This window comes from Mus musculus, chromosome 4 (genome assembly GCF_000001635.26).
Source record: "Mus musculus strain C57BL/6J chromosome 4, GRCm38.p6 C57BL/6J".
Classification (NCBI taxonomy): domain Eukaryota; kingdom Metazoa; phylum Chordata; class Mammalia; order Rodentia; family Muridae; genus Mus; species Mus musculus.
This window is the reverse complement of record NC_000070.6, coordinates 139,167,692-139,451,438: the sequence shown is the minus strand read 5'-3', so window position 1 is coordinate 139,451,438 and position 283,747 is coordinate 139,167,692. Positions and strand designations below refer to the sequence as shown.

Here is a 283,747-nt window from a genome sequence, read left to right as displayed (position 1 = left end):
GTGAAGTTCTGGCTTGTGTTCTGTTAGCAACTGTATCTCCAGTGCCCAGTTCACAGCTTAATGCAGACAGCTCTCCACAGACGTCACAGTGGCAACCCAGGGAGGACCGCTTACAGTCATCTTTGATGCAGAACTTCTGCCAGTTGATGGTTCGCTGGGCGGCAATCTCTGCACAGGCCTTCAGATGCTCCATCTGAAACAGGAGCCAATCACAGGTGAGCGATATGGAGAAACAGTATAGGCTGCTGTGTGTCAGGCCTGGCTTGAGACCACAAACTAACCCTGGACCCTGTGAGGCAGGTGTCCCCGAGTTGGCTGATGGACCTGGGAACGGGACCCACACTCACCTGCAGCTTAAACACAATGGCCCTGTCTGCTCCCACCCCACTACCCCTGCCCTCCCTGCCCCCAACATCCTGCCTTCAGTTTTCTGGAAGGCTGCAGGCTACTTTCTAAGGCAAGGGAAGGCCATGCACCCAGAAGCTACAACCTACTTCTCTTTCGTCACTATAAGAACAAGGACACTAAATGAGCAAGCTAGGATGAGATGAGACCAAAGATGAGACACCTAACTGTGAAACACTCCATTTACTCTCAATGTAGGCAGCAGAACATGCTTATACTCAGCTTTAGTACTTAAGGACAAAATCCAAAGTGTACCAATCTCAGGTGGATCCTATGTGTAACAAATGAACCCTGGGAAGATGTTCAACTGGCCCACTTCACAGGTAAGGAGCCCTAAATTCAACTCCTCAGAGCCAGCGATTTACCTGGTGCTTGACCCCCAGACACAGCACTCTGAAACATTTACAAACCCTGCTCTGCCCGTGCTAGTACCTCCTTGGCCGAGCCCTATCACATGCCTGCCCCTGGCCCAATCATCGCAACCCTCGTACCAGGCTGATGAGCGTGTCATACTGCAAAGCGGAGCCGGAACTGGCTGTGACCACACTGGCCCGGAGGAAGATGCCCTGCTCCTCCAGCAGCTTCTTGATCCCACGCACATGGGAGTCCAGGGTGTGCAGGTCTCGGAGCTGTCGGTATTTCTCCTTTGATCCACAGATGAAGAGCAGAAGTTTTCGAACTTGTCGGCGGACAAAAGGGGTCTGCTGGATCATTAGGTACTGGAGGGATTAAACAACACAGTTAATATTATTCAGGGATTGTAACTACCACCCGCAGCTACAGCACCCTGGTTGGTTTGGGGCTTTTGTCTGTTTGTATTTAACAACTGTTACTAAAAACTTTCAGAGAGTGTAAGTCACATTGGTCCCCAGGGAACTGGTGGATTCCAGAGGCTTCAGATGCTGCTCCCTATGTAAGAGGGCGCTGTATTTGTCGATACCCTGCACACCCTTCGAGCATTAAATCATCTCTAGATCTTCCCCAGCACAGGCTATGGTGTAATCGCTTTGTAAGTGACTTATTGTGCTGTGCAGGAACACCGGGAGAAACACCTAGACATTCAGCACGGGGGTCGTTTTTGCTGCTGTTGTATGTGTTTAATCAGTTGGTTAGATCTGTGGGTGCGGCACACATGGATACCAACAGCCAAATGGGTCAACTCCCGGCCATACTGGCCTCTGAGGAACTTGAAAATTCCTTAAAGGGACCAGGAGGGAGGAACACAGAAAGAAAATAATGGAACTAGGGGACAATCAAATATTCATGTTCCTCTTTTCAAGCAGTTAGGAATCTACAAGGAGGCTGCTGGTCTTCACCTCAGCCCAGGGTGAAACATCCATCTAACTCTACTCAAGGAGCTAGGAACAGGCACTCAGCCTTCCTTCCCAGAGCTGATATTGAGTTACTGTGCTGGTTAAACTATTGTCTTCACTCCAAACCATTCACTATCCTCTCCTGTGAGGCTTGGCTAGAACTGGGCAACCTCTACTGCCTCTTGGTGCTGGCACCTTTCTTCTTACTGTCTGCTACATGCCCTCGAGGGAAGCTGAAGGCAGGAGGCATGGGCTGGCTCAGGCCCTCACAATGCCCAAGACCCAGCAATAGCCATTCAAAGAGCTAGAGAGGGCTCTCCTTAGCAGCTTCCCTTCACACCCATGTCTACAATGTGTCTCCTGAGAGCTCCAAGGCACCAGGCATAGTACTTCAGAGAGCTGTGACCACGATGCTAGGCCCCTTGTCCTGCTAGGCTGCTGGTGGATGTCTCTGTGTGGACACCGTGCTCCCTTCTTATCTGCTTGTTTCTCAGGGAGCTATCAGTCACCAGTCTTCTCACTGACCAGCGTGGGAAGCGAAGCAGTGTTCTATCTTCCTGACTGAACTGAAAGACTAAATGGCTGCCAACCCTATAGGGACATTACATAGGCACAGAAACAAGAGCCAACAGCTGCTCTGATACACAAACCCCAGTGTCACTCCACAATACACTCCAAAGGGACACGAGCAGGACCTGAGGGCATGCGGAGCTCTGTGATGACACTGAGTAGGACAGAGCCTCGATTACCTCAGAGAGGAAGTAGAACCAGGAGTGATCAAAGACAGGAGGAGGAATCCGAGAGCTGGTGTCTGCGATCTTCTTGATTTGGTAGGGAAGCCTCAGTACCATCTCTGTGAGCAGCTGGGTATAGGCTTCAAAGACATCAGCGGCATGGCCCTGAGGAAGAACATCTTCATAAGGACCCGGGCTCACCAGTCTGCCCTGACCACAACCAGGAAACAAACTAGTCAATTACTAAGCCTTATGAGTCCTTTCAAAGCTGGAGCCAAAACTCACTCATAGAAGAGCCTAGGTTTCTTGGGACACGCAAGAGTAACAGGAGATGGAGCATATGGCCCTTAAAAGAGTTGGGCAACAAGACGGCTCAACAGATACACTCAGCTTCATGGCCTGAGTTTGATCCCTGGGATCAACACGGTGGAAGGAAAACTGACTTTCAAAAGGAGTCCTCTGAACTCCCTACCCCCACACACAAGGAGAGAGAGGGGGAGAAAGAGAAAGACAGAGAGAGAATGCAGGGGTGTACATGTGCACACCCATATAAACATTTTTTTCAATAATAATATAATTTTTTGTTTTTAGTTTTATTTTACCCTATTGCATGAATGTCTTGTGTACATGCATGCATATATGTGCACAATCTATATGCCTGTGAGTCCCCTGGAATGGGGTTGCAGATGGGTGTGAGCCATCATATGTGTGCTGGGAACTGAACACAGGTCACCTCCAAGAGTAACAAGTGTTTTTAGCTACTAAGTCATCTCTGCAGTTCCCAATTAAAATTTTTTTTCTTAAAAAACTGTGTGTCTGTGTAAATGTCATATGTATTTGGGTGCCTATGGAGGCCAGAAGAGGGTTCTGGCTCCCTGTAAGCTGGGGGTACTGGTGACTGTAAGCAGCCTGACAGGGTGCTGAGAATGGGAACAGACTAAGAACCAGTGTTCTTAACTGCTGAGCCATCTCCTCAATGACTAGAACACCGGCTGCTCTTCCAGAGGGTCTATGCTCAATTCCCATCACCTACATGGCAGCTTACAACCATCGGTAACTCCACAGTCCCAACAGATCTAACACCCTCTTCTGGCCTCCATGGGAACCAGATGTACAGACATGCAATCAATCAATCAATCAGTCAACCATGACATGTTATACCGCTGCCCATTCAGAGTAAGTAGCTGGTCTACCCTCCTGGCTCCACTAACTCAATTAAGAGTAAAGGGGGGGGGATTAATTAATTAATTAATTAATTGATGGGTGGTGGTGGCGCATGCCTTTATTTCCAGCACTTGGGAGGCAGAGGCAAAAGCAGATGGATTTCCGAGTTCGAGGCCAGCCTGGTCTACAAAGTGAGTTCCAGGACAGCCAGAGCTATACAGAGAAACCCTGTCTCAAAAAAAAAAAAAAAAAAAAAAAAAAAAAGAGTAAAGGGTACCAACCAGCACCACCACTGATGACATACTGGTGTATGCCAGGCCCTGTGCCAATACCGTTATAAATCTTAAGCTGGCAGTGCTCATGACCCTGTGGAGCAGCTAAGATTTCACACTAATTCCCTGGGTACAGTAGCTGAGGCCTACTGAGACTGCTTAGGATCTTGCCCTGTGCCCTGACTAGTAGGTTAGATTGCAGGAGATCTTCTTTTCCCTGGGCTCATCTACCCAGCATGCTCACAAGCTTCTGAAGATGTTTGGAGGACAAGTGACTACTGCTGCTGTCACCTTGTCTCATGTACACTCTCAGTTTCCCAAGAAGTTTCATGTGGGAGGAGTGGCCATCTATTAGGCCACAATAAGATTAGAACCCATTCCTGTGTGGCTCCTAACGCTAGTCTTCCTAGCTTTACTTATCAAAAGCAGAGCACACAGCTCTGAGGAGAGCCAAGAGCTGTCTCCGACCAGAGAGGCCTCACCTTCACATACTGGCGGAGAAAGAATGGGCTCATATCTGGCGGAGATGAAGTCGTGTGTGGTTTCAGCAGTTGGCTGGCAGCCACAGGCTCCTCATCACTCTGCTGGCTCTTCCAGTATTCCAGCAGAGACTTGAGCACATGGAGGCAATAGTCCACAGCCCCTGAGCTAAGCAGGGCTGCTGCCGTGGCACTGGAGATGAGGGAAGAGGACTGAGGGAGAAAACACACAGAGCAGGCAAGGCCGAGTTGTAAACACTGGACTGAGTCAAACCGGCAACACACCACACTGCTGTCTTAGGCACAGCCCTGACAGACATGGGAGTTTCTCAGCTGGCTAGGTCACTCTCCCCAGCTCTTTGCAACAACTGTATCTAAGAGAAAATAAATACTAGTTCTTAAGCTGACCCTCCTACACCTCTGTGCCAGGGAGGCAAAGCTTTCTCCTTCCCCTGAAGCAAAGCAAAGCGAACAGAACTTCATTTGAAAGAGAGACAAAAAGTTCCACTATAGGTCCTTCTTGACAACCTCACCCTCCCAGTAGGGGCTCTTCCAGAAAACTAGTCTCCAAGGGAGCCAACGGTGGGTGACTGCATGCATAAGAAGCAGGAAGGAGCAAAGCTACTGTACATAAGACCATTAGGAGAGCCTTGGAAATCCCAGCAAACCCCACAGCTCATAAGCTCATTAAGATTGGATGCAGTTCAACCCTGATTTCCACCGTCTCTGCTTTGTGCTAATCTCATTTCCCCCCACACACTGGCTTTCTCTCTACTCTATTACCATACCTTATAGCAACAGACACTGGAGATCCTCTTAGCTACTCTGTGCTTTGCAGTACAGGCCCTTGCTTTTCAACAGTGGAACCTCCAAGCCCCTTCTTTAACCCTTCCATTGGAGGGTTTGTTGGTAAGGACCTGGGCTTGGCAGGGATTCCAAAAAATTGAGAAGTTCGCACCTCAAGACAGACAAATTGGTACTTCCGTAGTTTGCAATGGTCTTATTCTAACAGGACTATTACCACTGTCCTCAACCTTGTGCTAACCACTCCACTATCTTACTTTGCCTCAAACCCATAAGCTCAAAGCACAAATACCTCACAGATGGAAGATTTGGATCCAGACTTGGTACGAGACATGAAGACACTCAGGAGTCTCATCACGACCAAATGGACTTCATTCAGAGCACTGCGCTCGTTCTTCTTGGAGACATCCTGCAGGCAGAAGCCCAGACACCTATGCTTCCTCTAAGCTCCAACAAGACCAACCCCGCCTCCAGTAGGGCTGTGGGTTATAGCTGGTGCAAGGGACGCCTCTGCAGTCAGAGGCCATGGAATATATGACAATGGCACAGACTTTATCCTACTTGTCATTTGTACTCCATAAATGTCAACCTGACATAACCTGAGTCACCTGAGAAGAGCCTCAGGGAGTGACTTGACTGCTTTAATGGATGTAGGGAGACCTAGGCTGAAGTGGGATCTGTGCTCAGGACTGTGTGAACAGAGAGCTGCATCCATCCCTGTTTTTCTGCAGTGATGGGGCTATAACCTCAGCTACAAGACCGATAAACCCCTTCCCCTTGGTGCTACTTGTGTCCCAGGACCAGGGATAAAACTAGAACCCAGAGGAAGCTCCTGTAAGGAGGAGAACCTGAGCCCTGCCACCCCACCTTTCCCGGCTGAGCCCTGCTCTCCGAGCAGCATGCCTCTCCACCTTACCTTTTTGTCCATGCCCAACTCGGCGATGAGCTGTGCAAGCAGGTTGTCCAGGGCTCCCTTGTCTTTCTCATCTTCTCCATCGAGATCTGTAGTGAGCATGAGAATGACCTAGAAGGCAGAGTGAACAGAAAGCCGACTTCTGAAGGCAGGGCAGAGCATGTGTGTTGGGAAGCGATCCTGACCTCTGACTCTCTGCCCTCGCCTGCGATGCAGGAGGGCATTCCAGACTCCAGGACTGTCCTAGCTTAAGTGCCCAGGGTTGTAAAACTCACCTGAGCCATTTGGGACACCACTAAAAGGCTTTACAAAAACTTTATAAAAACAAGTGAGTAATGAGCCAATTCCAGTGGTGTGAGAGAAGACACTGTGCTGATCTAAGGATTAAAGAGCACAGCGTGTGCTCCACCCAGGGTGGAAAAAGAAGGCTGACTGAGTGGGTGACAGGACCCTTTTGAAGCCTCCAAGTTCTGTCAATTACCTAGCTGGATGACCATGACATCCTTTAACCACAGCTATAACCTGAAGGGTTGCAACTTGCAGCTCACGCTGCATGCCACACTTTTGTGACCTTAACACCAGTCCCCTGAGGTCCCTGAAAAGGAAGTGCATTGCCAAGGGTAGTCCGACGGTAACGCAGTGGATCAAGAGAACGGAAGATACCTGCATGTATGGGATGGCCCGGACACCTCCGACATTCCGTAACTGGGGCAGTGTCTGCAGCAATCTTTCCAACAGCATCAGACGAACCATGTGTAGCCTGCAAGGCCCAGGAATGGACAGGAGACATGGAGTGGCACAGAGACAAGACCCAGCGGGGTACGCGCCTGCCTCCTGCCTCCTGCCTGCCACGGAGGCTAAGGAGGAGCCAGCTATTTAGGAATAAGCCTACCATGTTAACCAAATAAGGGTTGGCACATTGTTACATCCCTACAATCCATCCCAGCATCCAGGAGGCTGAGGCAAGGGAATCTGAGATCAAGACCAGCCTGGGCTCTGAGTGAGTTTCCGATCAGCTAGCTGTGGGTACTTAGTGAGACCCTCTCTTATAAGTGCAAACTAATAACTATTATTATTTTAAAAAGTATTATGAACAACTTTATGCCCCAAACTGAAAGCTTAAACATAACAAACACATTCTATATAAACACAAAATGCCAAAACTGATTTATAAATTAACTGAGATAATTTTCTATCACACAAAAAATGATTCTGTATTTTTAAAAAATCTTCCCTTAACAAAAATCCAAATGCAAATCCACCTGTATCAGTGAGCTTCCCTAAGAACCTACGGGAGACATAGATCTTACACAGACTCTTCAGGGGCGGGGAGAGGGGGATGAAGCATGTCAGACTTATTTTATGAGGCCAAAATAGCACCCTAACCAAGCCCAAATACATGAAGGGTTAACTTGTGATCAGCTGGCACCACCATACAGTAAGACAAACTAATAGAACTCCTATCCTTAAACAGCTGTGTGAGTTGTGTCTTATACTGAAAAAGAATATTTAAATATTAAATCAAAAGGACACAGCCAGCTGGGTGCCCTCTACCAGCGGGAGGCCCATCAGTCCTCTAGCTAGACATTAGGCAAAGCAGCACACTCCTACTCCCAAAGCATTGTGGGAGTCACAACACCTTGATGTCAGTAGTGCCTGGGGAGAAATGGGCAGCTTTCGTTTGCCCTGACACTGGGGAACACACGCTTAGCACGCAGCACTCCATCTCCCACTTCCCAAACACTCGATCAAGCAGGTGATAGTGACAGGCTGGTCCTGACCTGTTGCTAGTGTGCACATCTCCTTCAGCTTCCCCTTCTCCTTCTCCCTCAGAGCCGTCTCCCTCCTGGTGCCCAGTGGCGGTGCTGATGGCGCCTGTGCTAGAGCTGACGCTCCCTGGTCCAGCCGGGTGCCCCTCAGCTGTGGCGTCACCATATGCACTGCTCCGGCCAGACACTGGAGGGAAATGATTTAAGAAGTACACATCAATTCCCAACATTGGCCTTGATGGAAGAAAATGTTAGGTATCAACTGGTTTTGGCTTGTATGGTCTTGGGCCCATAGAGCTCTTCCAGTTTTCACTTATGCAACCTACAAAACTGTCCAAGTCTCAGCTAAGAGACTGCTAGTGTATGCAAACCTCACAGTAGCTGCACTGGGGAAATGGCTTGCTTAAGGAGTTCATTCCCTCGGGAGGCAGGTAGTAAAAACCATAGGAATATGGGTTTCAAGGTCATACCACAATTATTTTTAATCACCATCTAGGGCTATAAATAATACCATTGTTCTTTTTGAACTTGTCTTTTTGAAGACAACTGAAAGACACCATGCAGTTTTTCCAGATTAGTCACTGGATTTAAACTCAGTCACAGAACACTTGGCACTCCATGGTAGAGTTCAAATGAACTCTACCAGACTACAGAGAGTCCTCACAACTGCTCTCTGCAGAAACCAATCCCAAGACCAGGCAGGGATTTCTACCTTGTCCATCACCCTGAGCCCAAAGAGATGAAGACACCCAGGGACATTACCACTGTGCTCGCCAGCCACCGAGTCCACTGCACTTCCCCCGCTCTCTGAGCCCACACTACCGCCATGGTCAGCTGGCGAGGTCCGCAGGGTGGAGCCGTCAGTTGCTGCAGTGCTGCCCTCGTCATCTGAGGCTGGAGCTGAGAGAGTAACAGAGCTGTTACAGGCACAGACCCCTCCCTCATGGGGACGGAAAGCATCACAGCACACTGCAGAGGACACAAGGCAGTCTGAGTGTCCTGAGGGCAGAGAAAGAAGGCAAGATCTGCTTTGCCGATTAATCAGCAAAGGGGACAGACACTCTCCACGGCGCACTGCCAACAGCACTCAGACCCAAGTGAAAGCCCAGAGCACTGGGCATTTCCTTCGCTGTTACAGCGTGTGCAGATTCAGTAAGATTCTGTGACATGGACAATGAGTCTTCACACTAAATGCTCCCCGGTCGCCATTGTCTAGGTGTTCCTGCCACCGACTGAGACCCGCACCAGCCATTGCCATTCGGAGCACAGAGCTCACTGAGGGTTGCCCAACAACCCATCTGCAGTTAGGAAATCACTGAGCATGAGCTCTTGAGTCAACTTTGATTTTTGTCATTTTGGTTTTGCTTTCAATTTTTTAAAATCATATGGCCCAGAGGAGAGCTCATTAGAAAATTTCACACCTCTTCATCATCCTCATTAGATGCTAATAATGAAGCAAGGAAATTCCCCAGAGACAGCCACAGCATCCAGGATCAGGGCTGAGCTGAGACAGGAGGAAAATACTGGCTGAGATCCACAGGGGAGGAGGACAGCCAGGACAGCCAGCAAGCATGACAGACGTGACCAGCACAGCACGACCACAACCACAACATGAACTCGAACACTGAAGTGACAGCAACTGAAGAAACCTCAAAGAAGCAAGAAGCCATGGCAGCAGGCGGGGCAGGCAGTCTGGCCTTTTCTTATCTAGGCAGGCTAACCCTCTCAAAAGAAAATAAGCTAGGGTAGGGGATGCAGCAGTCTAGCAAGGCTCTGCCTCTTCTCGGCTGGGTGTTTCAAGGACACCCCCCCTTACCCCCGTGTGCACAGCTTGGTCCAACTCTCTACCTGGAATTTGATCAGACTAGGAAAGAGACTTAAAACAAAGACAACATAAGTGAAGGTTTCCTATAGCCTGAATTGGCCACTGGATGCTTGCAGCTTCAACTGATTTGCAAATGGAGGCTAAGAGCTAAAGGTTTAGCTTTATGTCCTGTCTCTTTCCATACTGTCTAACATGTTAGAACTCTAGCAGAATGCTGTAAGCTCGTCTATGGGCCATCAGCCAATAGGATGGATGCTCCCTGCACCTCTCCTTGGGTATCAGCCAAAGCCAGGCAGCATGCAAAGTGTGAGGAAGCGGAGCCACAAGCGCTGATGGCAAGCTGCAGCACAAGCAGGAAGTCCAGGATGGCCTGTCAGAGCAGCTGCCCGTCACACTCTCACAGCACTGAACAGGGCTGCAGGGTCACAGGACCCTGAGCCAAGCTCCTTGCTGTGGACAGTTACCTGATGCTGTGGTGTCAGAGAGGGTTCCTGCGTCCAGAGAGGAAGAGCTGGGTGCCTGGCCGGAGAGTCCCAGGCTCTGCAGGCCCAGGGCACTGCTGCTGCTGCCTGGGAAACAAGTGGAGAGTGAACACAGGGTCCCCTCTGCCCCGTCCATAGTATTGCTTTGGCCATCTGCTGTCATTAAGAGTCTAAACACCAGCACGTGACCCCTCCAGTCACTGCTGTCCACCCACCAAGTTCAATATAGATTCAAGAGGCACCCATTCAAAAAACCAAACCAGCAGTAACTATGAGACTGGCTTTTGGCCTCAGAAGCGTCAGAGTCATTCCTCACTCTCCACCTGTACCTCTGAGCAGCTTTCACCCAGATCAACCTCTCCCCCAACTGGGGACAAGCTAAGTCAGTGGGGTATCAGCAACTGTCACGCCCTATCTCCTGTGCAAGTTTGCTGTGTTCCTGACATTGCCTTCTACCTTGCTGGTCCTGCTGCAGGCTCAGGGCAATGGCTAGTTCAACCATGGTCTCGTCGTCTGCATCAGGTGGGATGTCCAGCATGGGAGGAAAGCCTTCAGCACCTGCCAGCAGGGCCTCCAGGGGAGAGGGGTTGCCATTGTTGACATTTTCAGCTGTTTCCAGGACCATCGACTCAGACTGCAGAGAGAAAGCCCCATCAGTGTCCTACAGCAAACAGTCCGGCTGCTGAGTCTAGAGGGGCGATGGAGGCTCTTCCTTCCTTTCAGGCTGCCAGACTCACCACCATCTCAAAATCTCCATGGTCCACCTCACTCTGTTCCTGGCTTTCCTGGCGGATGTGACCACCATCGGGGATGCCCGATGACTGCATTTTCTCATCTGCGTCATCGTCATCATCGTCGTCCTTGTCTCCTGAGACAAAGAGACCCCAGTAACCTAAAGGTATTATTTTTACTCCTTGGCATGTGACTGTCACACAGCAAGAGTCTAAAGACAGGCCCCACTTGCAAGGACAAATTTGTAGGTGCTAGGCTGGCAGCCTACTTCTCTCGTTTTCTACAACCAGCAGGGTCTGGGGAGATGGCAGTCAGCAGCAACAGCTTCCCCTCAACAGGAAGAGACTTCCAGTCCAGAAAGGATGAAAACCTTACATTTCAACAAGACAAAGAAATGGAATACTACAGACCCTGTGAGCTCCATTCTCAGAAGACCTTTGCCAGAACAGGAGAAGAACTCACGAGTATCTGTCAATGGTGTCCACGTTACTGTAGCCTAGACTTCATTTCTCCAAACAGCTACGTCTGTAAGATTTTTCAACTATACAATCACTATGAGAAAAACCAAAACCAGAACCAGGATTGAAATCTGAGGCCATCGACTAAAACCTGAGGCCGGCCACTGTGACACATCTCACTGGATTCCTTGTCTGTGGGAAGGCTGTGGAAAGCCCAGGTAAGATCCCCAACTGTTAGAAAAGGATGGAGACTGCCTTCTACTTTCTGTGTTGCTAAAGCAAGTCCTCTCTTAGAAAGAATAACTCTCCATACTGTAGGAGGTGTGTGTGTGTGTGAGAGAGAGAGAGAGAGACAGACAGACAGACAGACAGACAGACAGACAGACGTATGCACGCACGCATATATGTGGAGGTGAGGTAGACATCGATCGTCTTCCTCTGTCACTCACTGAACCCAGCACTCAGCGATTCAGGTTGACTGATGGCCAGTCAGCCTAGCATCTGCATATCTCCTCTTTCCCAATGCTGGTAATCTGAGCTCAGATCCTCACACTTAGACAGCAAACACTTTGGCAAGGGAGCTACCTTCTAGCTTCCCATATAATAATGTTATTCTAGGAAAATGTCTGGAAGTTACAAAGTCATATACATTACTCAAGACATGCACCATGGCTGGAATACAGCTCAGTGGTAGAGCACCTGTCTGACATGCATGAGGCCCAAGTTCAATTTCCAGCACTGGAAAAGAAGACATGATTGTTCCATAATCTGTACCAGCTACAAGAATCCACTGAGCACCTGAGATCTAGCTAGTGTAAATGGAGACAAGCTGCCAGGGGGAGCCATACACTGGATTTCAAGGATGGCACCACAAAATGCAAAGCATCCCCATAAGTTTTTATACGGGCTCAGTGTTAAAACAGCAATATATTACATTATCTCTAAACTTGTAACTTACTTCTCTTTATTCTTCACAAGCGTGGCAAGTGCCCAAGCAAGTACCTCATGAGGAAAGTTGGGAATTTGCTACCTAATCTATTATGGGGAAGTCCATCAGAACTCTACTCATAAGCAACAAATTGGACCCTTAATGATGAGGCTGTGCTAGGAAAAGCAGGTTTGTTCTAAATTAAAAAAAAAAAATTGTTTAGCCATTGTTTCTACTTTTTCACATTTACTATTCATTTTGTGGGGGACACAGCACATATGTGGAGGTCAGAGAACTCCTAACATGACCCTCCTGCCACATGGGTCTCACAGATCAGTTCAAATTCAAGCTGTCAGGCTTGGTGGCGAGGGTCTTAACTTACTGAACCTTCTTACTCTCACTGTAAGTCTTTTAGGTGGACAAGACCCCAGTCGATAGGGTAGGCTGGCTTTGAACACCTGACTCTCTCACTTTATTATCTTCCTGAGTACCAAGAACATAGGCACTCCACCATGCCCAACAGCCATGTATTTTTCACAATTTAATTATTAACAATTACCTCCAAGACCTTGGCTTTTTATTTTGGAGACAGGGTCTTGCCACATAACCCAGGCTAGTCTCAAATTCAGTGTCCATTCCATCCCATCATGGGCCACCCCCACCCCACCCCGTCCTCAACCTTGAATTTTCCGTTATCTTTCCATGTTTTTCCTATGGCTTTTAGAATGTTTCAGCCAAATATCCCATCTTCACATAACCATGTAGAAGCTGGTATACAAATGCTTTGCTGTATCCTGGACATTTTCCACAGCACCTTTCAGTTTCCATGATTTTGACTTTATTCTACTTGTATGCATCTTATGTACTACCCTTCTGTCTAGGATATTAAAAGAAGAGAAAACTGGAAAGACTCTGGTCAATACCAGCAGCACATCACAGAGCAGCAGCTCACTTATGGGCCACTGACCCACCCAGATAAAACCTAAAGCCAAATTTTACCCATTGGAGTGTTGCTTCGAGGGGAGGAGGGCAACGTCACGTGTCTCCGCTTGTTCCTGGGCCTTAGGACTCGAATCAGAGCTTGTTTACAGGAGAAGCTCACAGCAGGGTCCTAGGTTTGAAAGGAAGGTGTCAAGCTTAGGCATTCCACTGTCAGACAGGACTCCATCTTCAGAGTTCTCTCGCCAACGCCTGACACAAGGGAGAAGCCTGTCTACTTTCACCTGTGTCCTGAAAATGCAGCAGGATGGAGCAGACCAGCCTCTCCAGACCTGGCACAGTTAGACCTTCACCAGCTGCCTGTCTTTTACCTGTTGGGGTCAGTCTGCAAGGCCACTGGACCCTGAAGCCACTTTGGCTCTCTCCAAATGAGCTCTACCTTATCATCACACAAGCAAGCTCTCTCGCCTTCCTCTCTGCTCCACACTATAAGCAGCCTTGTAACACTCATCTTCTAGAACAGGCACACTACACAGCCTTCGCACAGTCATGGAACTGAGACTTACTCAACATTCTCTCTACAGCAGGTTCCAGACTACAAATGGGAAGAAATCACTGAACAGGGAGCAAGTCCTCCCTTCCCAGACTTCGTCTCTACAGCGTTGATGTATTTGCGATTGCTGATTCCCATCACATTTTTAAAAGATTTACTTTATGTGCGTGAGTGTTTTGTTTGCATGGTAGGTCTGTGCACCACCCCATACAGGGCCCAAGCAGGCAAGAACAGAGTGTCAGAAACCCTGGAACTGGAGTTTCAGCAGTTGTTACTTCCTATGTGCTTGCTAGGAATGGAACCCAAGTCTTCTGGAAGAGCAACCAGTGCTGTTAACCACTGAACCACCTCTTCAGCCCAGCCCCTCAGACTTTAAGTCTACTTTCTTTCATTCTTTCAGGTCAGTGCTCATTAGGCCATTTTCCACACACTCCCAGGCTGACCAGAGGCATCTGGGGCTGTGTTGATACGTACAGGACACAGCAGCATCTGCATGTAGATCTTGGATGCTGTGTTGATACAGTCCAGCTCGCAGGTACAATAACCGTGGATAATGTCTACCAACGCATTAACCGTAGCTTCAATATGAGTAAGGCCTAAATGGGAGAAAAGATCACCTGAAAATATGTTGACAAAAAACAACTCTAGACCCTTGAGAGCCTGAGACGGAAGCACAGATCTCAGCACCACCTAGAGGGTGTCGAGACAACAATAGGCAAACACACAGCAAAGCAAACCCACGACACTGTAGTGCAGCCTATCAGCTGTAGCTGGAGTGTTTTCATTAAGTCTTTCAATTCGCTAAGTGTCCTTAGAAGCCCTTGCAGAACCTGAACCAGAGAAGCAGGAATCACTGTGGACAGCCATGGACAAGGCGGGGAAACTTGAGGTGGGCAGATAATACCACCTCCCCTGTATTCCCCAAACCTGTTGACAAAGCTGGTCTCTTGACAGGCCAATTGGCATCTACTCTCCTCTCTGGCTGAGGGGTCGTCAGGAGTGTGACCCATGAGAGGACTAAGGCAACAGCAGCCTGGAAATGAGTGAAAACACTTTCCTGGCTGGTTCCACACTACTTCTAAACTGACTCTCAACCAAGTCTTTCAGATACATTGTTTTAAAATATCAACTACATAGCCATCGTCGTCGTTGTTGTCATTGTCATAGTCACCCCACCCCACCCCCAAGGCCCCATGTGAACTAGACAATCCCACATGAAGGAAGCATTTTCACTTACACACACACACACACACACACCATACCACACTGCACTGCTAGTTCCCAAGGGCAGCAATACACTGAGCTCACAGACATGTCTCTGTGCTTATATGGAGGAAAAGGTCACTGTGCTGAAGAGCTTATACCTACTTCACTGTATCAAGATCCAAATACCCCTGCTAACGTGATACCTGGCAGGCAGGCAGGTGCCAGGAAGGCATTCTTGGGCTTAGATGCATGGAGTTTCCAGAAGTGGTTTACAAGCTGAGTGATGAAACTACAGCCGTCTCCTTCCTGCTTCTGCGGCTCTTTCCCCTCATCTGCTCCTTCTATGCAGGAAAAAGGAAATTGTTAACGATGGTAAATCTAAGACAGAATTCAATTTGTTTTAAGGTTAACTCAGGTCAAGGAAGCTTGCCTGCGGAGGGAGTTTCAAGTGGGGCCCCAATCAATATGCCAACTATCCCTAGATTCCAGCAGGCACATCTGGGAGAAAAACAGTCTGGGAAAGGAACATCACAGAAAACATTGTGTGTTAGAGTTAGGTAGAGAGGGGAGCATTCAGGATCTTTACAGCAGAGTCAAAGATGCCTGTTCCAACTGCTAGACTAAACCTAGGGGAACATCTGAGATTCCTCTAGAATGATTCTAGGATTGCACTGTTAGGAGAACAAACAGGAAGGCAATGGCATAAAGGCACACGCAGGTGATGGGGACTGCAGACGCAGCAACAAGCTCTTTTTAGTAATGGCAAATCAGGCTTGGCACCAAGCCCCAGGCAGCCGATGTGAGGAGACGATGGCAGAAGCCGAGAGGGAAGGCCCTGAACACACTGAGCGTGCTCTGCTCTGCGGCCAGAGCCATGCAGCAGCATGCAGCACCCGGCCTGCAGGTACCAAGGAAAGCCAAGCTTGGCTTCACCCAAGGGCCTGACCTTCACCTTCTGCATCCCTCCACAAAGTGAGTTAACACAAGAAACTCCCAGTCCCTGCCACTGTCTGGTGTGGCACCAGGCTGGAACTATGCTTAGCTTCGCCCATCACAACCTCACAACAGACCAGCTGAGGTTCCCAACACTAACTAAATTCAACAAGGGTCAATTTAGTTAAAATGACAAAGTTTAAACAAAACAAACAAATAAGCAAACAAACAAGCAAAGGGGGAACAACGTTGTCAGAGACACCAAGAATAGGAAGAGCATGACAGAGAAGCAAAGAGGTTCAATGAGCGGGTGTCAGGACCACGGCCACGAAAGGCCAAGTTCACCTGTTTCCATCTGGGGCAGCTTTGACTCGGTGAAGTGCACAAGGTTGTTAGGGCGTGTGACGGCAATGGAGCGAGCTGTGATCACCAGGCGCTGGAACACCTCGGGGTCCAAGTCCTTGCCTTCTTTGCTGGATGTGTTGAGACACTGCACAGCTTTGCTCAACAAGGCCTGGTCCTGTAAAACAGTCAGGTCGCAGAAAGTCAAGCATAGGCAAAGGCAGGGCATTAAAGCACATACAGGCTGCTTACTGCTCTCAAGAACTGCCAAACAGCTATCAAAACCAATCTGCAGGCTTCCCAGCGCTCAACTGTCTTAACTGATACAAAATGGTCTTTTAAGTCACCAGCCACTAACAGTCTCACAGTCTAACAGAAAGCTAGCACCCACTCAGTCAACAGAACTACAGCAGCCAACCGCTTCCTTTGACACTCATCCACCCTTCAGTAGGTCCTTTACCCAAGGATAATGCTTTCCTTAGCAAGCTGAACTCATTCCTTGCTATTAAGAGACAGATAGGCCTGACAGTGCCCCCAGCACCTTTCTTCCTATTAGTCTGAACCATCATGTTTCTCATGATGCCACGTGGCCCAGCTTACCTCCTCTTGCAGATACTGGCTTTTGCAGGAGAACCTCTGGGCCCAACAATAACCCCCCACTCAACAACCACCTGCCACACATGTAGGCCTGCCACCCCAGGCCACAGCTGAGGGCTTGGAACACCAGCACATCAGCCACACCTATGGCACAGTCCTGACCCTCACTATCTCTCACAAGAATTAGCTGCCCTCGCTCACTCTCTTTTTCAAGACTTGCTGATCCTGCTAAGAGGGACAGAAAGCTAAAGCAACATCCAGTGGCCCACTAGATGGCTTTCTCAGTCTAGGGTAGCATCCATACATCTCAGAAGAACCCTGGGAGTCTAATCTCAGTGTGAGCTTTCCGCCTGCCTACTCCATTAGGCCCTTACTTTATAGACGGAGAGTCAACTTATTCAATATCCGTCATTCAGGACAGTGTCCCTTTCTACATAAGTCTCCCAGGAAGGGAGCGGTTACCTTATGGCTGTGGTAGGCCGAGCGGCTGCTGTGCAGACTGGCCAGGAGGCTCTTTGATTGCTGCTGGACACTGGCAGGCGCTGGCAGGGAGAGCAACAAAGTGGCTAGCTCCTGAGCGGCATGCTTGTTTCTCTCCTGACAGAAAGGACAGCAGGGTTATCACTCGGCATCTCAAGGCACCACAGAATGCTCTCTATCTGCCCTTCCCTCCTGCCTTCCAGGCCAGCAGAGCTAGGTTACCCACCACTGACTACAAAGAGCAGAAAAAGAGTGAGTATTTCTAAACTTCAACCCTCCTACGGCACAGGTGCAGCAGCTCAGGGATGCTTCGCACATCAAGACTGTGCCATCAGGATTCTTCAGCTCCAAGGCAGCAGGCCGCAGTCAACAACCCTACTTCCTGTCGCTTCAGAAAGCTCCCGTGCGCTTTGAAGAAATAACTTGCCTTCTCAATGATTGGGCCAACAGCAAAGCAGCTTTCCAGGGCTTCCAAAGAACTCACAACCAGCCTGGGGAGACAGAAAGCCTGGCTTGAGTACAAGCACTGTTCTCTCTGCCTCGTGTCAGCCCGGCAAGCTGTAGTTGTGAGGACCTTGGGGACAGCTACCGAATGCCAAATATAAAAATCAAAGCACAATAAGACCTGCCACAGGCGCCGTGCATATCGCTGCCTGTGTCACAGGCCAGAAGAAACCTGGCTCCTGCTCGGAGATCAACCTGGGGCCATGTTCATAATCCACCACTCAAAGACGGCGGGGCTTTTCTTCCTCAAAGAGGATAAATGTGCTTCCTTCTGCTGCCTGTGGCAGGGATCCTGAGGTGGGCTTAAGTCTCGATGCAGCAGTGCCCAAAGCTCAGGTGCTCAGAGATCAGTGGGCAAAGGGAGGCACAAGGGAGATGTTAAAGCCATCTGTTTACACTGGCAATGTTAAGGTCTGCTTACACAGCCAGGAAAATGCACACAGGCACTCCCTACGGGCTCTCAGTACAGGAGCAAACAAACTATTTTTAGATGCATGCCACTGGAACATTCAAAGGATAGAACAAAGCATATTTAGAACATGGAACTTCTCCATTAGGGAAGAAGCAGGAAGTCTAGCCATTAACCAGTATCTATCAGATAACATGCTCTGGGCTTAATGCTGTGAATTTAAGTGGCATAGTAAATGACCAACATCCTGACAGCTGGGATCTAAACAGGAAAGGAAAGCACTGAGAAAATAGCCAGAGTGAAAAGGGGGCAGGGGAAAGGGGGGCACCAAGGGAAGACAGAGGAGGCGTAGGACAAAGGGAAGTGGAACAGGCGCCGGGGCTTATGAACCGGCAGGGGCATTTTACCCCTCTACCCCATCCTTTCACATCCGTGTACAAAATGTGCAGCAAGGATGGATTCAGGAGGACAGAGCCAAGAGGTTGATGTGGCCAACACCAAGGGTGCGCTCACGGTCCAGGGTAGCCTCTGGTTTACACATGGAGAGCTCTGCAGCCATGCAATGACCAGAACAGAAAGTAGCAGGACTCGGAACAAAAGCAAATCAGCGCAAAGCCACAATGCGGACGCTGCTCTCTGACACACACGCACTCGTGCAGAGAAAAGAAACAGGGCATACTAACCGATCCAGCTTGGTTAGGGACTCAGTTTCAGAACTTGGGGGAGAAGCAAAGGGAAAAAAAAGGAAAAAAATGTGAAGCTCAGAGAAACCTAGAAACACATCCTAAGCAAACGATATATGAATGGGGGCAGGGAGAAAGGCAGAAGTCGGGAGGCTGCTGGTGGGGTGCAGTGACTCCAAGCACGGCTATCTCAGGGCTTACAATGTAAGAAGCTCACTCTTACATCAGGACCTGCTTCATCTACCATGGCAAACCAGCAGCCAGCTAGCACAAAGAAGCCAAGCAAGTGCTTCCGAATGCCACCGTAGGGAGGTCTAAGGGCACTGCACTTTCCTGTAAGACGCTGCCGCAGCCTCTCTTGCTGGCACTGTTACTACCACAGAGTAGCAACTTCCACAGAGAAAGACGAGAAGACGATACAATTGGCATAGATGGAGGATGCTTGCTATTGTTTCAGTCTGGATCCTTATCTAGATAGAGCATGGCTGTAGGCACTTTCTAGACCGCAGCCTGTGGCTATTCCTATCGCTTAAGGAACATTACGTAAATGACCAAGCTTCTGCCTGGACAGAGATCCACCATCAGACACCTCTGAGTCCATTTCCTAGGCTCTGTGTGCACATTAGGGAGAAACTGAATGTTCCAGGGACTGAGAATTTGACAATCACAGAGTAGCTTGGGAGACTCCAGACACAGAGGAGACTCTGCAGACAGTGCAAATGATGAAGAACCAAACCCTGCCAACACGGGTACCTCTCCAGGACAGTGCCACTGGTTGTGGCAGGGGCGGCTGAGTCACTCTCTCCAGTGCCATTGCTCTGGTTCAGGTTAGGAGGGCAGATGTTGCTGACTGAGGCAGAAGGGAAGTCTTCTGGGGGCTCATCAGGCCAGCCAAACTGCTCTTTAGTCTTGCCATAAATTTTTACAGCATCTATCATGGTGACACCAGCTGGATCCACGGAGGCACCGACTGCAATAATCAAGAGAAGCCTTTCTTTAGGAAGCATATTTTCTAAGAGCTCACAGAACCCTTCCGAGGCAAGGCACAGAGCAGTCAGGTACAGGTGCAAATCACATCTGCCTCAGAGACTCTGAGAGCCATGTCTGCTGAGACCCTTGTGGTAGAGCCACTGCTGAATACACAGGATGGTTGGGTGGAACATAGTTTGATGTCTATGGGAGAGACCCTAGCCATCACTGTAAGGATCCTCTGGTGCCCACTTGTATTCTATCTCCCAGCTCCTATTCCCAACGACCGCTAGGCACTTTCCTTGTTTGGAGTACAGGTCATCCCCATCCACATAAACAGAAACTGTATCTCGGAGAAAGGACTTCAGCTAAGTGGCCAGTATTGACAAAGAACACACAGGCTCAGTAACGTGAAGAAAGCCTGGAGCCAGCAATTTAGCTCACTTAGCAGACTGCTGGCTGGGTTCCAACCTTAACATCACATAAACTGGCATTGTGACACATGCCTCTAATTCTAGAACTCAGGAGGCAGAGGGAGAAAGATCAGAAGTTCAAGGTCAGCCTCAGCTATACAATGAGTTCAAGAACAGCTTAAGATATATAAGACCCTGTCTATGAATGAATGAATGAATGAATGAATGAATGAATGAATGAATGAAAGAAATGCAAACGGCTTTGAGCCAGGGATACAGCTCATGATAGGGCACATCCTCCTGATTTCATCCATCAGCCTTGCCTCCTCTGACATGGAAGACTCCATTGATGAAGCTAAGGCAGCACCAGGAGAACAGCTAGCTGTGCCTGCCTCTCTCTACAACATACCTATTCTTTTTAACAGGCCTAATGGCACTGACCTGTAACCCAGAGACTCGGAAAGCTAAGGTAGGAGGAACCCCAAGTTTAACGCCTGTTTGGCTTATACAATGGGAAACGGTTTCAAAACTTAAAAAAAAAAAAAAAAGATAGCTGGTGATATAGCTCAGTGGTGAGAGCATTTGCCTAACATGCAAAAGTCCTGGGTTCAATTCCCAGTACCATAGAAAGGAAACAAAGCTGTCTCCTTTCCCGGCAGCCTGCCTCTTACACCTCTAATGAGGGAGACTAGGTCCATCAGGGAATCCCTGCCTAGCAGTAGAGGGCCACCTGGTGGTCATCTGTTGTAGCCCCATGAGACGGCTCCAGTCTGGCCGTGCTGGCTGACTCACTGAAGAGGCTCAGCTTCCGGTCGGCCTGCAGGGCCTCCTCTCTGGTGAAGGGGAAGTCAAACCAGCGGGAGCGGCTCAGGTTCAGCTGCATGGTCCTGCCGAAGATCTCGATGTAGGACGGGGCCCGCTCGATGGCCTGCGTCCCAATCTGGATCCGCATGCCCGTCATCACCATGGTGCTGCTGTTGTTACTGATCTCGATGGTGAAGCCGCCAGGCTGCGGGGAAAGAGCACACAGTCAGAGAATCTCCAGGGTCCTTCCTCCCACATCCCCTCAATGGCTGCCTGGGTAAGACCTAACTTCTTTGAACTCCATCCTAATCGTGTCATAGATATGAGAGGGAGAATGCTAGGCTCCTCCCCGGAGCTCAAACTATCAAATGGTGCCCTGTACTCAATAACCCTTCTAACAGCCTGGGGGACTCAAGACCTTCAGCATATGAAAGAAGGTTGATTTATTCAAGGATCATTTGACCAGAAGTGAGCAATTTCAAATACATATTCTATGTCTGATTCTAAAGGAAGCTGTGAAGCCAGCCCGACCCCTCAATGATGGGAGTCCTTGCCTTGCATGTGCAAGGCTCTGGATTCAAGCCTCATACTGAGGAGATGGGCACAACTTGTTCAACAACGCTGCTCACAAGAGTGCCACCCACAAAGTGAGCCAGCCCCGTGTGCTGCTCACCTTGGTGTTAGCCACGTACATGCCAGTGGAGTTCAGCCTGTGCTTTATCTGCTGTGCATTGTAGACTTGCAAGAGGTCATTACCGCCAAACTCCACATCTGTTAGCTGCTGGTTGTGTTCAAAAAAGTCAATGGGGAAGGTGACCTGGCTGGATGTGCGGGCTGCTGTGGGAACAGTACCAGATTGCCACAGAGCATTAATGTGTAGTCTCAGCACTTCTGATCCCACTCCGAGGCTCAAGACTAAGCCCCTGCTGACACACTACCCTAATCAAACGGGACTCCATCACTGCCCATCACAATGATTACTCAAGGTCAACTCTCCAGCATACCATCCCTAACCATATATACATACAAACACACACACACACATATATACATACATATATATACACACACACACACACATACATAGATATAGATATATAACCTGCTATCTGTATGGACTGTACAGCTTATAACAACAGTATCTATTTCTTTACAGTACAATAAGCTACATCCTCATCTCAAAACACAGAAGCTCTAGAACAAATTTAAGGAAATGTGATGAGGCCTGCACTATATTGCACTTAGCCAGGACCATCCCTAAAAAGTGTGCTTCCTATTCTTCAGAGTCCTTTCCTAGCCAGCAGCAGAACCTTTGATGTCCACACTACTCTGCTGGAAACTGCTCAGCTGAAGGGATCTACCCTCAGCTAGATCAAATGCATGGGGAACCCACCTCCCCTAACCCCAAAGAAAAGCTAAAGCTGAAGATAACATTCTTTATGGGATACCAAGAACTGCTGCCTCAAAGTGCGCAGTGGTTGCCACATGGGCCTATTTAAGAAAATTGGTTAGGACTGACGTCTGACCTCATCAAGTACAAAGGCAGGAAAGCCAGCTGTAACCAGCACAGGGCCTACTCTGTCACTGTCTAGGAGACTGCTGAGCCCATGCCCATGGGGTTCTGGTGGGGGCCTTACTGATGGTAGCTGTTTTGCGCTTCCGCACAGGTTTCATGATGCTGATGACACTGCTGGGCTGCAGAGACGGCTGGAGCCAGTAAGAGGTGTTCTCTACATTGGCCATGTAAATCCGCAGGCTGCCGTCCTCGCACAGCAGGATCATGGTTGTACGTTGCTGCTCATTGCAGGCAGTGTGCCTAATGGCAACCATGTCTTGGATCTAGGAGGAGAGGACAAGGGGGAGGGAGGAAATTAGTTCTCACACACGTGGCTCAGGAGCCACAGAGAAAGGTGGTAAAACCTCAGGCTCCACAGAGGGCCCACATACAAAAGGCAGCAAAGGCAGCAGCTTTCGCCTGTTTCTTGAGATGGGGGCTCTACATGGAGCTTAGGCTGGCCTCCAAACTCAAGCCTCCTGCTTCAGCCTAGAATTATGGACTTGTGCCACCATACAGAGATGGCAGAGATCCTTAGGTGAGGAACCCTGGGAAGAGGGCGCTGACCTTTGCTTTGGCGGGAAGAGTCTTAATCTCCTGGATGAGGAAAGTGCCTGGCTTCACCATGACCACCAGAGGCACGCCAGTAGTCTGCTGAACACAACACACCAAGCCAGGGTGGTTCATCACCTCGGACCACTGGCAAAGGGCAGGAGAAGTCTTACTGCCACCATTGGAGCTGCAGACACCAAAAGTGGATACAGTGTCACTCCCCATTGTCTGGTTCTTTCTTTAAAAGACTGTCCTAGCACAGCAGAGCCAGCCCCAAGGGCACGAGCGAGGGGTACATGCCCCCCTCCCCAGCCCACCCCCAGCCCCCACCCCTGGCTTCCTCCTCACTGCCTGTCACCTGGGCAGCACAGTAGAGCTAGAACCATCCCAGCATGAGAGAGCAGGAAAGCTGGCTCTGTCTCTTGCAGGCTACAGCATTGGTGAGCTAGCCTGGGGCATTGCTAGTGAACTTGCCCCTTGTGGTGTGGGTGTAGCTGAACTGGCATTCTGACCAACCCAGCTACTACCCAGGCCCAGATGCAGGGCTTTGAGTTGGCCCACCCCAACATTTCCCCCACCTATGAACTACTAGAGTGTGTGAAGGGGCTGCCCCTGAGATCCAAAGCTGCAGGACTTCTGAGACATAGCACAGGGTAACAACAGGCGATCCGAGAGGAGCGCCTGTGAGAGGAGTGCAGCACTCATGGTGGAGCCAGAGGTCTCAGGAGGCAGAGCAATGACTCATTGCAATGACCATTTGCAAGTAAAGATGTGTGGACAAAAGAGTGACTATGCGACACTGAGTTGTTGATTTTGTTACTGTTGTTTTGTTTTCTTTTAGCGGGGCAGGTTGCAAGGGCAAAGGGCAGATCCAAAGGGGCAGGGAGATGAGTGGGATTGGAGTGTAGGATGTGAAACTTACAAAGAATCAATATAAAGTTAAAAAAACAAAAAATGGAAAACTGTCCTATGTGACTTAAAACAAGCCCTGACTAAGAGTGCAGATATGCCATGGGTTAGTTTACTAAGAGTCAGGTGCATGCTACCATCATTGCAATGTGTGCCTCACTGAAACTTTGCTGCTCAGAACAGGTGACCTTGCAAGTCTATCTACACAAGGCCGTAGAGCTGCATAAGGTGGACGGTAGGTACCCTATGGAAGCTGGCATGTACACGCAGTGTGAGAAGCAGTAGTGGAGAGGAGAGGGGTGAGGATTAGAAGGGAGGGCAGAGAGCTCACTGAGAGAGGGTGTCTGGGAGGCCAGGGAGTGATCGGTCACTCTCACCTTTTGATGTTGATGGGGAAGAGCTGCAACACCTCCAGGGTGCTCCTGCTGACAGTGGCTGCAAAGGACCTGCCCTGACTGTAGCTGAAGAAAAGCATCTGCAACACGTGTGAGTAGTACACAGACACGCCACCGCCTGCCACCTGGCTGTTACTGTCCTGTAGGAGCAAAGACAAGCATGTGCAGGGCTTCACTTACTGGATGGAACCCAGCTCCTGGGGCAGAACTTTAACCCATCGCCAGGCATGAGACCCCTATGAGTGGGCCGCATAATGACGAGCGAGCGTGATACACAGACGTTATAGAAGACTGACCAATAAACGTGCTCACAAAATTCTATGCTATGACAAGTTAAATTTTAGCTAATGGAGTATGGCTTTGACAGGCAGCTTAGAGAAGATAACCCTGACTAAAGTTGCTAATGAAGACATATGCCTCTCCCAGGAAGAACACAACTCTGCCAGGTAGGCAGGATGACCCTGGTGAACAGCCAGCCACCTGGGAAAAGCAGCCCTGACCTGTCTCAGGATAACTGACAATATCCTATACTGTAACTCTCTCCATTTTTCCAAACAAGTAAGCCTTGGGATTTATGTCTCTGTAAAACATGTTTAATTGTTCAATGTGTAACTTGGGGGTATGAAACTATAAGCTAATGGGGACTTCTGTTCAGGCAGGCTATTAGTTTTTTAAGCTAGAGTGACAGCTCAGGACCTGGGTTCAAGTCCCAGAACCACATGGTGCCTCCAGTGCTGGATGCATGTGCACAGACATACATGCAAGCAAACACCCCTACACATAAAATAAAACTGAGAGACACATTTACTCTGTTAACAGATGTGGAGAAGCAAGGACTTTACAGTCCAATTGCCTTAGTGATTTAGTTTTCACTAAGAAGTTAAAAGAAGCAAAGAGCACATCGTGCACATATAAAATAAAAAAGGGTAAGGAAACCAAACGGGACAATAGAAGAGTTTCTCATCATGGAACAGATGGAAGTGACTCTAACCTTCAGGTCCTCGTGATTTATTTCCAGCACATTAGTGACATAGAAGGGGCCCTGCTGGGCACTGCTGGCCTCCTCCATGAGTTGTGTGTACATGTACCCAGCAGAGGACATGATGACAATGATGTTCTTGCCTTCCTCGTTGAAAAGGAAGGTAACGTCTCTTATCTTTGAGCTCGGCAGGAGGAAGTAGAAGGTTGGACTCAAGGCATCAATAGACAGGTCGTAAATCTGCAGGTGACAGGAGGGGAAAGAAGAGTAATCTTTCAGTCCCACCCCCAACACATGCCAGGGAATTCTAATAGCTACAACTTCAGGCTGATGGCCACTCACCCTCCAGTCAACAAGCCCCACTAGTAAGGCCTTAAACATTACAGTGCACATAAAAATAACTCGTTTTCCAAATTCTTCAAGGAGTGAGCAGGAAAAGATACGCAAATTTATAACAAGTAGTCACAAGTGTGTACAGACATAATTCCTACAGGTACATGGTTGCCGACCTACCTGGCAACATAACAGATACTGGTTTTTAACTCAAGTATTCAAGAAAGAACGAAAGCAAACCTTGACGAAGTCTGCGGTGACGATGGCTAGCTCAGTCTGTGAACCAGGGAGCCACACAGCTTTGATGATGAAGTTCCCTGTGGCCAACTGGGGATGTAACACTAAGTGATCGGAGACAGAGCCTGAGCTGCTGAAGGTGAGCACGTGGCAGTCCTGGACATGAGTTCAAGAACAGAGCAATTGGACAGGGCCTGGGACAGTCAGCTAGTTCTCCCTGAGCTCCCATGAGTCCCTTTTCCTACCATCCCGGCCTGCAGCTCCCAATTCAGACTGCCTAGACACTCAGGTTTCCAAAACACACAAAGATCAGAGCAATCAGAAGGCACTGAGTGAGCTCAGAGAAAGACATTTACATTCCAGCAGCTCTCATGCCTTCAGCTATCTATCAGTGAGGAGACTTGGCCAGAGCTCCCAGCTCCAGGAGTCAGTCCTGCACTGGGTCCTTACCTTCAGCCCACACACTGCCAGGTAGTCCTCCTTGCAGGGGTTTCCAGTAAGACTCAGCACTGTGAAGGGAACTGGGGCAGAAGCCAAGCGGGTTAGCGTCAGCTTCCTCTTACTGGAATCTGCTTGCTTCAGGAGCGCTGAGAGCTGCAGCACTGTGATCTGCAAAGGGAGTGCAAGCTGCAGAGGCCCAGGCGCTGGCCAGCCAGGGCCCCCCAGGCCCTCGTGGAGTCTAAGGTAGGCAGTTAAGGAGGCTCCCTGGGGAGAAGGGTAAGTCACTGCCTGGCTTTGCGGATTTAGTCTCTTAGAAAACCTGTAGATCAAGTTCAGCCTCTACTTCTCCCCAAAAGACAGACATGGAAGGTCATGCTCCCCTTCTCCCAGTGAGGACAAGAATGGCAAGTAATGAACCCGACTGTTCTGTGCAGAATCTCCTCCTAACATATCCAATCCCTAGGCACCACCGCCTCAAGCGCCCCATTAAGCTCCTTCTGGACCATCTGCTTTAAGGACTGTCCACACTGTCAGTTAAGGTAAGACAGCCTCCCTGATGAGAGGCAAAAACAGCAAAGAGATGCCTAGCATTCCCCAACGGAGTGTCTGCATCCCTGGAGCAGGAATTATTAAACAAGGAACACTGGCTTCTTAAGAAGACTTCTGCCTCTCTGCTTGTACCTTTCCACGTCCAAAAATGGGCGGGGATGGGAACTAAGTTGTCCTGAACACCAGCCAATCACTTGCCAGAGCCTTTCCCAAGTCACCTCAGTTCTAGTGATAACCAATACTCAGGTCCAAGCCAAAAGGGTTAATGAGATCAGTCTCGTCCTCAGAAACAAAGTGTGGGTGTTTCCCCTCAGAGGGTCAATTTGAACACCGATCCTAAAACGAATGGGAAGGAATCATGGGACCTACCTTGCCCTTCTCATGGCTAACAGCCAAATGCTGGCGGCGCCCATGGGGGGAAGAAAGCACACACATAGCCACCCGTCTCAGCACGTGGGCACTGATCAGCTGCCGTATAGTCTGGCCCTGGTCTCCGCTGTAATTCATCCGAACATTCTCAAAGGCACCTTCCTGTGAGCCTAAGGTGGGAACCTGGCAGAAGGGAGAAGCAGAGAAAGTATTGGAGAAAGCAAGTAAGACTAGGTGGGTTCATCCACTGTCACCTGGGGGGCAGTGCAACCCTTAGTCATTCAGCAGTATTCAATCTGGGAGGCAGGGCTTTGTGAATCTGACCAAAATCAATTATATGCATTCACATAATTCTCAAATAATAAAATTACTAACAACAAAGGAAAAGTAGAAGGGCATGGTGGCAAAAGCCTATTATACTCCCAGCACTTGGGAGGCAGAGGCAGGTTGAAGTCCGAGTACCAGGCTAGCCTGGTCTATATAATGAGTTCAGGCCAGCCAGAGCTCAAAACAAGTAAGTGACTTTAGCCTGCAGTCCACTATCCTCCACTGATTAAAGTCTACTGCTTCAGTCTGGTTCCAAGAGCAGGGTCAAAGTCTCATGAAAGTAAATGAAGTGCTGCTGTTCTCCAACGTTAAAATGCATTTTCACTTAAAGTGATGGTAATGATACAGAGTATTTTCCCTTCATGCATCACACCTGGCAAAAGTGAACTTGGCAACTTAGTGGGTCACCAACTTCCACCCTTAATTTTGATGTCAGTATTTAAAATCTTCAATGCCCTTCTCTGGGTGTCTGTCCACACATATACTGGCCAGAGCTCCCAGCTCCGGGAGTCAGTCCTGCACTGGCTGGACCTGCTGCCCACACACTGCCAAGTGGTCCTCCCTGCAGGGGTTCCCAGTAAGACTCAGCACTGTGAGCACAACTCCCAGGCAGAAACGCTCTCCTAGGCCCCTTCTAAATTCACACGCGCACACTCCTGTTCTTCTTACTTATCCCTACGGCTCACATGACTGACAGGCTGCAAGAGTAACTGAAGGAAAGCTGTCTTCAACTCAGGCTGGAAGTCAGCAAAGGACGAAGCTATTCTGCAAGCTACTAAGCCTTAAGAGAGAGGACACAAGCAAGAGGCTTTCGATTTTATACAAGGAAATTTCAGTTATAGTGCCCACAAAATGGAGTTCCTCACATCTTAGGAGTTCATACACATACATGCTTTAGTAAAAAGAGGACTTGCTTGCTAAATACCAGGACTCTAGTCAGACACACCTCATCTGTGGGTTACTAACTGCTCAGTAGAGCTGAGGAAAGCTGTGACCACAGATTCTAGGTTCTGCATGCTTATGACTCACTGCTAAGTCTCTTCCTCAGTTGCTGTGGCCACTATCAGACACCATGACACACAGGTTGTACAGTCAGCAAACCTCAAGACCCTGACATACCATCAGCTGGTCTGTCATCTCCACACCCTTGTCCACTGTGTGCAGTTCACTGAGGGCCTGCTGGGCCCTGCTGCTGCTCCCCACGGCTGAAGCCTGCTGAAAGTTGGTCTGAATGGCATCCATGAGGAAACTGAGCATGTCTAACACGAGAGGAGCGAAGGAGAAATTGGCCTGAGAGAAATGGAAACACACACGTGAAAAAGTAAAAATCAATAAAAATCACGAGTCGCACACGACAATCCTGACAGTCACTGTCTGGAGCTGAGCTCGTCCCCTCTCCAGAACCCTAGCTCTGTAGACAGTGAGAGGACGATCTAAGCCGAGGTCCCACAGGCACCCTAAGTCACTCAAGGCACCTAGCATGTTTAACTACGCCTCCTATGCATACAGAATGGACAAACGGGAAACACAATCACTCAATGGCTTCTGCATTCTGGGCCCAGATGAGAACTCCTAGCCAAGAAAGTAGGTTCCAGAATATCACTCCCGCTAGCTGTAAGCCCTTCCCCAAAGATGGGCTACTTGCACGCACACTACATAACTATGAAAGAAAACACTGGGCTAGCAGGGGAGGCTCAGACCACTGATGAGGCCTGCTGGACTCTGTCCTGTGCACCAGTGCCCACCAGGAAGCCCCACCTGATTCTGCAGCTCCTCACGACACCCCTCAACTGTACGGCACAGGCTGCTCTTCTTGGGCTTCTCTTCATCTGTAACCTTCCCATCACTGATGGTGACCTTGGCCTTGTCAGCAGGAGAGGTGCTGGCATGGCGCACCAGACTTTCGGAAACCCTAGGTTCGCTCTGAAATGCTGACTCCTTCATGGTAGAGCTCATGCCACTGCTAGGAGTTCGCTTCACCAGGGCCTGGAAACAGAACTCATCAGTGTCCCTATGTCCCTGCCACAGTCAGGTCAGACAGCGCTGAGCCACTGGAAGGCAGATCACGGGGCTCACTCGACCATCTTCATGCCCCTCAGAGCATTAGGCCTGACTATGTGACAAGGATGCTGCTTTTAATGCTCTCAGTGAAGTGTTGGGGCCACAAAGGGATTCATCACTAATACTACAATGACAACAAATGCTTGGCCACACAGAGCTGAGGTGGGAATTTTCTGGTCTGCTTTAGATATTCCTGTATTACTAACAAGTTGCCCATGTGACTGTGAAGGTCCCATCACTCACCAAGCAGCTGCCATCTTCCTTGGCTCCACAGTCACAGAAAAAGGAACCATACTTGGCGTAGGAAATCTCATGGTCCTTATGGCATACCTTTGCACACACTGTGCACACACCCACCCCATCCACCATCTTACAGGTATGACAGTGGTACCTACAGGGAACAAAAGTCAGCACTAAGTCCCACGCAACAACACTGGAGGCCCAGCCTCCCTCACTTTAAAGGAACTCACCAATGCTGGTTCATAAACTCCTTCTGTGTGATGGTGAAGGTACACAGCTTATTGCAAAGAGAATCTTCATCCTTCAAAGATTAATGGATCTTTTTAATCATAAATGTCCCTCTCCATACAAGGTCCCATAGGAATACCCCTGCCCCAACACTCCATGGAGAGACACCCGTGTCTAATGGGAGCCTGCCCTGATCTGAAGTAGCCATCTATCTGAAAGCTTCCCACAATTACAAGTGCCCTCTTTTGGTTTTGTCGACAAGAAAGGGAACGGGGGAGACAGACAACAAAAACCTTCAATACTTTCAAGAGCCCACCATCCCTCCCCAAACTTGTATGGGATGAAGCAGAACAAGTAACTCCGGAGAGAAGAAAGACATGTACTTATTGAAAAGTTGCTTCAGCAGGAGACTGGCTCCGCGCCTGCTCTGCAGGGCTAGAGAAGCACAGCCGCAGACTCTTGCATTAGCCTTGTGAGCAGGAAGAAGGCAGCAGGACTCAACGTCCTCAAGCCCACCGAGGAGGCAGAGTACCAGAGCACACTGGACAGGCTGAAGAGCCATTCCCTTCCCTAGAGCACTTACAGAGTCCTCAGCCTGGGAGTCTTCCTCCTCCACCGCTAACTCTTCCACCCAGTCTGAATCCACCTCAATGGCACGCTCTTCCCCATCCACTGACAGATGGCTTGGGCCTTGACCATTACTCTGGCTCAGGGCATTTGTGACATCGGCCAGGTAAGACATAATATGACATGTGCACTCCAAGACCATCACATGCTGCAAGAGAGACAAGGAAGCGTTAGTTTTCGTGTCAAGCACTTTCTAACAGGACTGGAGACCAGAGGTCAGTATCAAGGCAGAGAGGGAAGACTACATCATACAGCCCCACAGCTCCTCCATGGCCTGCACACAGCGGCTCAGAGAGATACAAACAACTCCTGTGGCCTTGCTCACTCTTCTGCGTTAAGTCTGAGTGAATTTGAAGAATGGATTACAGATGGAAACTGAGGCCCCTCAAGACAAGAGTGGCTTGAAAGGGTTTCCCAGCATTCACCCTGCCAGAGACCTGCAAACCAGAGCAGCCGGTTCTGTATGTCTCTTCAAAGCCCAGTGGACAGAGGCTGGAGAGACACTCAGTACTCAGAGCACATGGTGCTTACAGAGGACCCAGGTTCAGTGGCCAGCGTCCATACCAGGCGGCCCTGAGCTGCCTGTAACTCCAGCTCCAGGGGTCTAGCCTGAGCTGAAGCACGTGCTCACACACACACTACACACACACACTACACACACACACACACACACACACACACACACACACACACACACGCTTCACAAATAAAAAGCAAGACATGGTGGCACATGCCCTCAATCCTAGCACTCAGGAGGCAGAGGCGGGTGGATCTCTGAGTTCAAGGCCAGCCTGAAAGAAGTTTAAAAATGAAATAAAATAAATTTTAAATGGTTGCATTAAAATACCAGCAACCACTGATAGTCAAATATCAGGTTCAGATTTCTAAAGTCCCAGGAGCCCCTTCACTCTGACAAATGGACAATAATTAGTAGGAAAGAGGGGGGGAGAGAGGAGTCATCAGTACGTCCTGGGGTTCTGAGACCAGAGCCTGCCCTCAGTCTAACCACCCTGCTGCTAGGTTTGGGAGTGCGGAGTCAAGGAAAGAGCCTGACCTAAAACTTGTGTCACCCTCGAGCCCCTCTGCACAGAGCAGAGCTCTACAAGAACGGTGGGGCTGAGGATGCCACCTGGGACCCCCAGAACACCGTCCCAAGGCAGCAACAGGTAAGTCCCTGTGCTTAGGAAGGGCTCTGCGGAGCAAGTGTGGCACTGAGGGGCTGCAGCCTGTCTTCTGTAGGCCAGAGACACAGAGACTCCCTCTCCCCGGCCTGCCTTCAGCTGCCCCCGCCTTACCTTTCCATGCATTACATTGGCATTCAGCTTCTCAACCACGTTCTTCTGTGACAGGTATTTCTTGCTGCCCCAAAGGAAAAAGAAAGTCACAATCACTGAGGCTCCAAAGGAAGGCCACACCTTCACAGGCCTCCGATCAACTTGTGAGACTGTGAAGGGAGCCAGTTTGTTTAAGCCGCATGGAGTTGACATGGCTTGGATTGGTCTGGTCTTAGGACCAACAGTAGCATTAATAGGAAACTTCACTAAAAATAATAGACACCTAGACATGTACACATGCCTTTAATCCTGGCCCTGGCGAAGCTGAGATAAGGATTTTGGGTTTAAGACTTCGTGAGACTCAGTCTCAAAGGAATGTGCACCTATGTGCATGCCGAGCGAGCGAGCGAGCGTGCGTGCGTGCGTGCGTGTGTGTGTGTGTGTGTGTGTGTGTGTGTGTGCATGCGTGCATGTGTGTGTGTCAGTAGATAGGCAGGATGAAATAAATTAGGTTTACTTTATACTAACTCTGACTTATGAAGGAAGTAAGCTACACGACCTTCCCTCCGTCCCTCCCTCCCTCCCTCCCTCCCTCCCTCCCTCCCTCCGTCCCTCCCTTCCTCTTAAGTACAGAACACCAGTACAGGTAAAGTCCCTCTTACCATCTGCCCAGCCAGTCCACTGCAGCATTGTGAAGCTGAAGGTGGCCAGCTCCTTGCCCGGCACTGGCTAGAGTGGCCATCACAACCATGAGCTCAGGGAAGCCGGTCCCATCACCGTTCGCCAGCATATCTGTTGCCATGGGGGTCAGGGTGCCCAGAAGCACAGCACACACACCTTCTCCAACTTGGCTAATTAAAAAAAAGGTATTCTAAGTATAGTCTTTCATTTTTAAGAGTGCTCAAGACACCAGGCTACAAACGGTCAGCTCAAAACTCATGGTCACACAGAGGGCCGTGGTTAATTTGAATATGGGGAAGGAACTTGTGTGTGGCAGGGGTAGGGGTAGGAGGAGGGAGAAAAGAGACTCTGTGGGAATGTTGGACAAATGGCTCAGCAGTTAGAGCACCCAATACTATCCCAGAAAGCCTGGGTTTGAGTCCCAGCACCACATGGCAACTCACAACCACCTGTCACTCTTGTCCCACAGACCCCAGCGCCCTCTTCTGGCTCCCACAGGCAACAGCACACAAGTGGTGCACAGACATCAGGCAAACAAGCATTCCCACTCCCACAATAAAATGAAATATAAACAAAATGTCTTTAAGAGCCCTGTGAATTCAAGGCCAACCTTTTCTACAGAGTGAGTTTTAGGACACCCAGGGCTATATACACAGAGACCTTGTCTATAGATAGATAAATAAAAAATTTTAAAAGCATGTGAGGGAGAATAATCAGAATGTATTAAAAACATGCATGAAACTGGCAGTGTACAAATTTAATTAATTAGAACTAGTGTTATAAATTAAGCATTAAACATATAAACACAGCAATTTCAGAACTGGACTTGAACCACTACAGCACAAGACATCTAGTAAGGTAGCAAGTGACAGGCCGAGTCAGCTCCGAAGTTTCTCCAGGGTAAATCTCAAGAAGCCACGCTACAGTGCTAGAATGGGGCGGTGTGCAATGCCCAAAGGGAAGGCTACAGTGCTAGAATGGGGCGGTGTGCAATGCCCAAAGGGAAGGCTACAGTGCTAGAATGGGGCGGTGTGCAATGCCCAAAGGGCAGGCTACAGTGCTAGAATGAGGCGGTGTGCAATGCCCAAAGGGAACGCTACAGTGCTAGAATGGGGCGGTGTGCAATGCCCAAAGGGAAGGCAGCCACAGCTGTCCTGCGGACAACACACACAGGCTCCCTACCTGTTCTCCCGAACGATGTACGTGGTCAGTAACTGCAGCAGCTGCCGGTTCTCCTGAATGACCTCCAGCTGGTCAGAATCCTTCGGGGGCGATGTTGTCATGCGGGTGAGCCAGGCCTGCAGGCGTACCGGCTCCACACACGCAAGCTGGGCGAGAGAGCCACAGAGGTGAAGGAGGCTCGGGTTAGGGCTCTTCTCAGCTAGAACAAGACAAAAGTCTTCTGTCAGTGAGGAAGGCACAGACCTCCTAGGAAGGGGCAAACACCAGAAGAGAAAAGGCCTCAGGAGTTGCAGCATCTTTCCCAACTTTCTCTGAAGGATTCTCTACACTTGTTAGGACTGTCATGCTTCGGGTAAATTCAGGCAGAAGCTAGGCACAGTATTAGCCGGACATCAAAGTTCCCATAAGAAGATTACCAAAAGCTGTCACTCACTCAGCTGGAAGAGTTTGGTGAAGAATTTCAAGACTCGGTTACAGAATTTAGCAGAGAGGTCCTCATTGGCTGTGGCCATCATGATCTGCACCAGCTCCCCACTGCAAGGTGAGGGGGAAACAAGAAACCCACATCAACCCTCACTTAGGAAGTCCTGCTTGTGCTTCAGTCTCACCCTGGGGAAAATGGTCCCTTGTGGGTCCCACACAAGCTATGGCTCCCCAGGAGACACACACTCAAGCAGGCCTCCTTGGTCGCGAGGCAGCTGAACTGGCACATCCAGCCCCACTTTTAGTGCTCACCCATCAGAGAAGAACTCCTCCATGGCCTTCCGGGCCTGGCTGCTCTCCAGCTGCTTCTCCAGATACTGTAAACACTCCTCCAGGATGGACTCATCCAGCCCACTGAGGACCAAGACCACAGTTCAGTGAATGGACTCATCCAGCCCACTGAGGACCAAGACCACAGTTCAGAGCCCTCCCGACTGCCTCTGAAGAACATGTTGATGACTAGACTTGAGATAAACACCTCAAGTTTTGTTTTGTCTTCATTTAACATAAACACTGACATATAGTTCAAGTTCAATAAATGTTTAACCCAAGAAGAGCAAGACCTCAATTTTGTTTTACTACCTTATTTCCTGGGAAAAATAAAGAAGAACAGTAAGGCAGGTGTGAGCTCCCACACCTACAATCCCAGCACATGGGAGGCAGAATTGGAGCATCACAGGTTCCAGGCCAGCCCGGAACTCTGTGACAGACCTAATCTCAAAATGGAAAGTAGAAATAAAAATGAATAAAGAGAGGAAAGGCATCTGAAGCTGGGCGAAAGCTGTGGTTGGCATCGGACTGTTTTCAGAAGAGAGAGTCTGGGAGACTCACTCCTGCAGAGAGAAGTCACCTAAGTGCCTACGTTTGAAAAGCGAAGAAGGGGCTTGGGAAATGCTCAATGTGTCAACTATTTGCCACACAAGAGTGACGACCACAGTTCAGACTCCCAATATCCACACAGATGCTGGTGGGTGTTGCAGCCCAGGATGCTGGAGACAAGGCTGGACATAGGAGCAGCCTGGCTGACTGCCCAAGTGAAAGCCTGAGCCCAGCTCACCTGACAGGCCCTGGCTCACTGGCTAGGGGCACACGGTGGAGAATGAACAGTAAGACTCCCAGTGTTGGCCTCGGGCCCCACAGGACACCAGTGCACACCCATGCAAAAGTGTTTGTTGTTTAAAGGAATGGTGACACACAATCTGGTAGCGCAGAGGCTAAGGCAAGAAGAAACCAAGTTCAAAGCAGCCTGGCCACAGAGCAGGACAGGGCAAATGAGGAAAGAAAAAGGCAGGCAGACAGGCAGGCAAGTCATCAACAGTGAGGAGATAGAAAGCACCAGTTCCTAGAAGGGTCCTGTGCATCCCCACAGCGTAGCCCAATGAGGCAAATCAAAGGCCTCCTTTCCCCCGACCACCCATCTCAACAGTCACAAGACATGTGCATGAGTGTCACTCCTGCCCTTGTGCCCCAACCCCAGCAAACCTTTCTCACTTCGTTTATCTAACATTCCCAATACGACATTTAACATTCCACTCTCTCAACAGTTGTTCCTAAGAATCAGTCATTGCAGCAGATCCCAGGACCTCTTCCCACACTTCCACATGAGCACAGGATGCCCAGAAGCCCAGTACCAAGGAGCTGTCATCACCAACATGGTGGCAGGAGTAACAGCTACAACAGCTCTTTCACCTGCTCACCTGTTGGGATCTGCATGGTTGGCCAGAATGTTGTAACATCCCGTGATCAGCTTCTCATACACACGAGCCAGGAACTCATCAGACTCCGCAGGTCCCAAGATGCGCTCCAGAGAGTTACTGCTGATCTCAGCAGCGCTCTCTGTGCTTGACTCCAAGAGAAGCGGTAACAGAGTCCGGATCACCTGTGCTGGGTTCATCTCATCTGACCACCTGAGTCCAGGGGATGGAGAAAATGAAGGGACTTGTCTTGAAATGCTACAAGGCCAGGGCTGGCCAACCGTGGAGAGCTTCTAGTTTAGTCTTTTTCCCTCTTTGACAGCTATTTCTTATGTGCATATACCCATACCATTTCATATTCCCCCTCACTGTCAGAAGCAAAAATCATTTCCATATAACAATTCACTTAGAAAGTAAGATACATATGCATAATAAGAATAAAAGAAACTAAAACCAGAGAAAGCAATCCATCCTTGGAAATTCTAGAACAGTCAGGAATCTGGACCACTTGGAAGGCAATGCAACATGATTCCCCTGCGACCCGAGTACAGGAAGACAAACTCTACGTCTGGTGGCCGGCCCTACTCCTTGATTCTAGCAAACACTTGGGAGTAAAATTACTATCACCTCCACTATACTCTGCTCCTCCAGCCACAAGACAGCACACCCACCATGGACACAGGGGCCTGGGCTCCAGGCCCTGAGTACTCACACAATCAGATCCCCAGTCAACCTGACCAGGGAGAGGAGGGTATGTTTCAGGGAAGCCGCCAGGGGCAGACTCTGGCCACACAGAGTCCCCAGGTGAGCAGCCTGCACGGCACTGATGTAACTCTCGGACGGGATGGTGTCGTTGGCAAATGCATTGCGCTGAAAGGAAAAGAATCCGGTGTAATGGACAAAATCCAACGACACAAATTAGAAAAAAATCTACCATACGCTAGGGCCTCACTAAGGTTTGCAAACAGCCGCCTCCACTCCACTGTCCACAGGCTCCTGAGGGCACTGAGCTGAGGGGAGGAGTCAGCCTAATTTCATTAGAACAGGTTAACAGATAAATACAACGAACACTTGATAATCCCTTCAATTGATCTGAGCGTGTAACAGTAAAACTGCTCGTCTATAATCGTTAGGAAGGATCTGGACTTTGCAATGCATTTGGCCCTCACTACTCGGACATTAATTGTCCTTAGGAACATTGCTAGGTGCTATCCATAGGTCACAGTTGTGAAGCCAAGAGAAGAGAGATCACACCTCGCTTCTCTAAAGAACTTTAAGGAAAGAATAATCTGTCTGCAGAGGCCGTGTGAGTGGGACAGACACAAGCACCCCACAGCACCGATGGCTCAGAAAGCCGAAGGTCTGCTGCGCTCTGCTGCACAAACTCATAGCAGAGAGTTTATGACACACTAACATACGTGTAGCCTAACCCGTAACTTCACATCACACGGAACCAGAGTTTCACGGGTGACATAGGCAAGGCTCAGAGAAATACAGCAGTCTGTGCTCTGGTACATGGACTGCAAAGCAAAGGGCGCCTGAGAACACTTGGGGAATCAAACACACTGACTACTGACTCAGCTGTAGCCAGAATGGTAACAAGAGATCATCTACAAGGAGCCAGCTCAAGCCTAAAGAGGAAGAGTAGAACATGTAGAGTGGTTTAGCACTCAGTAGTAGCCCTGGATCCCAAAGGGACTCACCCAGGATCCAATGTTGGGAAACTCATTGGTATTGATGTTATTCCAGGACTCACAGACAGACTGCACTGATGACGGTAAATTCTGCACTAGAGTTGGTCCTGCAGGCGACAGTAAATATGAGCAATCATCGCAAGAAGAAGGAATGCTAGAGTGCTTAAAGCAGCCCCATATGTCAGAACCATTACTAAGGCAGCTGAGATGGCTATTCCAGCAGCCGAATGATGTCTAAGACGCAGCTAATTACCCAGCAGCTAACCAATCACAGCAGTGGGGCTCTCATTCCCACCAGTCACGGTCTAATCTCACAAGTAAGGATGACAACCGAAAACAAAGGAGGGAAGCATCTTAGCACGCCAGGTCCAGTCGCCATCAGCCCTGCTGCCTCCACCCCAGTCTCAGAAGAAGTAGTGCTTTGAACCCCTTCCCAAACCCCACAAGTCAAATCCCGAGGGCAGGGATCATGAATCCCCATGCACTGCATTCAGGGAAGCAGTTGTGAGACTCCAAAAGTGAAGAACTAGCTGCTTGCGCTTGCTTTCGATTTCAGCTTCACTGACTGCACAGGAGTAATGAACTTGTCCTATACCTCCGTCTCTCTGTAAGTAAACTGGAGAAACTACTCAAGAGTTACTGCAAGAGCCAAGCAGATACACCCACAGAAATGCCCGGCAGTCAAGGTGGCTCCAGGAAGGCGAGTAGGCAGGGAGTGAAGAACTACTACTGTCACCGCCCAGAAGCACTGTGGTCACTGTGGTCACTTACCCAGTGTGTTTGCCTTGCACCTACTGGAGCCGATAGCCAAGACAGCTGCAAAGCCATGCAGCTTCTCCTGGGAGGGCTTCTCAGTGGACCCCTCTTCATTAAGGTTCTGCAGCAGATAGGCTCTGAAGGGAAAGGAGGAAGGAAAAGCTATAGGAATAAGGGCCCACAATGCTCAGAAGAAACTAACCCTAGAGAAGCCGAAGACCCTGCATCTGTTTCCAATCTGTTTAAGGACAAGACACAGTGCCAGCTCCTTCTTGAGCAACTATTTCCCAAACAGCCCACCCTTAGAAAGGCTCCCAAAACATGACTCCATGACCAACAAATCTATAGGATCCTGAATATGCCTCTCCTCTTTCCCCTTCTTGGAAGGTCAGCAACAGACACACACACACACACACACACTGTATTTTAAAAAGTAAGCCAGATAATGGTGGCACACACCTCTGATCCCAGCACTCAGGAGACAGATAGGGAGATCTCTGAGTTTAAGGCCAGCCTGGTCTACAGAGTGAGTTCTAAGGCGGCCAGGGCTACACAGAGAAACTATTTCTTGAAAAAAAAAACAGATGGATGGACGGATGGGCAGACAGACAGATTGATAGATAGATAGATAGATAGATAGATAGATAGATAGATAGATAGATAGATAGATAGATAGATAGATAGATGTAGAAATAAACAACAGAAAACAAAGCCTATTCAGCATTAATCTATAAAGCATTTCCCAACTTATTAGGCACAGAAAACCCAGCAGCGGTTCAGTTTGGGGAAGCACTGGCCCAGGGGGCAGACAGAAGCCCAGGTTCTACAGAGGGCAGGCCCATGCTTAGTCACGACTGCGACAGCACACCAACATCCAGAACGATGCCTGGCACACAGTAGGGCATTTCGTATCTAGTTATGCCTCATGTTTGTTCAATATAGTTGCCTCCAGCAACGGCCCTTAATATACAAGGCATTAGACACTAAGAGATGGGATTTCTTAAGTTACAATAATCCAGGTCCCTATCAGTGAATAATCACCATAGAACAGGAATTGAACAATGAGATGCCAGGGACCAGATGGTCAGTGAGATGGCCAGACAGGACCTGCTACAAGGACAAGCTGCTCCCTGCCCACCAGACTGGCTGTGCTGAGGCCAGCGTTGCCAGCCTACTCACACTTGCTCACAGGCACTTCTGGGGACAGAGAGCAGAAAGTCAAGGTCGCATGCAGCTGAGTCAACTGCCAGGCCTCTTGTTGCTGAGATTGCCAGTGCTAAGACTGGCAGTGCAGGCCACCAGGCCTCAATGCTCCTGCCTTTCTTTCCAAGTACTGAAGACAGAGTCTCCCAGTTCCAATTTAGGGAAAACCGAGAATCTCAATTTGTTGGTAATCTCCAATTTGTATGTACTGAAAATTAACTTTAAATTTTTAATTATCAGCTGCTGAGCAAGAGTTATAGAATGTACAAATTGCAATGTTTGCTGAAGAAAGAGAACAGCTTGAAATCGCCTCTAACCCACTAAGGAATATTTGTCTCTGCAAGCCCACATCTGGGCGGCTAAGACCACAGGACTGCCACAAGCTCCAGAGGAAACCACAGAGTAAGACTGTTTCACACAGAATCAACAACTGGTCCTAGGTCTGGGTCCATGAAATCAAGGCCTGCAAGGGCTTCATTCCCACAGAGAACAGATGCTCAGAAAAACCTAGCCTCTCTGCAGCCCAGAGCTGGACTTGCACAGGACTTGGTAAAATTATAAAAATGAGACATCCTGGGACTCATGAGCTGACTGAAACTTCTCTGGCGCCCTTTCACATCCTGCACCAAAGGGAAAACACAAAGTTCACACACAAGAAAAGGATACACACAGACACAGGGATCTTTCAGAGAGTGCGGGTCTCCACACCTGGTGAACGAGGCATAGGTGTCAATGAGCTGCAGCGTAGCTGGAAGGAGGTTCTTGGTGATCTCAGATGACTTATGGGGGTCGGTCTCTGCGGCCATCTTAGAGAAGTGCTCATCCAGAGAGACCTGGACCTTCGAGACAGCGGCATCCAGGGTGTAGATGGACTGCAGACTGGGGATCTCATGCAGCTGGAGGACGGCAGTGCAGTCAATGGAGCAGAAGGACGAGATCTTTAAGAACAGCCAGGATGTTAATTAGTTAACTGTGCCGAAAGGCTCTGGCAGAGCCCAGTCCTGTCGCTGCCAGCAGAATAACAGCATACCTGTCGGGCAAAGTACTCCTCTACAATCTCAACATCGTACTTCACTGAACTACACTTGCTGGCAGCCAGTTCTATGAGAGAGCCCGCATGCTCGGGCTTCATGCCTTGTTTGATAAGGTGATCCTATGGATAGCAAGAGAGTGAGTTAGGAAAAACAACCTGGAAAGTGCAAAGCTTTCATTAACTTTAGAAGCCCCCAGAGGACAAAGCACATGGCCTGTGAAGCTCCCCCACAGCAGGCTGAGCTCCCCTTTGGCACCTTTATCCAGCTGACATAGGAACTGATCCGGAGGCGAGACGACCATCGCAGAGTGTGTAAGATGTCACATTCACTCATCTCAGGTGAATTCATGGCCAGCTGGTTCATGTAAGTCTTTGAAGGTGGCAAAATTCCTAAGATCCTCCAGAGAATCAAGAAGTAATACTGCAGGGCGCAGGCCTCCTGAGGAGGTGAACAGAGCAGTGGAAGCATGTGACACGCTCAGATCTCCCTAAGGTAACAAGTGTTCCAAAGGCAGACTTCCAGGCAGAACCTGTGTCTACTGTGAACTGAGAGGCCTGCTAGAGCCTCTCTCAATGTCAACCATGAGAACTACATAGAATGCTATAGAACCAGTTGCTTTTGCAAACTAACACTAAATACATAGCTCAGGCCCAGAGGAAACTTCAATAGAATGAGTGATCACCACACATCCACACCCAGCCCCGCCCAGTGTCCACCATCTTACCAGGGCTGTCACGTTCTTCTTTTCCTTCCTCCTGGTTGTATCCAGCTGAGATCCAGCCGCGAGCAGGGTAGTCAGTGAGGAATAAAGTTCATCGTACTTGACAGGCTTGGAGAAAAGAACTTCACATGCCTAATAGCAACAAAGGCCAAAAGCAATCCATGTGTGCTGATACACACCTCTGATCCCAGTACTCAGGCAGAGGCAGGGGGATCTCTTTGAGTTCTAGGCCAGTGGACTGCACAATGACCCTGTCTCAGAAAATTTTTTTAAAAAAATGACAATTCTTTTCTTCATATTGAAACATTTACTCCTCCTGGCCCTACATGAAAACTTAGCCTCCTAACTATAAAAACATCCCATCTCATCCTTAACTGGTCCCTTCTTGCAGCAGACTGGCAGTTGTGGGCTCCCTTCTCACTTAAGCCTACGTATTAATACACGCATACAGTGGCAGGCTTTAGAATGACAGAGGACAGCAACCATTTTTACTAATTGATTTAAGTTTCTGATATTTTCCTTTTAGACACTCAAAGGCTAACACAGGCCAAATTTCCTCGTAACAGAAAGATGTTACCTATCCCTAACTTAGCATCTGTGGGGTGGCTGTCCCACATGTGCAGAGAGGAGAGTGCCTGCCCCACATGTGGAGAATGGAGGGCATCTGACCCACATGTAAAAATGGCTTCCAAATCTTGAGCAGGGCAGGGCATGGCAAACCTTATAACCCCATTGCTCAGGAAGCTGAGGCAGGATGACTGTGTGGCCTACCTCAGGCATTTGCAGCTACCTTAATAGCATACAGAAGGATTCTAACTCTTAGAGGGGAAAAGGGAAGAGGAGAAGAAGAAAGAAAAAAAGACAGAAAAAACAAAATTCCCAGTACCTCAGAATCCAGCCGGTTCAAATCCTCCTCAGAGGCCTCTGTGGACAGGACGCAGTAGAACCTGGGTTGTGGGGCCGCATCTGGAAAAGGATGACCTTATTAAACAAGCATGAGGCACATGGAAGTCAATGTCTAAAACTTTCTAAACCACCCATGGGGCCAAAGTGCCTGCTAGAGTCACCAAGCCTCCACCAACAAAGACCAGTACATCATCACCCTCTTGCTGACAATCTTCCTTCTGACCTGATGAAAAATGTTTGGACCAATTTTCTTCTACTTCCTTGAAGCCATGATACAGAGGAGTGTTGGCTCGGCGGCTGCTGCTGTCTTGGGATCCACTTGCCCACCCAAAAGGGGGACTTAGCAGATTGTGCTGCACCTTTGAAACACAGACATTTGAGGTAAGGATATACAGTCACCAATATTCACACCAGGGATAATAACATATCTAGCAATATCAAAACTTACAGCATCAAATGAGCATGAAAATTTGAAGATTTTTCTGTAATTTCCTTTGGGAAGCACTTTTTATAGTGCATCGGGGGGATGATGCTCCATGAACTAGTTTAAAACCTGCTGAGCACAGCACCTCTTAACCACCCTCCTGTGTGTATTCACAGAAGACTGTAACGAAGGCATTCACTGCGGAACCCTGCCTCAGACACTAATAATGAGGCAGAGGCAAGGCTGAGGACACTATTGCTACTGGAAATGCAGGGCAGATGAGAAAAAAACACGAACATAGCCATCATCCAGCCGTCACTGAGTAGACCCTGGTTACCACTCCAAACCAAACAGAAAGGCCAATTCCAAAGGCTTGGGTAGCTCTACCCATAAAGCCTTCACAACCACAGATAAAACTTTATTGCCTGCAAAGAATGGAGCTCTTGGCAGGAGAACAAGGAGAGAGTGTGGGTCTTCACCTGCTCAAACAGATACACGGGGGCTTTGGAGTACTGATGAAGTAGGTAGTCAAAGATCAAGAGGAGGCGGGCCAGGATCAGCGGTGCAGTGCGCATCTGCACCTCCATGTTAACACTCAGCTCCTGGATGCTCTGCACAAGCATGGTCAAGATGGCTCTGCGGCCCTTCTCAGAGAAGCTGTGGAAGATGAGCAGCAGCAGCTGCAGGTGCTCAACGTTCAGGTCTTCTGTCTCACTGGGCACCACCCCCTGCAGTGCATTCTGCTTCATGGTAGTTAAAAACCTAGAGCAGAGAAAGGGGAACATATCTGGTGGAGAGACCCCAGAAAAGCCCCAAGACCGCAACTCCTAATGCTGCGAGGAGAACAAGTTAAAGAACAAAACTGGTGCAGAGAAGCCAAAAGTCAGATGTGTGCCAGGAGGATGGCTCAGTGGGGGTAAGACTCGCGCCACCAAGCCTGCCACCCCTTGTCCCAACCCCGGGTCTCACATCACAAGAACGAACCAACTGACCTCTACAACAATGATGTGACACAAGTGATCAACAACACACACACACACACACACACACGCATGGGCGCAGAGTTCTAAGCCAGTGGGACCCAGGAGGAAAGGGAGAGGGAAAGGAGATGCTACAATATTCAAGAACTTGTCAGGGAGCTTTATACAAAAAGGAGTGAGCACAGCCAACTGTCTGCATGTCCTTTGGCTTTTAGGAAAGAGATTTGTGCTTCATAAGGAGCCCTTCCTCCATCCCTAGCTCTCAGAGCCTTCTTGAACGACTGTGCCATGAAAAACAGTGGCCCTCTGGCATTCAAAGAGGGCTATGATCTCGAAAATCCAACATTACAGCCATTTGATCCTGGGCTGAGGGATAGAAGAGCAAAGCCTTTTAGGAAAACAAACTGCTTTGAAGCCTAACTATGTAACCAAAACAGCCAAAAAAAAAAAAGTCCATCTAAGGGGGATTTAGGTGATTAAGCTTAGCTTCCCCCAAGGAAACAAGTTCTTTAAAATTTATCCAAAAATGGCAGCAAGCCGCTCCATGTAGGCTCCTGGAGGAAACACACCAAGGGCAGCTCAGCCTTTCTCTTTCAGGAAACTGGTCATCTTTGGAATCTGGGCTCTGAATGACAATGACCACTACATCTCCCTACAGATCACTAAATCTGGCTACAGAAGGCATCTCTTCCCAGACCAGGCTGCTTAACACTTAACGGCACATCTACCAAACTCCCCCATCACCTCTCCATCCCCCCCACCCCCCAAACACACAAAGCAGATTCTCACAGCCAACCAACCTGAAAACGGTGCTCAGTCACCACAGACCTCGTGTTGGGGCCTTACCTGTCCCACACTTTCAGGCATTCAGGGACATCAGGGTCACCTTGGGCTCCAGCTTTATGCTGCCAGATAAGCAGGAGGCGAGAAAGCACAGAGAGGCCTTGGGGGTGAATGTACAGGGGCCAAGGGCCTTCGGAGAAAGGAGCAACTCCCAGCTGCTGGAGCAGTGTATTCTGAAACAAAGGACAGAGCAGACTATGAGAAAAGAGACACAGAACAAGTAAGTCAAAGGGTTGTATGTACATCACCTACGCTGCTTTTTGGATGATGAATAAAGAACTTGGCAGTGTGTGTCTAGAAGAGATCTGGAGAAAAATCCTGTTGTTCAACAAATTAGAAAAATCAGATGAACCCTAATCACCCCTGCAGTTGAATCAGAGCCTACACTAGGCACTGGAAACAGACAAGCGCTTGGAGACAGTGGGGTCAGATAACTTTCCAAAAGGAAAGCTGTAAAGTGAACAACAGCTACCTCCAGAAGGAAATTCAACAATGTCACAGCAGCGAGAGGACTGGGTGTTTTTGTTTTGTTTTGACAGCTCTGGACTCAAAAGGATTAAAGGCATGTGCCAGCACACCTGGCTGTGGCTTCATTCACAGCACACCTGGCTGTGGCTTTATTCACAGCTAGTGACAGCCAGGTACCATCCTCAGTGAGGGGGTTACTGATGGGCAGTAAAGCAAGGATATGGCCTGTGAGAGCCAGCATGTCTTTATAAGCAGGGCTGTCCTTGCTCCCAGCTGAGTATCCCTCCTGGCCAACTAAGTGCAAACACACAGTGAGCGGGTGTCATTAAACACCACACAAGTGTATGGCCATACCACTCCAAATGTGCCTGATCTTGTACCAACACCACACAAATGCCTGAGTTCCCATATGGCTTTGAAAGAAACAAATCATGCTAGAAGAAATTTCTACTAGTCCGCCATCATTAGGAAGAGTGGCCCCTTGGTCTTGCAAATTTTATATGCCCTAGTACAGGGGAACACCAGGGCCAAGAAGTGGGAGTGGGTGGGTAGGGGAGCAGGGTAGGGGGAGGGTATAGGGAGCTTTCAGAATAGCATTTGAAATGTAAATAAAGAAAATATCTAATAAAAAAATTGGAAAAAAAGAAGAAGAAATTTCTAAGTCTGACAAACTAAATGCAACTCCTTGGAATTCAGCATCCATCATCCCACCTACACGGTTCTTTTTTTGGGGGGTGGGAGGGTGGTGTCAAGACAAGGTTTCTCTGTGTAGCCCTGGCTGTCCTGGAACTCACTTTGTAGACCAGGCTGGCCTCAAACTCAGAAATCGGCCTGCCTCTGCCTCCCGAGTGCTGGGATTAAAGGCGTGCACCACCACCCCCAGCTACCTACACGGATCTTTAAGCAGCAAGCAGTTACCCCAGAACAAGCACGGCATCCAGAGCCATGCATGTACTCTCCCAGTGAGCACGCCAGGCAGTCAAAGGTGAATGCTCCATGTTCCATGTCACTAATGAAGACCATATGCAGGATGGAATCGGGAAGGCAGGTTTATTCCAACAGCATAGATTGCAAAGGGGCAATTGTGAAGGGAACGCTGCCTGGACGACCTTGCCTGATCCACACACTGGGAAAGCAGCAGAGGGGCTGCACCAAGTGCAGCTTTTCCACAACCCTCCAGTGGAAAAGCCCACGTGCTAAGGTAACAAAAAGTCACCAGGAAGGCTTTCATTTATTCCCTAAGTAACAATAGGTTATGGGTCTCATTAAGAACACAAGTCCTTCGACATCCTGACAGCTGAAGAGCAAGTTCAAGACACAGCTTTGGCACCTAGACAAAAATGCTTCATATTTTACCCCCAAAAAGCAAAACAAAGACCATGTAGAGGGATTCGGTGGCAGACAGGTAAGGCCATGCACCCTTCACTTCCTACAGTCACAGCAGAGGCGTTTACAGAACTTACAGTCCCAAACAGAGGGAATGACAAGAGGCCTAGGGATTCCGTTTGCCCTGTGGTCAGCAGTGAGCAAGAGCTGCAGTCCCCTCAACTGCTGAGGGCAGCATCGCTACCAGAGGGCTAGGGACTCCAGCTCGCCAGAGAACTGCATTTCACCTCTATTCTCTGGACAAGACAGTGTGAACTCAGAAGCTTCCCTCCATAAACTGCAATCTGAGGAAGGGGCTGAGCACTGGAAGGAGCAACTTCAGATGGTCTGGGGGGCCTCTGCAGGCCACACTCTAAACAGTGCTCCCATTGCTCACTGAAACTTCCTTCCAGCCAAAACAAAATGTCTCACGTAACAGTAGGCAAGTATTAATAAACTTCACAGCTATCTTTTTAAACAAGAAAAAAACTTTCCCTTTTGGACAAACTGACAAGCTCCTAAAATATAGTGCATCTGTAATCTGCAGAAATAATTGTTTTATTTGGATTGTTGAAATTAAGAGCCTCACAATGTTGCCAAGGATAGCTTTGAATATGCAACCCTCCTGCTCAGCCTTCTAAGTATGAGGCGCTGAAATAATTAACAGTTAACAGATGAACTTTCAAGATAGTCTCAGGTCAAACTACTGGAGACCCGCCTGATGCAATGGCACCAGAAGGAGGATCCAGAGAAAATCATCCTTTAGTCTGTGGTGCTGGGTCAGGACCAGGGCTGTACGATTAGGCGGACGCTATGCCACTGAGCTGCCCTCTATCCCTGATTATGAATTTTTAACATCTCCTCAGGAATCTTTGTGTACACTAAATAAAGATTAGGAAAGACTAACTTTGCTCATTACAAAAAGTTAGCAGTTGGGTGCAATGACACGTGCCTGTAATCCTAGGCTACTGCAGGAGGATTGCCCAGAGTCTGAGACCAGACTAGGCTGTATCATGTCCCAAGTCAACCATAACTACAGAGAAGTCTAGTCTTACTAAAAGCAAGCCAAGTTATCAAAACATGAATGCTACCAAATATGAGAAAAGGATGTGAGTCCCCACGACCTGACACCTTGCTGGTTAGAGTGAAAACAGCAGTGTAGTCTGATGGGCTGCACTCGCCCCGTAAGACCTGGCAATTTTACTCCAAGTGACAGCCCCAGGAGAAGCAGTCTCCGTCACACAGAACAGCTAACACGAATTAAAACGACCACAGCAATATCCGGAATGCAATGAGCCTGGCCACAACTCAAATGTACCTCAGTGGAACAGAGATGAATCAAGCGGTATAGTGCGAGCACAGGGGGTGTCAGAGAGCAGCTAAGTGAAGGTTCCAGAAACGCCCACTACAGACCGAGCCAGGCACTGCATGATTGGCACTCAATCAAAGTCAAGCACACGAGCACAGAACGCCACTCACTGCACGCTAAAGCTGTGCTTAATGTGGAGATTATAGACACATGAAACTAAACAAATGAGGCCTTAGGATTGAGACGCCACCTTCTTTGGTGGGGAGAACCGTGCAGTTGCGTGCTCACATTCAAGGTCCTGGACTCAGTTTTGATGGTAGTTTGTAAAGGAGAACATGTCTCTTGTGATCGAATTGCTCCTTGAAATCCTTTTACTCTGTATTTCCCCAAAGACGGGTGAACATTTATCAACCATATGTTGTAAATAAATAGCTTTTGGTGAGTACCACCTACTGGTCTACTATGAGAAGCACTGGGAGTTTTTCTGTTTTCTTCCTTTAATCTTCATGACTTGGGGAAAGAACATCTTTTTCTTCCATCGATCCTAACCTCTACACAGGGCAACACAGACCACCCAGGCACAGAGTCAGGACAAAGCATCCTTCAATGATGAGAACCACCACGTTCCAGGGAAAGCATGAAGTGCTCCCTCCTGGGCAGCAACAGTGCACACCCACCTGCAGGTTTGGGGACTGTAGGTCAGAAGTCACCAGCGAGTGGTTGAAGTGATAGAGAGCAGCAGCAAAGTCCTCATCTGATGACCCTTTGGACAGAGGGAGACAGTTACTCAGGAACTTGGAACCCTAAGTGCCCTGCAGCAGCACCCAGCCTTTCCACTGACCCTTGAGTCCATCTTTGTCCACCTCCTTAATGATGCTGGCCAGAGTGGCCATGTGGTGCTCTGAGAGAGAGGCGCTCAGATAGCTCCGGATGAAACTGTTTCGAGAGTTCAGCATGGAAGTCGTGATGAAGTTCAGGATGTTGGAAGCCAGGCCTGAGAACTAAAGGAACAGAAACAACTCAGAGCAGTGGCGTGGCGTCAGGGATAAAGCTTCTGCCAACCCTGAATTCAACCAGAATTATACAAGCCAAAAGTGAAGGCTCTCACTAAGTCTCCTAGTGGGAATGTCCGTGATGAAACTAGCTGCACAGAAGGCCAGACCCACTCCATGCAGCCAACCTCAGAAAACACTGTGTAAGGAGGACCTCTGAGCTGATCCAGTCCCTGACCCTCAAGACGGTACCAGTAACATACTGAAGACTGACCCTACATCAATGATTACTACACATATTCTCACTTTTCTCTCTATTATTAAATTAGTTTATCATTATTGTAAAAACTAATTATTGAATGATGATATAAGGGCTAGAGAGTTGGCTCAGTGGTTAAGAGCACTGGCTGCTCTTCCAGAGCTCCTAAGTTCAATTCCCAGCAAGCACATGATGGCTCACAACCATGTGTAGTGGGATCTGATGCCCTCTTGTGCTGTGTCTGAAAAGAGCTACCATGTACTCATATACATAAATATTAAAAAAATACATATAAATGTTTTATGCCCATAACCTTGACATGAAGCTATATAAGGCTACATTAGAGAATTGTACTTGACTCATTACTCTGATAAACTATCAGAATAGGGGCTGAAATACAGAAGAAAATCAATAAATATTGGTTGAATCAATAAGTAAGTATTTATGATGCGCCGAACCTATTCTAGAGGCTTTGAAAACACTCTTTCACAATGCCTTCAGGGCAAGTACAGTCACTCCCCAACAAGGACACATTCAGACTCTGGCCCAGGACCAGTAAGGTTCAAATCAACTTCTACTTACTTATTCCTAGAGACTGTGCTAGTAACTGTCAGCACTGGAAGCGTGCTATTTAATGACATGATCACTACTTGAAGTCCTGCAGAGACAGAGCTAAGGACTGCGGTATCCAACTTATAAATGCTTTAGCTCCGACGCCATATGCTTCACAGATCAACCACTCACTGTACTCAAGCAGTCTCTCCCACAGAACCTCAGAAACCAGTCTTACCAACTCAGGGTCTTTGCGGCTGGCCAAGATGTTGCCCTTCTCACCAGATGCCTGCTTATTGGGGCTTTTAACCCGAGGAGAGCTCTCCAGGGGAGGGGGTGGTGGAGGAGGTGGAGGCGCAGCTTTTTCTTTACTGGGAGAGATGGTCTCCTCAAACCACTGCCCCAAAATAGGCTCACTGTCATCATCTGAAGAGAAAGAGCATATCACGAAAACGCAATTTTTATGTATGTGAACCTGTTTTTCTATAGCTGCTGGGGTCAAAGATCACAGGACATCCTGATGCTGAGGACAGGAACTGACCCTGTCAATCTGTCAAGATCTAAATGGATAAACAAGTGCTTCTACCTTATTATACATGGGTTACAGTAAAACTGATTTCTTATGAGGTCCAACAACAGAAGAGAACCCATGTCCTCTTATCTCCCTGCCTGGAAAGGGGTCAAACATTTATAAGAGCAAACAAGTTTCATCACCCAAGATGGTAAAAATCGTGCCCCTTGGGGTTTCACATTGTTTCACACACTTGAGCATGGAAAAAAAGTCAAACAAACAAAAACCAGAGACCACCCCTCTACACATCTTCAGCTCCTCTCTATGTGCTCCTCAGCTACAAGCCCATGGTTAAACCCAATCCCTGCCACGTGACCTTTTGACCTGTGCAGGAAGGACAGAGGTCCCAGCATAGGGAACAAAGGAGCAAACATGAACATTTTGGTTTTGGCAGAGAGAAAGCAGTCATTAGCATTTCACCTTTGACACTCCACTTACTGCCTAGCCCAGGCCGGCCTCCGACTCAGTAAAGCCCATTAGTACTGACCGTGGGCGTCTGCTCTTCCTGCCTCACAGTGCTGGGACTACAGGAGTGTGAGAGCACCTGGATTATGGCTGGAGGGGATCTAGCCCAGGCTTCATGCACTCTAGGCAAGCACTTTCCCACCACTCTCTGACCCTCAAGCTGCTCTTAAACAGCACACCACTTTGAGAATACATAAAAGTGAGGGCAGAGGGGCTATCTCTAGCTACCTTGGCTGCTGTCCTCCTCTGTGCTACTGAAGTCATCCTCATAGTACGTGTTGGAGTCGGTGGAGGCGCTGGCATCACTGCTCATGGAGCCCTTCCTCTGCCGCTGCAGGACACACGCCTAGGGAAACACAAGCGTGAGGAACACATGAGCCAGAGACAGAGCCAGGAGCTTGAGTGTCCACCATGCTTCTGCTTCAAATGTGTCACGATGGACCACCAGGGTCAGCAGACAGCTAAAACTGGCAATCAATAACCACTTCCAAAGCACCACAAACTACTCTGTCAAGATCAGTACAGTGACATCATGTGCCTATAATCCGAAGAGGCTAACGCAGGAGGACCAACTGCATGCAGGAATGCTAGCCCAGATTAGGAAGGGAGACAGAAAGAGAAGAGGAGTAGTCTAGGGAGGATTCCATTCTAAAACCACCACCACAGTCTGCATTCTTAAACATCATGGTCTCTGTCCACTTTACTCCAATTCATGAATGGCTTGACTCCCACCCACCTTTCTGTATGAAGTTGAAAGTAAAGTCAAGAGCAGGTTTGTCAGTGGGACAGAGTCAATCAGCCGTTGAATCCTTTGTGTGGAGGTGCTCTGGGCCATAATACTCAGGACTGCAGGGGGGCCATCTGTCTCCCAGCCCTGATGATAACAAAAATCAAAGCATATTAGTCGTATTACTCTGGGCAAAAAAAAAAAAAAAAAACCTTACTGATGCTCTAGTTAGCATCCCAAGTCGCCCCAGCAACCAACCCGAGGACTCCAGAGCCTCCGCACCTTGTGGAGTGCCTCCACCTGCAAGTCTTGAAAGAGAGACGCCAGCAGCTTGATGGCATGGTTTGCCAGTATCACCGAGAGTACCCCAAATCCCTGATGCCTATACAAATAACAGAAGCTCAGACTTAAAAACCATTAGCAATGAATCACAACCTCAGAAATGGCCATTATCCTGCCAAACTGGCATCCCAGATCCCTTTACAGATCTACAAACTTCCCTCTGAGGATAGACTACTCTACACACACACACACACACACACACACACACACACACACACACACGCGTGCGAGCGCACACACACTCACGCACGCACTCACGGACATCACCCTAGCACTACAGCTTACTAACCCCAAAGCCCATGTACAAACTTTCACAGGATCGACAGGCTTCATAGCAAGAACTTCTTCCAAATGAAACTATTTCATACTATTTCACATCACTTCAAAGCTGTTGATCAAAAAATGATTAAACTTTAAAGAAGTAATTTTTTTGAGGGTTGGCAAGATGGCTTTAGAATGTAAAGGTGCTTGCTGCCAAGCCTAGTAATAATCTTGAGTTCTATCCCCAGGAACCACATAATGAAAGGGAGAGAATCAACTCCTCCAAGCTGTATTCTGACCTCCACGATGTACCACTCACTGCACATGCACACACCACTCCTAAACACACACACTCACAACGGGAAATAAGCATAAGGGTAAAAGGTCCCTGGATGTTGTTCCTCAGAGGCGAGTTTCTACCTCTCCAGTGCTAGATTTACACTCGCACATGGGTTCTCAAAACTGGGCGTAGGTCCATCCACGTGAGTGCAAACACACCTGGCTGAGCTAGTTCTCTGGCTCCCCATGGAACAGGTCTGATGGCAGAGTCCCGCTGATGCTAAATATTTCTACTTCCACCTCAGCCTGAACTATCTATTCCTATCCAAACACAACACGGCTCCTAGCAGCCTCTTGCTCTGGCTTCTTTTTTTCACAATAATTGTGACAACTCATAATAGACTTGCTGGCTGCTTTTTCCCTTAGTAAATAAAAGCCAAAATGGGAGTGGTAGCAGATTCCTGGAAAATCTGGTACTTGGGAGGGTAGGCAGAAGGACCAGGAGCTGTAGGCCATCAGCTACATAGCAAATGTGAGACCAGCTAGGCTGTTAGAAACCATATCTCAAAACAAATCAAGGAGAGGAAAAGGGACAGAACTGAGAGGTGGCTCTAAGATCCAGGGAATCTGAAGCCCTTTTCTGGTCTCCAGGAATGCCTATGGCATACATACATACATACATACATACATACATATATGCATACACACACACACACACAAAACACCCAGATAAATAAAGAGAGCTGGCTCAGCAGTTAAGAACAGTAGTTGCTTTTGCAGAAGATCGAGCTTTGGTCCCCAGCACCCACACAGGGAGTTGCAACCATGCATAAGTCCCATTCCAGGGGATCTGATGCACTCTTCTGACTTCCGTGGTAAGTAGGCATGTGCGTGGTACAATTCTATGTATGCAGGCAAAACACACGTAAGATAAATCTTTTTTGTTTTGCTTTGTTTTGTTTCAAAACAGGGTTTCTCTGTGTAGCCCTGGCTGGCCTTGAGCTCAGAAATCCGCCTGCCTCTGCCTTCAGGTGCTGAGACTAAACCAGCTGATAAGTCTTAAAATAATTAAAACTAAGCAAATAAAATACAGCCAAGTATATAAAATAATTTAAAATAATAAACACAGCTCTAGCGATGCCTTGATTAAAGAAATGCTTGAGCAGCACATTCCATTCGCCGGTGCGCACTTCCTAGCAAGCACACCTCAGCTTTTGATCTGAACTTGCTGCAGACTCTAAATATACGTCAGACTTCTTTCTCCTTGTCACAGATGAGGAAATGGGATTAAAACCAACCATGACCTATCCAGATGCTGGGGCAAGAAAATGGAGCGAGGAAAGCATCTTCTATTACTATTTTTGCTATTAAATTCACACAGCTGGAAGAGGAGTCCTCTGACACAGAGAAGCCAGCTGGCTTTAATGCTCGAGGCAGTGTGCTCAGTATGCATAGGCCCCTCAACAACCTACAGCAGGCAGTAACCAAGCGCTGATGTGGGGCGAGCAGCTCATCACCCTGGGAAACAGGGAACACAGCACAGCATTCAGAAATGGAGCTTGCAGGCAGACACACACCCTTTGCCAGGCCCCAGTTTGGGAGAGCCCACTCCCTCCTTTGTACGAGAAAGGATGTCTCTGACGCGAAGGGCAGCCAATGGGTCCTTCTCTTTCCCCTTGTCAGCCAGGGCTGTGGGGCTGAGGTTCAGTATGAGGAAGAGGCTATTAAGCAGGCACCAGGCGCCCAACAGCTGGAAGTTCTGGAAGTGCTGTTGAGAAAGGACAACACAAGACATCAGCAGGGAAACCCACCCCAGACAGAAGGTACCTGTGCCTCAGATGCCTCTTACCTCACCACCTGCGCGGCGGGAGCTGCTGATGGCCTGTCCAATCATGTCGTAGATCTCAAGCTGCCCAAGGAACAAACAGACATACAGTCTGAGCAGATCAGGTCTTCATCACAAACCTAAACCCTACCTGAGCCGGCTCTATTGGAAGAAGTGTAACTGTCTGCAGGTCACTTGGCGATCTATTGCCACCAGTCTCTGACCTCATGAGGCATTGCCTGTATCTCCCTCAGCACAAGACACCTTCTTAAGAGTTCTCATACACCCAGCCCTGCATCAACCAGCTTTCCATGACAACTAATTCTTTCTATGTACTTACAGCAAACTGTTATTTGCTACATCCTGCCTGAGAGTACACCAGCATTCGATAAGCCCTCAATGGTTTACAGAGTAAATGTCAATCCTCCATGGCTTACGGCTGCCACACAGGAAGGGGGAGCATGTATGGAAGCAAGTATGCCAAACACCTTGGCCGAATCCCTCTCAGAAGCACTGTCCAGGGAAGGGGTGTAGAGACTGCGACACTTGACTTACACATTTCTGAACAATCGTGGCTGCATCACTTTCGTAGTCATCTTCTTTGGAGCTTGTGGACCCTGTCCGCACTTGCTGGGCACTACCCACATGAAGGATGGCCATACACGTGGCTACACTCACACCTGGAAAAGAGCAGGCAGAGGCCAATCTTGAGAATGCCTCAAACCCAAAACGGAAAGATGGGAACACCTAAGCCACAAACAATTTTGTAATTTGATTCCTCCAAGACCTCCAAAGGGCACGTGTGAACACAGTGCTACCATATAATCCAGCAGCTACACTCCAGCTACTCCCCCAAAGGAGCAGCAGACCCACAGCATATAGGAAACTAACTGCGCATGATCATTTGATGAAGTAGTTATAACTGCCAACAAACGGAAACAAGCAAGCTATCCTTCAGGATGACAGACAAAGCCAGGCACGGCACATTTACATCCACAATATTCAGGAGTCTGAGACAGGAGTCTCACAAGCTCGAGTCATGCCTGGCCAGCATGGGCAACTGGACTACCACTTCTCTAAATAAAAAATCGAAAGGCTGCATACACAAACACTGGAGTATAGCACACAGGCCTGGCGTAAGTGAGGTCATCCCCAGCATCACTCTCACACACACACACACACACACACACACACACACACACACACACACACACACACACACTCACACACACACACACACACACACACTCACACACACACACACTCACACACACACACACTCACACACACACACACACTCACACACACTCACACACACACACACACACACTCACACACACACACACACTCACACACACACACTCACACACACACACACCCTTGAATGAGACACAAAGACAGAGAAGCCACAGAGGAACCTTAAATGAACATTGCTAGTAGAAGCCAGTGTGAAAAGGCTATATCCAACATGCGGAGGACAGAATACCCTTGGCAGTAAGTGTGGAGGTTGTAAAGTGTAGGGGGAAATGAGATAAAAGCAGCAGCAGAGGGGAGCTAGGGCAGCGACTGTTCTGTTTGCTATGGTAACAGTAAACACATGACATCATACAGCTGTGAAAACCCAGAGCCACACCATACACAGGAGGAGCCCTATGGAGAGTGGGTAGAGTCTCTGTGCAAGCCTGAGGACCTGAATAAAGATTCCCCAACACCCATGGAAAGCCTGGCACACAGACAGGTCTACCAGCCCAGAGCAGGGGAAGAGAGGGTCAGGCAGGACCTGGGAGCTCAAAACAAGGAGCAGTGACTTCACTGGGAGAGCCTGTCTCAAAAATAAGCAAGAAGATAGAGGAAGGCACACTTGATTATAACCTCAAGCCTCTATACATGTAATCTCAGGAGTACATCCATGTGCACACACAGGGACACACCCAAACACACACACACCCCTACAGACTAGTTCATATATATATAGTCCAATAGTGGTAAGGAATGGATCAATTATCAGTAGGGAATCAAACAGAAGATGGCACACATGGAAGCCATGTGGTACCCACTCATTTCAAACTCATTTAAAAGAACTTCTAAGGCCAGTGTGGAAATGCACACCATTGTCTTTAACACTTGGGAGAAATATATACAAATGCACACTAAATAAAGAAATCTAATTTTAAAAAAAGGTGGGGTGCTAGAGAAATAGCTCAGTGGTTAAGCACATCAGATGCTCCTACAGAAGACCCAGGTTCAATTCCCAGCACCCACATGTCACTCATAATTGCACTGACTCCAGTACCAGGAGATACATGGCACCAGGCATGCACATGATGCATATGTATACACATCTATAATATATATACATGCCAGGTGGTGGTGGTGCATGCCTTTAATCCCAGCACTTGGGAGGCAGAGGCAGGTGGATTTCTGAGTTCGAGGCCAGCCTGGTCTACAGAGTAAGTTCCAGGACAGCCAGGGCTACACATAGAAACCCTGTCTCGAAAACCAAAAAACAAAACATACATACATACATACATACATATACATATATATATATATATGTATATATATATATACACACACACATATACATAAAATACATATACACATATATTATAGATACATGTATGTATGTATATACACACATATAAGCAGGCAAAATAATCATATGTATAAAATATACAAACCTATTTTTAGAAAGGTAGCTAGCGATAAAGGAAAATACCTAACACTGATTGGCTTCTACAATGCTCATAAAGGCAAATACACATGCACGTGCAGACATACACACATGCACACATGCACACACACACACACACACACACACACACACACACACACACACACACACTCTCACACATCAGCTGTCAGACCCCACTGCCATCACAACCTGATTAACAGCAGGAAAGGGACTTTACAGAACCGTGAATAACACACTCCTCATGACTCTTGCAACACCACCTGCCCATGAAGCTATCATCAAATCTAATCTCACAGCAAGACTCGACCTCTCCTTGATCTGCACCCAAAACAGTCTCGGCATCTTCAGTGCCCCTCTTGCACTGTCTTATCTTATTCTACTTGGCTCTCTATCCTCCATAGCTCCTACTGGGCAGGGACGACATGCAAACATTGCTCATCTCCACATATGAACAGCTGTGGGTTTTCATATAGTATACAATAAATTCAAACACTATGAAATCAAACAAGCACACAGGACAAGTTTTGGCAGGCAGAGACAGCTGTCAGTAAAGTGCTTGCGGTGTAAAAATGAGGCCCTGAGTTCCAGCTCTAGAACCCATTTTAGAAAGTCAGGCATCAGTGGGGCGTGTGTGTAACCTCAGAACTGAGAAGGCGACGCGTGGAGGGTCCCTGGGGCTTGCTGGCCAACCTATGTGGTGAGCTTCTGGACAGTCAGAGAATGTCTCAACAGAAAAAAGAAACGCAGACAGCTCCTGAGGAACACACCCAAAGTTGACCTCTGGTCTCCACATGCACCCACACATATGTGCACAGATACACAACTGTACATACACATGCATCCATGCAAGCCCATGTACACATGTGCAAACCTGTATACAAATGTTCATGCACGCACACACACACACACACACACACACACACACACGAGCAAGGTCAGTAGTTAAACGGTAGATCATTTAGATCCTGTAACGACTTTCCTTGGCCCGCGTGTGATATTAGATGGTCTCTGAAGTAAGAGAGCCAAGGAAGGAGAACAGAGTTCTCAGGAGTCTCACAGCTTCCTCGAATCAAATCCATGTCGGCCTGAAAAAGCAGTAAAACAGGCATGCTAACTTCTCACCTGCATACAGACAGCTGAGGCTGAGCACTGTCACATCTTGCAGACGAGAAGGATTGAGGGGTTCCAGCACAGGCAGGGAAAGGGTATCCAAGGCCATGGTTACATCAATCACCAGTGAGTGAAAACTGGAACACAACAGAGGACATCAGTGAGGGCCCCTAGAAACACTCCCTTCTGAGGCCTCATAAGAAAACCAGCATGGGAAGACTGGCCAGTTCCCTTCTGATCAGAATGTAAGTATGAGGTCAAAGAGCACCTTACCCATTTCGAACAGCGGTGGCATCAGCTACTGTTGCTGGCATGATGAAGAAGGAATTGGCCACCACAGCATCCTGAAACCGATTGATGTAGCGCAGGAAATAGGGCAGGTTCAGGCATACTCGGAGTAGCTTCTCGGAACCCCCTGGATTAACAAAGAGGCACACTCTCTAACAGGGCACATCAGAAGCCTGGTACTCCTCCACACAGAGAAGCATAGGCAAGACACTTTCCAAGAAGGCAGACAAGCTCTCTAACAGCAGCCAGGCTCTTACCAAGCTCTTGAAGGCTAGCCACATTCTGAGCTATGAACACACTCTTGGTCTTGGCAGCAGAGACCTGATCTGGAGATGACTGCTCATCATTTTCTCCTTCCACCTGAAGAGGAACACAGGCACGATCATGACCACTTGCTGCTGAGCACCTGCTAGGTACCAGAAGGCAGCTCCTTGGATATGCGCAGACATTCAGCTACACACAGAAACTCTCTACTGATCCAGACAAAATGACAAGAAAAGTAGAGCAAGACATGGCACAGAAACTGTCTATTTCCCATCAAACACAGAGCGGTGCCTCGTGGAGAGCAGCACACCACACGCTCCAGTGTACCTGCCCTGACAAAGCACGAAAAAACGACCAGCACGCCACAGTGCCAACCATGCAAAGGAAGATGGGTACACATCTGCTTCACTTTGTATGATTTGTTTTCCATGATTTTTTCCACTGAAGCCATGCACAGAAATGTCATTTAACTGGGAATATATTCTAAGAAATGCCTCATTGAATGAATCTGTCATTGTATAAGTACCTGAGTAACTCACGAAAACCAAGATGTTCACAGGTCACTAGAAAATAACGTTTTATAGGTCCACCATCATATATATGGTCTGCCCCTGACCAAAATGGTATGATGTATCTTTTAAATAAAACATAAAACACAATTTTTTCCGGTTCTATCACTTTAACACATGAAGATAAGGATATTTGGGCAAAAGAACTCACCAGAGCCTGTGGACTGATGGGAGGAGATGGTACAGTTCTAGGGTTAAAAACTGAGGTCAGCTGGTTCAAAAAGTTCATCTGTACCTCCTTCTGCCTGAGCTCGGGGCTTACTGGGGAGGCCAGCTCTTTCTGATCTTCCACTATAAAATTCAGAAACAGAAAAAGGGGGGAGGATGAGGAGAGTACCCCAGAAGGCAGCAGTGGACACAGAGGTGGTCATGGAACCAGGTGTGCAGGGCGCTCACCGTCTGAAAGCGTCTTCACTGTCTGTGGAAGCTTGGCGGACTTCATCATTGCTGTAAAGGTGATAATCTCTGTTCTGTCTAGTCGGCTACAGCCAGTGCACAGGCCTTTTATCAGCAGAATCAAGTGTTTCTGAAAATAAAACAGAGTCACATATGTCTTTTAGAAAATTCTATACTTTGGGGATTCTAACTAGTAATGGGGTCAGACTTGGGTTCCTACAAGTAACTACCATGTAAAAGGCTGGGTGGGAGTGTGGGACAGGGCGGGAGCAACTGGCTAGCATACACCTGGCCCAGGGTTCAATCCCTGGGGCTCCAGAAGGGAGGGTGGAGGTCAGGAGAATAAAGCTTCAGTGAGAAGCACCAAAGCAAAGATCCCAACCTGACGCTCACCGAGACCTGACCGGCTGCTGTCAGTCTTATTCTCAGAGTGGACCACTTTCTTTCTGTTTTCAACTTGAGGCTGTGGTTAACTTTTATAAAAGCACAAAGCCTTAAAACAAATGGATACCTCACGAGTCTCAATAATACACAACACAGTAACTTGACACCTCCATTTCTGCATGGTAACAACCAGCCATAGGCAGAGAATGATAAAACCGGGTCTCTTTTCCTTCAAGCCTGCTACCCTGTCAATCACACATCCTTCTCTCTGCTTCCTGCTTACACATATGGTAACTCTCAATTCTTGGGAAAGACTCTAGCCTGTCTACGGCTGGCAAACTATACCCAATGCTGGTTCATGTGAATGAAGCTTAATAGTATGCACTCACTCACTTCCCCACTGCTTCTCCCAAGCCCCAGGTTTGCAATATAAAGAAGCCCTTTGCTGGCAAGCTGCAACAGAGGTGGTATGGCCCACAGATAATTACTATCTGGCAGCCTCAGAAAAGGTTTATTCACTTCTCCATCCATCCCATACTTCCAACTGTTTCTAAAATAAGGGCCAGAAACAGAGACTCTGCTCTCACCTGGGATACAGCACATGCCTCGTCAGGGTTCTCCAGACGCAGGAGGGAAAACTCAATGAGAACTTTACAGGCAGCTGCCACCGACTGAAGCTGGTTCCGGGGAACTGGGAAGTAAGAACAGCCACTTAAGGCCATCAGTTCAGCCTCACACTCAACAAGATAACAGAGCAAGCACTTAGCACAGCGGGTTCAGCATTGTCAGCAGCTATCACCCACTGCATGACAAGGGCCAAATGCTCATATATCCACTGATCTAGTGTTTACTAGAAATTAACATAACTTTAACAGGAAACACACTACACTTCCTGAACTTCAAATACATCAGCTCATCTAATCCTTAGGCTACCTCTATAAGAGAGATTACCATTCTCTGCCACCGTATTTTAGGTTATTTATTTTGTGTTTCCAAGTGTTTTGCCTGTATATACATACATACATGTATATGCATATACACACACACACACACACACAGAGTACCATGTAAATGCCTAGTGCCAGAGGTCAGAAGAAGGTACCAAATCCCCTAGAACTGAAGTCAGGCATGGTTGTGAGACAACAAATGGATGCTGGAAAACAAACCCGGGTCCTCTGAGAGCAGCAAGTGTTCCTAGGCACCTCGCCCTCTCTAGCCCTTCACCTTTTGTTTTTGAAACAGTCCTTCAGGCTGGCTGATCCACCCCCTCCCGTTCCCCAGTGGTGGAACTGCAGACACACCCACCACGACACCCTTCCTCACTTTCATTTTTGTGCCAGAAGAGCAAAACTGAAGACACACAAGCTAAACTACCTGGAGTTAAACAATGACAGTAAAGTCAGGGGGTTTGCCTCAGAAGTCCATGCTGTTGGCCACTAGAGAATGACCTCTCCTTGTCACAGGCGCTTAGTGACGGTATGCAAGACCTGCAATTGCTTCCAGAAGCTGGTCCAAGCTCATAACAACCCTAGGCTGGAAAGTTATTCAGAAGCAACTTCACAGACTGTTTCCAGTTTCCTGCTTATTAAGTGGGCAATTAGAGCTCATCAGAACTGAGAAACGCGAAGATTCTGAAATAATGTAAAATAGGATTTGGTCACTTTAAGGGTGGAAAAATTCAGCAAATGGGGAGCAAAGGTCAAAATCTCTTTATTCCAAAGAAAACAAGAGAGTCATATGCACGCCAAATCCAATGAGGAGCCGAAACCTCTTTAGTGGGTGCCAGCCCATGTCACTACCTCCAGCATCACCCTCAATGAGTCAATCTGCCACAGGTACAAATGCTTAGACACCAGGAAAGTTCCAGGCAGCTTGGACTACTTAGTGAGCTCAAACCAGCCTGGACCAAAAGTTTCAGTCAGTGAATGAATGAATGAATGAATGAATGCAGGCATGCAGGCATGTAGGGTTCATAAAGCCTCAATCAGAGCTCGAAAATTACTAACTTATAGGTGGTGAGGGAGGGTCATTTTCCTTTGGTGTGATCTCTGGCAGGCTGCCCGTGCCCCAGTGAAGGACGCACCCCTGTCTGCATCCAGGCAGCACTGACTGACTTGGTGAGCATCAAACTGAAACAGAACACTACGTCGGGAGACATGTGTTGAGGGGATGCAGAGGCAATGGGCTGAAGTGTGTGTGTGTGTGTGTGTGTGTGTGTGTGTCTGTGTGTGTATACACTCTCTAAATAAATGTGTGAGATTTTCAAAGAATAAAAAATATTATATATGAAAAGAGGCTGGAGAGATGGCTTAGCAGTAGCAGTGTGCACTGCTCTTGCAGAGAACCCAACTTGTTGATTCCCAGCAGTCACAAGAGGCAGCTCACAAGCCCTTGTAACTCTAGCTTCAGGGGATCCAATACTCTCTTCTGACCTTCAAGAACAACTGCACTCATGTGCACAGACTGACTGACACACACACACACACACACACACACACACACAAACTAAAAATGAAAATCAATTTCTAAAAAAACAAAAAGGGCAAGCAAGCATAGAATCATATAAATTAAATTAGAAATGGCAAGAAAATATTTTTAAAAAAAAGTTCTTTGGGTTAATAGAAAAATAACACCACAGCTATGAGGCAGGTGACAACGCCAACAGCTTTTCAAGTCCCCGTGGCTGGCCCAGGTGAGGAGGGCTCTACACGAGTTCCTAGGGCAAGAAAAGATGGGGACAGACGCACAGACACCCAACACACACACACACACACATTGACACACACAGACACACACACACAGACACACACACACACACAGACACACATACACCCCCCCAAACACACACAGACACACACATGCACACACACACATACACACACACACGCGCACACACAGACACACATACACCCCCCAAACACACACAGACACACACACACACACACACACACACACCACCGACCTGGGAGTTGCTGAAACAAAATTTCCAGAACAAATTGTTCAAGGAGAGATCCCCAGCCCCAGCCTACCCATTCCCGGCCTAGGGTACCAGAGCGGGTACTCACTGAGGCTGCAGACCGTGGTGATGTAGTGCGTGGACAGTGCGACAAAGGAGGAGTAGAACGGCTCGTACTGCTTCTCGTGGTGCAGGATTTCTGACTCACTGTAGAGAAGACAACATCCCCACAGTCAGTGCCCACCGTGCCCACCATGCTTCGTCCATGTTGCCTTACTCCACCCTCCAGCATCCGACTTGGTAGGAAGTAAAGTAAGCGGCTATTCATCTCTATATTCAACATGGGGGCTGGGATGGCATGGGGACACAGGACCTTCAACCCCAGCATCCAAAAACAAACAACAAAAAGCTTAAGAGAGTTAAAATGAAATATCCTGTTAAAGGAATCAGGTTAAGTAAGAAGCAGGGGCTAATTAAGAAAAAACATTTTCAAACTCATTTATAAGTTCTTAAAAAGGGGTTGGAGCTCAGCGCAGTGGTACCCATCTTTAATCTCAGCATCAGGAAACAGAGCAAGAAGGTCTACACATCAAGTTCTAGAGCAGTCAGGTCTACGTCCTGAAACCCTATGTCAGGAATATAATCAGAAGGGATCTGGAGACGTGGCTCACTAGCAGAGTGCTTGTGTAGCATGGCTGAGGCTCTGGGCTCCATCCCCAGCACTCTACAGAACAAACACAAGTGAGCAAATGCAAACGAGAATGTGGCTGAGGGGACAACACTTACTGCAGCATTGAAATGAGCACGCACACAAACACACACCCATGGGCCAAAGCACATTACCAATTTGCTCTGTTACTAAATTGTGACAACCAAAGTACTCATACTCCTGGTAGCAGAAGCAGATGAAGGCAATCCATTCTGAAGACCACACTACACAGAACACAGAGGCTTGGAGAGACTGAATGGCTCACAGTGAGAAACACACACACACACCTGAGCAACAGCCTGAGCTAAGGACCCCTCCAAGGAAGCTCACACTAGATGGCAACAGAATGGGGACTCTTCAACCATCATTCCTGTTAGCTGAGGAAACGCCCTCTTCTGGGAAAATCTGGAGCCCAACGTTCGCTAAAGACTGGATACATTTAAGTCACTTTATCAAATCAGAAGCTAAGGCTCAACCCAGGCACAAATACCGCAAAGAAAAGACAAAATGTATCTTAGTAGATGCAAACAGCAGAGAGATAGTTAAATAGTTTCCTCAGTGAACTAATCCCCTGCAAGAAGTATCCACCCAGCAAGAGAAATGTAAACAGAGCTGATCCATTCACCAGCAGGCCTTTCTTCTTGCCAAATGAATACAAGAGCCAAAACGCCATGTCTGTGTTTGCAAAGTGTCAATATGAGGGATGAGTTACGTCAAACCACACTCAGGAGTCTGGCACTGCAAGTGCTTTGCTGTCTGGAGAGTCAGCAAAGATTAAATGAGTGTGTATCAAAGCTTAGGCCCTTATTAAAACTCTCTTCCTGGAGCACCTATGACGCACCAGGTCCTTCCTGCCCACCAGGGCACGCTCTTCTATTTGTCATGACAGGTAAGACAAGGGAAAAAGAAACCTTCCACTGCAAGCAGCTCTTCCCCCGCCTGAGGACTCACGTCTCTCTAAGGCTCCCCACTACACCCTTCCCTTCACAGCACACACTTGAGATTCCCTGTCTGTCTTCTTTCTTCTGTGTTTTCCTACTCCATAATTCCAAGCAATCTGCTGAGTCACTGCCTTTCACTGTTTTCTTTAGAAAAGTTCAGATCAGAGTTACCTCTGCTCTTTTCAAGTTTACCAATCTTAGAGAGAGACTACACACCTAAGGATGAGCTTATTCTGCACTTTCACTCCCATTCTGACAATGAAATAAGTTAACAAATAAATACACATGCACACTCAGAAAAAACCGAACTTCTCTAGTTGCCTGGCTCAGTCAGAGATGTGGGGTGAGAGAAAGTTGACGAGTGGCTGTCTCTCTCAGCCTCTCTGCTGATGTTTTGAGGCAGTCTAATGCAGAGGCTCGCAACCTCCGGAAATACTGCGATCCTTTAATACAGTTCCTCATGTTGTGGTGACCCCCAACCATAAAATTATTTCATTGCTACTTTAACTTCTGCTGTTATGAACTATAATGTAAATATCTGTGCTTTTTGACGGTCTTAAGGGAGTCCCGGGAAAGGGTCATTTGACCGCAAGTAAATCTTGGCCCACATGTTGAAAACTTCTGATCTAACATATTGCAGGCTGACTGGAAACTCAACATATAGTGAAAATGAATGACCTTGAACTTTTTTTTTTTTTGGAGACAGGGTTTCTCTGTATAGCCCTGGCTATACTGGAACTCACTCTGTAGACCAGGCTGGCCTCAAACTCAGAAATCCCCCTGCCTCTGCCTCCCAAGTGCTGGGATTAAAGGTGTGCGCCGCCACCACCCGCCCGGCGACCTTGAACTTCTGATCCTCTGGCCTCCACCTCCCTGGTCCTGGAATTACAGGAATGTGCCAAGTATATTCCACCAGGCATACAACATGTCTGGTTAGGGTGCTGCTGAAAAGTGGGCTATATGGATGTTAGGAAACTAATCTATTAGCTGAGTTATATTTCCAGCTCTACCTCTGTGTGTTTGTGTTTGTGTCTTACCCTGGGGACCTCACAGATCCCACTATGAAATATCAGAAATAGTCTTTTCTCTACCTCCTCCTCCCCAAGTATACAGCAGCCTTACTACATTAAGGTAAAAAGAATGCATCTTGAAGGGGCTGGAGAGATGGTTCAGCGGTTAAGAGCACTGGCTGCTCTTCCAGAGGTCCTGAGTTCAAATCCCAGCAACCACATGATGGCTCACAACCATAATGTAATGGAATCTGATGCCCTCTTCTGGTGTATCTGAAGACATGACAGTGTATTCATATATTTAAGTAAAATCTTTAATAAAACAAAAAAAAACCTTGGTGGAGCAGAAAGATGGGTATTAGTAGAGGAAAAATGGCACTGAATTCACCTCCAATTACTGTTTGTTTATGGTAAGTTAGCAAGACAGCTCAATGGTTAAGGGCTCTGGCCTGAAAAAGCCTGGCACCTGAGTGTGAGCCCAGGAACCCACATACAAGTAGAAAGAAAGAACTGCATAAAGTTGTCTTCTGACTGCCACATATGTGCCAGAACACAAATGCAACATGCACGACACACATCATACATACACACACACACACACAGTACTTTTATATAAAAATAAACTACTTAGGGCAAATAGAGATAAGGTCAGGAATAAGAGCTTTTAAAGGGCTAGAAAGCAGAGTAGACATGATTCCTCTATCTCTTGCTTTCGAAGAAAAGTCACCAAATAATGATATCACCCATTCCCCCAGGAAGCCAGAGAACAGGAACAAAGGGCAGAAGGCTCAGTAGGCAGGAGAATGAAGACACTAAACACAGACAGACATCACCAGAAGAAAAATGAGGAGACTAGAAGGCATGTCACCTCCTTTCCTGAAACATCTGTTTCTAACAAACTTTGCAACCATATCCCCACCTCACCTCAAAGACCATTAGACAAAGACAATTAGATTTTCTATCCTAAGTGGAAAGGGAAAGAACAGAAGGCAGGCACCAGGTCAGAGAGTCAAATCTGATGTTTAAGTGAAGAGAGGGGAGATGGGGGCTGGAGAGATGGCTCAGCGGTTAAGAGTACTGACTGATGTAAATGAGCTAAATACCTAATAAAAAATGGAAAAAAAAAAGAGTACTGACTGTTCTTCCAGAGATCCTGAGTTCAATTCCCACAACCATATAGTGACTGTAGCCATCTATAACAAGATCTAATACCTTCTTCTGGCATGCAGGCATACATTCAGGCAGAGCATTCATTCATACATTAAAAAAATACATAGATTTTTAAAAAAAAAAATTTGACATTAAAGAAACATTCACTATCATTTAAAAAAAAAAAGAAGGAAGGAAGGAACAAATGGAATAGCATCTAGAAATATGTAAGTCACTTTAGAAAGAAAAGGGAGTCTGAGGAGAGGCATAATGAAAGACTGGGGTTCACCTCACTTTTCCCCCTTAGGGAACACATTGCACATCTAAGTCAGACTGTAGAAGACAACAACCCCCTATTAACCTCAACTCCTAAATCCAAAAGCCATCACGTTATCTTTCATGCTACTTGTATGTGTGAGTGCACACATGTACATACACGCATCTACAGATACACATACACCTATTCACTTAACCAAAAAATTGTGAGTTTTCTGTCCCATTTTTCTATTTTTCTCCCATGTTGATCAACCAGCAGTGAGCGAGATACCAAGACACCAGGAGTCCCTGTTGGCGATGGGTTCTGCCTTCTGTGGCTCAATGTCAGCATGACACTCTAGTATGTGAAGGCAGAAGACAACAGTCAGTGCAGCACTGGCTCCCTTCAAGACCTCTCCTAAGGATCCGCATTACCTGTTGGAGGATTCCAACACCCTCCCTGTCCCAGACAGTAGCTCTGCCCTAAAGGTTCAAGGAATACCTGGGAGACAGAATGTTTTCAAAGATGCTTATCATGAAAGAAGCCAGAGCCACTTAGGAAGGGGTTATGGGTGTCGTTTTTAAAATCTATGTAGACTAAATGTCAGCTATGTTCCCAACCATGTCTGTTTGCAAAGTGCTGAAAGGAATTCTCAGAGCAGTATGACACTTAAAAGGTTTTCAGTCTGTACTAAAAGACTTGCAGGTTATAGTAGAAGGCACCCATACTTAACTAAACTCAGGTATCATTTTCTTTCAAAGATCTGATGGCCCTTTTGAGGGTACACATCACTTCACCCATGCTAATCTACTGCCCTTTACTTCACAACGTGGTCTTAACATCAAGCAATTTCATCAGACAGTTAAGATCAGTCTCTAAGAATTTCCAATGTATTCTGTTCTAAAAGGTCAATTCCAATTATAAAGCATGACTTGAGACAAGGGGAAAAATGGAGAAATCGAAAAGAATCACTCATGGGGCAGTGTCAGACCCAGAAGTTCCAGGAGAGTTCAATGTGTGAGCAGATTGTCAGAAACAAACAGGGACTGTGATGATGAAGCCAACACAACAAACAGTGACACAGAAAAAGCAGGGTTCCCAGGGGGCAAGGGAGAAAAGGCAGGCAGCTGTAACCAGAGAAAAGACAAGGCAGGTGCAGAAGACACAGCAACCCTCCCACTAGCACAACAGTAGCCCAGTAAGCCCTGAACTTACAACAGCTGGAAACAATGTGCACCCCAGCCCGACACTCAGTACTGAGTGGCCCAAGGCCCTAGGCAATGAATGCATCCACATTTCTGAGTCCCCTGCTGTATTTCTCTGGAGAGAAAACATTTGAGAAAGTGATGTTGTTAGTGTGCTCTAAGGGATGGGTCAGCACACCGGGGCTAAACCCAGCTATGCCTATGAGTAGCTGGTTTCTGTATCTTTTAATGGCTAGATCTTCTACAATGTGTACATTTCAAGGCATGTAAGAAATTAAACACACTCATACATGGCTGCCCACACAGTCCCCAGACCTGCAGTTACAATCTGACCCTTTAGAGAAAGGCTGACTTATGTTCTACACACTTAATACCAAACTGCCTTACATGGTGAGAGATGTATAAGCCAGAGTTGTATCCTTTTTCTATGCTCAAATTTCTCCAAAGAAGACACAAAACAGGATTTTAAACTTAACTAAGCTATAGAAAACAGAATGCGAACTTCAAAACTCCTGACTCCCAATAAAACACAGTACTATACACACATCACTTTTCCCAAAACCATAAAGACCAAAATCCTGTCTACAAACACAGGCAGTCCCTGGTTCTCTCAGATAACTAAGAATGTGGAAGGGTCACTAGCACTTAGCAAAATTCAAATCTAGTTCTGTGTTTGGATTCACCAGGTTGCTAGGGTTTGCTCTACGTTTAAAATGCAAGGGCCAAGAAAATGGGATGTACATCATCAACAAATAACACTATAACCTCAGGTCACATCCATAAACCCAAAGGAAAGAGGTCTACAAGGAAGTGAACACTGTGACCGTAAGCAGAAAGCATGACTCAGGAAAACTAGCAGCAATTTAAACAGTGAAATCGGAGGCTGCCGCTGGCTGAGGATGGGCTGAGGGGTTGGCACCCAAACCTGATAACCAGAGTTCAATTCTTGGACACTAAGATAGGAGAGAATCAACTCCTAAAACTTGTCCTCAGATCTCCAGAGTGCGCTCAAGCACAAGCGTGCTCTCTCTCTCTCTTCTCTCTCTCTCGTCTCTCTCTCTCCCTCTCTCTCTCTCTCTCTCTCACACACACACACACACACACACACACACACACACAATTGAATTACAATAGGGCAGAGAGATGGTCCAGTGGTTAAGAGCACTTCCTGTTCTTCCAACCCAAGTTCAGATCCCAGTGCTAGTGCCAGGCAGGTCACTGCTGCCCCTAACTCCATCTCTAGGGGATCTGAAGCCTTGTTCCTGCCTCCTGGGGCATCCGAATACACAGACACACATACACGTGGATTTTTTTTAAAAAAAAGGAGGAAAAGAAGGTAAAATAAAAAGATGCTAGATAATTTGAGACTTTCTGATACTTGTTTTCATCTTCAAAACAACCTTGGGCATAATTAAGCAAGAAAATCTATTTGTTAGAACTTAAATTATCAAACCCAGACACTATTTTATTATAAATTGTTAAAGATCATTCATCCAAAACATCACAGGCAGTGACAGTTGTTGTGATAAATAATAATGCCAAACCACAGCAATTTCCAAATAACACAACTTTCCAAATAACCTTTAGACATATCCTGCTGACCAGCAAGGTAAAATGACCCGCTTAGCAATTTCAGAGAGTTACTGGGGCAAGTAAACTTGGTTTGGCTAGGAAAACGAAAGTGAGAAAACAGGCTTTAAAAGCATGAGTCTTCTATTAAACTCATTTGCTCTGAGCCCCGTAGTCAGGAAAAGGTAGACACAGAGATCACCACATTCCCATGAAGAAATACGACTCTTGCAATCTAACAATCTGTATACAAAGGTATGAACACATTAACAGCAAGCCAAGGAACAGTCCCGTAAATAAGAGTCTGTAAAGCATTTTATTGAGAAAGAGAAGGACTCCGATCTCGGATATACGCAATTACAGTGCAAAGTAAAACCGAAGTATTCAGTGGTAACTAGTGGCTTCAGTCACAGAAACAGCACGTGCCCCCAGTTATCATAGCACCAAAGAAAGACCGTTATTAAACTATGTGGTAGCTCTCCAAAGTAAACCTCCGGTTCTGGTGACAGGGAGAAATGCAAACTCATCCACGCCCTGACCTTAACGCGACTGAGGTGGATGGGGAGGGGGGGGGCCGGGGGCAGCGGGCCGGGTGACACTGGCCCAGCAGCACCGTGCATCTCAATAGCCAGTTCTCAAATGCGTCCGGCCACGCCCTCCAGCCAGAGCAACCATAAAAGTTTTGCTCCGGAGGGTAAATCAAGTCAGGGATGGTTCACGCCAGAGCTGGGTGGAAACCAGAGGCGCTCTCGTTCCCAGCGCCCGGGAGTCCCGAAGGCATGCGTGGGGTGGATTCCCTGACAGAGTGGACTCACGAACCGGCCCGTCCTCCCCTCCCCCCCCACCCCGCCCGCCGGCGCCGCCGCCCGGTACCTCTCGATGACTGAGGCCACCAGCTGCGGCAACTCCTTCATCTCGAAGGCGGAGTAGGACGCGGACAGGAGGGGCCGCACCGCCACCTCCCAGCCCGGGGTCGTGTCCTGCCCGGTCGCCGGGGCTCCGGGCGCTGGAGCTGCTGCCGCCGCCTCTTCGCCGCCGCTCGTCGCCATCTTTCGTCGTACTACTGCGGCTCCCTCCGGGGGCTTGCCACCGGCCCAGCGCCGCCTCCCGGGAGGGGGCGGAAGTGACGCAATCGTGCGCGTCAGACAGCGCGCCGCGGGTCGCCCAACAAAAACGCAAAGACCTGGACGGCCTCTGACTTCTGCGGGCTTAACCCAGGGTAGTGCGCCTGCGCACGATTGAAAATGCCAGAGGAGGGCTAGGAGCAATGCCCTCTGCGCGTGCGCCATGGCGGCGAGCAACCCTGCGCATGCTCGCGGGAAGCAGTAACTACCGCGCGTGCGCGGGCCCCGCAATAAGCGGCAATATGGTTCCCCAACCTCCTGGAAATGTAAGTTTGTGACTTGGATTCGGAAGAGATGTCTGAACGGCGCCATCCTAGGACAGACAGGGGGGAGAGGAGGCCACAACCTGCTCAGTGTTAGTCACTTCCTCTGCCCAGTGTACCGCATGAGCAGCCAGCCATTCTAGCGCTTACCACTTGGCAAACTTTCTGCGCACACCTTCGCTTAGTAATGATTTTCTTCATGAATTCCTATTTCGCAGCCACTTCTTTATATATTTAGAATTCCTTCGATAATAATCTAGAGAGAACGTTAAGCTTTTTTGAAATTTGGTCCCTATAGGCCAAATTGTCTGCGAACCTTCCTCCCTCAGACCCCAGAGGGTAAGCATTAGTAGCCATCGCAGCAGTCTTTCAGGGGCCCCTATTTGGGTTGACTGTTGATTTCAGCAATCCTTCTATCTTCACCTCCAGTGGAATTACAGGTGTGGGTGTCCACACCTGTTTATAGTTCTGTCGGGAAGGGGGAGGATGGTCTTATTTTATTCGGGCGTTTCCACTGTAGCTCAGGCTGACATGGAACACTAACACAATCCTCTTGCCTCAGCCTCTCAAAGTGCCAAGATCATCACCACGTCTGGCCATCAGCAGTAATAACAAGTCTCATATTTCTGGCTTTGGGGTGTCAAGGCACTCGGAATAAACATCTTCCTTTTCAAATACATAATTTAGTAGTGGAGGTTCTTGGGATAACATCTATGTTGTAAATTTAGACTGAGGAGCTCAAGAGATAACTTGACAGTTCCATTCTCACCACCCAGGTCTAGCTGTTATGGTTGTAACTCCAGTTCCAGGAGATCTGCTGTCTTCTTCTGGACTCTATAGAAACCTCCATTCCCAGGTGCACACACCCTCCACACATATACACACATGTATGGTGTGTGTGTATATATATATATATATATATATATATATGCGCGCACATAAATCTATTTAAAGTGTTTGGTATGCCATCACTGGGGAGGCAGAGAATTACCACAAACTCAAGACCAGTCTGGTCTACGTAGCAAATTAAAGCCTGTCAGGAATATACAACAAGACTCTGCCTCAAAAAAATAACATACATAAATTTAGATAACACTGAAAAGCAGTGTTAGATGAAGCACAAGTTTCAACACTATTCCAATCTAAAAGGTAAGATAGTACTTTCCAGAATAGTAATATTTTATGAACTAAAAATGAAGGACTTTTAATTCCGAGAGGCAGGGGGGGTGACCTGAAAATTTAGAATTAATTGCAGGGCTGGAGAGATGGTTGAACAGTTAAGAACACAGGCTGCTCTTCCAGAGACCCCAGGTTCAGTTCCTAGCAGCTAGACTCCCAGCTACAGTAACTCTAGCCCCAAGGAATCTAACACCCTCTGGGCCTTTCCCCACACCCAGCCTGGGGCACACACATGTACATAAATAAGAACAAATGTTAAGGGAATTAGAAAAGGGGCTCTCCCAGAGGGCACAGTTTCAGTTCCCAGCACCCACATGACCGCTCTAACTATACTCCAGTTCCAGGGGTCTGATGTCCTAGCCCTGGATTTTTTTGACACCAGACATGCATATGATACACATACACACAGGCAAAACACAATATACACAAATAGTAAAAATAATATGAAGCCAGGCATGGTGGCCCACACTTTTTTAATCTCAAGGCTCAGAAGGCAGAGGCAGGCAGAGCTTTGTGAATGCAAGGCCAGCTTGGTCTATACAGGGAGTTCCAGGAAAGTCAGAGCTATAGAGACAGACAATATATAAATAATAATAATAATAATAAAGGAAAATAAAGACTTAGGAGACAAGTTAAGACTTCACTCAGGCCTTGGCTATTTCAGTCAGCTGCTCTGAGCAGCTTTGGTGATATGGTAAAGGTTAAAGGTGAAATACCGGGAGTTCTAGAAAAGGTAGGTCACTTCCCGACCATTAGCCACTTTTTCTGGCCGGTAAGTGAAAAAACAGTCTTGCAGACTAACTGTACTGTAGAAACACAGCAGGCACTATAAGAGACACATCATTCAGTTCCTCCAGAGGGCTCAGTTCAGTTCCCAGGACCTACATGGTCACAATTGTCCCTAAATCTAGTTCCAAGGGATCCAGCATCTTCTGGCCTCCGTGGGCACCAGGCATGCACGCAGATGCAGGGGAGACACTCATAAATCTTAAAGCAACCAAAACCAAGACAAACAAACAGGGCAGTGTGGTAAGAGTTACTTATCTATCTTGCACAAAATTCCAGCTGCTCTATTTCAAGACTAGAGCAGGTGGGGTACAGTGATATATGCCTTTAATCCAAGCACATCTCCCAGATTCACAAGGTGAGAGCTTATAACAAAACAAAAACTAGAGCAGAAAAGTGTAATGGGTTCCAATGCCTTCTCCCAGGTGGCTTTCCACGAAGCCAGCAGTCCAGGCAGGGACTGACACTGGAAGTGTCAGATACTCACTAACCCAGGAGAGGAAACTGGTTATTACTGATGAAGATGTTGGTATTTTGCCCTACATAACTCCATTTTTTCCTGTTTGTTTTCTAAGTTACTATGTGTGTGCATATGTGCACACCCCGAGGCCAGGCAAGGATGCTAGATCTCCTGGAGGTGGGGATACAGGTGCTTGTGAGGCACCCAATGTGGGTACTAGGGACGGAGCTGAAAAAGCAACAGGTACTTCTAACCACTGTCTCTTAGAGCATAGGCTGAATATGTAGCTGAAGATGACCTTCAACTTCTGACTCTCCCTGCTCCACCTCTCACGCGCTGCTATTATAGGGGTGTGCCTCCACAAGTGGCTGCTATTATAGGGGTATGCCTCCATGTGTGGCTTTTCTTCCCCACCCCCCCATCAAAAGCAGCCTTGAAGTGAACTCTGAAGACACAAAACAAAGCTGAGCCACCGATCATCAGCTTTATTCCAGGAGCGTGGTCAACTCTTTGACTTCCCTGCTCAAAAGAACAAGCAGTCCCCAAGTTCATAAGCAAGGTCAAACTTGGGATTCTTTCTGTGCAGCATACAGAAGCCCAGACAGGAGTACACACACCTAACACAGAAGCCCAAACAGGAAAACACACACACACCCCACACAGAAACTCAGACAGGAATGCACACACACCACACAGAAGCCTATACAGGAGTGCATACACACACCACAGAAGGAGCCCAAACAGTAGTGCATACACACCACACACAGAAGCCCAACCCTAGACTACATAGCTAGTTCTAGCCCAGCCATGGTTACATGGTGAGATCCTGTCTCAATAAAATAAGTAAAAAGATTAGATGTGTTGAGGCTCTAGCTCAGTAGTAGTAAAGTGTGTCCTAACACACATGAGGCCCTGGGTTTGAGGCACAGCATCCTCCTTGCAGCCCCTCAAAAAAATTATTAAGATTTTAAAACTAAGAAAAACAACAGCCCTCGTGGCTCACCTTATGGAGAGCTTCAGTGCAGAGAACTGGCCTGGCATGAGAGACCTTGGATTCTACCCCTAATGCCACGCAGAAAATTATACCAATGAGATTTAAAACTTGCCCACCACCAAGCATGATGGCCAACACCAGCAATCCCAACACTGGGAGGCTAAGGCAGGAGGATTGCAAGTTTGAGGCCAGCCTGGGCTAACTGAGCAAAACTCTGTCTTTAAAAAAAAAAAAAAAAGCTAAGCATGGTGATGCATGCCTTTTAATCCCAGCACTTGGGAGACAGAGGCAGGCGGATTTCTGAGTTCGAGGCCAGCCTGGTCTACAAAGTGAGTTCCAGGACAGCCAGGGCTATACAGAGAAACTCTGTCTCGAAAAGCCAAAAAAAAAAAAAAAGGTTTTAACAAAGCTGCTTTCCTCCAGCTGTGCTACAGGATGTCTATAGGGGCCTATAGGGACAATAGATTTGATGTACTGGACCTCAAGATCTCACCAAGGCTCAGACTGTTAGTTTTAAAAGGCTTTAGCCCTAAGGCACACACCTTAGATCCCAGCACTTGGGAGGCAGAGGCAGGAAGATCTCTGTGAGTTCAAGACCAACCTGGTCTACAAAGAGAGTTCTAGGACAGTCAGAGTTACACAGAGAAACCCTGTCTACAAAAACAAAAAAAAGAAAAAAGAAAGAAAAGTATTAAAGATTTTAGCCTTGCTATAGCTCAGGAGAAAAAGCACAGGTTGTGGATGAAAAACCAAATTACTGTTATGTGCTTGGCTTTGATAGGCTGAAAGAAATGGCCCAGCCATATAAATGGTGGCATGGAATGACAGCTTGGTTAAAATTAGTTCTCACTCCATGTATGGATCCTTCAACTTCTCTTCAGAGAGAGAAGTCCTCAGACCTTGGCTAAGAATGGCTCCTGCATCCACCCCATCAGTCAGGCAGCCACACACACCTTAAAGCCAGAGCTGGCCCATCAAGCTTGAAAGCAAGAGACAAGAGAATAAGGTGTCAGAATATTTCTAGTAAGACTGGAAATACAGAAGGTTAACTAAGGTCAATTTAAACAGTCTCAGAAGAAAGAAACCAGAGGTCTCATGAAAGGAAAAAAAACAAAAAAACAAAAAGAAAACAAAAACAAAAGGCTCACAGCATCCACGAATGAGCACATAAAGGGAACAGGGAGTGGATCAGATGCACGGAGCTCCTCCACGCTGAGGTGGGTATCTGACCACAAGAACTGTTCGTCACCGTGTTCCCGAAGCACTTCTCCATGAAGGTGCACCTTCTTCTCCCAGACGTAAGTGAGACAAGAGCCCAGCCCAACCTCAGGGATCCAACAGTCCACGGCCATCTCCTTAGCTGTCCCTCTTCCCGAGGCTCCACTCTGGCACGGTGCTCCCATTTTACCGCCAGGCTCGATTGAGGAGTTTCACCTGTGCCAGCCTCTTTGTGATCATGGTGGCAAAAACCAGGCCAAAAAGGACACTGCTGATGAGCACATAGTCGTAGTCATCTTTCAGGACATCAAACTGCTTGGACGGGTAAACTCGAGTTTGGTAAATATCCAAACCGTAGGCCACAACCTAAAAGACAGCTAGAATGAGAACTGGGGATAAAGACAGCCAGTGAGCAGCCACAGCACCTCAGATTCAGTCAGGAATGAGGTGGGATCCTCAAGGCACAAGACCACCACTGCAGAGGTCATGTGGGGCCACTCACCAAACAAGTGGACTCCAGGCCTGAGGGCGCTGTATAGATGCCTCGCATTCGAGAGACTGTCTGGTTATAGTTGATGAATCGCTCTGCATGGACCTGAACATCTGGAGAATATGGGATCAGGTTCTCTTCTCTGCAAAACACAGGTAGGGATAGGAACTCTAAAAGCTGCTATAAAGGGACCTCTTTCTTGGCTGTCCTTCCTGGGATCCAGGTCCCAGGACACACACTAAACCTGAATTTCCTCTGAGGCCTACTTCAGTCAGGTTGTTACGAATACAGCAACTGAAGGAACACGGAAGGGCTGTAAGGAAGGCTGGTTGGAGAATAAGGTTAAGCACCAGACTCCTAAGTTGTTCTACATTTGCTAAGAACACATAACATAAGCCAGGCATGGAGCATATACCCACAATTCTCAGCACTTAGGAAGCAGAGACAGGAGAACTGTCCCAAGTTCAAAGTTCCAGGCCAGCCTGGGCTACAGTGATTTCTAGGCCAGCCTGGGCTACAGTGAGATGCTGTCTTAAAACCAAAGAAAGAAAACATCACACAGATGGCCAGCACTGCACACAAGAAGAAGAAAGGCCATTTTCAAACGAACACACTAAACCACTGGCAACTCCCACTCTTGACACAACCGCCTCAGTCTGGTTCATTCTCAGAAAGGGTACAGGGTTCTTCTAGCTCCACCCTGTCTCTTGCTTCAACCCACTCTCTGCTTCTCCCACTTCCTGCCCTTCTGGGTTTCCCTAAGGGAAAAGACTTTAGGATACAGGAGAGGAGACAGGCAGAAATTCAACAACTCTTAGCTTTCCTTCCTCACTTGCTTCCCTGCCTACGCCTTTACCCTTCACTACTCCCGCCTTTAGACTCAACGGGCCTGGCTCCAGGGCTGTGGTGTTGTTTCTTCTGCCTGGAATAATCTCACTGTACACTGTCGCTATCTTCAGACACACCAGAAGGGGGCATCGCATCAGATCCCATTACAGGTGGTTGCAAGCCACCATGTGGTTGCTGAGAATTGAACTCAGGACCTCTGGGAGAGCAAGAATGTACACCAACCAACCACCTTCAGATCACCTTTATCAAAGAACTTCCCAGAGCCCATCTCAAATTCTTCCACACACATCCCTGACACCCTCACAGCTTCCTAGAATCTTTTTCCTCTGCATTTACCAGTGACACCATTCACTTAGCTTGTTACCTAATGTCATTTCCCACCCAAACATCAGCTCCCAGAGGCAGGCTCCTAGCATGGCAGACTGAGCACTAGTATTGTCCATGCATTCAGTCCTGATAGTCAGAGCCTTGTGTCTCACCTGCTTTGCTCTGTTGGGATCTCTGGGCGCCGGGGATCCAGCAAGGCCTTGGGGAGGGAAAGGATTGCTCCAGAAGGCAGCCCAACTGCACAGGAAGAGATGAAGGTTCACATTTACCGAATCCGGGATAAGGCCAGTTACACAGAGCTTTACAATAAAGAGCTTCAAGTTACGAAAAAACAGGTCACCAAGGTCCTGTTAAATAATCAAAAACAAACAAAGCCGGGCGTGGTGGCGCACACCTTTAATCCCAGCACGCAGGAGGCAGAGGCAGGCGAATTTCTGAGTTTGAGGCCAGGCTGGTCCACAGAGTGAGTTCCAGGACAGCCAGGGCTTCACAGAGAAACCCTGTCTCCAAAAAAATAAAAAATAAAAACAAAACAAAATGAAACCGCTGGAAACAGTAAAGCACTAATACACATGGGCATGGGTGACTGTGCCTGGCGTGAAGACACTGGGTTCTTGACACAGTCTAGTTAGCCTGAGGCCATGTGGGCTGCTGGGTAATGCAGCCAGGAATGCAGAGAAACAAGCACTGGACAACAGCAGTTTCATAATGGTGGTCAAAGGTCCTGTAATGTCCAGAGCTAGTTCCCTCCTGCTTGACAGCAAGTAACACTAGGTGCCTGTAGAAGCTCAGAGCCCCAAGCGTCTCCGGTAAACCTGAGCAGGAGCCTGTTAGTTTCCCACTGAGTCTTAATCCCAGACTACACCAAGTGAGCTCTGGTTTCCATACAAGTCTGCACAGGCTATGTTTAAGAATGACCCGGGGCGGGGGCTGGCTCAGCGGTTAATAGCACTGACTGCTCTCCCAGAGGTTCTGAGTTCAATTCCCAGCAACCACATGGTGGCTCACAACCATCTGTAATGGGATCTGATGCAATGCCCCCTTCTGGTGTGTCTGAAGACAGCTACAGTGTACTCATATACATAAATAAATCTTAAAAAAAAATGACAAAGGGGTTGGAGAACACTGGAAAGATCACTCAGTGGCTAGAGCACTAGTGTCCTTCCGGGACCAGGGCTCGAGTCTTACCTCCACACGGCAGCCCACAATAACCTGTGACTACCTCTGACTTCTACTGCAGTGAATCCAGTGCCCTCTTCTGGCTTCCCTGAGCACCAGGCATAGATGTGGAACACAGATGTGTGCAAAACACCCATACACATAAAATAAATGTTTAGGAAGTTAAAACATGTCATCAGGACCAGGCATAGTGAGCACACTGTCTCAGCACTTGGGAGGCAGAGAGGATCACTGGGTTCGATGCCAGTCTGTCTACATAGTGAATTCCAGGACAGCCAGGGCTATGTGGAGAGACCCTATCTCAAAAACAAACAAACCAAAAATCAAGATGCTGAGCATTCATGTGGGGGGAGGCGGGAAGATTAGGAGTTGGAGGCCACCTTGAGCAATATGAGATCCTGTCTCAAATAAAGAATGACATCAAGAGTCAGGCACAGAAAGACGTTTCACTTTCTCTCATACGTGTGTGTGTGTGTGTGTGTGTGTGTGTGTGTGTGTGTGTGTGTGTGTGTGTGTGTGTTTAAGATCATAAAAGTAGAAAGCGGGCTGGGTGTGGTGGCGCACGCCTTTAATCCCAGCACTCGGGAGGCAGAGGCAGGCGGATTTCTGAGTTCAAGGCCAGCCTGGTCTACAAAGTGAGTTCCAGGACAGCCAGTACTATACAGAAAAACCTGTCTCGAAACCCCCCCCCCCAAAAAAAAGTAGAAAGAGGACCATGAAAGAAAATGAGGAGATGGTGGGTGGATGGGAGAGCCTGGGGACAGCCATGCTCCATGGAGTAGAAGGGGGACTCTGCAGAGGGAGGGAAGTGACCAGCAGAGGGGTAGGGCATAAAGAAGAACAAGAATGGCATAGGTCTATGAGAATGCCTAAGGGAAACCCATTATTTCGAATACTAACCTAAAAACATATGTAGCTAAAACAAATGAAACCGGGGATGAAAGAAAGCACCAAAGGAAGGAAGTGGCTCATGAAATCCAGCACTAAGCAAAGGCAGGCAGGGCAGAGCATCCTCACAGCACAGCCCCACTTCAGCTGAAGCCGTCCTCCCAACACTCACTGAGCAAGTGCCGGCTGGTGATGCCCCTCTCGGTGATGGTAGCTTCCATGGCACTGATGGAGGAGGGGAAGATGTAGGACTGCTGGAGGACCTGGGGCAGCTGGGGTCGGTCTAGAGAGCTGAAGGCAGTGGCATTGTACTGTTCAGTGCCCTCGTAGAGCTCCAGGGCCGTCAGCTCATTGCGCCGAGCCTTAGAATTCCAGTACTGGTACTGTGAGCAGAAGGGGAGGCAATCTGGATTTAGTGTCAGATCACCTGGAAAGGGAACGCCGTTCACAGCAGCTGCAGACCAGGGAGGAAAAGACCCAGCTGCTCTCTGCTTTTCTTCCTGTTGCAGTTTTCCTAACTTCCATCACTAACGGCTTTGTCTAGGCTGTCCAAAGTTGTCCACGACACAGGAACTGCCACCGCTCTCTGGGAACAGCAGCCAACCTCTGGGTGCTTATGAGGTACACTGACTGAGTTAACCCGGAGGAAACCACCACTCTCCTTATTTCACAGTGCAACCAGAGAGCTCACAAGATCAGTTCAAGGACCTACAGGCAATGGGAAGAGCGGAACATCCCACGCCCTCAACCCTGACTCCCAGGCCCCTCTGACCCTGTGCTGCCTGCCAGGGGCTGGAATCTTAAGAAAGCACAAAGTAGCTGCTGTTTCCAGAAAGGACATGCGACTTGGGGACCTCCTGAGCTGTGCAGTGAGTCCTTACCACCACCCAGTTCTCTGAATGCACAAGGTGGACAGGGCCCCTGGCCTTCTTCTGCACGGAGGAGTGGATGATGCGGCCAGTGACACCATCAATGAGGAAGATGCCAATAAAGGTGCGCTCGTGGTGGACATCCGTGCTCTCTGTCACCACGGCCAGCAAGTTGGGGTTCAGACTCTGGGAAGAGAAACCAGTGACAAACTTTAGGAACCACAGCAGCATGCCATGTACTTGGTTCTCCTGTGAGCTCTGGGGCCTGAGGCCAGTAAGGAGCTCAGCACCTGGCAGATGCCCCGGCACTGCTGAGCAAACAGCTCACGGTGTGGCTTCTCAGCAAGGACTGGGGCCACACTGAACGCCTAGTGTGTCCCTTAGTCCTCTCAGAAGCCCTATGATGCAGCCATTTTTCCCTCCACTATGTGGGCGCTGAGGATCAAACACAGGTGCAAGAGCCTTTGTCTGCTAAGCCATCTAGCTCACTACTACCTTTTTTTTTTTAATATCACTATGTAGTCTCAAGTTTACAATCCTCCTGCCTCAGCCTCCTGAGTGAGAATTAAGTGTGCCACTCTCCTATAAGGGATATAATTTGCAACCCACAAAGTATCACAAAACCTCTGTGAAATTTCTGATGGACTAATTAACCTTAAACCCCAGAAGACTATAGTCATACCTATACTATTAATAAAACTAGCATCCAATGATGAGTACCACAGAGCAAGCACTGAGAGAAGCTAATAGCTTATGGAATGCCCAGATCCTGAGGAGGAAGGTATATATGTGTAGGCTGGGCACACAGTTTGATGGTAGAGTACTTTTCCTAGCGTGACAGAAGCCCTGAATACATACATAGTACCTCACACATGCCGTGGTACATGCCCCATCCCCACATATACAAAATAAATAATGTAACAATATAAAACAATGATATAATAAAACATAATACTTATTAATTATATAAGTAGGGCACAGTAGTCCATGACTTAAATACCAACACTCAGGACTCAGAGGCAGGGTGCTCTCTGTGAGTTCAAGGATAGCCTGGTCTACAAAGTGGGTTCCAGGCCAGGCAGCATGCTGCATCATACCTTGTAGAGCACACTTCGATCCCCCATCACCCGGCCCTGGGAGTGTACGTGCTCGCTGCTGCGCTTCCCCTTGACCTTGACGACGCGCTGCACTTCTGGGGGGATGGTCAGCTCCCAACTCAGTTCTGTAGTGAGATCCTAGGGAGGAGCAAGAGTGCTTGGGATACAGAGCTAGGCCAGGGCCGCTCAGAGGCATCCTCCAGCTGGCCTACCTGCAGTGTGGTAACTGAGGCATGAGTACTGGAGGGACCAGGAACACACTCAGCTCGGGCTGCATGGGCAGGTAAGGCAGTGAAATGCTTGCTGAGTTTGATTCCCAGACCCAGCTAAAGCCTGGTGATGGCTGCACCATCGTTATAATCCCAGCACTGGGAAGGTGGAGACAGAAAGATCCCGGAGGCGCACCAGCCAGCCAGCCTAGCCTACTTGGTGAGCACCAGCCCAGAGAGAGAGCCCATAAAGAAAAACAATACCTGAGAAATGACAGCCAACACGTGTATATGTGCACTTACACTCTCACAAACATGTATACACACACAAAAAACAAGGCTGTGAAAAAGTTTGAAAGTCTCTGTTTAACAAAGATATACCTGGTCTACATCCTGAGTGCCACCAGCAAAGCAGGACTACACAGTGAGATTGTGACTCAAACAAAGAAAAAGAAAGATACTAGCCCTGGTAAGTTGGCTCAGCTGGTAAAGGTGCTTGCTGCCAAGCCTGGCAGCCAGAGTTCAGCCTCCCTACACTCAAATAAATAAATAAATAAATAAATAAATAAATAAATAAATAAATAAATAAATAAATAAATAAATAAATGTAATTTCTTTAATTGAGAAAATGCAAAAGACGCTGAAGCAGGGAGCTGGAATAGAGCTCAGTGGACAATACATAGTTCCCAGGGCTCAGGGAGTGAAACCAGAGGACTGCAAACGTGCATGCCTGGTGCCCTTAGAAGCCAGGAGACGGTACTGGATCCCTGGGACAGCAGTTCAGACTGTTGGGAGCCACTATGTGGGTGTTGGGAAATGAACCCAGGGCCTCTACAGGAACAACTAGTGCTCTCAATCTTGGAGCTACCTCGTTGGCTCTTATTGTTATTTTTAGTTATGTGTATATGTGTATGTAAGGGCACATGTGTGTAAGGGCATGGGTGTAAGGGCACATGTGTGTAAGCACATGGATGTAAGGGCACACGTGTGTAAGCACATGTGTGTAGGCGCCAGTAGATGCAGGAAGAGAACACTGAGTTCCCGGGAGCTAGAGTTACAGGCAAAACCTGACATGGTGTTAGGAGCCAAATCTGGATCCTCTAGAAGAGCAACCAGTACTCTTGGTTCAAATAATGGCTCACCACTGAGACATTATTCCAGTTCTTATTAATAACATTTTTATTAAAACCATTAGAGGGGCCAGGGATCTGGCTCAATGGTGAGGAACAGTGGCTGCTGACACAGAGGACCTGGGTTTGTTTCCCAGCACCCAGGCCCAGGTGACCCAACACACTTTTCTGACCTTCTATGGTGCACAAACATAAATGCAAGCAAAACCACACATGTGTAAATAAAGATAAAAGGAACAGTAAAAAAAAATCAGTAATCTGTAAACCCAGGGTCACTGTGAAGGATATAAAGCATACTGACAGGTGGAGCGCTGTGAGGTCAAGGCCAGCCTGGACTACCTCCTGAGTTCCAGACAGCCAGGGTTATATAGAGACCCTGTCATGAGCAACACATACACAGCCATCCACCCCATTCCCAGCTGTCCCTGCCAACTGTTCGCTGTCTGCTGGTAACACTGTAAGCATAGCTGCAGGGACACATGCATCCACCTGTCTCATGAAATTACTTCCTACTCGAGGAACTGATCGCTATTTACTCACATTCTCAATGTCTGTTCTGCTTCAAACCCTAGTCGCTTCTTTGTTATTTTGAGGCAGGGTCTCTCTATGAAGTTAGGCTGGTCTTGAACTCATGGGAATTCTTGTTTCAGCTTCCTGAGCTCTGGGATTGTTTGTGGATTGAGCTATATTCCCAGCTCCCTACTTTAGCATCTTTCCTTCATCTATCTATCTATCTATCTATCTATCTATCTATCTATCTATCTATCTATCTATCTATCTATCTATCTAAATGTGTATATATGTAAAGGTCAAAGAACACCCTGAGGGCATGAGTTTCCTCCTTCCAACATGTGGGTCTAGAGGATAGAGCTCAGACTGTCCAGCTTGGGAGTGAGCGCCTTCCCCTGCCACACCTCACTGTCTTAGTGTACACACCTGCAAACAGGGCTGTAGGCAGAGGATGCTCTAGACCACAAAGTTAGCAAGTGGTAAAGCTGAACCACTCAGCCCGCAGCCGGGTCTAAGCTGTTAATCTCTGTTCTTACTTTGCCTCTCAAAACATGTTAAAGGACAGAAGAGGGCTCTCTGGTGACCAAACACCACACAAAGTTCCTTCTAGACAGCCCTGCTACCAAGGCCAAGGCCAGCCCATTGTAAACTTCAAAGCCAGCGTGTATGGCTACTGGCAAGGGCTGAGTCCCTTCAGAGCCAACTGATCCCTTTCTGGAAAAAAAAAGCACATGTTCTGCTGCAATGCAGTCAACAGCATCACTCTTGCATACAGGCTCAGGTCAAGCTTCATACCTGCCTCCCTCCTCAGAGCAGAATGACACACCCTTTGTGGGCTACGGGATCTGTAGCTGCCCACCCAGCATCAACAAATGGGTGCATGCAAATTGGGCACCAGGGCCACTCTCTGACCAAACAACAGGAAGAACCCAGAGCTGCCCTTTTCCTACCTTTCGAAGCTGATACCCACTGAGCCGCCCCTGCTCTGCATCCACCAAGTAGAAGAAGATGGAGGGGGCAAGTTCATGCAGCTGCCGCAAGACATTCCGCGTAGCTGGGAAAGCTGTGACCTGGAAAACCCAGGAGGGTTAAATTCAAGTTCAGAAACCTTGAAGCCCATTTCTCAAGAGCCATTGGTGCTTGCCCACTAAAGCAAGCTTGAAGCATAAAGCAATAAATGATAAAACAAGTCACTGGGTCTATCTAAGGCTCAAATATGGCTCTGCTAAGAACCTCAGCGTGGGAGCTGGAGAGCAGCTCAGTGGCTGAGAGCATGCCCTGTTCTGCCAGAGGCCATGAGTCCATTTCCTAGTAGCCATATCAGAAGACTTACAACCACCTACAACTCCAGCTCTAGGGGATCTGATGCTTCCAGCCTCTGCAGCTACCTGCACTTGAACTGCACATAAAAACACAGAATTCAAGTAATAAAAAACCATGGCCAGGCGTGGTGGTGAGCACCTTATGAAGCCAGGCGCTCACAAGGGCAGTCCTGTTGCTGCTGGTGGCCTGACAACAAACGGGCTGTCTGGTATGTGGGCTGCCTCGGCCCCAGCACCAGTGCCTGACACCCCCATCCCACAGCCAGCTCCACACGGAACACTCCATTCCCCACAAGGCACAGTACCTTGTATTCGTCATCCACCAACAGCAACACCTTGGCATAGTCTTGATCCATGACTGGGAGAAGCAGTGACTGCAAGATGGGGCGCTTCAGCACTGGGGGAGCTACCTGGCTCCACTTGCCAAAAATGGGGTTGAAGACAAACAGAGAGCTCATTCCTGTCTCCTGCAATGGGAAGAGAAGAGCACAGAGGGAGCGCACGTCCTCCAGGTGAGCCCGGGATGCTCAGGAAGGAAGCCATGAGGAATCCCTGCTTTCTGTCATCTTCATGAAGGGTCAAATCTCGGCCACAGATGACAGGTCCCCTAGGCTGATGGGACTGCTTCCAGCTCCAAGTCTAGCTAAGAACTGAGCATGCCAAAGAGCAAATCAAAGTCAAGTCCTGGGCCAGCTGTAGTGGTACATGCCTTTAATCCTAGCATCTTCATCTCTGCAAGTCTGAAGCCACTTGGTCTACATAGCTGGTTTTAGACTAGTCAGGGCTATTTGAGACCATGTGCTCTCAAAACCAAGTCAGCCATCTAATGCTTGTTGGGTGCAAAAGAATATCTACCAAACCCTACCTCACAATACAGCTAAAATGGATCCACAAAAATCCATTCAAATTCTAGAGGCAGAAATCATAATAGCTTTGTGATTATATCAGCTACCAGGGATAGCCTAACTGCTAACTGCGCTGGTGAAGGTGGGTCTGGTTCCTAGCCAGTTCCCCGTCACAGCTGGATGGCTCCTCCACCCAGGCCAGAAACTGGCAAAAATGAGGCCTTCCAACCCAAGAGCTTCTCATGGAATGCCCAAAACATGGGAGAAATCTCAGCTGTGAAATACGCAAAGGCAACACACTGGGCTGCAGTCGGCATGGCTGGCCTCACCTTGTCCTTCACCAGCAGCGTGCACTGGGGTGGATGGGGGAAATGGGCAGTAGTCCTCTGCACCATCAGCTTAAAGGAGGAGTCTGGCTTAACATTGGGCAGATACTGCTTCCACAGAATGGTTCCAGAGCTGCTCTCGATGCCAAAGAGCTGCAAGAAAAACAAATGCTGACTCGTGACAGGAAAAAACTGATCAATTCTATCCTCGAAAACTGGAACAGAGCAAGCCTGCTGCCTGCACCTGCACTTGCTCTCTCGGGCTCGTGTGCTCACCTTGCCTGAGGCTGTTACCGTCACCATCATTTTCTGCAGGTTGAACTCATCTCTAGCCAGTGTGTCGATGTTGATCTCATTCTTAATCTGGCTTCGGGGCTTCCGAGCATCGTAGAACATTTTCCAGAGGTGGGAAGTCCAGGCCTGGAGCAGGATGAGCTGGGACGACAGGCGTTTCAGGAACATCCCCAGCAAGCCATCTGGTGTCGGGGAGGAAGAAGGTACTCCATCAGACTAGAAACCCAGCAGGAAGGGGTGTGCTTACCCAGGAGGGGCCTCTCCCTCTCCTGAAGGACCTTCCAGTCAGTCCTACTCCAGGCAGTCTGTTCAAGATGCCAGCAGTCCCACACTCTGGTGCAGCCATGCACAATCTTCCAAAGCCTCCTTACCTGGCTCCTAGGACTTCACCTACCTAGAATCTTGTTAATAGGAGACTAAGAGGTAAGAGTCAGCCATGCAGGATGCAGCCATGCTGTGACAACCAAGGGAAGGCAGAGAAGTGTGGGCCTCGGGTGCAGCAGAAGCAGGTGTGCGCATGAACAGTGCTTCTGTCTCCCATTACTTCACTCTACTTCACTACCTGTTCCCAGCATCCCTTTCTGCAACCTATTCCTAAGGCCATCATTCCCTTGCTCTGACTCCATTGGTGAGGCATCTCCCTCAGAGACAAGTGCAGGATACCATAAGGAGGAAGGTCTCGCATAAATTGAAATCCCAGCCCTGGTGCCTTCTACTGTAAGACCCTAAGAAATGTGCTTAACCTTGTGCCTTTGGTCCCTCATCTATTAGATGGCATGAAACCCAGAGGCCCGTTATAAAGAACAGATCATATGACGTATGATCTGTTGTACTAACGTTAGTGTGGGGAAGTGCTCATTAAGGGAATAATCTTTGCTCATCTTTTTCCACCAACCACAATTCACAGAGAGACAGAGCAACAAGTCACAAGCAGAACAATCCACACATACACAGTGCCTGCAAGTCAGAAAAACAGCCAACCAAATGCTAGCCGTGTGGGCACACAAGACGTAACAGGCAGCAAAAGCAAGATTTACCTTGAATCGCTGGGTCCAGCAGCAGAAATAGACAGTAAAGTTAAGTTAATTCTCAGCTTAAGAAAATACACAACACTAGCTGTGTACCCGATCCAAAAGATGCCCTCAACAGCTGCCTACTGCACAGCTGGATGAATGGATGAAGGAAGGGCGGGGAGGCCAGGACGGGACTGGAGAGGAATGAACCAAACTCATCAGATAACCACTGATGGAGCCATTGCCAGCTCAGAGAGCATCGGGCTATCTCCAATCACACCTCTCTAGGTGTAGCTGTGGCACTGGAGACAGTGGGTGAAGATGTGTGACACGGAGCCTGACAACTAACTTTAGGTACCTAGACAATGACACCTACTATTATACTAAGCAAAGACATTTTTGCCTCAGGATCTTTCACTAGAGGGACTCAGCAAAAGTGTGGCTGCATAAGCCATGGGGCTGCTGATGCACTGGAAACTGGCCACAGGATTCCTCAGAACATCGGGCTGAGCCCAGAAGCCAGGGACACAGTAAATCCATAAACGCAGCTGACCCGCCCTGGAGCCGCCTCCCTATGTTCATACCTGCCTTCTTGCCAAATTCTCCTTCCAACTCAGCCTGCGCTCCAGTCAGGGGGAGATCCACCATCTCCAGGCACACGACTTCTGCCAGGGACTCCTCTCGGCTCCACAACACCACCTTCCCAGCTACAAGAAACCAGGTTGTAAGAGCTCAGCCTGGCTGCCTAGCCCTGAGGAGACTCTTACCTTCCCAGCTACAAGAAACCAGGTTGTAAGAGCTCAGCTAGAGGTGGCTCAGAGTTCAAGTCTTATGCAAAAGATCTCATGAGGCTGAGGTCAGCAGTCAAGTGAGGAAGCTTCTCTATCTCGAGGAACTGGGTAAATTGGCATGGTACACTCTGCTTGAATCTTTCCCAAGCCTATGCACACACACACACACACACACATCCATACACACACACACACACACACACACACACACACACACACACACACACACACACACACACACACACACACACACCTCCCGCAATGACTGGACTTTAAAGCAGACACAAACATGGCTGCATGAGGCACTTACCAAGCTGCTGCAGGAACAGCTGCAGATGGTCCTGTGTCTGCACCAAGGCCCGGTAGCCCACCGAGTCGTCCTTCTTCAAGAACACCTGGATGTACAGCTAGAAGCCAACAGTAAGATGCCAAGTGGCACCAAGGTACTGGACCCCAAGATTAGAAGGATTGGGAGTCGGCTGAGATCCAGGCCATGATGTCTACACAATACAGTAATTATCTGAGCATTGGCAAGAAAGCACAAACTCTTTAAAGCCAGCAATGAGGTGAGGCTCTCGCTGATGTGTCTATGAAGGGCAGCAAGTATTTGAGGGGCTATCATACCTCCATGCCCCAGTTGGACCCAACAAGGTGAGCAGAAGGCCAGGCCAGGACTTCCCATTTTAGGACTAAAGAGGCCCCATCCCAGGAGCTGAGGGATACAATTCAATGTCCCAGAAGAAGACTGGGTAAGAGTATTAGTACATCTAGGGAGTCCGTCTGGAGTGTGAACCCCAGCAACACGTCTTACTAGGGAGTCCGTCTGGAGTGTGAACCCCAGCAACACGTCTTACTAGGGAGCCCATCTGGAGTGTGAACCCCAGCAACAAGTCTTACTAGCTCCATGGCTCAAAATGCCCTGGGCAATGGCACATTCACAAGCCAGGTCAGTAACAACCAATCCACAAGACTGCCAAGATGCCCTACGGATTAACACATAAACAACAGCTAAGTGCAAGGCCTCACACACAGCAACAGCAGTGGGCTGGAGAGTCAGAGCATGTATTACTATTGTAGAGGACCCAGGTTAAATTCCTATTACCACAGGGCAGCTCACAACTGTCTGTAACTCCAGCTCCAGGGGATCCAATGTTCTATGTGCCCATGTGGTACACATAATACATGCAATCAAAATACTCATACACGTAAAGTAGTAATTCTAAAACAACAGCAACACCAGCATCAGACAGTAGCTCTGGAGGAACTAGGGGCCTGTTCAGAGAGCCCTAATCCAGGCCCAGCCCGAAGGACATGAAGCCCATAGAATAGAGTGTGAAGGCCAAGGCTGTCTTACCTGCTCAGGTCGCGTGCCCTTCTGCTCCAGGCTGAAGGAAATGGAAGTGTCTAGGAGCCGCCGACCTGTCTCCACTAAGTACAGGTTAATGGTGTAGGTCTGGTTGAAGCAAGCCAGAGAGTCCTAGAAGTACAGACAGTGGGGCCACAATAAAGTCCCTGAAGTGTCAAAAGACAGTGCAAACACCCTCAAGAAGAAAGAGGCCTGAAGAAAAACCTGTGCAAAGGGAGGTCAAGAGAGCTAAAGCCTACAGCAGAAACAAGTTGCTGAGTAAATCAACAAGATCACAACTACTGTGCATCTGAGAAGGGAGCCAGAAGCTGGGCAGGGAGGGGAGGGGGGAATCCTTTAATCACAACACTTGGGAGCCTGAGGCTAACCTGGTCTACACAGTGATTCCAGGGCAGCCAGGGCTAACATAGAAATCTTGTCAGGTGTGAGCAAGTACTATGTGTGTCTGAGAAGGGAGCCAATGCTACAAGCATGCTCATCTCAGAAGGGAGCCAGTGTGTACAGAGAACAGAGAGTTCCCAGATACGAAGAAAGAAAGGGAAAGCTTGGGATATGAGGCCTTCTGTCAGGCCCCCACAGCGACCCAGTGCACTATGGAACACCACCAGGCTCTACCAGCTACAGACCCCAGAGGATTGGGGAAGCTTAGGCTCGGAGAAGCAAGTCGGGAAGAAGAGATCTCTGGAGTCTACCTCCTCGTTTTGCCATAAGAAGGGACAAGACAGGCCAGTTAGCTGACAGTACTTGGACCCCACCTGAAGCTGAGGACTCAAGGGGACCTGCTAGGCCCAGTTGATCTTGGCTTTCTTGAGCAGCCTCCTGTGTTTGTAGGTTTGCCCCACCACCCAACGCCACACCTTATCTGCCAGCACCACACCCTACCTGTGCACCAGATGTCTCAGGAAAGCTTGCCACAGACCCATCTCCAGCACTGACAGGTTTTTGCTAGAGAAAGGAAGATGAGAGAACCCTCAGCCAAAGGGTTACCTCCCAGAAACTTCTGTCTTCTCAGTACAGTCAGAAGGCAAATCTTACTTTTCATGGCCCTCCTCACAAGCCTATGAACCCATAACAGTCTGAGAGACTAAGGTGGCTACATCAGGATCCTGTTCCTATTGAGGTGGAGTCTCTGTAGAAAGCTGTAGAGATGAGAGGAGAACTCCTCTCTCTGCAGCCTCCCACCCCTGTGACACCAACCATCAGGGTTCCCAAAGATAAGGAGGCCCACATGCTCGCTGTCACCCACAGTACTCACCACTTCAGTGCGACAGGTCATGACTGCAGCCACTGTCTTCTCCCCTGTGGTGGCGAAGCTGACGAGCGTGGCCTGTGAGGAAAATGAGATAGCAGCTCCCAGACACTGGGACTTAAAGCAAAAATGTCAGGGTCCAAAAGTTCTGCCTCAGCCGGGCATGGTGGCGCATGCCTTTAATCCCAGCACTCGGGAGACAGAGGCAGGTGGATTTCTGAGTTCGAGGCTAGCCTGGTCTACAGAGTGAGTTCCAGGACAGCCAGGGCTACACAGAGAAACCCTGTCCTGGAAGACCCTTCTGCTCCTAGCAGCCCCTCTGCCTGCAGTTACCTGGGGGAAGTTCTTAAGCAGAGTCACGGCACCATGGTGGTAGTGCAGTAGAGCGTAGTGGCTTGGGGACAACTGCAGGAAGAACTGGGCTCGAGAAGGAGCCACTGGGCTGGGTTGTGTGGGCAGCACTTGGGGCTGGAATCCACTTCCAAATTCTAAGTCAGGAGACTAGGGGAGACAAGAAGAAGAGTGAACAGTTTACCCCTCCCGAACCATCAAGACTAGGTTGTCTGCCCTGCTTGCCAGGGAGCAGCTCTAATCTAGGGCAATGGCTCCAGAAGCTCCTATTCAAGGTCCCCAAAAGAGACCATGGCCTGCAGCCTCTGACAGCAGGTCAGCCAAAGCATGAGCAACCTCACAGGGAAACACTGCTTGTCCCTAAGCCATGCTGCCAGCCATCCTCCGCCCACAGCAGGTGACATCTCAGAGCAAAGGAGCCTCTCACCTGCAGGGGGATCTGTCGCAGTTCCCACTCCGTCTCCAGGGCCAAAGTGTGGAGTGAGTGTGAGCTGGGGTCGGGGCATACCAGGACAGCCTCATCTACCACACCACAGGCCCCAGTGAGGTGCTGCAGCCATGGAGTCCAAACCCTGACCTGTGGAGAGATTTTACAACAGACTCATGAAGATCAGCAGCAGCAGCAAACCAGCAGAGCAACTGCTGGGATCCCAGAGGCTCAAGCTCAAAATACATGCCTGGTGAGCATGGCAGCACACCTTTAACACAGCACTTGGTAGGCAGAGGTCTGTGAATCTCTGTGAGTTTGAAGCCAGCCAGCCTGGTCTACACAGTGAACTCTAGGAGACCCAGAGCCTGAGGGGTCAGGGGTTATTCCAGACTGGACTCCCATTCTTTCATATCTCCCTTAGAAGCTCCAAAAGAGACAGTGACTTTAATCCCAGCACTTGGGAGGCAGAGGCAGGCGGATTTCTGAGTTCAAGGCTAGCCCCGTCTACAGAGTGAGTTCCAGGACAGCCAGGGCTACACAGAGAAACCCTGTCTCAAAAAACCAAACCAAAAAAAACAGAGAGAGAGAGACAGTACCTAGATCTGAGTCGCTCTTCTGCCAGCCCGGAAGAGCACACTTTGTGTATTAACAAAGTGCTTTAAACGTATGCTGAGGACAAGCCAGCAGCAACAGATGGGCATCAGGAACACAGCTGCCTTTGCAGCTGCCCTGCCAAGTTCCTTGGACCCTATGAAAAGAAGGCCTCCATCACCTCCTTCCCACCCGCAAGGAGCCAGATGCCCTCTGTACCTGCTGAACAATCTCTCCATCCTCCACGTTAAACTTGACGATGTTCACGTGGCTGAAGGGAACGATGCCAAGGGCCCACACCACCCCGGAGCCGTAGGAATACACCATCTGGTAGAGGATGCTGTCACTAAGGGAGGGAGGAGAGAACAAGGTGGCCGGCTGAGCCCTTAGACCTGAGCTTTCCCAAGGGCTTCCAAAATCAAGCTGCCATTTCCTAGTGCGGTATCACTAGCTGAAAAGCCCCAAGCGGAGTTGTCTGTCTCACACAGCCTTTGCCTTTGGGTTCTTTGCTGTTGATGTCTGCAGTGTGAGGGATCAAACCCAGGGCCTTCCTCAGAACCGCTAGACAGGTGCCCCACGACCCAGCCCCGCCCCACGACCCAGCCCCTAGTCTTGCTTTTGTCTTTAATTTGAATTTCTCATCAACATGTTCAAATTGCTATCACATATATAAACTGGACGGCCAGCTTTTCCTAAGTGATAGATGTGACACGCCCACTTGTATATGGGGCACCATACCAGATGGTTGAGTGAGGCTGTGGAGGTGGGCCCCACCAGGTAGGCCACACTCATGGATGATGTTTTGCTTAGTTCTCTAGGATATTGACTTTTGGGTATTTGGATTTTTTGTTTTCTGTTTTTGGGTTGGTTTTCTTTCTTTCTTTTTCTAAAAAAAATGAAAATCAGGCTGGAGAGATGGCTCAGTGGTTAGGAGCACTGGATGCTCTTCCAGAGGTCCTTGGTTCAAGTCCCAGCAACCACATGGCAGCTCACAACCATCTATAAGGCGATCTGGTGCCTTCTTCTTCTAGCCTGCAGGTATACATGCAATAAATAGTACACTCATACATTAAATCAAAAAAAAAAAAAAAAAAAAAACTCTCACTATGTAGCCCAAGATGGCTTTAAACCTGTTATCCTCATGTCTTGGCTTCCTCCTAAAATTAGGTGTGGGTTTGGTTATGTGTGTGGGTGGGTGTGTCTGTGTATGTGTGATGCACACCACCATATTTAACCAAGAATTTGACTCATTTTTTAGTAAGGCTAAGAATCAAACAAAAGCCAAGCAGCGATGGTTCGTGCCTTTAATCCTAGCACTTGAGAGGCAGAGACAGGCAGATCTCTGTAAGTCTTAGGCCAGTCTGGTCTACAGAGTGAGTTCCAGAGACAGCCAGAGCTATACAGAGAAACCCTGTCTCTAAAGACCTAAAAGGAAAAAAAAGAGCCAAATGGCAGCCCCTGAGTGTGGCAGGTAGGCTCTGCCACAGAGCCCATATCCAGCCTTAACTTTAGCAATTTCACTTTTGAAAACCTTTTGAAAACAATTGCAAATGGCTGAAGCCTATGCCTGCCTGACCTCTACCCACCCCGTTCCTTCCTAGCTTTCCTGCTTCTAACCCCTGAGACCTCTGGAAACCGCTCCGAGCCTCCCTCGCCCTCCCTGTAGCTGTCTCTCTGACTACTGTAAAAGCGGCTGGAAGGCCCAGAGCCCTGTGTGCATGAGCAGGAGAGGATCCCTTGTGTGGCAGCTCTCATGTCACAGTTTGAATTTTCTCCACCCTTCCAAGTACACTCCAAGTATGTAGCCACGGCCTTTCCACTCAGACCCACGTGTGCAAGCATACTCCTCCCACATGGTGCCAACAGGAGGGCACCTGGCCAAGCACCATCAAGGAGATAGAGCATTGTAGGGATTGGGACAAGGTAGTCATCACTTGGGAAAAGACAGCCTTACCTTTCTGGCAGATGCTCCACCCACTTCAGGTGCCCACTGGAGAGGTGGTGGAGGGTGAGGGTCGTCTTCTTCAGAACTGCAATGTACCTCACTGACTCCTGAAGGCCCACTAGCCCAAGTGCCTGGAAACTGAGCACAGGTAGGGGTGAGGGCTGCAGCTGGAGTGGCTGTCCCACTGCTGCCTCTCGTGCTGTTTGCTGAAGTTTGCTGAGTCAGAAAACAAATAGACCTGGGTCCCAGTGCCAGGTCTGCCTGATCCTGGCTCTGCCAACTTGAAAATCTGCCTTGCAACCACTTAGGCCCACTGCCCTCCAGTCCCCACATCTCCTACAGGTTACACCTTCCTCTCCCTGCTTACCCTCTAGCATGCCCCCATCACCCAGTGCTGTCACTGAAGCTTAGAACCACGTGCACAACTGGGCATGAACCTGATGCCAGAGCTGTCTCAGATTCACAGTGTGCTCACTACCTGTGGTCCACCAAATGCTAATCAACTCAACTGCTATGGTAAGACACAGAAGCAAGGGGCTGGAGAGACGGCTCAGCGGTCAAGAGCACTGACTGCTCTTCCAGAGGTCCTGAGTTCAAATCCCAGCAACCACATGGTGGCTCAGAACCATCTGTAATAGAATCAGATGCCCTCTTCTGGCGTGTCTGAAAACTGCTATAGTGTACTCATATACATAAAATAAATACATAATTGTTTTGGGTTGGTTTTTTTTTATGATTTTAGAGCTCTATTGTAGAAAGGCAAGGAGAAAGAGAGAAGGGAGAGGCAGGCAGCCATGGCCACATGGAGAGAGGGGGGAAAAGGAAAGCTGGAGATAAGAATGAGAGGTAAGAGCTTAAGAGCTCAATAATTCTTAAAAAAAAAAAAAGACTCATAAGCGAAAGCCATTAAGCTCACAGACTAATCTCAGCAAAGATGAGGCAGTGGTCCAAGCTATTCTCTAACAGAGAACTAAAATGCAGATTCAATCATTTGGTACAGCTCTGCAATCCCAGACCCTGCAAGGTAGAAGCAGGAGTGTCAGAAGGTGAAGGCCAGGACTGTCAAGATGGCTTGGCAGGTAAAGGCACTTCCTGAGCAAGGCTGACAGCCCAAGTTCAATCCCTAGAATCCACATAAAGGTAGAAAGAGAACTGGCTCCAAAGTTGTTCACTAACCTCTACATCATGTGGCATGCACACTCTCCTTCCCACACACATCACCCATGATGTGTATGTGTCACATCATTTTGAAGTCACACTAAAATGACTCCAAAAGTCCAAAGTCAGCCTCATCTACATAGCTATTTTGAGGGCAACCTGGGCTACATGAGATCTATCTCAAAGCAAACAAACATAAGAAACATGGAAAGCAGCCGGGCAGTGGTGGCACAAGCCTTTAATCCCAGCACTTGGGAGGCAGAGGCAGGTGGATTTCTGAGTTCCAGGCCAGCCTGGTCTACAAAGTGAGTTCTAGGACAGCCAGGGATACACAGAGAAACCCTGTCTCGAAAATAAAAAAAAAAAAAAAAAAAAATCCAACAGTGTTCAAGAACAGAATAAACATTGTGTCTAGTACAGCAGTATGCATCTAATAGATGCTCAATTAACAAAATCCTCCTAATTCATAGAAAATCACTTGTGAATTCTCTTTCCACAATCTCATTTGCTGAGGGAATAAACACACATGTGCTATAGCAAGCAAATCAAGAATGGGCATCTGAGTCCTCCTAGCACTTGGGAGATAAAGGCAGAGCGAGCTCTTTGAGTTCAAAGCCAGCCTGATTTACATATTCCAGGATAGCCAGAGCTAGCGAGACCTCAAAAAAAGGAGGGTGGAGGGCACTGGAATAGAGAGATGGCACTGGCTGACCTTCCAGTGCACCTAAATTCAATCCCCAGCACCCATATGGCTCACAGCTGGCTGGTAATCCAGTTCTAAGGGATCCAACACCCTCTTCTGGCCTCCAAAGAGACTGCACTCACGTGGACCACAGACATACAAGTGGGCAAAACACCCATACACATAAGAAAAAAGCTTTAAGGGCTGGCGAGATGGCTCAGTGGGTAAGAGCACCCAACTGCTCTTCCGAAGGTCCAGAGTTCAAATCCCAGCAACCACATGGTGGCTCACAACCATCTGTAACGAGATCTGACTCCCTCTTCTGGAGTGTCTGAAGACAGCTACAATGTACTTACACATAATCAATAAAAAATAAATCTTAAAAAGAAAAAAGCTTTAAAGGATGGGCATCTATGTCTCTTCAGTGGTCTCTGAGGGAGGGGAAAAAAAGCCCAATGGCCCAGTTGCTGTCTATGCAGGTCCCTCCCCTCAGCCACCAAGACGCCCAGCTTTGCTGTCTATGCAGGTCCCTCCCCTCAGCTACCATGACGCCCAGCTTTGCTGTCTATGCAGGTCCCTTCCCTCAGCCTCCATGACGCCCCACTTCTTCCCTACCTGCCAGTGTCCAGAGTTATCTCCCAGTTCAGGCCCCCGATGTTGGTCTCCCAGGAACGCATGAGGCGCCCTCCGTTGGATACAGTGATTGCATCTGGAAGAGAGAAAGTCCACTGCCATTTTCAAAAGCTGCTCAGTTGCGGCATGAGCCCGCCTCCAGCTCATGATTGTAAACAGACATTAACCAGGTACCCTGCTTCCTTCGCTGTCAGAAGTACCTCTCCTCCCTTCCCCGTCAGACCCACACTAAGCAAAGAACCCAGAAATGGGAGTCGGGGCTGAGCCTACAATGGAGACCTTTTGCTTACCTTGTCCATGGACCAGCATGGCATCCACAGCTCCTTCTGCTGTGCCTTTGTCAACATGGCGCCACACTGAGAGATAAGAAAGTCAGACATTGCTTCGAGCCAGAGCCACTGTGACCAGGAAGGGGCTGAGGCCTTCATTTGCACAGCATTATCTAACAAACAATCCCAGCAGCAGGGATAATTCAAGGGTAGTCGGCTAAGGCTTCACTGCAAAACAGGATAGAATGTAGCTTCTGCAGTGCTATCTTTGTTTGTTTGTTTGTTTTTTGTTTTTTTCGAGACAGGCTTTCTCTGTGTAGCCCTGGCTGTCCTGGAACTCACTCTGTAGACCAGACTGGCCTCGAACTCAGAAATCCACCTGCCTCTGCCTCCCGAGTGCTGGGATTAAAGGCGTGTGCCACCACGCCCGGCTTGCAGTGCTATCTTAAAGGCCTTCAGGACAGAGGGAAGGAATTACAAAGGCAGTGCGACAAATTTACCCAGTGAAAGACAACAAGACTAGAGAACATAAAAAGAAGGCAAGCCACGGGTCGCTCAGATGCACCCAGTCAGCTTCCTTCCCAGAAGCCTCTGGTCTCCGCAGTTCACTCACAGATCTCTCCAGTCCGAGAATTTAACGCCGCAATCACATTCTTCTCTGTGGCCACAACCAACTTCTTGGATCCAGGGGAAAACTCCAAGGAGGCAAACTTGATCTTCCCAACATACTGCTGTCTCCTGAGGACCAGTGCAGGGGAACGTCAGGGCACGAAGACAAACTGCTGCCTCACACCAGCACATCTCCCTCAGCACACGCAAGAAGTGCGTGCTAATGAAGAGCTCCGAGCATACGCAAGAGTTCTGTGCAACGTACTCAGAAGCAAAAGAAGGCAGGAGAGAACTGCCACCATATACATGGGAGACAATACCAGTCTGCCAGCTAAATGTAACACCTACCTACTCAGGCAACACCCCAGAGTCCTCGGCCTAATTAATTTTTAGCGGCAACAGACTTCCAGGGGCACGGCTTGCACACTGTTGCAATGGGGAAATGCTGCTGTCTGAGGCACACTGATTGAGCCTGGCATTTAGATGACATCTCTCATTTAGACCACTGTGTTATTTAGCCTAGTTTGTTTTAAAGGAGCTTCTGGGGTTTGATTTTTTTTTTTTGGTTTTTCGAGACAGGGTTTCTCTGTGTGTAGCCCTGGCTGTCCTGGCACTCACTTTGTAGACCAAGCTGGCCTCGAACTCAGAAATCCACCTGCCTCTGCCTCCCGAGTGCTGGGATTAAAGGCGTGCGCCACCACGCCCGGCTTTGGGGTTTGGTTTTGTTTTAAGATTTATTTATTTATTTTATGTATGTGAGTACACTGTCACTGTCTTCAGACACACCAGAAAAGGGCATCAGATCCCATTACAGATGGCTGTGAGCCACCAAAGTCCAGATAGGCTAATGATTGTTGGGACCAGGACCCAAAATGAACACCTTTAAAAAAAATACATATGTATGTGTGTGTGTGTGTGTGTGTGTTAGTTGTCTGTCAATTTCCCCAGAAGCATACAACTGATAAGTAGCCAAATGCTTATTCAATCTGAAATAAGCACAGTCAGAAGGAAGGGGTGAGCGAACGAATGTCAGTTTGGAGAGGGAGAGGCCACACTGCACCCAGAGAGTCCCTCAGAGGAAAAGGCTCACTTTAGAACTTGTGAGACAAGTGGACTAAGTGACACCAGCTAGTTTCAGGCTTAAAGTTCACTGGGGCTAGTGACCTGGGACCCAGAAGATCACAAACCTGACAGCCACAAAATCGGACATGACAGGAAAGGAGGGAACTAGTGACCTCTGACCAAAACCCTTAAAGCCTGCCTTCACTGCGGAGCAATCTGCACCGTCACACACAGGGCGGCTTAAAGAGCTCCCTCCATGCTTAACATAAAGCTCTTGGGTTGACATCTTACGACTCTTCATATCTGAAGAGGAGACTCTCACATTGTCATTCTGCACAGGGTGCAGCATTCATTCATTCATTCACTTCTCCCTGAAAGCACCCTCCCGCACCCCCGTTAAGTTATAGTCTGGGTTCGGCTCCATAGCAAATCTCCTTCAGATTAGCAGGAGGGAGACAGATGCTGAGGAAGCAAACACCGACGTCCTGGAGAAGCGTCACCTGTACGCACCAGTCAAACTTGCCCACTTGGTCTTCGTAGACCGCGGCCGCAGGGACGAGCAGCACAGCAGCCCAGATCCAGAACCCAGACGCCACCGCGACCGCCATGATTGAAGCCCAAGCACCGCCTGCCGCCAGCCCGGCATGCACCGGGCCTCAAGCCCCTCCCTCCGCAGAGCCATAGAGAGGAACCGGTTCGCGAGGGACTTGGTGGAGTGCTCGGGACTCGGAAGCCGCCGGGACTGGAGGGACCCGGGACCTGGGCAGAGAAGTGGCCTTCAGGACACTGGGCGGAGCGCAGGCGGGGAAGAGAGGGCTCGCCACAGTTCAGGCACACGCGAGGGGCAGCCCCGAGCGCCGTCCCATAAGCCCCCGCGGCAGCCGGGTCCTAACCGGCCGCCCAGTCTTCCGCCGCACGTGCCTTTGCCGCGATGCCCAAATCCAAGCGAGACAAGAAAGGTAGGTTCGGGGGGCCTGCGTCAAGGGGGCGAGGGGGACGCGGGTGAGACGCCGGGGCCTCTCCGAGAGGCTCGGCCGGCCGAGATAGCGAGAGAGCTGGAAACTGGTCCGGGCCGACAGCAGTCGCATAGCCCAGGCTCTCCTCGAACTTGCCAACCAGGATAGTCTTACACAACTAACCTTGCTGCTTCTACCTCCCGATTGCTGGAATTACAGGCAGCATCACTAAACCAAGTACGCTCTTGTTAGGCAAACACTACCCACATAGCACTGGTCTACATCCCCTGGCATGTGCGAGCGACCGTGTGTGTTTGAGAGAGGATCTTGACGATGTAGCTCAGATTTGCTTAGGACGGTCTCATTATCTCAAGAAAATAGGGGTTTTACAGTTTCGACTACTGCATGTTTTGTTTGTCTATTTATTGCTGGGGCCTTGAACTCTTCCAACTGTCTGCCTTGGCCCCAAATACTAGGATTCCATACTGAGCCACTACATCAAGCTAGCGGGCTGGCGCTTTTGTGGGTGTTAGAAGACAAGACAGTTGAACAAAAAGGGTCCGGCTTCATCAGACTCACCACCTTAGTTAGGGGTGTGTGTCTGTCTGTCTGTCTCCTATACCCCTGTCAAGTCAGTATAATGTGTCAGGTAGTCCAAGTGGAGTATGGAGCAGGTGGGAGTGATAGTGTTTTGCATAATGTTGTCAGGAAAACTCTCAGCGGTTAGAGAAGGTCGTTTGGAATAGAGGGAACACAAAATGAAAGGGGTCTGTGGTGTGATTAACATATTGTGGGACAGCCAGTGTGGCCATAGTGAACAAAGTGGGCTTAGAGGAAAAGACCCAGCCTTTGGTGTGGCTTTGCTTTGAAAGGGTCCCTTGATAGCACAGAGAATATGAAGGCAGCAAGGCCAGCAACCACCTGCAGCATGCTAAGTCGCACCAGAATCCTAGCGGTGGAGAGTCCGGGAATGACTGGCTGGGTGTGACTGTGTGCCTTGTAAAGAGGGACTGTGAGTGGCAGGCAGGGTAGATGAATGGGCCATATCGGCTCCTGGGGACACCCAGGGCATTATAGCTGATGTTTTAGTAAGTTCTTATAGAGTCGTTAGGGTCTGGAAGGAGCCCTGGACAGATGTAAGCAAAGGCCGGGAACTCTTGGGAGTAGGACAGATAGAGCCTGGGTCACTTTTCAGTAGAGGTTGTGTCCCCCATCTGCCCTCTCCCCAGCGTTGCTGTAGTCTTGGGTTCAGATTACAAAAATGAAGTGTAGGTATATAACAGAATAGGAAAGATAAGGTCCCAACAGGATGACGTGGTACATGCCTGGAATCCCTCCACTTAGGAGACAGAAGTAAGGAACTGTATCTTGAGTTTAAGGCCAGCCTAAACAGCTTTGTAGCAAGATTGTGGTTTTTACAAAAGGAAGAGTTGGTCCCTGTCATTCCATAGCCCCACCTTGGCCAGCAGGTTGGGAATCCCACAGACAGCGCTCTATCCGCAGGAATATTGAGTATGGTAATACTGCAATAAATGCAACAGTCGGCCCAAGGAACTAAGGGCACTTTGTTTATGGCAGGGGATGTATTTAGGGATCTTAGGGTCCAAGATTGCTAGGAAAGCAAACGCTCTGTCAGCCTTGAATGCCAGGAATGACTGTCCATTGCTGCCTCTGTCACACTGGCTTAGTTTAGCCAAGCCTCCAAAGAGGGAAGCAGAATTAGTCTCCAGAGCATCCACACTCACAGTTGCCACCATCTCTTTTTCTTGGTTTTTAGTTTCTTTAACAAAAACTGCCAAGAAAGGCTTGGAACTGAAGCAGAACCTGATAGAAGAGGTAAGTGCTTGCTTGTTCCTGTGTGTGTGTGTGTGTGTGTGTGTGTGTGTGTGTGTGTGTGTGTGTGTGTGTGTCTGTCTGTCTGTCTGTCTGTCTAGATAGATCGATCGATCTTTGGTTAGTAGAATTGTTCCCATACCTCCCCACAGCATCCCTATGACCTAGGACCAGGTGATGCTATTGCTGTTTTGTGCTCAGGGGTAATTAAAGCTTATTAGTGAGTTTGTAATGCTGCCCAATGTTAGAAGGCTGGAGGTCACCAGGTGGTGACTGTGGCCAGCTATCTCTAGCTGACCTGCTGGTTCTGGGTCAGATAAGTGCAGTCTCCCCGGGCACAAATTCCCTATTCTTTGGAAATGGAGCTTTATTTACCATAGAGAGGCTTCCTTCAGGAGCCTGGCCAGGGCAGTGAGGGCGACATGTCTCTCCTTGTTGATAAGGTGGGGCTCCTTGTATTTTGATTTAGCAGGGGCCTTCCCAGGGTGGGTAGATGTTTCTAGATCAACTAAGTGAACAGAGGAAAACAGGGTGATTGTTCCACATTGGTCATGGAAGGACCATAGAGTGTGGGTCCCTGCTCACCCTCAGTGGTAGATGACCCTGGTGTCAGTCACACCCGTGGAAGATTAAAGGCCTATTGCCACTTCTCTCGTGTGAGGCCAGAGTTGCCCAGCCTGTGCTGTCCCTCAACTCCAGAGCCTCATGAATTGTCCCACAGCTTCGGAAATGTGTGGACACCTACAAGTACCTTTTCATCTTCTCTGTGGCCAACATGAGGAACAGCAAGCTGAAAGACATCCGGAACGCCTGGAAACACAGCCGGTGAGCGTGCAGTGGGAAGAGGCGAGAACCGCTCTCATCAGAGCCCAGGAGCAGATTGACCCTTCAAGGCCGCAGCTCGCCTGCTGAAGAGCACGGTCTCTGTCAGAGTTGGGCTTTCCCTGAGCTGGGGATGGGATTTGTTGGTCACTGGGGGTATTTCAAGGAAGTGGTCCCTGGTCTGGCACACTCTAATAGAAGTGTCATCGTGTGCATCTGACCCCAAAGCAGGCTCCAGGAGCTGACGGGTTACACAACTTGTGCAGGTGGCTCTGGGGTCACTGTATGCTGCCCCAGCTCCAGTAAGGCCTGTTGACCATGCTTCTGCTCACAGCAGACATGGATAGGTGATTTTTGAGGCTCGAAGTGAGCTGTCTCAAACTGTTGGCAAGATCCGATCCTGTGAATAAGAAAATCTAAACAGGAATCCTGGGGACACATGGGTGGGTTGCATGGAGAACAGGGGCTCTGGCCACACCTCCTGTCGCCTGGTTCTGGGCATTGGCTCACACCCTCTTCTTTGTGGTAGGATGTTCTTTGGCAAAAACAAGGTGATGATGGTGGCCTTGGGTCGAAGCCCATCTGATGAATACAAAGACAACCTACATCAGGTAGGTCACTGGCCCTCACTATTTGAGGCTGGAGCTCAGCTGCCGTCTCTCCTGCTCTTTTCAACTTTGTGACTGGCCTATGGTTCAGGAGGGCCAAGCTTGGCTTAACTCTGTTCTTAATCTCCAGACCCATGGGGCTATGACCCCTACTTACTAGGCTGCCCTACTTACTAGGAGTTCTACCAACTAGAAATGTTCGTAGATGATACCAGGTGCCCTTACTGAAGAAGCAGTGGCGTTCACTTGTGCTTTTCAGGTCAGCAAGAAGTTGAGAGGTGAAGTTGGGCTGCTGTTTACCAACCGCACGAAGGAGGAGGTGAATGAGTGAGTGTCTCTGAGCGAGGGAAAGGCTGGGCGTCACGGAAAGCTGAAAGGATGCAAGCCTCTTACTGAGACTGCGTCTGTAATCAGGCTTCTGTTATCCTCTCTGCTGTGGTCCTCCCCTCTGCCTGCCAGTCCACAGCCATTATGGCTGGACTTCGGCTGCATGGTGGTGTTTTCAGGAACTTTACCCTCACCCTTCCCTGACTTAGGTGGTTCACCAAGTATACAGAAATGGATTTTGCTCGAGCGGGGAACAAAGCAACTCTAACTGTGAGCCTGGATCCAGGGCCCCTGAAGCAATTCCCTCACTCCATGGAGCCACAGCTGAGGCAGCTGGGGCTGCCCACTGCCCTCAAGAAAGGTAGGAGGCTGGAGAGGTGGCTTAGAGTTGGGAGTACTGACTGCTCTTCCAGAGGACATGGGTTTGATTCCCAAGACCCGCATCAGGCCCTCTCAGGCACCAGGTATTCATGTGATGCCAAAGGCACGCAGCTCAGGGGTTCCTGCCCCAGACTCCCCTAGACCAGCTGCTTCTCCAGTCTGCCTTGTAAAGGCAGAGCTGAGCACTCGCCTCCTGCAGGGAGGAGGCAGCCGCTGTCCCTCTGGGTGCTGAACTGTAGGGAAGACAATTTGTGGCCATGTGCTTGCCAGGGCAGGGAGTAACGTGGTGCTGCCCTCCCACAGGTGTGGTGACCCTGCTGTCTGACTATGAAGTATGCAAAGAGGGTGATGTGCTGACCCCAGAGCAGGCCCGTATCCTGGTGAGTCTGGGCCTGCAGCCTGGGAGAGGGGCTGCTGCCATTCAGCTGCCGGGCGCGGCCCTATGCTGACCACGGCTCCTCCTCCTCCTCACTCCCCTTCCCCCACCTCTCACAGAAGCTGTTTGGGTATGAGATGGCTGAATTCAAAGTGATCATCAAATACATGTGGGACGCCCAGTCGGGACGATTCCAGCAGATGGACGATGACCTGCCTGAGAGCGCGCCTGAGTCTGAGGGAGAGTCTGAGGAGGAGGATGACAGCTGACTCTGAGAGCCAGGACTATGGCCTTCCAGCGAGTTCTTCATCTTTGCTGGACACCCCACCCCACCTCACCCTGCCCCCGGACTGCTGTCACCACTCTAGAGGGAACAGCTATTTATTTTGCTATGGACAAAGACAAGGGAGGGTGCTAGGGAATGATTTTGTTTCTATAAAGAATAAAATTGTGTCCGCGGGGTGTTCCCGGGAGACAGCAGGAGACTCTTTCTTTTTTTTTTTGTTGTTTTTTTGTTTTTTTCTAGACAGGGTTTCTCTGTGTAGCCCTGGCTGTCCTGGAACTCACTTTGTAGACCAGGCTGGCCTCGAACTCAGAAATCCGCCTGCCTCTGCCTCTGCCTCCCGAGTGCTGGGATTAAAGGCATGAGGCACCACGCCCAGCTAGGAGACTCTTCAGTAAGAAGGCCTACAGCTTTGGTCCAACCCAGTTGGCCAGCACTGCAGATAACTGAGAGCACTTCTAGAGTTGTGTTTCTCTCTAGCCCTTTGCTTGCAGTGGGTTTGCTGAGGAAAGTTAATTCCCTGGCAGGTTCATCACTTCGTACATAAACATGTACACAGGGACATGCAAGCCAGCTAGGACTGACATGCCAGGAACATGGGCTTGCCACTAAGGCAGAGAAGCTGCTGCTGGGATTGGGAGCAAATGGTTTTTGAGTCAGGCTCTCCCTGAAGCACAGGCTGGTCCTGAACTTGCAGCAGTTCTCTGGCCTCTGTCCCTCAAGTGCTGCCACACCTGGCTGGCTAGGAGCTGTGTGCCACAGAAGACTACAACTATACAAGTCAGTGGTATAGCATTTGCCTTTATCATAAACCACGCTTAAGGCCAGCAGGTTCCCTCCCTAGCAGCACACAGAAACTGATGAAAGTTGTTGGCCCTGTGGGTCAGAAGATCCTCAGAGTTCCTGACCTCTACCCTAGAGGAGGATGTAGGAGATAAACAGCAAGATTGAATAAGATGGGCCTTAGGTCTTTATGATTATGCCCTAAAACCCAGGACAAGCCAATATGATCGTGCCTGGAATCCCAGTACCTCAGGAGCCTGAGTAGGATTGAAAGTTTGAGGCCAAGCCAGACGTGATGACACACCCCTTTGGTCCCACCACCCGGGAGCCTGAGGCAGGCTGATCTCTCAAGTGGAGACCACCGGTGGCTACATAGAGCCCATCTCAAGAAAAAAAAAAGTTTGATTCCAATCAGTTATGGGGCTGAAACAAGGCAGGCTTGGTAGTATACACTGGAAATTGCAAGCTAGAGACAAGGAGACCTGATACATAGGGAGTTCAAGGCCAGCATAGAGCATTTGGTATCTTGTCTTGAAAAAGCCAGGTGGTGGGGCCGGCTGGGGTTTCTCCGCATAGTGCCAGCGCCAGCGCCAGACCCGCCCGCACCCGGCGCTCTCCCTCACTTCTCCTAGGACTCGCTAGCCCACACTCTTGCTTTCACCCGTGAGCCATCGCAGGATGGAGCTGCTATGTTGCGAGGGCACCCGGCACGCGCCCCGGGCCAGGCCCGACCCGCGGCTGCTTATGGACCAGTGTGTCCTGCAGAGTTTACTCCGCCTGGAGGAGCGCTACGTGCCGCGATCCTCCTCCTTCCAGTGCATGCAAAAGAAGATCAAGCCGCACATGCGGAAGATGCTGGCATACTGGATGCTGGAGGTGTGTGAGGAGCAGCGCTGCGAGGAGGATGTCTTCCATCTGGCTATGATCTACCTGTATCGCTACCTGTCCTGCGTCCCCACCCGAAAGGCGCAATTGCAGCTTCTAGGTACCCGTCTGCCTGTTGCTGGCCTCCAAGCTGCGCGAAACCACGCCCCTGACTATTGAGAAGCTTTGCATCTATTACGGACCAGGCTGTGGCTCCATGGCAGTTGCGGGAGTGGGAGGTGCTGGTCCTGGGGAAGCTCAAGTGGGACCTGGCTGCTGTGATTGCGCACGACTTCCTGGCCCTGATTCTGCACCGCCTGTCTCTGCCCAGTGGTTGGCAGGCCTTGGTCAAAAAGCATGCCCAGACTTTTTTGGCCCTCTGTGCTACAGATTACACCTTTGCGATGTATCCTCCATCCATGATTGCCACAGGCAGCATTGGGGCGGCAGTGCTAGGCCTAGGCGCCTGCTCTATGTCTGCGGATGAGCTCACAGAGTTGCTGGCCGGGATCACAGGCACTGAAGTGGACTGCCTGCGTGCCTGTCAGGAGCAGATCGAAGCTGCCCTCAGGGAGAACCTCAGGGAAGCTGCTCAGACAGCCCCCAGCCCGGTGTCCAAAGTCCCCCGGAGCTCTAGCAGCCAGGGGCCCGGTCAGACCAGCACTCCCACAGATGTCACAGCCATTCACCTGTAGCTTGAGACAGGCCCTCTCAGCCCACCAAGCAGAGGAGGGGCCCCTGCCACTCCCTCCCTGCCTCTAACAATCCATGCTATATCTGAAGCCTGAGGGGGGGGGAGCTCTCCTTCCCCCTCACAAAGCCCAAGGGGCCAGGTCCTGCCTATCCCCACAGTGTGCACTAAGGGGTTGCATGGTCATGAGGGGCGTCTTCATGGCCAGTCAGCTTCTCTTCCTTCCCACTCAACCAGCTTGGCTGTCCTGGGCCATGATGGTCAGAGAAATACAAACAGGTAAAATCCACACACCAGCATTTCTTTTGAGTCCCTCTTCTGTCTGGGGCTCCAACCTTCTCAGTTGCCAAAACGCCCCAGTACCTTCCAAAGGCGTTGGCCCTCGCAGGCCCCTTCGGGCATCCCGATAGACGCTTATGAGGGCCGCTCTAGATGGCCTCTGTGTAATCCGTACTCCAGCTGCTCTTAGAGGGAACAGCCTAGGCTTTGGCCAGAAGAGCAGGAACCCATACATTGTTGCTTTGCTTCCTGCTTAGCTTCTGTGATTGAGGGGTCTTGAGGGGTGCCGATGGTCATTTTAATGTATTGCTTTGAATACAACTGTAAGAGGGTACAGTGAGGCCTGTACCCCACAAGTGGTGGTAACCCTGGCGGTTGCTTTTTCCCTCCCTTCTTCCCCTCTGCTACTGCTTTGTGGCCCAGGAGCTGCTACAGCCTGGGATGGGGTCATGCCTTCCTCTCCTCACCCCTCCACCTTATCTTCATTAGGTTGGGATGGATCGATGCCGTGGAGGTGACAGAGCTATCTGGAGAGAGGGCAAGCCCTAGGGCCACAGGTCTTTCCTCGGGCCACAAGGTTTGGGCTGGTGGCCCATTTCTATCCTGCTGCCTTAATAAAGATTTCAGAATAAAGAAAAAAGAAAAGGAAAAAAAGAAGAAAGAAAAAGCTAGGTGGTGGTTCACACCTTTAATGCCAGCAGCACTTGGGAGGCAGAATTCAGGACAGCCAGGGCTACACAGACATATTGTCTCAAAAAAGCCAAAGGGACCAGTGAGATGGCTCAGCTGATAGAAACACTTGTTGCCAACCCAAATGACTTAGTACTCGCTGCCCTCCGTGGGGTCTGTTTTTACTTAGGCCAAGACCTGCCTCCTGCATCTTGAGCCTGGGGAAGAGCCTTGGTTGGCTAAGGGGCCTTTCAGCTTCCTGCTGTCTGTGCTCTGCATGGAGGATGGTTGTGGAAATTGTGTAACCTTGAACCTGTGTAATCTGATATTTTAGGCAAATGAGACTTTAGTTGGGGCAGAGATCACCTAGCTGCTGTCCATTGCTGTCGGGACTCTGGTCGGGAGGAAAGCATGCACTTGGTGCCAGTTAGAACCCGGCAGTTTTTCTGAGGCAAGCACTGGACCACTGCCAAGCCCCTGCTCAGTAGTCAGGCTGTGTGATGCCTCTGCTCTGAAAACCAGGCACATTCCTGTCTACCTCCACTGCGCCCTCAGAAGGAAAAGGGCAGGCCTCAGGCATTCAAGAGAATAAGGTCAGCTGGGCATGGTGGCACACGCCTTTAATCCCAGCACTTGGGAGGCAGAGGCAGGCGGATTTCTGGGTTCGAGGCCAGCCTGGTCTACAGAGTGAGTTCCAGGACAACCAGGGCTACACAGAGAAACCCTGTCTCGAAAAACCAAAAAGAGAGAGAGAGAGAGAGAGAGAGAGAGAGAGAGAGAGAGAGAGAGAGAGAGAGAATAAGGCCACCAGGTCTGCTCCAACCATGACAGGTAACAGTTTCATTCGACAGGAGGTATTGGGGCTCTGCCAGCTCTCACATTGAAGGCAACTGGGTGTATAAGAAGTCAGCAGGGAAGAAAGAAAGACAGTGACTTGTATAAAGAGGGAAAAACCAAATCAGATCAAGCTCAGGTCAAGGCAGGGCAGGCAGTAAACAGCACCTCCCCAAGTCAGCTGCATCTTAGTGGAAGTAGTTGGGGCACTCGTGGGCAACCAGGTTCCAGGCTTGGTCAAAGGTTTCCACAACAGCCGGCTCCAGGGGCCCTTCCTCAACCAAGGCCAAGTTCTGCTCCAGCTGCTCCAGACTGGACATACCCAGGATGACTGCGTCCCCTCAGGTGCCCTGCAAGAGAGAGCCCACTTTCAACACACTCCTGTCTGCCCCTTGCTAAGATCTGGGACCTGTTTTTCTTAAGCCCGTGTTGCTGCTAGGAGAAATAACTACTGCCTCCAAACAGCAAGGTCAGACAGGCTTCTCTACCCCACAGGACGGTTTGGGAATCATTTTTCTCCAGGCCTGGCATTTACCACATAGTAGATTACCCCAAGAATGCCCACACTGGAGAAAGGAGTTAGGGAGAGGAGGCTGGGACAGCAGGAAGAGAGTCTTCCTCCCGTGTTCCCCCACCCCACCCCACCCCCCTGCAAAATGGAATTGAGTTCTCTTTCCTGGAAGGGCTGTAATAAATTCCTTTTTTTTTTAATGTAATTTTCAGAGACAAATCTATGCCTATTTCCTACCAAATGCACTTGTGGGACTTACGTAAAGCAGACTCTCAAACAATGTCTCCGCATGAAAATTGAGATCATTTGAGCTGGCGGGATGGCTCAGCCACTAGGAACAGTTTCTGCTCTTGGAGAGGAACTGGATTCGCTTTGCAGGACACACTTGGTAACCCCTTTCAACCATCTTTAACTGCAATTCCAGGAGACTTGCCACCCTCTCCTGCCCTCTGCAGGCACTGCATATACATAGAACCCATCAGGCAAAACACTCATACAGATTAAAAATGAGATTTTTAAGAGAAAAAAATAAATCAAGATAACTAGGCTTCTCTAGTCAGGTAAACTAGTGCTAACATGGTTCACCATCCTGGGAGATGAAACTGAGCCAGAGAAGACATAGTCTCAGCAGTTGGCCTCTGTCACTTCTACACCTCCACCTCCTCTCATTGGACCTCACAGCAGAGGCTGAGCAGCCAGGACCAGCTGGGCCACCTTGAGCTGGGAATAATGGTACATCCACCACAGGACAGCTGAGATCATACTGGGGGCAGTGATGCCATGGGTACACTTCAGAGCCTTCTCCACCAAGGCGATGGCATTGAAGTGAATGGTTGGGAAGGATGACGTTGGGGTCAGTATCTTGAGGGCCACTAGAGGGTGACCCAACCCCTGTATCCTTGAGGTAGCCTATGTCCTCAGACAGCGATACACCCAAAGTATCAGAACATACAGGTCGCCAGGCTTCTTGCCAGGCCAGGGAGGAACACGGGACAAGAATCCTGGCATTTTACATGCTCTGATCAAACATTAACAATACAGCTCCAGGGGCTGGAGAGATGGCTCAGTGGTTAAGAGCACTGACTGCTCTTCCAGAGGTCCTGAGTTCAATTCCCAGCAACCACATAGTGGCTCACAATCATCTGTCATGAGATCTGATGCCCTCTTAGGTGACCACAGAACTGTACTTGTGAGCTCTGGGTCACACAAAAGCCTGGGTGGAGCCCTGGGCACCAGTCCAGCTTCTGTGGCCTTGGCTGAGCCTCCTCCCTTCCCTATACTCACTGATCCGCTTACTGAAGGAGAGAACACTCCCTGCCAGCCTGTCTCCGTGACTTGATCCAAGAACTAAGCATGCTGTGTAGACTAAAGGGGGTGACCATGGTGAAGGCCACCAGGCCTTGATTCCCCAGACAGTGTGTGAACTTGAGGACAACTGTTCAAGGCCACAGTTTCTACTCCCAGGCAGTAGGATCACAGACTGTAGTAGAGAAGGCTATATGGAGGGGGGTTTCTGTCATTGCTGTTTTGCTTTGAGGTGCCTGCCGGGCATTAAATGCAAGGCCTTGTGCACGCTCGACAAGTGTTCTAGCAGTAAGCAACACAGTTCCAACAGATAGGGCTTGAGTCAAGCGGGGTACACAAGGAAAGCTAATATATACTGCTTGCTGCTTATAATATATACTGCTTGCTGCTTATAATATATACTGCTTGCTGCTTATAATATATACTGCTTGCTGCTTATAATATATACTGCTTGCTGCTTATAATATATACTGCTTGCTGCTTACACCTTTGGTCTTTTCAACACCACCAGCACTGGACCCTCAAGCAGGAGCTGGCTTCCTGGGCCTTTCCTTCCCAGACAGAGAATACAAAAAACAAATGTATCAGCTTATGCTCAGAAATGAGCCCTGGGGACACGGCAACTGAGGTGGCAGAGGGGAAGGAAGTGAAAGAATTTCACAATGTCTGGGTACAGGGACACACACATCTAATCCAACCTCTCAGGAGGCTGAAGCAGAAGGATGACAAATTGCAGGCTAGTCTGGCTCAAACTCTGCCTCAAATAACAAACAAAAAGGTCGCTAAGAGCTGGGCATGGTGGCGCTCGCCTTTAATCCCAGCACTTGGGAGGCAGAGGCAGGTGGATTTCTGAGTCTGAGGCCAGCCTGGTCTACAGAGTGAGTTCCAGGACAGCCAGGGCTACATAGAGAAACCCTGTCTCGAAAAACCAAAACAAACAAACAACAAAACAAAAACAAAAACAAAACTTGAACTGGGTGGTGGTGTGTAGCACATGCTTTTAATCCCAGCATCTGGAAAACAGAGGCAGGTGTCTATGAGTTTGAGGCCAGCCTGGTCTACAGGACAAGTTCCAGGATAGCCATGGCTATACAGAGAAACCTTGTCATGAAAGAGAGAAAGACAGAGAAGAGAGAGAGAAAGAGAGAGTGAATGAAACCACTGAGCCTGCTCTCTGTCTTCAGACACACCAGAAGAGGGCATCAGATCCCATTACAGATGGTTGGGAGCCACCATGTGCTTGCTGGGAATTGAACTCAGGACCTCTGGAGGAGCAGTCAGTGGTCTTAACTGCTGAGCTATCTCTCCAGCCCTTGGTGTTTGTTTGTTTGTTTGTTTGTTTGTTTGTTTGTTTGTTTGTTTGAGTCAGTGCTTTTTCTTGTAGCCCTGCCTGTCCTGGAACTCACTCTATAGACCAGGCTGGTCTCAGACTCACAGATATCCACCTCCCTCTGCCTCCTGAGTGCTGGGATTAAAGGCATTCACCACCAAACAGCTTTTAGAACCTGTTTCTCAGTCATGAGTACTGGAGTTTGGGTCACAGCAGTCACGCTGCATAGCACACATTAGCTGTAACTCCAGCTCCAAGAGATCCAACTCCCTCTCCTGGCCTCTGTGTATCCCCCACCCCCAGCACGCACACACACATACTCATGCTCGTGTGCATACTCACACAGAAACACAGAGAAATAAACCTCTTGGATCGTTTGTTTCTGAGATACGATCTTGATCTGAAGCCTTGGCTGGCCTCAAGCTCATGCAGATCCACCTCCTTTTGCCTCCCAAGTGCGGAGACTAGCATACCACATCTTTTAAGGAAAAAACAACTTTGCATGCTCAGTCAAAGCACTGCCATTCACTCTCCATAGCAGGCTGGAGTCCAAGGTAAGGCATTTTAGGCAGTGTTTATGGTATTGAGTGATGTGGTTAAAGATCCAGACTGCCTTAGGTGGATCTCTGTGCATTTGAGGCTACATCTGTGCATCTGGTGGACATTGTGAGTTCCCAGACAGCCAGAACTAGATAGCAAGACCCGGTCTTAATAATTAATAATAATAATAAAATATCTAATAAGATCTGGACAATCAGCCGGCCGTGGTGGTGCACGCCTTTAATCCCAGCACTTGGGAGGCCGGCCTGGTCTACAGAGTGAGTTCCAGGACAGCTGGGGCTACACAGAGAAACCCTTTCTCGGGGAAAAAAAAAAAAAAAAGATATATGAGCCAGGTTGGAAAGATGGATCAGTGGATAAGAGCATTGACTGCTCTTCCAGAGCCACATGGTGGCTCACATCCATCTGTAATGGGATCTGATGCCTTCTACTGGTGTGTCTGAAGAGTAACAGTGGACTCGCATATGTAAAATAAATAAATAAGAAAGAAAGAAAGAGAGAGAGAGAGAGAGAGAGAAAGAAAGAAAGAAAGAAAGAAAGAAAGAAAGAAAGAAAGAAAGAAAGAAAGAAAGAAAGAAAGAAAGAAAGGAAGGAAGGAAGGAAGGGAAAGAAAGAAAGAAAGAAAGAAAGAAAGAAAGAAAGAAAGAAAGAAAGAAAGAAAGAAAGAAAGAAAGAAAGAAAGAAAGAAAGGAAGGAAGGAAGGAAGGAAGGAAGGAAGAAAGAAAAAAGAAAGAAAGAAAGAAAGAAAGAAAGAAAGAAAGAAAGAAAGAAAGAAAGAAAGAGAGAAAGAAAGAAAGAAAGAAAGGAAGGAAGAAAGAAAGAATATGAGTCTTTTATTGGCCAGTGACCAAGAATGAGTTCATGACTCAGACTTATAAAAGCTCAGACTTACAGTGTTTTTTCAAAGCAAAGACCATAATTTAATTCCAAGTTAAATGAGGGTCAGAGTAACCTTGAAACACTCATTTCTGGCAGAACATAACTTTTTTTTTCATATTATTTCAGACATTATGTGACAGCTATCTTTTTTATTTGTAACTTCTTGAGTTAATTTTAAGTTTATATATACAATAATTATTTTGGTTAATATATGTGGGCCATCTACAACATCATGGAAAGCTCAAATGTGTTGCCAGGCAACATTACTGTTGAGGGGGAAGAAGGTTGAGAACCATCTAAGCTACAGGTGCTCTTGGGTGGCCACCCCTTTAGGGATGCTGACAGACCCTTTCATGGGGGTCACCTATCAGATATCCTGCTTATCAGATATTTACATTCATTTCAGTAGCAAAATTACAGGTATAGAGTAGGAATAAAAATAATTTGAGGGTAGGGGGTCACCACAACATTAGGAAGGGTGAGAACCACTGCAGGTCGTCTACGAATGGTTTAGCCCCAGGTTCCACACACGAACGTGCGTTCAACGTGACTGGCGAGAGGGCGGCCCCCTTTCCGGCCGCACCCCGTTTCCCAAGACGAACGGCTCTCCGCACCGGACCCCGGTCCCGACGCCAGGCGGGGGGAGACCCTGCGCCACCGCTGGGAGGACGCGGGGACGGACAGGGACCCGGCTATCAGAGGCCAACCGAGGCTCCTTCGGCGCCGCTGTATAGTTCCGCCGAGGCGGGATTCTGACTTAGAGGCGTTCAGTCATAATCCCACAGATGGTAGCTTCGACCCATTGGCTCCTCAGCCAAGCACATACACCAAATGTCTAAGCAAACACAAAATGGAATCAGGAAAAGATTTACCTTACTCACTGGGTCCTTAACCCAGGACTAGGCAAGCATCCAATCAGCTAAGCTATAATCCAAACCCTATTTTGACATTTGAAACAGTCTTGTTCTATGGGCTTGGCAGACCTGTTGTCCCTATGTTGCCCAGAACAGCCTTGAACTTTAGTCAATTCTCCTCCTCTGTTTCTGGAGTGCCGGAATCACAGGGGTAGACCACCACACCATGTGCTATTTGGTCCGTGCTGGTCTACTGCTTGCTATATAACCCCACTGACTTTGAACTACTGGCAAACTTCCTGCCTCAGCCTCCAGAGTACAGGGATTGCAAGCAAGAACCACCGCCCTGACTTCAACTGTCTTTTTAAAGGGTTAATGGTGAGAAAATCTTATCCATTTATCCCCACGTCTTGTTACAGTCTTCATTTGGTGTAAATTCTAAGTCCCTACTGCATAAATGTTCTTAAAGATGCCTGGAGTGAACGTTTGCTTCTTGAGATTCGCTCCACCCTCGATTCTCTGAACAGTCTAAACTACCTGAGTTTGAGGGAAACTTCTCCTGGATTAATAAAAGTCAAGGCCAATTGACCTTCTCTGCTATCCTTCCACAGGGACCCTGACTAGAGCTCCCAGCAAACCTCAATTCAGAGATAGCTCCCCAGGGTTCACCCCACCTGCTAAACTCCTTCTAGGAGGGTACAGAGAGCCCAGGGCAGCTGAATGGGCCAGAGAGAGGCAGGAAGCTAGAGGTGTCTGCAACTTCCGACCTAGCGCATGACACCTGCCACCGACCTCCAGGTGGCGCTGTTGTAGAGGGTTCTCAGTTCTGCAGAAGTTTTGTGTACAGGCCAGCTTTCCTGCCCTTTCTCTGCGAGCCCTGTCTCCTGTGGGAGTGACAGCAGCCAGCTACTGGCTTTAGTTTTCATAGTCTTCATCTTTCTCCTAGGAGTAGATACTGACGCGGACCCTACCTACCCGCCACTGTGTGGGGGTCATGGAGACAGGGAGCAGCTTGGATGCAGCCTGCAGGGCGGTGTCAGTGCGCGCCTTCCTGCAGCGCGGCCACACGAAGATAGACACCGCCTCCGGGTATGCAGACGGTCAGTCCGAGGCCATCCTACGCGGCCCTGGGGATTGGGCTGGACTGCAGCGGCTGCAAAGGTAACGGTCATGCCTGTCACCCACCCCCAGTGATCAGAGCTGATTCTTCCCCAGTACAGCTTCTTCCGGCTCCTGGGGCTGTGATCGCACCTTGTCCTCCCAAGCTTGAGAACCACAAGCTCCTCGGGCTGACTTTACACAATTCTGCGGTTTCCACCCTTCCAGAAAAGTGGCCCAGGACCCTCTCACAATAGACCAACCCTGGCTCCGCCAAATTCCATATGGCCAGCCTATGTCTAGAGCATTGAGAACACTGGGAATCTCGAACTGTGTAGACTCTCCCCAACTAGTCCCTAGCAGGTGCGTGCCTCTGAACCCTCATCTGATGGGTTCCCTGGGGTTTTTTGTTTTGTTTGTTTGTTTGTTTTATTATATGTAAGTACACTGTAGTTGTCTTCAGACACACCAGAAGAGGGCGTCAGATCTCACTACAGGTGGTTGTGAGCTACCATGTCGTTGCTGGGATTTGAATTCGGGACCTTGAGAATAGCAGTCAGTGCTCTTAACCACTGAGCCATCTCGCCAGCCTGGGTTCCCTGTTTTTACAGTCAGCAGAACCCCAGCACATCCCCAGCAAGACTTTGGATCCCCTCCACCTCCTCCTCCTCCTCCTCCTCCTCTTCCTCCTCCTTCTTCTTCTTGTTTTTTTTTTTTTAAGGTTTTTTTTTTTTTTTTTTGGTTTTTCAAGACAGGATTTCTCTGTGGTGGTGCATGCCTTTAATCTCAGCACTTAGGAGGCAGAGGCAGGCAGATTTCTGAGTTCGAGGCCAGCCTGGTCTACAGAGTGAGTTCCAAGACAGCCAGGGATACACAGAGAAACCCTGTCTCGGAAAAAAAACAAAAAACAAAAACAACAACCCTTTGTAAGATCCATGTGTGACACTGTCCATAAAGATAGGTTCTGCAGCTGGGCAGTATGCCATATACCTTTAATCTCACCACTGAGAGTGAGTTCCAGGACAGCCAGCCAGAACTACACAGAGAAACTCTATCTCAAAAAGCAAAACAAAACCAAAAACAGGTAGGTTCTGTAGCTTTCTTGGTTGACTGAGGAAAAGGAGGCTGAAAGAGGGGCCAGTGTAGTCCCCATCACACAGATAACACAGTGTTCACCAGCCTAGAATGCACATCTGCTCCCAGGCTTCTTGGCAGATAACAGGTTATACGTTTCTTTTCTAGAATGAACACCCCTGTGTGCTAGCAATTCGGCTTCTCCTAAGTGCTTATCAGGAGCACAAGGCTCTCTGTGCCTCCCACAGTAGCTTGAGTCTCTGTGCCAGACTCCAAGAGAAGCCACGTGAGTGACAACACTAGTCCACTTGACGAAGCGCCTTCCGCATTGGCTGGGGAGCTCAGAGGGGGCACACTTCAGGGCTTAGATGCTGAAGAAAGCCGCTCCCTGAAAGAGACCAAAAACACCTGTAGGAGCCAGGTGTGCAGGTGCTTCCAGCTGCTGAGGCAGGGGGATTCTGCGTTCTAAGCAAAGAGGAAGAGTAGGGGGAGGAGGAGGAAAGGCAGAGGGAAATCTAAGAAAAACTCTGGAGGGCTTGGAGACAGGGACAAAGGCAACAAAATTTCGCAATACTGGATGTCACCCCTTAAAACTGGGGACAATAGGTGTCAGGGAGAGCAAGGAATGGTCTTCAACAGACATATGCCATCTGAAATGTTTGCATGTATAGGAAGGTTCAAAACTGTTGCCGGGTGCTCAGCACTAATTTATTTGTTTATTTCACACTTATTTATTTAGTGTATCTGAGTGCATGTGCACAGGCCACAATGTGCAAAGGTCAAAGCCTGCCTCCATCTTAGGCTTAAAAGCCATCTTAGAGTAAGGACAAACTAGGCTCATTCCTGTTTATGATTAAACCTCTGTTTCACAAGAATTGGACTATTCTACCCTCCTCAGAGGAGAACAGTAGGGGGAGGGGCTGTGCACAAAGGGGCTGGGGCGCGGGGGGGGGGGGGGGGGGGCGGGGGGGGGCTGCGATCCAGATGGAAAGTGAATAAGTAACAAACTTAATGGAGAAAGGCAAATAAAGGATGGAAGATAACTGGTGCAGATCTTTTGAAGTTGATTATGTACTTCATGGCTCAGCAAGGTCCTCGATTGATATTTATTTACATAAAGTCAACAACAATGACTCGGCAAAGTCTCACTGGGTGGCGCACACCTTTAATCCCAGCACTGGGGAGGCAGAGACAGGCAGAGAGTTCGAGGCCAGCCTGGTCTACAAAGTGAGTTCCAGGACAGTGAGGGCTACACAGAGAAACCCTCAAAAAAGAAACCAAAAAAAACCAAATAAACAAAAAAACGTTAGTGGAAGTGTTTCTGGCAAACTCATTCTTTTGCGTCTTGTTCCTTTTTTTTGTTTGTTTTGTTTTGTTTGTTTGTTTTGGTTTTTCGAGACAGGTTTCTCTGTATAGCTCTGGTTGTCTTGGAACTCACTTTGTAGACCAGGCTGGCCTCCAACTCAGAAATCTGCCTGCCTCTGCCTCCTAAGTGCTGGGATTAAAGGCGTGTGCCACCACGCCCGGCTGTTCCATTATTTTCAACGAGGGCTCGCTGCACAGACAAGGCTAGCTTCAAATATACAGAGATCTGCCTGCCTCAGTCTCAAGGGCTAGGGCATTTTCCTGGTTTTAATCAAAGGAAAGAAAAACCTGTGTTCACACAAACCCCAATACACACTCAGGTTTAGAGTGCTTTTTTAATCTGCATGCGCCAGAACATAGAAATAGCCTAAAAGTCCTTCAACCCAACAAATTAACATTGTGTTAAACTGGAGACTTCTCAGTGTTAAACTGAGAAAAACCAAGTCCACAACTGTCTGATTAAAACAAGCTTTATTTCGGGGTGTACTCAGGACTGGCCAGTCTGGTAGCCTCTCCCTAAATCAGGATTTGAGAGGGCAGTCCCTGCTGGCCTCTTGAAGTCCTTTTTATAGGAGAGATTGCGTTGGCTGTCACACATTGTTAGATACAATGAAAGTAGAGGAACAGGGTAAGGATATACATCACGGGAACAGGCTGCCAGGTTTAGTGTAGGTTGAAAAAGAGTTTTTCAGTTTAGATGGGATCTAAGAAACAGGAACGCGTTCTTAATTACAACTAGAAATCGTAACTTGCAAGGATTTTAACATGGACTAACAGAAACTTATTCTTTAAGGACAAACAGACACCTTAACCTGTACAGGACAAAGCAGTTACTCTTAACTGGGTGGAGGGATTTGTAAAAGTGGGACTAGTAGGAGAGGAGGGATGGGGGAGGAGGGAATGGAAGTATAAACTGAATAAGTAAGTATATGAGGGCTGGCGAGGTGGCTCAGCAGGTAAGAGCACTGACTGTTCTTCTGAGTGTTCTGAGTTCAAATCCCAGCAACCACATGGTTGCGCACAACAACCTGTAATGAGATCTGATGACTTTTTCTGCTGTCTGAAGACAGCCACGGCGTACTTATATATAAAAATAAATAAATATTTAAAAAATAAGTAAATGAATACATACATACATACATACATACATACTGTGGTGTTTGCCTTTTGCTTGAACTTGGAAACTATTACCCCAGTACTAATCAAAGGTGTCTTCCATCGGATTCATGAAGACAAAGCAAAGCTTTGGGAAGTTCATTTTATACATCCTTAGGCATGGCTCAGCGGTTCTCAGTGCCTGCTGCAGGATCATAAAGATGAACACTCACATCCTAACATCGTATAACCGGCTGGGTGTCTGATGTATGCCTGTAAGCCCAGCTCTGAAGGGTACACAAACAGGATCACAGTGGGGCTTGCGGGCTGTCAGCATCCCTGAAAAGCATGATGCACAGATTCAGGGAGAGACTCTGTCTCAAAGAAATAGTTAGGGAGAAATCAAGGAGGGCACAGATAACCTCTGCTGGCCTCTGCACCTGTGCGCACACGTTTACCTATGCACACACATTTGCCTGTGCACACCCGTGTGCGTGCACACACACAGACACGATATTTTAATAAATACTTTAACTTTAGTTTTGAACACACCTATTTGGTTCTGCAATGAATACACACACGGTTGTGTGGGCACAGCAGAGGCGTCCCTGCCACTAGTAGCTATGGCCTTGACTAAATTACTCAGTTTTTCACACCCTTACCAACTGTAAATAGGAGTAAAAGTGACAGGTTACAGAGAAGTCCCTAGAATTGTTCAGGCTGAGCTGACAATGGACAGCATAAGTAGTTAGTGGACAATGACACAGGGGATAACTGAACAGCAAGACACAGGAGGTACACTGGCTTTAATATCCATGAGCAGAAGGCCCTGTGTGGAGCCACACCTGCCACCCCAGGTACCAGAGCATTGGGTCTGGGGCAGAGGACACAGGAAAAGAGAAAAGGCCACAGACCACAAGCAAAGCGGCCCTGAGGGAACCCCACGTGGAGAAGTCTTGACTTTAGACTGGGGGCTGTAGTCCAGAGCTCTATGGTCACCATAAGGTGTTTTGAAAGACGACGCTGAGTGCACTATGGATGATGGGCAGTTCTGATCACAGGGGGAGGAAGGTGCCAAAGGAACTGGGGACAGAGACAGGAAGGCTTCGCTAAGGGCCTGTGAAGAGGAAAGTCGGGGCCAACTACAGACTCTGTTCGTGAAAACGAGCTAGGGCTGGGCTGTCAGTGTGAGTCCCTACTCCTCTCTCTCCCCCTGCTGAGAAGCCCAGGTGAATGGTTGAATGATAGATGGATGGATGCATGGATGAATGGACAGATGGATCAGTGGGTGGGTGGATGGATGGATGGATAGATGGATGGATAAACGAATGGACAGATGGATGAGAGGAACTTCCTACACTTAGAAAGTCTTGCTAGCAGTCCAAAGGCTGTCAGGGGATCACTAGGAACCTAGAAGGGAGTAGGTTTAAAGAACTATTAATGTGGACGTTTTCCTTCTTTAAGAACATTACATTATGGAGCTGGAGGTATGGTTTAGTGGTTACAAGCACTAGCTGCTCTTCTAGAGGACCTGGGTTCGATCCCAGTACCCACATGGTAGCTCCCAGCCATCTGGCACTCCAGACTTAAGAGGATCTGACACCCTTTTCTGGGTTCCTCAGGTACCGGGCATGCTTGCTGCCAAACATGACCCACTCACTAGGTCAGAGCCCACAAGGTGAAAGGACTCACCTGGTTCCTGCAAGTTGTTTTATTAATCCCAAAGATGGAAGAGAAGGACCAAAGTCATCAGGGCCAAGTGTATTAAAGCAACTAATTAGTAAAGCAAGCTTTTTATTCCTGTACAAGGCTGCCTCTCCCTAAGGTGGAGTTTGAGAGGTCAGTAGGAAAGTTTTAACCAAACGGTGCTTAAATATGCCTAAAACAAACAACTCCAAGTATGACTGGCAACATTTAAAGCAACAATGTCTGTTACTGCTGTGTTGAACCAAATTCCCTTCTTGTCTCTCAAGCACCGTTACTAGGCCAGTCGTGGCAGATGAAGAGACTCCCATAGGCTACATCATCCCACTTCCAATGCCAGTTGTGGGGATACTCCTTGGTGAAGCTGAAACCACTGCTAAACCAACAGGCACCCAGAACTTGGGAGAAAAATCCAAGACCCTGAGCCCGGCTGCAATAAGAAGGCAGATCGACTGCTTGGTCCAAAGTCTTTCTGGGGTTCTGCTGACTGCAAAACAGGAAACCCATCAGATGAGGGTTCAGAGGCACGCACCTGCTAGGCACTAGTTCGGGAGAGTCTACACAGTTCGAGATTCCCAGTGTTCTCAATGCCCTAGACATAGGCTGGCCACATGGAATTTGGCGGAGCCAGGGTTGGTCTATTGTGAGAGGGTCCTGGGCCACTTTTCTGGAAGGGTGGAAACCGCAGAGTTGTGTAAAGTCAGCCTGAGGAGCTTGTGGTTCTCGGAGCTCTTGGGAGGACAAGGTGCGATCACAGCCCCAGGAGCCGGAAGAAGCTGTACCGGGGAAGAATCAACTCTGCTCATTGCGGGTGGGTGATAGGCAAGACCGTTACCTTTGGAGCTGCTGCAGCCCAGCTCAAACCCCAGGACACCTTGGATCGTCTCTGCATAAAATAGCCTTCCGTGACCACTCCCACAGGAGGCGGGGCTAGCGGAGAAAGGGCAGGAAAGTGTGGGCCTGTGCACAAAACTTCTGTAGAGCTGAGAACTCTACAACAGTGCCACCTGGAGGTCAGTGGCAGGTCTCATGAGCTAGGTCGGAAGTTGCAGACACCTCTAGCTTCCTGCCTCTCTCTGGCCCATTCATGAGCTGCCCTGGGCTCTCTGTACCCTCCTAGAAGGAGTTTAGCAGGTGGGTGAATCCTGGAGAGCTGTCTCTGTTTTTTTGTTTTGTTTTTTTGTTTTTTGTTTTTTTTTTGAGACAGGGTTTCTCTGTGTAGCTCTGGCTGTCCTGGAACTCACTCTGTAGACCAGGCTGGCCTCGAACTCAGAAATCCGCCTGCCTCTGCCTCCCGAGTGCTGGGATTAAAGGCATGCGCCACCATGCCCAGCTTGTTTTTTGTTTTGTTTTTGTTTTTGTTTTTTTGGCGGGGGAGCTGTCAATGAATTGAGGTTTGCTGGGAGCTCTAGTAAGGGTCCCTGTGGAAGGACAGCAAAGAAGGTCTGTCAGCCCTGATTTACTAATCCAGGAGAAGTTTCCCTCAAACTCTCAGGCAGTTTAGACTGTTCAGAGAATCGAGGGTGGAGCGAATCTCAAGTAGCAAATGTTCACTCCAGGCATCTTTGAGAACATTTATGCAGTAGGGACTTAGAATTTACACCAAATGAAGACTGTAACAAATTGGGACGTGGGGATAAATGGACAAGATTTTCTCACCATAACCCTTTAAAAAGACAGTTGAAGTCAGGGCGGCCGTTCTTGCTTGTAATCCCTGCACTCTGGAGGCTGAGGCAGGAAGTTTGCCAGCAGTCAAAAGTCAGCGGGATTATATAGCAAGCAGTAGACCAGCACCGACCAAATAGCACATGGTGTGGTGGTCTACCCCTGTGATTCCGGCACTCCAGAAACAGGGGCAGGAGAATCAACGCAAGTTCAAGGCTGTCCTGGACAACATAGGAACAACAGGTCTGCCAAGCCCATAGAACAAGACTGTTTCAAATGTCAAAATAGGGTTTGGATTATAGCTTAGCTGATTGGATGCTTGCCTAGTCCTGGGTTAAGGACCCAGTGAGTAAGGTAACACCCTCTTTTCCTGATTCCATTTTGTGTTTGCTTAGACCAGTGGTCCTCACCCTTCCTAATGTTGTGGTGACCCCAACCCTCAATTTATTTTTGTTGCTACTCCATAACTGTAATTTTGCTACTGAATATAATGCAAATATCTGATATGCAGGATATCTATATGTGACCTCTGTGAAAGGTCCTTTAACATCCCCAAAGGGGTGGTGATCCACGAGAACCTAAGGTTTAGAAGGTTCTCACCCTCTACCTGCTTAATAGTGATGTTGCCTAGCAACACATTTGGACTTTCTATGACATTGACCATAGTCCAGATGTATTGATCAAAATAATTATTTTCTGAAACTTAACATTAACTCAGGAAGTTATAAGTAAAACAATAACAACAACCACAGCAACAACAACAACAACAACAACAACAGTCACTTAATGTCTGAAATAATATGAAAAAAAGTTACTATGGTCTTCCTGAAATGAGTGTTTCAAGGTTACTCTGACCCTTATTGAACTCCTAAGTAAATTATAGTCTTTGTGGGGTTTGCCTTTAAAAACATCATTGTGCCTCCAAACTTTTGCACAAGAGACTCTGAGACATAAACCCCTTTTTGGTCACTGGCCAGTAAAGGACTCATATACTTTAAATTGGCTTAATCATCCTGGTTGTCTGTATCTTATCACTATTATTATTGTTGTTGTTGTTGTTGTTGTTGTTGTTGTTGTTATAGTAAGACAAGCTCTCGGGGCTGGTGAGATGGCTCAGCGGTTAAGAGCACTGACTGCTCTTCCAAAGGTCCTGAGTTCAAATCCCAGCAACCACATGGTGGCTCACAACCATCTGTAATGAGATCTGATGTCCTCTTCTGGTGTGTCTGAAGACAGCTACAGTGTACTTACATATAATAAATAAATAAATAAATCTTAAAAAAAAAAGACAAGCTCTCTCTATGTAGTTATGGCTGCCTTGGAACTCACTATGTAGATCAGGCTAGCCTCAAATGTACAGAGACCCACCTGCTTCTGCCTCTGGGGCTGTGGCTTTCAGGTTGGGAGCCTTGTGCCCAGCCTCTTACATGGAGTATTCTTCTAAGCAGCACCCAAAATTGAGTTTGGCATGGAGTGGTGGCAAACACCTGTAATCCTAGCACTCATGAGATGGAGACAGGTTGGTCTCTGTGAGTTCAAGACCACCCTGGTCTACACAGTGAATCCTAGGCCAGTCATGTCTGCATAGAGACTTTGCTGAAGAAGAAGAGGAAGAAGAAGAAGAAGAAGAAGAAGAAGAGGAGGAGGAGGAGGAGGAGGAGGAGGAGGAGGAGGAGGAGGAGGAGGAGGGAAAGTATGCTTTCCTAACCATCACTTAGTAACTTTTAAAACCAGAGATTCTAAAATAACCCAATGCTATCTCAGTGTTGAGAGACAGGAGGACATCTTTGTTTTCTTGTTCTCTAACCATTGCATTCTGTAAGAGGAAGAAAACCACACAGAGTAGAAAGAGAGGTGATGTGTCCTGGGCATTGGTCATGCTGAATGTCAGCGATACGGTGTGTTCCCAGCCAAGCCTGCCAGAGGATGTTAAAATAGAATACTGTCACAAATGTCTTTGATTAACTATGAATTAATGATAGACCATTGCGTGTTCAAAAATCTTTTATTGTTACCAAATTTTCATGACCCCTCCCTATTCACTGATGCTAGCTGCTATGGTTTGCATATGCTCAGCCCACGAAGTGGCACTATTAGAAGATGTAGTCCTGTTGGAGTATGTGTGTCACTGTGGGCGTGGGCTATAAGCCTCATCCTAGCTGCCTGGAGGTCAGTATTCTGCTAGCAGCTTTCAGATGAAGATGTAGAACTCTCAGCTCCTCCTGCCCCATGCCTGCCTGGATGCTTCCATGTTCCTGCCTTGATAATGGACTGAACCTCTGAACCTGTAAGCCAGCCCCAATTAAATGTTGTCCTTAGAAGAGTTGCCTTGGTCATGGTGTCTGTTCACAGCAGTAAAACCCTAACTAAGACACTAGCCAACATGGGGATGGAACCCAGGGTTCTTTTTTTTTTCTTCACTTTTATTTTTTTACATTTAAAAAAATGTATATGATTGTACACCTACATGCCAGAAGAGAGGATCAGATCCCATTACAGATGGTTGTGAGCCACTGTGTGGTTGCTGGGAATTGAACTCAGGACCTCTGGAAACGCAGCTAGTGCTCTTAACCCCTGAGCCATCTCTCCAGCCTCTGGAACCCAGAGTTCTTAAAGCTGTGTGTGTCATGACCCCCTTGGGGGTAGAACAAACCTTTCACAGGGGTCCTCTAAGGCTATCCTCTAAGGAAAGCACAGATACTTAAACTGTGATTCATAACAGTCGCAACATTACAATTACAAAATAGCAGTGGAATAACTTTATGGCTGGGGTCACCACACCAGGAGGAAATGTATTGAAGGCTCACAGCATCAGGAAGGTTGAGAACCACTGGCCTAGTGAGTGTGTGGCCCTGGCTTCCAGCCCTAGCACTGAAGAATTAAACCAAACCAAACCTGGGCTTTGAGCTTCTGAAGTCCCTTGTCTCTCTCTTCTCTGACTCTGCGAGTTTGTTCCTAGGCATTTATTTACCCCAGGCCACTGAGGATGTCTCTGGGTTGCCCTGCTTCTGATCTACTGAGGGTGAGTGGAGAAGATTCAACAATTTCACTCTTCCATTTTACAAAAAAAAAAAAAAAAAATCAAACAAACAAGCAAACAAAAACTTTGGGAAGCCAGCTATTGGCTCAGGAGTTTGAGAAGAGATAATTACTTCTGGCTTCTGGCCAGTGTGGGCACTGTAGTGAGACCCAGTGTCTAAAACATTCCTTGAGGGTGGGTGCTGCTTCAGCTAGTAAAGTCTCCTGCTCCAAGCCTGACAACTTGTGCCAATCTCCGGTATTCACGCTGTAGCAACAGAGAATAGACTCTTGCACCTGTCCTCTGACCACCTCTCCAGTGTTAAGCCATGTGCCCTGTCCACCATACAGCTAAATGAAGAACCAAACAAATAAATAGAAATAGAGAGATCTCTCAGCAGCTAAGAGCATCTGCACCTCTGTGGAGGACTGGGGTCTGGTTCTCAGCACCCACACAGCAGCTAACAAATGTCTATAATTTCAGTTCCAAGGGATATGATGTTGGGGATTTGATTTGTTTGTGGGAATTCGCATGTCTGCTGTGGGTCCCTGCCAACAGTTGGTGTTTTGAATAGTCAATAAACAGCTAGAGGCCAATGGCTGCGCAGAGGGACAGAGGCGGGACTTTTAGGATTCCCAGGCAAGAAACAGAGGAGAGAGAGAGAGAGAGAGAGAGAGAGTCTGCCATTAGGAGGGGTAGGAGATGGACCATGAGGTGCAGGAGGGAGAGCCCGCCAACATGCGAAAATCAGGGGAAGTGGCCCCAGGGGACACTCCCCCCCATTGGGTCTAGGGTAGCAGAGATGAAATATAGATTTAACAAATATTAATTCAGGAATATCAGAGGGGAGTGTGTTGGCCATGTGGAGGTTCAGGAGTAGCCCAGCCATTGAGCTAGTTAAGACATATCAAAGCTAGGCAGTGGTGGCACACACATTTAATCCCAGCACTTGGGAGGCAGAGGCAGGCAGATTTCTGAGTTCGAGGCCAGCCTGGTCTACAGAGTGAGTTCCAGGACAGTCAGGGCTACATAGAGAAACACTATCTCAAAAAACCAAAACCAAACCATATCAAAATAGAAAGGTTGTTTGTGTCTTTTCATTCATGAATCCAGAGAACTGGTGGGTTGTGAGAGGTGTGATCACCCACAGGAGCTCAGAGCAGTTTAACAGATTACCGCTACAATATGATGCCCTCTTCTGACCTCAGCACTAGGCATGCATGTATATGTACAATACACATACAATAAAGAATCCTGGTCTTCATGGCACACACCGTTAATCCCAGCACTTGGAAGGCAGAGACAGGTAGATATCTGTGAGTTCAAGGCCAGCTTGGTCTACATCGTGAGTTCCAGGTCAGTTGGGGTTGCATAATGAGAACCTGTTTCCAAAAGCAAACAAATAAACAAATTAAAAGCAAAATCAAAAACCCCCAAAAACATTTAAAAGTTACTTGAGGCCAGGCAGTGGTGGCACATGCCTTTAATCCCAGCACTTGGGAGACAGAGGCAGGTGGATTTCTGAGTTCGAGGCCAGCCTGGTTTACAGAGTGAGTTCCAGGACAGCCAGGGCTACACAGAGAAACCCTGTCTCGGAAAAACAAAAAGAAGTTATTTGAGGGCTTGTGAGATGGCCCAAGGGATGAGGGATCTTTCTGCACAAGTATAGCAACCTGAGCTGGGTCCCTGAGCCACAGGGGGAAGCAGAAAACTGACTTCACTTGTTTGAAAATCTCTGCACACAAATAGTGGCCACACACACACTTACAATAGTAAATTTATTTTTTTAAATCCATTAAGAGCTGTGTTATGGCTTGGATTTTGTCTTCACTATAGGCTTGTCACTGTTGCTCAGCTGTGGTGACTGGCAGATGAAGGTCCCCCTTGACAGGACTTGTATCAGAAAGTGCTGACTGTGAGAAAATGCTTGGGCAACTGTTGGTAGATGCTCTTGTCTGAGCATCTGTCAAACTGACTGATCAACCAGGAGAGTTTTAAATAGCTCATGGGAAGGAGAGTGGCTAGGTCTTAAGCCACAACATGTAAGACACTGTGGTGGTTTGAAGATCCTTGGCCCAGGGAGTGGCACTATTAGGTGTGGCCTTGTTGGAGGAAGTGTGTCACTGTGGGGATGGGCTTTGAAACCCTCCTTCTAGCTCTGTGGCAGCCAGTCTTCTCTGAACAAGATGTGGAACTCTCAGCTCTGTGCCTGCCTGGACACTGCCGTGCTCCCGCCTTGATAATAATGGACTGAACCTCTGAACTTGTAAGCCGTCCCAATGAAATGTTGTCCTTATAAGAGCTGTCTTGAGCCGGGCGGTGGTGGCGCACGCCTTTAATCCCAGCACTTGGGAGGCAGAGGCAGGCAGATTTCTGAGTTCGAGGCCAGCCTGGTCTACAGAGTGAGTTCCAGGACAGCCAGGGCTATACAGAGAAACCCTTTCTCAAAAAACCAAAAAAACAAAAAGAGCTGCCTTGGCTATGCTGTCTGTTCACAGCAGTAAAACCCCAACTAAGACAGAAGCTAAGGCAGGGATGGAGTTCTGTGGTTTCCAGGCTAACTTGTGCTGCATGGTGAGTTCCAGACCAACCTGGCCTACCTACTACACCTTGTCTCAAACAAACAATATATAAAAAACAGGGCTGGCGAGATGGCTCAGTGGTTAAGAGCACTGACTGCTCTTCTGGAGGTCCCAAGTTCAAATCCCAGCAACCACATGGTGGCTCACAACCATCCGTAACGAAATCTGATGCCCTCCTCTTGGAGTATCTGAAGACAGCTACAGTGTACTTACATATAATAAATAAATCTTTAAAATATATATATGTATATATATATTTTAAAGATTTATATATATATAAAACAAAATCTAAACCAAACTACAAACAGCAAGAATGGGGAATGTGCACCACATGCCTTGCCCAGGAAAGTGCTGGCAAGTTCATGTTTGCTTGAATAAATGTTCTAGACATTAGCTAAGAGCAAGGTCTCACACTAGGTGCCAGTCAGGGTGATGGTTGAGTTCAGACAGAGCCACGGGTATGTAAGCTGCAATATAAGGAGTGACAGTCAGCCATACTTTCTCCTCTCACCTGTGAACAGCTTTGCCACCCTGAGTAATAGCTCACCAATCATGCTTCCATGAGGAGAGCAGCTGTTTCTTCGGTTACGTGGTTCTCCCATAATTCCCTGTCGAATGCAGGCTCTGGAGGATAGGCAGTTTGCTGAATATATTCTACTCCATCTACTAAATTCTTGAATCAAGTGCTTCAGGCCAGTTATGTCAAAACATTTGCATTTTACTCAAAAATTCTAAATTCAAAAATGCTGACTCTGGGGATATAGCTCAGAGGGCTCAGTTAGCATACAGAGAGCTCCAAATCCGATCTCCAGTGGCATGTAACCTGGGTGTGGTAGCATAGGCCTGTAATCCCAGCACTTGGGAGGTGGAGGCAGAGTGTTCTATTCGGGTACTTGTAAATATATCTGTGTTTTCTTCTCAGTTCTGCTCCTGAAATGACAACTCTGAGACTAAATGTTTATTAATAAATGCCGATGCCATAAGCTTTCACTTGTTCCCTAACTGGCTTTTAACTCCTTCTACCTCTCCTTTTTTTTTTTTTTTTTTTTTTCCAGAGCTGAGGACCGAACCCAGGGCCTTGCGCTTGCTAGGCAAGCGCTCTACCACTGAGCTAAATCCCCAACCCCTACCTCTCCTTTTTGTTTTTGTTTTTGTTTTTCGAGACAGGGTTTCTCTGTGTAGCTCTGGCTGTCCTGGAACTCACTCTGTAGACCAGGCTGGCCTCAAACTCAGACATCTGCCTGCCTCTGCCTCTCAAGTGCTAGGATTAAAGGTGTGTGCCACCACTGCCCGGTCCTCTCCTTCTTCCATTTCATCTCCTGCTGGTTCATCTATCTGCTGGTTTACCTGTCTCCCATCTCATCTCTCATGGCTTGTCTCTTTTATCTCTATTTCCCAGAATCCTCTCTCTTCCTACCAGTGTCCCACCTCCTGTTTCCTGACTCAGCTCATTGGCTGTCAGCTTTTTTACTGACAGGGGGTGCTTATAAGAGATCCTCTTTATAGTCCATAGGAAGTTTGAGGCTTGGATCACAGGAGGCCCTGCCTCACACCATCACCACCACCACCACCCAAACCAACGTTAATTCTGTGAATTTCATGAGGGAAATATTTGGGCCACATCCTCCAGTCAAAATATGCAAATGTTCTCATATTGATTTCAATTAAATGCTGTGAGCACTTCTTACCCATTAGAAAAATATAAGAAAGGAGCCTCCGGGGAGCATCCACCCAACCAGAGCTGCACTCCCAGGATGTGATATTTTCTCCTGGAAGGCCAGATAACAGGATAGAGGAGCAGTTACTCTGAGAGGCTTAGCTGCAGACAAGGAGTTTGTCATCCCTAAAGGCCAGATCCCCTGGGAATCAATACTGAGTTCTTCAAGAGATGGTCTGTGCTATCTTTCATTTCCTTCGGTGTTTGGCGGCAGGCAGAGGCAGCAGCAAGAGATGACCTTTAGTGTTAGTCTATGTGTGGGACCTCAGTTATGGGGCCCTTTCAGCCCTTGGTAGCAGCCACTGTTACAAGGCTCAGTTTTGGGGGGCAGAGAAGCTTAGCCGTGGAGACTTTGCCCTCTGCAGTAACCAGAGGCTGGTGGTTCTCATTTACTTCGTGTGTGTGTGTGTGTGTGTGTGTGTGTGTGTGTGTGTGTGTGTGTGTGTGTGTGAGAGAGAGAGAGAGAGAGAGAGAGAGAGAACATCTATTTTATTATTATTATTATTATTTTATGTATGTAAGTTCACTGTCACCTTCTTCAGACACACCAGAAGAGTGTCTCAGATCCCTTTACAGATGGTTATGAGCTATCATGTGGTTGCTGGGAATTGAACTCAGGACCTCTGGAAGAGCAGTAGGTGCTCTTACCCGCTGAGCTATCTTTCCAGCCCCATCAGAGGACATCTTGCAGAAGTCAGTTCTCTCCTTCCACCACAAATTCACGTTCTCAGTTTCCATGGCAAGTGGAAGGGAGCAAGGGAGGACAGACAGGGTCTCTCTGTGTAGCTCTGGCTGTCCTGGAACTTGATGTGTAGATCACACTGGCCTTGAACTCACAGAGATCTACCTGTCTTGGCCTCCTGAGTGAGTGCTGAGATTAAAGGCGCATGCCACCATGACTGGTTGGTGTAAAGTGCCTTAACCCTCTGAGTCATTTTGCTGGTCCAGCGAAAGCTTTTAATTGGGCTTGATGTAATTCCTAAGGTAGCATGGGAGGTCTGCTGACTGATTCAAGCAGTAGGCCTGGGCAGTCTGTATATAAACTGCATACAGACTGGTGGGTGGAAGTGGTTGCAGGCTCCTCTGGAGTTACTGAGACTTGTGACATGTCTGCAATAAACAGCCTGGTTTGGGCTGTGCTTTGAGGGGCTAGAGCTGTCAGCCAAGATCTTTCTAGTTTTTTTTTTTTAACATTGTATTTACATTTCAAATGTCCCCTTTCCTGGTCCCCCCTCCATGAGCCCCCGACCCCATCCCACCTCCCCTTCCATCTTACCATTTTAGCATCCCCCTTTTCTGGGGCATCAAGCCTCCACAGGACCAAGCCCACTGAGACCAGACATGGCAGTTCTCTGCTACATATGCAGCAGGGTGGGGGTGGGAGAGCACGGATTGGCCCATGTATGCTCTTTGGTTGGTGGCTTAGTCTCTGGGAGCTCTGAGGGGTCCTGTTGTCTTAAAGAGCTGGCACAGGCCATTTTTTGTTGTTGTTTGTTCTTTCTAGATAGTTTCTCTGTGTTGCTCTGGCTGTCCTGGAACTCACAGAGATCTGCCTGCCTCTGCCTCCCAAGTGCTGGGATTAAAGACGAGGCTGTTACACACAGTCCACTTGCTCAAGGCAGCAGGAAGAGTGTAACATTACTAATGAGGGAATGAAAGTGCTCATCCCCAACATCTTTGCTTATTTAAAGAAAAATGATCATCAAAAAAGGAGGGTTTACAATGTAAGTAACTTATTTTATACCTTTGTATTTAAATTTAAATTTTTAATTAAAAATTAAATTAATAAATAATAAAATAATGAAATCTAATTAAATAGTTTATATTTAAATTAAAAAAAATCTTGGGTGTAGAAGCATACACCTTTAGTCCCAGCAACACTCAGGAGGCAGAGTCAGGCAGATCTACATGAGTTCAAGGCCAGCCTAGTCTGCAAGGCAAGTTCTAGAACAGCTAGGGCTACACAGAGAAACACTGTCTCAAAAAACCTACATAAATAAATAAATAAATAAATAAATAAATAAATAAATAAATAAATAAATAAATAAAATTAAGAATCTCACGTGTATGAGTTTTGCCTACATGTCTGGGGCCTGCTGAAGCCAAAAGAGGGTGTCAAACTCCTGGAACTGAAGTTACAGCTGTTAGTGAGCCACCATCTGGGTGCCGGGAATCAAGCCCAAATCCTCTGTAATATCGAGAAGTGAGTGCTCTTAACCACTGAACCAAGCCCCAGTATTCAGTTCTGTAGCCCAGACCGACCCCGCACTCAAGAGAGTGCTGGGATTAAAGGCATGTGCCACCAACCCTGCTTACACAGCAATGTTCTGTGTATTGTTTTTTAAAAGCAATTAATTTATGTATTTTATGAGTGTCCTATCTGTACATACATACATGTCAGAAGAAGTTATCAGATCACGCAGTTGATGGTTGTGAGCCACCATGTGGTTGCTGCGGATTGAGCTCAGGACCTCTGGAAGAGCAGTCAGTGCTCTTAACTGCTGAGCCATCTCTCCAGCCCTGGACTTTACTCTTTTGTAAGACAAGGTCTCACTTGTAGCTCAGGCTGGCCTAGAGCTACGAAACCCAGGCTGGCCTCGAAACCATCACCACCATGTTTAAAAACACACCTAGTGGTTCATGTCAATGTTTTGAGACTATGTAGCCCAAGTTAACCTTAAACTCCTGATTCTCCTGCCTTAGCTTCCTGAGTACGGGGACTATTGTGGCATGCTGACTGGCATGGGCCACTGGGTTTTAACTGACAGTACCCTGACCTGTCATATTGTTTTGAGTAACTACCACATCAAGCAACTAAACTCTCGGATGACTTCCTGTGTGATGAAGTTGGTAATACCAGCCCGGTGGGAGGGGCTTATGCTTTTTAGATGAGGACATAGGATGGTATCTGAGTATAAACAGACCTGTCTACAAGGTTCCTCCTGTGACAGTCCCTTGGAGGAGTGGCTTCATCTGGACTCCCACACTGAGCCTCTTACCGGCTTCCCAGGGACTAAGTGCTGGTTGCTGTCAGGTGCTCAACAGTCACTACCTTGAGCAAACCCCATGCCAGTGCTCAGCTCTCCCAGAAGTGGGCAAGTAGCAACTGCCAGCCCTGGGATTGCTCTTCTCTGGCCCTTTGTGCCTCAAGTCTGTACAAGGGATGTGGGGAGGAAAATGGAGATGCGCTCGCTTGCACTGGCTAGCTTTCAGTCGCCATGACCACGTGCCGGAGACAAACAGCTGAAGAACACAGGGTTAATTTGGCTCATGGGTTCAGCCTCTGCTTTGGGCTGGTAGTGAATCTGAGCATATGGTGCGGACACATCCCCAATGACCCACCTCCCTAAGCAGGCCCGCCTCTCAAAAGCAGCAAAGACTGGGACCAAGGCCCAGAGTCAAAGCTGAGGAACCAAGGGGTGACAAGATCAGAGGCTTCCATTAAGACTAAAGCCACAGAGGCAGGCGGATTTCTGAGTTCGAGGCCGGCCTGGTCTACAAAATGAGTTCCAGGATGGCCAGGGCTACACAGAGAAACCCTGTCTCGAAAAACCAAAAAAAAAAAAAAAAAAAAAAAAAGAGTAAAGCCACTTTGGAAATTACAAGTGTTAAAAAAAAAAAGTCCACAAGAAACAGGAGCGGCTGTGGTGCCAGCTATTTGGTGGTCAAGCAAGAGAACTCCTTGAATCCTGAAACTTTAGGTCAGTCTGGGCAATATACAGAAAATAAAAATTTAAAAAAGATAAAAAAAGGAAAAGCTTTAGTCTGGGTCAGATTACCCAGCATGCATGCATGCAACCCTGGGTTTGAGTCTCAGTGCTTAAACCGGGCACAAGTCTGTCCCTATACCCGGGACCCAGGGGACCAGAAGTTCAAGGCCATCCTCACCTACACAGCGAGTCTGAGGCCGGCTACCTGACAACCCTCTTTCAAAGCAAAGGAACAGAACCCAGTCTACAGAATCCTGATCCTCACTGACAACTCTCATGGTGACTTTAATTGTTCCGTTTCTTCAAAGCACGTGCCTTTTAAATTTTCGTTTGTTTCTGAGAGGTCTCATTACGTATCCCTGGCTGGCCTGAAACTCACTACATAGATCAGTGTTGACCTCGCACGTGGTGTAATCCTCCGAGGGCTGGAATTAGCAGGTGTGCGTACCCACACCCACCTGGTTCTGTCACGAGTAGAAAAGCGAGGGTGACAGTGAGGAGACCTTGGAGGCAGCGTGAGACTCTCCCTATCTGTGCTCTCTGAAGCCTAACTCCTGGTTTCACCCTTTCTCATGGTCCCCAGGCAGGGTGGAGGGAGCAGGTGTTGGGCAGCAGAGGAGACGGTCTGAGGTTCAGTTCTGGCTGCAGCCAGGTCAGACACCTGCTTTATTCAGACAGGAAACAGGTGGAGACCAGCCGAAAAGCACACACTAGGTCAGCACTGGGCAAGGAGTGGCCAGGCGTAACTCCTCCTCCATGGGGTGGCAGAAGAGCCCCTGGGATCTTGAGCCACAACAGTCTATCTGAAGTAGTTGGGACACTCGTGGGCGACCATGTTCCAGGCTTGGTCAAAGGCTTCCACGACAGCCGGCTCCAGGGGCCCTTCCTCAGTGGCGGCCAAGTTCTGCTCCAGCTGCTCCAGACTGGACATGCCCAAGATGACTGCGTCCCCTCGGGTGCCCTGCAAGGGGAGACAGCCAGATCTCAGCACCCTCTCTGCTAGTTGGTAGCTCCTGTCACATGCCCCTCCTTGCCGGTCCCCTGGTAAGATCTGGGATCTTTGTGTATTTCTGTCCTGGACAGCCAGGAAGAACTGAAGGTGCCTTTACCAGCTGAAAATATGTGACTCTGTTCTCCTCTCTTGTTACGGGAGGTCTTCCCTAAGGAGACCTAAGTTAAAGCCTCCCGTCTATAGGACATTCCTCTCATGCCTGTCCAGCAAGCACCGTGCACCGCTCCCGAATCAGAACAGCTCCTCCCTAGCCCCGGAGGAGGTGTCCTTTCTAGAAATCACTGCCAGGCAAGTCTGGGTCTCCCAAAGGGGCAGCAGCGGAGCTCAGGGGCCTGGGCTACCTGGAGCTGCGAGTGGTGGTACATCCAGCGCAGGGCGGCCGAGGTCATGCGGGGGGCGTTGGTGCCATAGGTGGTCTGCAGGGCCTTTTCTACCAGGGCGATGGCCTCAAAGTGGTGTTCCTTCCAGAAGCTGAGGGAGTGGGGAGAGGCATGGGCTGAGAATCTTCAGTCAGACCGGGAGCTGAAGCCAAAGAGCCGACCACGACACTGTTCCCACCCCATTCTGTAGCATGGAAGGAGCTGTAGTCCTCTGGGAGAGCTGCTTCTCCGTACAGTACCAGAAGCTCCTGGGGTGCTCACTGCTAGCTAGATGTGGAAACTCCTGCCTACCGCTTACCTAGCGCAATGAGGAAGCTACTGTAGAGCCAGACTTGGCCCCAGAACCCAAAAGCCTTCACCCAAGGTCCTCTCTTTCCCTCTTGGCAGGTTACTTCTCAGAGTAGCAAAAACTCCCAGGACCACAAGGTCTGTAGGTGGAAGTGGGACTTCCTCATTTCGTTATGTAGGAAGAAGGAAATGAGAAACCCCAGGATTCGCTATTTTTATAGGAATCAAGGAACAGAAAAGGAAGGCATAGTGGTGGTTTCTATCCCTAGAAGCAGAGGTAAGAATGGCACGTAAGGGGCTCCCCGCCCTACCCATCCCGACACAGAGAGCCCCAGTCACCGGTTCCTGTAGGTCTCAGCCCAGTTATTCCCAAAGAAGCGGCCCACGGGTTGTTTCCCATCCTTGTCTTCGTATTTATACTTGCCAGTCAGCAGGCCCCCTGTGGGAAGGCTGCAGTCAGACCCCGGCCCAGTCTCTTCTCAGACAGATTGCCAGGGCAGCAATCTGTAGCGTCAGGCCGGGCATGCCCTCCCACCCACAGGGCCTGTCCCCACGGCAGCCCATACCAGCCAAAGGGTTGTAGGCGTAGAACCTCAGTCCGAAGTGTCTGAGGCAGGGGAGGAGCTCGGCCTCCACCTGCCGGGTGGTGGCGTTGTACATGCCCTGCAGGGAAGGAGAGGGGCCTGTTGCAAAGTATGGATGTGTCAAGGGAAGGGATCCAGCCTTCCTCTTTTTCTGCTTAAAAATATTTGTTTATGAAAGTACAGTGTGCGGCTGGTGAGATGGCTCAGTGGGTAAGAGCACCCGACTACTCTACCAAAGGTCAGGAGTTCAAATCCCAGCAACCACATGGTGGCTCACAACCATCCGTAACGAGATCTGACTCCCTCTTCTGGAGTGTCTGAGGACAGCTACAGTGTACTTACATATAATAAATAAATAAATAAATAAATCTTTAAAAAAAAAAAAAAAGAAGGAAAGTACAGTGTCACTGTCTTCAGACACACCAGAAGAGGGCATCAGATCCCATTCCAGATCATTGTGAGCCACCATGTGGTTGCTGGGATTTGAACTCAGGACCTCTGGAAGAGCAGCCAGTGCTCTTAACCACTGAGCCATCTCTCCAGCCTGGTCCTCCACTCTTTAAATTGTATTTATATTTGTGTGTCTGTAGGTACGTGCTGTGCATGTGTATGGGTGCCGAGGTCAGAGGAGGATGTGGAAAGTCCTACTCTCTTGCTTTCTGCCTTATTCCCTTGAGACAGGGTCTCTCACTGAATCTGGAGCTGGGTGATCCCGTCTCTTGCCTTCCTCAGAACTGGGTACTAGGGGCACAGTCACACCTGGCTCTGTGTGTAAATTCGGAGGTGAGAATTCAGGTCCTCGTGGCTATACAGCATGCATATTTTATCTATTAAGTCTGGTGGGGTTTTTGTTGTTGTTGTTTTGAAACAGTCTTGCTCTGTAGCCCATATTTGCCTTTAACTTAGTGAGCTTCCTGCCTCAGCCTTCCAAAGTGCTGGATCACAGGTGTGTGACACAGGCCTGGCTTTGCAGTCTTGTATTTTGAAATCTCTATACTGACCCCATCCCAGGTTCAGTTATGTCTAAGATCTCTGGCAGGGAGAGGGTGTCGGGTGCAGGGAGCAGAAGCTGGCCAGGATCAGCATCAGTCTACAGCTTTCCCCAGGCCTCCTCTACGGGCTGGATGCTGAATTCACAACTATTTAAAAGTTTAGCAAATTCTCTGCTTCCAAGAGGTGGAATCACGAAATCCAAACTACAGACAGCAGGCTGAGGTGTCACTCAGTGACAGCACCTGCTGGCATAGTTAGGTCTCAGACCCTCAAAATAAACCACAGTAAGGAAAGCCCACAGGGAACTGCGGTGAAGACGCGCTCTAAGGCAGATGTGCTCAGTGCGTGAAGGTAGTGGGGTTCTAGTGGAATCACTGTACCTAGGGTCAACAGTGGAAAGCTGTTTTTCAGTGTATCTAGGGTAGTCATCAGAACAAAGAGTTGCTTTCTAGGAGTCCCTTGACCAGGAGGAAATCACCGTAGAAAGCAGTAATTGGGTTCTGCTATCTGTAGAGTTGCTTTTCTGAAGGCGCTTTACAACCTGCGCATGACTTGGGTCACAAGAGAGTCCTGACAATGCTAGGACCTCTTCCATTCCTGAGTACTGCAAAGAGTTCCCAGTCAGGATTAAAGCTGCAGGGATGTGGTGTTTTCCTTCAGGAAACACAGAGATTAGATTAGGGGCTTTGGTTTGAGAAACACGTTCTACCCCCAAAACCCTTTTGTTAACAACCAATAAACAGCGTCTGCATGGTGGCTGTTGGAGACTCACTGGGATCGTCCCCTGCCTCAGAGCCTGATCACACCTGGCCTGACCCTCTCCCTGTCTTCCTTTGATCATTCTGCTTAATTCAGAACACCCATGTGTGAAGGTGTGGTTCAGAGACTGGGCCCCTGGGGCAGGGGGAAATCTGAGGGGATTCCCAGGAAAGGGCCTTCTAGGTTGAAGCCGAGCACTTGTTTCAGGGTGTGAGAAGCATGCTCTAGGCCGAAGTGCAGGATGGGATCAGGATGTGTGCTCAGGCAGGAAGCACACAGGTGCACCTGCCAGGCTGGCGAGAGCCGGGGCGGTGAGAGCCGAGGCTGTGAGAGCTGAGGCTGTGCCTGCTTTGAAGAGGGAAGGCCTGCTATGAGGGTAGAAGGAGGGGATCCAAAGCACAGGAAAACCCAGGATCAATTGAACCCCGAGGCCTGGGTGGCCCTAGCACAGCAAGTTCCCCTCACCTGGTACACAGTTGGCAGGATCCAGCCGTTGCTCTTGCAGAGGGTACAGATCTCAGCCACTTCCCAGGAGGCATAGTTAGACAGACCAAGCTCCACAAACTTGCCCTGCAGGGGAGAGGACTCATTACAACTTAGCTCAGCCCACGGAACCAGGAAGAGAAGACTGCGCTGGTGAGGAACCTGGGAACCGAGTCTGTGCCCAGAGAGCCTCACTGTCCTGGCAGACTCAGGGCGAGAAGCTAAGTGATCCCCTCTCTGCGCTCAGGGCCCCCTCCCTCACCTCCTGATGCAGCTGGTGGCAGGCACGAAGTGTCTCCTCCACAGGAGTGCTGTGGTCGGGAGCGTGTAAGTAGAAGAGATCCACCCGGGGACACTGCAGCCGCTTCAGAGACGTCTCTAACTGGGACCGGATGCTGTCAGGCTTCAGTGACTTCCCTTCCCAGGGGTTGGCCTTGGTGGCGATTTTCACTTGGAGCAAGATTATAAAGATTAAGATTTATTGGAAGGCTGGGCATGGTTGCCCACATCCTTAATCCTAGCACTCGGGAGGCAGAGCCAGGCAGATCTCTGAGTTCGAGGCCAGCTTGGTCTACGTGGTGAGTTCCAAGACAGCCAGGGCTACACAGAGAAACCAACCCTGTCTCAGAAACAAACACACACAAAAGAGAAAAAAAAGGATTTATAAGAATTATTCACTGGACATGCAAATGTGACTGTTCCTGGCTAGATTACTTAACTTAGCTCCCATTTCCTAATTTGTAAGATGAGGTGACAAGAATGGAACTGTCCCCATATGGGAGGCACAGGGGCTACATTTCTTTCTTTCTTTCTTTCCTTTTTTTTTTTTTTCTTTTTTAAATTCCAGGTAGAGGGTTGGAGAGATGGCCCAGCGGTTAAAAGTACTGGCTTCTCTCCCAGAAGTCCTGAGTTCATTTCCCAGCAACCACATGGTGGCTCACAACCATCTGCAGTGGAATCCGATGCCCTCTTCCACCGACATACATGCAGATAGAGAGCACACACGTACATAAAATACATATATAAAGGAATCTTAAAATTCTAGGGAGTTTTAAAATCTTTCTCATTTTTGCATGCTATCTGTGAACTGAGGGATTCTTAAAAAATAATTTTTAATTAAGAGTACAAACTAGGGGCAGTAGAGTTGGCTTGGCAGCTAAGAGCACTTGTTCCTGCAGAGGGCCTAGGCTGGGTTCCCAGCACCCACATGGCAGTTTAGAATCATCCATCACTTTAGCCCCCTCTTTGGATACAAGGCACACACATGGTACACACCCACACATGCAGGGAAAACACTTGTCCACATATAATTTAAAAAAAAAATCTTTAAAAGTTTTAACTTTTTTTTTTAAAGAGAAAGTACCTAAATAGACATTAAAAGAAGACATGTTGGCTGGTAAGTTGTCTCAGTAGGTAGATAAAGGTGCTTGCCATACAGATCGTATATTGCAGGGTGGGCAATATGGGACTTGAGACATGATTGTGCAGAATCAAACATCCTTTAGACCTTGGACTTGATGTTCCTAGGTATTGTCAGGATGCTGTGGGCCCATTAATTGGCTCCTTCTCACCACAGAATGTACATAGGGGCTGGAGAGATGGTTCAGCAGTTCAGAGCACTGACTGCTCGCTCTTCCAGAGGTCCTGAGTTCAATTCCCAGCAACTACATGGTGGCTCACAATCATCTATAATGAGATCTGGCGCCCTCTCCTGGCATGTGGGTGTACACGCAGAAGAGCACTCATACATTAAATAAGAAATAAAGACTGGAGATGGAACTCAAAGGGCCAGGCCTGAAAGCATGGAGATCCTTAAAGACTAAGAATTTAGGCAAGAGGGGCTGGGGAGATGGCTCAGTGGTTTAGAGAACTTACTGTTCTCACGAAGTATTCAGAGGTTCTCAGAACCACACATGTTGGTTTACAATCATGTATAAATACAGTCCCAGGGTATCCAGTACCCTCTGTGGGCTCACACATACATGCAGGTAAAAAAAAAAAAAGTTAGGGAAGAGACACGGGGGCCTGAATGTGTTCCTTGAAAGCCATCAATCTTAACACAAATCCCTTTCAGACCCTCAGAAGCCTGTAATGCAAGCGTACTGTAGCTGCTCCTCAGTGCTCTGCACTGTTTCTTCCCAGATATGGAACCAACTACCTGGACTGATGGACGACGGCGGAAGGATGGATGGATTCTGGCAAGAACAAGGGGAGCCCTCTGATCCCACAGGATAAAGGCTAGAAGACCACAGCATCTCCTTACTACAACACCCGCCCCAGCCCCAAGGCATTCTTTCTGTAACCTTTTGCCTGAGGACTTTGGCCCATTGAGTCTTCAGAAGCAGAAATGGGCTAAAGAAGGGGGGGTTGGGGGAGAAAACTGAAATGTTCATTATCAGTAATGTATGTCATCCAGGTGAACTCTACAGCATTCGGCTTGAGAGATCCACTCACTTAAGTGAGCTTTACCCCATGTGAGTCTATGGAGCCCACTGTACAGGAACCGGGAGGAAGAACCTCAGAACAGGTAAAAGTGAGGCCTCTTTACGTATCAGGCACCCTCCTGAGACTCCAATAGCTTCAAGCAAATGAAGGGCGGTTCCCCTCCCCTTCCAACGCGGGACACGCGTCACTGATCACACACGTACTTTGCAACTCTCAAACTCCATATTCCAATAGCTAGGATTGCAGTCTCCGGTGCACCCTACTTACACTGTAGGGCCCATCCCCAGTTCTCTATGGGCTCTGCCTACTGCTCTTCCCGACAAGCTACTCTTTCCTGCACTCCTCAGCAATCGCGGCTACAGTCTTCCTCGTTGGACCTTTAACTCTCCGTGGAGAAATCACTTCTCCCACGGTAGCCTACAGAGCTACAGAGTTTGCCATTGTAAGACCTGGCACAGAGAATGGGCACAAAGGCCGAAATGCCCTCTCCCGACGCCACCTTTCCGCCCCTGCCCCCAGCTGGGCCCTAGGCATTGTTGCCACAGGTCTCCTTGAGATCCACAGGTGCTGTCGACTGCACGGGACAAAGTCTAGTCCGGACAAAAGACCGGAATGATAAGCATTCTCCAGGAGCGCAGAGGTGGTGAGGGCAAGAGGGGTAGGCACGAACAAAAAGCCTGGTGGGGATGGGGGGCGTGTCGGGGGTGGGGGGGCGGCTATGGACAACGGTTGGCCGGGAGGCAGGGATTGCGGTAGGAAGCAAAGCGCCCAGAGTAGGCTAAACATTAGCGTAGGAAGCTTCCTCGCACCCGCCTCGGTAGCTGCAACTAGAAGTTTCTAAGGAGAGGCGGGACAAAGTTCAGTTCACTAGTTCAGGACTCCAGTTGCCTTGGGAGCTTGGGGTAGACCCAGCTGTGGATCCGGAGCTTCCGAAGCTCCTGGATGCAGATCCTGGCTGGTGCACGCCGGTTGCGGGCACCGGCTCAGCTCTACTCGGTGCGGGGGGCGGGGGAGGCCGGGTGCAGCGGTTACCTGTGCAGTCGCCGCTGCCCAGCCCGAGCCCCAGGCCGCCCAGGATGTTCTCGGACTGGCCGTCGCAGTACATGAAGGCCGTGTCCAGCTCGCTGTGGCCGCGCTCCAGGAAGGCGCGGACCGAAGCGGCGCTAGCACTCGCATCCATGCGACGCCCCATCTCCATGGTGCCCAGCACCGTAGCGGGCCGGAGAGGGGCGCCAGAGGCGGCGCGGGGTGGCGGAGGCCGGGACATGGCGAGAGGACGCCCGACCGAAGTCCCGGAGCGCTGCGCGGAGCGAACAGCAGCGCGGCCCACGGCTCTGGACGCTGCACGCAGCATGGAGACTGCGCCTGCGCACTCGAAGCTTCAGGCTCCGCCCACGGCGGGGGGCGGGACTTCGCGGAGGTCAGCTGATCCCGGCGGGCTCGGATCCTGAAGCTGACACCGGCTGTGGATCTTGAACTGGTGAGGATGAAGGGGGCTGGCGGCTGTCCCGGGCTGGGGGGTCGGGACTCCAGACGCGCCCAGCTAAGTCTTTTCTACACCCTCCTCCAGCTCTGCACGGTCCCCGGCGCTGGTCCCCTCCTGGGGAGCGGGATCGTGGGTCTCTGCCCAACCTGGCCAGGGATCCGGGACGGCCCCACTTCTTACCTGCAGGTCCTTGCCTTCCGGCCTCTCGGCTTCCCTGGACTGGGCGGCCTTGTTTTCCCTGCTCTGGGTGGGGGCCTCGCGGCGCTTGCCCCAGCCGCTGCCCTATCATTATCCCTCCGAACCCGCAGAGTCACCGGAAGGAGTTAGAGCCTTGGTTTGGAGGCCAGGAATGGGTAGGATCCCGGAGCCATTGCGCTCCCCTGACACATTCTCCGTAGCTCTGCAGGTAGGGAACCCAGAATGTCCCATTCCTCGCCAAGCTCACCGCAGGATTCCACAGAGGGCTGGTTAGAAATGTGAGGTAAAGGCAGGCGGATATCTGAGTTCGAGGCTACCCTGGTCTACAGAGCTAATTTCAAGGCAGCCAGGGGCTACACAGAGAAACCCTGTCTCAAACTGCTCCCGTTCCCACCTGCCCAAAAAAGAAAGAAAGAAGTGTGTAGTTTCAGGTTCACTTCGTGTGTACTCCATGCTACAATGTGGTCCAGGGGGCTACAGCAAGAACAGAATATTACTGTTGACTGTGCCAGATAGGCTTTGGTGGGAAGCACCTTCCTGGCTTTGCTTGGAATTGGGGAAGAGCTGGATGTGGCAGGAGATACTGTCTCCTGGCCAGCCTTTACGGACATGAGCCGCGAAAGCCAATCCCCTAGTGGGGAATGTATGTAGCTCAGTGGTAGAGCACTTGACTAGCGTGGGATATGGAGGTTTGGCCTGGGTTTTATTGTAGTCTGCATGCAGTTTAGGAGGTAAGTAAGTGCCTTTTAGGATTTCCTTCATTGTATACATCAGAATGCTGAAACTCCAACACTTGCCCAGAGCGACATCTCAGCCCTGGGCCCGCTCAATTTACAAGTTTCCTTGCATACGCTTCCCGCTCCCGCCTCCCCTCTTTTTTCTTGTTCTGTTTCTTTCCTCCTTTTTTTTTTTTCTCTTCATCATGCTTCCTTCCCTCTCCCTCTCCCTCTCCTTTACATTTTCCGAGCCTTTTGTTGTACAGCTGGTGCATCCAGACCCACGAGACTGGGAAGGATACAGACAGGGGAGAGGGGAGAGAGACTTGCTTGAAGAACACTGGTTAACAGGGACAGTGTTGCCTCTTCTCCAGGATTGTGTTCCAGGGGACTGGAGGCGGTGGCGGCAATGTCCCTTGGATAGGCAAGTTAGAAATGGGTCAGGGTATCTCTACTAGGCATTTGTGATAGAGAAGGATTCCCTAGAGGAAGAGAGAGGCTGTGCAGGTGCCTGGGACTCTGAGGACCTGGGGCAGGAGATGAGGTTAGGAGGGTCATTCTTGGGGTCCTTAGGACCTTGCCTCTGTGATTTTGAACTTGATCCAGTATCAGAATGGAACCTGCATCTGCTTTGGTGGGGAGCACCTGCCTGGCTTTCCTTGGAGTTGGAGGGGAAATGGGCGTTGTAGGAGATTGTCTCCCCGACCAGCCTTTAAGGACATGCACCATGAGAGTCAGAATCCTTCATACTAGTGGGGGATACAACTCAGCATTAGACCATTTAACTAGCATCTATGAGGTCCTAGACCCAAGCTTTGGTATCAGGAGTCTTTGCAGAGACTGGGAGAGCTGCATGAACCCAGGGTCCCCGTTCATCTGGTTCCACTGGTGTGGAGAGGCTCCACAGTGGTCAAGATACTGGGGTCTCATCTTTAAGCCATCACTCTCACTGGGTCAGATGGGAGGCTCATAGCTTTATGTTTGGCTCAGAAGGATGTTAATTAGCCCCAGTTCATAGACAGGGTCAGCCAGGCTGACTCGCTTGCCTGAAGCCACTCAACCCTACCTGTAAAATGGGAACAGTGTTTCCCTACCCAGCCTGGGTATTAGATGTTATGAGGAATGACAGTGTATGCATGTGTGATGAATTGGACCACTCCAGATCTACCAGAAGAGGTGTTGGGAGGCCAATAGGATGTGTGTGGCTGATAAACAAGACTTCTTAGGGTGCAGATCTTACCTAGACTGTATGAATTGGGGTGCCAGGTAATTGCTCCCCAAATTGGCTGTGCAGATGTCATCCACACCAGCCACTAAGACCAGGGAAGAACCTTCCAGCTATCCTATGTCCCACCCTAGAGCTGCCACAATGAGCTGACCAGGCAGTGACCAGAGGCACCCTTACCCCAGCTCGAGGAGCTGGTCACATTAGGGCTGAGAGTCTGGGCTTTCTGAGAAAAGATGCTGACTTGCTTCTTCTTCCTGCCCTGCTCACTGCAAGCTCAGCAGTCCTGGGGCCAGCCAGAGCTCTGTGAGGAGTCCAGGCCTCCCTGGCATAGTGGGAACTAAGGTACGGATGGGAGTGAGTCTGTCTGGATGAGGAAACGCCCTCTTAGCTCAGTGACAAAAGGGGAAGCCTGGGCCATGGCAGCCTCCGTGAAGCCTCTCCCATGGGGTTTGCCTCTCTTGCTTTCTGACTGGGTGGCCCTGGCAGATGACTTCCCTGTTGTGGTCTCAGGTTCCTCCAGAATATGTCAGGAAGGTCCATGAGAGGCAGGCGGAGGACACCATGTGCGAATACTGGCCAGGTCTGGAGAAGATGGCTCCAGCTAAACCTTGCTCTCCCTACTCTCTCTAGGTTGTCATGCACGCAGAGTGACCACATAGGAACTCTGTGCAGGTGGCAAGGACTGAGAGGGTGTCTTTCTTCCTGCTCCTTCAACCAGCCATACTCTGGCTTGGGCTGTGGCTTCCTTGTAGGTAAGTATTCTGTATGCCTTTCAAGCTTTGGAAGGAACATGGGCTCCAGCATCTTATCCAGGTACTGGGCAACCCTAGGAACTGCCACCACCTTTTTGTTTTTAACTAATTTTTTTGGGAGGGGTGTTTATTTTTAAAGATTTATTTATTTATTAAAGATTTATTTATTATATATAATAAGCACACTGTAGCTATCTTCAGACAGACCAGAAGAGGGCATCAGATCTCATTACAGATGGTTGTGAGCCACCATGTAGTTGCTGGGATTTGAACTCAGGACCTTCAGAAGAGCAGTCAGTGCTCTTAACCGCTGAGCTACCTCTCCAGCCTAGGAACTGCCTTCTTACCCTACATGAAAGATGCACGTGTTAGCCTTCCCTCCAGTGAGTCCTGGCCTCAGACTGTGTCAGAGTAGAGTCATGAAAAGGAGTGACAGCCTGGCCCGATGGTGTGGATCTGCAATCCCAGCACTCAGATGTCTGACACATGAGACTCGAAGGTTTAAAGGCCAGCTTGGACGATTTGTGAGATCGTGTCTTGAGATAAAAAGTTTAAAAGCGCCGGGCATGGTGGCACATGCCTTTAATCCCAGCACTTGGGAGGCAGAGGCAGGTGGATTTCTGAGTTAGAGGCCAGCCTGGTCTACAGAGTGAGTTCCAGGACAGCCAAGGCTATACAGAGAAACCCTGTCTCGAAAAACCATTAAAAAAAAAAGTTTAAAAGCCAGGGGTACAGGACAGTTGTTGACCTCCTGTGCAGCACACAAAGAGATCTAGACTTGACCCCCTCCACCCCACCCCAAAAGAAAACCAACCAAATATACCTAAATGTTTACAAGTTGCATCAAAAGATGCTGTTGGCGTATAGGCCCACCCACTCCACATATGAACTCATTTAACTGGCATGGTAGCTATATGAAGTAGGGCCTCTCATCGTTATCCCCACTGTGCAGAGGACAGGACCAGTAACTGCCAGTCACAGGACTGTGAATGGGGCTAGACCTCTCAAGGCTGAAGAGCTCTTTTTCCCTTTGTGTAGGATAAACCTTTGCCAGCCTCTGACCCCTTGGCTGTGTTCATACACCTGTACCTTCTTTCCCGCTGAGACCCTCCCTCTGCAGCCATGGTCTGGAGGACACTGGGCGCCAGCAACTTTTCCACCTGTCCCAATGGCTCTGTCCAGTGGATCTGGGATGTGTTTGGTGAATGTGCCCAGGATGGCTGGGATGAGGCCAGCGTGGGCCTGGGCTTGGTCTCCATTCTCTGCTTCGCTGCGTCTACCTTCCCGTGAGTATGTGGCTGTGTGGTTGGAGTGGGGTGTGGGGTGGAACGGGGAAGGGGCGGGGCTTCGGGGGTTGGTGGTCCTTCATGTCCTGCACTGGGTTTGGATAGTCTAGGGTTTGGCTGGCCGGCCATTGGCCTGTCTAGATCCCAGGCCAGATATATTCCCTGCCTGATCATATTCATTGATGCCCGGCTTGCTGTGAAGGAGGGAGGGAGGCTGCCTGGAGTCTAACGCAGGCCAGACCTCATGCTGAATGGTGTTGTGTGACCTTTTCTACCATATATTGAGCACCGCGTGTAAATGCTGCGGCATTTAACCTCGTTTAGTCCTTATAACAGCCGAGTGAAATAGGCAGCAAACCTTTCCCTGTCTCACAGACGAGATGCAGGTTAGGTCATGTGCTCAGCTGGCAAGAGATGGGTGTGGAGCATGGGCGGGCTGGGAATGTCGGTTATGGCTGTGTCCTTAAAGTAAAGAAAGGCAGGCTGGTGGTGAAGATGGCAGTGGTGGCTGCAGGGGCCAGAGTGTCCACACTCAGTTCTGCCACCTCTTGGCTATGGCCTTGCTTGCTCCGGGCCTCAGATGTCATTTACGCAGTATGTGTACAAGCTGGAAAGCTGGCCTTGTGCTAGTGTCTGCTTCTGTGAAGTGTGAGAGAGAGGACCTGGTGGCTCAGCAGAGGCACAAAGGGCTGCAGGCAGGAAGCTGGCCAGGACCTGCAGGTGTGTGAGAGAAGGAACAGCTACTGTCGTGCCTGGCTGGGCACTGTGGGAGGGTGAGGTGGGCAGAAGTAACCTCAGGAGTTCACCAAGGGACCTAGCATCTAAAGCTGGTGTCAGTGTTTAATTTTTAAAAATTGTTCTTGGGCTAGGCATGCTGGTCCCAGCACTTGGGAGACAGAGGCAGGTAGATCTCTGAGTTCAAGGCCAGCCTGCTCTATAAATCAAGTTCTAAGACAGCCAGGGCTACACAAACAAACCCTGTCTCCAAAACTGAAAATCAACAGCAACTACAAAAATTGTTCTCCGGCCGGGGAAATTTCCTGCTTTTGCAGAGGACCTAGGATTGGTTGCCAGCATCCACATAGTTACTGCCTGGAACTCCAGTTTCAGGAGATCTGACACCAGTCTGACTCTTCTGGCCTCTGCACCAGTCACACACGCAGTGCACATATATACAAGCAGGCAAAACACGTATAAACTAAAAATAAGTCTTAAAAAAAGTTTGCTTGTTCGCTGGGGGAGAACACGCAGTGTAAAGTGCTTGCTACCCATGTGTGTGGGTCTTAGTTTAATCCCCCGGACCCATATTAAGATGGATACAGTAATGTATGTCTGTAATCCCAGTGTGGACCAGCTGGTAGAAGGTAGAGGTTTCTCTTGACCTCCATGTGAGTATTGTAGTCCCTGTACACTAACTCCCTCCTTACCCCAACCCTCACTCCTTACAGCTCCTGGGAGGCTGAGGCAGGAGAATCATGAGTCAAGGCCAACCTGGACTATCTAAGGAGACCTTGTAACTCTGACCTCCTGACCCTTCCGGCTCCTACCTCCCAGTTGCTGGGACCACACATATAGCCACCATCCCTTCACTGTCTTTTTTGATTTCTTTTTTTTTTTTTAAGATTTATTTATTTATTATATGTAAGTACACTGTAGCTGTCATCAGACACACCAGAGGAGGGCATCTGACCTCATTATGAGTGGTTATGGGCCACCATGTGGTTGCTGGGATTTGAACTCAGGACCTCCGGAAGAGGAGTCAGTGCATTTAACTGCTGAGCCATCTCTCCAGCCCTGATTTTTTTGTTTTTATTTTGTTTTTTGTTTTTCAAGACAGGGTTTCTCTATGTAGCCCTGGCTGTCCTGGAACTCACTCTGTAAACCAGGCTGGCCTTGAACTCAGAAACTCGCCTGCCTCTGCCTCCCAAGTGCTGAGATTAAAGGCGTGCGCTACCATTGCCCGGCTCTGATTTCATTTTAAGGAAATGTTTATCTTATGTGTTTGGTTATTTTGCTTGCATGTATGTAAGTACACCACATGTGGGTACCTGGTGCCCACAGAGGGTGGTAGAATCCTTTGGGACCGTAGCTTACAGATAGTTGTGGGCCTCCATGTACTGCAAACTGAATCTGGGTCTTTTGTATGAGCAATAAGCACTCTTTTTTTTTTTTTTTTTTGGTTTCTTGAGACAGGGTTTCTCTGTGTAGCCCTGGCTGTCCTGGAACTCACTTTGTAGACCAGGCTGGTCTTGAACTCAAAAATCCGCCTGCCTCTGCTTCCCAAGTACTGGGATTAAAGGCGTGCACCACCACGCCCGGCACAACAAGCACTCTTAACTGTAGAAATGTCTCTCTAGTCTCACGAGCTTTGTTTAAAAAGTTATTTATCATCAATTAATTATTATTTTTGAGAGGACATACATCCTCACTATCTTGCCTCAGCAGCCTGAAACTCACTGTGTAGACCGGGCTGTCCTCCCGAGTGCTGGGATTAAAGTCTGGTGCCACTGCATATTGTTTTTTATGTGTGCGTGTTTAGCCCGCATGCATGTCTGTGCATCATATGTGCAAGGTGCCTGTGGAGGTGAGAGGAGGGCGGCAGATCTTTTGATATATATATATATATATATATATATATATATATATATATATATATATATATATATATAATATGTGTGTGTGTGTGTGTGTGTGTGTGTGTGTGTGTGTGTATATGAATGCTGTGTGTTTATGTCTATGCATGTATGTATGTGTGTGCAATGCCTGGTTTAGGCAATGTCAGGTATTGAACCCTGGGCTTCATGTGTGCTAGGCAGGCACTCTGTCAGCTGTTCTACTTCTCAACCTTTTATGAATTTTTATTTTTAGCATCTGTTTATTTGAATGTATACAGATGGTTAGAATAAAAAGCTGAGGCCAGGCTAGTTGGCACTTGCCACCCAAGCCTGACATTCTAAGCTGGATCCTGGAAAACACATACAGGAGGTGGCAAAGGACTGACTCCACCAAGTTGTCCTCTGATCGCTGCACGTGTGCGGTGCCCCATGCGTGCCCCCGATAATATATTACTACTTTAAAAAGTCGAGGAGGAGCTGGGGATGTGGTAGAACTCTGACCTAGCACATGGGAAGCTCTGGGTTCCAACCTAGGCCCCGGGCGGGGGGGGGGGGGGGGGAGCAAGACTGGAGTCTGAGGCCTTGTCACAAACCTCTGGCCAGGGTGACTCTGAGCAGTAACAGCAACACGGTCATCTGTCTCCAGTGTGCAGTGGCCTAACAGATCTGACCTTCCTTGTATTGGGACTTAAGGAGTCATCGCCTGAGACCCCAGGCTCTTAGCAGCAGCAGTGGCAGCGGCTTTCTTTACATTACATTTGGCTTCATACAACTCCGCCTCAGCATGGAGGGCCTCAGGGAACAGTCTGGGGACTGAAAGCCTGTGAAACCCGAGAGTGACCAGGTTGTCTATGTCTTACCATCGGTGACTCCTGAAAACAGGACCTGGCCGGTCCTCAGACCCACCTCAACTGCCACCGCCCCTGTTTTGAGCTCCTACCTAGCCAGATTTTTACAATGAAGCCAAGGCCTATACACACCCTCTGTCCCTTCTGGGAGACCCCAGGGGGCAGTGGGGAGAATCTAAGGCAGAGACTCTGTCTGGAAAGAGACTCGGCTGCTGTGCCCCTGGGCTAGTAGGGGTCCGGTAGAATTCCTCCACAGGTCAAAGAATCCGTCAGAGGATAATACTGCCTGTGAAATTCTGGGTTCTATCCTGAGGTTGGAGCATCTGGGCTCTCCTGCCCACCGCTGCTCCAGTCATCCTCTTAACAAGTCCTGTTGGCCGCCTTAGGCCATCACCTCTGAGCTTGAGTCCCCTCCTCTTCCACAGCCAGTACATCAAAGCCTGCAAGACAGGCAACATGGACCAGGCCCTATCACTGTGGTTCCTGCTGGGCTGGATCGGTGGAGATTCCTGCAACCTCATTGGCTCCTTTCTGGCAGACCAGCTACCCCTGCAGGTGGGTGGGGCCCAGGCACAGTAGGGCAGCTTAAAAGACAAATAGGGGTAGCTGTGGGAGGAGTCTGGGGCTTCAAATATGTCAGCCCACACCCCATAATCTACCATCCTGTGTAAGACGTGGGTCAAGACATCTGTCCAAGTCTCAGATTTCTAATTTCCACGTAAGCATATCACACCCCAGGGGTCTGTGGTTCTGAGGGGTTGTGGGCCCAGATACTTTTTCTGAGTTTAGGCCCCTCAAAGTAGCAAGTGGGGTTTTTCTTGGGGAGCACAGACATTATTCTGTGGCCAGCAGAACTGGGGTCAGTCAGGAAGGCCATGGCTACTCCGTCTCAGTGGCTCTAGCCACAGATGCTGTGTTGACTGTCCAGGCTGGACCTGGGTCCATTCTTGATGGACCCTTTGTCCACCTGACTTCCTGTTTACACAGGTAGGAACAGGAAACCTTCTGTTCAGTCACCACTTGGGGTGCAGTGGAGGGGTGCTGGGGCGGTCACGTCATGGCCTGGGACTGCAGCCAGTGCCTGGGTCTGCTTCTCTCTCAGACCTACACGGCTGTGTATTATGTCCTGGCCGACCTGATGATGCTGACGCTGTACTTCCATTATAAGTTCAAGAAGCGACCTTCTCCGTGTGAGTCTGGGGGTCACGCTGGGTCGGGCTCAGCTGCCCTTGGGAAGCCTGGGACCTGAGGTGAAGCAGGCTGAGATGGAGACGTGTATACATCAAACCACAGGGAGGAGACTCTGTTCAGAGTCTCTGGTTCAGAGCCAGAAGTGAGGGTGCATCGCAGAGCAGACTCCCCAGCTGAGTGCCGACCCCCCCTGCCCTGACTATCTTTCCTTTGCATCCCTAGGGGAAGGGTACTGTTGTATGCCCATTCTACAGATGAAGGACTGGAGCTCAGAGAGGCTAGGTCACTTGTCCAAGGTCATACAGCTACTGAGAAGCAAGGCTGGGGACTCCCATCCCAAGCTGTCTGCTGTACACCCAGATACCTAATCTTGGCTTCTCTCCTGCCTCAATCCAGTGTCTGCCCCTATCAATTCTGTGCTCTTGTTCATCTTGGGGACGGTGTGTATCACACCACTGTTGAGCAGCACTGATCCTGTGGCTGTCCCCAGGGAAGGCTTCCGGGGGCGGACACTCCTGTCTGTGGAGCCAGGCAATAAGGTAGGAAGGAGATGATGGGTCTGTGGTGGTGGCATGGGGGGGCCACCTCGCCTTCCCCTGCATGATCACATAGATGTTACGTTGTGGGGAGACCACCCCTCTAAAGCTCCCACCAGATATTGAGTGTCCCCTTCCACCCTCCCAGCCCTTCACAAAGAAGGAGGTCATCGGCTTTGTCATCGGCTCCGCCTCCAGCTTGCTGTACCTGCTCTCGAGGCTGCCTCAGATTCGCACCAATGTGAGCTTTCAGGAGGGGTGGGGTCACATGGAGGAGGGCCGCCAGGTTAAGCAGTGGGATGGGTCAGGAGTTTTGTTCGGAAGATCTAAACCACAGCAGCAGATGACATGGGTAAAGTCACCCAGCTGGCTGCGTCTCTTTCCACCTCTGGGAAATTGGCTCCTTGACACACCTTTCATGGGGACATGCATGAGACTGTTTCCCAGCAGTGCTGGAGGTCAGGTGTGCGGGAACTGCTAAGCTGAGAAACCAGAGTGGACAGGAAGTGATGAGGACCCCTACTGGAGGCTTACCTGGCAGAAGGAGTCCGTGGGGGCCACAGCCAGGGCTACCCATGGTCCTGGGGGCAGTGCTTGGAGCTGGGATTTGGAGCTGACCATGGACAGGGAGTTTTGAGTGCCAAGCCCATAGTTGGTATGGGGCACACAATGAAAAACCAGCTAGGAGTATGTGTCATGGAGGACACACACAGGGACTGTGGCTGCATAGATTAGGCTTGGTCTTGGACTCATGATCCTCCTGCCTCAACCCCCCAAGTACGTGCTGGGGTTGTAGACAAGAACCCTCTTTGGGGTCTCTCACTCAGCCCCTCCCCCACAGTTCATACGGCAGTCAACCCAAGGCATCTCCTACTCGCTGTTCGCACTGGTGATGCTGGGGAACACGCTGTACGGGCTCAGCGTGCTGCTCAAGAACCCCGAGGTGGGCCAGAGTGAGGGCAGCTACCTGCTGCACCACCTGCCCTGGCTCGTGGGCAGCCTGGGGGTGCTGCTGCTCGACACCATCGTATCCTTCAAAGCGTGTGATGTTGGCACCGTTGTGTGGGCAAGACGGCCTCTGCTTCAGTGTGCACATCCCTGCCAGCCCACCCCTCTGTCTACATACTCATCCACCTGTCCATTAGCACATTCACCTATTCGTCCGTGTGTCCTTCCATCTACAATCCAGCCTTTAACCACCCTTCATTTACCCATCCAACCTCATCCACCCACCCATCACCCACTTAGACACCTATCCATCTATGCACTCACCTAATCATACACACATCCCATTTGTCCACCCATCCTTCATCTATAATCCAACATTTCATCCAACCTCCATTTACCTGTCCATCCCCATCCATCTACCCACCGTCTGTCCATCATCCATCCATCCATCTACCCACCCATCCATTATCTATCCATCCACCCATCTACCCATCTTCCAGTGTATCTGCCCATCCAGTCTCCCACCCACCTGTCCATTCACTCGACTACCCATTCAGTTTCCCATTTATCCATCCATTTATTCACCCACACCCACCCATCCACCCATCTGTGTGTCCATCAGTCCATCCATGATGGGTGGACCCAGCCAGGACCAGTCCCATCAGTGAGCAAGGACAGAGCGTGCACTAGGTTTTGGGGTGGTTACCTAACTTCAGTGGCACCCAGCGCCGTGGAGTGAATCACCACTGGACTCTCCTGGTTTGGGGGAGACAGAGGCCCCAGCAGGTCATCGCACCGGGACTGGGGGAGAAGTTATTCAGGCACAAGGGAACAGAGTCCCAGCACAGCCTGTGCAAAGGCCCCAAGGGACAGAAGAGTGTGTGCACTGTGGAAACGAGAGCTGAGTCATGGAGACAAGCTTGTGTGGGCTTCACTCCTCTTCTCCGTTTCCTCCCTGATGACAAGGGTGAACTGCCAGTCAGACCCTCAGGGTTTCAGTCACTGTCCCTGCTGGCATCAGTGTCTGAACACCCTCTCCATGTGACCTGTTAGTGTTGCCAAGTGGTTCAGCTGGACGTTATTTGGCAAGAAGTAAACACGGTCTTTGTGTCAACATTTGGAGAGTCCCAGTGGGACGTGGTGAGAGAGAAAAGCTTAAAGTCTAGAGGGCCCATGTGGCCCAGCCTCTGGGTGTTGTAGGGAGGAAGAGCGCCCTATTCCAGGGTCCCTGATGGCAGAGTCAGGGCATCAAGGAGGGCACTCGGTGGTGGGAGAGCAAGGCGACAGGAGCAGGGCTGGCCCAGTGTGGCTGCAGTACCTTAACAGTGTCCTCAGATCTCCATCCAGTTCCTGGTGTACAGAAGCCATGAGACTGCTGCTGCCTCAGAGCGAGAGCCCCTCCTCCCCAGCTGATCATCGTCCTGGATGATGGGAACCTCAGCTGCCAAACCAGGAAGGATGAGGTGTGGGCAGAGATACTGCCGCCGCTGGACTGGGCCTAGGGGGCTGCCTGGAACTCTGGGCCTGGCTGCCTAGAACTCCTCCTGACCTTCAGACAGATCTGGAGTTGGCTTGTGCTGCACAGGGGCATACATCTCAGGTGTATGACAGCTGCCCGAGGAGCCTCTAGGGCACCCATAGCTGAGACCCCAGAAGACGGTATGGTCACCTCCCATCTACCTACCTCAATCTGACTGTACTCTTGGTTACATCATAGTCAGGGGACCCAGGGTTGTCCCTCTGACTGGATACAACCTAGTAAATGGTACCTTCCAGCTGGGCCTGTTTCTGCTGCTCCTTCCCGTGGTGCTTAGGGTCCAGGCAGGGAGATAGGGGGACCATGTGTAGCCTCCGTGGCCCTTGGCATCCTGACTTGTATCTCTCTGCCCTCTTGTACACAGACCTTACCCTGCTGTGACATGGAGCAAAGGGGACACCAGTGGGCTCTTTGTTCGTGGGGCTCTGGAAGAAGCAGATAACTAAGGGCAGGATTTGGTTGAGCATCACCAGGGGCACTTGGCATGACCACACGACCACCCTCTGTGTCCTTGCCAAGGCTGCGTAGGTAGGGTGAGGCGGTTAGCCCAAAGGGAGATGTGTAGTCAAGTGTCTCGCAGGAACTCAGTGACAGTTGCCTTTGAAGTAGAGCAGAGGGGCAGACTGGTGCCTTCCTGAAGAAGGTGGAGACCGGAAGAACAGATGGAGGACAAAGCCAACAGGAGACAGGGCCCAGAGGTGATGAGGACAGAGAGGAGGGAGAAAGGTTGCTCCCCGCTGTCTTTGTTACACCACCTTTTGGGGACAGAGGACCAGCCCCCTTCCTCGCTGGCCTCAGCTTACTCATACATTATTGTAGGTGCAGAAAGTTAGATGCAGGCCAGGGGCTACCTGCCAGAGACAAACAGGGCAGCCACCTCTGAGTGCTGTCTCATTGTCTTTGCCCACAGCTAAAGAGAAGGTCCTGGCACAGACCCAGGTGAGGCATGTGGTGCTCCTGGTCCCTACTCCCAGCCCACTGCTGCCCTCAGGTGATCTTTCAGCTCCATGCCATCCTGGGACTTGGCGCTATGCTAGTTTCCTAGGGCCAGATGGCACCTTTTCCAAATCCTGAAGATCTGGGGCCTCAGTAAGGCACGTGACCCCAGGCGCAGGCCTGAACTGAAGCTGCACAGGCAGGAGAAAATGAGATGGCAGCCCTGCCCCTGGGTCTGTCAGGAGGGGTGACACTCCTTCGTGGGGGACTTGGCTTTGACAGAGGGGGTACAGTCTCAGAAAGATTACATTTCTCCAAACTTTGATTTCTTCTGTCTTCTGGAAGCTTGCTCCAGTGCTCCAAGTAGGGGTCAGAGAAGAGGGCTTGCAGAACCTGGTGGCCTGGTTATTATATCTGTTAGGTGAGGGCTTCACAGACTTAAGCATCTCAAGCCTGTTTCCGCTCCCGGGAGCCGTGTGACTTAGGCCAGTTCCCTCTGTTTCCCTCTCCCACAACACTGGAAACAGCGTTACCGACCTCTGACCCTCGGCGCTGCCTGCATGAGTTGTACGTTTGGTTTTATGCCCCAGGATCTGGCACATGGGTGAAGAAATGGTGACTACATTACTGTCCCCATCCAAGGGGATGTAGACATCTCATACCTCCCTGGGGGACAGCCATCTTGACTAACACAACCCTGCTGTCATGATGGCCCCACTGCTACTGAGAGCGAGAAACTCCACAGCTGGCTTCCACGTCTTCTCCCTGGCCCACACTTCTTGCTTCTTGCAGGTCATGGAGTGGTGGGGTGCCCATCCTGATGTGGCCTGCCGTACAACAACAGGCTCCTCCTCAGCCTCGTGTGTGGACTTTCTGGTTCCAACCAGGCTCAGCCACAGAAATGGAAATCTCATGCCAGGAGAGTCCCCCACGCCAGGAGAGTCCCCCTCGTCACTCTTAGGGAGGAAGTGGGGGGTGGGGGAGGAGGCTGGACCATGTGCCTGCAAGTGGTTATATTGAGACAGGGCCTTCCGTAGCTCAGACCAGCCTAAAACCCACAATCCTCCTGCCTCTGCTTCTGAGTACAGGGACTACACACAGGTGTATGTCATCATGCCTGGCGTCTATAAGATGCCCTAGAGGAAAGCCCTCTCCTGTGCCTGGACCTCTACAGTATTCACAGGGCTTTGCCTCCTCTTAAGTCGAGGGGCAGGGGAAGCTGGAGGCAGGAGAACTGGGCCTAGCCAGGCAAGGAATCTCTACTTATTAATCAGACCTGGGGGTCCCTCTCCCCCTCCCCTCTCCTCCTCCCCTCTCCCCACCCTCCTCACCCTCTCTCTTTCCCTAACTAGGACAGTATGGCCCCCAGGTCTCCTCTTCTCCAGGAAGGGGAGCAGTTCCAAATCACCCTCCTCTGCCCCTTTTGTCTGACTCCCAGGGAAGTAAGGAGGTGTGAGCTCTAAGAGGAAGGCTTGAAGCTGTTCCCTCATGGCTGGGACTGCTTTCCCCACAGGTTCCCAGGGCTCAGGTGGTAAGGTCCCCACCTGCCTCCCAGCCCTGCCCAATAGCTCTAAGGACACAGCTATCCCCAATTCCACATCCGAGTCAGACAACTGGGCAAAGAGCATCTGTCTGTGCACCACTTTGTCCCCAGGATACAGCAGATGCTCAACAGGGTACCAGAGACACTGTCTGTCTGGAGGCTCTGGCGGAGGTGGAGACTGTCATGCCACTAGCAAGCACGCCAACGACTTTACAGGGTGGTTTGTGAATCAGAGCTTGATTCGCGATTTGGAAAGGCGTCTTGTTACCTGTACAGCTTTAATATTTGAAAGCAGTGTTAGAGGTAGTGAGAATATGATTATGTCTTGCAACATTCCTGTGCATGTCCAATCCAGAGTATGCAGAGGCCAGCTGTGTAGAAGGAGCTGTGCAGTGAAGCTGCTGCGGAAAGACAACATTTGCTGGAGGGGAAACATCTGCAGGGATAATACTTGGCCCACAGCACATCTGTCCAGCCCATTTTCCAAATTGGAAAGTTTCTCAAAAGAGGCAGAGGTAATGACAGGAGAGCGTCACTCTACCAAGAGTGACAGGTAGGGGCTTGGGGTGCAGCTCAGTTAGGATAGGACTCACCCGGTGTGTGAGGTACTGGGTTTAACCCCCAGCATGGCAAAAATGGTGTGGTGGTGCATGCTGGAAATCCCAGCACTCAGGAGGCAGAGGCAAGAAGATGAGTTCAAAGCCACCATCCTTAAGTATATTGTGAGGCTAGCCTAGGCTACATGAGTTTCTGTCTTAAAAATAACAAAATAATAATAAAAAAAAAACCAACAAAATCCTAGAAATAGTAAGTTGAAATAAGGCACAAAAACATCAATGTAAATAGATCTCAGAGTTCTGTGGATATAAGATGTTTATATTCTGCATTTTATGGTTTATAAAAATAATTGTTGAAAACCAAGCTCTGTCAGGGCTGGAGATATTATGTTTTGGTAGTTAAGAACATCCTTTTTTTTTTTTTTTTTTTGAGACAGGGTTTCTGTGTATAGCTCTGGCTGTCCTGGAACTCACTTTGTAGACCAGGCTGGCCTTGAACTCAGAAATCCGCCTGCCTCTGCCTCCTGAGCGCTGGGATTAAAGGCATACGCCACTACGCCCGGCTTTTTTTTTTTTTTAAAGAGATTTATTTATTATATGTAAGTGCACTGTAGCTGTCTTCAGATGCACCAGAAGAGGGCGTCAGATCTCATTACAGATGGTTGTAAACCACCATGTGGTTGCTGGGATTTGAACTCAGGACCTTCAGAAGAGCAGTCAATGCTCTTAACCGCTGAGCCATCTCTCCAGCCCATGAACATCCTATTCTTGCAGAGGACCAGAGTTCAATTCCCAGCACCCACATCAGCTTACACCTGCAACTCCAGCTCTAAGTGATCTGATGACTGCCCTCCCCCAATAAGTAAGAAAGAAAATAGAAAAATGGAAAAGAAAACCAAGGTCGGTGGCACAGGCTGATCTCAGCACTGGGAGGCTGAGGCAGGAAGAACACACTGAAGGATAGCTTGGGCTATAAGGCAAGGTCAGCCTGGGCAACGTAGCAGACCCTTTCTCAAAGGTTCAAAATAAAAAAAGAGCACAGTAAGGAGACACAGAACTTATTTATAGAGCCAGGAAAAAAATAGCACTAACTAGTTTTTTTTTTTTTTTTTTTCTGGGCAACTATCTGTGTACCTCAGGCTGACTTTGAAGCCTGTGGGTAGACATGGACGATCCCGCCTCCATCTCCCAGGTGCTGGAATCCCAGGCTCACACCACCATCCCAGGCTCTGCAATCTATCTTGGCGTATCTTGATTACAGAGAACTCTACCCTTTAAGCAGCAGGCTCAGACAATCGTGAGTTTGCTCTCTAGTGACTTAAGCATGTTATATCGCACGCAGACAGACCCAGATCCCAAAGAGAGGCAACCCATACAGCAAAGCTTGCCCCTCAGTAGAATGATGCATCTTTCCTAACTCACAAGTAGCCCTACACAGGTGTCCCAGCCAGAGCTAAACAGCTTGCTTGGTGTAGTGGCACAGGCTCTGAATCCCAGCACTCAGAGGCAGGCTGATCTCTATGAGTTCAAGGCCAGCTTGGTCTTCATGGTGAGTTCCAGGCCAGCCAGGGCTCAGCAACTGTACAGTGACATTAAGTGCCAGCCTGCATAGACCCTGTGACAGGAGGAGTCTGTTGAGTGTTTCCTACTGTTCTCTGCTGTCTTGCCTGATGCTGATCTAATAAACTCTCTCCTGCCCTTTTGTCTTGGTGAATTCTTTGAGTGTGCCCATCACCAGTCTGTCACTGCCGTTCCTTGTATGGCAGGGAAGAGGCACTACCACATAGGTATGGCATCAAGGCTAGGGAGTGGTGTGAAGAAAAGATTGTCCTGGGCATCGAAAGCCTGAGTCTATTCCAATTCCACCCTCTGCTGAGGCTGTGTGTGTGTGTGTGTGTGTGTGTGTGTGCGCACAGGGCCTGCCTTGAAGTCCTTGGCCACTGGGCTATTGAATGAGGAACTCTTGAGTCAGGAAGTCTAGGGAGGACCTCAGAGGTTGGAGCCACTATGTACAAGAGCTGAAGACAAAGGTACAGGTAGAGCTTAGACCAAGACAGATTCCTGACCCAGGGCTTCTGCCACGGGTTTCTTAGCCAGGCTCCTTCCTGTTCTCTGAACGGACTCCAGGAGTAGCTAGAGAGCCTGTGGGACATGCTACCAGCTGACAAGGCCCAGCTCATGAACAAAAATAGCTATTCAACCCTTACCCTAACTTGCTCTTTTTCCCCCATTAGATAAGGTTTCACTACGTAGCTCTGGTTGGCTTGAAACTTGCAATGTAAGGTTGTGAGCCACCATGTGGTTGCTGGGAATTGAACTCAGGACCTCTAAAAGAGCAGCAGTCAGTGCTCTTAACTCTGAGCTATCTCTCCAGCCCAACCTTGAACTTTTTTTTTTTTTTAAAAGATTTATTTATTATATGTCTAAGAACACTGTAGCTGTCTTCAGACACACAAGAGGATGTCAGATATCATTATGGATGGTTGTGAGCCACCATGTGGTTGCTGGGATTTGAACTCAGGACCTTTTGAAGAGCAGTCAGTGCTCTTAACCGCTGAGCCATCTCTCCAGCCCCTTGAACTTTTAAATCAACATGCAAGAATGTCTCCCCTTCCTGTTTGTCTGGCAACCCCGTGCATGTCCAGGGACCAGAGACATCGGATCCCTTGGAACAAGAGAACTCTGAGCCACCCATTGTGTAGGAGCTGGGAGTCAAGCCTGGGTCCTTCAAGAGAGCAGCCAGTGCTTTTAACCACTGACCTGTCTCTTCAGCCTTTGGGATTTCCCCAGAGCTGTCTGCAGTCCCAGAAAGCAGTCTACCCTTTCCTAAGGGTCTTTTCATCTTAAGAATGCCCCAGGGGCTCTGCTAGCCACCAAGGCTTTCCCACTGATGCAGTGAGGTGTGCGAGGACAGACAGACGCGTGGCCATGGCCTCAAGCACTCTTTGACTTGTCCTACACTGTCCTTAGCCAGGCATCCCCACTGCATAGAGGGAACACAGAGGCCCTTCCATCCCACTCATAGTTCACAGAATGATTTTTGATCATTGTTCTGATCTTTAAAGGTTGCTTTAAGGCAAACAAAAGGCAAAAACTAGTTGATTTGTGCTTGTTTGCTGTGTTCCCCCCACTTTTGAGTTCAAATGTGTACTAAATGTACACAGCACTAATAGTAGCTGTGTGTGTGTGTATGTATGTATATGTGTGTGTGCACACTTGCATTGCTAAGGGTGCCATGTGCTAGTGGAGTGCTTGGTAACTCTCACCCCACATCTCTCTTGCTTATGTTCTGTGTGTGTGCGCACACGCACGTGCCAGTCAGTTCTCTCCTCTGTGGGTTCCAGGGACTGAACTCAAGCCATTAGGCTTGGTGGCAAGCACCCTTACCCACTAGGCAGTATCTTGCTTGGCCCAGTCTCTAATTTTTGTATTGAAGACAGTCTCACTATGTAGGTCAAGCAGGCCTGGGTGTTACTATAAAGATGAGACTGGCCTTGAATTGGTGCCAACCCTCCTGTTACTTCCTGGTGCTGTAGTTTCAGTGTATGCTGACATGCCTAGTTTTCTTTTTTAGTTGAGACAATGTATGGCTGTGTAGGCCAGGCCAGGCCAGCCTCGAACTCAGTCCTTCTGCCTCAGCTTCAATGTTGCTATTGCGGTGTGAGTCATGACATCTGGCCTGCTCACTCTTCCATCTCCCATGGAGTCTGTACTTCACATACAATAAGAGAAACCAGGACTAAGTCGGGGACATCACCAACATGGGGTGGCAAGCATGCAGCCATCACACTCAGGGGAGATGACTAATGAGGCCGGAAGGGTTCAGCAGGTACTGGGCCCTCCTTCAGTCCCCAGGGAAGGCTATGCACGTCTGGAGAGAGGCAGGTGAGCAAGAACGTACAGCCAGCGCCGATTGTGTCCCAGTTTCTTTTTATTTATTTTTTTGTTCTTTTTTTTCCTTTTTTTTTTTTTTTAAGTATGGAGGCTCAAGTAGAAGATGTAGATTTTTTTGTCTGTTTAAGCTTTACAAAAAAAAACCAAAATAAAACAAAAAACTCCTTTTGCATTCCATAAAAATTGACAGAAAAGCACCTGGCCTGAAGAGCAGCCGGTCGCCAGCCCCACCCCACCCCAGCATGGTCTCCTTGGGACAAGGGTCCACCTGTGCAGGACAGTGCTGAGGACATCACTCCTTCCTCCACTGCTGTCCCCTGTCCCCAGCCCTGACTCCAAGCAACTCCCACACACACACGGATCAGATCTCCAGTTTCTTCTCTCACACACCAGTTAGTTCATAAAATTTTTTGTTTTACATTTTTTACACCAATGTAACAAAAAGATGGAGGGAGCGGTGTCAGACAGTGTATCTGTGCCTATAAATGGGCAAGGGAAGGAAGGGGGACAGGCGAACAAAACCACACGGTCTCTATGGAAACGTCGTGGGAAGCAGGCCTTGGAGCCAGAGGAGGGTGGTTATCGGACTTTATTTTGGGGGAGAGATGGCGCTGCGTGGTCGATGCAAACTGTTATGTGACCTGTCAGGGCGGGAAAGGAAGAGGGAAAAGGAGCAGAAAACGAGTTTTCTAAAGAAAGGAACCTAACGAGTGCATGGCGTGTCCGGTTAGCGTGAAGCAGAGGTCTTCAACACTGCTGCTTTCTCTTCAAGGCCTCCACCAGGTCGTTCTTAAGCGCTTCTTGCTTTGATTTGTCTGCAAACGTCTGCACAGACCTGCGGGGGAGGAGAGAAGACATCAGCAGGCACAAGGGTGAGAGCGAGGTGGCCGGGGCCACTGTGGGGTGCCAGGCTGCAGTCTGTCCTGGAGAGCAGGAAGGGGAGCCCAGGCCTGCACCTCAGTACCTTGCTGCCATCATGGACAGAGGTCATCTCTGCCCAGGCTGTGGGTGACCCGGCCTTTAGGTCCATGGATGGCGATGCAGGCCGCAAACTGTTGGGAGCTTTCAGAAACCACGCAGCCTGGGCCTTTGCCCTCACACCTATTGCCCCTTTGCTAGCAGAGAGGTGAAGGCTCTGGATAGTGAGGACCTTTTAATGAAGTATCTACCCCACCCTCTCTACCTGCAGCAGAGGCTGGCTCCTTACCCTGAAAAACCAGGTGTAGCAACCCCTCTTCCCTACCAAATTCGTAGGAACCTGCCTCTGCATGGCTGAGCCATGGGATCAAGACAAGAGCTTCCGCTGCGTGTGAGTGCAGCTGGCTGCAAACCCAGCCTGGCGGTGGAGCCCTGCACGCCTGCATTCTAAAAGGCAGTCGTTGGAGAGGGACACTCTGGGCCTGCTGTTGCCCACTGGGTTGGTAGGGAAGCAGCTAAGGCTTGGAAACTGTTACAATGTACCAAGTGCTTGGCACACACATCTCAGTCCTCAGAAGCCCTCAGGGTGGGTCCTCATTAAGCTGATTTCCAGACCAGGCAAGGAAGCAGAGCTGGAGAGGTCCCGATGGTTCCTTTCACGACACATCGGTTAGTTGAGAGCATACTAAACTATATGCAGCAACTGTTGAGGGCTCATAAGCGGTGGAAGAGGCAGGGCACATGCTCCGGCAAGCGGCTCAAGTTCACAGTGAGAGCTCTATCGGAAGTCCATCCTCCCTGCTGAAGTGGGGGGAGGTGAGGCGGATGGGACAGAGAGAGACGGTGGAAGTGCCTGAGGAGTCTTCAAGATGGTGAGGACAGGACCTGAGCTGAGACGCCACTGATGATGTGTGAGCTGCTGCCACTCAAGGATCCCTTTGTCCTCTCTGGGGCTCAGGATCTCAGGCTAGCCTAACAGTGAGGAATGGCATGCGGGCTCAGGCAGAGCTGGGGTCAGGCCAAGGAGGGGGCACATGTGGCTGACGGGCTGGACTCCCCTCAGGGCACCTCCAGCTGGTCTGCTAGGGATGGCAGGAGTATCCCTTAGAAGGGTTTTCTCCAGTGAGAGGCCTGGAGATGCCATCCAGGCTAGAACTGCAGTCTGCTTTGGACCTGAAGTCAGCACATGGCTCAGACCACTGTGGGAGGGGAGTCCCCAGCTTGGAGCCGCAGTGTAAATCCCAAGGTCCTTGCCTGGGCTGGGCCTTTGGTGTTCAGCCCTGGGGCCTGTGGGTCCTACGAGCCTTGGTTTAAAGCCTCCCCCTGAGATGCTGGCTATATCTGTATCTGTCTTTGTCATAAGCCAAGTCATGGTTGTTGGTCATTGTCAACAAGCAGGATTGTTTCCCTTCCCATCAGCATGGCCTGCTGGGACAGCTGCAGCTCATTAAGGGAGGGTGTGGGCACAGAGGGCCCAGCAGTGGCCAGCCTGGAAGAGTGTTGGCCCGGCTTAGGGGGAGCGCTCAGTCACTCACAGAAAATAAGAGGGAGACCACCTGGGATGTAGCTTGGGGACTGTAAGGTTCTTGGTAGAGGAGGCGGGAGGATCTGGCTGTGCTGTGAGACCTGAGTGAGCGAGCCAGCAGAAGGCAGGGCACACAGCCCTTGCTCCTTGAGCCAGTGGAGTGGGTGCACCTAGCACCCTCTGCTGGAGAGGCGGAGATAGTGCCACGGATTGAGCTTCATCAGGAGCAAGAGCTCAAACCTGGCTTTTGCCCAGAGTGCAGAGCACACACACCACACACGCGTTCACACTACGTGGGGCTGAGACTATGCGTTAATGTGGCTGCCCAGCAGCTGTGAGCAGACACAGGTTAGTGGCAGGGTCTCAGCAGGTTGGTGAGTCCTGTTTAGTGGGGAGGCCTCACGCCCTTCAGACAGGATACCTGGGTCGGCTCAATTATCAGGCTGGATGTAGACCTGGCGCTGGGTCAGCACTTGAGAAAGTTCCCTCTGCAACTGCTTAAACTTGTGGTTGTCGGGGATAGCATCAAGAGATCTACAGAGAGTGTTCAGAGAGGGTGAAGCCACAGCAAGAGAGCAACAGCAATGCCGAACAAGAACCTGGCAGCCGTGGGCAAAGGCAGAGACAGGAGAAGGCCACCACGACACTGGAACTGACTGCACACCACAACCACAGTTGGCAGTGGCCCCGGTCTTTAGGGGTTCACACCCGACCCCACACAGGCTCAGATGTTCCTCGTGTTTTCCTCATTACTGGGAATGGAGGAGTCTGGCCTGGCAGGAGAGGGTGCATTTGGTGCCACAGGACCCAGTGTCAGGCCTGACAGATCAGATACTCAGGACCACTGGGGACCAGGAGGGGCTGTCTTACCTAAATAATGCTGCTGGGTGAACTCACAAGTTACACCCCGCCTTTCTGTTGGGTGCATTAAATTCTGGGCCAGGGAATGACATCAGAAGACTGGGCCCCACAGAGTCACAACAGAGCTGGACTGCAGAGCCCTCCCAACCCTGCTCTCCTAACCCTGTCGGCACCCTGCCTCCCGGATGGGACAAGGCCACCGAGAAAGGAGTGGGGAAAGAGGAAAGAGCTCAGACAGGATCCTGGCCACATGACTCCAAGGCCAGTGCTATCTCAGTCCCTCCTCAGTTACTTCCCCTCTCCCCAGCTGGGTCCTGCCTCCCACTCCCACTCCACTGGAGCCAGAGGCCAGTGAGTCCTGCCTGCTTCTGCAAAACACAGAGCACTAGACAGCGGCAGGAGCTTTCAAATGGAACCTCAGGCCAGGCTGCTCAGCTCTCTTCAGTGTCTTGAGATCTGTGTGGGGGCCTCCCAAACCCAACTCCAAAGGGCCTGGGCACATTCTGTAGCCAGCCCGTGGCCAGCTCCACCATGCAGGTATCAAAGCTTGCTGTGGTCAGTGAGCCCAGAGACCAGACCTGGTAGAGGTCATAGAAAGTGCTGAGCCAATTTCTGAGCCTTTCAAACTGCAACTGTGAAGCCATCCCTGACCTCAGCTCGCTAAGGAGTCTGGGACTGCAGCCCCAGGTTTGGCACATTACCTCAGCCCGTTGACGATGTCCTTTGTTTTTCCAAAGTAGATCTCATTCAGCGTGCTTCGGATTTTGTTTTCCATGTCCTGGGAAGGGAGGTGAGTCAGTGGAGCCAGCCCACAGGAAACAAGGCCCACACCCACCTGCAACCTCTCAGCCTGCAGTCCCTGCCTTGGCCACAGGGTGGAGCTGTGGGGCCACTCCCCTGTGTTGAGAGCCAATGCCAGGCTGCCAGAACCCCACCTATAATTTGTGTTTTGGGTCTTTCTTATCCTTAGGCATGGAGGAAGCCAGCACCTAGGGGCTGATGGCCAATTCTGACCACTGCCGGGAGTGGGTCTAAACCACATCACCAGAGCACTGCCTGGCCACCATCTCTGTGAACAGTTCTGTGAAACCAGAGAACATGTCTCCAGTCCAAACAACACCTCGCTCTTCCAAACGGGACGTGGTGACAGGCGAGACTGCAGCAGCCACAAGTGAAGCTGCTCCAAGGCCCCTGGTGTTCCAACGATCTGTTTGCACCCCGAGTTCATCACTGTTCACACACAGCGATCAGGGGAAACAAGGCCGAGCAGAGGCGCTGGGGTGGGTGGGCCTGGAGCCCGGCTTCACTTGCTTCCAAGTCAGAAGAAAACTCAGAAAACTGTAGGCAGGGCGGGAACGGGAACAGCTGCAGCACAGGGAGGCAGTGGAGAGCAGGCAGGCCTGTGCGGCACTGGGGCAGGGTGAACCTGGACCACTCACCTCCACCAGGCGCCCGATGTTGGCTATGTGTGGGGAACAGTCACTCACAGTTTCGTCTTTCTCCATCTGCAGAGATACATTGTTTAGTCAGAGAAAGCTGCAGCTTCAGAAAGCAGCCTGACACCACCAACTGACCAACACACCTGCCCTCCAGTCCTCTGCCCCAGGTGGCTGACCCTGTGTGTCACGGTCCTCTGGCAGCTGGTGGCTCTGTGGAGCTGTTGTTATAAGGCCACTTTTCTAGCACCAATGACTTAAGTGTTGGGTTGTAAACAGCCTGGCCAGCAGACCTGAAGTCCTACCATTTCTAGGCATGGCCTGCTGATGCCGCTCTGAGGATGGGCCTCCCACCTAGCTCCTAGGGCCACAACAGGGAGGGCAAAGGCCACCCTGGCCATCACTTTGGCCTTGCCTATCTTTACATCACTCCTGCAGCCACAGGTAGAAACTGCTACTCAGATTCGGGTGTGGCCTGGTTTGGCATTGGAATCCTCCCATATCCCATCATTGCCACATCTTGACTGGCTAGCCCAGTAATGGCAGCCATGGACCCTGTCAGCTAACACCTGGCTAGGAGGGACTCCCAGGCCCTATCCAGCATCCCCACCACTCCAAAGTCAGGAGCTAGCGGTGCAGGGGAATGTGAGACTCCTGGGTTATAAGGCACGAGGCCAACAGCCAGCTCAGCGCATGAACGGAGGAGCTGGCAGGGAGATAAGGGGACCTGCTGCTGGGTTCTGGTTTTCCTATGGTGAGCTTTACCTCCCTGACAAGGGTGCAACAGAGAGAAGAGAGCAGCCCACCTTCAGATTCACAGGGAACCAGGAGAGTACTGAGTATTTAGAAGCTAAACATGGGGGCTGAAGGCTCAGTGGTTAGGAACACAGGCTGCTCTTCCAGAGAACTGGGATTCAATTCCTGGAACCCACATGATGGCGTGTAAATGTCAGTAACTTCAATCCCTTCCTCCTGGATGGGACAAGGACTAGTGAAGCCAGGCTGTATGTAGGGGGAATCCCAGGACGCCAGCAGGGCTGAGTGGCCTGTCACTGCATATGGCAGAGTGGCCCAATAGGTTCTAACAGACAGGCACCTGCTTATACTACAGTTAGCGCTGGACCACTGGGGAACAGTGGGGTGATCATTTAGCACCGTGCTGTAAGCTGAGAATCTAGTTAAGAGTAATAGGCTGGACCCAAGGGCCTCCCAGAGCCACATGACTCTGCAGAACAGAGTTCTGGTACTGGCAAGGGATTTGACTAAGAGCTGCTGAAAGGAGGTGGTGATGCAGGCCTGTGAGAGCCATCGGTACCTTGGTCCCCGAGTCTAGCTCCTGAACTTTGCCGGGCATCCTTTGGCTAGAGGGTCTCCGGAAGTCTTAGACTGTGAAGACACACAGCTGGGGAGCACACCTCAGAGAAAGGACAGGGCTTCTCACCCAAAGGAGTTCTTAGAAACCAACATCCCACATGGACCCCGTGTCCAGCTTCAAGACTGCTCAGAGCTGCTCCAGTGGGGGGTTCTGATCAGTGACCTGCACCCCTCCAGATCAGACTCTCTCAGTCCTCTACTTTATGCAGAGGGAGATTCTTGCCTCTACATGGGAAGGGATGAAGGCTTTGAGGTCTCTCAAGGGCCATTTTAGTGAGTGGTGGCAGCCTGGGGTGAGCACAGCTTGAGGGGTGAAGGGCTCTTCCCACCAGGCAGGTGAGAGCGACTCAGTGCCTCGCCACATGCTTGTGCTTCTGAATCAAGAGCCACCTTCCAGCAGGGAAAGGCCGGAATCCTAGACCCTCAAAGGAATAGTGTGTGTGTGTGTGTGTGTGTGTGTGTGTGTGTGTGTGTGTGTGTAAGGGGGGGGGGTGGACTCCTCAGGAGCACACAGCGGTCCTCAAAGCTCAAGCTCCCAGCTCACGCGGGCAGTTTCCGTAGCCCCCTTGCCGTCCCCACGGCAGGCCTCCGTCCTCCCACACCTGGCTGGGGTCAGCTCGCTGGCAGCGCTGGCCCACCAAAGCCAGAACTGTTTTTGCAGTGCATATATCATTACACCCTCGTAAAAGAAGCTGCCAGAAGGAAAACATTTTGATGTTCTGTGGCGGCACAGATGTTCCCCACGGTGGTTCCTACGGAGTCTGGAGTCGGGGACCAGCTCGCCTGTCTCCATCAAGACTCTTTCCTCTCTCTGGCTGAGATGGGGAAGAGGCAAGCAAAGCAAGGGCTTGAATGTGGCAGCTGTGGGCCTCAAGGGGGGGCAGACGGTTTCCCACTGCCACAAGTGTCTTTCCTCGCCGGCCAGCAGCGAGGTGGCTGCTTCGAGCTCATGCCCAGGTGCAAAGGGCCCTGCTCACCTTGGCATCTATGTCCTTGCCTGTGCTGCATGCTAAGCTAATGAACATACACGCGATGCCAGCGCATGCTTAGCAGCACACAGCCCTTGTTAAAGCATGCACTGTGCCCAAGTATGCCCAGCTTGCGCCATCGACGCGAGGCTGTCAGGCCAGGATTAACCTTGCCACCTAGCCAGATACAGTGCTCACACAGCGCCCACCCTAGGAAGGAGGAGTGCCCGACTGAGCTGGACCTGAGGAGGCCTCTTGGGCTAAGGAGAGAATCAGATTAGCATGGAGTCGATAGAGCACACAGAACTTTAGAAAGCGTAAGGTCTGGGGCTGGAGAGATGGCTCAGTGGTTAAGGGCATTAACTGCTCTTCCGAAGGTCCTGAGTTCAAATCCCAACAACCACATGGTGGCTCACAACCATCCGTAATGAGATCTGACGCCCTCTTCTGGAGTGTCTGAAGACAGCTACAGTGTACTTAGATATAATAGTAAATAAATTAAAAAAAAAACATTAAAGAAAAAAAGCATAAAGTCTGTCTGCTCACATGGCCATGGAAGGACAGGGCTACAGCCTGGACCACGTTCTGGAGGAGTCTGAAGGCAGCTTTCCTTTTTTTCTTTTCTTTTGGTTTTTCAAGACAGGGTTTCTCTGTGTAGCCTTGGCTGTCCTCAAACTTAGAAATCTGCCTGTCTCTGCCTCCCAAGTGCTGGGATTAAAGGCGTGTGCCACTAGGCCCAGCTTGACAGTTTTCCTTGAGACAACCTCACTGGGGGTGGGGTGGATATTAGATATGTCTGCCAGGAGAGCCAAGGAAAAACCACAACTCAGGGTTCTCAGGTTCTGGGAAGGATCCAGTTCGACCTCTTCCGCCCTCTGGCGGCCCAGCGCCCCTGCCTTCCACAGCCAGGGCAGGCCTGTGGGTGGTGGTCTCATGTCAGCTTTTCCTGAGCCAGGTCATCTTAGATACAGCATGGAGATGGCACCATCCTGACCACCCCAGACACCTCAGCCCTACGCTAAAGGTCTGCCCCAGCCTTCATTCCCACTACCTGCAAGTAAAGGCCACGAGTTTGTCTTCTTTCAGAAAATATCTTGCATGGCCTAACTGCCAAGCCCAGGTCAGGGAGGCCTTTCCCGTCAGGAACCATGGCAAAGACCAGCTGGCGGCTGGGCTTTTCCTGAAGACCCAGGGGTGCTGTGGCTGCTGGGGGAGGTCTTCTTGCAAATGGCCAGCAAGCCCAATCTCCTCACTCCATCACCTCATCACCCCACCTTTGTGTCTAAATATTTAGAGTCTGAAAAGAAAATGAAGCGAACATCTGTAGCCCTGCCCCGGATGGGAGTCTTTGGATCTCTTTCCAGAGATTTACGATCAGCCTCATTCCCACGTCTCTGCAGTCACAGGCGAGGTGACCTCTCTAGGCAGCTTCCTCTTCCTAGCTAGGACTTGGCTTGCTGCTCATTTTCATTTGCTCCCAGCCTTCCCACTGGGGCCTCAGTGGCAGCCTGCCAGGGGCACCTTCTGCCACCCCCTCACGTGTGGAAGCTGGAATGAGCTCCCCAGAAGGCCTCGCTGCTGTTCCCATCACCTCCAGAAGACTATCTCCCATCTAGCGGATGTCCCCAAGAGACAGCTCTGAGTGGAGGCAACAAAAGGAAACAGTAAAGGGGAAGACAATGCTCTCAGGAGGGTGTCCTGAGCAGCTGGGGCCATTTATCACCATGACAGGTGCCACCAAGAAGGGTTCTCAACTCCCTCAATGTATTCTCAGAAGCCATATAAGGAAAACAGGACAAGAAGCAAACCAAACCTGCACTACTGCTGGGACGGGGCCCCTGAGAACAGCCCCTGGCCTTCTGTCCATGGGGCCTGGGAAACTGGGAACTGAGCAAAGGCCCTGGGGTCAGGCTGGGGAAGAACAGCACTGGGGACATGCGGACCTGCTCATCCTTGATGAGGCATGCTCCTCACAGTTGGACAGCATGGTGTGCAGGTCAGTGCTGGGCACCATGGGCCTGGTGAGAATGTCCTTCCTGATACCGTCGAGTGAGGATGGGTGACAGAAGAAGGAAACCCTTTGCCTACCGATTGCCAAAACTGTGTTGCGTGTGTGTGATCACTCCCAAGTTGATGTCACCCAAACTCTGACCCAGAGAGTGTATGGAAGAAAGGGCACTGTATTAGACACATGTGGGTTCAAATCCCGGATCTGGTACTCTGGTTCTAGTCAGTTGTGTAATGGCACGAGAGGGCCTCAGTTCCCTCATCAATTAAATGGCAACTGTCTAGAATCTACTCAACAGAGAGGGCCATGCAGCTATGTCTGCTTGCTGTATGCTCATCCACACAACCTTCCTGGAACCCTAGTCACCCATCCAAAGCAACCACAGAAAAATGTCCAGGTCATATGGGACTCAGGGTAGAGTCGCTCACCCCCGCTGCCCTGGCTGCTCAGGGGTTTGCTTTGTTAGCGTCCATCTGTCCATCTGTGGCGCCTCCTCTTTAGAGCTGCTCACACGGAGGTGAGCCTCAGCATTAACTAACACACCATGGATGAATTACGGCCCTGGCCCTAAGGATGATGACAGCAGCACGGATTTCCGCAGGAAAGCCCCGAGAGAGAGCACAAGACGGCAGAGCAGAGGCAATGCAGACAAGGTGCACTGAGGGCAGCCACTCAGCAGGCTGAGTTTAGCTTGGCAGGGCTACTGAGGACGGCACTACTGAGCCAGATGCTGGCCATGGGCTGGCAGCCCTGACTTAAAACTATTAGGAAGACGGACGACTAAATCTGTGCGTGGGTCAGTGTACTCTGGGTATGATTACAGACAGTTTCCAGCAGTAAGAAGGGTGGGAAGTAGCCTCCGGATGGACTTAGGGGTTCCCGCCCATTCACTGGGTAGCAGGGAGAAGTGGGGGCAGGCTGTGGTGAAGCTGGCTACTCAGGGACTTGGCTGGCCTGCCTATGTCAAGGGCCTGAGACACTGAGGGTACATGCCCACATGGCAGGATGCGTTCTGAGACAGCCCTGTCTAGAGGACCTGGGCTCCCTGTGGCATCTAACCCTGACAATGGCACAGGCCGTGCACAGAAGACTCTAAGGCTCCAGTGGAAGCCCAGATGTGCCCCAGATGTGCAGGCTGGCACTGGCCTTACTGCCTTTGCACTGCTGTTTTTCAACTGCATGTAGGTTCCTGTGTAGCTTGTAGAACACAACATACCTAAGAAAGAATTATAAACCCAAAACTTTTCTGCCATGTGCTTCTCTTAGGAGTTATCAAAAATAAAATTATCTTGGGTGGTCTGGGTACTGTGAAATGAGCCTTTTAGGCAAGTCCTCTATCACTGCACCTCATCCCCGTCCCCAGCACAATGATCTTGTTGAGAAGAGTCTTCTGAACCAGACATTCAAGAAAAGGAAGGGCTCTGTGTCGCGGGCTCCATCTGAGGACCGCTGCTGTGTTTAGTCTGCTCCTCGGTGTTCCCTGAGCACAAGGCTTCCTGCCACACCCAACAGGTGGCATACTGTGCTCCCCTAAGATGGACATGTGTGTGAGGGGTCCTGAAGGTGTCAAGGTTATAAACCTGGATCTCTGGATGGAGTGTCAAGGGTCTGGAAGCTGCTTGGGTGCATCTAATAGTTCCTAATGTAGTGCTGAGAGGCAGGCATGCAGTGCAGGAAGTGCAAGTCCTACGTTCTGCTCCCAGTCTGAAAGGGGCATCTTAGAATATGGCTGTTAGAGACAGCCAAGCAAAAGACAGGTGAGTAACAGTCGGAATGGGCTCGGTGAATCTTCAAGTGTGCGAAGCTGCAGAATGAGCATGCGGAGCCCTGCCTGGTCAGGGAACAAGCAACTGGGATGGAACTGCAAGAAGCAGTTCATGTGGAGCCCACAGCCTGACCACTAGCAAACTCGGCAAAGTGTGAGCGTGGAAGACGCCAAGCCCTGGTGGATGACAAGCTGACAATCCCGCGGTCCCACTAGAGCGGGCAGCTGCCTGTCAGACAGCTGGTGTATAGCCACACGCAGCTCAGCCGGCAGTGATGTTCAAACGTCCCTTAGCAGGTGGACTGGCAGCTGCCCATATATGCCTCTAATCAGGGCAAAGTGCTCATTTGCTTCTGGTACCAGTGGGCACTGGGGAGAGGCTGGAGCAGAAGCTCTACCTGTCTGGTTAGGCTGCCTCCCAGGTTCATGGTGCCCGAGCCGGATTTGTTGGTTTGCAGCCATAGCATCACCGTGGAGGTCAACTTGTAATGGGCAGTACGGCCGCTGGACTTCTCCTGTGGGACAAGGTGGAGAACGTGACCTTGTGAACCTGAGCTGAGGAGGCAGACATGGAGCCCCACCCACCCACCAAGGCCATTCCTCTCTTATAAAATCCCCATGTTTGTACAGGACAGAACTGTCATTGTGCCTTCTGTTCTCTGGGGTCTTTCAGCAAATGATCGTGTCACCCTGACTTTACTCACGTGGGTTCTGGACATGTTTAGGAGTTAGTGGGGACTCATAGCCTAGCATGTCCCTTGCAGAAGCATCTGGGGGAAGAGCTGCACTGACGGTTCGGCACCTGCACTGGGAGACTGGCCGCCAGCTGGGGCGTTTGTCCGTACCTGCACTTCCACCACGTGGATGGAATCCCAGCAGCCTTTGATCTTCTTGGATCCATCTCCAGCTTTCTTTATGAGGATCACTCCAGCAAAGCCATGATCAAGATCCCAGAGGTAGACTGATGAGACCCCACCTTCAAAATACCTGCAAGAGACATACATGCCCATGGACCATTAGATGCCAAGGCAAGCTCTGGGCCTCTGGCCTGGGCACCATGTAGTAGCAATGATGCTCTTAGATGACACTCTCAACACCTGTCTAGGATTAAGGACCCTCCACACAAGAACCCAGGGATGACATTTTAACCTGGCCTGACTCTCCTAAGGCTGCAGAAGCCCAGGAAACGCAGTCTCTGAGGCTGAGCTCTGTCTCTGTCGAGCGGACTGAATGAACTCTAGGCTTCAGCTTCCTCCCAGTCACAAGATGCAGCACGGTGTCCCTCCTCATCACAGAGCTGGCCATCACCTCATTTAACATTTCTATTGGGGCTGGAGAGATGGCTCAGTGGTTAAGAGCACTGACTGCTCTTTTGAAGGTCCTGAGTTCAATCCCAGCAACCACATGGTGGCTCAATCTACAATGGGATCTGATGCCCTCTTCTGGTGTGTCTGAAGACAGCTACAGTGTACTCATCATGTATATAAAATAAAGAAATAAAATCTTTAAAAAACAAAATCAAAAACATTTCTACCTTTCAGGAAGGCTGTCTGACAAGCCTGTGGACATCACAACACATTCAGAGTGCCTTGCTATAGAATCTAACAGAAGACGGGCTCTGTGTGGGGCAGGCAGCACTTCCTCCTCAGGTTCAGTCAACACCAGAAAGCCTACAGATCTGACGAAACAGGAGGGAAGAACCAGAAGCCATGCAGCTAGGGTCCCAAATCCAAGGGTGACAGACAGATGGCTGCTAAGATCTGTGAGGCCAGCTGCTGTGACTTCAAACTCAGCTAACCAACACAACTCCAGGAAACCACATCTCTCATGGTCACTATTTTCCTCACCATGAAATCCAGTGTCTAACCTCAGGTAAAGCCCGTTAGTGCAAAAGGCACATTGGCAAGCTCCGGGCTGGAACCATGGGGTTGGAGCCTCAGTCCCTATAGGTTCATGGTAGGTCTCAGACAGACATGGGTTGTGGCCAGCAGGGCTTTGGCTGGCTCTGTCTACAGCCCATGCAGTCAGGAACAGTACACTAAGGAGAGTGATTAGAGGCTAGGACACTGAAGAAAAGGGTAGTGCACACCCGAAAATGATTACTTGGGGTGGAGTGGGTGGCTTTTGGCAAGCAGATTAGGCCAGGCTATCCTTGAATTCAAGATTCTCCTGTCTTGGTCTCCTAAGTGCTGGGGTAATGGTATGAAAACTATTGTTTTTGATATTAAAAAAAAAGTATAGTCAAAACTGACAAGCATTGTGGTCACAAAAAAGCTGTTATACAATAAAAAAGAAGTCGCATGCTAAATGTTAACATTTGAGAACGAGGGGGAGGAAAAAGGAGTCTCTGAGGAGTCAGCTCCATATCTACAGCTCCACATCCTTAGGCTCTGGCTAAAGAAAGAACGCCACGGGCACCAATGTTCACAGACTTGTTCTTCCCTGTGACTTGCTCTGAGGAACTGTGTGTCTGCTGCTGATTCACACCGGAGCTGCCCCTTGCTAAGCAGTCCCAGAGGCGAGGGGCACATGCCTGGCAGCCCAGCATTTGAGAATGCCAAGACAAGATTCCTGCAGTCTGAGTCCAGGCTAGACAGAGCTACAGCGCAAGGCCCTGTCACACAGCAACGAAGGGTGTTACAAGCAAACTCAACTGATTTAGAATACATGAGTGGAGCTGTGTAGGTCCTTGTCATTTTCTACCCTGTCATTTTCTTTATTATTATTATTTTTTTAAGATTTATTTATTTATTATATGTAAGTACATTGCAGCTGTTTCCAGCCACCCCAGAAGAGGGCATCAGATCTCATTTCGGGTGGTTGTGAGCCACCATGTGGTTGCTAGGATTTAAACTTGGGACGACCTTCAGAAGAGCAGTCAGTGCTCTTAACTTCTGAGCCATTTCTCCAGCCTCTCCCCAACCTCCCGTCATTTTATATGAAGGCCTTTGGTATCCAAGACTTTGCCATTCACAGGGGCATCTTTAGGCACCAAGAGCCAGTTACAACTCTTCTGCAATTTGACCTTGATTTGAAAGTACCCCTCTGCCCCCTTGCCCACAAACAAGATACACACCAGAGCACAACTGAGATGACAGCAAAGAGTTCCTGTCCTGCTGAGGACATGGATCTTCCCCCTAGTCATACAGTGCAGGTGGAATGGCTGTTCTGCCTCCCACTCCTAACTGCCTGAGGACTGGGCCCAGCCTTCACCTTTATTGTGAAGAAGGATCAAACTCAATTTCTGGTTATTGATGCCCATCAGCCAGGGTGGGACACAGCAGCCTTGCCCAGTAAACAGCTGTTGAGCGTCTGCTGGCTAAGTGCTGGGCAGAGTCCGTGCAGCTCACGGCACAGATGGGCACCCATGGGCCAGTGTTCAGGACCATCACTTGGTAAATCCAGCCAGCATGCTGGCCAACAAGGGGCTCACGGACCTCACCCCAAGGCATTAATTCTTTACCTTGTTCAGAAACTTTCTACAAGCGCCCCTGTCCCCCTTAGCACAAGGGAGACAAACTATTGAGCTTTGGGCCCTGAGGAGCCATGTCTCACAGGTCGTGCGACACACACTAGGGCATTCGGAATGTTCCTGGGATGTGCAAAGATGGACTAGTCACCTCTAGGACCACCCTGTGGGATGAGACTGGGGCCTCTTCTGTAAGCCGAGGAGGGAGGCCCAGCCCACAGCAGAAGTAAAAAAGTATTCTGCTGGATGTCTCCTTTCCTGCTCTGCCCACTTGGCCCTGCAGAGCACAGGCTCAGAGTCCCGGCCACCACCGTCCTTCCTCCGTGAACTGCTTGAAAAGCCTCCTGTACTGTTGTTCTTGTCAAAGGCCCATTTCTGTGAGCTGGTTCAGGCTGCCCTGCCGGGGACCAGCAAACACAGTGCCTTGAAAGTGTTTGTCAACACTGTCCAGTGACAGTACAAAAGCACCAGGTGACCTACAGTGAACTCCCGGGACACACCCTCAATGCTGTATAAGCACTGGCCACATTGGATCCCACAATCTGCGCCCCAGCTGGACGCCTGGCCTCTGCTCTGGGCAGTGTCTCTCAGGTACCTCAGCTCCCCTCCGCAGACCACACTGGCTAGGTCTAGATTTCTGAAGGAGGCAGAAATGCAAGTCCGAGGGTGACCTCCTTGTGGGCTCCCCTCCCTAAACTAAAAAAATAAACTTTTTTCAAGAAAAATAAATTTAAAAATCACCCCATAATACCATAAATTGACATTTCCCACAAATCTAAATTTTCCGCGGTTCCTTCCAGCCTTTGTTGAGATGCTGGACTTTATGTAAGTGCAGGGATGGTGCAGGATGGGTAAGCGTGGCACTTTCACCAGGCAGCTGCTGCTCAGCCCTTCTCCACAGTGGCCAGTGGCCATCTGGAGGTTCCCCACTGGCCACAGAACAGGGGCCATGCTGCCAGTGGCCTGCCACACCCGCTTTCCCCAGGAACTAGAGTGTTCTCTGCAGGAGCAGGGCAGACAAGAGGAGACTCGGTTCCTTAGACAGTGCCCCAACAATTCAAGAACGGACTTGATTCCACACACCACGAAGGGGGACCTCAGGGACCTCACTCAGCTGCAAGTCTCAACGAGAATGTCTAATACAAAGGAAAGGGACTGAAACCAGATTGATTAGAAGGGCCACTCTGGAATCATCCGGAAGCCCCAGGTTTGCTGGCAAGCACTATGAGAAGGGAGGTGGCATGGGGTGCTCAGACAGTTGTACCCCCATTATATGGTTTATGGTTTCGCGCTGCCCGTGAAGCATTCATTAAAGAAGGACCTCGACAAGGCTTTGAAAATTTACTCTTACCTACCGGACTTTGATCATGGTGACATGAAACACGGAAAAAAATAATTTTATGTGGTTCACATTTATGAGTTTTTACATAAAGGCTTTTGTGGGTATTTTAAGAATGTGCTAAAATGTTGTCTGAAACCACATGAAGCCATTGGAGGCGTTGCCCGCCAGAACTAACAGCACACACATGGAAGCACTTTGATTGGCCTTTGTACATTTAATGAGTCCAATAGTATTACTATTGTTTAAATGCTAACATGCTATTTCAATGAGGTGGCTCTGCCATGGCTCCAGGCCTGCTCTCTGGCCTTGCATGTCAACAAGATTGTGGGATCCAATGTGGCCAGGCATTGGAAGCTAGGGGATCCAGCTGATACCACTCTGAAATCTAACTTGAGGTTCTGACAAAACCCCCAGTTCTCTAAGGACTGAGGAGAAGGGGTCTAGGAGGGGACAACCACAGGGCTCCTACGGCAAGGAGTCCAGTCAGGTGGGAGAACATTCCTTAAGAGAGGAAAGCACAGGCTCTTCTCGGGCCTCTCCCCTCATGGAAGGGGAAACAACAGAGGGACGCAATCACTACACACAACCCGAATGCCAAGAGGTCTGCTTAAATCAGGAGACAGGAGCTACCTCTCGGGAGAACCAGAGATGTCATTTTGGACAAGGTTGGGCTATGAAGGGAGGAGTTGAGCCCCACCTAGAAAGGCTCACAGCAGACTCAATGACAGATCACCAGGGTGTATGTGTGTGTGCGTGTGTGATCATCTTTACTGGTGTCAGAGAAGCAGGCATACATCAGCCATCAGTCTTATCAGAAGCCCTGGTGGCCCTGGCTGTCAACAGAGGAGAACAGACCTGTGGAGTGGTCTTGCAGGCCTTGAGAAACGGGAGTTTCAGGGGAGAAGCTATAGTTCCTCTGTTTGGGAATGACAAGGTAACCACTAGGTGACTTGGGAGACAAGGGGGTACCTTTGCACTGGATGAAGCAGGAGGCCCAAGGCAAAACCCTCCGAGGGGCTAGCCACTTCAGTGAGGCCCGTCAGGATTATGCACCTATGTGAACATATTCTCTACCCTCCTTAAGATCCTTAAAATGGATCATGATTTGTCTTCCGAGTCTCTGAAAACCCCTTTCCAGCTGCATATCATCAGTCACATTCGGAGTCCACGCCACAGTCTGCACTGCGGAACCAAAAAGCGAAAACATTCTACACTCACAGTGACCTCCTGGAGAGAAGTAAAAAGGGTCCTGGCCCGAGGACCTTGTGGAGGGTTTGATGCCGAGGTGTGCAGAGCCCGTGGATGGAAAGTTGCTTTGGGAACCTGAGCTGTAACTGTGATCCACCCAAATGGCAGCCTTGGCCAGCCCGAGCTGCAGATGGAACGAGGAGATGGGCCTTGAGTGGCTTTGGAAGCTGGCCTACAATCCTGCCTCCTGGAACAGTGGCCAGGTCCGAATGCAAAGGTTTCACATGCACTGAGTCCCGGGCCACAACCTTAAAAACAGAACAAAACAGCAAGGCCAAGGCCAGGACATTCCTGCTGGAGCTGACCTTCCAGTGCCCTCCAAGAAACTAACTGTGGTTCTAGGGTTCACAGGGACCTCCCTTCAGCCATGGGCATCTGCCCGGGTAACTGCCTCCGGTCTGGGCTCAAGCCATGAGACTCTAGTCTCCACGGTGCTGACCCAGGCCCACAGACCCATATGGCAGAGGCTTAAGGAAGAGATGAAGTCTCAAAGATGCTAGGTGGGGGTCTTCTTCTGAAGCTTCTTCTGATTGGTTAAATAAAGTCAAGGCGTCCAGGGATGGCCGCACACCTATAAGCCCACCCTCAGAAGGCCGAGGCAGGACGGTCTAGAGCTGGGCAACGTGGGCAAGGGCCTGTAAAGGTATGGCTGGAGACAGCTCTACGGGCGAGAGAACTTTCTGTGTAAACAAGAGGATCTACTTTTGAGTCACTAGCACCCACATAGAAAGATGGCCTTGGTCAGTGACGTGGCTTAGCAGGTAAGGACATCCGCTGCCAAGCCTGACAACTTTAGTTCAATCCCCGGGCCCACATGGCGGAAGGATAGAGCTAACTCCCACAGACTGTCTTCTGATCTCCATATGTACACCCATGTAAAATAAATACACTAAAAAAGTACGCTAAAAAGAGAAAAAAGCTGAGGCCAGATGTAGAGGTATACACCTCTGTAACCCCAGCACTTGGGAGGCAAAGGCAGGCGAAGCTAGTCTGGTCTACAGAGTGATTTCCAGTCTAGCCAAGGCTGCAGAGTGAGGCCCTGTCACAAGATCAAATCAAAACAAAACAGAAAATCCAAAACAAACGACAATCAACAAAAAAGAAAAGCCAGGCATTGTGCTTACCTGTCAACTTAGTGTTGGGGAGCAGAGACGGGCAAACCCAGGGAACTCACTAGCCAGCTACTCTCAGTGAAAGGCCAGCTTCAGGCTCAGTGAGAGACTCTACCTTATAGGAATAAGGGGGAGAGCAGTAGGGGAAGACACCCCAGGGCTCCTTTGGCTTCTCATGAGGACACACATGCAAACACACACACACACACACACACCCCTAAAATAAGGCTAAAACCAAAGCTGGGAATATTGATTGGTTTCCTCACGTGGGAACCTGAGTGTCATAAGAGCTGGCTCATAACCTCTTCCATCTTTCTCAAAAGCTCCTGTTACACAGTTCTAGGCACAGGCACTCAATAGCTCCCAGGGCAAAGGTTTGTTTCAGACACTGGGCACAGCTGAACACCTTACAACCACCTAGAGCAGAAAGGTCAACCTCCTCACCCTGTCTTCCCACAGAACTCCAGATGGCTCCCATGGACTCCTACAGTTTCCCAGTCTTTCAATCCTGCAGTGTGTCCCTCCTGTCACTATGATCCACCTGTCTACAGCTCACCAGGGCCCCTCCTATGGTGGGAGAACAGTACTCAGCTTAGCAGTCCACGGCAAGGCTCACGCCGAGCCTGTAGCCGCCCCAAGGACACCTGTGGCCAGCAACTTGTCTTCTTACGCATGGATTCAGACTCTGCTGTCACTCACAGGCCCTGGGCCACCCTCCCACAGAGATCTCTGTGACTCAGAATATATGAGAGGAAGAGGCAAGGCGAGAGAGTATGAATGCCTTCTAGACAGATACAGTGAGGCCCAGGCGAGGGCGCTGCAGGGGAAAACGAGGTCATGGAGGGGCTAGACTCTGGCACCTCTGTCAAGATGAAGACAGATCAAGACAAACGAAGGTCTCGAGACCTCTGAGAGATCCGATGACTAAGGCGGTTGGCGCAAAGGTATATCAGGGTCTAGTAAACCTGTTAGAATGGTCTAACCGGTGGATGCCCTTCATCTGTGCCAAGCTGGCAGTGGCAGCCACTCTTGGATTCTGAAACTTTCCCCTTGCCCACTTCACCCTTCTGTCACAGACAGGGCCTTCTGAGACCTCACTAACTAGAAGCACAAGATTGTCAGATGGCCGATGGGACATTTTTACTATGATTATCATGTAGACTGGCAGGGACAAGGTCACATAGGCAAGGCTCTCCTGCTTGATGACAGTTTGTGCTAGGGAGAAAAAACCCACAGAACAGATACATCCTAGCATGAATCGAGGTTCTAGCTCCCAGACAGTGACTTCTTCATGTTCCTCCCCAGTCTCTAAGTGCCAAGTCCTCAGTTACCAAGAGTGGTTGGCTTCTTGGATCACCCTTCACATCCTTCTGATGCGAGAAGGATGCTTCTCACAGGCGAGAGCGACTTAACTTCAGCTCGGGAATGAGAAGAGCCCCAGTGGCCCAGACAGGTGCTGAAGCTGGCTGCCTCCTATCTGTGACTAACATTCCTTTGTAACCCCTGGCTACAAACTCCTGATTTGCCTATCTCTGGCCAAGAGGAGAACCCAGGAGCTGCCCACATGGGCCAGAGTGATGCTCAGAGAACTGCAGACGTCCATAACTGCAGGGCTGGGCAATAGATGCTGTTCTAACTAGTTATACCAGCTCAGTGTAAGGGTGTCTGTTGACAGTATGTCTAGAGACAGGAGAGGGTGACAGATCAAGAGTCCTGCCTCGATGCCTATTAGCAGCATCCAACTATTCCCTTTTGGCCCCTATATGCGCTGAACTGCTCAGGAGGCCTTCCTGCAGAAACATGAAGTGCTGTTTGATGGGAGCAAAGTCTCACCTCCATGGCCCTGGGAGCTAGTCTTGGCTACACACAAAGCAGAAAAGTTAACCTTGGCTTTGGATGGCTAAGTTCAGATAAGATACAGATCCCAGTCACCCTTGTTTGTGCGATAACAGCTGTTTTTACCAGTTATAGAACATGTCTCAGTCTGCCCACAGACAAGGGGCAGGGATTCTGTGGAAATTCCTTCCAGTACACACAGGTGCAACAATCCCCTGAGCAAGCATACCGATCGACTTAGGCATGTGTGACTTTAATGCCAGCCATGCTCACACGTGCACATCTGGGCCGCGGCTGTCCTTTATGGTCTCTCTTTACAGCCTTCTGTTTTTTTACTCGAAGGAAAATGATGAAGACCTCTCTGGGAACAGCCGTGACTGGAGGGGCTCGGGGATCTGATGGGGCATCTACACTCAACACTGCAGCCATTGCCTCTGCATGGACACTCCTTACAGAAATGCAGCTGGCTCTGTGGAGCCCAGTCTTTCAGCAAGGCATCACTTGGGGCCCTGGGACTACCAAACCACTTCGATTCACCAAAGCTGTTTTTTTTTTTCTTTTTTTGGAAACTCATTTTAGGCTAGAGGCTTTGAATACATGACTTCAGAGCTAGAAAACCTGTAGGTGCTGGGGAGGTGGCTCAATGGGCCAAGTGCTTGCTATGTAAGCATGGGCATGTGAGCTGGGATCCCCACAACCCACATAAAACCGGGCAGTGTGGGTTTGCTGGCCAGCCAGGCTAGCTAAGCAGTGAGCTTAGGGCTAATGAGAGACCTTGTCTCAAAAACTAAGGGGGAGAGTAATAGAAGAAAACATTCTGTGTCAACCTCTGGATCCACACATACTTTCCCTACACACTGCACATGTGCACATGTGAACTCATACACATACAACCCCAAGCGAACCAAAACTGAACGCCAGAAGGGTAGGGAATGTACACAAGTCTCAAGCTGGGTGGGAAGCAGGAAGCTGGGACGGTTGTCTAGAATGGTTGGTTTAAGGCTTATATTCTGTGCCCACACCAGATTGACTGGCCTGGTGGAACATCCTACCTGCACTGCAGGCAGAAGTGACACATAACCTTCAGGCTGTAACTAAATTTAGTACACATGAAAACCACCAGGAGCCAGGCGTGGTGGCGCACGCCTTTAATCCCAGCACTCGGGAGGCAGAGGCAGGCGGATTTCTGAGTTCGAGGCCAGCCTGGTCTACAGAGTGAGTTCCAGGGCAGCCAGGGGAACAGAGAAACCCTGTCTCAAAAAACCTAAAAAAAAAAAAAAAAAAAAAAGAAAACCACCAGGAAATCAGAGCAGTCGAGGAACCCGTTGATGGCTCAGGAGCCAGGGAACGACACTTAAGACTTACAAGGAATTCAGGAAGGCAAGCCCCTGCCTCAAAGAGCATTCATTATGGGGACTCTATCCTTGATCACCTGCTCCAAGCAACCACCTGCCTGCCTGTCTGCCTATCTGCCTGTCTGCCTGTCTGCCTGTCTGTCTGTCTGCCTGCCTGCCTGCCTGCCTGCCTGCCTGGTTCAGAGGCAGCTCAGCTAAGGGAGGGAGGCACTCTGGAGAGAGAAAGCCTTGACAGTGGGGGACCTAGGCCTGGCTTCCAGAGAGGTTTTATTCCAGCATGTAGAACCGCAGAAACCTGAGCGTGACTGAGTGCCATATGTCTACAGGAACCCAGAATTTGGGCGGAATCAAAGTCCCTGATGCTGGCTCTGGGGGATCATGTTCCCAAATGAACTGCCTTTCCACATACCCCTGTTTTCCATTTGTTTTTGTTTTTTTGTTTTTTTTTTTTAAAGTAGATGAAAACTCAGACAATGCACACATACCAAGGCAACCAATCCTCAGACAACACTAGACATGAGAACTGGGGTGAGCTCTTCAACACTAGTCTCCTGCGGGTGTAACGTTAAGTTCTACAGGGACTCTGGGAACCGCAGCTGATACCCATCTGAGAGCAGGGGGATGGAGGGGTGGGGAGGTGTGTCAGAGATCCCCAGGAGAGCTGCCGTCTAGGCTGGAGGTCAGGAAGCTCCCTCTATTCTCAGAGGGTGGCGAGCGTCCTCACTCCCCATCTCCCAATTCAACTACAACTCAACTGCAGTGGGCCTGGGCCCTTAGCTGCTCCCACCCTTCACACAGCCGAGACAGTGCTAAGTTGTGCCTCCAGGAGGCAAGATGCTTTTTGAGAGCTGAAGACACAGACCTATGCGAAGTGACAGGGAGAGGGCCACTGTTACATGCTGGCCTCACCAGCTCTAGATTTTTCTTGCATGGTCTCCATTGCCTCATGTTGACTTGGTTCCCTCTTCCTTAGCCTGTTGTGGGGACTCTGAACACAAGACCAAGGTCCTGGGCAGTCCCGGTACTGGAAAGTGTAGGGCCTTGAATTATAAACCTCACTTGGCCTGACAGAGGGAAGAGCCGGAGCCTGGGACCAACCAGTCAGTCTTTCTTTGCTGGGCCTCTGCTCCAGTCTCCATGCCAGACCGTGGGACTTTTCAGAAGCCCACCTTGTGCCAGTGCCTGTAGACCATGCACCTTTCCCTGCAGTCTCTGTCTAGAGCTGCCCTTAATCAGGCCCTGCCCTCTCCACTGCTCAGAGCACAATCGCGGGCCACCCTGCCTGCTTCTCAGCTATGCGATGCTATGGCTCAAGGATGTGCTAGGAGGGGCCACAGGACCCAGACAGAGCTGTACTCGCAGCCAAGACATCAGAATGGGAAGAGGGAGAAGGCTGGGGACGCAGGTGACCAGAGTTTACCTGTGTCCTCACCACAGTGTGTCCTCAACCTTCCATAAACTACTTTTATTGTTACCTGAGAACTAATTTTGTTACTGTTCATGAAATGTAATATAAAAGTTTTTGGAGACAGAGGTTTGCCAAGGGGGGCCACAACCCACAGGTTGAGAAGCACTGCTCCAACAGCTGTTCAGACTCCAGGATCTTATAAGGGGTGTGTGGCTTCTGCGCAAGCTGTTCCTGCAGTTTATGCTTCCTTAGGGGACAGCAGGCTGGTCCCAGAGTGGAGGGCTCACACCAGCTAGGCTAGTCTGACCAGCAGGCTTTCTAGGCACGGCTGACCAGCTCTCCACCGAGGCAAGGTGGACCTGATGACCACCCCAGCTGTCCGTCAGCCACCATCTACGGCATGGTCCCTGCTCTTTACTTCCTCAGTACCTGCTGCGACTCATCTTCAGTACTTACAAGACGGTACAGACATCTGTCCACTTGTCTGTCTGTAGTCCTATTTCTGCTTTTTCAGCCTACTGGGTGGGAGTCATGTGAAGCAGGGCTGGGTCTGGCTCTATCTTGGCTGAATCTACAAAAGCCTGGCCCAGACCATGGGATGTTCTCTATAAATGACTGCTGAATAGTCTCTCCAGCTACCATGATAGGAACCATCAGTGCCTGCCTGTGTCCCCGATGTACCCCAAGGGAAGATTTCACAAGAATCAGTAACTCTAGTTCCCAGACATTTATTTGATGCCTGGCTATGTGGGTGTTGGCTGAGCACAGCTTGGCCTGTGACACTGATGGCATAACTGTCACTGAGCCAAGGCCACCACTGAAATAGCCCCATACCACTCTCAGAAGGCATCTCCATGGTAACTGCTGCAAGCAGAGTTAATTGTATGTCATAGGAAGTCAACCTCATACCCAAGTTAGTCAGGGAGGAAGGGTAGAAATGAACCAAGGCCCCCCAGCATGACCCCCCCACCCCATGTGCTGACTCATGGAACAAGAGGATGATTTTACAGGTGGTGCCTGAACCTCAGGATGGGGAGGCCATCCTCAGTTCTGACATGGCTTCCATCTCTGCAGGGTTTCCCCAGGAAACCGTTTCCAACTGTCCCAAAGGAATGGACCCTGAGTGCCTTCATCCAGGAAAAGCTGTACCTTACAGCACACAGCACAGGTGGATGTATTTTCAGAGTTGTAGGACACTAAGGAAGCAAGCTTTCACACACAAATGTATTGCCCTCCCTCCCTGGGCCAGGGCTGCTCAGATGTCAGATCCTGAGAACAGGAGTTAGGGAGCCTGGAAAGGCCATCTACCGAGCACCCCAACTATTTCTGCAGGCTTCTGGGCCTGCCACAGGAACGTCACCCCTGCTTTACTCTGTAAAGTTCTTCCAGGAAAGCAGGGCTGATTAGAAAAGCTAATTACAGCTTTTGAAGATCTTCTCAGACCCCAGACAAAGCAAGAACACAGGGCTCCTTCCCACCCTGATCCTGGACCCCCAGACTCTGGCCTTCATTAAGTTTTGATTTCAATCAATTGCACACCCCCTAAAATTAACTTATAAGGCCAATAAATTGCAACCGCATGTTTGAAGGTATTATCTGCTCTGAGCTAAGAGCCAGGGATCGCAGAGCACAGAGCAAGATGTCTGGTCCATATGGGAGTAATCAGCTCTGGAGGCCAGTGGTGCCAGCCCCCTTCTCAGTTAGAACATCTGGTTTGGGGCAGAACCAGAGGCCAGGCCAGATCCAAACTGAGCTGGAGTAGGGCAGGTCCCTGTCTTCTCTGAGAACCTAAAGGATCAAGGTGATGAAGCTGGCCCCTATCAGCCTACTGTGGTTGCTCAGGCTGGGGAGAAGGCCCTGTCTCCAGCAGCGAAGAGCCATTGCTCTGCACGGGAGCACCCACTTCTAAGCTCCTCCCCAGGCCATGCACTGAAGTTCCGACTGAGAGCTAGACCAAATCTGGGACTGAAGGGCTGAGGATGGCTGCTCTGGCAGACTGCACAGTGGTCCATAAGTTTGCCCTCCTGCATTCCCTACGTGGAGCTGGCTGTACCATGGAAGACAGAAAACTTCCTTGGGACTTGGGGGAGAGAGATCCCAGGCCAGGGTGGAAGTGACAGAACTGAAGAGGACCTAGAGCAGTTGGTACCTCTGGCAAGCACACCAGGCATTTCCCATGCAGTTTCACAAACCAACCCCATCTAAAGCCTGGTGCTTTAGATGTCTGTGCACGGTTGCCACGGTTCTCTCCAGGAAGGGAAACATTACTGTGATCATTCTACCCAGGATGGCAAAGACAGGAGGCAGCGAATGATGGAGTGGAGACAGGCTGGGTGGAGGGAAGGGAAGACTGGAGAGGTAGCGTGGGGAAGGGACAGGGAGCAGGGAAAGCAGGAACCAAGGGAGTTCAAAGGCAGTCAGGCAGTGCCCCAGCCTGGCTCCCCGGTGCTACTTGCCCCTGTGCACCTTGAGGACTGCTAGCCCTTCATCCCTAATTGGGAAATGTTCACAAGCCCACATGTGTGCTAAATCCCCATGGGAGATATAAGCCAGAGGGCCTGCAAGGCAGCCACCCTGGCCCCAGCCGCCACTCCGCCCAGACGGACTCCATGTGCGGGTGATTACCTCCAATTCCCTACAAAGTCAAAGTCTTTACAGACTCGGGATCAAAGCTGGGGCCTGAAGATAGAATCTAGTCTCTCCTTGGCTCTCATGGCAGAGAACCATCAGGGAGGCATTGAGCCCTCCCCATCTCTGAGTGAGTTGGTCTGGGCTGAGGCTGTCCAGCACAGTTCCTGCCCACTCCTTCCCTCGGCTTCGAAGGAGAGCTTCTAGGAGTGAAGACAAGGTGACAGGCTCAGGCAGTGACCGTGACCATCTGCACAGTGTTGATGCTGTTCACATGGGCTCACGGGCAGCAAGCCATGGCAGCTCGGCCCCTTATTCTGTTTGGAATGCACTGAGACTCCTGATGAGTTGGTCCGCTGTGGCCTTCCCAGGATTAGAGGCTCCCGAGGTTCAGAGATGGCCCTGTGTTCCTCATATGCTAGGCAGAAGTCCAGGGCTCTCCACAAGGACCCTGCAAGTTCCTCATATGCTAGGAAGGTGGGCGAAAGCTTGGATATAGGGCAAGCCTGACCTCTACTCTATACCTTGCCATGATCCAAGAATTCTGAACTACAGGGACTGTCACAAGCTGAAGACAGTCTGCTTTCCCACGCCCCACCCAGGGCACGGCGGCTTCAGTTACTCAGCTTTCCTGGGAATAGCATGGGCCTGGCCAGCTCGGAGGTGCCAGACATTCGACTGTTCCTTTTCCTTCAGGAAAGATCTGTGTAGTTCCAGTGGCCCTGAAGCCAGCCTGCTTCCTAGACTCTCATGGGGACAGTGTAGCACTGGGTGGGTGTCTCCTCCCAGAGGGGCCTGTGCATTTGCTCCGTCTACCAACATGGAGAAAAGGCAAGCGCAGGCGCCTCAGGGGGCTTCACACTCCACTCATGGGGGACAGCCAAGTCTTCCTATGGCATAGGCCAAAGGTAGGAAGGAGCAGCTCCGAGGAGAGTGAGGCATGGCCTGCCACCCCTGTCCCCCGGCAACAATGTGAAAACCCCTCAGTGCCACACAAAAGTTGCCTAGACACCCAAAACCTCTGCTCCACAGCCCTGGCAGGAAGGGCTCTGGCTCCAGGGCCATCGACAAGCACACAAACAACACCCAGAGGCTGAGAACTGGGGGTGCGTGAACTAAGGTACTTAAAAAAATGAGAAAAAGATTTTTTTTCTTAATATTTGCCCCAGAAATGGGGTGGCTCAATTTCACATAAGTCCTCCTAGATGTTCTTGGGAAATTCCTTAGCCTCTGATGACAATGGATGGTGGAACCCACGTTGACAATCCCCAAACTTTCCCTCCAGTGAGCTTTGGGGAGAAGCTGCTCTCACTGTACCCAGCCAGGCAGGGGACCTCCCTGGTCTCTAAGAGACCCGGAATTGGCCCTCTCCTCTGGCTCAGCAGCAGAGTTGGAGCCCTGGGCACCTGGAGCAGGAAGAGTCCATCTTGTTTCCTTCTTTAGAACCCTTAATAAGTGACAGAAGAGATGCCCGCCATAATGGCCTGGTGTACGCCAGGAGAGAAGCAGAGACAGAGGAGCAGAGTCCTGAGCAATGTGCTCTGTATCTAGACCTGGCCTTCACTGGCAGCCCAAGGCAATGCGTCAGAACCACTTCACTGAGGAAGAGACACCATGTGTTTATGCCAGTGACTACTCAGAACCACCCTTGCCACCAATTTAAACAGCCTTGAAGATCTCGATGAGGCTGGGTGGTCTCCGCGGACTCTGCAGGAGCACTTGAGGCAGCTCAGCTCCGCACATGTGGAGACCCAACACACATTTCAGAGAGGCACTGCTCACTCCCATCTGACACTTGAGGAGGGCTGTCTTTCCAGAAAGTTCTAAGGTATCTGTGAGAAACTGTCAAAGCTATGGAAGGCTATGAGATATGATAGGCTTTCAAGTCTGCTTCTGATTTCTGAGACAAGGTGTGTGCACATCCAGGGTGGCAGTCTGGGGACACTGGTGCCACAGCTCCTCTGCCCACCTAGACTTTGGACATTAGTCTTCAGTTCTAGAGTCGCCTCGTGGAAAGGCAGCGAGCGTGTCACCACCTTCCCGGCCCCTGCCTGCTCGCTGACTTCCTTACGTGTTTGCTGCTTGTTCTTCTCCCATCCTGCTGCTGCACACATGCACACCTATGAGCAAAGGACTGTCGGGTGCCAATGTGCCTGGTTAGCTTTGACCAACTTGACACAGCCACCTGGGAGAGGAGCTGCTTCCATCAGCCTGGCCTGTGGGCAAGTCTGTGGGGGCATCTTCTTGATTAATGATTTATGTGGAAGTGGTGTGAGGACCCAGGCCATTGTGGGCAGTGCCACCCTTCAGAAGATATCCTGGCTTATATAAGAAAGTTAACTGAGCAAGCCACAAAAATAGAGCCAGTAAGCAGCGATCCACTATGGTCTCTTCCTCTGCCCTCAATGTTTAACTACAACCCATAAGATAGACAAACCTGTCCCTCCCCACGTTGGCTTTAGTCAGTGTTCCATCACAGCAACAGAAAACAAAGGAGAACGGGATGATATTGTCCCCCTAGTTTGGCCATGTTCTGGCTAGTGAACTTGGCTAAGTTTCTTTGTACTTCTGAGCATGTCAGCTCATTTCTGTAGGGGGCCACACTCATGGTCACAGCTTAGTGACTTATTACCACTGTCTGATTCTCAATGTGGCTACAACACCAAATCTGACTCCGCCTGGACACCCGGGCTGAAGAACTCACTTCTTTGAAGCTCTTTTTATGGCGAGGTGAAATCAGAGAGTGAAACTATAGATGAAGGCAGAGCAGGCTTTTAGCACCACTGGGACGAGAGATCCCCAAAGGGGCAAAACAGGAGATGTGAGACCTTAGACACAAAACCTCATTTTAACTGGGAGGGTAACAGTTGTAACAAATGTCAAGCAAAAGGAGATCTGAATCCCGGCTCTCCATCTCTGCATCCCCGCAAGGGGACCTTTGTAACGTTTCCTTAAAAGGCACCAGATGTAAAACCTCACCACGTAGGACACTGAGACAGAGATGCTATGCAGACAAGTGTGTGTGTGTGTGTGGGGGGGCACTGAAATGCTCAGGACCACATGCTGATGACGTCTTGGTGACTGTCTGTCTGTCTGACTGAGGAGGAGCCTCTTCCTCCCAAATGTGTCACAGCAACCTGATGCAAATGGAAAGACTAGCCCACAGTCCACAGTTGGGAGCCTTCTCCCCTAAGGTCACTGTTCAAATTTGCTGTTCCTCTCATTTCAATTTTCATGCCTCTAGACCAGGATTGAACCAAGTAGAGATGCAAGATCAAATCCCATCTCAGGGCTCAAGAGATGAGTTTTACATCTCGTAAGGCCACATACAAAAAGGCTAAACCAAGCTCAGCCTTCTGCCCTGTGCAAGCCTAATCAGGTCACTAGCTGGCACCTCTTGGGAGTGTGCCAACCCTCATCCCAGACGGGGGATTTGTACTGACTTTGTACTACTATATATCTAGCACAGAACTTAATTGAAAATGAGATTCTATTGATTAAGCACAGCCTTCTCTGGAGCCCGATCTCAAAGGCGGCGCAGCTGAATGGCCTGGCGTTGGTGGGCCAGGGTGGTGTGCAAAAATTAAGATCACAAAGGAGCTGAAACAGGCACACTGGATTATGTTCACGGAGATGCAAGCATGGGGACCGGAGTTTCGATCCCTGCATACACATGTAAAGAGCTGGGCATGCTGGCAATTGGGCGGGTGGGTATGGGATAAGAAGGACTCTTGGAGCTTGCTAACCAGTGAGGCCTGCCGAACAGAGGAGCCTGCTTCAGCAAGGTGTAGATCAGCAGCAGAGGATGCTTGGCACTGACCTCTGACCTCCTCCACATGCTCATGCATCCACATTCACATGTGCATGCACACACGAACACACACTCATGCCTACATCACACACATGCAACTGAAGGAGAGAAGGGTAAAAAGACTGCGTGAGACCTCAGCTCACTCTGCCCTGGCCACTGGACAGTCTGCATGGGCCCTGAGCTCCAGTCCAAACACAGCTGTAATAGCTAAGAGCTGTGGTGTGTTCTCACACCGATCACAAATTCAGTCAGCCTGAGCTTCACAGACAGACTGTACTTTCACCATGCATTTGTGATTCATCAGCTGTGTTTGAGTCTTAGCTCTGCCCCTGCCCTGGACAAACTCCTTACTCTCTGTATGTGAGGGCTACATTCTGACTGTGTCACTGTGGCATCCAAAGCACCTTACTGTTACTCAAAGAGCAAGGACATGAGACAGTAGAGTGCAAAATACCTGCCCTGTGTTGTACACACAGTAGGCACTCTCCCCACTTACCTGCCACAACTGTCAATGGTAACAGAGTAACATGGTCATGTCTGCATCAGGGAGCTCCAACTTTTAGCAAGCTAGGTGACCAGGCAGCAGAGCGAGGGGAGAGTGCTCAGCCCAGACATCCTCTCATACAAGGTTCTCCCCAGCAAAGCCCCTAGAGCTAGTGTGCAGAGGGTCACTCACAGGTCTCGGTATTGGTCGAAGGCATTGTTGGCCTCTACCTCCAGCTTTCTGAGCCGAGCAGATGGCATGGCCCCATCTTCCAAAGGAGGGTCATACTTGTTACTCCACGGTGACCTGGGAAGAAGGAAGGAGGAGACGGTTCTATGAATCATCCCAGAGACAGTTAGCCCCAGCTCAGCTGCCTGAGGTTCAGGGGCCAAGTCACCAGGAGGCTTTTTGGAGAGTCTTACAAAGCAAAGGTTCAGAAGCCGGCAGACTGACTAATACAGCAAACACCTTAGCTCCAAGCCTCACTTCCTCCGGTGGAAAACAAGGCTACCATTCGCTACTATGTACTATTTCCAGGAACCAACAGAAGGGCAGGAGCCTTGGCCACAAGTCCCAGCGTTTCCCTGATTTCTCTGTGCTCACCAAAGTGGTCAGCTGGTACCCCTCACCTCCCTGATTTGCTGGAGGCTCCTCAGCCCTCAAACAATAAGTATTAAGAAGACGACTATAAGTTACAGAAGCAGGCAGTAAGCCTAGACACTCTGGAAATGGAGTGCCTAGCTCCTTAGGGAACACAGCTGCTTCCCAGTACACTGGGCTAAGCACACACGAAGCCTGGTAAGTCAAGCAAACCCCAAGACCAGCAGCATTTTAAAAACGCTTTTCGCCGTCCCAGGAGAACTTTCAGTCACCGAGGGCAACGAGAGGTCTTTTACAAGGTTTCCTTGTTTGTTCCCAAGGGTGGAGGTCTCAGGCTGCATCTTCAGAAAGACCTAACAAGTGAGGTTAGGGGAGGCTGGAGAGCTCGCTCAGTCGCTGAGAGCACTGCTGTCCTTCCAGAGGACCCAGGATTGATTCCAGCACCCACTTGGCAGCTCCCAACCTGGAGCTCCAGTTCCATGGACCCACCATCCTCTTCTGGTCTCCAGAGGCACTCACATGCAGGCAACACACCCACACACATCAAGTGAAATTTCCAACAAGTGAGGGAGTCTACGGAGGCGGGAGGGGAGATGTGATCAACTGAAGAGAAGCCTTACTTACACCCTTGCGTTGCTACCACAGGGCCGAATACTGCCTTCCCCAGCAATCATTAAGCCTCACACCTTTTCAATCTGGGATTAACATTAAGAGAGGAAAAACATGCTTGCTGTCCCTTGGTCCCCCACTTTGTCCACACAGATATATCTTTCTGGTACCCAGTCTAGCCGTGAGTCACATGAAAGGTGGAAGTGTTTTAGGGGTGGCTCTAGAGGTACAGTGTTCTCAGGGACGGTCCAGGGCGTGTTAGAGGGGGGCCGAGCTGTTGTGTATACTCCCTTGAGGGCTCCAGGATGCAATTCACCTATCCACAGAGAGCAGGGCCTTTTAAAAAATAAATTATTTATTTTATGTATAAGAGTACACTGTCACTGTCTTCAGATACACCAGAAGAGGACATTGGAGCACATTAGAGATGGTTGTGAGCCACTATGTGGTTGCTGGGATTTGAACTCAGGACCTCTGGAAGAGCAGTCAGTGCTCTTAACCACTGAGCCATCTCTCTAGCCTAAGCAGGGCCTTTAGAAACCTGTCCATGTTCAGGTGCCTAGACTCAATTCCCAAACAAAACAAGAAACCTCCGTTCCAAGTTCAAGCCCGCCCACCACTCCCCAACAGAGTTGGGGGGACAACACCCCAAGACCAGCACTAGCTTGAGTCTTTGACAGAGAGGGCCCGTGGGATGTCTGCCTTCATGGGACTCTGACAGACTTTGCAGGGTCTTGCAGACAGGGAGTAAAGTGGAGCTTGGGAGGCAGCGTGTGCTTGTAGTCCTTGCCGTTGTGTGGCAGGTACAGGAGTCAAGTTCAGCCAGAACTATGTAACTAGACCCTATCTCCAAAACACAAATGATGGACAAAGGGAGGAGGCGGCTGAGGACAGGAAGGAAGGAGAGAAACTCAGAGGCTTCTTGCCTCAGATCGCCCAGGCCAGCTGACAGGTGCAGGTGGTCACCACGACTCACAAGTCAGTGAGGTTTGGATCTTTCACTGTGGGACAGTGGGCAAGAACCCCAAACTGTGACCTGGACCCCACCTCCCCATCCCTGCATCTTCTGAGAACCTTCTGGCATACTTGTAAGCAGGGCAAGCCCCCTCTCCACGCCATCTCTTTCACATGGCATGGGAGACCCAGGCAAAGGTGCCTGCTGCCAGGCCCGAGAACCTGAGCTCAATCTCCAGGGCCTACACGGTGGAAGGAAGGACTGATTCCTTCAGGACCTAACCTCTATAAGCGGCAGACACATAGACAGACAGACACACACAAAATGCGGTTTAAAAACAAAGCAATGTGCTAGGACGCAACCACCCATCACCATGCAGATCGGGGCCTGAAGTCTAAGAAGTCTGTAAGTGTGTTACACATTCCTCTTGCCTCACAGACTACAACGGCATTTCAAGACGTTAGGCCTGGAGCCAGGGTAATTGTAGCTAGGGGAAAAATCATAACATTACCCAGAATATTCTTAGTGGAAGGGGCACTCAGAACACATTTAAAAGCTTAAATGGAGGCCATTTGAGAAAAGACAGATGGACAGGAATGCTTGGATTTCAAAAGTCAGGCCTTTCATTTCCCCAGAAGGCTTCTTGTTTCAGCTAACAGGGTTCAAGCAGCGCTGCTGGCAGCGGCCTCACCATAAGGATCTTATTTAAGCGAACGATCAAACACAGGATGGAAATGTGTGGAGAAAATCAGAGGACCTTGAAGTTTCAGATCCAGAAGGGGAGAGGGGAGTCAAGCTTTGTCCTTACTGCCGCTGCTCCCCTGTGAGGCTCCCATCCCCAGAGCCCTCTGGTGTCTGGGGAGTAGGGGTGGGGCCTGCAGGGTGCTCTGGAAGGGCTGAAGCCCTTGAGGGAGGAGTGCACAAGCTGTGCCCTGCCCTGCCCTGCCCTGCCCTGCCTTCCTGCACACAGTTTTCTCACTTTCAGCTTTCAGGTTTAAAAATAAAAAAAGCAGAACCAGCGGCCACTGAGACTGGTCTCAGCAGTATCTTTCCCAGGAAGCCTGAACCGAGCCCACGCACGACTGTGAGGGCTTTCACTGTGCTCATGTGCTCCCTGGCCTGCTCCATGCTTATCACCTTCAAGGAAGTCTCCTCAAGGGTTGCCCTGGTACATGTGCTGGGGACCAGTTCTGTCCTGAGCTGGGGCCTCAGCTTCACAGTGGGGCCCTGCAGTGCTACCCAGATGCCCAGCTCTCAGATCTACCATGTCACACCTGCACGGCACTTCCACACCCACCCAGAAGGCATTTCACATTCCCACTCCAGATTCTTCTTTCCACAGACAGTGCCCACACCTCCCAGCTGTCACTCTGCTTCCAAGCTCTACCCATCAGTACTCAGTCTCTCCACTAATTTCAGTCCCATGCTCAGGTGTGTCATTCCCTAACTAACCTATGGAGTAGGAGGGGCCATCACCACCACTAGTTTTCTTTCTCTTCGTTTCAAACCAAGGACAAGCTCTGTGCCACCCCATACTTGAGGTGGAGCTTCAAGGCTCCCATTGTGCTGGCCCCGCTGTGCTTCTGACCTTTCTTTTACCTTCACAGCCTCCTGGATACCTGCGAGCGAGCTTGCCTCCACCCAGGGCCGGGGACCCAGGAAGCTCCTAACCTGTGCAGACTCAACAACTCATTCTAGAGCACAGTTGTGATCTAGAAGGCCCCACTGGCTACCCACCCTGCCTCTCCCCTCTTGCTCTGTTCTCTTTAGCAATATGTTTGTAATCTCCATCACTGATGCACGTGCCTAACGTTACTAGCCGTTCGAATTCCTCACAAAACAGACTCCAGGAACAGAGCTGGGAGCAGTGCCTGCCACACAGGTAGCACTCAGGATGCTTGTGCAGGCTTTGCTGGCTGAACGATCACTACTGTTTCTATTTTGTAGACCAGAGATGACAAGGGACTGTCAAAGTCTCCATGTCCCTAGGAGGAGCAGGGCTGGTTTACAGCCCACACTGCTCTTCCTGGTCACTGTCCCTGTGTCTCCAAAACCCTCTCAAAAAGAACACTGGTAGTGTGGCCTCTAATAAGCCCAGACCCAGTGTGCTCATCCCCAGGGAAAGCCTGGAACGGTCTGGGATTCTCACACTTGGAAGTTTGAAGAGCGATGATCCCAAGTATGTTGGTCCATGTCTCTAATCCCAGCACTCAGGAGACAGGCACGAGGACTTCTGTGAGTTTGAGGTCAGCCTGGTCTACATAGGGAGTTCCAGGCCAGCAAGGGATATATTTTGAGACCATCTCAAAACAGTTCATTAAAAACATCTAAGCCAGGACCATCTCCCCGGAGCATAGATTCTTCTCAGCTCCCCTAAGGCCACCAGCCAGCTCTGAACTGGCTGTGTGCATCACAGTACAGCTGCTCATCAGCTACTGCCTGTGTTTTCCCGTGCAGGGACCAATGTCAAGTTGGCCACATGGTAATAGCAAAGGAAGGGAGAAGGGAAGGAAGGAAGGACAGACATGCCACCCTATCGGGGCAGTTGGCCCTGAAACAACACGGCTCTTCCATTGGACTGTAAGGCACCAAGGCCCTCTCTCCGAAGCTCAAGGGAGGCGCCTACACAGCCTGTTAGTGGATCAGATGGACAGCTGAGAAGAGGAGAGAGAAGGACAAACAGACGTGTGGGTGGGCTACACGTGCCCCATGCTATGAGGTGAGCCTGTGTGTGAGAGCTCACCTATAGGAGTCCCCGTCTCTGTTGTAGTCACACAAAAGGTAATCCTTGCCCACCACCTTGTCTCTGGCAATTTTCAGGGGCTGGTCAACAGATGACAGGAGATCTTCACACAGACTGGGGACCTGGCAGAAAGAGAGGACAGGGAGAAATGTCATTAAAGTAACAACTCCAATTCAGCTCCAGGTTAACATCTGGCTTGTAGTGCTCTGCCAAAATTTGGAATCTGTCTGCTCCTCTCCACATATGCCCAACCACGGCTCTCTGTAAAGGAACCTGGTCGTGCGTTGTTGTGGGACGTGATTTCCGAGGCAGCCTTCTTTCCAAACCCGGGTGTGGCTTTAATTACCTGGCCACCAGGGTGGTCTTTGAGTATGAGGGGGTGTGTGCTGGGTATTGGTCTCTGGTGGACAAAATACCAGCTCAGGCTCTGAGAAGAAGGCAAACACTTCAAATATACAGGAATGTGAAGAACTCAAAGAAGAACGGGGCTCTGGAGAACTCCGCAGACTCCCATGCTGGGTGGAGTTTCCAGCTCTTTCCAGGCCTCTGGCTAAGCGATACCAGGTTGTCCATAGGTGGCTGTATATACTACAGAGGTGGATCCAGGCTGTCCATAGGTGGTTGTATATACTATAGAGGTGGATCCAGGCTGTCCATAGGTGGTTGTATATACTACAGAGGTGGATCCAGGCTGTCCATAGGTGGCTATATATACTACAGAAGTGGATCCAGGCTGTCCATAGCCGGATGTATATACTACAGAGGTGGATCCAGGCTGTCCATAGCCGGCTGTATATACTACAGAGGTGGATCCAGGCTGTCCATAGCCGGCTGTATATACTACAGAGGTAGATGTCCATATGCTTTCTACAGCAGAGTAATCAGCTCACCTGCAGCTTTACCTGGTCTGTATAGCAGAAGGTGCCGGGAAAACAGCTTGTGGCCCAGGTGGGCTAGAACAAGTCACAATTCCCAAACCCGGGTGTGGCTTTGAGGAAGCAGGCCAGGGCTGCCTCCTCCCAACACAAACATCAGTCTCCATGAAAACATTCCAGGAAGGGATGGCAGCCCTTGCATAAGTGGATGCCTTTCTGTTCGAGTCACTTCTACACTGTTTCCACATCCTGACTTTCTCATCTCAGGGCCTGGGTTTACAGGGACCCCTGCTTCATCTTTTACCAGACAAGGGGCTGCTAACAGAGGGGGCCATGCAGCGCAGGTCCTGTGTCCCTCCCAAAAGCCAGAACTACTAGGACAACCAGGTTCTGATGCTGCATGCTACTGTCTTAGGGCACATCACAGCCTACCATACAAAGTGCCTCTTGCTCCATTGGATGGTCCAACTCTTATACATACACCGCTCCCCAAGGAGAAGCATATACCTCCAGCCAAAGCACGACATGCTTGTTTTCAGAACATGGTTCACGCGCACCTGTGCATTCACCCAACCAACAGGCAAGGTCATTTTCAAAGTTAGCTTTGGTGACATCTCTCTCTATCACCTCTAAGTGCCTGTTTGGATGTTGAACCAGGTATCACAAAGCATGCTTTTTACCTAAGTGCTCCTACCAGGGCACAAAATGGGAAGCTGTTACCTTAATTTACAGATTACAGAGTTAAGACCCAGAATCATTAAGCTGTCCAAGGGTCACACCAACAGCCAGCAGTGAATAGAGAAATCCAACCCTAGGCTAGGTGACTCCCAAACTCCTTCACCCTGTCACTCTGGTCCCTAAGGACAGCGAGCAGTAACGGTACAAAGCTCCTCCCAGCCCCCACTGCAGCTTAGTTATAGCTAGAGCCCTCCACCTGGGACACCCTAGTTGTAGAAGCAAAGTTTCACGGCTTCCATGAGGCAGCCAGGCATGAGGCACTGGCTGAATTTTATGGGCGCGGTGAAATGACCCTGGCACCTTCATGCTGCCCTTCGTGCTGTGGCCTGCCACTAAGAACCCACCTGTGCTACTGGGCTGCTGCTGGGGTCTCCTTACAGATTGTCAAGTCCTGTCTTGAGCCTCCTAGTCCTCTTTGTCTGTCCTCACTGTCTGGGTAGCAATGCTGCCCTCTTCTTCTTCTTTTTTTTCTTAAAAGATTTATTTATTTGTTATATGTAAATACACTGTCGCTGTCTTCAGAGACCCCAGAAGAGGGCATCAGATCTCATTACAGATGGTTGTGAGCCACCATGTGGTTGCTGGAATTTGAACTCAGGACCTTCAGAAGAGCAGTCAGTGCTCTTAACGCTGAGCCATTTCTCTGGCCCCGCTGCCCTTCTCTGTATCTCAATACACCTTGCTGCTTCAGACAGCGGATGCTGAAGGATGCTTGGGAAGACAGATCTCCTTTAGCAGCCAGGCTGGCAAGACGATGCGAGCTGCAAGGAAAGAGGCTCCATTCCTAGCTGGCACAGGAATGTACGTTTGTAATCCTGGCTGTTTAGGAGGCTGAGGGAGAAGAAGGATTTAAGACCATGAATTCCACATCAGTATGACCAGGCCTGGTGGCACAGTCCTAAATATTTGGGAGGCTGAAGCAGGAGGATCCTAAGTTCAAAGACTGGCTGGGTTGTACAGTGAGTTTCAAGCCTACTTGAGTAACTTAAGACCTTGTGTTATGAGAAAACAGACATCCGGGAAGATAGTTCAGTGGTAGAGTGCTTGCCTACTGCACATGAGGTCCTCAATTCAATTCTCAGTGTCTCAAGTTACCAGCAAAACGAACAAATAACACCACTACCAAACCAAAGCCCCAAGCCCAGCCTGAAGAGTCACAGTAATGACAGAAGGACAGAACCAGGCAAACTATGCCAGAGACTAGCCACCCCTAAAGAGCTAATCCCAGACTTCTGCAAGCCCACGCCTCCAAACAACCACAGAAGAACATACACTCAACTGAGCCCTTACCATGGCAGCACACAGTGGAAAACTATGGAGATCGTGCAGGACATAGGATGTGCCCGAGCACACAAGTACCTAGGATGGGTCACAGACAGCTAGTTGGCTCTGCCTGCTCAGGTCCCTAAAAGACAAGTTCTTAAGTTGGGCCATATTTTCAAGTTCTGTTTGCATCAATCCCTCTTCTGATAAAAGACAACCTAGTCTAGAATGACACTGTGCTGTCACTGGAAACAAGTACAGACTATACAGTGTGGCTATACAGTGTGGGAGCAGCTGCCCTAGGCACATGGGGTGTGCGCATGCACATGCGTGTACATTCGTGTACCATGTGTCAGTCCTGCCCCTCATCCTGTCCTCTATCCACCTTCTCAACACTGGACTACTAGCCATCTCCTCTACATGCTAGTTTGTATAAAAACCCTCCCCATTGAGAGTTGGTGCAGAAACTATAGGCTGCTGAGTTAAACTGAATTTTGAGTCACAAGGAAGACGGTTCCAGTTTGACCACCCCTCTAATGTTACACAGGATAGCTGTTTTTAGTTGTTCAATCTAACACTCTGCCATATTCCCCGAGTCTCCTTCAGACCTGTCCCTGACTCCCACTTCTCTCCAGGCATCGTGGAGTTCCACCAATGGACAGCAGAGGACCCTGATTGCTCCTGAACTGGCTGTCCTAATACCAGCAGAGACTCGGGAGACTGTGCCCAGGGAGCCATGAGGGGACCCCAGTCAAGCACCATGTCCCATCAGCTGCTGAGGGTCTCAATCTATGCTTGGGTCCCATGGGAGCAGGCATTGAGGTCTTTTGCCTGAGAGCATGCTGGAAAACAATGGCTCTGTGAGCCAGTCAGTTATCTAAATCTGCGCCTCAGCTCTTCCTGCCCCTGGCTGTGCCACACTCTCGGGGTGTCAGAATCTGCAGTGATCAATGAGCTGAATGACCAGGTCCAAACACCTGAGTCTACTCCGTGCTCCAGCACTGTGAGGAGCAGAGCCAGCATAGACTGTGTTTGGCTGCGCTCCACACTGCCTACGTGACCTACCCCCATCAGCTTTTGTGTGGAACGTCCATCTAACAGCAATGGTGCTGGCCAAACCGGGCTGCTGAGGGTTCAACTTAATTTCCAGTGACTTGGAATAGTAACGCTATACGTCTGTTGGGACAGGCCCTGCCTCCGCCCTGGGCATTCTCACCTGGGTTTGGGTTCAGTCCAAGCACAGCAAAGGCAGCTTTAATGGGAGGCAGGACAGGCACATGTCTGTAGTCCAAACTACCCAGGAGGCTGACTCAGAAGGATCATTTGACTCCACTGAGTTCAAGACCCACAGAGACAACATGGAAAAAACCAGACAACAGTGACGATAAACCATAGAAAAGACGAGTTCTGTCACCATGGGTTCCAATCTATTGCCATCACTCCTTTATCCCCAGGACAGGTTTTCACAGAGACTATTTTTTTCTTTAAGACTATATTCATTCACTCACGCACTCACTCACCCACCCACCCACTCACTCATTCATTTTTTAAGAAAGTGCCCGTGCCATAGTGCAGACACTGAGGTCAGACACCACTTGTGGGAGTTGGTTCTCTCCTTCCACTACGTGGAACCTGGGAATCAAACTCAGGTCTTCAGTCTCGGTGGCAACGCTTTTATGCACTGAGCCATCCTGGTGGCCCAGAGACCTCTACTTTAAAGAAGAGGCACACGGGGCCTGAGAAACAAGCTGACCCAAGTCACACAAGCCAGCGTCTAAGGAAGGGACAGGGACACAGTTCAGCTCGGTTGAGAGGTAAATTGCAGCACTGCTCTTGCCCAAATGGCGTGTTTTCCTACTATCTAACCCAACAGCTGATCGCATGAAAGCGGACACAAATCAGAAGCTTCCGGCCACAGGCAAGGCCGTGTGCGCTGTCATATGGTTCCACTTTGCCTCTTCCTCTTCTCCATTAGTTATTAATGTTGAAAAAAATTGTTCAACCAGAAAAAGAAACTTGAGATGAACCCTTAAAAAAAAAAAAAAGGCACAAAAGCTGGAGTGGTTCAGCTCTCCGGATAATCTAATTCCCGGCGCCCTCGCCTTTCAGAAGTGAACCTTTGGACCTTGATTTTTTTTAAAAAAATGGCCAAATGAACACATTCCATCTTTTGATCTGCCTGCTGGCTGGGAGCCCGCCACCGGAGAGATAAGGATCGAAAGCAGACCCTGTCCACTCGGGTGCACATGCACATGAGTGATGGGGAGCCCGTGGCTGGGGAGCGTCCTGGCTTGCCCCACTCCAGACGAAAGGGTTGGGTGCCAGAGACCTCGATGGCCAGCAGGGGGCTCTGCTTACAACCCGATTCTTCTGTTCTCCCAAGGCCCTGAAGTTATGCTTTTAAGAACTGAAACAATGAAAGCAGCAAGAGTGTCCTAGAGGTGCACATGCCAGCGCTGGAACACAGCACACAACGAGAAATCAGACACAGGTCCCAACTCTGCTCTGCCTCTGTCAGGCTCCTAACCTAGGAACTGGTTTGGAACCATGGAAGAGACTAGAGACAGGAAGACGCACACTAGCAGGACATCTCCAGACTGCCAGAGCAGGAAAGAAACCTGAAGACACTAGGTGAGGCTGGGGCAAGGGGGCCAGCACAAGAATGACAGGAATGGTAAGGAAAACAGGAGGGGGCACCACACAGCTCTGCAGCTAGCAGCCCTGCAAGGCACACAGCAAGACCCAGAAGGCCAAGAAAGCAAGCTGTCCCAACCCAGCTGAGCTGGGAGGACAGGGGAGGAAGGGGACTGAACAGCAGTGTCTGTGTTTACCCACTACCCACTGAGCAGGGCCTGCTCTCTGTGCCCAATCCCAGCACACATAACAGGGTGTGGTCCCAGCTCCTCCAGGCCCCACCTCAGGCCTTCACAGAACATCAGATTCCTAAGCAGAAAGACATACTATAAACCTCATTTGAATACCCTGCCCTGTAGGGTCCTTACTAATACCATTATATGTACCTGTCAAGCGTACCCTTCCCAACTTCAAAATGCTAAGTGAGCCACGAACCTGGCTTTGAGACAGCTGGCAAGATAGTCTTGCTCCTAGATGGCTGCCATAGTGGGCTAGTACTCTGGTGACTGAGGGCCCAGAGCAAATGGAGACGACATGCCCAGCACTGATGCAGAGCTCTGGACAAGCCATGGAGATCCGGCTCCTTATAACAGAAATGAATGGATCAGGACGGGCTTACGTTTTCCAAGGCTGGTAAGTTACACTCATGGTGCACCTTAGTGATTCTGGCTCGGGGAGAGGGGGTGTGGCCCCACACCCTTTTGTCTATCTTCGGGCTCCACCAGCACAGGCAATCGGGAAGCTCTGGCTCAGTTTTAGACCTTGACCATTTCATGGCCAAGGATTAGATAACTTTATCTCTACAGTCACCCAGGACAGGGTTCTCAAAAGCTCACTGCACGCACTCTGTATAAAGCAGTTTCTGTGAGTTACAGACTGTGGAGGCCCTGCCCCTCACCAAGTACAAACTGCACATGCCGAGGGCCAGGAGGGAGTGTCACAGTCACACCAGCTTTTCCCAGTTCCAAGTTCAAATCAGACCCGTTCATCAACGCCAGTGCTAAGCAGCTAGCACCTAATCACTACAAAGCAAACAGGGCCTCATGTAGCCCAGGTCCGCCTCAAACTTCCTATGTAGCCAAGGAGAACTCCGAACATGTGCACCTCGTGCTTCTTTGTCCTGAATTCTGATTATGGGCATGCAGCATAACACCCAACCCAAGACTTTATGCACACTAACCAACTAACCAGGTAAGTACTCTGACCTTCCTTTGACACATGCTCACTATATAGCCTTGGCTGTCTTGGAACTCTGTGACTAGGCTGCCTCCCAGGTGCTGTTAAAAACATGTGGCACCTCTCCTGGCAAACACTTCTTAATATGTATGGGTGTTTTGTCTTCATAAGTGTCTGTGTGCCATATATGTACAGTGCCCGCAGAGGCCAGAAGAAGGCATCAGGTTCCCTGGAACGGGAGTTACAGGCAGTTGTGAACTACCATGTGAGTCCTGAGACGAACCCAGGTCCTCTGAAAGAGCAACTAGTACTCCTAACAACTGAGCCGTCTGTCTCTTCAGCCCCACATGGACTTTAAAGGGAAGTGGGAGATGGGCAAGCCCTGGCTCCTTCAAGCATCCCAGCTCCACATTCCTCTAACAACGGCCTCCCCCAGCTGCCCAGCCCACATTCCTTGCAGCATGCAGTTCAAACATTCAGGGGAAGGAGACCGAGCATGTTATACTCTTACCAAATATTTTTACCTGTTTCCCAAACCAAGCCTGTTTATGAATCAATCTAGGCGCTCCTTGCCCAGGACAGAGTCTGCCAGCTTGGAGAGGAAAGACTTTCTGCCTCTGGTCTTTGGAGGAGGCCCCAGCTCTCTAACTCACTTTTATGTTCTTGTTTTTTTCCTTATCAATCAAAGTGTGGAATCTAAGTTAAGGGAACATTCATCAGACCCTCCTGGCTAGGTGCTCCCAAGTACATTCTTTGCTTTCCAACAGTACCAAAGGCAGGTCTCGAACAGGAAAATCTTGTGAGGGCAAGACCCAAGCCAGGGTCTCCATTCAAAGGAGTCCTGTCCATCAGCCATCACAGCGCCACCTCCTCCTCAGCTTTACCTGATCCCCAAGCCACCTATGTCCCGAATTGAAGCCAAAGCGGGGCTGAGCACTCTGGTTCCTTCCTGGAGCACAGACAAAGCAAAGTCTAGCCCTCGATCCGCTCTCGAATGGTTTCTCAAGCATCACCGGAAACAGCAAAGGTTCTCAGAGCGCCCCTGCCACCTTCCAATGTCACAGCAAGCGCAAATTAAAAAAAGACAAAAGCAAAACTAAAAAACCAGAGCCTTTCTACAATTCCAGAAACTTACATTTCTTACACGCAGCAGAATAAAAACCAACAGGAGGCCGACGGGGAAGTGGCCCCAAGCAAAAAGGAAGGACTTTGGAGACTTGCTGAGCGGCAAGCATTTAGGAGCGATGGAATCTCAAACACTAACACAGAAAGGCAAAAGAGCCCTGCACAGTTAGGAGCCCTTTAATTGGGCAAGATTTGCAAGGCCTGTGGAACTCTGGCGAGCCTCTGGAGTGGAAAGCATGGGGACCAATGGGAGCCACCGACTTCAAGTTCTCTTAGATACACGCCTGAGAATGACACATGGCCCCTGCCACGCTATCCCTTAAAGGCCACAGAGGACCACCTGGCCGAGGAGCCGGACTGTGCTCTTCCTCCACGGGCACCTTCAAGTCTGAGAGGGAACACTCACTCTCCTGCTGTTTCTGAGAGAAAGAAGGTATGAGAAAACTGGGAGCTGGGGTTCTGACAGTCATACATCCCCATGCACAGGCAGAGGATATAAAACTGCACAGAAAAATGGTACGTGCAAGATGGCTGCTCCTGACCTACCATGACCTTCCCAGGCCAGCAGGCCCCACAGCAGTAGGCTCTCAAGGCTATGCTTCCATGCTGTGACTAACTGTGGATCATCAATATGAAAATGAACGTGTGCCCACTGCCTGCTAATGACCAGCACAGCACAGCATAGCACAGACGTGCATCTGCTCCCACCCAGTCTCTGTCCAGCCACCCCACCCCACCGCTGCTCATCCTCAATGTCTCCTCCTCCCACTCCATGCAGCTTTCCGTGCCCCCACCCATCAAGGTGGATGAAGCCAGTCACTCAGAGGCACCCAGTGTGCAGTGATCCGGGCTCCTATTCTACAACTCTGCCCTCTACTCGCAATCCCAGCAAGTGTGGTTACCCACAGGGGATGCTCACAAGATCAGGCCTGTTAGCGTTGCCTTGTAGACACGTAGTGAAGTGAAGGACACTAGACCCCGAGAGTCCAAGCCATTCCCTCATCTTGTCCCCTCAGCTCCATGTAACCCCTGACCTCAGCATGTGCTACCCAACAGGCAGCAGCGTGGGCACGCACTGTGGCTGGGACTGAAGTATGGAGATAGACAGACATAGAGAACAGAGCTAGCACGAGAATGTAACCCAGGAAAAGGGCCACCATGTCAGAGCATCCAAACCGACGAGTCATGGGGCTGGGGGACTAAGGCAAGCCCAGGGTCAAAGGTGAATCTCCAAGAGCGTACTCTGGCTGTGGAGAGAGGGGCCCAGCAACAAGGAAACTGACTCGGGGGACTCTCCAAAGACTCAAGCATCATAGGGCGGAGTGTGACCGTAAATGTCCACGGAACTGCTCCAGGGAGGTGTGACAACACTCACACCCAACAGGCTGGCCGGGTAGTGTTCTGAGTAACAGCTGGGCAGTCTGCACCATGTCTAGAGCGCTTCCAGCATGCTGGCCTCTCTCTCTCTCCTGGATTCAGCCCCAGGGTTCTTTCTGTCATATGCCCTGCAGCCTCAAGAAGTACTACTAGAGGTAACCCTTGGCACCAAGGGCTGAGCATGGCCCACCCTGGGCTGGAGGAAGAAAGGTTATTAGAGGGTATAAGTGAGAACTCACCCACTGACCAGCCAGGGAGCTGAGAGCTGGCCACTTCAGAGCAGGGGCCCACAGTTCTCCTTCCCAAGCAGGCTGAACAAGGAAGGGAAAGGCACTGGCTTGCTGCTCCCGGGCCCTGTTCTATCTCCATTCTCATGCCACAGAAGCCTATGAAACAAGTACTGTCACCTCCTTGCTCTTTAGACCAGTCAGAACCATCTGTAATTGGCAATGCATGAAGCCCTTTATACCCATGAGAACTTGGCAGAGTCCCCCCAAGAACAGGGACACCTGAAGAAACAGATCCTGGGCATGAGACAGGATCTTGGACTCACCTAGATATTGGGGGGTGGGGGTGGGGTACTAAGACCCAGCTAACTCAGACCAACTCACTGGCTGCAGGGTGATGTCCCCAGTCACACAACTCAGTTCCAGGAGACACTGAATCCCATTCATCTCTGATTGCACATCTTGCAAAGTGTGTACAGCTCCTGCCTCCAGAGTCTGGGAATCTGGGGGGTGGGGTGGGGTGCTGTGTTCACCTATGGTTGACACATAGGCAGGATTTACTTTACACACTCAGGAGTTGGAAGAATGAACACCATTATCTCCTATGGGGGTCTCAGGAGCCAGCAGGAGCTTCCTTGGGAACTAGAGACTTGAAGTCACAGCATACAATTAATTACCAATGACTACTCTAAGTTGTACAAGTGGGAAGGAAGGTCAGAGAGTCTCTGCTCTAGGAAGGCAGGAGGGCCTCAGCTTAGAATACATTTGCCACACAACCCTCCTCACACTGGGGGTGGGGGCAGCTGACTTATGTGAAGGATGCTCAGTCCTAGCTGGGCATAAACCTCCTGAGGCTGTGTTCTCAACTGGGAAAGCTAGTCTAGCTTCTAGTCACCAGGAATTACGTGTCCCCATACATTCTAGAAAGAAGGGTAATGGAGATTAAGGACAATCCAGTCTCCTGTTTGGCTCTGCATCTGTCCTTAGAGTGGCCTGCTGTCAGGTCCCCACTCTGGGCCTCCATCTGATACTTGTCCACCATCTGTAACTTCAATTTTGCTCTTAGGCAAAGGTTTCAATTACATAAAAGGTAACGGGCCCACCAGGACCTGGCAGTCTGCAGCGTGGAGAGAGCTGCTCACACCTCTCCTGTGGCACACCAAGCATCCAGAATCATTTGCAGAGACCAATTTCAGAGGCCTAGGGCTCAACAGCCCAGCCTTTCAGGAGGCCTCTCCCAGGCAGGCTCTGTGCACATTATGACTGACAGGGTCTCTAATGAGCCTTAATTGCCAGCTCAGCAGGCCTACAAACACATGCAGCAAAGGGGCAGGCGCAAACCACCCAATTACAGAGCACAGTGTCTGGCCAGACGAGGGCCACTGACCCAAGAGAAGGGTGGGCCCCAAACTCCCAAAACACCTTGCCAAAAGCAGTCTGGAGCCCACCCTAGCCCAGCTAGTGTGGCCATTTGGTGTTGACACCTGGCTTCAGGCTCCTTCGTGGGTACCACGGCTGCCTCCCTCCCCATCAGCATTTCTTTAATGATGGAGGACAGACCCCCCTTGCAGCGTGGAGAGGTAAAGGCCATACTGTATGCACACTGAGCAGCTGCCTACTGGCATTTTCTCTGGTGGCAGCATCTGTATTTGGAGCCAGCCATCTGCTGGTGACCTGCAGTGATGAGGGAAATCTATTCCTGGGAGCAGCTGTAGGCATAACCATGTGGCAGACAACAGGCTTTAGAGTCACTCAGGCTGGGGCTGATCCCAAGTCAGAAAGTTAGCAGTCAGTGGAGAGAGTCTGGGACCAGGTACCTGTGTCCCCACCTTCAGAAGACTGCCTGCGGAGTCTTGCGGAACCTTGCCATAGTTCTCCAGTGAAAAGCGGACTCTGGGACCTGAGGAGGTGTTAGCGCACGAAGACCAAGCGCCCAGGACCCACCCAGACAGCTGCTCCAACCCAAGTGCAAGTCTCATCTCACCTGGGAGGAAACTGAGGCCACATGAGGAGGGCAAGGGCTTAGCTTAACAGGAGCTTCCACTTTTAAGGTGCCCAAAGACCCCCACTTCATATTTTAGATACTGAAACAGATCAGCACCCTAGAAACACATGGCTAAGAATTCTGCAGGAGCCTGAGCTGCAAGTGTGGTAACCAGGTGGCCTGGCAAGGAAGGGGCACCAACTGGACATGTTTGTTTTCAAGAAGTGCAAAACCAACCAGTTCTCTGGTTGCCAGAGCTTTAGTGCCATGCCTGGCTGCTGGCACCACGGAGTCAGCAGCAACCTGAGGAGGGGTTAGCAGATGAGGTGCTCCAATAGCCTCAAAGAAAAGAAGACTTCGACAAGAGGGGAGAAAGCTAGAAACTGGGCCACTTTGTGACTGGGAAAAACCCTCAGAGGTGGCCTTGGGTGTCTGGATTCCAACAATCTGGAAGGAGAAAATCCTAACGTGGGAATGGGTCTGGAAGATCTGGCTCCTGCAGGTAGTGGCCGGGGACGGCTTGGTGTGTCCTAGTTCACCCTGACTCTTTGCAATAACCATTTAATCTGTGCAGCCTACCCCACCCATCTCCTGCCCCGCCTTGGACAGTTTCTAGATTCAGGGCACTCAGGGACAAAGGTGTTCGCTCTGCAGCCATGAAGAGCAATGACAGGCTAAGAAAGTGGAGATGTCTGAATTTTGGAGAAGCCAGTGGACACAGATTTCAGGTTGGCCCCTCAGAACCTCAACTCGACTTGGACTGGAGGGCTCCTTCCCACTTGAAAGCTTTGGCTTTTCAGGTCAGGGCAAGTGAGGGTAGACTGTTCCCATGACCACCCAAGGGCCTCAGTGGAGGCCTAACCTTCCCCCCCACACCCCACCCCCACCTCCACCCCCCCACCCCCCCGCCCCAGCTTAAATAAGCTGAATCCCTGTCATCAAGAGCTGCCCTGCTGTGGAAGCCGAGGCAGGGGCTGGGCGCACCTGTGAAAACACAGCCCAGAGGGTGGCTCCGGGCGTGAGCACAACCTCTGGGTGGGCAGAACCGAGGCTCTGGGTCAGTGAAGCCAACACAGCATCAACTCCCATGTATTAAGCACCTCCCTGCCTCCCCTGTTGGCTCTCTGGAAGTGTATTCCTGACTCTTCCACTTACCCCATAAGATAGCTTTTACTGGCCCCATCTTATAATGGAGGAAACTCAGAGGGGCAAAGTATGTGTGTCCAAGACCTCAAAGCTAGAGGTACCCCATACCCAGTCCTAGGCAGCCACCCTGCTACAGTAGCCCTGGGGATGCAATGCTGGAGGCTGCGCCTTTTCTATGTGTATTTACCACAATGGGAGGCAGTGTGATGCAGACCTGAGAGACATCAGTGTCTCTTCTGCTAAGAAAGGACTGCTAAGAGAGACCCTCAACAGGAGGGTACCCACAGCGAGGTTCCTCTGCTTCTGGACCTCAGAACTGAGTCTGAGAGAATGAGACCATCAGGCCCTAATCTGGCAGAGATTGCTACCCAGAGACCCACTGGCCTAAAGCAAGAGCAGCTGCCCAAAGCCTGCCAGCCAAGCCTCATGACTTCTAACAAGGCAGCTTTCCATTCACCATCCCCCATTCATCGATTTTCTGTTCACAGGCCTGCTAGCTGTCAGAAATGGTCTACTGTGTGGTTGGTTGTTTTAAGGAAGGGGAGAGTGGGAGTCACCAGAGCTGTGACAGACTGTGCCCACTGCATGACAAGACTGGACTCCATGAGGCAGGCCCTCACCGTCCCATGCTTCAGTTTCTCACTTATACCTCACAAAGTCACTTCAGATGAGGCACGGTCACGGTGAAGATTATCCGTGACAAGGCCCATAAAAAGAATTTACCATCTCATAGCTCCTACTAACATCACTTCTGTTTCCCCAAGAACAGAGTCAAATTTTAAATGTGAGAGCAATAAGGACCAATTCCCATCTGAATCCTGGACCCTCTCAAGAGTCACAACTGTGTACTAGGGAGCTGACTTCAAGTGATAGGCAACAAAATACCTGGCTGGGGAGCGCTCTGGACCACCAGCCACACTGAAGTCTATTGTTCCTGTTCTAGAGCTGTTTAGGACTGAAGATGTACCACCGTGGGCTCTAGGCTCTCGCTGTCTGGGCTGAATTCACAAGAAGTAAAATTAAGTTCTTGTGTGTGTGTGTGTGGAGGGGGGTGAAGCACACACAGACATGTGCAAAGTCTTCCTCACCTGCTAGCCATCTTTTTCTTTTTATCTTTTTGGTGGGTTTTGTTTTGTTTTGTTTTGAGACAATGTCTCTCTAGCCTCATAGACCAGACAGGCCTCAAACTCACAGAGACCTCCTACCTGTGTCTCACAAGGCTTGGGCCACCTTGTTTTCATGCAGGCAGACCTCTCATGGCCCTGGGGATCACTGACTTTCCTAAACCATCTGGCCCAAGAGTTCAGGGATCTTTCTGTTACTGTCCCCTGGCACCTGAGGCCAGGCCACAATGCCACCCTGCCTTGCTTTTCTAGGTGTGCAGCCACCTGGGAAGTGGGGGAGGAGGCGTTCAGATGCCTTGCCAGCCTGCTCATTACCTAGCCAAGTTTGTTCCAGAATATCCCTCCTTACAGCAGCCAGAATGCCGCCCTCCAGAACTAGAAAGGGTGGAGGTGGGGTATGGGGTGGGGGTGGGGGGGTGCGCAGCTTTTGCACTCCATACTCATCAGTGACAGCACTTGGGACAGCCTCACAAATTGTCCGAGTGGCATGGGGTTTGCAGGGGCATGATGGGACAGGTCAGAAGGACAAAATAGCCAGGTATGATTACAGCTTTGGGCCATGGAAAATGAGTGTCTATGTGTTGGGAGGCCATAGTGATGGAGCCAAGCATCTTCCCCTGGCAAGTACCCTGTGTTGCCAGCTCTCCTCTGTCACCAGTGGGCAGAATTGAGCTTAACTTAAAACACTGGAGTTACAGGCGAGGGTAAGTCTGGGCACACCTAAGAACAAACTGTTACAAGAAGGAAAAGAGGTAGGAACTACAAAAGAAAAAAAACAACAAAAAACCTCCCCAGTGATTGATGTTTGCAAGCTGAGCCCTCCTCGTCCTGGTAAAACAGATCCACGGCTATTTTTGGCGTAGTCTTAAAAAGGCAATGGATGGATGGCCTGGTGGGTGCCAATCTGCAGAAACAAACTCCTTCCTCAGCTCAGGGCTCAAAATATACCCCAGCAGAGAGGTTCCGACTCTAGCTGCCAGTGTGCAGAGAGGCCACAGAAGGTCAAAGGAGCGCCTTCCGTCACATGATCCCTGGTCCACACGGGTGTGTGGTATTTTTGAAACAGCTTAGCAACCAATTTCAGCCAGTTTCCCTCTAGCACAATGGAATTAGTATGTAATAAAATGATGTTTTGGCCATCCGCAAAGGATAGTCACTTCCTACCAATCAGCATGCACTGGAATCCCAAGGCAGCAAAGACTGCGACACTGGGGAGAGGACCAAGTGCTGACCTGGGAGGGCAAATTGGGCCTCGGGCCTGGCTGCCAAGCACAGGGCACATTTTGATGAGACTCTGTAACCAGACCTTGCATGGACTAGACAAACCCCTCTGCGGCAGCCTGGCTCTTATATGTAAATGAGGGGGAGTGCAGGCAAACTCCAACATCTCCAAGAGCAGATCTTTTCCTCGTTGGCTTGAGCAGTGAGCACACAGGAAAGCTGTGATCTCCGTGTGAGCCCCGCTAAAGACACCCTGACTCCAGACAACGGAAACATGGCCGTAGGTAGTGCAAGTTTTCTGAAATTACAGCTTTGGGAAGAAACCAAAACCACACGTGATGCAAAACCACAACAGGACACAGAACAACATGTACAGAATGAGAGAGCTCTGCAAATTTAGATTAAAAAGAAAAAGCTGTCATGTCTAAGCACGACAGAGAAAAACTCAATGAGAGAACACACACGTTTGAAGTGATTCTCACGGTCACTCGTGGATCCAGCAGAAAAGGCAGTTCAAGTGCTCCACACATGTGGACTGCACCCACGGGGGACTCTGACCCAGGCCATCACTCCCGCACGGCCTCTGCAGCATGTTGGTATGCTTTTAACGAGCCACGCTTCACTGGACCCTAATCTGTTGAGACGTCACGCCCCATTTCCACCCTGACATCTATCATGCTTCAATTAAAATTTAGTAAGCACCCCAAATCCCAAACCCACTCTCTGAGAGGGGTCTGTGGTCCAGGAGATGCCAAGGCTGCTGGCTCCACATGAGGCTGCACCTTCCAAGCCACACCATGAAGCTAACGAAGTTAACCCTGAAAGGTCTGGCTTTAAGAAGAGAAGTCCTTTATGTCCCATAGAATATCTTTAAAGTGCAACAAGTTAAAACTATACCTAGGCATGGTAGCTTATGCCTCTGATCCCAGTACTAGGAGAGCTGAGGGAAGATGTCAAATCCAAAGCCAACAATAGGATATATAGCCAGACTTTGTCTCAAAAAAACCCAAGCAATAAAAAGAAAACTTTTCTAGAACATTCCTGTGTCCTAACATCTCACATTACAAGGGAATCAAGTTATTCACCATGCATTCTACACACAGGAAAACCTGGCACACCCTGAAGACATGCCATGCTGTCTCTTGCTGGGTGTCTCTACTCCAAGGTGACCCAGGAGCCAAGTATAGAATAAGAGAGACCCACATTCCTGATGCCATCTGGTCACACCACTCCCCTACAGCCTTAGTTTCTCAAAATGGTGGGTTGGGCATGTGGACCCTCAAAAGGTTATTATAAAAAATCAGACTGAAATTCTGCGCTCAGATGTAGGCACACAGAAGTATGCAAGGTTTCCATTACTGTGACCAAATTCCTGCCACAACTTAGAGTTAGGACATGTTTCTTCTGGCCCATGGTTTAGAGCTCTCTCTGTGGCCATGGTCGGTTGGCTCTGGGAGACTTGGGTCTGTGGTTAGGCCAAACGTCGTAGTGTGGGGTGAAGCTGCTTTCCTCATGCAAACATGACCAAAGGAAAAGGGCCCAGGGTCCCTGCACCTCCTTCACTGGCTTGCCCAGAAGGCTAATTTCCTTCCACTCGGCTCCACCTCCTAAAAGTTCCACTGCCTTCCAACAGTGCCATCAGCAGAAGACTGAGCCTTCCATGTATGCAATCCTTTGGAAGTCTTTAAGATTCAAACTCTAACTGTTGGCACAGACAGCAACTGTTAGCTCCTACCCTCAACCCTGGTCTCCCTGCCCCTCTCCCCCACCCCCCTTTCTGGTCAAGTTTTTGTAGAAGACAGGGTGTAGAGAAGAAGTACGCTCAGGTGCCAGGACAGATGTGGTTTGTGGCACTTCGCCCTGACCCGGCACTTGGTGGAGGGCAGCTCTCAGCCTCTCCTTCCTTCCCTATCATGCTGCAATTCCTCCCTGGACCTGAGGGAAACTGGCATCTGCAGCAAAGCTACACACATTTCAGAGATGAGTGATGAGGGGCCCCAGGGGAAATCTGCAGCTGTAGCACGATGCTTCAGTTGCCATAAGAACAAAACAGCCCGTTAAACATCAATATAAGAGTCGTCAGAAAAACATGTGCTTCCATGTTAGGGTTATTTCAAAACTACAGTAATAACTGAGCTGGCTGTCAGCTAAGCATACTTTCATATAGAGTTTAAAAGGCAACTCTCACAGCTGAGCAGAGGGGGACCTGGTCACACCTCCAACTTTGGCTTCCCTCATCTACAAAGGATTAGGCTGTGACCAAGAAAAAGTCAACACTTCCCAGAGTGCACTTGGCAGAGCACACAATATCCAGAGAGTGGTGGATGGGACAATCACTGCAACTTCAAGTTTCTCTGGCTCCCTAGAGAAACTAGCATGCATGTGTATATGTGTATGTGTTTGTGTATGTATGCATGTCTATATGTGTATGTGCACACCGGCACCCTAAGATTATCTCTTCTATACCCACTCTCTCTTCAAGTCCAGCATGAGCCACCTGTGGCTGGCTCTCTCACAGAGCTACTTAGCTCCTGAAGCCCCCATCCTGAGGGTCTCCCTCAATTCCTGTTCACATCCCCTCCTATCAGCCTGGATTTGTCTCACACACCTGCTCACAGCTGGAGCTTCGGGCCCTAAAAACAGACTGTTGCACTGGGGACTTCCAGGCTGCTGGGGGAGTTTTATCTGGGATTGATGGAAATCTCCTCCTATTGAATTGTTTTCCTGGTGAGAATGTTCTCAGCCCCAACAACAAAATCAAAGTAAATGAGCAGAGCAGATGAACGGTTGAAAACCCCTGCTTTCAGGGATGCCTCATTGCTTCACATCCAGGAAGACATGGGACGCAATGGAAAAAGCAGACTTGGCTCCAGAGCCCCATTAAATCATTTAGGTAAACTGAAGGCCTCCTGGGGGCAGATTTCAATTATTCCTGTGGCTTTACAATGTCCAGTATTTTAATATTTTCAAACAGTACCTCATTGCCAGCTAATCCATAGCATCGTTTTAAAGCCCATTATTTTATGTTTAAATTTTAAAAAGTTTACAAAAAGAGCTGAATACTTTAAAAACAGATGTAATAAAACTTTTTGTTGTTAAACCTTTCAGACTAGAAAGGACACTGCTGGTCTGGGGCTGGCTGAGGAAGCTCACCCAGCGTGGGGGTCTGGGTTAGCTACCTTTGTGGATGCCTGCAGAGGTGTGGCCCAAATGCAAGCTTCTAGAAACTAAAGCAAGGTAAGTCGGGAAAGGGGTCATAATAATTAGCTTTATAATCAATGTGTATCGTGGGCTTTACCAACACAGATGGACTCAGAGTAAGACCACCATATGAAACTCATCTTCTCTGTAGGAAGCAGCTCAGAGCCCAGAGGTGGGGTGTGGCCTGGGAGAGGAACCGTTTCCTGTGTTTTGAATTCCACACTCGGAGCCCGGCAGATAGGATCCGCAAGCCTCACTGGGCTGGAGTGAGAGCACCTGAGGTGGGTACGCACCAGGTCGATCAGATCGCTGAGGTTCTTCTCAATCTGCTGTGGAGGCAGGCGCCTCATCAGGTCCAAGGCGCAGTCCAGCTGCTGATCGCTCTGCGGAGGAACAGAGAAAAGCATGTAAGTATTCACGGCAACACTGAGAGCTCCTGCGAAAGACTTCCGCCCTCCTGATGCTTGGCTCGGGATACGCTGAGACCATAGGAGCCCTGCGGAAGGAAGTCCCTCTGCCAGGCCTGTATGGGCCTGCAGCCTGGACGGATTCTGTGCAGGCAGCCTGCTTCCCTTTATAGAGCAGCCTGTCTGTGTGAGATCCTGAAGAAGGAGAAAGCGAGACGGCAGCCCACCAAGCTCTCCTGTTCAGCAGAGCTGAACATCTGCAGGTGCCACCTCCCAGGCTGGTTCTACAGTAAGCAGATTCCTGCAGAAAGTTATGGTGACCTCTGCTCTAAGCTGAAGATGAACACCATCAGGTGACACTGCCAGGCCAGAGGCCCTGATAACGGTATCAGAAAGAAGGAAGCAAAGAACCGGGACCAAGGTGCACGATGAAATTCCAAGTGCATCATTCGGTGCATACAGAGTTTCCCAGGCCTCTTTGCAAACTGTCTAAAACCTGAAGCACTGGAAGTCAAGAGCGTGTGTCAGGCTGGCTGGAAGGAAAAGCACCTGCCACCAAACATGGCCACCCGAGTTAGGGACTGACTGCTCACAAATTGTCCTCTGACTTCCACAAGTACACCTTGGCATATGCACACGTGCACAAACACAAAAGAAATGAATTAACTTTAAGAAGGGCTCACCCTAGCAGTAAGACAGAGCACAGTGCACTGTACCACCTGCTGCCCCGGGTACTGGGGGCTATCTATCCCCACTCTCTTCCCCTGAGCACCTTTCTAAAGTTACACACAGTGTGGTGCTTCGCCCCCCACTGACTGACACTCATGGAGACCCCAGGGCACCATGCACAGATACAGAGAAATCATCAAGGGTGGATGAGGGAGAGGACGAGGCTGGGGAGAGCACTGTGTAGAGCACTGAAGAGCAAACTGCACCACAGCGGATCCATCACAGAAAATTAGACCTGGGATTTCGTGAGGGCCGGGCTGGGCTGGGATGTTCTGAGGGCAGGCAGCCATGGGAATGGCCAGCACTAGGAGGCTCTGATTTGTATTTGATACCTGGTCTGGTCTAACTCAGGACTTTTGAAAGCCCTACATAGGCAAGCTAAAGAGTCTCACAGAGCACACACAGGAATCCTCAAAATGCCACATTTGGCTGAAATGAGCCACAACCATCTCAACTCTACTAACCACAGCAAGCATGGGGTAGGGGCCTACTCTGTATCCACCACAGACTGGCACAGAGCTATCTGGAGCCAATCCTATTTTCACATATACATACATGGCAGACTGTTAAAGAAAAAAAAAAGTCTGTCCCTTGCTCAAGATCGTTTGATCATTTATTCTCAGAGAACAAACTCTAAAGAAAACCAATCAATTGCCATGGACTTCTTGCTCGTGCCATGCACTTTCATGGCAGGATCCATCAGCCAGGGCCATAGCTGCATGGATCGGCTCAGTGGCATAGGAAGCTAGTGGAGCACAGCCAGGGTATGGCAGAGAGAGCTCCCTGACTACAGAAAGGCATCTCCATCCTTAGTGCCTCGAGCCAGCGCCTTCCCCTTCACCAGCCTTTACTGTGCACAAGATGGGGAGAGGAACCTGGGCAACCTTCTCAGAGAGCTCTGGTGACCGGGGGTAACACTGTATATAGGGTATCAGCACCTACATACATACACCTGAGCACCTTATGGAAATATCATTCACACCTCACATAGGTAAAACACTGATCTAAGGAGCTGGAGAGACGGCCCAGAGGTTAAGAGCACGTGTTGTTCTTCTAGAGACCAGAGTTTGATTCCCAGCACCCATACCAGGTGGGTCACAATCACCTAACTCCAGCTCCAGGGGACACTCTATAATTCTGACTTCTGGAGCACTCGAATGCATGTGCATGCGGGCACACAAGTGCACACACACACACACACACCCCACGTATACAATATCACTGTTTTATACTCCTATCTTACTGTAGCTACAAACCACCACAAGGTGTCAGATCACGTTTCTGCCCACCCACAGTGAAACCCCTGGAGTGGGAGACATGCTTAGGTGGCAGACCAATTGCCTAGTGTGTGCAGGGCCCTGGGTTCAATACCCAGAATAAACCAAGCACAGTGGCATGGCCTGCAATTTTAGCACTTGGGAGGCAGAAAAGAAGCTCACAAGTTCACCATCATTGTCACTTATGTAGTGAATGCAAGACCATCCTGAGACACATGAGACCCTGCCCCCAAATAAGGGATTGGGCAGGTGCTGGAGAGATGGCTCAGTGGTTAGGGGCGCATGCTGCTCTTGCAAAGGACCTGGCTTCAGTTCTTAGCACCCTTGTGAGGAGGTTCACAAATGGCCGCAACTCCAGTGCAAGGGCATCTAAGGCTTCCAGCCTCTGAACATGCACACATGTACACATATAAGCATGCATTTACAGAGTATTAACAGTTTACAGTAGTTTGAAACAAAGACTGGAAACTCTAAATGATTCCATTGGAACTAGTGTTTCTCACCTAGAGATGATCGCTGTGGGACTAACCATCCCCACCTGACTTGCTGTTTCAGGACGCATGAGAACACTTCTGCCTGTCATGACAGGGATAAGGAAGGGACACTGCCAGGACTTATGACTAGGGGTCAGCAATACCACTCAACAGCCAACCCTAAGAACAACTTCCCTAAAACTGCCTAGCTAACCTTGTCAGTTGTGGGGGACCAGGGGAGCTTGCTCCTAGTACCCAGGTCAGAGCAAGGGCCCTCTTCAGAAACACCAGGCATGTATTTACCTAGGACCACTCGGGCCCTAAAACTTGTGGGTTTTGAAAACAGTCATTAGCAACCTTCTTCGGAATGCTGAAGAAAATGTCTACATATGTAAGTCACCCTTATTTACAACAGTAGCCCCAATACATTGGGACTTATGGAGATGGTGAGGGCCAGCATGCAAGAGCACCATTCTGATCTCTGGGCAGCCTCTTCAGACCCCCAAACCCCAGCATGCCACTCCTCAACCCCAAGGGGCCTCTACAGAAGGTCTTGCCTGCAGACTGCCAGACTGCACGCGCTGGCAGACCAGTCCTACCCTGCTGATCTCACTCCATCTCACTGGGTTCTATGCTGTCCCAATCCACCCTAACTGGAAATGTTTTCTGGGGCTAAGGATGTTTAACTCTCATTAGGTTAGGAAATGACTAAATGCCTCCCGTAAGTGAAGCAACATGGGAAAGTCTACTGACAGCCCGTAAAAAGTTAAAATTAGAGTGCAGTGGACCAGAGCCACTCGCTAGGAGTCACACCGAGCCTGGGGGTCCGAAGGGAACAGCATCAAGAACACCAAGAAAACAGGGTAGGGGGGAAGGGTCCCCTGTGGACAACCCAGGAGACACCCCCACTTTCATGAGGTCCAGAAACAAGTATGGATGAACTTGTCTGCTATCTATGGATGCACGTGCACCTCAAACTAGTACAGCAGCCTAAGAAGACTGAATACAGAACTCATAACCATGGAAGACTTACACAGGCACCAGGAAACAGAAGACAGTATTGTCTGGGTCTTGTAAGACACACTGAGAAGCTTCAAACTGTGTTAATCTGTTATTTACGTAGTCAGCAGACAGGCAGACAGGCAGGCAGGCATACATACATACATACATACATACACACACACATACATATTTATTTTATGTGTATGAATATATTGCCTGCATGTATGTCTATGTCCATGCCTGGTGCCAATGAATGCCAGAAGAGGGCATCAGATCCCATAGAACTGGAGTTACAGATAGTTGTAAGTCACCTTGCAGGTTCTGGGACTAGAACCTAGGTCTTCTGAAGAGCAACAAGTGCTCTTAATTGCTAAGCCAGCTCTCTAGCCCCATAAATAAAGCACTAGGAAGAAAGACCACAGGAGCAAGTGAAGACGGGGTGCAGCAGAGGAGGAGGTCTTTCCTGTGGCTAGATGTCTGTGAGACTTCAATCTGTGCCTGGTTGTGGCCTGTATACCCTCGGAGATGCTTCCTAAATGGACACTTCCTTCCTCCCCTGAAGAGCAGATGCATAGCTGGGTCCCTCTGCCCTGCTTATCTATAAAACCACCCTTCTGGATTCACTAGTCAATAACTGGGCATGGAGTGCCAACCTTGGGCCAGGCCCTGAACTTGGCCTGAGGCATGAACACATGACAGGGACACAGCAGTTTACCTTTGGTCCTGTACCCATCTTCTTAGGCTGCCCTTCCCCAAAATTACTTCTTATTCTGCAAACTGTAAGCCCTTGACTAAAATGGCTTCTTGCAAGTGCCCTCCTTCAGAAAGCCAGCTTTCTGGACTTTCCCTCCCACCACACTGGTGGTCATGGGATGGGATGAAAATTAAGTAGCCAAAGAAAGGCCATTCCACCGCACCTTCCACAGCTCTCTGCCCATTCAATTAGTCATTCAAAAATTATTTATTGTTGCCTAGGTAACCAGCTCTGTTTTTGATGCTCAATAGTGAATACAAAGTCCCTGGTCTTTACAGAGCTTACAGTGCAGGGGAAAAAAAATTAAAATCAATTAGGAAAAAAACCGCAGTGGGACAAGAGCGGAGGGCATGAAAGGATACGGGTGCTGGCTTCTGAAGTCCATCAGCCAAGGCAGGAGGGGTGGCTTCTGCTAGCTTCCCCATAACTTTAAAAAAGTCACAAAAGTGCCTAAATCACCTGGCAACAAGTAAAATACTGTCCACTAAGTGAGAACTAAGAGGCAAACCAAATGCCACAGGAGAGAGTACAAGGGCCCGAGTGTCATCCAGTCTTCTGCACACAGCCCAACCTGCCCTGCTAAATACAGAGACAAAGTTCCTGGGGAAATCATGAGCAAAGTAAACACCATCAGTTCCCGAGCAAGGCAGGCACACCAAGAGCCAGGCACACGCTGGCCTGTGATAAGCCCCCGCTGTACACTGCACACACACACTCCCCCAGCAATGATAAAGCTGGACAGAAAGCTCAGAGGACTACTATAGCCAAAGGACTCCCAGGGACATGTGAGTGTGTGTGTGTGTGTGTGTGTGTGTGTGTGTGAGTCTGTACCTGAGGCATCCCTTAGGGGCCCTGCAGGGTCACAGTGCACCTCCACAGTCTAAAAGGAAGAGAAGGGCTGATGATGAGACCGTATGCTGCGCCTTGAGGGCCAGCACAGCACAGAGATGGGATGAGCGCTGGTCTCGAGTAGGAGGTGACTGGGCCTTGTAATGAGTGACCGGTACTCACAGGCAGCTCACTTAGCGTGGACCAGGCTTAGAGCCCCATCACCCCATCACTGTGGCTCTTGTCTCTTGTCAGGGGGAAGGCATGTGGTTGTGTGCTGTCTTCTCTGGACTCTGTAAAATCCACTGCCCTGTGTAGGAAGAGCTCAGAGGGATGGCACCGACCTGTATCACAGGAGACTGATTTCCCAAAGCCAGCCCTAACTCGGCACTCTGCCCTATCCAGCACGCCTGGTCAGTCTCTCTCTGCCACTGGACTCACATGTGTCCACAGCCCTTTCTTCTCAGAAGTGGGGTACGTCTTGTGACTACTTTGGCAATCCTACAGCAAGCCTGACCTTGAGTGACTTCTGAGGATAGATGAGACTGGCAGCTTCTCTCCACAGGAAAAGCAGCTCAGACCTTCTAAGACAGATAGGCCCCTAAGCCCTGGCAGTACGTCTGGCTTCCGCTGACGACACCAATACATGCCCCTGAGTCAGAATGGCCTGGCCAGGGTGTCCCCAAGCCGGGCCAGGGTGTCCCTAAGCCGATGACCACAGAAGCCACTCTGGAGGAACTTTGGAGACACTAGGGAATCTTGGGTAACCTTGTTGGATGGCAGTAGCACACAGTTTCTTGCAATGACCACTGGGGGGCAGTCTCACTAGATGAGCCTTGGGCAGAAGAGACCATCAAGGGACCTTCTCGGGCATGCTCAGAAGGCTGCAGAGTCAGTAGTTAATGGGCAGAACAGACAGGAGGGGAGTTGAAAAGCTCAGAGTGCATGCAGTCTGGGCATCCTTTGAAACATGGTGTATCTAACTCCAGGGAGAACCAGGAGCCCACACTACTAGGACTTCCAGGCGGAAGTGGGGCCTGGTTCTCCTGACTGGTTGGGCAGATCTGGACTCTGGTGGCATCTGCATATAAACAGAGCCCGCAGAGCTAGTTTACATTCCAGAGGGGTTTAGTGAATACTCACTTCAGACTGCACAGGGTGAGCTGCTGGCGCCTGGAGGCTGGGCTGACTCACCACAGACTTGTGGTGTCCCACTTGACCAGGACTGGCCTCCAGGATGGTCTTGTGACCCAACAAGCATTGTTTAGCAGAATCTGTTTTTTGCCTTGGAACACAGAACAGTTTGTGCTGGGGGCTATTTGGGAGAGAATGAAGGGCAAACCCAGCCTCCATGTCAGGTCACTCAGGAAAAACGCGCATTTTGGTTGAATAAAATGAAAAGTGATTTTTCTACTGAATAACTGTCCCTGGGAGGCACACTGATGACAGTGGCCCAGACACAGTGAATCCTCAGGGTGGCATTTGTTTCCATGGAAAATCTACTGAGGAAACAAAACAACATCTACTTGGGCAGAAGGTCCCTGAAACTTGTCATGGATGGGTCAGTGACATCTTTTGAAACAGACTAAATCAACATCATGTGACACACCAGGAACCATTTAGCACTGTCTTGGATCATGCAGATGTCTCTAGAAGATGGTAATCTCTCAGGAAGAAAGGAGCTCAGGTCCCTGAATGGCCTGCCACCTCATGTGCAAGAAATAATTCCCTGCTTTACCTTGGCTCTAGAAAGAACGAACCCTTTAAAGCAAGCAGCATGATGCAGAAGCAATGCCATTTTGACAGTGCCTCCTTCTCACACTGCAGAACTCTTAGCGAGGCATAAGGACATGGCTTCTCTGCCAGGACACGCTCTGGGCAGTCCAGGGCCCATTCTTCCTGGTTCCTGTCTAACTTGACACAGGCTTTCCATGTGGGCTGCCAACGGTCTCTAGGAAGCAGGGGTGTCACTTCAGGTGCCAAGTCACTCTGCATCAACTAAGGAGGATAGACTTGAAAGCCAACATCTGCTGCACACAACCCCCTTACTGTGTGCCATCGGGCAATGGTTCCCTAACGCTGCAGTGAGATGAGGGACAGAAGGACAAGGACAGACTAAGTCCACAGGTGCTGTCAAGAGGTCCTCCCGGAGCACCTTGCAGCCTGCTCTCTGATGCCTTCTCATCCAATGTCCCACAGAGGTTGCAGCTGAGAACAGCCAACTACTTGAACCATCTCCCTATTTCCTGATGTCTCCAAACCCACCTGAGGTTATCAAAACCACACCAATGTGACAGGCTTAGAAGAGTCCCATGATGCCTAGACATGTGACCCAACAGTGGGAATTTCCATGTGCTTCTCCCAGAGGAAACTTAGCAACCTGCACGCAGCTCCTGTCTAGCTCTCTAGCCACCATAGATGGATGGACTGACTTTCCCTGACACAGCCCGTGGGAACCAAAGCCTCCGAGCGAGTCACCCTCAGCTGTGCGTCTGTCTGCAGCGTCAGCTCCCACCTGCAAAACTCAGGGTCATTTCTCCGTGGAGCCTGGAATTCACTCTGTGAGGCTGGTGGAAAGGCAGAGTTCTCTGAAAGGAACAGGTTTCCGGCATCTCCAGGAGGCAGAAACACTCCATGAGTTCCAAGACAGCCTGGTCTACAGAGTGAGTTCCAGGACACAGAGAAACTTTGTCTTAAAATTCAAAACAAAACAAAACAAAAAAGGCCAACTCAATGAGCAAACCAATTCCAAAAGAAAAGGGAAGTAAGTAGCGTTGCCTCTGCTGCTGAGCACTGAGCACTGAGGAGTACTGAGCACTGAGGAGCACTGAGCACTCAGGCTCATGTCCTGGGGAAAGGGTGCCGGCTTCACAGGTGAGTGAAGGCAGTCAGGAAACTCAGGCCTCTTGGCCTGGAGCCAGAGCACTGTGACACTGAGACAGACTGGCCTCCACGCCCAAGACCACTAACCAACAGTATCCAGTCTAATAGTCACTTCCTGTAGCAGCCTGCTGGCACAGAGAATTAATTAGCAACAGTGAAGGTCTTCTCCTGGGAGGGGGGGGGCAATTCCACCACCAATCTGTCTCCTTAGATTACAACCACAGTCTCACACACCACTGACAGGTGATTTCTTAAAAACACTAAAGCGTTTTGGAAACTGTGTCTCTGGATGAGGGTTTCCTGGCCCCTTTAGAAGAGTCCACAGGGCGCCATCACCTATGGTCTGTTCATTAATGGTTCGCAGATGTCTCTAGCTTCTGCCTCTGTACGATCCTGGCTGGTTTCATGTAACCAGCGACTAATCCCTCCACTTTGTCAACTGGCAGCTAGACACATAATTAGGGGCAATCCCAAGATGTCTTCAATAGATGGCATGTGTGCTGTGCACATCCACTTCTATGGTACGGGAAACTCAAACGGACTCTGCGCAAAGGCTAGGCAATTAATCCAGAGTGTCCCTGTATTCCAAACCTGGAAGAAAATTGTTTGGACAACAGTCCGCACGTGCACTGGCTGAGAGAAGTCAACTCCTTTTGTAGCAGCGGCAGCCGACTGACAAGAACCTGCTCTTAAACACATCCATGAGCTAGCCTGGATGCAATTCGTAGTATTTGGATATTTTTTAACATAATACATTGTACATAATATTTACCCCAATAAAGTACTTGTACCGAGTTCAAAGGTGGGGGTGGGAATATGACAGATCAGTTCCCATCAGCCAACAGCACAAATACTCCCAAAGCAGCAATATATGAAGAATGGGGGGGGGGGGCGGGGAGGTCTCCATCAACCCCAAGCATTTTACTTACAAGGAGAACAGGGCTGTTTCTTGATTTAGGCCTAAAGGAAGGCTTGAAAGAAACACAATACTTGTGCATCACATAAGCACTCAGAGGTAAGCTGCTTTCTCAGACCACATGAAGCCCTGGGTTCAAGTCCCAGCACAGCAAAAAGAAAAACAAGAACTCACGGCTATTTTAAAACATTTTAAAACTTTTAACTCACACCCACACTTGCACACACGTACATGCCGTGTACTGATCAGATCGAGGCCCCCCTATGCAGCCTGCCATGCATGTCTTTGCGCAGGGCCATTCGGAATCCTTTCTAGCAGCTACTTTGAGTACACAGTTAACTGTAGTTGCCCACTGTGCTGTGGAACACTGACGGACATTCCGAGCACCTCTGCTCTTGGTTTCTCCTACTTCCAGGCCCGTTTAAAGGAAAACTGTACCTAACTTCTGAGCATTGCTGTCTGCTTTTCCCCACTCAAAGGCTAGGTGCCACACTCAACACAGGTACAGAACAGCAGACAATAGGATCCTGCAAGAACCTGTTCCCACACCCCTCCACTGTATCAACAAAGCCACTCTGCTTTTGGGTACCTATGATGCAATACTTGCTGAAACGTAACGTGCTTGCAAATTTAAACTAAGACCTCATAGTACTCCTCTCTTCTGGTTTATATCATGACCTACAGGACAAAGAGATGACCCTACCCACACCCAAAAAAGACACTTCCTGCCTTCACTGTACAAGACCTAAGGTAGCCTGGCAAATCAGAAGTAAGACAGAAAAGGGTGTCAAGCTTATACTTGCCATATCCTAGCAGTGGGGTCTGGACAAGTCTGTCACCTTCCTAATTCTTAATTCTTTCATCGGTTAAACACAACTAGCCATGCTATCTCCAGTGCAAGGTTCCTGGAAGGCTAAGAAGCACCTGTAAAGAAACCCACATCATCTCAAACTGTGTCCAAGGAGAAGCAGGCTTCACAAAGACAGCTGATTCTCGGTCCTGGTGCCAGGCTCCAGAGTTTCTAAAGCCCCGCCTGCCCTCTGCTTATCAGTTAACATTACCTGAAGGCATACAAGAGTCTCCAACAAGGGCTTGAACAACCAGTCGCAAAGCTAATCATTTTGGTTCTTCATGAAACCAAAGCATTCTCTCCAAGAGGAGCTGGTGCCATCTGCAGACATGGGTCCTCTGAGCTGGTACATGCCTTCCCAGTGAACCCCACTGGCAGAGGCTTGGAGCCCCTCCCTCTCCTCTAATGAATATGCTGAGAGCAGGGTTTCAAGGGAAACTGTCAAGGGAAGGAGTTGAATACCCAGCAATGGGCAGAAAGAGGTAGACGGGAGGCAACCACCCTGGGCATTACTGCCTGAGTACCATCAGAATACTGCCCAAAGCAAGTGGCAGGCTCCACCTCACAGCCAAGGAGACATCAGGAAAACCATAGCTATAGCTCTGTGTGTGCACATAGTTACACATGCGTGTACACAAATGTAAATGTGTGAGCTAGGAGACAAGCTTTCTTATTTTATTATTTAGAAAGAGCCTAAGATTTACTAAGTAGAATCTGTCTGTCTCAACCTCCTTGCTGGGACTGTCAAGGTCACTGCCGTGAGTGCTCCACAAGCCAATGTTCCCTGTCCTAAGACCCTGCTGTCTCTTGGTGACATTTCCACAGGAGGAACAGCCAATTATTCAACATCTGGGTTGGTGCAGAGCTGCAGAGGAAGTCCAGCGGGCAGCCCCTGGGCAAGGAATGATGTAGGAGAGGGCTGCATTCAGCTCTGGACCCCATCAATCTGTGAATGGCCTGGGCCAGGCCTCTAAGCTCCAAGCTGAAGTCTTCCCTAGAACTAAGGGTAGTAACGTCCTTGCTCCGCGCTTTTCTTTTAAGAGGAAGTGGGGTGACGAATCCATCCCTGGGACATTCAATGTTCAATGGCCTTTACATGTGAGTCAACAGGAAACAGAAAGGCAGTGAAAAGATTTAAAAAGTCTCACATTGCAAACCGAAGGCCTCTGGCCACCTCTAGGAAACAATGCTGGATTCTCCATGACAGCACATCCGAGACTGTGCCCAGGAGACCTGGAGATCCATGAGCCTGGTTGGTTCCAAGGCCCGTTCAAAGGGGGATAACTAGCTTCCTGACTTGGACGGCATATCTGCACGCTCCTGGAAGAGTGGACCCACAGGCAGGCCAGGAGAACCAGTCTCTACAGACCCCAACACTCAGTTTCTCGGAATGGCACTTGCCATCCCAAGGCAGAGAAACTCTCATCCAGATAGCTATGCCCGTCTGACAGTGTTCACTGATGGTAAACAACCTTAGCTGGGGATACAGCTCACCTGTCACAGGCGAGCAGTCACAAGGCCCCCAGTATTGACCCCTCAAAATTTGACAATCACATAGCTTTCTGTAAAATGTCACAGGCCTCTGAGAGCAGGAGAGGAGAAATTGAAGGAAAGGATGAGGCCTGAAACCCCATCACCTCGACAATGTACATTCCTAACATACATGTAAACATGTCTGTCAGGGCTACATGCAACCCCACAGAGAACTGGGATACACATAGAACCCCTCTGAGCTACACACAGAATTCCAACGAGCTCTGAGCTACACACAAGCCCACTGAGCTCTGAGCTACATACAAGCCCACCAAGCACTAGGAGACACACTTTCCCAAGCAGTACACAAGTGATTTCCAAGAACGAGAATACATAGTGCCTCAACTGCTTCTGCCTCTCGGCCCTGGGAATGCCTGAGCTGCCTGGGTACCCTCTGCACAGTGAGAGTTGGTGTGAAGAAGGGGACCCTACAGCAGGGGACAAGTCACAGGGCAGCAGGGTTACTGTCACAGCAAGATGTCCTAGTACTGTAGTGTTAGAAAGGCATCTATCTGGGATCCTCCCACAAGCACAGAGAAACCAGATAAACTGCTTGCTACTCAGGGGCCTCAGCAAAGCCAGCTTCAAAACTCACCCATGACACAAAGAGAAAACATCTTTGCTTCACTTTGCCAAGGTTGTTTGATTCTTAGCTCATAAATTCTGTGCCAGATAGAACAGGGCCAAGTTCAGGGAAACAGAGGGGGGGTGTTCTGCTGAACTTTCTGCTCACGGATAGGTAGAAAGCGTCGCCGTCTAACCCCTGACTCCCCAGACAACAACAGTGTTTGGATGGGCAACCAATGCTCAGCTCTGTGCAGAGCCCCAGACCGAGCATCTATTCACCCTGAGTATTGTTCTTACCTCCCACGGCCTCCCACGGCAGGAAGGACGGAGGCACAAGGCTCTGAGGTCACACTCATCTGAAGAACTATGGGAATGCTTACGGAAAACCTTGTCACAGCTCTGCCAGCTGGAATAACTGCTTTGGGAGAGGCTGAGAAGTGGGGAGTGCAGGCCCTGACATGACACAGGACGCCGGCCAGGCAGGTGTTGGGACTATCGCTAGTGACCCCAATGCACTCTGTAAACATGCACAGCTCCGTGCTTGAGGTGGATGCTGTTCAAGCAGGAAGTGGGGGTACCCCTGTGCACCTCGGTACTGTGATGCTCTCTGCAGTTTTGGAAAGGCAGACTGTAATGAGAAAACTCTATTAAGGAAATGAATCAAAGACAGCCAGAAGAAGAGAAAATTTCCTAGGATGACCCACTGGTCTTCCCACACTGGCATCTCTTGCTTCTATGTGGCAGGGGCAAGGACTACCTATCTGTGCGCTGTTTCCTATGAGACTCTGCACAGGGCCTGTGGCCCACGTCAGAGGCTGTGTCTGCATCTCAGCTCTGGAACTCAGGAATGGTCCCAAGACAGCAAGGACACAGGTGTTAGGCTTGAGTCCCCAGCAAGGGCTGACCCAGGAGGCCTTCACAGTCATCAGTAAGGCTTGCTCACTTTCTTCTCATTTCCCTTGTGACCTTTGGCTGAGGAACATGACGTAGCTCCTTCTCACAGGAGGATTAATTCCAGAGCAAGGGGCAGTGTAGGAATCTACTTCTAATCAATGATGGAGAACAGCCTTGCTCTTCAGCCAGATTTATTCTTGTGAGTTCCATCCAAGACCATGCAAGTTCAAGGCGGTATGGAGCATAGAAGCCATTCCTCAACAGCATCAGCCGGCCACAGGAGCTGCTGGCCTTACCTGTCTGGCCACCTGAGATGAACACCACAGCCTAAGGGAAAGAAATGAAGTGCAGGACTGTCCCAGCCCCAGGGATGGATATCACAGCCTCTTAGACACCCGATTCCTGTAAGCCACAGCCATGCACACTAGGGATGCAATGGTTTCGAAAAGCCTGCATCAAGTAGCAAGGATTTTGAGTTAGGATCTTTGTTTCTTAAAGAATCAACAGACTCAGCTGGGCGTGGTGGCACACACTTTTAATCCCAGCACTTGGAAGGTAGAGGCAGGAGGATTTCTGAGTTCGAGGCCAGCCTGGTCTACAGAGTGAGTTCCAGGACACCCAGAGCTACACAGAGAAACCCTGTCTCGAAAAAAACAAAAAAACAAAAACAAAAAAAAAAAAAGAAAAGGAAAGAAAAGAAAAGAAAAGAAAAGAATCACAGACGCTGCGAGTTTAGTTACTCCAGAGTCCCCTCCCTACACAACCCTGAAGCACTTCAGTCCCTACAGTTACCCAGGGAACATCCCTTTTTACAGACAGCCTGTTTTACAAACGGCCACTTGGTAGCGCTTCCTCCCACCTGCATCTTCCTCCCACTAACAATTCTCTTCTGTCTGCCAGACCCAAGTCCAGCTTATTCCAGTTCCTTGCCACACAGCATTCTCTAAGACCCAAAGACCTGAAGCAGAGCTGTCAAACTCGTCAGCTGCCATCCCCAGCTCCACTTGTGTTCCATGCACAACAGACTTGGGACATTTGCTGGGCTTACTGTGTGCCACTTAACATGTTGCTGACAGTAGAACATGGCCCTCAGAAGTAACTGTGTATGCGTGTGAATACAAGCACATGCAGGAAGAGGTCATAGGGAAACCTCAGGTACTGGTGTCCTTTTGTTTGCCACTGCATACACCAGGTGAGCTGGCCTGTAAGCTTTTGGGGACTGTCATCTCCGTTTCCTATCCATCTCATCTCACCACAGGATTTCACATGTGTGCTACATACAGGTCCTTATGACTTGGAGGCAAGAGTACCCTACACCATCTCCCCAGCCCATTGTTTGCAAAAGAATGAGGCCCTAATATGCAGAACTTCTGTTGCAGCTCTTCCAGCTTCACTCCTGATTTTAGCCCAGACACGAAGCCCAGAAGATGAGGCCAGAGCACATTCAGGGGTAGGAGGGTGGGAGGGGGACAAGAGAATACAACAACTCTTCCCACAGCTAAAGGAAAACACACACGCATTACCGACTAGTTCAGTGGGCTGCCTAGAAAGTACTTGAGAAACACTCATTCAGGGGGCACATTAATAAAAGATACCTTTGTGATCGATGGGCATCAGAAATGGATGCTGGCAGGGATGATGTGAGACCAATCAAACATCTCTCCAGAAATCCAACCCTTGCTTTACAGTGAAAAGGTGATTCTGAGTCCAGCCTAAGACCAACTGCTCAGAATGACAACCCGGGATCTGCCACCAAGACTGTTGTAAGAGTTGGGCTTCAGCAAGCACCAAACAGATGGAGGAGGGACTCATGGGCAGCAGCTGCGTTGGCTATCTGCATCTACTCCACTGGCTTCCTCTACTGCATCCCAAAGACAGCCTACGATGCTAAAACTCACACTTTCAAGACCAGATGTGGTGGCAACACCTTCAATTCCAACACTCAGGAGAAGATCTCTGTTAGTTTCAGAGCTATAGTGAGTTCCTGCCTCAAAACAAAACAAACAAAAATCCACAACACTTTCAAAGACAATGAAATCAGAGAACAGCGGTAGAGACAAGCCGAGCTGAAAGCAACAAGTGGGTCACAGCTATGACTCCTGTGTGTCCTGCCTGCCCTGCTTGTATCTCAACCAAAGCATGCAGGGAAGGGACTCATGGCACCCTGGCACTGACCACACCAGGAGTTCATTTGCTCAGAGACCCTGCTTCCAAGTGAGGGCACATGGGGGGGGGGGCACATAGGAGCACTGCACTGACTTGAGACGCAGCTTTGCACCAGCCCAGGCTGGGGCAAAAGAGGAGTCTCAATGGTAGACAGAGAACAACAGCCTGTTGACAGGGGGAGGGTATGAAGCGGACACAGACACACACCTCACTTCACTCACTGAGCAAGTACGACTGCGGATGGCAAGGTAGCATGTCAAATGGCTGCCATCACCAAGACTATAAAACTGCAGGGACCATTTCACCAGCTCTCGGTGCCTTGGAAACAAACAAAAACAGAGGAAGCCAAAACTAAACACTTTGGCCATGGCACTGGATGGTACTTCTAAATTAGGGAAACCAACTGCTGACAGCCATACTGCTGTCCAGACTGCAAGGTTTCGTGACAGTGCACTAGCCCCTATGCCAGGCTCCCCAGCTGTGGTGGCACAGCGAGCTCTGTGCTCTTTCCTCCTAGTACCTGAGACCCGCCTAACAGATCTGCCTCCTGGGACCTGGAGCCAATCAGGATGCAAACCATTTTACCGACTAGATGAAATTCAGGCGAGATAGCTACAGAGTAGCTTTGCAACTAAGTTTCAAATTGGGAAGAAAAAACAATTTAAGGGGGTGGACACAAACCCTGTGACTCAGGAATTCAAACAGACCTATAAGAGGCTCTGACATAAAACATATTCACTTCAGCAACATTTGTAACAGCCCAAAGTAAAGGCAACCTTGATTGTATATTATGGTACAATAATATCACACACTGCAACTTGCAATTTAACAGCAAGTTTCCAGGAGACGTTAGATGATAGATGATGCTGTTGCAAAAAAATCCCAAACTATGAAAGAGGTTTTATCCATAAGGGCAATTCTGAGTGACTTATCCTTCTTCCCTGCCTCAACATGGTTCTCTGGGTAGCCCAGGCTGGCCCTGAAAATGATCCTCCTACTCCAGTTTCCCAGTGCTCGAAGTACGGGTATGTATCACCAAAAGCCTGGCAATTTCCTTTTTTATTTTTTGTATTTTCCATAAACACAAGCTTGCCCCCTAATTGTCTGTGTGGATAGATGGACGGTGTGGTCTATAAAATGTCATGCATTGCAAAAAAGAAAGGAAAAAAAAAAAGGAAAGGAAAGGAAAAGGAAAGGAAAGGAAAAGAAAAGGAAGGAAAAAAAAAAAAAAGCACCCTCCCACCCCCAAGATCCCTTTATCCACACATCCCAAAGGCTTTCTGATAAACAGAGTATGATTCAGTGGTTGGTAGAGCACTTGCTGGGCACGCACGCGGTCCTAGGTTCAACTCTCAGCTCCACAAATGCTACCACCTTTTTAAAAAGAATCTGTGTAGTCCACATGTATGAAATGACCAGACAGTGGCTTCCTGGGGCAAGGCGGGAACAGAGATGGCGAGGGAAGCATTCTAAGATTAGACTGTGGTTATGGCTATACAATTGTACAATTACTAAAAATTTACAGAACTGCATTATACAATGGATGCTGGGAATTTTTATTTGAAAGGAAGAATGAGAGAAAGAAAGAAAACAAGACCAGAAGCCCCAGGATAGAGGCAGAAATGGTGGTGGCTTTGAGGAAGGCAGCCATGGCTTAGTCTGTTGCCACAAGAACGGGGCAGGAAAACGTGGTCCGCCGGCAGGCGGCTCACCAGATCCCCAGGTCAGCTCCAACAGGCACACGGCCTGAGAGAAGGTTGGCTTTACAGGGGCTGCCAGCTTCACTGCAGAGATGAGTGGAGATGAAGGCAGTGGTGGTTCAGGGGCCTAAGTGCTATGCAAGCTCAGGCAGGACACACTGTGCACTGAAGAACTGCAAGCACTTGGCTCTCCCTCAACAGGAACTGTAAAGCCACCGCGGTGGTCAAAAGATGTGCTGTGGATGCTGTGGAAGTGCTCAAAGGAAGTGGAGGAAATGGGAGATTACAGTGTGTTCAGGGGACGCAAGGGGAGCATTATGATGTGGATGCTAACACATTACACAGAGGGCTTGGTGAGTAGAGGCTAGACAGGCTGGATATCTGCACAAATCTCTCAGGAAGTACCTGGCAATTAAGCATCAAATGCTATTAGAATGTTTTTTTCCTTCTATGCTCTACTCAAAGGTGGCGCTGGACAGAGGTTAGCTGCCCCTGCTGTGTGGACACGGAGACCAGTTTTCCAACACAAGCAGCGGCTAGGCCTTCTGCAGTGTCAACCCTCAAATGCGTATGGCATGGGTGAAGAGAGAAGTGCACTTTTAAAGCGCTAACCCTGACTGACTGAAAGCTCCTTTTCTTGGCAGGGAAGATGGTATTTTTTTCCTCCTTGTAACACATTTTGAACCCCAAGCATTTTACAGGACTTCTCAGACTCTTGAGGACCACAGCCCATCCACCAACTGCGTCTTGTCAGCCTGAGGGGCTTTATCTCCTCCAGGCACATTCTTCTGTTTGTTTGTCTGAGACAGGGTCTCTCTGTGTAGCCCTGGCTGGCCTGGAACTCATTTTGTAGAACCAGGTTGGCCTCAAACTCAGAGATCTGCCTGCTTCTGCCTCCTAAGCGCCATACATCTAGCTCAGACACACCAGAAGAGGGCGTCAGATCCCATTACAGATGGTTGTGAGCCACCATGTGGTTCCTGGGAATCGAACTCAGGACCTCTGGAAGAGCTGTTAGTGCTCTTAACCACTAAGCCATCTCTCCAGCCCAGATACATTTTGAAAAATGTGTTATAAATATTTTTCCTGCATGTATGTCTGTGTACCATCTATCTGCAGTGCCCAAGGACACCAGAAGAGGGAGCTGGGAACCAAACCTGGGTCCTCTGGAATAATAGCTAGTGCTCTTAACTGCTGAGCTCTTTCTCCAGAGTCCAGACATAAAAATCTAACACTGAATACGTGTTCCAATAAAAGTACAAACTCACTGTCCCAAATATGACAACCCCTACGCTGATGACTACAGTAGTCCCAATCCCAGCTCTCATGAGAAAGCTTTACTGTGAGCACTGACAACCTTTGCAAACTTCAATGTGAAGGAATGCATTTAAAATGTGGCCAGAATGCCAGACAAGCTTAGACCTTGTCTTTGAGTTGGCCTGGGGAAGCAGGGACCACAGGACTTTCCATGCATCTTCTTCCAAGTGTTGTGTGGACCAAGTGCCACAGCCATGTCACCTCAGTTGACAAGCACATGCCCACCAAGCCCAGGGCCAGGTCTCTGTCTGCCTATCAACAAATCTCACTCAAAACTGTCCCAGCAGCCAACACAATGCTTTGTCACATCAATGGCATCCGTAGTTCAGCAGGGTGCTTTAGAGTCTGGGTTCAATGCCCAGCTCTGACCCAAAAAACCAACCAACCAACCAGATCTAATCACCTGCTCTCTCTCTCACTCTGACCTCCACCCTGTGTTCCAAGGAATCTCCAGTGTAGCAGAAGGCAGGGCTAAGAACCAGAAGCTCCCGTACTCTACTTCCCAAGAGTTTTGGAGACAGAAATTATCATCGTGCCTCCCTCATCTTCTTTAATCCACAAAGCTCAGAGAAAAATCCCCACCCTGTCTCCCTTTTGAATCATGAGTCAAACCTGGTTCTCGTGACTGTGTGGACCAAAGGATGCTGCAGTGTCCCACCTTCCCTTGTCCATGCTAATGCCCAGTGTCCCCACTACTCTGCACATGACCCTGCCTGGTGACTTCCCAATGTGCCAACAAGCTGTCACCTGACCACCATGTTTCCTAGGGAGGCTTTGCAGCAATGGGTACTCAATGATTTCCACCAACTTTGCTATTTCGTCTTCCTCCCAGTTCTTTTGCTTTGGTCATGGACGTTCTGACCCTGGTGGCCATTTGGTCACCTGTTCCCATCTCCCACAAGACCTGGGGTGCTTATCACCATGCTCTGGCTCTGGTTGACATTTCTGGACTGGTTGCTGGCTACCTAGTCCTGGACTACCCTGGCATTCCAGGAAACAAGGGTTAAAGGCAGCAGAGGCCATGGGACGTAGAAAGAGACCACTGGCCATTGCCCCATGCTGCCTGCCTGACTGCCAGCTTCCATCTGGCTCCCATATGACCCAAGCAGCTGGCCAGGTGCTTTTCATTTGCAGATGAAACCCCGGGCGGCTCTGTGGCCACAGAAACGCCTGACCTCAGAGTCTCTTGGAGTCTGACATGCACAAACCATACTTGTGTGTCACTGAGCAGGGCTAAAAGGTCACACTCCACAGTTGGAAGCCTGAGGGCTACAAGAACAAAGTGGGACCTCTTGGACATTCTGATGACAGCCAGCAAAGAAGGCACTAGGACTGGGGCTAAGAAACAGTGACACTGCCCTTCATGCCTGTCTCAATCAAAAATTGCCTCTGTGTTGTATGCCAGCATGCTCATGGAGAAGCTAGTCTTTTCCAAATGTCCAACAGCCGCATAGTACAAAAGAGAAAAACTGGAGTCCTAAAGAAAGCATAGCTGAGCTGCTGTGAGGATGGCTCAGTGGGGAGGCCTCATGCTGCTAAGCCTGACTGACATGATTGGAGCCCCAGGACCTACAAGGTAGAAGAGTCAACTTCTATCCACTGTCCTCTGACCTCCACATGTCAGTTATGCATACACATACTTTTGTAAAAGGCACACTATACGTCCATGACTATGTCATCCCATAGGAAGAGTTGCAGATGGCATTTTCAGCTGGGCACTGCATGGGTGAGCTCATTCAACCTGTCTAAGTTATAAAAGATCTTGTAGCAGCACTTCCATCTCAAAGGTGAGGTGGAGCCGGGCGTGGTGGCACACACCTTTAATCCCAGCACTTGGGAGGCAGAGGCAGGCGGATTTCTGAGTTCGAGGTCAGCCTGGTCTACAGAGTGAGTTCCTGGACAGCCAGGGCTATACAGAGAAACCCTGTCTCAAAACACCCCCCAAAAAATTCAAAGGTGAGGTGGCTGTGATCCTAAAAACTTGCCAAACTATATACAGTTAGGACTTGGGGGGCTGGGATGGACACTCAACCCAGAATTACATTAACTACCCTGCCCTACTATCTGCAACTGTTCTTTAGTAAAAGCAGTATACACACACAAACAGAGAGAGAGAGAGAGAGAAACACCTTACAATACATGCCTTGCCCAGGCTGTGGCTTGAGGCAGGGTTAATCTTTGTGGTACACTGCTAAGTCTGTAACTTCTCTACAACTGTAACAGCAGGGCGTGACCATGACATTCATCTTTTGAGTCCTTAACAAGCATGCAGCTCTGCCACTGGCATTCAGGCCAGTTGGTCATGAGGCCAGGGCAGGTCTGCTAAGACTCCCATATTACTTAACTCAGTTCCTCCCCTTGAGCACACAGTGGGAAGCCACGGCTGAACCTCAGTGGCCCAGGAGGATTAGGGGCAGATGGGCACACTGGTGTGGCTCCTGGGACACCGTTCACCATGGCATCCTTTCCAGGGAGTCCCAAATATGAGTCTTTACAACAGATACCACCTCTGGGTCCAGCCCAGGAGATACTGAAAATACAGTGTGTCAAAGGGACAGAGGTTGGGGACCTGCTTGGAGTCACAAGGCCTGTCAAAGCCTGAACCCATGAGATTCAAATGAGGCTTGCCCAACACCCAGGACCAAGCTCCATCATGAGCCGGCTGCTCGTGCATGCGAGCTGCAGGGGAAGACAGGCAGGACAGGAGGAAAGGGTGCAATTTCTCACCCACTCACCCCACAGAGTCACAACTCTCTCCAACCATGCCGGAACAAGCCAGTGCAACACACGCATGCACACGCATGCACGAGCGTACACACTTCCCTCTCTTTTTAATATTTTTCCTTCTTTTTTAAGAGATTTATTTACGTGTATGTATATGAGTGTTTTGCCTGGTACTGGAGGTCATAAGAAGGCAGTAGATTCCCTGGAACTGGAGTTAGAAGCAGTTGTGAGCCCAAGGCCTCACTGAACTAGGCAATGGATCTGCCCAAGTTAGACAAGGCTGGGCTATGTAGCCCAGGCTACCCTGGAACTTGTGTGCCTCATGTCCTCAGTCTCCAGAGCGCTGGGATTCTAATCATGCTCTAACCCCCCCCCCCCAGCTCTGCATTTGTTTTATTGTGGTCGGAAAGCCTAAAGCATCTCCCTCTTAGCAGGGACGTGTATCCAATACACTACTGCTGCCTGTGGGCACAGCTACAGCACAACACCAAGGCCTTTCCACCTGCTCAATTCCAGTCTCATCTAGGCAGGAGTGAGATGGGGCCACTGGTCCCAGCTCTTTCCAACTGGACAAAAATTCAATCCCAGCAAAGCCCAGAAGAGGAAAGGCAATGCCGTAACTACAGGTGGCAACCTTAACAACTGAGAGACAATGTCCCTGTGCAAAACGATACCAGTGCACCTGCAAGCAGGCACCTTAACAGACGGATGCTAAGCCACATGGAAACCAGACTGGTGAGATGGCTCGGCTGGTAAGAGTACTCACTAGCCTGAACACCTACCCCGGGTCCCTGGAACCTGCAATGGAAGGAGAGAACTGCTTCCCCCAACTTGTCTTCTGACCACAAGCCAGCACACATGGCATGTGACTGTACTCACACGAAGGGCAAGGGCAGGAAACCAAACATGAGCATCCTGGCCTCTTCCCTCTGGGGCGCATCCATGAGACAGAACTGTTGACCTTTGACATTCCCTTACCGTTCACCGTGGGGTCCCTTAGTGTGTGGCTCTGCAGTAAGCACATGATGCCAACTAAGTGTGCTACGCAGTGCGTTTGCAGGAGCTGAATGCAAAGGGCCCTAGGGCTGCTCCTTGGCAGTGCAGGCGAAGAAGAGCCCATGGAAACCATCATTGAGGAGAACTTTGCCCAGACAAGAAAACAGAATCCACAAGGGCAAAGGCTGGCACAGGAGTCCTGGGAAGGAAGGCCCTGACTCACATCCCTTCACACTTTTGAGACTGGTGTTCAGACTGCTATTTGAAAATCTTGTGTCCCTAAAGAAGGGAACGGCAGCGCGAGGAGAGCATCTACGCTGCAGACTCGAGTAAAGCGCTTGTTTTGGACAGGCCCCAGTGACATGACCGCCGAGGTTTGCCTCTGAAATGGCAGAAAGATGTTTATTATTGGTAAGAATCGTCTCTGCTGTTACATGACTCATTCCTGCCTGCGGGGCTGCTCTCATCTGTAGCCAAGGAGAAACTGCTGAATTACCAAGCTTGCAAAAGTTATCACTGACCAATACATACTCAACACTGCTGGACCATCGGCCTCGGGGAGGGCTGTGGCTGGTCTCTTATTACCACCAGCTGTTTCTGCTTTGCTGAAAGGCCTGAGGGATACCATCCAACTCAGCATGCTAGATGGTGGAGGGGGGCTGTTCAAATACCCAGGATTTGTTGGGGTTTCAGTCCCAGGGACAGGACTCAGGGGTGCTGGGGCCGAGGGCAGAAGCAGGAGAGGCAGAGAAAGGAAGGACGTATGGAGGCCAGCAGGAGAAACCACAGGCAGACCTCATACAAGCCTCCCCGAGGGAAGCTGAGCACTCCCGTAACTGATGAATGCAGAGGCTTCTGGGATGGAGCTCAAAGAGGGAGGCAAATGCAGAATTGTGACACCACCCAGGTGTGCAGGCCCTCAGTGGCCAGGCCCCCAACAGGCTTGGGTCTGCTTTCCATGAGTGTAGCTCAATGGCGGCCCTGGGACAGAGGGCCGCTCAATGACAAGGCTGAGGCTTGGGGGCAGACACTAGGTCTCCAGACCATCTCATTCCTGTGGTTCTCATCTCTGATGACTGGAAAGGGCCATCTCCTCAACACATATATACTAAAAACAAACCTGAAATTGATCACCCTCAACTGAGCAGTTCTACTGCAAACATCAGAGGATATTTATTAAGCATTTACTGTGTGCCAGTAATAGCACTAGGAAACATCTGAATTATTAGTCCAATTATTTTGTTAGTTTTCTCCATCTCCAATCCCTTGGCCAGGGGCCATGGTCATCTCCTGATGGAACCACACCTGACCCAGCCTTCCTACTTCCATACATCTTGGCCAGAGTAAGCTTCCCAAGACTCAAAGTTGGCCCTCAGTGCCGATGAGCTTCAAGGGCCCCTTGGAAAAAGAAAAACCTGCCCGGGGTCTCAGGGGACTAGGAGGGCCTGCCCACCTCACTGTCTGCCTGGGAGTCCCTCAGTGAGCTCTTTCCTGTGCTGCATGCCATATTCCTTCTGCCTAGGCAGCAGTTCCCACAGCTGAGGCCTAGAGCTCATCCCATGCCCTGTGCACAGTGCCACCTGAGCCCTTGCTGAGCCCAGGCAGTGCTTAGATGGCGTACAGTGCCCCAAGAAGCTGAGCACTCTGCACAACATCACAGCACAAAGGAAAGATGGACACTTGGTAACAGGACGGAGTGCTGGATTCCCCAGACAAGGGAAGGGAACTGAAGGCCCAGAGGGTCCCAAGCTGCAGAGAATCGTGGGCGAGAGGACAGGAACCCAAGTCAAACTGTGAGTCCAACTGAGAGGCAGGTAATGCTCCTGTAAGGTGCCCATCCAAGAGAAAAGCAAAGGGACTGAGGGGGCACAGAGCTCAGCGTGAGATGCATGCCTGCGGTCATGAGGCTTTCTCTGCATTTGGTGGGAGGGAGGAAAGTGGCCCGGGTATACTGAAAACACGGGAGGAACATCTAGTACTTAATGAAGCATTCAACACCAACAAGAGAATTGGTTTGTATTTTTCCCACCTATACAACTTGCCCTGGAATCCTAACTTCCTTGCTTGGAAGATACTCAGATGGACTCTGTGCTGGCCATGACAGTGTCCCTGGAATGTTGGTCTGCCAGCGCTGGGTCCAAAATAATTAGGACCCAGATGAGCATACGGCTGCTGCTGTTGTCATTCATCAAGGTGAATGACATCACTCAGAATGACCATTAGCTCTGAAGCCTGCACCGGCAGCAGGGGCGGAGTGCTAAGGTGGGAGAATGGGCATGGTCACCAGGAGAGGGAGACACCATGTGTGGCCCCCGTGAAATATGAAAGAAGGCTAGAGGCAACAACTTGCCAGCCTCTTTCTTATCACCAAAGATATCAACCACACTAGAGAGTTCTCTTCCAGGAGAAGGATCCGAATTCACCCCTGCCAAAACAGGTAAGGAGCAGCCAGATGTGGCCACAGCTGCCATTGAGGCATCTTTGCACTGAGAACTACTACTATATGATGTCACTAGTGTTGCTCATTTCACCATGTATGGATGTATACACAGATGTCAGAGGGGAACTCGGGGCGTCAGGCTCTCCTCCCACCCTTACATGGAATCTCCAAATCTTCAGGTGGCCAGACCTGCTCAGCAAGTGCCTCTACCCACTGACTCATCTTTGCAGCCCCAAATGCGTGATAAAAACAAAACAGCACAACACAATGCAACATGAACTCTTTGGATATTACTAAAACCCTCAGGAGAAGCCCAGATGTAAACTCAAAGCACTGCCAGCTGTTCTACTGGGAACTTAAAAACAAAAACAAACAACCCCAAACCACCAGCTCTCTGGTTTCCTGCAGAGCCTGGCATGCAGAAACAGCTTTCCAACAACAGTGGCTCATAGCTCAGTGGCAGAGTGCCTGCTAAGGAAGGGGGTGTGGGGGACGGGACCCCAGTCTTGGGTTCTTTATCACAGGTACCCAATGGAGAAGTCCACGCCCACAGGCAGGCTGCAAAACCACCCTCCTCCAGGAAGACTCTTAACAGAGTTCATTTCAGACCGGCCGTCTCGCCACGTGACACCGTCAGACTGTTCCACTTGGTTGATGCATGTGGTCTATTTGGGGAAAGGAAAGAGAGGAATCTGTGGCCAGAACCACTCAGATCCTGGGAATCCATGAGCCAATACAAAACCACAAAGATCATACTGAGAGAGGGAAAGAGGCTGACGTGGAGTCTCAGCACGGTTTCAGCAAGGGGCATGTGTCACCCCTCCTCCAGGTCACGGGACAGACACTGAGGCCAGCCACACTCACGTCAACAGGACCTTCTGCAGAATTTCCAGCAGCACTCAGCACAAGCACCAGGCCTGACACTGCTCCGGGGAGACTGAGGGATGGGTGGGCCCAAGAGCTAGACAGGTACTACGCCTGGCTTTCTAACCCACGCATCCCAGCTACGCAGGGGGCTCATCAGAAAAGCAGCCATTCTAGCCAAGTCTTGTTGGAACTAAAGCATGGTAGGAGACTCTTGGAAAACAAAGGGGATGAGAACCACTCTCAAAAAGAGGGCACTGCGTGCCACTTGTGGACTTTTTATTTAATTTCCTGAGGTTTCTGGCTAATTAGGCCCTCAGCCATACTGAAATGGATTAAATTTCAACTGAATTAAAAAAAATGGTTGAAAGTGGAAGATATCAGGGATATCACAGAGGACTCTGGGGACTGCAGAGGGCCCACAGCACTTGCCTTTACCCCTGCTAATGAGGCAGCCCGAATTCCCCATCCAGTGGCACGCAGAGGGGGCCGTGTAGCTCACTATCCGCACTCTCTACCATCCACATTTGAAGCAAACAACACACATGGCTCAACGGTGGGAAAAACACTCACTACAGCCAGTAAGTACGGGAGATTAAAGTACATCTTGCCAAACAAAAGTGAGGAAGTGTCCACTGCTTACGGAGCCAGCGGCTGCAAGACATTCCTGGTGTGGACAAGAAGGCAGCAGACTGACACACGGCTGGGGTATTATGAACTGACATGACACAAAAGCCACCTGACGTGACGGCATTAAGAGTTGTGAAAGGGGACTGGCAAGGTGGCTCAGTGGTTAGGAGTACTTGCTGTTCTTGTAGAGAACTAGGGTTCAGTTCCCAGCACCCACCCGGCAGCTCAACTGCCTGTTAACTCCAGTTCCAGGGGCTCCTGTGCATCCACATATCGCACATATCTACCTGCAGACAGTACATCCACATATCGCACATATCTACCTGCAGACAGTCCCTCTGACAGCGGGAGGGAAGGGGGATGGTGCCTTCCCACTTAAACCTTTATATGCTGCTTACAAACAATCAGTACTGCTTTTGCCGGAGAAACTGAGATTACAGTATTTTAAGAGAAAATGAGAAACCCACTTTGAAATAGTTCTTAAACTTCCTCCTGTTGTCCTCAGTCTCCCAGCCCCTCTCTGACAATTCCTAAGGTGTAAAAGTTCTACTCTACAAAAGGTGAAGGGTTGAGGGAAGAAATGGCACCTCCTGGACTGTTAGCTGGGTTGAGCACCAGCCGGGGCTGTGTGGACATCAGCAAAGGAGGAGTCCTGTTCCCACCGAGGGAAGGCCTACAGTGCCCTTATATCTCTATTTGTACCTCCAGGCCTGCATCTGCGTGTTATCTATTGTCTCGTCTCGCTGGTCTACAGGAACCAACTACTCATCTCGGAGCGCAGTGGGGCCAGGCATTTCGCTTTCTCTTCAGAGCCTCACCAGGAAAGTTAGCCCCATTGTGAGCCCCACTGCAAGGCTGTGCTCCCGAAGGCACTGCTTGCTTTCTCCTGCAGCCACTCCTGGCAGGGGTCCTGGCATGGCGTGGCATGGCATCCACGGGACCTGCTAGAAGGAGGAACTGAAACTTCACGGCTCAGAGAGGGCAAGACCCTTGCACAAAGTCACCTGCCAGTAGGGAGAGGTGGCAGGGTCAACTTTCTAACTCTGAGCCAGCAATGCAGTCTCACAGTAGATGAACGCCTTTGGGACAGGCAGGCAACCAGAGAATACTGACAGAGCCGGTTCTACCTCTTCTCTCTCCCCACCCACTGCTATTCCCTAGAGCTGCTGGCAGAAGCCCGGCTCTCCCAGCCTCTGCTGAGCAGCGCCCCCAAAGGGCACTGCAATGGAAGCTTAGGGAGATGCCTAGAGAGGGAGGGCTAGTGCAGACAGACACCTGCCTGTCATCCCTAAATCCTAAACCAGAAGAACCATCGCCTGCCTCCAACTTCAGCAGACATAACAAAAGCAAGCCTTGAACTTCACTTTTAAAGCCTGCATTGCAGATGTGTTTTTCAACTGGCCACTGCAGTTGCATAGACAGACTTAACAGGGGATGGGCCTTGCACTAACTGGCAAGCTAGGAAGGACTCTGAACGCTACAATTAACCAGGAGCATAATGATAAGCAAATTACTTAACCTCCCTGAATCTCAATTTTCTCATCAATAAATTAGAATAATAGCACCTCGCTGGGATGGATGTGTGGAAACTGAATTACTGTACTCAAACAAACGAACACTCTTACTTCCTATCTGCCACTACTCTAGGCACAACACACGGGGCAATCAATAAGCAAGACTATGACCACTGGTCCTACTAAGGGCACAGCCATTAAAATGATACAAGAAAGGAGACTTTTAAAAGCCCTCATAGTCCAGTACTGCCATTACATTACACACAGGAGCCCGAGACCTGAGGAGGGTGACTCTTTCTGACTCTCCAACATGGCACTTACCCGGGGCCTTCCCAAGGAGGCAAGTTACAAGTGTACTAGGCTAACCGTCTATACTGGGGGGAAAGTGCTTGTTTCATCTACTTTAAAACAACTAAAAACAGACCCAGTTTACTGGACCCAGTGGTCTGTGCCTGTAGCCTCAGCTACTAACAGGATGAAGCAGGAGAGCCACCGTCACAAACACGGTGAGACTTGCTTCTCAACAGAACAAATAGCAAGTGAGCCTGGCGGGATGAGAAAGGAGGGACTGGCAGGCAAGCACTACAAAAAAGTTCTTGTCTCAACCTAAATAAGCAGAATGATGATATCCTTCATGCTTGGCCTGCGATTACTCTTAACAAAGGTTGATTTTTTTATGTGTATGAGTGTTCTGGTTAAATGTATGTCTATGCACATATGTGCAGTGCCCAAAAGGGCCAGAAGAGAGTACAAGCACCTCTGAAACTGTAAGACGGGAGTTATAAGCCCCCATGTGGTTGCTGGGAATCCAACCTGGATCCTCTGGAAGAGCAGCCGGGGCTCTTAACTACTAAATCATCTCTCTAGCACCAGGGGTGTGCTTTCTTAAAAATTAGTAAGCAAACCAAGTTCCTTTATATGTAAACTCTTATGTCAAAACTCTCTCCTCCGATCCCACCAAGGCCAGCACAGTGTCAGCTCCACCTGCAGTCTGTCCAGCAAAGGCCAGGTTACACAGAACCCAATTCAGGGAGGGAGCCCTGCTGCCATGAACAGCAGTCTCCAAGACCAAGGCCACACCCATCCTGGGGGGTGATGAAGAAAGATTCGGAATGATTTTAGCAGAAATGCTTGAGAAGACAAATCTTAGCCTGCCTTGGATTTTAAACAGAATTCCCAGGGTACAACTATGAGCACCAATTCACTGTTCTTAGGAGGTGGAAGCCGGGAAATTCAGGGGTTCAAGGTCCCGCTCCACTGTATCTTGAGTTTGAGGGCAGCTCCTGAGATGCTGAAAGCTAAAAGGAGACCCTTCTCTCCTGTCTGGCAGCGGCAGCAGCAGTGGCAAGAGCTTTTTCTGTGGCCAGAATAACAAATCTTGCTTCTGGACTTCCCAGCCTCCAGAACTGAGAGGAGGCTTCTGTTGTTTATGAGTTATCCAGTCTAAGGGATTTTGCTACAGCAGCCCAAACCGACTAGAATGGTGTGCCCGGAACTGCAGAGCACACACATAAAGCAGGGCGGTATGCACAGCACACACACATACAGCAGGGCAGTGTGCACAGCACACACACACACAGCAGGGCGGTATGCACAGCACACACACACAGCAGGGCGGTATGCACAGCACACACACACAGCAGGGCGGTATGCACAGCACACACACACATACAGCAGAGTGGTGTACATAGCACACACACACACACACACAGCAGGGTGGTATGCACAGCACACACACACAGCAGGGCAGTGTGCACAGCACACACACACACACACACACACACAGCAGGGCGGTATGCACAGCACACACACACACACACACACACACACACACACACAGCAGGGCGGTATGCACAGCACACACACACAGCAGGGCGATATGCACAGCACACACACACAGCAGGGCGGTATGCACAGCACACACACACATACAGCAGAGTGGTGTACATAGCACACACACACACACACACAGCAGGGTGGTATGCACAGCACACACACACACAGCAGGGCAGTGTGCACAGCACACACATACACACAGCAGGGCGGTATGCACAGCACACACACACACACACACACACACACACACACACACACAGCAGGGCGGTGTGCACAGCACACACATACAGCAGGACAGTATGGTCCAAGCTAGTTTCCTGTTGTGTTTCTGAACTGCTTGTGAGGTAGAAGCCACTTCTGGATCCAACCAGAGCCAAATGTGAGGAAAACAAAACACCGACTTCCTCTGCTCCTGGAATTCAGCTCTCCCTGTCCGGGAACCTCAAGCCATCACCACAGGGAAGAGCAGATACCATTTACTGAGCACTTACTATGTCTCAGTAATGTGACCCATGCTCCCTCATTACTGACACTGTAGGCCTGACTACATGCTAGGTAAAACACAGGCATTCCCTGCTTCATCTCATCTGACTGGCTGTAATGGGGAGGAAGCGGTCCAGGGCACTGAGCCCAAAGATGCAAAACTCAAAAGAAAAGGGGCAGGATTTAAATTCAGACAGCATGGCTTGAGAGCCAAGGCTCACACAGTCAAGAACAGCTTGTTGCTAAGGCAGAGAAAACACTAGCCACACCCATTCAGACCTGGGGATGTGTGGAGGAAAACATCAGATATGAAGACAGATCTGTGCTCCTGGGCCCCAGTGGGAAGGAGGAAGGGGCCTAGAGGTGGGTCTTGACTCCCTCAGCTTCACCCCACCAGCTGCAGGCTTCCTGAAGGGGATCACTGAGAGCCATGTGGGAGTAAGAGTGCACACACACAGCCTGAGTTCCTACTTCCTTTCTGAGCAAATAAGCTCACTGCATACAGAGGTCAGAGTCCCGTGCTCCCTCACCACCAGAGTGCCCTCCAAGGAAACAAGGTGACCAGAGGGACCCACTAAATGAATGACATCTTGCAACTCTGGAGCCTGGAGGGACTCCAGTGCTCTTATCTCCAAGATGCAGAATGAGATGTGGCATAGAGGGGGATGCTTCGACCTCACATGTGGCACATGTGGACTTCAGGGTCCTCGCACAGTGCCCTTGTTACCTGACTGTTTCTGGGGATACTATCCAGAAGACGGGGCCTGAGGGAGTGTCATGGTAGGAATGGTGAGTAAGTGGCCTTGCCTGGCACTGCTTTTCTTCTGTACAGTAAATCTAACAGGGGCAGCATCATACTGGCCCTTTTATGGATGAGTCTGGTTTAGGAAGAAGGGAAAGCAGATTTAAAGAAAGACATTAGATGGTGATAAAAGGGCACACAAGCCCAGAAAGTATCGAACTGGAGGCTGGCCAAGCAGAAAAACACATCCCTAACACATTTAGTGTGCTCCAGCAGCAGGCTAAAGCAAAACCAAAACGAGAAATGAGAAACCACAGAGGGGCTGAGCCTTTCACCCTGCCAGAGTAACAGGACACTGGACAGACATGCCCTGCCCCCTCCCTTCCCCAAACTTAGCTAGCAATGATCTTCACACCTTAAACATGCTCAGACCCAAACGCCCAACACCACTTATCAGCCAACTCAGTGGAACCATTTCTGAGTCCTAATTGCCCTGACTGTGGCCCCAAGGCACCGTGGCGAAGGCCCCCTCCAGTGAGCAGCAGAGCTTGCTGGAAGCCGGCCATCCAGCCCCTTGCCTAAGTGACAGATGACATAGCCCCTTTCTAACCTGCTACATGCTTTCTTTACCTCCCATACAGTGAGACCACAAGTTCTCCTTAAACCTCCTGGTTCAGAGAGCCCAAATCACCAGGACTCTTTTGGTTTGAAACACACTTTGGGTCCATGAACCACCCCTCATTATGCTCCCCACATCTGTTTGCACACCCATATCAGACACTAGGATGGAGCCTGAATCCACGGGGTAGGGGACAGCAGAGCACCAGGAGCCTTCCTAACCACCCACTCTGCCCCATCAAGAATGGAGCCTTCATCTAAAACCATCCTGGACACCCGGGGCCTCAGCACTCCCAGAGGAGCCAGACCAGCTCAGAGTTGGAAGCACACACCTCTCAAGGCGAGGAGAAAGCGGTCCTGCACTCACTCACTGGAAAACGTCCAGTACTTCCGGGGATTAGGCTTCTCCTCCAAACACAAGATGAAATGCGTGGAAGAGCAGAGCAGTGGGTTCAGGCCTGCAACCCATGCTCGGGAGGCTGAGAGAGAAAGAATTCTAGGACAGCCTGAGCTACAGAAGCAAGTCTCAAAACAACTGGGCGGGAGCGATGGCTCTCTTGTTAAGGGCACTTGCTGCCTTGCAGGGGCCCGATGCCCTCTTCTGACCTCCAACGGTACCTGCATGCAGGTGGTGCACTTTTGTACACTGAGACCCTAGACATTCAAGATAAATAAAAAGAAATCCTGCAGGTTAAAAAAAAAAAAAAGACCCTTTAAAACAAACAAAACAATGGCCAGTGAGATGGCTCAGCAGGTAAAGACGCTTGCCACCAAGCCTGATATCCTAAGGGCCATGACCTCTGGACTCAATTGAGAGAGAGAGAGAGAGAGAGAGAGAGAGAGAGAGTGTGTGTGTGTATGTGTGTGTTGGGGGTGGGGGCACATGACTGACTCTTGCCAGCTGTCCTCCATCTCATTACATCTCTACATGTGTGCTATGCCCAGCCCATATGACATAAATTTGTAAAACAAAACAAAACAAACAAACAAAAAAACTTTAAACAAAACACATGGAAAAATCTTTAAATCTTATTTGAGTCAGGGTCTTGCTACGTAGACCAGGCTAGCCTCAAACCTGGGGTTGCTGCCTCCAAGGGCTGAGACTAGATAAAGCATGCATTATCACACGTGGGTTCCAATCCTATTTTTAAAGCTGCACTGTAACTATCCCCCCTGGAAGATGTGCATAAGCCAGGCTTCCAGACACATGCTGTGAACAGAGTCTTACAATGAGGAGAAGCTGGTAACATTCTTATTGGGCACTCGGTACAGACAAGGTCTGGCTATGTGGCCCTGGCTGGTGCTGCGATTACAGGTGGTGCCACCACATGTAGCTTTGTTTTTTTTTTGTTTCCACGTTGGGGCTCATGAAGCCCAAGCTACTCACCATGTAGCTAAGGATGGTCTTGAACCCCTACTGCTCCGCTGCTTAATCTACTGGGTGCCAGGGTTAGCTCCAGGCACCACCACAGTTGCTTTGAGACTTATTTTTAACTCTCCAAAATCAGTACAGTTGGTCCTTTGGTATCCAAGAGGGTTGGGTACTGAACCACCCACCTCCCCACCTGCGGTGATCTGAATGAGAAGTAGCCCCCACAGGCTCATGTACTGAACACTTGGTCCCTGGCTGGCGGTACTGTCTGGGGAGGCTGTGAAACTCTAAGAAGGTGCAGCCTTGCTGGAGAAGGCATGTCACTGTGGGGCCAGCTTTGACAGTTTATAGCTCTCCTGACTGGTTGTTCACATTCTGCTTCCTGTGTGAATAAAGATGCATCCTGCCCGCTCTCTGCTCCCCAACACTGTGGGCCCCCAACCCAAATAAATGTTCCTTAAGTTGCTTTTGTGCAAAGCATGATCTAAGCAGACTAGTCACATATATACATCCAACAGGCGCCGCAGGCACAGACCCCGCATGTCCACTCTCATTTTTATTTTTGTTTGGTTTTTGGTTTTCAAGACAGAGTTTCTCTGTGTAGCCCTGCTGTCCTGGAGCTCACTATGGAGATCAGGCTGGCCCTGAACTTGGATTTTGTTTTGTTTGTAAAATGTGTATGTCTGTGCATGTGTTCTCCAATACTCGTGGAGGCCAGAAGAGGGCGTCAGATCCTTTGAAGCTGGAGTTAAAGGCATTCGGAGTCACCCAGTGTGGACTTGAGATCTGAACTCCATCTGACCCCCTCTGGTAGAGCAGTAAGTGCTCTTAATCACTGAGCCCCTCGTCCTGGCTTTTGTTTGACTTTTCTTATGACAAGTTCTTGTGTAGCCCAGTCCAGTCTTGAACTTGATATATAACTAAGGCTGGCCCTGAACTCCAGAGCCCCTGCCTCTACCTCCTGAGTACTGGGATTATAGATGTGCACCACCTCACCTGGCCCCCACCTGGACAGTTTATATCAACTCTAGATTGCTTATAATACTTACTGTAACAAAAATTACATGTAAATGGTTATTGCATTATTTAGGAAATAATGACAAGAGAGAGAAAGAGAGACAGAGAGACAGAGAGAGAGTTTGTTAGTTCTACGTCCCTGCTGTAGCATCTGCTGTAAACAAATGGCCCCTCTCATAGCTTCTGTGGGGTATTTCCTCACTTGTGCATGCTTTGCTGAGTTGCCCATTTAAAAATATTGCTAGTATTGAAGTCCCTAAGCACACAAAGGCCATGAAACCATACTACTGAGTGCCATTACCAATCAATTCACTAGTAACACTTACTGAGAACCTTACACAAAAAAACTCAGCATATGTCAGTTCCTTTCCTATTGCTATGATAAAATCCCATAACCAAGGTGACTTACAAAGAAGGGTTTATTTGGGCTTCTGGTTGTAGAAGGTTAGAGTCTGAGATGGCTGAGCAGGAGGCAGGCAGCTGAAGCGGCAGCCGACAGCTCACATCTGGAACCACAGCTGGAGGCATAGAGAGCTAACTCAGGGTTTAGAGTATCTGAACCCCCCAAAACCAGGCTCCAGTGATACACTTCCTCCAGCTAGCCACACCTCCTAGTACTCCCCAAATAGCCACCAACAGGGCATGCCAGACACTTGAGGGAGACAGCCTGCTCAAGTCACCACAACAATGTACATACTAAGCAGATGATAAAAAAGATTATGACCAGGCCTGGAGGGCATAGCTCAGTGGCAGGACACATGCCTAGCATGAGAAACAGCCCAAGGTTAGAGCCCCAACACCCACCCACCCCCAAATGAAACCATTTTAAAGAAAAACCAATAAGCAACAGCTCTGGCAAAGAGACAGGAGAAACCATGAGGGCTGACCCTGCAGAAAGGAGGCCATCTCAACTTGCAGACCACGTCACATGGAGGAAATGAAGCTTGCTCTAGGCAGGCAGAACTACATTGCTCATAGGGCCCCAAAGAACAGCAGCCATGCAGAGTCCACTAGGACACTCAGTGGGCTGTGGGGCCAGAAGAAACTGGGGGGGGGGGGCGTGCTGGTCCTTTTTGCCCTACAGTTTCACTCCTGGGGACTTCCCTAAGGAAAGACAACAGGGGGCAACCACAGCACAGGAAAGAGATAATAAACCTCACCTATTAATCACATGACCCCTCTGACAGAATACTGGCTTTGATGCCTTCTCCAGGGCTGCCATGAACATGTCATAATACTACGTGCTCTTCACACCCTACACTTTGAAGGCCACATGACAGCCTACAGAACAGGCATCACACACACACACACACACACACACACACACACACACAAATGCTCACGCACATGCTCATGGGCACACACATACACACACAGCTAGACAATGTGTATACACACACCTTTCTCCAGCACCCTGTTACTACTATCCACACTTCTCAAGTACAAAACAAATCAGGAGCCCCAGGTCAAAGGGACCCTAGTTTGAGTTCAAGCCATCACTGGATTTCTTCTTCGACTGAACAATCAGAGCACCTGATTCAAGCCCTGCCTCAGCTGACATCAGCAGTGTCTATACCTTACACCACTTCTAGAGGAATGGCCTAAACATAAAGGTGCACAGAATTCTGGGAGCTCAGCAGAAGCAAGCATGCGAAGCTCTAAGAGCTGGCCAGAGCCATCAGCACTCACCCACACTTGTCCCGACACACAGTCCATCTCTTGAGGCTTGGAAACCTCAGCCTCTCCTCCCACTGCCCCTTTCCTTAGTGATACTAAGAGCCATCCCCACAACGTGCCCAGTTCATCATACAAACATGCAGGACCAAGATGGGTCCAGTGCCTGTCACCCAGCAACTGGGAGGCAGAGGAAAGAAGAGCAGGCATTCAAGACCATTGCTGGATACAGAGCAAATTCAATGCTAGTCATGGCTACAGAAGACCATTTTAAATTTTCTATAAATTAAAATCTAACAGAAATAGTGCAGGACCTGAAGTTAGCCTTAGTTCTGTCTGCATTCTGCCAATTCGTCACACAATGGGAGGACCCCTCCTGGGGACCTAGCAACTAGTGATCTATAATTGCAACAATTATTTCCTGTGGTGCTGGGATGTGGTTCAGCTGGTAGAGTACCTGACCAATATGCAGGAAGTCCTGCATTGGCTCCCCAGCACCACACTGAACCAGGCACGGTAGCATATGCCTAAAATGCTAAATGGGGACTTAGAAGTTTTGAGTCATCTGTGACTACACAGGAAGTTTGAGATCAGCCTGGTCAACCTGAGCCTCTGCCAAGCCTCTGTCTCAAGAACAACAAAGCTAGAAGGAAGAATTCTGAACATTCTCACCATAGACAATGATAAATGCCCAAGCAGACAAGGTAAGGGTTTACACATTAGATAAAATACACATGGACATATATGTTATGTTCAGACCACCTCGCTCTTGTGTGATCTTCCATATCTGCAAGTACAAGTGTGGCAAGAAATGGTAATGACACAGAGGCTAGCCTAGTGCTCCCCTTGGGAATAGCCCCCCCCCACCCCCCCCACCCCCGAGTTGTTCCTGAGTGCTGGGGACTGAACGCAGAGAGGGCACTTACCCTAGACAAGCACTCTCCCACTGAGCTACAGACCTGGAGAGAAATAGCTCCTTTATTGTTGTAGGGTTTTAGTGGAGGTATTTTCGGTGGTGGTAGTTAGTTTGTTTTGAGTCAGAGTCTCATGTGACCCTGGATGGCCTGGAATTCAGCGATCCTCCTGCCTGTCTCCTCCTGCCTGTCTCCGAGATACTGAGATCAAAGATATGCACTATTACACCAGGGAAAATAGCAAGTTTTATTCTCACCATTTCAGAGACAAGAAGATGACAAGGACTTCATCCTGGTCTTCCACCTCGAGCGTGCCCTTTCACAGCCTTGGACTCGGGAATCCAGACTGCCTGGGATCAATAGGAAATGCCAAGAACGGCAGGCAACTCCTGTAACTAAAGGCCCCATGCTCACCATCCATCACACCACTGGCTGCTATCAGGATCCCGAGTGGTTCTCCCAGGGGCACACTGCCAGCCTTTGAAATCAAGAGTGAGCTGACCTGACCTGACAATCCCTGCTCGGCTCTTCCTTTCCCCATCAAGACCTTGACTCTGGCTGGTTTAGCCTCGTGAAAGTTGGGTTTAAGAGATCCAAAGAGAGCTGGCAAGATGGCTCCGCGGTTAAGAGCACTGACTGCTCTTCCGAAGGTCCTGAGTTCAAATCCCAGCAACCACATGGTGGCTCACAACCACCCAAATGAGATCTTGCGCCCTCTTCTTGCGCGTCTGAAGACAGCTACAGTGTACTAATTTATAATAAATAAATCTTTGGGCCGGAGCGAGCAAGGTCCTACAAAATTCAATTCCCAAAAACCACATTGAAGGCTCACAACCATCTGTACAGCTACAGCGAACTCATATACATAAAATAAGTAAATAAATCTTTAGAGAGAGAGACAGAGAGAGAGAGACAGAGAGAGAGACAGAGAGACAGAGACAGAGAGAGAGTGAGTAATCCAAAGGGTCTGGGCAGTGGCCCAGGCCTTTAATCCCAGTGCTCGGGAGGCAGAGGCAGGCAAATCTCTGTGAGTTCGAGCCTAGTCTACTCACTAGTCTAGGACAGCCATGACTGTTTCACAGAGAAATAAACCCTTTCTCAAAGCAAACAAACACAACAACAAAGTGGGTGGTTAGAGGGAAAGAGGAAGGTAGAGAGAGCGGAAGAGAGAAAGACACACACACACAAAACTGGATACTGCAGGTCTCCCACTCAAACTGCCCTACTCTCTCATCACACAGACATTGATATTGATACCTATCAATTTTTACCTACCCAAACATGGCAGTGTCACGTGGTTTATCCGAGGATAGGGAAGCTGCTCACATCATGAAGAACAAACAGGCAGGTCAATCATTCCACAAACCCCGATGGAGCCACAGCACACGCCAGGGACAGACAAAGGGACACCACTGCAGCACTCACACAGGAGCAAGGGGATTTACTGATTCCCTCCCCAAAATAATAAACAAACTTAGCAGGCAGCCTAAGAACGGTCAATGGGGCACCAAGTGCCCAAGGCTTGGGATGTGAATCACAGGGAAAGAGATAAAGGAACCCTGCAGGGCTTAGGGCTTCCACACCAACAGTTCCCAACAGGCACTGTCATGAAGGCCCAACCTGCCCCTGGCTTTTTTGTCACTCTAGAAGCCATGGATGCTGGTATTCCCACAAAAAGACCTGTTCCATTGCTGAGTCAGGTCCTGCTAGTGGAGGGGGAAGTTCCACCAATGCTTCCGGGCTAGAAGGCTCCTTTCTAGAGACCACACTGCAGGGTCCCTCTAGCCTAAAAGCTGTTACTTCAACAATCTGACCCAAAATACAACTACCTCCTACTTATCTAAATTCAGACTTTCTCAGTCACTGTGGCAGACTTACTGAGGCTTCAGTGTCTCATCTATACATTGCTCATCTATGAGATAACCATCCTGGAAGAATCCGACTGCCAGAAGCTTTTGAGAAGGATGGGCCTGGAGTCCATGGTAACTGCTCGTGCTTCACTGGGGCCCTATGCGAGTTACCATTCTCCCTGAGCTTTCATTTCTTTATCTGCAACAGGAGGAAATGGTTCTAGGACTGGGGTTGACAGAACCAGATATCAAGATTGTGGGCACCCCCTGGCAGAAGGAAAGGGACACTTGTGACTAACAGGAGCTCTAGGAGTGGGTACATAATCAACCATGCAGTTTCCTGATGACCTCCAATTCTAGGACCCCTCACTGCACACCTCAAAGCCCAAAGCTGTCACCTCAAATCAGAGGACAGCCAGAAACAACAATTTACAGTGCATGCCTATGAAAATGCTCATGACTGATGAGACTTCGCCAGAGGGGCGAAGGGTACACACTGAGAAAGCTCACAGCAGAAATCCTCAACAGTGACCAGAGAGATGGGTTAGCATGTATGGAAGGTACTTGCCATATAAACCCTTCAAACTGACTTCAATCCCTGGAATTCATACAAAGGTAGAAGAAGTTGTCTCTGATCTAGACACACACACACAAACACACACACCCCATCCTCAACAGAGGCTGGGTGTGACGGTACACACCTTTAATCCTAGTACTTTAGAAATGGAGGCAGGAAGATGAGAAGCTCAAAGGCATTCTATCTATATAGCAACCTGCACCCCAAGCCTAGGTGAGGTCACCAGGCAGCTAGAGGTGCAGACAAAAAAAAAAAAAGCACACCCACGTTGCACAGGGAGAAATTCTGGGGTGGCTCCCTGAGAGGTCAACCTGCTAGGGCGAGATGGCACCACAGGGTGGGCAGATACATGCTCCTCTCCAATTCAGTAGTACACACTACAACAGAGAAGGAAAGTGAATATATAAAACCAGAGAAAGCCCAGTAAGGTCCAAGCCACCAGCAGAGAAACCCTGAGCAATAGGACAACATGAGCAAGCCTGACCTGAACCCCTTCTGCCATTCACAGCTCCCAGGAAAAGTCCCCTGGTGTTAACCAGGGAAGGAAGCTGCTTCTGAGCCATTTGCACTGGCTGAGCTAGTACAGGCAAAGGTATCTTTCACAGTTTGACCACAACCACACATCCTAGTAGCATTTTGGTCAAGAACCTACTACATATGCCAGCTTTGTGGTCCCTAAGCTGAGAAGGCCTGGTGAGAAGAGCCTAGCCATGAGGCACGGGGTGTATTTCAAGTTAGAGATGGTTCCTCTGGCAAATAGAATCCCGCGCTGTTTTCTATGTAGGAGCACCAGTGGCAGCCAGTCCGATAACGGTTTCGGAGAAGACGATGGTGAGTTCAGCATGAGAAGAGGAAGCTTCTGGGAGCAGTTGAAGCAGAAGTTCAGGGTCAGAGGCGGGGGGAACACCCAACAGCTCCCACACTGTGGTAAGAACTCTGAGGCCAGCAGCACTAGACTGGAGTTCTCACCAGGCTGGAGTTTACCTGGGCTGGTCCCTAAGGCTGCCAGCTTTGGGGTAGGGACTCCAACTACAGCAGTCTCCTAAGGGCCAATGCTGCCTCCCAGGCCAGCTGGGAGGGTACATGAATAGCCAGCCATAAACTACTCGTGGGAATTAAAATAACCTTTAACAGCAGCCAACATGCCTCTCACATGTTAACCACGCCAGGCACTGCCTACAGTTTCCATACATGCTCAGGCAATCCCCATGATAACCTCTTCACAGCAAGGCCACGGGCAGTAACCACCCTGGCTGGAGGATGGTAACTACTAGACCACTGATTTGGACCAAACAGGATTAGAGGACTGCAAAAGAGCACAGAGAAGGTCGAGCTGTTGGAAGCAGGGTGGCAGCAGCGGGAAGCACAGCAGAAGGACTTCCGGTGAGGCTGCTGCCTGCGTCACCACGCACCTACCATCACCCTGCTTCTCTGGTGTCTCTAGTTCACCCACAAGTTGTAATAGCTGTCCACAGAATAAATAACAAGGAAAATGCCTAGGGGTGGGGAGGTTGGAGAGATGGCTCAGCAGTTAAGAGCACTACTTCCTCTTGCGGAGGACCCAGGTTCCGTTCCCCCACACCCACTTGGTGGACCCATAACTCCAGTTCCAGAGCCGACGCTCTCTTCTGACTTCCACAGGTACTAGGCATGCATGTGGTACACAGACACACTTGCAGGCAAAACACTCATACAAATAAAATAAATAATCCTTATGAAGAAAAAAAGAAGAACGACTACAGGCAGCGGGGCAGCCTAGACAGGCCTGGTTTCCTCATCTGTACCATAAGAGTAATGTGGGTCTGTCTCGTATCACTGCATGGGATATCAAAGCCGCCCATTAACAGCAGCTCCTGCTGCTTACATAGCCACTCCAGGTCTCAGGCACTGATGTGCCTACAAGCTACAGCACATTGGGCTAAATGGCAAGTGCCACCAGCAGGCCCAAGATGGCTGTCACTGGGCTAACTGTGCAGAATGCCCACTCAGTGTCAACCATCTATCAAGGCTCTATGGGTCCCATTATCTAGGATTTAACTGATCAAAATAGCTGTTTTGTCAATGACAAATCACCCAATCAGAAGGCCTGTAAGACGATGGGGGGTGGGGGCAGATGTACCTGTCAACCAGATGGCAGATCTCTCCAGCTCATTATGCCTATCTGCCTTTCTCCACCACACCTTCCTTCCCAGACCACAGCCAGCCTGGCCAGGCCCTGGCACCTCTCAGGTGATACCTACAAATGCATCCCCCTTTCCTCCCTCTTCCATCAGCAAGGCCCTCTCTACACAGCACGGCTAGAGGACTCGTGCTAAAATACCACTGCTCCATCAGCCTGCTCAAATTTCCACCTGCCCTGTGAGAAATGTCACTGGCTCCACACTGTCCAGACCAAATGCAAACTCCTGAGCTTAGCGACTGGCATCTGGCAGCAAACACTTCCTCTCCATGTCTACGCAGTGGTTCTCAAACCCACCCCACTGACGTCACAATGACCTTGGACTTGGTACAGTGGACTCCCCAGCAGATGGTGCTCCACCCGAGCCTCCCCTTCCTCTTTGACTGGGCAAGGTCTTCCTGGGCTTCAGGCCCAGCCCCCAGGCTGACGGAGGACTGGAAGGTTGCAGGGCTTCCAGGAAGAGGTGGAACACCTGACTAGCTTGCACACATGGCCTCCAGAGCTCTTCCCCACAACTTTCCCCTGTCAGCTTACGAGACTTCATGAACACACCTTTCCTGCTCTCCAAGGTGAGAGGACAGGAACTGTGGCTTCCATTTATGTTACATACAGTTGGGTATACAAAATATGACACAGAGTAGCTATAGCCCCAACTTTCTGTGTGCCAAGTGTATTAAAAATGCCATTTCTGGGCCAACGATGGAAGAAGAGAACCAACTTCCCAAAGTTATCCTCTGTCCACCACACACACAGAAGATAAATTTAAAAACATTTCCTTTTCCTGGTGTCCCTATGAAATGTTCTCCTCACGCTGTACAGCAAGGAACTGAGGGGAAGGAAGGAGAGGCGCTCACTTAGGTCACACAGAAAGGCAATCAGGACTCCACCCAGACACGCCCCACTCTGAAGGCAGCAAGGAAGAGCCAAGCACCTCAGCTCTCACTACCTGCTGCTTCCTCAGGGCTATGCAACAATTCCTGAGCACCAGGCGGTACAGGGGATAAGGTTCTGTGGAACAAGCAATCTGGCATTCTGTTGCCGGTCCCTGCCCTATCACTCAAAGGGGACTCCACCCATAAGGACACTGCATTCCAATCTGACTTTTCTCTCTCTCTCTCTCTTTTTTTTTAGAGAGGGGGAGTGATTTCTGATTCAGGATCTCGCTCTGTATCCCAGCCGGCCTGGAGCCCTGCTATGTACAGCAGAAAGGCCTTGGGTTCATAGAGATCTGCCTGCTTCTGTCTCCCAAGCACTGGGACTTTTAAAGGAGTGCACCACTATGTCTAGCTCTAAGTCTAGCTTCTTATACCCTGGTGTCTGTGGTCCACGGCTCAACCTTCCTCATCAAGCCTTTGCAAGACGAAAATCAACAGCTTCTGGCAGAGTGGATGGCACGTGGCTAGAACCCCATAAATATCTCCACCTCCTTACACTGAAACGTTAGTCTGTGGCTGCCTAAAACAGCATTACACTAGCTGATCCTAGAGCCAATGAACGTGCACTAGACTCTTACAGGCTTGCATGCCCAGCCCTCACAGGCGGACCTGAGCCAAGCCCCTATACCTGAGGTCAATATTCTGAGACATCCACAGTCTCACATAGGGCTAAGCTACAGACCTGCATCACACCATTCACTTGACTGTTTGAGCTTCAGATACTCCTTGAACAAAAACAGGCTGGGCCAGTGACAGCGGTGGATGTCCACCATATCCCAAGGTCGCACCTCAGGCTGCAGGCTGGAAACACACACACTGTACTCCACTGGACCAAGAACACTTGAGAAGCCAAGAGCGTGGGTCCCAGCTCAAGCCGCAGTGTTTCCTTCCACTTCCTCTACAGCTTGTGCTTATGAGCCTGCACTGACCGTGAATACTGTCTCCCTTATCATTAGGGAAGAGTGACAGTGTATCTCTCCCACCATGCTGCTCAGGCTGTAACTCAGCAGCAGGAGTTACAGGCGTGTGACACTGCCTGGCTTTCCAAACTCTACTCTAGGCCCCCTCAATAGTAGAAGCCAGAGGGCCCGCATCCATGTCTGCCTTGCTCTCTGCTGGCTCCTCAGCACATAGGCAGCACACAACAGCCTCATGATACACACACACCTAAGCAGTGGTACCCTGCACCTTCAGATAGGTGCCTAGGAAGTGCTGTGGAATAAGCACTTCCCACTCTGGCAAACAGGGTTCTGAACTTCAGGTCCTTGTCTTGTGTCCTTCTTCCTCCTCCATAGAATGTAACAGTATAGCACTTCCAAATTATACACACAAGACCTATCTTCAAAGGCATGCTTGTCATCTTCTTAATCTTAAACTAATAATCACAGGCTACTTATCAAAAGGAGACTGGCTGGATTTACTTGAACAGGGCAAACACACATGGGGTCTCTAAGTTGAACTATACACCAAGTTTTTTAAAGTGATATTGTTTGCTTGCTTATTTATTTACTTATTGGGGGAAGGGAGGCAGAACTATGTTAGATAGAGGAAGACTTGATTCTACATATGGGTTCTGGAGATTGAACTCTGCTCCTTGGATTTGGCAGCAGTCACCTTTAACCCCTGAACCATCTCTCTGGCATCTCTCTGGATCTTATTCACAGGCCGAGACCACCAAGATACATTAGAGTCTACTCCACGATTTCGCCTTTTAACAACAGGAGCGAGCTCTCCTATCAGAGCTCTTGTCATCAGTGCCATCTGTGAGCTCCTTGGCCTGTCACTGCTCCAGCCCCACCATGAGCTGGAAGTCAGAAACCAGAGCCCTGTCAGGGCTTTGACACTGTGAAGCACTTAAGGACAGTAGTAAGACTGTCTGCTAAGGGGATGTAAATAAACCCCATTTGCCTAAGCACTTTTACTGGGGACAGTTAACTTGACTCCAAGAAAAATCACTCCAAAGTCAAATGCACTTCAAATCTCTCCCCCTGATGGGTACACTGGAGCTGGCTAGCCATTTGCTCTACCAGCCAACCCACTGAAAACAGAGCTATGGTCCTCTTCATTCATTACCTAGGATGCAGCCCCACTCTGCCACTTCTGGTTTGCCCAAACTACCCACATTAGGGCATCAGATTATACTAGCATAGTAGGCAGTCAGAAAACATTTAGGAGGTTGGGGTACATGAAGAACAAGTTAACGAGTGTCAAACCTGGGTGGCTGCGCTCACAGACCATCCCAGATCACACTAAGCAATCTCCTGTCTCACCCTCACTGTTGCCCAAGCTGGCCTTGAATGCCTTAAACAGCTGAGACTGCAGGTATGTGGCACCACGCCCAGCCTTCCACGACAGATCTTTCAGAGTTAGGTACTGTTCTAGGACCAGATAGACAGGGGCAGAAAACACAAGACCAACATCTCTGTCCCCTAAGAGCTCGGGGATCAGGCCCATAGGCTATGCTCCTGTCTCAAAATGGCCATTTCCTAACAGGAGAGCCACCCAGAGTCTGCAGAGGTAAGCACTTGCTCTCCCTGGCTGGGCCTGAGCATCCATCCCATCATTATGGTTCTTCAACAGTGTCATTATATCAGACACACAACAGCAGACAAGGAAGACCGCAGTCTGGAGGCTGCTAGGCAGGCTCCCACTGGCCAAGAGTGCTCTCCACACAGATGCAACAACATTTTGAATGAGTTACAATGAATGCCCCAGCTTTTCTTCACCTGTCAGATGGACAAAGCGAAAGCCTAGATGATTCTGTGGAGACTAAGTCCCATCTGGCCACTCCACCACCCTCTCCTGCTTTGGTGCTGGGAGTACACACAGAAAACTTCAGTCTACTTTGAAGAATCTCACCCAAAACTGTCCTGGACAAGTCCTTTCCCCCTGCAGACTAAGGTCAGGGGTTCAGACCCCCAGGCCCGTTTCCAGCCAAGAGCAATAACATGAAAACCTGTCTTGCCTATGCTTTTAATCAATATATAGAAAGTTTACTAGCCAATCAGACTTAGTCATCCCCAATACAGTTGCTGCACCCTTGCTAAAACAAGGCACAGGGTACCTCAAAACCATCTAGGGTCCAAAATCCCCTCCTAAATATCGACCAGGCAGGAGGGGAGCCACCTGTAAGGCTACACGGAGCAGGTGGGTTGCCTTCCCTCTCAGCCTACCTTACAAGGCTTCCTTGACCATGTGAGGTAGTTCTCTGGCCCTTCCACCACCAAAGATGGTGGGCCTGCTCTGCAGGTATCCAGGTAGATTAGGGGGTGCAGGGGTATGGGGGAGGAGGGAAGTGACACATCTAAGGCTCCTCAAATAAGTTGCTAGCATAGTGTGCCTGTCTTCATTACCAAAACAAACACCATGAGTGGAGTCCGGGAGCTCTCCGGCCTGTGAGTTTCTGCTCACCTGCTCCGAGGCACCTCCATAATCAGCAGTCCCAACTCTAACAAGCTGACAGTTCAGGGGGAAAGGAAGGCTGCGCCTGCTAGGATGCATCGTGTCCAGGCCGTAGGTTGGGCTGCTGAGCTCCGTGTCCCCCTAGCCCCAGGGCTGCGGCCTCACAAGAGCAATTGTGAGTTCACCCCTGTCCAGTTGGCTTACCAACCCGTCAGCACTCTGCTCCCCACTCAGGCAGGGCACCCCTCAAGACGCGCTCTATTAGCCGCACTACCACTAGGCCCTCCCAAGGGAAATGCCCTGTTCTGCCTTCCGGGCATACAGATGCCGCCCTTCTCTCCCTCGCTCGCCTGCTCACTCACACCGAAGCGGCCTCCCCAGAAAGGGGCAAACCTAGGAAAGGCTCAGTACCCAGACCACCCCCACCCTGGCTGGGGCTCTCCCCCGCTCGCCAGAGGCTGCCCAGAAAGAGCCTCCTAGGAACAGGAGAGGGGACACCTGGGTCAGGAGCAGGACACGGAACAAGCAGGGTCTAGATGGGAGGGTGAGAGCAGCGAAGGGCTGACGCAGGCTAGGCTAAGTCGTGAGAAGTCGGGGGAAGGGGACGGCTAGGGCCGGGGACAGGGAGGTGCAGGGAGGGGGGGAACACAGCTGGAGTAGAGAGGCCACACTTGAGGACCGACCGCAGAGAGAAGATTCCATGACGGTGAAGGAAACAAACCTAGGCAGAGTTCACTGGAAAGGGCTTATCGGGGTGCAGACTGGGGCCATGGAGAGGAGAAGAGTTTGGGGGAAGGGGACCTAGACTGGACCACTGGAGCGAGAACCACGGTCCTAGCCTGGGCCCTGGGGCCGAGGCAGGAGCCCAAGTACAGCCCATGGGATGAAGGCCTGCGAGAGGGGTGCCCGGCCTGGCCCCTGAAGGAAGGAAGGTCTAGCCTGGGATAGGCGAGACTAGCCTGGACTTGCAGGGAGAAGAACTGGGCTCCACATGGAGCCCAGGGCGGGGTCATAGGCTATCAGGGCCTCCCGCCGCCCACTCCGGACCCGAAGAGTGGCGTCTGCCTAGGGTCCGGGACCCCGCCCCTCCCCCACCCCGGATCCCCACCCTTCCCGGGCCGGGCGGGTCGGCGAAGGAGTGGACGCGAGCTCCGGCGGTGAGAGGGGTCCCGGGATGGAGCCGTGAAGGGGTCCCTTTACCATGGTGGCGGCGGCGGCGACGGTCCCTGTCCCGGCGTCTGTGGCTCTCCCCCCCGCAGCAGGGCCCTGCGCTTCCACTTCCCCGGGTGCCCAAGAGTGAACATCCGGGTCAGCGCCCCCCTCCCCCCCCCACCCCCCCGCGCCGGGCAGCCACCACCTTCCTTCCCCGCCCCGGCCAGCCCGACCCGCCCCCCAGCCGCCAGCTCCCGACCAATGAGAGCGCGGGGCCGCAGCGATCGCCAAGTATGGAGCGCCGCGCGGGGGGCGGGGACGGGGGCAGGCCCTGTGGTCGAGTGGGCGTGTCCTGTCTCAGGAGGGGCGGGCCAGGCGCAACGCTCCTGCGCGGCCAGGGCTGTGGCGTTCCGGAGGGACTGGGTCTACTTGCGTCCCTCCTCTGACTGTCAGCCTCGCTTCTCGCAGCTGCAGGACGCGGGCTAGCTGAGGGTGGAGCGGTTCACTGGTTCCCCTGGGCGGAGGATGCGGAAGGCGCCGAAACTAGGAGGGGACCGGCCCTCCGCAACCCACCCGGACCCGGAACTGGTGCGCCGGACGAGGCCCGGCCCCTACAGAGCGAGCGGAACCTGCATGGGGAAGCCGGCTCTGCCGCCCCTGTTGCTGAACACCTGCTATCAGGACCAGGCGGGCAGCTTTTAGGTACCAAAAGATGACAAGTGAATAAGCCATAAGGATCCCTGCCTGCACTTCATAGCTACCAGAGTAGTTGTGGGAAAGACCCGGGTAAGAAGACTAGAACATTTGGGTTCAATAAATGCTGTTTCATATACTTTTTTACATTATGTACAGAGAATCAGCCCGTTTCCCTAAATGAGTATCTCTCTCGAATCATATAGTGACTCAGAAATCCCTCTTTGTTTTCAGGTCTGAAGATTGAACGTAGAGCCTCAGGCAGGCTAGGCTAAGCTCTTCCACTTAACTGCAGCCCCAACCAGAAATTTGCTGTTCAAAAGAGTGAATTTTGTTTTGTTATCTAGAACTCAGGAGCCCTAGAATTGCACGTTTTGTTTATAACAACCCCCTACACGGCTTGCTCACCCTCCGTTTAGAGTCATATCAGGTCCTGAGAAGAGATCAGAAAACATCTGAGGGGAAACTGTGCCCTAGGCCTCTGAGCTTATAGTCAAGTGAAAGCTTGCAGGGACAGCCACCAGCAAAGAAAGCGTCCAGGTAAGTCTCTCAAGAATGACATAGACCAATATTACAGGAGTTCAGAGAAGGGAGTGGCACTTAGAAGGTCATTACACCGGAAGTATTTATCATGTAGCTATTGGCCAAGCACTGTGTAGGAAGCAGGCTGGAGAAATTACAGCTTTGAGCAAAATAGCCCATGATGGCATATGGCTTGTGGGTAAGATTTCACCTCCAGGAATAGAGCCTCTTACAGCCTGGGTAAGTACCCCTGTCCTGAGTTAAGGCCCCTTCAAGCTTGAAACCTGGTCAGAGACCAGGTACCCTATCTAATAAAGTATTGGGGGTGAGATGTGGAAAAACAGTGGATAGAGCAGGTAGACAGACGAGCCCTGTGGTGGTATTTTGGAGGATGGTCCAAGGGGGCTTTAACTCAGAAACTAACGCTTGACCAGATAGCTGAAGGTGGGGATGGAGCAGACCATGCGCCCATTGTCAGCACCTAGGTATCCACAGAGGCCACTGTGGCCAGCCTAAATTGTGTGTGAGCAGCAAACTGCAGTGAGCCTACTGTGTGCTGGACTACAGGGTAACTAGGGAGGGCCTCAGAAAGCTATTTGTGTGTCCCAGACAGTTTTATTTTAATGTCAGAGAAACAATACCTGAGGTTACCCTCAGTTTCCCACATACATGCCTTCCTGCATGGGAACAGACATAAAACACATGTACACACACACACACCGGGGAATTTTTTAAAGCATACATATTGGGCCTAGGGAAGTGCACTGTGGGTAAAGTGCTTGCTGTCCAAGCATAGGGACCTCTCTGATCCACAGCATGTAAAAGCCAGGTACAGCTAGCTGTGTATTGGAGAGATATTCCCAATGCTGTGTGAAAGGCAGGAGGATCTCTGGGGCTTGGTGACTAGCCAGCCTAGCCAAATGGCAAACTCCAAATTCAGTTAGAAAGGCCTATGGTGGTATATACCTATAATCCCAGCACTCAGAAGGCAGAGGCAGGAGGATCTCTGGGAGTTCAAGGCCAATCTACTCTACATAGCAAGCTCCAAGACAGCCAGGACTATACAGAGAGAAGACGAATTCTATGAGAGACGCTGGGTCAAAAAACAGGGTGGATGGGCTGGCTCAGTGGGTAAGAGGACTGACTGCTCTTCCAGGGGTCCTGAGTTCAATTCCCAGCAACCACATGGTGGCTCTCAACCATCTGTAATGGGATCTGATGCCCTCTTCTGGTGTGTCTGAAGACAACTACATTATATTCATATAAATAAAATAGATAAATTTAAAAAAATAAACAGGGTGGATCAAGGTATAGGAAGTTGGGTTTCAGACCCAAGGGGCTGAGGTACATATTTTACATACCAAAGCAGACCTGGCCTCCAGGTTCTCCCTGCATCCCTCAGTCCCTACCTGACATACCCTGCCCTCTACCCTGAATTTTCCAGCCTAGGGGCTGGGCTGCACTTCCCACAGAGGCTCTTCCCTATATAATCAGACATTTTGGTCTCCTCCCCCCTCCTTTCCTTCTCTCCTTTCTCCCTCTGTGTGTGCTCTTTCTCTCTATTCCCCCTCCCGACCACCTCCCTCCCCATGGTGCCTTCCCTGGCCTTGTTTCTTGGGGCCAGTGAACTTGCCCGCCCAAGAGTGGTTTCCCAATAATCCTGCATTTTGTATACTTTAATCTGTCTTGGAGAAATAACTTATCATAGATGACATGAACTTTTAATCCCAGTACTGAGGAGGCAGAGGTAGGCAGATCTGCCTGTGAGTTCAAGGTAAGCCAGCGATAAAGAGTAAGATCTTGTTGCAAAACAATAAGGTAGTGCAGGATGAAGGAAGAACCTGACATAGATTTCTGCCCTCCATATGCAAATCGCAGGCCAGCACACCCATACACATACATGTACATGCACACATATATTCACCATACATATACACACAGCAGCAGCACCAATGTGACACTTCCTCTGTGATGGACCCCGTTAAACCCTTTCCCAATCCTCGTAACAGCTCCACCCCCCCAAAAGTAAGGAGTCTCTCCAAAGTCATGCAGCAGAGATGTGAGGTCCTGGAGAAGGCAAGGAACATTTGTATTCTCATGTTTCCTGATGTGTTACCAGGGCAACATGGCAAGTAGGAAAGAGGTGAAGATGCTAAGGACTTGAGTTCATAGTGAAAAGATCTGCCCTTGAACTGGGCAAGACTGCAATAGGGATGGGGTGGGGTTAGGTGGGGAGGGGAGGGTGGAGTGGGGTCAGGAGGGTGAGAGGGTGAACACTGCCTTCAGTCAAGTTGTGTAAGATGCCTACTGGAAACTTCAGTGGAGAGGCCCAGTAAGGAACTGGGTAGAAGCCTGCCGCTAGTGAGTGGCATATAAAGGTCTTTAAAAGCACAAGATGTTGAGATGCATACACTTGGTGATGGGTGTAGAGAGAAGAGATCACGGAGAATCAAGGAGCAAAGAAGAGATCGTATCTCTCTCAAAAGCCAGGGGATAATAACATGAAATAAGTCACACCTGAAGAGAAGATTGCCAGAAAGTCTTATCCATAGTGGATTGTCTGTAGTTTCCCAATCTTTGTGTCTACCTTGTAGGATCGCTACTGCTGTTATTCTCAGAGAGGCTAAGGAACGTACGTGTCCAAACCTATGAGTTTAGTTCAAGGTCGTCTAGAACCAGAGTCCACATTCATAGCCCCAGTGTGAGCACATTGCTTCCCTGCTTTAACCCCATGCTAGCTGGGAGCCGGAGGCTGGGGAGGTGGCTGTAGGGTAAATTGCTTGCCCCGCATACATGAGGAAGGACCTGAGGCTGAGCCAGGCTGTGGTGGCGCATGCCTTTAATCCCACCACTTAAGAGGCAGAGGCAGGTAGGTCTCTCAGGTAGAGGCCAGCCTGGTCTACAGAGCTGGTTCCAGGACAGCCAGGACTACACACAAAGAAACCCTATCTTGAAAAGAAAAAAAAAAAAAAAAAGAAAAGAAAAGAAAAGAAAACAAAAGGTTCTTGCTGGCCAGCCAGCTTAGCCAAGTTAGTATACTCCAGGTTCAATGAGAGAGACTGTCTCAAATAAGATAAAAGGCATGGGAAGGTGGCTCAGCAATTAAGAACCTCTCTTCCATGCAGGGGCGGGGCAGTCAGGCTGGACACAGCAGTCATGGGTTCCCCCTGTGTAGCTCTGTCTGGAATTCTTTCAGCTTGTATCACCCTTGGTGGTACATCTTCCTGATCACTTGGTGGAGCCTCTAAAGAGAATGAATACTCTTACGGCCAGGAGTTTGTGCTTTCAGAAGCCTCAAACTACAGGGTGGGGGTGGGGGCGGGGGCAGGGAGGTGTGGAATCTCACTGAGACAGACTGGATTTGCTACAAATGTACCAGGTCAAAAACTCCAGATAAAGTGTTTCAATCCAGACATGAAGATCATGAAAAATATGTTGGGAAACCCCCCCCCAAACCCACATACACTGCTCATTGTTACAAGAATGAGAAAAGTATCACTGCTCATTGTTACAAGAATGAGAAAAGTACAAAAAAGGAGTCCGTACTAGGGAAAGGATATGGTCCAGCTGCCTGGACTGCAAAAGACACGCGCCTCCATTCACAAGATGGTGCCTTCAGTGAGCTCAGACTCCGACAGGAGTTAAACACTGGCTACACATCCAGCGCCTGAAGCTGCCCCAGGACTTCCTACTGAAGAGAACATGTGTCACGCGCCTCAGGGGCACTGGGAGCAGCTTCTGCAGTGGCATCTGAAGCCTGGGCAACAGGAAGCGAAGCCCTGATTCAACACAACTTCAGACCACAAATGCAGTTACTGAGGAAACCGGTCTCCTTAGTCCAGCGTTTCCACTATTGGGTAGCGGGGCAAGGAAGAACACATCTTCCAAAGGACCCATGTCCTGCAGTTCTCACACCTCCTTCCCCAGGGGAATCCAACACCCTCTTCTGGTTTCTGCAAGCACCCGCACACACATGGCTCACACACATATATAAACATGTAATTTTTTTTTTCCTAGACAGGGTTCCTTTGTGTAGCCCCGGACATCTTAGACCAGACTGGCTTTGAATTCATTGAGATCCACCTGCCTCTGCCTCCTGAGTGCTGGGGTTAAAGGTGTGTGCTACCGAGCCGGGCATGGTGGTACACGCCTTTAATCCCAGCACTCAGGAGGTAGAGGCAGGCGGATTTCTGAGTTTGAGGCCAGCCTGGTCTACAGAGTGAGTTCCAGGACAGCCAGGACTACACAGAGAAACCCTATCTCAAAAAACAAACAAACAAAAAACAAAAGGTGTGTGCTACCACCACCCAGCAAAATGTAATAAACTTTTAAGACTTAAACTCTTAAAAATATACCTATATGGTGGAGAGCAATCTGATACCTGATACCAACCCTGATGCACACATGAGCACACATGCACAGACATGTACACACAAAGAAACAGTTATATTTAATTTTAAAGTTCTTTATAGTAGGAGGGCACAGGGTTCACGGGCACATACTCTCTACCATGGAACCCCCATTTCGGATTATTTAGTTGTGTGGGAAACAGGTGTACAAACATATCTCGGTGGGCTTGTGGGAATGGGTTCTCAGGAGTTGGCCCTCTGGGTGGGCTCTGGGGACTGAAGTCAGGTGTGGGGGCATATTCTTTGCCTCTGCAACCACCCAAGGCCCTATATCCGCCGTTTCTGTTGCCTCCTATTCTAATGGGGCTCCTTGGCTAGCTTCTAGCCGGATGCCAGCATCTGTGCTTTAACAGATATGGGGGCCATTCCTGGTGATCTTTATCCTCTGCTTCTGCTTCTGCTAACAGCTTTATGGCTTTCAGAGTTCAGATTCCCAAGAGCACGTCTGATTGGCCAGCTCATCCTTTTATGTATGGGACAGATTCCCACCTCCTCATCTGTCACCACATGTGAGCATGAAGGCTGCAAGTGACAGTGACAGGCCCTGGGTAGAGAGACAAGGACCATAAATATTTTTTAGTACTGTTATTCCTCTCTCTCTCTCTGTGTGTGTGTGTGTGTGTGTGTGTAGGCCAGAGGTCAACTTTGGGTCTTCTCAAGATGACCATCCATCTTTCTTTTTTTCTTTTTTTCTTTTTTTTTTTTTTTTTTTTGGTTTTTCGAGACAGGATTTCTCTGTATAGCCCTGGCTGTCCTGGAACTCACTTTGTAGACTAGGCTGGCCTCCAACTCAGAGATCTGCCTGCCTCTGCCTCCCAAGTGCTGGGATTAAAGGTGTGTGCCACCATGCCTGGCTTTTTTTTTTTTTTTTTTTTTTTTGAAAAAGGAGTTCATTGGCCATAAGTTTGCCCTTCGGCTAGGCAAGCTGGCCACCGAGCTCCAGGGATCCTGCTTCCTCCTACCCTGCCTCCCCAGTGCTAGGACTATAGCCGCATGCCACCGTGCCTGCTTTTTATATAGGTTCTGGTGATCAAATGCCGGCCCCTGTGGGCATGAGGCAAGAACTTTGAAAGCCAGCTCTTTACCCTGGCAAAGGATCAGTTTACAGAGTGAGCTGTCTCTCCAACCCTTGTCCCCTTTGCTCTGAACTCCTAACCTCACCGGGCATGGTGAGGCATACCTGTAAGGCCAGCACTCAGGAGGCTGAGGCTGATGTGACCCTGGCCTGCACCCTGTAACCTCATCAGATGCCTGCCACTCCTGATGGTTGTCATGAACTGACTAACAACCCCCCGACACCTCCCTGAATCTTTATGACTCCAGCATCTATAGCACAGGCCATTATCAATATCATTTCTCCCTTGCTGTTTTCTATCCCAGAGTTTTCTTCTCTCTTGGCAGGCATGGCTCATGTGCTTTTCCCAGCTTGCCTATTGTGATGGTTTATACATGCTTGGCCCAGGGAGTGGCACTATTTGAGGTGTGGCTTTGTTTGGATAGGTATGGCCTTGTTCGAGTAGTTGTGTCACTGTGGGTGTGGGCTTAAAACCTTTACCCTAGCTGCCTGGAAGTGAGTCTTCCACTAGCAGCCTTCAGGTGAAGATGTAGAACTCTCAGCTCTGCCTGCGCCATGCCTGCCTGGATGCTGCCATGTTCCTGCCTTGATGATAATGAACTGAACCTCTGAACCTGTAAGACAGCCCCAAATATATGCTGTCCTTTATAAAAGTTGGCTTGGTTGTGGTGTCTGTTCACAGCAGTAAAACCCTAAGACATCTATCTTCATTGAGATCTCAGAGATCTCTAACCTAACCCTTTTCCTCTTCATGACTGTATTAACGCGGGAGCATCCTGTTAGCCTCGGGGAGACTTGCATACCTGTGACCCTGCCAGATTCTCACATTTGCCACACAGGTGCAGGGGTACTCATGACAAATGTGTGCTCGTGTACACGCATAATAGTAATAGTGGTCACACTTCCTTGTAAATCCATTAGCCATTGCCTCCTCACTTACCAACCGCCTCGCCCCAGTGATGCTCCCTTGAGCCCTGACACTACACCAGAACATTTGACCATTTCTGGAGAATTCACTGTGACTCCCCTCGTTTTTACTCGATATCCACAGACTCAGTGAGCCTGCCCATCCTACTATTAGTCCTCACACTGTAAAATGGGAGTTTCTCAAGCTTCCTCCTTGGTCCTCGTGTTTAACCCTAAGCCTAAGACCTTGCTTCACACTTCCCAGACATGAGAGTCAGCCCCACAGGAGCCTTTCCTGCTTTTAAAATGAAGGGGGCAGCAGGTCGTAGTGGCAGACACTAATCCCAACACTTGGGAGGTAGAAGCAGGCGGTGGATCTCTGTGAGTTTGAAGGCCAGAGCTACAGAGTGAGACTCTGCCTCAGAAGAAATAATATGTAAATGAATTAAATTAAATGAAGGAGCCGTGTCCCTGATGAAGCCCATCCTCCCCAGAACATGGAACCTTCATGGTCATCAGCTTCTCTCTTTATGCTAGATCATTCCTATCAGCTTCAAAAACCATCTCAATATCTGCTGTCATAAAAGTCTTAGCGCCAACAACCAAAGCCTGCTTGGTCCCCATCTGTTAGCCATCTCTCGTGTATTTCTGTTCCTATTCATATAAGAACTTGGGAGTCCATTGAGGCTGGGGAGATGTCTCAGTGGGCAAAGCGCTTGTTACACATGCAGAAGGACCAGAGTCCAATCTCCAGCATTAATGCAAAACATAGGCGTGCATCTGTAATTGCCGTGCTGGGAACTGGAGAAGGGAGGAAACTGGGGCTCACTGGTCAGCCATGATAGTAGCTGACAGGACAAGCTGCAGGATCCCTGGGAGACTGTGTCTTAAAATTAAATGGGAGGCTGGAGAAGTGGCTCATTGATTAAGAACACTTGTTGTGGGGTGGCAACGGGTAAGAGCACTAACTGCTCTTCCGGACGACCTGAGTTCAAATCCCAGCAACCACATGGTGACTCACAACCAACCGTAATGAGATCTGACACCCTCTTCTGGTGTGTCTGAAGTCAGTTACAGTGTACTTATGTATAATAATAAAGAAATATTTGGGCAGCCAGGGACCGAGCGAGTGGAGTTGACCAGAGCAAGCTGGGGCCGACCAGAGCGAGCAGGGTTGACCAGAGCAAACAGAGGTTCTAAAAATTCAAGTCCCAACAACCACATGAAGGCTCACAACCATCTGTACAGCTACAGTGTACTCATATACATAAAATCAATAAATCAATAAATACATCTTTTTAAAAGAAGAAGAAGAGGAAGAAGACGACTTGTTGCTCTTGCAGAGGACTCAGGTTTCATTCCTAGCACCATCCTGGTGGCTCACAATCATCTGTAATGCCAATTCCAGCAGATTCAGTGCCCTCTTTTGACCTCTGTAGGCACCAAACACACAAGTGGGCAGGCAAAACTCCATATAAAAAAAAATAAGTCTAATAAAGTAAAGTAGAAAAGCATTTGAGAAATAAATGCATCCTGATAACAACCTCTACCATGTGGGCCTACATGGGCTAGTATATCTGTACACACGTATACATACACACACACACACACACACACACACACACACACACACACACACACTGCTAGAGATGATTCTGCATTACGTCTAGATTCCCCTCAGGGGGTAGGGTTGTACCAACCCCAACTTGCCCACAGACTTCATACCTTCTAAGGTTACGTGGGTATTTTTTTTCCTTTAAAGACTTATTTATTATATGTAAGTACACTGTAGCTGTCTTCAGACACCCCAGAAGAGGGCACCAGATCTCAGATAGTTGTGAGCCACCATGGGGTTGCTGGGACTTGAACTCAGGACCTTTGGAGGAGCAGTCAGTGCTCTTAACCGCTGAGCCATTTCTCCAGCCAGGAATTTCATCTTGCAGAAATCAGTAGCCTCTTTGTGCCTCCGCTCACTTTACTGCACCTTACTTCTGGTGTCTGCTACAACCTTTCCCAATGCGACCTCCATTCCCTCTGAACTTCCCCTTCCGGATGTATGCTTTCTGCATGTAAGTCTTTAGCACGTAGAACGTGGTGGGTGCTCGATGAATGCATATATCAACATGAACATATATCAACATGATAACACCATGACTATAAGTCAGCGTTTGGGAATTGGATAATGAAGCTTTGCCAGCTTTTTTTTTTTTTAAATGGGTGCTTACTACGTGTAATTTTTTTTTGTTGTTCTGAGACAATCTAACTATGTAGCCTTGGAATTCCAGGACCTGAATGCTGGAAATAAAGGTGTGCACCAGTCTTCCCTTCTCCTTAACTCCTTCCAATACATCTTTGGAACTAGCAACTTCATAGCAACTTCAGGCTTGACTGGTGTTTGTTTGTTCTGGTTTCTGTTTTCAAGATAGAATCTATTTATTTAGAAGTGCTAGGGATCAAACCCAGGGCTTTAAAAAAGAGATTCATTTATATATTTATGTGAGTACACTGTCGCTCTCTTCAGACACACCAGAAGAGGGCATCAGACCCTGTTGGAGCCACCATGTGGTTGCTGGAATTTGAACTCAGGACCTCTGGGAGAGCAGGACCTCTGGGAGAGCAGTCAGTGCTTGTAACTGCTGAGCCATCTTTCCAGCCCCTATACCCAGGGCTTTATAGGCTGGCTTTAAACTCACTGTGTAGCTGGGGATGACCTTGAACTCCTGATCCTCCTGCTTCCATCCCTGGAGAGTTGGAATTACCAGTGCATTCCAACTGGTTTATTAAGTGTGTTGGGGGAGGGGAGGAGGAATCCAGTGTTTCTTGCAGGCCAGTCAGGTGCTCCTCTACCCACTGAGCTACCTCTCTATTCCACATCACTGTAGAAGAAATGAACAGGCTGTCCTGACTTGGCTCTTTCTGTGTCTGTCCACAGAATCACATGAAAGATTCTAAGTAGCCTCACCAAACTAGCACACACCATCCTCCTTCATCGCTGCCCTTTACACACAGCATTTGCCCATGAGCATCTCCTGAGCCCAGGCAGGTTGAGAAGGAAGCCCTGAGCATATCACAAAAAGGAGAGTAGCCTTCCCTGCGGCACGTGGAGATGGGCTGCTCAGTGGCTGGTACAGGATTCATCTGAGCATTCAATCCTCAAAACTGCCCCATTAGCTAGCCTTCCTTCTTCGTTTAAATCTTCTAGCTGAGACATCAGGGTTAGGAGGTGCAGTGATCCCAGGAACTGGGGCTCGCTTAGCTCCTGAATGCCTCCCAGTCGCAGGCCTGGACCTGCTTCCTGAGATCCCAGGGTGGGCTGGTGGTATCGGGATGGAAATGGCATGTCTGTCCTGGGTCTGAGTACTTGCTCCTCAGTTAGTGGAGCTGGTGGAGGTGAACCCTGGGGGCAAGTGCCTCTAGTGCCCCCCTCCCCAGGGCAAGCCCCGCCTCTAGTGAGGGCAAGCCCTGCCTCTAGTACCATACCAGCTTTCACTGCCATGCTTTTCCCAGGAAGTATTGTACCCCAAAGTCCTCCCCTTAATTGCTTTTGCCAGACATTTAATTATGATGAATGGTCTTGTCAAGTTACTAAAATAGTTCAGATGTCTGTCTGTATGTATGTACATATGTATGTATGTATGCATGTATGTCCACATGTATGTATATATGTATGCATGTATGTCCATATGTATGTATATATGTATGCATGTATATATGTGTGTGTACATGTATGTATGCATGTATATACGTATGTATATACGTATGTATGTATGTATGTATGTATGTATATTCTTCTATAGTGCTAGATAACATACCTAGGGTTTTATGGATGCTCAGGAAATACTGAGACCACCCCCTAGGCTCAGATTTTTTTGGGGGGAGGGAGAAAGACAGCTATAGCCCTAAATTGAGTGGTAGTGGCTGGCTTAGTTAGGGTTTTACTGCTGTGAACAGTCACCATGGCCAAGGCAACTCTTCTAAGGACAGCATTTAATTGGGGCTGGCTTACAGGTTTAGAGGTTTAGCCATTCTCATCAAGGCGGGAACATGGCAGCATCCAGGCAAGCATGGTGCCAGAGGAGCTGAGAGTTCTGAAGGCGACTGGCTTCCAGGCAGCTAGGATGAGGGTCTTAAGCCCATACCCACAGTGACACATGTACTCTAACAGGGCCACACCTTCTAACAGTGCCTTTCCTGGGCCGAGCATATATAAACCATTACAATGGCCCACACCTTTAATTCCAGCACTTGGGAAGCAGAGGCATATAGAAAGAATTAAAAAAGAAACATACTCGCTCCAGGAATTCTGGGTAAGGATAAAATGAGGGGCTGAGAGTGTAGCTCAGTTGGTAAGGGTGCCTGAAGCCCCTGGGACCAGTCTCCAGCACCAAAGAGAGCTGAGCATGACGGCCTGTGCCTGTCGTGCCAGCACCTGAGAGGTGGCAGCAGGAGGATCACCAGTTCAAGGTCATCCTTAAATACATAGCAAGTTCAAGGCCAACCTGGAATTTAAAATAAGAATTTTTTAAAAATGATATGTGTCCATGTGGGGGTATATGCATGTGAGTTCAGAAGTGTGCATTGGATCCCGAGGGACTCCAGTTCCAGGCAGCTGTGAGTTGCATGTGAGGGCTGGGAACTGAACTCAGGTCCTCTGGAAGAACACCAAATGCCCACAACTGCTGAACCATCTCTCCAGCCCCAGATTTTGTAAAGATGAGTATACCATAGACTAAAAGAGGCGTTTGAGTCTCAGAAATTTCTATTTATTGGGACATAAAGTAGGACAGATGCTGGAGGGCTGAAGGGAGGGAAGAACACACTGACTTCTTCTGAAGACAGAAAACTGTGGTTTGTAGTAAAAGAGGCCGTCTTGACTCAGAGCTTCTCCCACCGTTCAGCATCCGGACAGAGCATGGAGCCATGAAGGGGAGGAGGCCAGAGCACTGGCCACCCATCTGTGTAATACAGCCCGAGGCTGCGGCGCCAAGACGATCCTTCATTCTGAGGTTTGTCACAATCATCTTGGGGTTTTTGTTTTGATTTTTTAATAGGTACCTGGGAGAAGTCCCAGCTGTGTTCTGTTCTGCTGGACCAGAAGTGTTTGTATCCTGTCCATCTGGGGGATCTTGATCAGAGATGTAGAGAGGCCTCTCAAATGCGGGCCAGCTGTTGGGAGTTTTTATATGCACATCTGGGGAGAATTCCTGTCCAGTGAATTAAGCTGGCCAGTCAGCCAGCCACTCTGGGTTGGACTGGACTATATAACATACCCAAGGCCAATTCTCACCTTGGGCTTGGGATAAGCAGCCCCTGTCTTTCCAGATCATATTCTGCAACACGCCCTCAAAAGCTGGGCTTGGAGCCGCCGCCTGTTGTGTGTTCCCATGGAAACCATGCACTTTGTACACCTTATCTCTTCCTTTGCTCTTAGTGTTTGTCCGGCTGCTCTGTAGCTCTTTGAGATAGGTAGGGCCTGTGAGTCACTCCCTAACCATTAGACCCTGAGATACAATCTCTTGCCACAAATGGAGCCTGTCAAATGATGACCCAGAAAAACTCCAGTCATCCAGGACGTAAACTGCGGTCGGTTCCAACTCCTCCCATCCCTCCTTCAGATTAGACACTGTCATGGTCCCGGTGAAAGGCCAGATGCTGACCTTACCCAAGATCTTCTGAAGGGAAGGAACTGAACTGAGAGCATAGTCTGGTGCAAGGCTGAGATACACGGGGAGGGACCCATGGTCCCAGCTGCTGGAGGCTGAGGCTGGAGGATCACTAAAGTGCTTGAGTTCAAGGCCAGCCTGGGCAGCATAGGAAGATGCTATCTGTGTAAGACAGAATACAGAACAACAACAACAACAAAATCCAAACGAGGCAGAGGCAGGTAGGTGGATCTCCTTGACTTCAAGTCAGCCTGGTCTACATGGCAAGTTCTAGGCCCACCAGAACTACATAATGATACTCTGTCTCCAACTAAAAGCACTAGGACCTGGGCTCAGCATTTAGTGTCCAGTATCCCACAGCGTTCTGTAACTCCATTTCCAGATGATTTAAGGCCCTCTTCTGGCCTCCATGGGTACTGCATGCTCATGGTGCATGTGCACACACACACACACACACACACACACACACACACCACACACACACCTTAAGAAATAAAATTAAAAATATAAAATATATCAGCCTAAGTTTTGTTCAAAAGAACCAATGGAGCACACATTGTAACTGGGCCTTTGTGAAGGTTTTCAACTTTGAGGACCAGAGTAGACCTGAAAACCTATTTATTCATGGTGGTCAACATCACTGTTGTTGCAAAGATCCAGATTAAAGTAAAAATAGTTACACAGAGGGCTGGGGATGTAGCCCAATTGGTACAGTGCTTGCCTAACACACGTAAGGCCCCATGTCTGATTCTCAGCATTGTGTGTTTCAGGCATGGTGGTACATGACTGGAAGCCTGGCACTCAAGAGGCAGAGGTACAAAAGCCTAAAGCCATCCTCTGCTACATAGGGAGTTTGGGGCCAGCCTGGCGCACATGAAATGTTGGCAAATATGGAGAAGCAGCTATGAACATCTGGGCCAGCTGTTCTGCGCAGGTGAAATGAGTCAGTGTACTGGTTCGTTTTGTCAACTTTGACAGACACAAGCTGGGGTCATCTGGGAAGACAGAACCTCAGTTGAGAAAAATGCCTCCCACCCCCATCAGATCGGCCTGTAGACAAACCCCATGGATCATCATCTTATTTAATGACTGGTGTGGGAGGGCCCCGACCCATTGTGGGTGCTGCCATCCCTAGGCAGGCAGCCCTGTAGTGCTTTGAGAAAGCGGACTGAGCCAGCCACAAGGAGTGAGGCAGTAGACAGTGTTCCTTCATCGCTTCGGTTTCAGTTCCTGTCATCCCTGAATGCCCTCAGGGATGGGCTGTAAGCTGAAATAAACCCCTTTCTCCCCAACATACTTTTGGTCCTGGTGTTTACCACAGTCAATAGAAAGCATAGTAGGGAGCCGGGCGTGGTGGCACACGCCTTTAATCCCAGCACTCGGGAGGCAGAGGCAGGCGGATTTCTGAGTTCGAGGCCAGCCTAGTCTACAAAGTGAGTTCCAGGACAGCCAGGGCTACACAGAGAAACTCTGTCTCAACCTCCCCACCCCCCCCAAAAAAATCTAAGGACATGGGTGCGACATAGTGACTGAGCCTGTGTCATCAGTGTTCCTCGGCAGCTTAAGCCTGCTAGACAGGTTGGTAAACAGCTTGGCAGCTAGAGGACCTCGCTACTCTTGCAGAGGACCTGGGTTTGGTTCCCAGCACCCAGGTCAGGAAGCTCACAACCACCTCTTAACTCCAGCTCCTGCAGATCTGGTGTCCCCTTGTGGTCTCCTCAGGTACTACACCCTTGAGTTTTCTCTCTTTCCCTCTTGCCCTCCTCCCTCTCTCCCTGTCTCTCCTTTCCCTTGCCTCAATTAATAATAAAAATAACTCTTACAAGAAAAAAACCACACCAGACAGGATCAGATATCTGTGGTCCAGGACCTTGCAGGACCACTTACAAGAAAGAAAAACCTGCCAGACAGGATCAGAATTCAGGAGGCTGAACAAGTGGATCTTTGTGAGGTCGAGGGCAGCCTGGTCTACATAGCCAATTCCAGGCCTACCAAGGCTACAAATCTTGTCTATGCCTATGTGTATATGTGTGCATGCCCATTATAGCTAGAAGCTGAGATGTAGCTCAGTGGTATAGCAATGGCCTAAAGTGCGAGAGGCCCTGAATTAGATACACAGAGCCACAAACAACAGCAAAAACACCCAAACAAACAAAAAGGGAAACTTACAGGCGGATGAAAGCGCACATACGCACAAAGAAGAAAATCAGCCTAGAAGCAAATGCTGCTTTCTTTTTAGAATGTAGACCAGTCTTTTTCTGTCACACACATATGCGTAATTTACCATAAATCACACATATATGAATAATTTGCCATAATGAGCTTATACAGGTTTGGAAGTTGCTTTTATTCTTAACCAAGAACACATCCTGGACACGTTAAGGATTCTCACAGAAGAATGTTTACTGGATTCCCAGGATCTTTTGTTATGGAAGCGTCTTGATTAGAAACAAAACATGGGGTTGGTGAACTAGCTCAGCGTGTAATGGGCTCTACGATTGATTGATTTATTTTATGCATATGAGTACACTGTAGCTGTCTTCAGACACAGCAGAAGAGGGCCTCAGATCCCATTACAGATGGTTGTGAGCCACCATGTGGTTGCTGGGAATTGAACTCTGGACCTCTGGAAGAGCAGTCCATGCTCTTAACTGCTGAGCCATCTCTCCACCCCATATAGTCTAAGTTCAATCCCTGGAGACCACAGTGAAAGGAGTTTCCTACCATGTCCTCTCTCCTGTACCCCCTCATCACTCACACACACACACTCACACACATACACATACCACATATAGACATCACATACCCACTACACACATATATCACATACATGCACACTCATGCATTCATGCATGTACACACACACCACTCACATATCACACACACTCATATACATACACCACACACACACACACACATTCACCACCACATACCGTACAACCACACACACATACATACACACTCACCATACATACACATCACACACACTCACACTCATGCTTTCATGCGTGCACATGCACATAACCACTGCTACCACACTAATACTAGAATATAATAAGTGCCTCCCAGAGTTGCACTGTTCTTTTTTTTTTTTAAACTATTATTAAGCATCTTTGCATGCAGCCCTCCATCCTCATCCCAAATTTTTTCTTAGGATGCATGAGAATAATTTAGTATCAACAGAAGGACATGTGGTCTAACTTTTTCTTCTCCTGTTGACAGATGGCCACAACTCCACTAGCAGTGTATGAGAATGCTATAATAACAGCAATAACTATTACTACTCTACTTCCTGGCCAAGAAAATGATTGTGGGGGGGAAAAGATGATAAGTATTTGCTAAAGGCCATCCCACGCCAGCTGTGTTTATTTGTTGAACTCCATCTCCATGTCTGTGGACCAAACAGCCAGGTCCTTTAGATCTGTAGTTTATATAGTGCATCTTTCAACACCCTGAAACCTTGACCCAAGTTGTAGCCGAAGGAAAGAGGGTTTCTGGTAAATACGGTTTCCAGTCAGGAGCCCCAAGCCAAGTCTCCCCACCCCTCCTCTTCCTGGAGTGGACCACCTCTGTGGTTGGAACCGCTGGCAATCCATCAAAAAGGGAGGTTGGTTGACTTGGAGCTGAGACTGTAAGTGCTTATAAGAAATGAAAGACATGGTTTGGGGTGAAAAAGTCATGCTTCCGGGTACAAAGGCAAAGCCACTAATAACCCAAGGATTCGGCGTTCCATCTGACCTGCTCTGATATTGTCACTATGGTGACAGTCTCCATAAACAGCCTCAACATAACCAAACGAAAGGAAACAAAACAAAACAAAACAGAAAAAGGAAGGAGAACTTCCACCCCGGTGACCTGGAGGTATTTTAGGGATCAAGGCAATGTTGTATGGGGTAAATATTGAACGAAGAATCTGCTCTTTTAATAACCGGTCCTCCCTCCCTCTTGGGAGTCTGAACAAAGGCTCGGCAGATCACAGAACGAAGCCCCAGCCCAGTGTCTTCAGGGTTCAGAAAGTGCAGCCAAGAGAACGGAAACAAATGGGTACGGACAGACGTTCAAATTCTTCTCACACCCTCCGCCTGGGACACTCAAGCCGAGCCTTCTGTGGAGTCCAAGGGTGGAACAAGGCTCATGTTCTCTGGAAAAGAGGCTGGGCCTTGGGCTCCAGGGAACTGAACTTGGTTCCCCGTCCCTGACCTTGATTCCTGAGCCAGCAGCAGTGATGGAGGGAAGCATCTTTAAGCCACACCAAGTCTCTGGGGGCATCTGCATCTGCTGCAAATTCCTCTGCCGCTCCCAGCCTCGTGCTACTCTCTTTGAATCCCTGACTCAGCGAGCTGCAGTCCAAAGAGCAGAACTAACTATGTTATTCCTTCTTCTTCTTCTTTTTTTTAATGCCAAGAAAAAAAAAAAAAAAAACTTCAGACAGTACGCTTTAACCCCCTTTAACCCCTTGCTCCCCTGTCTTTCCGCCTGCTGAAGTAAAGGGCAGAACACGAAGACAGTGTTCTGTGTCAACCAATAGGAACAGAATCCAAAGTCTCCTGCCTGTCTTCAAATGGGCATTTCTCCAGCAGGTCTTCAGAATTTATTCAACAGGTTACCATTGAACGCCTACTAGGACTTGGCACAACCTAGAGCTGCAGGGATGAACAAGATCCCCGGAGTCCTTCTCTCTCTTTCCAGCAGTAGGAATAGACCCAAGGACTCCACTCGTGTTAAGCACCTTCTCCACAGCCACCTTTTTCTCGGAGAAAGTCTCACAATACAGCTCCGGATTGTCTGAACTCACTACAAATCCACAGAGCTCTTCCAGCCTTTGGCTCCCGAGTGCTAGGATGACAGGCGCGCACCACCACACCTGCTTTAACTTTTCGTTTTGGGTCAGAGCCTCTGCCTTGGAAATAGTTGCGATCACAGGCCTGTGCCGTCGGACCAGGCAGAGATTGACTATTTTATAAATTGTCGCTGTGTGAACGTGTGCCACCATGCATGTGTGGCGGTTGGTCCTCACCTTCCATTACGCGGCTTCCAGCTATGGAAGCAGGTCAGCCGGTTTGGCAGCAGGCACCGGCCCCAGGACTTAGATTCTTCATGAAGAGTACATTCTTTTTTTTTTCCCCCAATATTTTTTTTAAATTCACCTTACAATCTGATTACATACCCCCCTTTCCCAGTTCCACATCCTTACAAACCTCTCCTGTCATTACCCCCTTACTTTCTCCACAAAGAAGGGGAGCCCCCCCTGGGTACCACCCTGCCTTGGGACATCTAGTCCCACTAGTGCTAGACATATCCTCTCCCACTGAGGCCCAACCAGGCAATAGTGAGGGAAGATTACATTCTTTTTTTTTTTTCCATCTTTTTCAAGACAGGGTTTCTCTGTGTAGCCCTGGCTGTCCTGGAACTCACTCTGGAAGACTACGTTCTTGCCTGAGTTCGGTGTACAATTTCTGTTTCACGGAACCTTCTTTGACATTCAGACATAAGCTACACTGTTTCTGTTGGAGGCTGTCGTGGAGATGGGTCAGCGGTTAAGAGCCCTTGCTGCTCTTCTAGAAGACTGGGGTGATGTTTCCAGGTCCCACATTAGGCAGCTTACAACCATCTATAACTCCAACTCCCGGAAATCATTTGCCTCCGTTCTCTGCAAGCGACGGCATTCACAAGCACACACCGTATGCAGACACTCACACGTGTATGTAATTTAAGATAACACAAATCTAAAAGGATTGCTTGTGTTCCTCCCAGTGTTTGCCTTTCTGTCTTGCACACTGTAGCTGCAGCATCTGCCTTCCTGTGGATAAAAGCAGCCTCTTGGAGGATACTTCTTCCATGGGATTCTATGACGGCCCTGGTTCATGGAGCCCTCCTTGGCCCCCAGCAAGGGTCAGAGTCTGTTCAAGTATAACAAAATGTCATGAACTGATGCCAGCCATGGTGGTGCATGCCTGCAATCCCAGCAGACCAAAGCGATCCATTTGAAATGTAAGTCAAGGATGAAGATGTAGCTGAGTGGGTAAAGCATTTGCCTAGCGTGCAAGAAGCCCTGAGTTCAATCCCCAGCACTGAGTAAAACAGGCCTAGTGCTGCAGGCCTGTCGTCCCAGCACTTGGGAGGCAGAGAGAGACTCAAGGATCGGAAGTTCAAGGTCCTCCTCTGTCCTCTGTCTTCACATGGGGTGTTGGGCCAGCCTGGGCTACATAAAACCCTGCCTCAAAGCACCAAAAAAAAAAAAAAAAAGAAAGGAAATGTCTGTGTGAATTCTAGTGAATATAGTAAGTAGATTTCTTAAGATGCTGACAGGGGAAGTACTTGGATAAGTAAAACTTACAAGCTACAGAAGAAACACCTTTCCCAGCATGCATTTGAAGTAGAAAAGTGGAAGCATGCTTATGTGAAAAGCGGGGAGAAAACTCATGAGGGTGTTCGTAACCGTGGGATGAGATTTCCAAGGATGCTTCTCTCTCTCTAGTTGCTAATCTTGCTGTAAGGCAGATAGATGACTTTGGCGACTTACAGATTTCAAATGAAATTAAGTCAGGGGTGGTGGTGCAGACCTTTAGTGCCAGCACCCAGGAGGCAGAGGCAGTGGGGATCTCTGTGAGTTCTAGGCCAGCCTGGTCTACAGAGTGAGACCTTGTCTGAAAAATAAACAGATGATAGATAGATAGATAGATAGATAGATAGATAGATAGATAGATAGATGATAGATAAATGGTAGATAGAGATAGATGGTAGATAGAGATAGATAGATAGATAGATAGATAGATAGATAGATAGATAGATAGATAGATAGATGATAGATGGTAGATAGATAGATGATAGATGGTAGATAGATAGATAGATAGATAGATAGATAGATAGATAGATAGATAGATGATAGATGATAGATGGTAGATAGATAGATAGTAGATAGATAGATGATAGATAGGAGATAGATGATAGATAGAAGATAGATGATAGATAAATGGTAGATATAGATAGATGATAGATAGATGGTAGATAGAGATAGATAGATAGATGATAGATGGTAGATAGATAGATGATAGATGGTAGATAGATAGATAGATAGATAGATAGATAGATAGATAGATAGAGGATAGATAGGAGATAGATGATAGAAGATAGATGATAGATAAATAGTAGATAGAGATAGATAGATGATAACTAGAAGATAGATAAATGATAAATAGTAGATAGATAGATGATAGATAGATGGTAGATAGATAGATAGATAGATAGATAGATAGATAGATATAAATTAAGAGCCTCTTCTCAGGAGCCTAGCTTTGCACACACAAGGCCATGGGATAGTTTCAGATCTCTAAGCAAACCCAACTGGTGAATTTCCTTTGGTACCTGCTCAAACCCTAGAGATGAACCACATCCCGTCGCCGATCCCCTCCTGTGTGTGCTTCAGCGTTCTCAGTAAGCACATGTAATTTTTAAGATGCTTAGTGTTTCTCAAGCCGGGCATAGCAGTGTGCATCTGTGATCTCAGCACGCAGGCCGTCAAAGCAAGAAGGTCATGAGTTTAGGACTAGCCTGGCCTCTGCGATGAGATCCAAGCCATTCTAGCTACATAATGTGACATTATCTGGAAAAGAAAAATACCTTACAGAAGCCGCGTTTGATCAGGCAGTGGAGAAGGGAGGGAGATAGATGGTTTTCATGTCAAATAATGCCAATGAGTCCCTTGCTGAAGTCCCCCGTGCTGAGACTGTACATATTTGATTCTCAGCTATTCCTCACAACCATGCAAGGCTGCTTTTACACAATAGTCCCAAAGAGATTCTGAAATTCAGAGGAGTTTCCAAAATTGCCCAGCCTCATGAGCCTCCAGATACAGAGACTGCTGTTCGTTCTGTTATACTGATCAGTCTCATGGGGCGATGCCAAGCCTCATAGAACAGTGCTGATCAGTCCGTCACCCTTAACATCCATGTGGTATAGAAAGACTGGCTGGCTGTGATTGGTCAGACCTGACCAGTGACTTCATGGTCTGCCAATAAGGTGAATAGGGGTAGTGACTGACTGTCCCATCGGAACCATGGAAAAACCAAAGAGGGCAGAAGGATGAGGCAGACTGAAGGAAGCCCAGCCCCTCCCTCATGGCCTCACCTCAGCAGGGTCACACCATTGCTGGCTCACACTCTGATCTCATTTTCTGAGTTAACTCAAGGAGAACACTCCTCACACACACACACACACACACACACACACACACACACACACACACACACACACCGTGCCCTGTGCGCTGTCACACTTGAACCTCCATTGTTTTTTCATCAAGATTGGAGCTGTTAGCTGCATATGTAGCAGAGGATGGCCTAGCCGGTCATCAGTGGGAGGAGAGGCCCTTGGTCCTGTTAAGGCTCTATGCCCCAGAGTAGGGGAATGCCAGGGCCAAGAAGCAGGAGTGGGTGGGTTGGAGAGCAGGGGGAGGGGGGAGGGGACACGGGATTTTCGGAGGGGAAACCAGGAAAGGGGATAACGTTTGGAATGTAAATAAAGAAAATATCTAATAAAAAACAAAAAAAGAATGGAGCTGTTTCCTTGCTTTGGGTAGAAGTCAGTTGAATTTTCTAGACACTCAGACTTGGCCTTCTCCGCGTCTCTACAGCTGTTTCTCACAGCTGCCCACCTCTTTTGAGACGCTCCAGTTTAATTCAAGTCCAAGCCTTTACCGGGATGCCTGCGTTATCTTTGGGGGTTCAGCGAAGGAGACTTTCATGCCCGACACTGATCACCGTGTGGATCACCAAGGGGGCTTGGTTCTCAAACAGTCTGTGGTCTTCACAGTCCAGCCTGGGAACTAGACAGTTGATCAGACCATTGGATGCCCTCCTGAGGGCCCCTGAGAGCCAACAAGTCTGTGTTCCAATGGTTCTGGGAGAAGGAAGGTTTCAGAGCCATGGCTTCTCCTTGGATTGAATCCAGCCTACTCGAAGCCCCTTGGGACCCAAGTTGTCTAAGTAAACATGGATTCCTTGATGGGTTTCCAAAAATCAGGAATGCTGTTTGGTCTGGACAGGCTGTGTGCCCTAAAACACCACTTACAGGATCACCGGGGCCCTGTGTAAATATTTTAGCCACAGATTTTGAGAACACGGGTTTTTAAGGGATTTCCATCCCTTCATTGCAAGTCAGGAATCTGAACCGTGTTGCTTGTTATTAGATGAAAATTAATTGTGTGTTATATCTATTGCTGACAAGTCTGGGCCTCCTAACTTGATTATAACTAATTTGGTTATAATTTGGAGGTTGTAATCCAGGACTTCCCTACGGAGGTACTGGAGTGTGGGAGGAGCCCAGTAACACACCCCTTCTTCCTGGTTGAATTGATTGACAAAGGAAAAGCAGACAGAGGAATCTAGGAAATGGAAATGAAAACACAATCCAAGGAAAGGACAGTAAGGCTGATTACAAAGAAGTGGGTTATGGGTGTCTGTCTAATTACCCAGCCCACAGTTAGCCAGGTTTAGCCATTCAAACCAAAACCATGCTGGGCAGGGGCTGACCCAGGCCTCACAAGCCAAGCCTGCTGACAGACTGAAGGCATTAGACGCGCTGTCCAAGAGAACAAAAGAAAGGAAACTCGGGGTCTGCATTCTGTGGCTGTACCAAACTACCAAGGTCATGTAAAGTATGAAGGAAAAAGGGTTATTTGGGCCCCTACTTCTAAAAGCCGAAGCGCTCAGTTCCCGCTTCTCCTCTGCTTCTGGTAAGAGCCATAAGGTGGCTCAATCCATGGTACAGCATAGAAAAGAGGAGAGGGCAAAGAAGTCAGCTAGCCTGTTCTCATGATAACTCGCTCCTGGGGGAAGTACGAGAATCCTTTCATGATGGCGGCAAGCCCCCATGACCCAGACACTTCCGTTTGGCAGGAACAAACCGCATCCAAGCAGGGGCAAGTTTAGCATCTCAGTCCCTTCTCTCCAGCCCATCAATTACGGTAGGAACTTCTCCTCCTGTGAGAATCAGTAAGAAAGAGGACCAAAGGTCTGGGGATGCAGCTAAGTTAGAAGGGTGTTTGCCCAGCATACACAAAGCCCCGGTTCCATCCATAACACTTCATAAACTAGGCATGGCGCTACACACTCAAAACCCTGGCGCTCAGGGGGTGGAGGGAGGAGGATAAGAAGTTCAAGGTCACTTCCAGCTACATAATGAATTCCAGGCCAGCCTTCGGTTACATCACACCCTGTCTCAAGCTGCCACCCTGTCTCAAGCTGCCAATCATAAAAAAGGAGGGACAAAGCAGCTAAGACGTTGCCGCCCTGGCTCTAGCCCCATGGAAACCGGAAGCTCACCACCGACAGAGGAATGGCACAGAGTACATCTTCAGTCACTCCCTCCCAGACCCCCGGTTTTGACAAAGAAAACGAAGCTGCTAAGATCAGAAAGCAGAACTTGAGTATGAAGAGGAAGTTGGCCCTGAGGCTTCGTTTCTATCTCGTAACACTCCATTTTCTAGGTAGAAAAGTAACACTGGGCATAGTGATATAGTCTCATAATCCCAGAGCTAGGCAGGCTGCTACCTTTAAAAATATAAAAATAGGGGGCTGGTGAGATGGCTCAGTGGTTAAGAACACTGACTGGTCTTCCGGAGGTCTTGAGTTTGAATCCCAACAACCACATGGTGGCTCACAACCATCCATAACGAGAGCTGATGCCCTCTTCTGGAGTGTCTGAAGACAGCTACAGTATGCTTACATATAAAAATAAATAAATCTTTGGGTCAGAGTGAGCGGAGCCTGAGTGAGCAGAGGTCCTGAGTTCAGTTCCCAGCAAACCACATAATGGCTCACAACCATCTGTAAAGCTACAGTGTACTCATCTACATAAAATAAGTAAATAAGTAAATAAATAAGTACTTTTTTAAAAAGCCCACAACTTTTCCATTTTCATCTTTTTGTCTTTTTCTGATACTGACCAAAAGCCTGTATGTGCTTTCTCTGATGGTCTAGGTTTTCCAAGTGTTCTCTGAAGACAACCTCTATGTCCATCTCTTTCTACAGCCACTTGCTCCCTTCTGTGCCTAACCTTAAAGGCCTGAGGGGCTGAAGAGATGGCTCAGTGGCTAACTGAGCATACTGCTCTTGCAGAGGACCCGAGTTCGACTCCCAGCACCCATATCAGGCAGCTCACAGCTGCCTGCAAATCTAGCTCAAGGTCCGCAACCACTGGTTCCCGCAGGCACTGGTGCTTGTAAACGTGAGCCTGCATGTAGGTACGTGTACCGCACACATGCCAGGTGCCTAGAGAGGTAAACAAAGGTATCCGATCCCCTGGAACTGGTTAGAAGCCACAGCAAGCCACAGCCTGATGTGAAACCAAAGGTTTTCTGCAAGAACAGCTGGGCATGGTGGCGTGGTGGTGGGCGTGGTGGCGTGGTGGTGGGCATGGTGACGCACGCCTTTAATCCCAGCACTTGGGAGGCAGAGGCAGGTGGATTTCTGAGTTCGAGGCCAGCCTGGTCTACAGAGTGAGTTCCAGGACAGCCAGAGCTACACAGAGAAACCCTGCCTCGAAAAACCAAAACCAAAACAAAACAAAACAAAACAAAACAAAACAAAACAAAACAAAAACAGCTGCTGCTCTTAACTACTGAGCTCTCCCTCAGCCCCAAGTAAATGGAAAATTTCAAGAATCTAAAGGAGCGGCTGGTGCGATCCTTCACTCAGCCAGTTGAGAGCATGTATCAATCTTTCTGAGGACCCAAGAGTTTGGTTCCCAGCAGCCGCATCAGGTGGTTCACAATTGCCTGTAACAACCAGCTCAGCGGGGACCTGATGCCTCTGATCTTCATGTCACCTGCACTTATGTATGCGCATACACACACAGAGACATACAGAAGCACGCACATACATGTACTTAAAAATATTTTTAAAACCACGGGTAGTAGCGCATATCTTTAATCCCATGAAATCAGGATCCTGTCTAATCACAGGCCAATGGATTTCAACCCACCCACTCTGAGACCAAGGTAACTCTCTTTTTTTTTTTTTTTTTTTAGATTTGGTTTTATTTTGCCGTGTGTTTGCCTGCATGTGTAGGAGTTCTTTCATGCTAGCCTGGTGCCCCCAGAGGTCAGAAGAGGACATG

The 283,747-nt window shown here is 49.6% G+C and overlaps 6 protein-coding genes, 1 long non-coding RNA gene, 1 other non-coding gene and 1 pseudogene across 22 annotated transcripts in view; 5 read left to right on the top strand and 4 right to left on the bottom strand.

Moving 5' to 3' along the window:
• The window catches only part of Ubr4 (ubiquitin protein ligase E3 component n-recognin 4), a 108,875-nt gene extending 38,095 nt beyond the window's left edge, over window positions 1–70,780 (bottom strand). Inside the window, exons 1-67 of the mRNA NM_001160319.1 lie at window positions 70,577–70,780; window positions 62,974–63,071; window positions 60,496–60,599; window positions 59,525–59,654; window positions 59,280–59,419; window positions 58,553–58,655; window positions 58,281–58,422; window positions 58,020–58,144; window positions 54,758–54,882; window positions 54,227–54,286; window positions 53,955–54,145; window positions 51,778–51,877; window positions 51,505–51,642; window positions 50,997–51,114; window positions 49,971–50,158; window positions 48,771–48,930; window positions 48,607–48,692; window positions 44,791–44,960; window positions 43,444–43,726; window positions 42,764–42,899; window positions 42,521–42,600; window positions 41,638–41,766; window positions 41,169–41,351; window positions 40,910–41,032; window positions 40,588–40,817; window positions 38,692–38,813; window positions 37,930–38,027; window positions 36,939–37,096; window positions 36,230–36,439; window positions 34,785–34,886; window positions 34,483–34,583; window positions 34,050–34,248; window positions 32,849–33,037; window positions 32,208–32,271; window positions 30,869–31,060; window positions 30,288–30,358; window positions 30,061–30,208; window positions 29,515–29,742; window positions 28,876–29,046; window positions 27,430–27,612; window positions 26,521–26,679; window positions 26,074–26,226; window positions 25,513–25,740; window positions 24,504–24,661; window positions 23,233–23,404; window positions 22,748–22,949; window positions 21,784–21,947; window positions 21,099–21,315; window positions 19,678–19,894; window positions 17,756–17,819; window positions 17,311–17,445; window positions 16,255–16,429; window positions 15,180–15,317; window positions 14,245–14,366; window positions 13,278–13,389; window positions 10,898–11,028; window positions 10,617–10,794; window positions 10,143–10,247; window positions 8,616–8,753; window positions 7,866–8,040; window positions 6,748–6,844; window positions 6,088–6,195; window positions 5,464–5,580; window positions 4,371–4,580; window positions 2,468–2,617; window positions 897–1,124; window positions 115–193 (exon numbers count right to left, since the gene is read on the bottom strand). Of these exons, the coding sequence (NP_001153791.1) occupies window positions 115–193; window positions 897–1,124; window positions 2,468–2,617; window positions 4,371–4,580; window positions 5,464–5,580; window positions 6,088–6,195; window positions 6,748–6,844; window positions 7,866–8,040; window positions 8,616–8,753; window positions 10,143–10,247; window positions 10,617–10,794; window positions 10,898–11,028; window positions 13,278–13,389; window positions 14,245–14,366; window positions 15,180–15,317; window positions 16,255–16,429; window positions 17,311–17,445; window positions 17,756–17,819; window positions 19,678–19,894; window positions 21,099–21,315; window positions 21,784–21,947; window positions 22,748–22,949; window positions 23,233–23,404; window positions 24,504–24,661; window positions 25,513–25,740; window positions 26,074–26,226; window positions 26,521–26,679; window positions 27,430–27,612; window positions 28,876–29,046; window positions 29,515–29,742; window positions 30,061–30,208; window positions 30,288–30,358; window positions 30,869–31,060; window positions 32,208–32,271; window positions 32,849–33,037; window positions 34,050–34,248; window positions 34,483–34,583; window positions 34,785–34,886; window positions 36,230–36,439; window positions 36,939–37,096; window positions 37,930–38,027; window positions 38,692–38,813; window positions 40,588–40,817; window positions 40,910–41,032; window positions 41,169–41,351; window positions 41,638–41,766; window positions 42,521–42,600; window positions 42,764–42,899; window positions 43,444–43,726; window positions 44,791–44,960; window positions 48,607–48,692; window positions 48,771–48,930; window positions 49,971–50,158; window positions 50,997–51,114; window positions 51,505–51,642; window positions 51,778–51,877; window positions 53,955–54,145; window positions 54,227–54,286; window positions 54,758–54,882; window positions 58,020–58,144; window positions 58,281–58,422; window positions 58,553–58,655; window positions 59,280–59,419; window positions 59,525–59,654; window positions 60,496–60,599; window positions 62,974–63,071; window positions 70,577–70,752 (9,886 nt within the window). The 5' untranslated portion in view covers window positions 70,753–70,780. The remainder of the gene's footprint in view (window positions 1–114; window positions 194–896; window positions 1,125–2,467; window positions 2,618–4,370; window positions 4,581–5,463; window positions 5,581–6,087; window positions 6,196–6,747; window positions 6,845–7,865; window positions 8,041–8,615; window positions 8,754–10,142; window positions 10,248–10,616; window positions 10,795–10,897; window positions 11,029–13,277; window positions 13,390–14,244; window positions 14,367–15,179; window positions 15,318–16,254; window positions 16,430–17,310; window positions 17,446–17,755; window positions 17,820–19,677; window positions 19,895–21,098; window positions 21,316–21,783; window positions 21,948–22,747; window positions 22,950–23,232; window positions 23,405–24,503; window positions 24,662–25,512; window positions 25,741–26,073; window positions 26,227–26,520; window positions 26,680–27,429; window positions 27,613–28,875; window positions 29,047–29,514; window positions 29,743–30,060; window positions 30,209–30,287; window positions 30,359–30,868; window positions 31,061–32,207; window positions 32,272–32,848; window positions 33,038–34,049; window positions 34,249–34,482; window positions 34,584–34,784; window positions 34,887–36,229; window positions 36,440–36,938; window positions 37,097–37,929; window positions 38,028–38,691; window positions 38,814–40,587; window positions 40,818–40,909; window positions 41,033–41,168; window positions 41,352–41,637; window positions 41,767–42,520; window positions 42,601–42,763; window positions 42,900–43,443; window positions 43,727–44,790; window positions 44,961–48,606; window positions 48,693–48,770; window positions 48,931–49,970; window positions 50,159–50,996; window positions 51,115–51,504; window positions 51,643–51,777; window positions 51,878–53,954; window positions 54,146–54,226; window positions 54,287–54,757; window positions 54,883–58,019; window positions 58,145–58,280; window positions 58,423–58,552; window positions 58,656–59,279; window positions 59,420–59,524; window positions 59,655–60,495; window positions 60,600–62,973; window positions 63,072–70,576) is intronic.
• Window positions 20,862–20,933, top strand: n-TVaac1. The gene has a single exon. It is a non-coding gene; the product is annotated as a tRNA-Val (tRNA).
• A 1,923-nt stretch (window positions 70,781–72,703) lies between the features above and the next one.
• On the bottom strand, window positions 72,704–98,852 carry Emc1 (ER membrane protein complex subunit 1). Of its 2 annotated transcripts, NM_146157.4 has the most exons (24): window positions 98,722–98,852; window positions 97,154–97,278; window positions 96,562–96,627; window positions 96,254–96,347; window positions 93,808–93,936; window positions 92,073–92,199; window positions 91,260–91,409; window positions 90,815–90,982; window positions 90,488–90,559; window positions 90,115–90,177; window positions 89,221–89,343; window positions 88,177–88,273; window positions 87,660–87,782; window positions 87,100–87,108; window positions 86,045–86,244; window positions 85,772–85,921; window positions 84,903–85,064; window positions 84,226–84,345; window positions 81,427–81,564; window positions 80,342–80,515; window positions 79,633–79,843; window positions 77,546–77,630; window positions 76,230–76,359; window positions 72,704–76,093 (listed from the first exon to the last, which is right to left on the bottom strand). In NM_146157.4, exons 1-24 carry the CDS (start codon window positions 98,817–98,819, stop codon window positions 75,914–75,916), a joined length of 2,994 nt encoding a protein of 997 aa, NP_666269.2. In that variant the 5' UTR covers window positions 98,820–98,852; the 3' UTR covers window positions 72,704–75,913. The 2 variants fall into 2 exon arrangements, with proteins under 2 accessions (NP_666269.2, NP_001034289.1); NM_001039200.2 differs by lacking the exon at window positions 87,100–87,108.
• A 10-nt stretch (window positions 98,853–98,862) lies between these two features.
• Window positions 98,863–103,999, top strand: Mrto4 (mRNA turnover 4, ribosome maturation factor). 3 transcript variants are annotated; one of them, NM_023536.3, is made up of 8 exons: window positions 98,863–99,170; window positions 100,945–101,003; window positions 101,722–101,825; window positions 102,352–102,433; window positions 102,690–102,757; window positions 102,967–103,118; window positions 103,442–103,518; window positions 103,637–103,999. In NM_023536.3, exons 1-8 carry the CDS (start codon window positions 99,143–99,145, stop codon window positions 103,781–103,783), a joined length of 717 nt encoding a protein of 238 aa, NP_076025.1. In that variant the 5' UTR covers window positions 98,863–99,142; the 3' UTR covers window positions 103,784–103,999. The 3 variants fall into 3 exon arrangements, with proteins under 3 accessions (NP_076025.1, NP_001277739.1, NP_001343405.1); NM_001290810.1 differs by having other exon boundaries at window positions 103,634–103,999; NM_001356476.1 differs by having other exon boundaries at window positions 101,700–101,825; window positions 103,634–103,999.
• On the top strand, window positions 105,124–107,047 carry Ccnd3-ps (cyclin D3, pseudogene; annotated as a pseudogene).
• On the bottom strand, window positions 132,653–140,719 carry Akr7a5 (aldo-keto reductase family 7, member A5 (aflatoxin aldehyde reductase)). Of its 2 annotated transcripts, NM_025337.3 has the most exons (7): window positions 140,363–140,695; window positions 137,148–137,335; window positions 136,868–136,972; window positions 134,633–134,729; window positions 134,406–134,505; window positions 133,740–133,869; window positions 132,653–133,347 (listed from the first exon to the last, which is right to left on the bottom strand). In NM_025337.3, exons 1-7 carry the CDS (start codon window positions 140,682–140,684, stop codon window positions 133,186–133,188), a joined length of 1,104 nt encoding a protein of 367 aa, NP_079613.3. In that variant the 5' UTR covers window positions 140,685–140,695; the 3' UTR covers window positions 132,653–133,185. The 2 variants fall into 2 exon arrangements, 1 of the variants encoding a protein (NP_079613.3); XR_390721.4 differs by lacking the exons at window positions 134,406–134,505; window positions 134,633–134,729 and having other exon boundaries at window positions 133,013–133,347; window positions 140,363–140,719.
• Slc66a1 (solute carrier family 66 member 1) lies at window positions 140,679–157,409 on the top strand. 8 transcript variants are annotated; one of them, NR_151463.1, is made up of 11 exons: window positions 140,731–140,810; window positions 143,589–143,710; window positions 144,749–144,996; window positions 148,885–149,014; window positions 149,562–149,649; window positions 150,047–150,189; window positions 150,335–150,427; window positions 151,028–151,213; window positions 152,470–152,793; window positions 155,506–155,665; window positions 156,847–157,409. NR_151463.1 is itself a non-coding variant. In NM_145384.3 (9 exons), exons 3-9 carry the CDS (start codon window positions 144,833–144,835, stop codon window positions 152,545–152,547), a joined length of 882 nt encoding a protein of 293 aa, NP_663359.2. In that variant the 5' UTR covers window positions 140,731–140,810; window positions 143,589–143,710; window positions 144,749–144,832; the 3' UTR covers window positions 152,548–152,909. The 8 variants fall into 8 exon arrangements, 3 of the variants coding, with proteins under 3 accessions (XP_011248521.1, XP_011248525.1, NP_663359.2); XR_003954904.1 differs by lacking the exon at window positions 155,506–155,665 and having other exon boundaries at window positions 140,679–140,810; XR_003954903.1 differs by having other exon boundaries at window positions 140,679–140,810; window positions 155,506–157,409.
• A 2,209-nt stretch (window positions 157,410–159,618) lies between these two features.
• Capzb (capping protein (actin filament) muscle Z-line, beta) lies at window positions 159,619–258,540 on the bottom strand. 4 transcript variants are annotated; one of them, NM_001037761.2, is made up of 10 exons: window positions 258,411–258,540; window positions 212,441–212,530; window positions 194,057–194,178; window positions 189,342–189,455; window positions 171,302–171,443; window positions 170,855–170,971; window positions 164,345–164,410; window positions 163,607–163,683; window positions 162,466–162,578; window positions 159,619–160,436 (listed from the first exon to the last, which is right to left on the bottom strand). In NM_001037761.2, exons 1-9 carry the CDS (start codon window positions 258,411–258,413, stop codon window positions 162,476–162,478), a joined length of 834 nt encoding a protein of 277 aa, NP_001032850.1. In that variant the 5' UTR covers window positions 258,414–258,540; the 3' UTR covers window positions 159,619–160,436; window positions 162,466–162,475. The 4 variants fall into 4 exon arrangements, with proteins under 4 accessions (NP_001032850.1, NP_033928.1, NP_001258334.1 ...); XM_006538504.3 differs by lacking the exon at window positions 258,411–258,540 and adding an exon at window positions 257,220–257,438 and having other exon boundaries at window positions 159,774–160,436; NM_009798.4 differs by lacking the exon at window positions 162,466–162,578.
• Window positions 258,541–270,783: 12,243 nt separating this feature from the next.
• Window positions 270,784–276,032, top strand: Gm16287 (predicted gene 16287). Its single transcript, NR_033543.1, has 3 exons — window positions 270,784–270,973; window positions 272,401–273,352; window positions 274,853–276,032. It is a non-coding gene; the product is annotated as a predicted gene 16287 (long non-coding RNA).
• Window positions 276,033–283,747: the final 7,715 nt, after the last annotated feature.

Coding starts and splice junctions, on each gene's coding strand:
- Emc1 (NM_146157.4), bottom strand. CDS start 98,819: ATGGCGGTCGCGGTGGCGTCTGGGTTCTGGATCTGGGCTGCTGTGCTG. Junction 97,279..98,721: donor CAAGTGGGCAAGTTTGACTG/GTGCGTACAGGT, acceptor ACTGGTCCTCAG/GAGACAGCAGTATGTTGGGA. Junction 90,178..90,487: donor TGACCTGTCGCACTGAAGTG/GTGAGTACTGTG, acceptor TCCTTTCTCTAG/CAAAAACCTGTCAGTGCTGG.
- Mrto4 (NM_001290810.1), top strand. CDS start 99,143: ATGCCCAAATCCAAGCGAGACAAGAAAG. Junction 99,171..100,944: donor ATCCAAGCGAGACAAGAAAG/GTAGGTTCGGGG, acceptor CTTGGTTTTTAG/TTTCTTTAACAAAAACTGCC. Junction 102,434..102,689: donor ACAAAGACAACCTACATCAG/GTAGGTCACTGG, acceptor TGTGCTTTTCAG/GTCAGCAAGAAGTTGAGAGG.
- Akr7a5 (NM_025337.3), bottom strand. CDS start 140,684: ATGCTGCGTGCAGCGTCCAGAGCCGTGGGCCGCGCTGCTGTTCGCTCC. Junction 134,730..136,867: donor TCCTGCCAACTGTGTACCAG/GTGAGGGGAACT, acceptor CCTTCCCTGCAG/GGCATGTACAACGCCACCAC. Junction 134,506..134,632: donor CGCCTACAACCCTTTGGCTG/GTATGGGCTGCC, acceptor GCCTTCCCACAG/GGGGCCTGCTGACTGGCAAG.
- Slc66a1 (XM_011250219.3), top strand. CDS start 144,833: ATGGTCTGGAGGACACTGGGCGCCAGCAACTTTTCCACCTGTCCCAAT. Junction 144,997..148,884: donor TTCGCTGCGTCTACCTTCCC/GTGAGTATGTGG, acceptor CCTCTTCCACAG/CCAGTACATCAAAGCCTGCA. Junction 150,428..151,027: donor TGCCTCAGATTCGCACCAAT/GTGAGCTTTCAG, acceptor CCTCCCCCACAG/TTCATACGGCAGTCAACCCA.
- Capzb (XM_006538504.3), bottom strand. CDS start 257,309: ATGCATCCTAGCAGGCGCAGCCTTCCTTTCCCCCTGAACTGTCAGCTT. Junction 194,179..212,440: donor TCAGCGATCTGATCGACCTG/GTGCGTACCCAC, acceptor TCTTTCTGCCAG/GTCCCCAGTCTGTGTGAAGA. Junction 171,444..189,341: donor TTCGACCAATACCGAGACCT/GTGAGTGACCCT, acceptor TGTCTCTTGCAG/GTATTTTGAAGGTGGGGTCT.